Source organism: Cyprinus carpio, chromosome B19 (genome assembly GCF_018340385.1).
Source record: "Cyprinus carpio isolate SPL01 chromosome B19, ASM1834038v1, whole genome shotgun sequence".
Lineage (NCBI taxonomy): Eukaryota > Metazoa > Chordata > Actinopteri > Cypriniformes > Cyprinidae > Cyprinus > Cyprinus carpio.
The window spans coordinates 14,050,220-14,320,752 of NC_056615.1; the positions used below are offsets into that span (position 1 = coordinate 14,050,220).

At 37.1% G+C, this 270,533-nt stretch overlaps 4 protein-coding genes and 1 long non-coding RNA gene across 10 annotated transcripts; 4 read left to right on the forward strand and 1 right to left on the reverse strand.

Moving 5' to 3' along the window:
• Positions 1-14,256: 14,256 nt before the first annotated feature.
• LOC109068459 (progranulin-like) lies at positions 14,257-16,100 on the reverse strand. Its single transcript, XM_042744761.1, has 5 exons — positions 15,961-16,100; positions 15,649-15,831; positions 15,416-15,553; positions 14,570-14,699; positions 14,257-14,412 (listed from the first exon to the last, which is right to left on the reverse strand). Exons 2-5 carry the CDS (start codon positions 15,829-15,831, stop codon positions 14,399-14,401), a joined length of 465 nt encoding a protein of 154 aa, XP_042600695.1. The 5' UTR covers positions 15,961-16,100; the 3' UTR covers positions 14,257-14,398.
• A 27,844-nt stretch (positions 16,101-43,944) lies between these two features.
• Positions 43,945-79,908, forward strand: cdk6 (cyclin-dependent kinase 6). Of its 2 annotated transcripts, none has more exons than XM_042746065.1 (8): positions 43,945-44,432; positions 45,951-46,276; positions 50,107-50,242; positions 58,138-58,305; positions 70,381-70,490; positions 74,745-74,795; positions 74,895-75,030; positions 75,354-79,908. In XM_042746065.1, the coding sequence occupies exons 2-8, from the start codon at positions 46,053-46,055 to the stop codon at positions 75,501-75,503; spliced, it is 975 nt and encodes a 324-aa protein (XP_042601999.1). In that variant the 5' UTR covers positions 43,945-44,432; positions 45,951-46,052; the 3' UTR covers positions 75,504-79,908. The 2 variants fall into 2 exon arrangements, with proteins under 2 accessions (XP_042601999.1, XP_042602000.1); XM_042746066.1 differs by lacking the exon at positions 43,945-44,432 and adding an exon at positions 45,517-45,825.
• Positions 79,909-80,495: 587 nt separating this feature from the next.
• Positions 80,496-84,085, forward strand: LOC109110951. Of its 5 annotated transcripts, none has more exons than XR_006157323.1 (4): positions 80,496-80,646; positions 81,649-82,650; positions 82,775-82,899; positions 83,768-84,085. It is a non-coding gene; the product is annotated as an uncharacterized LOC109110951 (long non-coding RNA). The 5 variants fall into 5 exon arrangements; XR_006157325.1 differs by having other exon boundaries at positions 82,852-82,899; XR_002021317.2 differs by having other exon boundaries at positions 81,649-82,604.
• A 573-nt stretch (positions 84,086-84,658) lies between these two features.
• On the forward strand, positions 84,659-93,435 carry LOC109110949 (HEPACAM family member 2-like). The gene is made up of 9 exons (XM_019123901.2): positions 84,659-85,734; positions 88,731-89,087; positions 89,837-90,121; positions 90,689-90,988; positions 91,498-91,623; positions 92,044-92,065; positions 92,163-92,197; positions 92,590-92,663; positions 92,758-93,435. Exons 1-9 carry the CDS (start codon positions 85,674-85,676, stop codon positions 92,866-92,868), a joined length of 1,371 nt encoding a protein of 456 aa, XP_018979446.1. The 5' UTR covers positions 84,659-85,673; the 3' UTR covers positions 92,869-93,435.
• Positions 93,436-94,742: 1,307 nt separating this feature from the next.
• Positions 94,743-170,645, forward strand: LOC109110952 (syndetin-like). The gene is made up of 20 exons (XM_042745444.1): positions 94,743-94,985; positions 96,158-96,226; positions 100,593-100,715; positions 101,313-101,384; positions 107,473-107,526; positions 113,085-113,155; positions 113,595-113,712; positions 113,834-113,869; positions 114,184-114,266; positions 126,525-126,567; positions 127,508-127,606; positions 136,549-136,689; positions 146,899-147,034; positions 157,985-158,076; positions 158,171-158,265; positions 158,654-158,752; positions 160,584-160,674; positions 162,884-163,060; positions 169,052-169,170; positions 170,513-170,645. The coding sequence occupies exons 1-20, from the start codon at positions 94,953-94,955 to the stop codon at positions 170,625-170,627; spliced, it is 1,866 nt and encodes a 621-aa protein (XP_042601378.1). The 5' UTR covers positions 94,743-94,952; the 3' UTR covers positions 170,628-170,645.
• Positions 170,646-270,533: the final 99,888 nt, after the last annotated feature.

Sequence of the window (270,533 nt, forward strand, 5' to 3'; positions counted from 1 at the left end):
GAAATGTACAATAGTATAGTGAGTGCTATATATGAGGCCAGTAGACCTCTACACACTCATCCCAGAAAGGTTAAGAATACCAAGCCTGGTTGGACAAAGTATGTAGCTGCCCATCAAGAAGCCGCTAAGACAGCTCATAGAGCCTGGGTTATAGCTGGTAGACCCAGACAGGGGCCAGAATTAGAGCATAAGAAACTTACAAATGCTAGATACAAAAATGCAGTGCGCTTTGTTGGGAAGCATGAGTAAGCCTTAAGAGCTCATTCTATGGCTGAAAACTTGCTTGGTAACAATGTCACTGAGTTCTGGAAAGAGGTAAAAGCTACAAATAGGGCCAAAGCAGTCCTGCCATGCCACATTGAAGGGGTATATGGTGGAGACAATATAGCAGAGCAGTGGAGGCTGCACTACACAGCTCTGTTTAATTGTATTAAAAGTGAGCCTTATTGTGTGGGCAAGTTAAAGGAGGAAATGATTCATTTTACTCCCAGCGAGGTTTATCATGTTATAGAGCAACTAGCTGATAACAAAGCTAGTGGCAAGGATAACATCACTGTGGAGCACCTTAAGTTAGCCAGCCCCAAGGTAGCAGCTCTATTGTCCATCTGCCTCACAGGGCTGATGACACATGGCATACTGCCAGACACCATGTTAACAGTCACACACATTAGTGCCAGTCATTAAGGATAAGGCAGGTAAAATAGGGAGTTTGGACAACTATAGACCCATCGCCTTTGCCAGCATTCTTTCAAAGGTGTTAGAAAAGATGCTACTAGATAGACTGAGTGAGTTCATTTACACCACAGAAAATCAATTTTGTTTTAAGGCCAAGCACAGTACAGATCTATGTATCTATGCCTTGAAAGAAGCTGTTGAATCCTACAGAAGGCAGGGTTCTACAATATTTCTAGGGTTTATTGATTGTTTATTTGACAGGGTAAATCACCATAAGCTTCAACCTATATATGGACAGCCTGTTGAAACAGTTGGGGAAGTGTAAGACAGGTTGTCTGATAGGGAACACTCTGTTAAACCATCTGATGTACGCAGATGATTTGGCTATTATGTCCCCCAGCACTGTTGGGTTTCAGCAGCTGTTAGATATATGCTCTGAGTATGGAGTTGAGTTTGATGTAAAGTACAATGCAAAAAAGAGTGTTGTATTGATATGTAGGACCAAGGAGGATCAGAAGCTGCATTTTCCAATGTTTTACCTGCCAGGGCAATCCCTCTGTGTATCTTACTGTACGAAATATCTTGGGCACATCATCACTGACAGGTTGGAAGATGATGCAGATATGTATAGGCAGAGACGAATGTTGTATGTTCAAGCAAACATGTTAGTCCGGAAAATTCCCTCACTGTTCTGATGATGTGAAAGTGAGATTGTTTTCATGCATACTGCACCCCTATGTATGCAGCCCCATTGTGGGTCAACTACAAAAAGGAGACCATGCGCAAACTTCAGGTAGCATATAATGACTGCCTGAGGATACTGCTAGAAAAGCCCAGGAGTAGCAGTGCAAGTAAGCTCTTTTGTGACTCAGGGCTAAGCACTTTACAGGCTCTCTTGAGTCTCAAAACTGTATTATAATGATGCTCACAAGCCCTAGGTGCAGCTCGGTTAGATATCAATCATATTTGTGGAAACATTGGTATGGGTGCCTGTTATGTTGTTGGTCTTGTTGTTGGGTCTAGAGCCTGTAATAAAGTTTATATATATTAGAAAAGACCTAGATAGAGGAAATTTGTGTGGAATGGTCCTGGACAAAGTAGGATGCTATGGGTTTTTCGGATATAGTTAAATTATGGCTGGCCTCATATTTATCAGGGAGAGAGCAAAGGCTAGAAATTGGAGGGATGCTTTATGAGAGTGAAACTGTTTACAATAGAGTCCCACAGGGTAGTGTATGTCACGGTTCACTCAGGCAGGTAGGGACGAGGAGACGCTGGAGAATACTTTAATGGCGTTTATTCAAGAAACAAGGAGCCAACGAATACCGGAACATCAGGGATGACATTTAACAGCAGACCAGTGTAAGGCTGGAGTCGGACCGTCTGGACTGAGGGACGACTTCTCCCTAAGAGAACAAAGGACTTTCCTGATAATTAACATTTGAACACTCTCTTGAACACCCTCCTGCATAAGTAACAGTGCCATCGGAGACTCACCACACCTAGCAGTTCACACCTCACCATCACACTCCCTCCTCACACTATGATCCCCATCTTTTCTCCCTCACCTGAAACTCACTCTAAATCTATGCAATGTTAAGTGTATACAACAAGTGACTATATATGTTTGGTATCATTTGAAATGTCTCAGTGTGCCTGGTACAATGGTCTCAAACTTACAAAAGTAGACTAAAAGATAATACAGATCCTAAGAGTCAAGAGATATTTTGATTACTCTAATGGGAGTGCCCTTTTCCAGGGTCTTCCATGTAAATTACCCTCTGTTCCCTTTGAGGTGTAAACTACACTGGTCTGGGACCTGACTTAATCAAATTCTAATTGTTAGTTTCTGTCTTCATCTCGGGGGATATTTGTCTTGGTCTGAGGTATTTAAAGGATTGCACCAAAAGGATCAGGGCGATTCTGTAGCCAGAAAGCCCGTAGTGTGGTGTGTGTTTCTTCACTTCATACTATGTATTTCACTAGAAGTCAGGTATGCATCTTTCACTCTTAGATTCATCTAATATGTGAATTTGATGTCTTGTATTGATTTGATATCTTTGAATTGGGTCTGTAACTGGCAGAATACATATTTACCTGACTGATAATAAATTGTTACATTTGATTTTATTCGGTTTTACTCTGTAATTATTGACTCTAGTAGATTACGTTGTATCCTTGTTAGCGACATGAGCCACCCGAATGAACGAGTACAATAATATTAAAGAATAAATAGAATAATCAAATGTGAGAATAATAATAATTAGAGACAGACAAACAACCAATTTGCCTTTCAACCTAAATTCGAGGTCATACTAAAATGGAATCAGATTAGATCATTAAACAGAGTCAGATTTGAGTTTAACCTAAATTGAATAACTCTACGCGCTGAAAAGACCGAACACGCAGGAAACCTTCAAACCTTCCTTGGGCCGTGTACGTGGACCTTACACTAGGGAGAACAGAACAGGGGCGCGTTTCCTGTACAACTACATAACTCGTAGATTAACCACCATAGTACGATGCATCGTTATGGAAACGAACTAGCTAGTCACGACTGTTTCCCGAAACCATGGTACCTGTGTCGCAACTCCATCGTTCAAACTACGTTGGTTTGAGCTGTCGTTCTTCTTCTTCTTCAATCTAATGGCTGACTGGAGCCATGAGCACATACCGCCACCTACAGTAATTTGGTTTTATTTTCTCTTTTCTTCGACTCGAATTACGCTTTTGAAATGACGTTATGTAGGAGTCGAGTAATAACGAATCATTCATTTGTTCTGCAATACATTATATACATATACACACACAGAGTTAAAAATGTGCTCTTTTCTGATCCCATTGTCTATAATTTCACAATTTCATATAAATACCATTTCTTATTTAATATTGATAGGCCTACATAACAGCACAGTTGAAAAAAAAATGGGTTTTTAAAAAACTGTGATGTGGTGTTGTAGACACCTGTTGCTTATTTTGCTCAATTTTTCCTATTTAAGTCTCCTTGCCATTCAGCCATGTGTTAATGAAAATGACATGAAACCTCCAATCAACCAGGCCTTTGCCTTCAAAGTTCAGGCCTCCAACATCAGGCCCTTTCCACCCTGGGACTCTTACATCACGCCCTCTCCAGTTTGGCCCTTCAACATCAGGCCCCCTCCTGCCTGGGCCTCTAACATCAGGCTTCACATTTTCAGAGGGCTATAAGAAGAAACAATTCCTTAAGTTCAGTTGTTAGCTACACTGCATTATTATGCTGTTGGAAATTTTATGGAGGTGGTGGGTGATGGCCTGGGGCTCAGAAAATTTTCAGTCAGCAAAACTGTGACAGCAGTAACACCTTTGCTGTTACAGCTTATGAAGAACATTCTGATTTCCCCCCAAACTCCTGAAGAAATCCAGCTGGCCAATCAACAGTATTGACTACATCTCCAGAGTTATTGGCATCACTGATGACACCCTTATCCCAGTGTCAAACCCTGTGGTAAATGAGCCCTTGTACATTTTCAGGAAGGGATATCTAGCCATAAATGCTCAAATAGCGTGTGATCACAAGGAGATGTTCAATTAAATTGTAGCAAAATGGCTTGGAAGCACACGACTCTTTTGTGTGGGCCACACAGTTTGCCAGGTGGCTGAAGAGGGTGCATAGCTTTGATGTTAGCTGGGTGCTGCGAGACAGAGGATATCTTCTTCACCCATACCTGCTGTCACCTGTGCAGCATCCAGCCACCATTGCAGTTTAAACCATTTGTTTAATCTGACATAACATCTGTTAAATATTTTGTTTATTTGCCAATATGCCCCCTGCCCCGCAGACTTAAATGAACACTTTAAAAAAAAAAAAAAAAAAAAAAAAAAAAAAAAAAAAAAAAAAACCTTTTGCAAACAGTGTATATACTGTGTATGTGTGTATGTACAATATGTATGTGTGTGTCTGCATATACACACACACACACACACACATTTGTAGAGAATATTCTATATTCTAATTCTGTAAAAACAACAAAATCACTCACTTATAGGTACATTTTTGTTACTTTATTTGGGTTCATTCATTTAAAATACTGTGATTTTAGTGTTAACATTTAATATAAGTGAAAACCTCTAACATACTTTTTTGCCAATATTGTTATTTGAGAAATATGTCTTTCTGTATGTTTTAAAATGCTCACTTGACAAACTCACCTTTTCTTTGCACAAACGAAATGAAGGCTGCGTTCCAATCGGCATGATTAATCCTTTCAGAGGGCACTTCGAAGGGAGAATAATTGCGAGGACCATGCTGCTATATAGTTTCAAACTGAATGTGATAAAAAAAAATTTAAAGGTGAATTAGGTAAGATCTATGCACCACAACTTTCTTTCCAATCACTCAAAGTGGATTGTGAAATCTTTGAAAGGAATATGGCATAGGGTCGATAACTCCGAATAGAACACACCCCAGGTGCGGCGCAATCAACGACGTCGACACAGCAAACTAACAACGAACTATGCCTCTAACCACAGGTGAAGAGCTGTCGTTCCAATGACACAAGTTTGCGATGCAGTTTGCGAATGTTCGTTTGAACTTAGGTTTCGGGAAACACCGAATCGTTTAACTATGTTGGTAACATTGGAACTTGCGACCGTAGTTGGCTAACGATGCTTTTGGGAAACTCACCCCAGGCTAGAACTAATAGGGTAGATAACGAGGGGCAGACAGGTGATGAGGATAACTGATAAGACACAAATGGAGATGAACTCAAATGACAAACACAGGCACAGGAAGGACCAAATAAGGACAACAGGAACTAAGACCGGGGGAAAACAAGGAAACTAAAGTCCACAACACTGACATGACACCCCCCTCTGGAAGGCATGACCTCACGCCACATAACATCCCAAGGGGAGGGGGGGTTGGGCGCTCTGGAGGAATCTAGGACACACCTGGGACAGTGAGCCTCCAAAGCGGCACCTGCACAGGACGCCATGCATGACCACAACAACCACGGCTCTAACTCGAAGCATGAGACTGGGGGGCATGGCGGAGCCGCGGCCCCAGCCCCCGCCTCTACAACTGGATGCTTACTGCCCCCCCGAAAAAAAATTCTTGGGGGAACTTGCAGGTCTGAATTAGGGGCTTGGAGCCCTCCCTGTGCTTAATGGGGGAACAGGACCCCTCCCTGGGCTGAACGGGGGATCAGGACCCCATCCTGGGCTTGACTCGGGAACAGGAGCCCTCCGTGAGCTTAGTACAAGAACAGGAGCCCCTCCTGGGCTCACTTCGGGAACAGGAGCCCCTCCTGGGCTTAACTGTGGATCGGGTATGCCCTTTCGTGGTGCTGGCACCGGCTGGTGCTCTTGAGGAGCAGGCCCTCGTGAAGGTGATGGGATCTGGGCTCACCTGAGCCACGGAAATAAACATTGCCCGTTCCTCCATTTAGGTGCGGGAGAACGAGCGGGAAAAACAACACTTCTTAAAAAGAAGGGGTGCCACTTTACTTTTCAGTCTGCTGTTCTGTCACGGTTCACTCAGGCAGGAAGGGACGAGGAGACGCTGAAGAATACTTTGATGGAGTTTATTCAAGAAACAAGGAGCCAACAAACACAGGAACATCAGGGATGACATGCAACAGCAGACCAAGGAGAACAGAACGGGCTAGAACTAAATAGGGCAGATAACAAGGAGCAGACAGGTGAGGATGATAACTGATAATGAGACACAAATGAAGATGAACTCAAATGACAAGGACAGGCACAGGAAGGACCAAATAAGGACAACAGGAACTAAGACCGGGGTAAAACAAGGAAACTAAAGTTCATAACACTGACAGTGTATTAGGTCCTCTTTTGTTTTTATTATATATCTATGATATCCAGGCTGCTTGTAAGTGTAATATGCCGACGTTGCTGCTTTATTGGCTTCTGAGAAGGAGACTAATAAAATTCAAGAAAAGTGATTGTGTGAAGAGTTAGTTAAGGTGAAGGAAAAGTGAATGCTAAAATGAAATTTATAGTTAGATATGCTGGTTTTTTGGATAGAGATAGTTTAATGGTACTTGGCTTAGTTCAGTGCCATTTTGATTATGCCAGTTGTTTGTAGATGACCAATTTATCCAGAACTTGGATGATAAAATTACAAAAATCACAGAATAAATTGATAATATTAGTTTTAGGATTACATTGTTTTTGCCATGTGGATAATACACACTTTCAACAGCTTGGTTGGTTAGCAATTGAAAGAAGATTAATATTACAGAAATTAAAAATGGTACATAATATCATTAATGATAGGGCTCCAGTATATTTTAATTCTTATTTTTCTCGGGTTAATGTAAGACATGATCATTTTACCAGACAGAGCATTATGAATATTAATTTATGTAGATACAGGACACTGTAGGTCAAAAGTTGTTTAAATATTCAGGCGCAAAAGAATGGAATATGCTGCCTTTAGATATTAAAGTATTAACCAGTCCCTCCAGGATTTTGTGATTTTGCGATCACTGAATTTATCGCAAAAAATCAAGCAAACTCTGCAATTTTCACAAAAGCTAACAAATTATCATAATTGCCGCAAATTTTCCGCAGAATTTGGGCTTAGACGCGTCCAGTGATGTCATCACAATGCACATTCAGTCAAAGAAAGGTTGTTTCTCAGTTCCAAAAATGGAATAAACAGCCTTGCGTTCTCATCATGACCGATTTACAAGAGCTAGATTGGATAAACAAACCAAGAGCAGAACGAATCCGTGCTACTAGTTTGGCCTACACAGCACAAACTGTTTATCTGCTCGAGCTGCGGGCTGATCTCGATCACGTGACACTGATATACACAGCGCTGGGAGATACAGTGTGAAGAAAGCAGTTGAATTCGCCACAGAATAAACATCTCTGTTAAATCTTGTGAGAAGCATTCAAATTCGGCACAGAATTCTGTTAAAGCTGATATCAGAACAAACGCTATGTGGAAACCAGGAAAAACAAATCTCCACCACTATTCACCACTGATTTAGCATAGTAAAACTACAGGAACAACTTGTGGCAGAAATGGCCTAATGTTTTCGAGTGTTTTTAAATGCTTCACACAACTTTTCCTAGCACTTCAAAGCTTTAAGTATTACCGAATTTGAAAGTTATTTTTAATGTGAATATATTTGTTCATCCTTCATCGGTTTCCCCCATGTATAAAACTAAAAGTTGCATAATGTAGGAAAGCAAACAATTATTTAAAAATAAAAAAGATTACCACTAGTAGATGGCTGCAGGGAAGTAGCCTACTTATAGGCCATTTCCGCTCCCTAATATATATATTTTTGTATTCATTAAATTATATTTAGACATTATAAATGACAGTAATAAAAGTACATTTTATAAGATTTAATATATTTATAAGTCTGCTAAAGTTCTAGGAATCATCTGCTGTATACTCTGATAAACGTCTCAGAAGCAGTTTTACTTGTATTCTAATAAATGTCTATTCGACATCTGACAGAAAACATCTTAGAGACGTACTGCAGATGAACAAGCACTCTTAAAAATACATCTTGCATATGTAAATGCAGACATTAAATAGATGTGTCTGAGATGTACAGGTGCATCTCAATAAATTAGAATGTTGTGGAAAAGTTCGGAATCACAGTTTTAACCCAAGAACCAGGTGTGTCACAATGAAGACCAGGAGTCTGAGATGTGTTCAATTAATAATAATTTTACTTGAAGAAAATAGTTTGCAGTTTCATCAGCAGAAGTCAGCTTCAGTACTCTCAACGGAGTTCATAGGACACTCTGCGTACAACTCAAAATCACCAACAATTATACTCTTGACAGAGGATACTAATTGCGTCAATGCGCTGGTCAGCAAAAACCTGATTGGTTCCAAAACCTAGATAAACTTAGAAAGTTTCCACATATGGACGTAAACATCTCAAGCATATCTCCAAATGATTGTGGCAGGCGTCAGCACTGGCGAAGAAGACACCTCATCTCAGGTCCAGATGTCAGCAGAAAATGGTCTTCTCCCGGAGGCTAGAGCATTGCTACTGACACACACATACACACAGAGCCCTTATCTACATTTCAAGGTTTTCTAGCACTGGCCAGTATCTTATCATTATGGTTGGTTACACACATACTATGCAGACATTAAACTTGAAGAATAGAAATACAGGATAGAACAGGATTCTTAATATCTGGTATATATCTCTAAATGTCACAGTTCTCTTCGTTCCTCGTAGTTCACGTAGATGATAGGTCATCCTGACCCTTTTTAGCCTGGTCTTGTGACCCTAGGAGAAGGAATACACTCAACGTGTTCACGCCTATATATATGCATTCTTCTATCTATACGAGTATAGATGGCTTTTACTTATTAGTTAAATCATCAAACAATCTGGAAGGTTAAATACTGTTTAATAACTTGATTAATAGTCACACAACATATTAATGAAATAATTAATATAGAGAAGGAAGGACATGGTCAGGGCGGCATCCACTTCATCCTCTCCTTCAGTTCATTTCAGTAATTCAACTCAAATTGTGAAACTCGTGTATTAAATAAATTCCATGCACACAGACTTAAGTAGTTTAAGTCTTTGGTTCTTTTAATTGTGATGATTTTGGCTGACATTTAACAAAAATCCACCAATTCATATCCACCAATTCACAGTTTTTCTATGATCGTCAGGTCAGATATGGGTCTAACGTTAGTCTAGCTCTTTGTGTGTGTTTAAACTAATGCTGTCACAAAATTGGCATGCATCCACTTTCCCAGCATCTATGAAGTGTAGAGAACAAAACACATTCAATGAAAACCATAGCATTTTAAATTATGAATAATGTCCATGGCCCCCCTCCTGAAACCTCATGCCACCCCTTTGCCACCCCAGGAAAAAAAATCTCTAGATCCGCCACTGGTTTAAACGAGCCATTTTAGGAGGGCATGGACGAGTCTTAACTTTTATAAAGAATACCTCTTTGGTTTTGAGACTTTAGTCTTTGCAACTTTACAGATCGTCGTTATGCACCAAGAGCTTGTAAAACTCCAAAGAGAAAGGAAAACTTGAAATCGCATCATATGACTCCTTTAAACATGTCTCTCAATGTCAGCAGTTGTGCAATTCCCTCATTTTTCAACTCAAGCAAAGTGTCCTTCTGCATGTAAGAAGAAATTACATTAAAACAGCCTGCCTCACCGTCCTTGGAGAAATCAAACCTGCAGCTGGGGTGATGTTTTCAGTGATATGACCCAGATCATGTACAGTCAGTATGTGTAGTTATATAGAATATATATATATTCCTTATATATGTTTTCTTCTCTCATCTGTCATCTTGTCCTTTAAGGCTCAGATATACTTGAAGCGAAATCGTAGAATGAACTGGCGTGACATCATTTTGTAGTCATTTGGACCTTGTTTCAGAAGTTCAAAACAACTTTCCAAAGCAAACTTTGCCAAAAAGGTCCAGACCAAAGAACCAAAGTGAAGGTATAGCTTTAAAAGTGTGGTGTGATGTCTGGAATCCCTTGATCAGGGGTGTCAAACTAAATTCCTTTAGGGCCGGAGCCTTGCAGAGTTTTGTTCCAACCCTGCTCAAACACACATAGCATGTAGATTTTAAATGAGCCTGAAGGCCTGATTAGTTGGATCAGCTGTGTTTAATTAGGGTTGAATCTAAACTCTGCAGGGCTCCGGTCCTCCAAGAATTGAGTTTGACACCCATGCCCTTGATTAGGGGTGTAAATCGGATGGTTTGTCACGATATGATACAATATCGATTCTCATACCCAGCGATACGATATTTGCCGATACCGCAAAAAATTATACGATATGATTACGATTCGATTCGATACAGAAGTATATCGATCGATATTTTGATATTATACATCTATTTTAAACAACCATCTACATTTTTATTAACTCACAAATGCAACCAAAATATATAACATTTACCTGAAATTTTCACATTGTGTACCTCAATTGGGACATTCACAACAAAAAAATAGGCCTACACATTTTTTTTGTTTTTTATATATAATACAGAAAATAAACAATTGGAAAAACAATTCTGGCTGCTACTATGGGCTCGGTGCTAAAAATCTTTTCTACAGGAACCATATTATGAGCAATGGCAGAAAATAAATACAATACATCAAAGACACAAGTTCAATAAACTTTAAAACAGTTAAATAAACTGCTTTTCAGGTTTTCAGCTCAGTCTAAAATAAATTTCAAGGTAGTGGTAATGTAGTAATCAAATGTAAAATAACTGCATAGTCTTCACTGTATAAATTAAATATAGATTAATCATTTTTGATTTTACAAAGGTTATTTAGTCAGGAGCAGTGAGCACTTATTTGACAGCATTAGATTTATTATTAGTTTGTATTCACTTTAAGAACCAAGCACGGATTTAATATACACATGCCTTTTCTTTCTGAACTGTTTATGTTAAGACATATGACTAAACGACTATTTACTAGGAAATTCGCCAAAATGCGCATTATGATGTAATTTTATCTGTATTTATTCATCCAAAAAAAGCGGAAGAGAGCTCAATTTAGTATTCGCGCGGTGCGGTTGTCTGTGTGCGCGCGCTTCAGATGTGTGCGGTGTGCGCTGAAAACTTCTCACACAGCGCTCGACTGTTCCACAAACAATCCCGAGCATCTTGTGCCTTTGAGCAGTCCTAATACCGAGTCTTGATCCCTGAGTTTGAACAAGAATGCACCCCTTGGCGGTAATGCATAGACGGACATTATGTGAAAATGTGGAAAGTGCCAAATAATGTGCCTATTTATATTACAGATATCGATATTTTGCGTGTGGCATCGATGTATGTCAGACATCGTAATGCGATGATCGTATCGATGTATCGTTCCATATCGATGAATCGTTACAACCCTACCCTTGATAATGAAAATGCAATTAAGCACAAGATGTGTAGCACCAATCTATCGTGTACATATTATTATAATAAGAACACTGTGTAGTAACAGAATGTTTGTTGTAAATTATTTGTGCTTTATTTGCCCATATTTTTAAGTTTTGCAATGTGAAGAGTCTAGAACAGTGTTTCTCAACCCTGGTCCTTTAGGGAGACACAAATGTGCAGTGTTGGGGGGTGCCCAGGACCAGGGTTGAGAAACTCTGGTCTAGAACAAAGTTACACATTCTGGCATTCTAGCACTTGCATGGTCAAGTTCACTTGTGCATTCATTTCCTTTTGAACCGATCTATACAAAAATTGTAATTTTACATTTATGTGTATCAGTATATTAGATCTGTGAAACAGCATCTCTTGGACATGGCGACAACACACTACTAAGGCAAATTAACCAGACCTTAGGCATGCCTTAGGTGGGAATTATTTAAATTCGGGATATTGCAAAATATACATTCAAATGTACACAAAAACTTGGGACTAAGGGGCATTTGAGGGAGTTCAGGAAAAGTGGATACTAGAGGATATTGGAGTGCACTTTTTGCTTTGTAACTTTGCAGACATTACGCACAAATGGGACACCTTTAAATGGCTCAAATGGCAATTCCTTGTGAGTTTATGTCATTTGTGTAGATAAATATACTGTAAGTTGTTATATTACGTACAGGGGCGTTGCACAAGATCCCGGGCCCTATGCATAGGCAGTCCTGATGGGCCCCCATGAAAATATCCAGGTAAAATAAAATATATTCAAGACTTTTCAAGGGCCCTCTCTTCCTTTGGGGCCCTGGTAATCAGTACTGGTTTTACCCCTAGTCCGACGCCCATGATTACGTATATGTTTTGTATTGACCTGATTAATTTAATTTAGGATCAATTTAGATTAGGTAATTAACAAAGCACAGCTCAAGTTTAAACAGCAATGTTTAACATTATTAACTATGAATTATTTCAAACTATCATATGTTTCTTTTACAAAAATAGTGACGATGCCTTGTTAATAATGACTAGCAGTGTTTTTCATTGTCCCTTTTGCCATGGCTAACATTGCCTCTCAGTTAATCAATTAATAATTTTACTTAGCTTTCCAAAAAATATGACAAAAATGCTCATCCCTAAGGCTCGACATTAAGGCTTGTCAGGGACCAGTCAGTTTTTTGAAGCGCCAAGTGAAAGATAATTTTAGCTGTTCTGAACGGGCAAGTAGCCTGATTGAAACAGTCTAACAAAAAAGGCTATGGGAGGCAGCAAAACTTTGTCCACCAAAATGTTATTGATTTTATTAGGCTACATTAATTCTAAACAGCGATTGATAAAGGATCATGTACTTGATTGATAATTATGGATTGTCTGATGGACAGCCCCATTCATAAAGACAGCCACTTACCTCATTCTTGAATTAGTGAATCTTCAGTGGATGACTCACTCATGGAAACTCACAATTTAATCACTTGCTGTCATCTACTGGTGGTTCAGTTTATTTTAAAGTATCATTTCATTTTATCCAACATTTCATATTTGTGTATATAACATTAATCTCAACATTATTAAAAAAAAAACTGCCCTGGAAATCAGTTTAAGGGGGCAAATGTCACAAATAACACTGATAAAGATATTGCTTCAGAATAAATTACCACAATTAAACAAACCTGGACAAGTAAGTTTTTCCTCAGACAAGTACCTGACAGATTTATTTTTGTGTGCAGATTGGCAGATGTTATTTGAACTCACATTACAACACAGACCTGTGTCGTGACTTCTCTGTATGTGTCTTCTCTGGAAAAACTAAACTTACTTAATATTTCCGCACCACAAATAAGTTATTTAATGTCAAAACAAAGAAAATTTGAACTTGCATGCCTTCACTTTACTATTAGTACATACATTCACGTTTTGTGTACACAGCTGAATCATCGGGGGGAAAAAGGATGAGGAAACAGCATGGCTTATCATCTTGGGTAAAGTGATTACGGTTTAAGGTTTTAAATATGGATATTTTTCTTATAAAAATGCATCGATTCGCTTCAGGAGGCCTTAATTAACCCCCTAGGGCCATGTGGAGCACTTTGTTATAATAGATGGATGCAGTTTATGCACCATGCACCCTAGAAATTTTACATTTTAAACTTTTTTCATGCTGATAAAACAAAGCACCACATAATGGAGTGCTGCAGAGCAGAATCAAAAATGTTAACTAATGGAGGGACAGTTTCACCATATCTAACTATTGAGGGGGTGGGTCTCCCGTGATGTATGGTTATTGCCCTGCATGGAAATTGTGGGGATTTTGATTCATCCCAGTGACTTGAATATATTGAATCACCTTCATATTTGTTGAAAGCTGATTCAGTGCCCCTTTTTGTAGATATGTCAGTTGGTGGCGACCAGTGAGAATGCTGTGTGTGTTAACAAGTCATTAAATCACCAAAAATGTATCACAAACATCAAGTGTTTGATCACATGAGCTCATTCCGCTCTAGTGTTGTTGATATATTATTATGTTTAATTTGTTCCCTTAAAAGAATCATTCATAAGATTCATTCAAGATTCATTCAAGAACAAAATATCACATAGCCTATGGAATGGATCATAAAAAATACAAACAAATAAAAACACTCTCAAAAACAATTTATGTATTAAATGACAATGACATTTGACTGTAAGTTTTAATTTCATTTTATTTTGCATTGTTTGAATTTAGATGCATATTATTGCTTTTCCTCAACAGTGACATTTGAAAGCCTCTTGCACTTTTGCAGTCTTTGATAAGAGCTGCACTCAGGTCACATGGGATGTTTACTTACAACACCATCTCTGGAAAAGAAAGAAATATAACATGAGCAAACACAAAACTTCGCATTGCATGAGATTTTATTATATTTATGGTTTATATTAAAACCTATGTTCATCAACATTTATTTGAGTGTCATTATTAGGAATGATTAATATAGCAAGGTAAAGTTAGTTTTACCGCTGCAGCACCCCCACTGGCCAGCTGATGTCTTGCAGCAGAACTGCTCAGTTGGGCAGTAGACATCTCCATCACAATGAACCTGCTCAGTCTGGCTCTGCCATTTGAGAGCCTGGTCAAAGGGCACAGCCTGTAAAAAAACAAAAAAAAAACAGAAGTATTTCATTGCAGGGATTACATTAGTAAACACATAACCAGACCTGCTTAGAAAATAACCATTAAAATTTTTACAGCTCAAATAAATATGTTTGAATAATATAATATAATATAATATAATATAATATAATATAATATAATATAATACCTGCTTTAAACCACCCAGAAGTCATTGCCCTATGTTTCATTTTATAAATGAATGCTGAAATTGAAGTGACTGTTTATTGAGAACGTGCTACAGAATGTGTTTTGAACCCTAACAATTTCTTCAACTGCTTCAAAAATCACATGCCTTTTACTGTATACTGTTCATTATTTGCAGCTTGAAAATATTTAACCACGTTTTATTACTGCCGGAAATGGTGATTAAAAGTCGCATGACTGCATGCAAACAGGTCATTGTGACGCAGTGGTTTTCAATCCACTCTGCACATTTTGTGTCACCCTTATTTACCTCACCTGATTTGGATCATCAGCTCATTAGATGAGAGCTCCATAAACTGCACTGAATTTATCAGATAAGGTAGATAAACAAAATGTGCAGAGCAATAGGTCCCCAGGACCAGGATTGAAAAACCACTGTTTTCACGATAGGTCGCTTAGGTTGCATTACTGGTTGCATATTTTGAATTACTAGTTGCATAGTTTGCATTACTTTGGCGTCATATGCAGTACACAGTGCTGACTCACCTGAGGTTTCTGGATAGCTTTGGTGGCCGGCTTGGGAGAAGATGGCAGTCTCAACCACCCCCTCAAACAATGGGTCGAAGTTGAATCACAGTGATAACCATGACGACAGCAATGAATTCCATCTCTGCAGCACTGACCCTGAAAGAGTGGGAAGAATGAGCAAAGGTTAAACATGAAACCTAACTTTATAGAGTATAATAAAACAGTTACACATTTTACTGTGACTCACTGACCATTGAGAATGGGCAGCAGTACCACACACCATAAGGACTCAGACAGCATGTCGTTCCATCAGGACATATAGTAGCAGCATCACAGTGAATCACAGAAACAGACTCTGCTGGCTCTGAGAGCTCCATCATTGGCTCATCTGCAGCTACAAGAGCTGCCATGAGTAACATCAACACTGGAACCATCTGAAAACATGAAATGAAAAAAATATTATTATATTATATTATATTATATTATATTATATTATATTATATTATATTATATTATATTATTGCTTTTTATTGCTATATTTTTTTATGAATAAAAATATTTACCTTGTTGGCTGGGACTGTTTCTCCTCTGGTGTGGATTGTTTAGTTGTTGGTTGTGCTGTCCTGTCCTGTGATGTTCTTACTGTGCCTCTTATATCTATACACATGGCTCCTCCTACTGTAAAAACAGGAAGTCTTTTATGAGTTTCTGAAAATATATAAAAGTCTATGCATGATCATGATGTAATAGGAAATGAAAGAACATGATTGAGTAAGGCAGAACTTTATGGAGGTAGTGAGAAGATCACTTCCTCACACCCAAGGCATACATTTAAAATGTATTTGGTATTAGTAATTAAATTAATTCATCAGTTACAAAATATATTATTGTAATAACTGTTTGATACATTTAAAAATTTACTTTATTCCTGAATTTTCATGTCATTACTCCAGTCTTGAGTGTCACATGATTCTTCACAAATCATTCTAATGTAGGTATGAATTAGTATGTAGGTCATTGTAACATGATAGCCAAGTTGTATTACTGGTTGCATATTTTGCATTACATTGGCGTCAAATAGTTTTTGATACTGCGATTTGCATGTTTGCATACATGTGTCCTAGCACGTAAAGTTTGATCAAAACTTTGTATTTATGCCAAGGGAGATGAAAATATTGCATTAAAATGATTTGTAAATTAAATTTTCCCACAACATTTGCAAATCGGGTATTTTTAAACTGAGGTTCCCGTTCACTGATTATGTAACATAAACATATTTCAAAACCACAGCAACTGCCTAGACTTTCACTTCACTTTATTTTAATGTAGTTGTGGTTTTGTTCTTTGTTTTTTACTTCTATAGGGACATATGTCTGGGGTATATTAAACCTTTTGTTTCCATGGTTACGGTCTTGAGGTTGTCAGTCAGTCACACAACCTCATGTTCAGGACCTGCAGAGTACAACTCTGTTAGCATCAAGTGCAAACTTTGATATTTCTGCTACATTTGTAATCTCTGTCTACATTTAATCCAAAGAGGAGGAAATCAGATCTTGAATGAAGTCTCAATCATAGCTTCCACCACTGCATACAGCAAACAGGTTAACTTTAGCATTTATGATTATTTGGTCCTGTAAAGTAATAGAGATGAGGATAAACTCAAAATAAACAGTCTTTCAACCACAATCAAAAGGGGTAACACAATGCAGGCAGTAGCTGCGTTTACATGGACCCTACTAATCCGATGGTAATAGGACTAGAAGCACAATCAGAATAAAAAAGTCACATGTTAGCACGTCAATCAGATTGAATTGGCCAGATCCGACTAAAATTTTAATCGGATTGTAAGGGGTGGTTTATTCCTTTTGTAATCCACGTGAGAGGACATGTAAAAACTTGATCGGATTGAAAACCAAAACTGAAAAGTACTGCGCATGCGCAGTGACGTAGAAATTGCGTAATGAGGTATGATGCTGCGGAACGAGATTTTCTTCCAGGCGAATAAAGTGTCAAAAATAAGTGTCCTGTCATTATAAAACTCCCCTTTCACTCAGCGTATGTGAAGTGGAACAGGACCACGTCCCAGCAGTCCTTGTGTAAGACTCTCATCAACAGACGTCTAGTTTTGGGTGCGGGAAGGGCCACTTTTACATCTTTTTTTTTTTTAAATTACGTTAAGCAGCACAACAGTTCATGAGCTGGTTGTCGCCTAATTAGGAACCGAAGTAGATAAATATCACGTGTGCTTTTTAAAACAGTATGCGACGGCAGCTGGAAACTGTATATTCATGCAGTGCGCGCATGTCAAAAGAGTAAATCTGATCAGAAGCTTGTGACATATAAACGCGTATATCAACCTGATCACTTTATTTAGCGTTCATTTAACACTACGTTCGGATTCGTCAATCAGAATGAATTCATTCCGATGAAAGCACAAACTGTCCATGAAAACGCCCCTAGTGACACACAAGAACCACAACATTGACATTAATACTGGACGCTAGATACAGGAAAACACAGGGCTTAAATAATCAAACCAAACAAGATAATTAACAAACACAGGTGGATACTAATGATCATATAATGAAACAATGAGGACAGGAACATAACCAAATATGGGCATAAGGAAACACATGGGGAGCAAAACACAGACAAAACATGGAACAGAGTCTGACATTACTCCCCCCTCCCGGAAGGCGAATCCTCGCACCTCACAACATTCAACGGGGAGGTGGGTGGGTAGCGGTACCCGTTCCAGGACCCATGGCGGATCAGGCAGTTCGGGGCACCATTGTGGAGCAGGCAGCTCAGGGAACCATGGCGGATCAGAAGGTTCAGAAGGCCCCGCCAAAAAAATACTTGGGAAAGATTACGGGCTCCGAGGCCCTCCGTGGGCCAGACATAGGGACCGCAACCCTCTCTGGGCCTAATTCAGGAACGGAAACCTTTCTTGGGCTAAACTCAGGAACAGGAGCACTCTGTGGGCTAAACTCAGGAACAGGGGCCCTCCGTGGTCTAACCTCGGGAACAGGGGCGATCCATTTCTCCTCATCCTCCTCTTCTGGTTAAAGGGTGAATAGGGTGGCTGGCAGGCTTCAGTGAGCCACGGCTGGTGGGCTTGAATAAGGAATGGCCAGCAGACTCGCAGTGATCCCACAGAATTCCCATGCTTACTCCACAAAGGGGAGATCTCAGTGGGCTAAGGCGGAAAAACGAGTAGCGTGAGAAGAAAAAATATAAGAAAACAAAAGACTTTAATGAAACAATGAGGACAGGAACAGGAACATAACCAAATATGGGCATAAAGAAAACACATGGGGAGCAAAACACACACAAAACAAGAAACAGAGTCAGATAATAATATCGCACTCTTTAAATCCCCACATAATAGTAAGTTATCTTTTCTTTTTTTTTCAGTTAAAATTTTAGCCAAGATATTTGCACTGAAGTCTGTGACACATGTTTTTCTTATTTTGTGTAATGGAAGGCAGACTGTAGATTGTACTGCTCATCTCTCATATTACACCACCAGTGTAATGGGTCAATAAGTTTGGGGTCAGCAAGATTTTTATTTGTATTTATTATTATTTTTTTCAGTGATTATGAAGTATCTTTTACCTACCAATGCTGCATTTATTTTATCATACAGTAAAAACAATATTATGAAATATTATTATAATTGAACAGTTTTCTATTTTAATATATTTTAAAATGTAAGTCTTCAGAAATCATTCTAATATGCTGATTTTCTAAAACATACATGAAATATTTCTTATTAATATCAATGCTGAAAACAGTTATGCTGCTTAGTATTTTTGTAGAAACTGTGATACATTTTTTCAGGTTTCGTTGCACCAGCTGGACGTACACCCGGTCGTAAGACTAGGCCAGACGTAAAATGCACTTTAAAATATTACATATGAATTGGAATTATTAAAAGAAACTGAACCGTTTAACATCTGCTTGGAAGGACAGTGTAAATGCTTCTTTAATTCCATTCATTATTTGTAGCGTCCCTGCCATCCAATAGTCGCACTACGTTTTGTGCTTTGTTACTTTTAATCAGAAATAAAAGCCCAGCAATCAGATTTTGCCTTCAAATATTTTCACAAAATACAAACTATAAACGTGTTTTTTTCAGCCACAGAAAGACGCCAGTAAAACACATGTCACGTAAAGTCACATTTACCTCAGGAAAGACATTAATTGCACAAACTTGATTGTAGCCTAAGCTATAAAAATAACTCTAGAGAGAAGCATTGTATTACATTTATTATATTTTACTTAACCTTCATGAAATCTGCCATGGAATGTGCAGGGAGACTTCAGATATAAAACGCGGACTTGTTAGGAAATGTTTACTCAATGAAATCATGGCGCGGTGGCTTCACATGTTATGTCTTGAGCAATTAAGTTCTATATTAGTAGTTGTAGCCATTGCAGCGTGAACGTCATCTCAGCCATATCTGCGGGAGAATGTGTCAGCGTGGACGCGCATTGTCTACTCCTGGCGTAGTTGCGCCTGATCATAGTTGCAACGTCCAGCGTAGGGCTTACACCCAGCTTTTTTACGTCTAGCTGGTGCAACCGGACCCTGGGTTGTGAAACCCCATTAACTTTCTGACTCCATCCATTCAATAAACTGATCAGTTCAACATTTAAATTTCTTTCATTTTTTATATATATACAAGTTCCCATGATCATGCGCAATTTAAAACTTCCTCTCAAAATGTACAAGATTTCAACACTTAACTGCCCGCCTGTACATTTCACTTTTAAATTCAATTTTAGTATGGGATTTGCTAGTCAGTTAGCACCAGATGGTTCCTTAATTACTTAGCTGCTCTATTTGTTAGGTTTGTGTGCTATTTCTACTCTAGCATACTTATTATACACTTATAATATATTTGTATTATCATTTATATTAAAACATTTGAAAATATAATTTATTTATGTGATGGCAAAGCTGAATTTTTATCAGTCATTATTCCAGTCTTCAATGTCACATGATCTTTAAGAAATCATCCTATTATGCTGATTTGGTGCTGAAGTAACATTTATTATTAAACCTGAGTATCACAGTGTTTTCGACATAATAATAATGATAAGTAAGTAATGTTTCCTGATAATTATTAAACAACCAAGTTGTGACAATTATCTTTCTATATGTAATAGTTAATATTATATATACTATTATGACAAGGTAATGTTTTCTGTATTTAATGAAAAAAAAAAAAAAAATTAGTGAAGTAGTGAACTTGAACCCATCTTTCATACACTAGTGGGTTCAAGTTCACTAAAAGTGGTAACTAAATATTTTTTTTCTTTTAAATACAGAGATAGTATGTTAAAAGCCTATTTTAGTTCATATTCATGGTGTCCCAAAATAGCACATTTGAGTACATTTAAGTGTTCTGAAGATTATCTTAAGAAGTACTAAAGAATAATTTTTAGTATATTAAGTAAAAATTAGTGTGTGAAAATAGAGCAATTTAAGTACATTATGGAAGTGCACTTTTTTCAGCCTGGGATGGAGGTGTGTTGCTCAGAGATGAAGTATAAAAGTGTGTAAAACTTGAAAATGTGCACTCTTGCTTGTGTGAACTAAAGAGTTCAAATTTTTTATGCCAACTGATAAAAAAAAAAAAAAAAAAATCTTTTCAAGGTTTATAAGAAATGCAAATAAAAATCCTCAGTTAGCAAATAGCATTACGCTACATTACATCTAATGTTCAATGACATAATTCCTTTTTGTTATGAAGTTTATTATGGAAGCCCTAAGAGGCCATACTTTATTATTATTTTCTCGTGAGCTCAACTCAACTCAAAGACTGAGGCCTGTTGCACAAAGCCAGAATCAGTGGCTACTGAGTAAGCCTGAGTTTAGTTTATGCAAAATCTGTGGCATGTTACAGAAAGCAAGGTTAACTTGCTGTCACATATAGTCTGAACTGTTGGTTGATTAATCTCAAAACAACTTTCTTACTCGAGGCATACCGGTTCCAAAACCATGCCTGGGAGTAACCATACTCAATCAGCCTATAGAGTATGTTCATGGTGGACACACAAGACACAAGCATTCCATACTTCTTTTTCTTATTCTTTTGTTTAATTCTTAGGGCATATCATCACCTAATTGGTGGTTGTGCAATCATTTTTTTATCTTATAGTTTAATCTTTTTTTTTTTAAAAAGTTATCTGTTAACTTCTCTGTAAACATACCGAGGTATGTTACATAACCTGCTTTCTGGAATACCTGTTTTCTTAGCTCATGAACAGGGAAACATGATTTTGTTTCATAGTTGCAGTGTATACTTTTCTTTTCTTTAGCCCAAAAGAATGGAAGTGAAATGTGACAACATGCCCCATATGTGGGCCACATTGTAACATCTGAGGGGAATATCTGATCTAATAAAAAAATGAAACAAACTACAAAATGCAAGACAAATGATATATCGTTTCAATAAAATGAAATGATTTACTTTTTTAAATAATATAATAGTGTTTTTTTTTTTAAGAAATTAAAAATAAACTAATTTTGGAGTTTGACACTGAACACACTGCAGCCAGGGTCCTGTGTTTCTGCATGTCTCGTAAATGCTGTAAAAGATATAATGAATTTAAATGCATCTTTTAGAGAGTGAGAGTAGCAGAGTTATGAAGTTACATGCAGAGGAAATGGGCTATAACATTTTTGAAAACAAATCAAATCAGTTATGCTGTTTTTTGTTTTTTTCTCAGAGAGAAGATGTGGTTCCCTAAATATTGGATTGGTTAATATTTTAAGTACCGCAAAATGACTTTTGTTATGTCGAGATCACAAGACGATTACACAGAGATCACAAGAAACAAACTTTTTATTCTGTGCAAATCAGAAGAAAATTATGTCATGATCACAAGAAAACAACTTATTGTCACGGTACGGTGTGCTAGAGATCAAGTAGGACAACGACGATGAAGAAGAATACAGTAATACTTTAATAAATCCGGACGCACGGACACATACATAAAAACAGACAAACTAGAACATCATCTTCTTCTTCTTCTTCTTTTTTTTATTGGCGGTTGGCAAACCCAAACTAGAACACAAGAGACAGGAACTAATATAGGGCAGATAACGAGGGGCAGATAGGTGAGCACAATGAAGTGATTAACTAATAATGAGAACAGGAACAAACAAATAAGGACACAGAGGGAGAAACCCAACGCTATCTAACGACTAATTCGTATGTATTTTACGAGGTGGCTACCGTTAATTCGTACGAATGTATGACCTCACTCGTACGATTTTATACGATCTGTCTAAACCCCAGTGTCGGTTAGGTTTAGGAACGCGGTTAGGTGTAGTTCATTAGTACAAATTCATACGAATTGTGCAATTCGTAAAATACGTATGATTTGGCAGTACACAGGGGTGTGACACTTAAGTTGAGATCAGAGCTGCATTCATCCATCCATCCATCCATCCATCCATCCATCCATCTTCTTCCGCTTATCCGGGGCCGGGTCGCGGGGGCAGCAGTCTAAGCAGAGACGTCCCCAGACTTCCCTCTCCCTAGACACTTCCTCCAGCTCTTCCGGGGGTATACCGAGGCGTTCCCAGGCCAGCCGAGAGACATAGTCCCTCCAGCGTGTCCTCGGTCTTCCCCGGGTCCTCCTCCCGGTGGGACCTGCCCAGAACACCTTCCCAGGAAGGCTTCCAGGAGGCATCCTGAACAGTTGCCCGAGCCACCTCAACTTGCTCCTCTCAATGTGGAGGAGCAGCGGCTCTACTCTGAGATTCTCCCGAGTGGCAGAACTCCTCACCCTATCTCTAAGGGAGCACCCAGCCACCCTGCGGAGAAAGCTCATTTCAGCCGCCTGTATCCGGGATCTTGTCCTTTCGGTCATGACCCACAGCTCATGACCATAGGTGAGAGTAGGAACTTAGATTGACCGGTAAATCGAGAGCTTTGCCTTGCAGCTCAGCTCCTTCTTTACCACGACAGACAGGTACATCGACTGCATCACTGCAGAAGCTGCACCTATCCGCCTGTCAATCTCCCGCTCCATCCTTCCCTCACTTGTGAACAAGACCCCAAGATACTTGAACTCCTCCACTTGAGGCAGGAGCTCTCCACCAACCTGAAGGGGACATGCCACCCTTTTCCGGCTGAGAACCATGGCCTCAGACTTGGAGGTGCTGATTCTCATCCCAGCCGCTTCACACTCGGCTGCAAACCATCCCAGTGCATGCTGAAGGTCCTGGCCCGATGAAGCCAACATGACAACATCATCTGCAAAAAGCAGAGACGAAATCACGTGGTCCCCAAACCAGACACCCTCCAGCCCCTGGCTGTGCCTAGAAATCCTGTCCATAAAAGTAATGAACAGGACCGGTGATAAAGGGCAGCCCTGCCAGAGTCCAACATGCACCGGGAACAAGTCTGACTTACTGCCGGCAATGCAAACCAAGATCCTGCTCCGGTCATACAGGGACCGGACAGCCCTTAACAGAGTGCACCGTACCCCATACTCCCGGAGCACCCCCCACAGGAGGCCGCGAGGGACACGGTTGAATGCCTTTTCCAAATCCACAAAACACATGTAGACTGGTTGGGCAAACTCCCATGAACCCTCCAGCACCCTGGTGAGGGTATGAAACTGGTCCAGTGTTCCCACGACTGGGACGGAAACCGCATTGTTCCTTCTGAATCCAAAGTTTGACTATCGGCCGAATTCTCCTCTCCAGTACCCTGGCATAGACTTTTCCAGGAAGGCTGAGAAGTGTGATCCCCCTGTAGATGGAACACACCCTCCGGTCCCCTTTCTTGAAAAGAGGGACCACCACCCCGGTCTGCCATTCCAGAGGCACTGTCCCCGATCGCCACGCAATGCTGCAGAGACGTGTCAGCCAAGACAGCCCCACAACATCCAGGGACTTGAGGTACTCAGGGCGGATCTCATCCACCCCTGGTGCCTTGCCACCAAGAAGCTTCTTAACTACCTCGGTGACTTCAGCTTGGCTGATGGACAAGTCCACCTCTGAGCCCTCAGCCTCTGCTTTCTCAACGGAAGGCATGTCGGTGGGGTTGAGGAGATCCTCGAAGTATTCATTCCACTGTCTAATGATATCCCCATTTGAGGTCAACAGTTGCCCACCTCCACTGTAAACAGTGTTGGAAGGGACTGCTTCACCTTCCTGAGGCGCCATACGGTTTGCCAGAATCTCTTCGAGGCCAACCGATAGTCTTTCTCCATGGCCTCACCAAACTTCTCCCAGACCCAAGTTTTTGCCTCCACAACCACCCGAGCTGTGTTCAGCCCTGACAAAAATGGAGCAAAAGGTTTTTTAAACAGAAATGGTGGTGCATTGAACACCCTGTTCTGATGACACAAGAGTTGCAACTATGGCAGCTGAGAAGGCCATTCTTTGTGTTCTTTTTGAAGAATTGTCGAAGCCTGATGAAATCGGTATAAATACATGTTTAATTCTGCATAATATGCTCAATGTTAAAGTCATTGCCCTTGCCGTCCAGAATAAAAGATAACATCCCAATCGAATGAAGGGATTGGTGGAAACTGTGGTTCCTAATTATTGTGATCCAACATTTGCCTCGCATTTCAGGATGAAAAGACAAACATTTCAGGTGAAGGATAATCCACTTCTTACCTCCCGAGACTGTGTTATGATCTATATGACCTTATTATTTTTATTGTCAGTATCATTATTGCTGATCACTGTTGTTGTGCTATGATATTGTAATATTTACCTTTATATAATCAGAGGGGAATAGAAAAGTTTATGAAAGTGTCACTCCATAATACATTAGCAAAATATAAAAATGAGTATAGTATTTGTTACATTAATCAGTATTTAGCATGCCTTCCTAAGGAAAGGATATGGACCGGAAGACATTGCAATTACTAAATGATATTTAGAAAGACTTGAAGTTCCAGATCTATACCTGTGCTCTCATTATTTTAGTTATTTTGCCTTTAATGTAAATAAACATGTGCAAACAATATACTTGCTCTTGTGAATTTATTTTTATGTTAATTACATTGTGCAAGCTGTCTCTTTAATACCGCCTGGTTTATTACTGCCTCCTAACCCTAAGGTTGTGGGTTCGAGTCTCGGGCCGGCAATACCACGACTGAGGTGCCCTTGAGCAAGGCACCGAACTCCCAACTGCTCCCTGGGTGCCGCAGCATAAATGGATGCCCACTCCTCCGGGTGTGTGTTCACGGTGTGTGTGTGCACTTTGGATGGGTTAAATGCAGAGCACAAATTCTGAGTATGGGTCACCATACTTGGCTGTATGTCATTTCACTTTCACTTCACTTTATATACATGTTGCTGCTGATTGGGCTGACATGTTTGATACACCCACCAAACAAGAGAAAACGAATCTCAAACCCCGTTGCACACCATTTCCAGGAAACGTCATTCAAACCGGAAACCGTAGCAACACGGTGCACACCGGTTTGAGTTTGAACTTGCCCCAGGAGAAAAAAAAAAAACTCACATGGCCTCTTAGGGTTTGTGTTAGTTTTATATTCTCTCGGGCCTTCAGCTAAACTCCACTCAATTGAAAGCAGAAGTGCCTTCTCTAATATACTGTTATGTCAGTGGACACTGAATATCACTTAGATTGGAAGATTTTGAGCTAGATTAATTTGAATTAATTTTGTCATTAAAACGCCCCCAACCACCCAAAAGTTTGAAACCTGTTTTAGACTTGGATTTATTGAAATCCTGTGATATCTTCTATACAGTGTTGGTTTTAAAATAATACACAATAAGTTTATATATAGTATAAAAAGTAGCTATACATAGCGGGCCTTGGACACAAATGACATCCCTTCCATAAATTCCAGTCTTGTGAAGTTCACAATGTTCTAAACTGCTCAAAGTATTATTTAATTATTAAAGGGGTCCTATTATGTTTTTCACCTTTTCAAATTTAGTAAGTCTGTAATGTTGCTGTTTGAGCATAAAAAAGATATGCAAAGTTACAAAGCTCAAAGTCCACTTCAAAAGGAGATATTTTATTTAACAGAAATCTCTTTTTAAAAACTACAACGAACAACTTGTTTGGACTACAATGCATATTTTCGGGATTTTTGATATCACAAATACCGATGAATGGTTGACCTGCACCTACCTGGTTGAGCTGCACTAGAGAATGCAACAAGAGTTATCACTGACTGGGGAGATAAGTGCTGTAATAATGTAAAATATGTGAAAAATAATGTGTTTTTCAAACAACCTAGTATGAGAGCCTGTTCTAGTAAAAGAAAAAAACAGAATATACAGTATACAGTATTCAAATATGACGATCGAATTCTGCCTGAAAGGGAGTGGGAAGAATAATTGAGCTTCATCGTTATTTTACTCACGGAATATTTACAAATGTTATATCATGGTGGCGTTACCACAAGTAACAAATAATATTTATAACAACAGTTATACCAACAGTGTAATGGAATAAACAATGCCAACAATGGTAATGGACAATATACCAATGATAGTAATGGACAATATACCAACGATGGTAAGAAAACACTGAGCACATATTAACACTATGAGACAGAGTACAACATCAATTTAACTACAATGTAATAGAAATAAACAATGCCAACAGTTGTAATTGACAATATACCAACAATGGTAAGGAAACACTGAGCACATGTTCACACTATGAGACAGAATACAACAGCAATTTAAGTTAAAGACCCTCATCTCTGTATTTTAACCAGACCCAATGTTTATATAACAGTTTAAATTGATGAATAGTTTGGCATTGCTTTTGTTGCAAGTCCAGTTTGTTCCAGAGTTTCACTCCACATACAGACACACAATTATATTTACGAGTGGTTTGGGCTCTCGGTAATGAAAAATATCCAAAACCTCTCAAGTTATGAGCTCGCACTGGAGTTTTAAAAAAACGTTGTAAGTTAGGCAGTAATAATTTGTTAAATGCTTTATATAAGACTATTGATGTATTATATTTTACAAGATCATCAAATTTTAGCAACTTTGACTGCGTAAACAGATTATGAGTATGTTCTAGAAAACCAACCTTGTGAATGATCCTCACAGTTCTTTTCTGCAATATAATCAGAGGATTTATTGTGTTCTGGTAAGTATTTCCCCACACTTCAACACAAAAGGTATGGTAGTACCAGGGTGCAGTATAAAGTACGGAGTGCATTTTCATCAAGGTATTGTTTTGCTTTATTTATAATTGAGAGGCTTTTTGAGATTTTTGTTTTTATGTATCTGACATGGGGTTTCCATGACAATTTACTGTCAATTATTACTCCCAAAAATTTAATCTCACTCACAATTTCAATTTGGATACCATCAATACTTATTTTCTGTTCAGACATTTTGTTGCAATTACCGAACATCATTACCTTAGTTTTATTTATATTCAAGGATAATTTATTTGTGTCCATCCACTTTTTTATTATCTTTAGTTCCCTGTTTACCGTATTTACGAGCTCATTATAATCATCACTACTGTAAAATATATTCGTGTCGTCTGCAAATAGTATGCATTTCAGTACTTTGGATGTATTAAACATATCATTTATATACACATTGAACAGTTTTGGCCCTAATACAGACCCCTGGGGGACACCACAAACAATGCCAAGAGTATCTGATAAATACTGACCCATTGACCCAACAAACTGTGACCTCCCTGTTAAATAACTTTTTAACCAATCTCCAGCCAGCCCCCTAATTCCATATCTTTCCATCTTTTTTAATAGAATTGAGTGATTAATAGTGTCAAAGGCTTTTTTTAGATCAATAAAGATACCAACTGCATACTTCTTTTGCTCCAGTGCATTAGTGACTTCTTCAATAGCTTCATTTATTGCCATTGAGGTAGTTCTTTTGGACCTAAAGCCATACTGACCATCATTAATTGCATGATGTTTCTCGAGAAACTTTTCAAGTCGAGAATTGATGCCATGACAGTCAGTGGAGGACTTACTTTTACATTTCCACACAATATTTGTCACTTCCTGTTCATTAAAAGTTTAAATTTAAATGTTGTGATTTGTAATATTATTGTTTTAAATATTACTATTTATCTCTAGGTTTTATTTCAGTTTTAGTATTTATAGTAAATTAGTGCTTAAACTTAGTTGTCAAGATAACATTTTTAAGTTAACCGAATTTTCAGTTGGTTAAATGTTTTCATCTAATATTTATATTTTATTTTATTTCAGCTTTATTTTAATTAACAAAAAATCAGTTTAATAGCTTTAAAACATTAACACTTTTGAAATTATTTTCATGGTAACACTTTACAATAATGCTCAATTTATTTAAATCTTATATCGGTGTAAGTGTCTTTAAGATACTGAACGGCACCATGATCATGAAGTATATTTCTAAAATGTTGATAGATTTTATGGGCTAACATATATTTATTTTATAAACCTATTTGGAATTGTACTGTATCATTGGCCTTTTAGTATCTGTAGACACTCTGTGAGAGGTTTAAACTCCAGTAGGAGGACCTTCACTAAGTATCAGTCTGTGTGTACAACAGTCAACCTCAAGATGGAGCCACTGAATCACTGTACATGTCCATGTCTGTTGCACTTCAGAGTAAAACAGGACGTTCATCTCTGTACAGTGACAAAGAAACACATGCTAAGAGAAGTGAATGTTTGTATCTATATGAGTATGTGTACGCATATCACTTTTTTTGCAATGGCTTGCACTCTTTGACACTTGCTTGGATGGCTTGATGGGTTGAGCATAGGTCCTCTGTGCTGACACTGTGCAGGATGGAAAGACACGGCCTGAGCCAAGACAGGGCTGGAGGGAGGCCACGGTCACACTGCAGAGCCAGTGTCCCGGTCTGAGCCCACCTCAGTGAAGATGAGGTACTGCTTATATTATTTACTGAGAAGAAAGACACTGTGTGAGAGACATGAAGCTAGCATAGTGTAGTGCAGATTGGCTGCCAGAGACAATGGGCAAATATAGAGTAAAGTGGTCATAAAGACACTGGACCACAGAATGTAGCCAATGACCAATCAGAACCAAGTATTCAAGATTGCCATTAAGGAATGCATGACATATCAGTGTTATATATACCTGTATCATATACACTATTGTTCCAAAGCTTGGGGTCTGTAAGTTTTTTTTTTTTTTTAAGAAATTAATACTTTTATTCAGCAGAGATATGTTATGATCCAAATTGACAGTCAAGACATTTCTAATGTTACAAAAGGTTTTAGTTTTAAATAAATGCTGTTCTATTCATCAAAGAATCTTGAAAAAAAAAATGTTTATTATCAAATGAATAATGAACCTTGGTGAGCATAAGAGACTTCTTTCAAAAACATAAAAAATAAATCTTAGTAACCTAAAAATCCTGAAAGTAGAATTTATTTATTTTATTTTATTTTTTGTATTGGTTGGTTGATATTGGTTATATATTGGTCTGTACTGAATATTTAATCACGCATGCTCATTTCCCTTATTTTTAGATTTAGAGCACTTTTGCCATCATCTAACACTTTCTTAAAGTTGTTTTATAAAAACAATAATATAATAACACTGTTAAATATGTGACCCTGTACCACAAAAGCAATCATAATGGTCATTTTTTTAAAATTGAGATTTATTTAAATAAGCTTTCCATTGATGTATGGTTTGATAGGATAGGACACAATTTGCAAATCTGGAATCTGAGGGTGCAAAAAAAATCAAAATATCATAAAAATTGCCTTTAAAGTTGTCCAAATTAAGTTCTTAGCAATGCATTTTACTAATCAAAACGTTTTGATATATTTATGGTAGGATATTTGCAAAATATCTTCATGGAACATAATCTTTACTTAATATCCTAATGATTTTTGGCATAAAAGAGAAATCGATGATTTTGACCCATGCAATGTATTTTTGACTATTGCTACAAATATACCTGTGCTACTTAAGACAGGTTTTGTTGTCCAGAGTCACATATAATCTCTGGGAAATACTGTCCATTACAATATTTTGATGCCTAAATTAACTTATAGCATTTTAAATGTTTGATTTTAGTTATTAGTGTTTCAATTTATTTAGACAAAATAGTGTAGATTTCATTAGCTATGATGTCAAAATAATTATCAGCTTATCAGTATCTGCCAGAATTTTAATATCACTGCTTCCCAGGAGTTGTTGTATTTGTGTGTTAAGCTTGTGTTTGAAAAAGAAAAAAAAAGTGGACCTTAAGACCTTAAATTACTCCCCAAACTACTTTTTGCACACAAACGTCCTTAAATGTCTGTTACTTACTACAAAGCCCACACATACAGATAACACAGGTCAGTTTTGCAGGTGAGGTGTTGCATGTCACTGCCCCAGCAGTAAGACCCTGTTCTTCCAACAGAAACACAATAGAGTCCTCCCCTGTCAGACGCCCTCTGCTCTGAGGCCAACAGCTCCAGCTGCAGACTCTCAGCACTAACTCACACTAGGAGCCAATGACAAGACTTGAGCCCCTACAGTGCCTCACACTTGCGGCTAGGAAAAGGCTCTGCTTCTCTTGATTATCATTGCAGTCAGGCGATCTGGTTGGCACTTTCAGTGGTCAGTTACCCTCCCCACATCAGCAGGATTTTATCCCACAACATGTGAGACCCTGAGATAATCATCCGGCACGTCTCCTAATGACATTACTGCATATGCGGCCCTGCAACAATGCACTCTAAATTCTGAGGTTCGAGCCATACAGATGTCATACTCTGCTGTAGTTTTCCTCCCACGTTTCTTTGGTAATGCTGTGTTGACTGATGGTTTGTGGCGTAAGAAAGCGTGAATGTACTTAGTCATGCCTGAAGCTGCGCATTGTACGTTTTCACACTATAACTCTGTTCTTGAACCCAATGCATAACTAAAATCAAACACTTCTCTGACCTATATCCTCCAGTTGTTGACGTCGTTGAATGTCGTACTTAAATGATGCGCTTACATCACTTTAGAGTTCCTGCTGGCAGTGCAAATGCAACCATAGGGGAACATTTAGTACTTGGGGCACCACCAGTGACTAGTTCCTATTATGACCCAGTATAAAATCCCCTATAATTAAGGAAAATATGAAGCTTTAAATTATTTTAAGCTATTTTAATTACATCACTACTGTATTAATTATTTTAAGTGACTTACTGTTGGTTTGTGTGCCATCTTGGATTTATTTTCCAGTGCATTATGGGATTGCATTATCTGCTAAGGATAACTTTTGGATCAGCCATTGTTGATGTCTATGATGCCTTTAAAGTTGAAGTTTATCTTTTTTCCATTTTAATAAAAAAAAAAAATAGGTAACACATTACAATATATTTGTTAACATTAATTAATGTATTAATCAACAATGAACAATGCTTTTATTGCACTATTAATCTTTGTTAATGTTAGTTAATGAAAATACAGTCGATCATTGTTTGTTCATGTTAGGTACAGTGCATTAACTTATCGTAACAAACACAACTTGTGATTTTTATAATGCATTAGTAATTTGCTGACACTAACCTTTTAACTATGATGAATAAGCGCTTTAGAAGTTTTGTTCATTATTAGTTAATGTTAACTAATGTAGTTAACTAATGTTAACTAATGTACCTTATTGTAAAGTGTTACCAAAAAATATATAACAAACATGATTAATGTAACCATTTTTTAAAAAAAAGGATGCTTTCTTATAGCTTTTGAAGCAAGGATGCCACCATCTTGCAATACCACAGCATGTAACATCACGGGGTTGGCATGCTCCATTGGCCAGTGAAGTAATATAAGCATTTCTTTACTTTTTGAAAACACACTTGTTTTGAAATGGAGGATGATGAACTTGAAAAGACTGTTGAACCTATAATAAGTGCAAATGCTTTTGCATTTGAGTCGATACGGAGAGCAGTATTACCGTTACAGGTGGAATAAGTCGTGAACCTGGTAATTTTGTGTGCATTTGCTCAAGAAGATGTGAAAGAGCACTCAATTTGGTACTCGAGTACAGTCCGTGCTGCTGCTTTTTGTGTGCGTGTGCACAGAAACGATCTATCACAGTGCGTGAGTACCGCGTTACAATCTCTTTTGTGCTGTCTTGTGCTTGCATGGCTTAAAACACTTTAATGTTTAAACTGACAAGACTTAAAACAGTGAGAATTATAAACTTCATTTATAACGTTCAGGTTGACGTTGGACACGACATCGGACAGACGTTGCATTTTGGTTGAGAATGAAAATCTTTCAGTAAGGAGAAGACTAAGTACAATAGGAAAGTGAATACAAGAAACCTTGATGCTCAGTATATCATCTGTAGTAACAGAAGTCAAGATTACAAGAGCCAGTCATATTTTTCATAAAGGCATTATGTTTTTTTTTTTCTCCTTACAGTATTTCCTACATAGAAAATGGCTGCTTGGAGGTGTTACCAATATGGCCACAGAGTGAACTAACTTGCATCAAAGTGACTTTGGTTAAAAAAAAATTTGTAGACACTTTTTAGACAGTGCCGCATTTTAAAAGCATTTCAGACTGACTTCATTTATAAATACAGTTGAAAAACAACATATACAGAAAGAGAGAGGAAGGGAAAACTAGTCTCTAGACTGAATTGCATTGGGCATTGAACTTCATCTCACTAATAACACACTATATCTATCTATCTATCTATCTATCTATCTATCTATCTATCTATCTATCTATCTATCTATCTATCTATCTATCTATCTATCTATCTATCTATCTATCTATCTATCTATCTATCTATCTAATTTTTGGTAGCTTGGCTCCGCCTCCTACCATCCCATCTAGAGACTCTATTTTATTGTTTTGCATACTATGGGAGTAGTATATTATACACAGTATAGATTAATTACTCAAGTATGAATGTGTGTCATTTCTTTTCCTCGAGTGATTTCTTTTCCTCGCATCAAGCACATTTCCTTCATTCTCTAAGTACTTGGCCTCAGCCTGCCCGCCCTGATGACTTGTTGCACAGCTCTGTCTGAAAACGTCTTCACATTCTTTACTTGCTAACGGCTCAGACAGTCAGAACAGTAGTGTCTATGTGTATGAGAGTGAGAGAGACTGCGACGTCTGCACTTCTGCCTCGCCTCTTTAACGCATTCCACTTTCACTCAGCTATCTCGCCCACACACTCGGCATGTGACTGCCAGTGACAGGAAATCAAGGATGTCAAATCCTGCACTCTGCTATGCAGCGCCACGCTCTCTCCAAGAAGGCCTTCTCAAAAGTCTGCTGAGCATTACCATGTTGCCTGACCCCAGCAGTTTTGCCTTATATCTTCTAGAATTCCTGAACAAAAGTCAGAATAGATGCAGGACTAATTCCCTAGCTTTCAGTTATTGCACCGATCCCTAACTTTTTTTTTTTTTTTTTTACAGTTCCCTAAAGTATTTAGCGTTGACATTTCTGGGCTGTAAGTCTGTAGAACTGAGCTTTTTGGAGAGTTTTAAAGTGCCACATTATGATCTCAAATGATGTCATTGTTGTTAGGTCTGCTCTGCTTTCCACAGAGAGGAGAAACCCAGAAGACTGGTCAGCTTGACAGCGTGAAGACCGGTTGGCTTTCCTCATCATGTATTCGATTCCAAACCCCTTTTTGCTACAGCTAGATCACATAGCTCTTAGATTTTAGAAAATAGCATTTAGAATACTTATATTGAGCCGACTTTAAATTCTAAACAACTGAGCCACGTTCGAAGCCACTGTGTAGCATGATTTTATATGCCAAGTATAACCTAGTTAGAAACTACATAACTTGGCAGCAAAACGGTTTATGCCAATAAATGTTAATCAAGCAATATATTGTGCATTTATACAGCAGCTCACAAAATGATAAAATGAATTATGCTTGTCTATTTTTACTCCGTAGTTGCAGCAGGCTTTCCTGAATGAATCAGTGTTTTTGAACGACTCTGTTGAATGAATGATTCAGTGAGTCTCTCCTAAAGACAGTAACTTGTTTCATTCCTCAGTGAATGGTAAAAAAACAAGTCATTGTGTACTGCATTTTACCTTTTCCTTTTTATTAAAAGTCGGTAATTTAAAGGTTTAGTTCATCCAAAAATGAAAATTCTGTCATTGATTACGTATCCTCATGTCGTTCCAAACCTGTAAGACTCATTCATCTTCGGAACACAAATTAAGATATTTTTGATGAAATCCAAGAGCTCTCTGACCCTCTATAGGCAGCAAGGATCCTACCACAGTCAAGGCCCAGAAACGTAGGACATCATTAAAATAGTTCATGTGACATCACCGGTTTAACCTGAATTTTATGAAGCTACGAGAATACATTTTTGTGTGCAAAGAAAGCAAAAATAACGACTTTATTCAACGATTTCTTTTCACCCTTGACAGTCCTCCACCATTATCGTTTATGGAGGGTCAGAGAGTTCACTAATTTCATCTAAAATATCTTAATTTTTGTTCTGAAGATGAATAAAGGTCTTATGGGTTTAGAATGACATGAGGGTGAGTAACGACAGAATTATCATTTTTGGGTGATCTATCCCTTTAACGAACCAACCAATGCCATTGCACTGTAAAGCCTGTTGTACAACTATACGTGAATCTTGAATCCGTGTTTTTAAACCAATCGGTTAAGTAAATGATTTAATTGCTTGCTAATCTTTCCTGAATAAATGAGTGTTTTTAGGATCAGATGAACTAATGACTCAGTCAAGAAGTCAGGCACTTGAATGGAATTAGATTTGTGCTAACACGGTTTTCAAATAAACTACATTCTTTCTTAACAGAACTTACTTTCTTAGTAAGTTTCCTTTTTGTTAAACATTGTTTAGTTCATTTTTTTGGCACAAATCTAATTCCGAACAAACACTTGTCACCACCTATTGGCATACCGACATAGAAAGAAAAATCTAATAAACAGACAGGCTGATAAACAGTGAGTTAGACTATATATCAGCACTCTTGGAACAGCACTTGACCAATAAAATTTGAGGACCATACCTGTTGTATAATTATAAATACACTTGACAATGGGTGTCTTTTATAGCCTATTGCTGTCGCAGCTGTTCTGTAAAACCAAGAAACGTGACAAAATCACTAACACACAGCCTCTAGTGTCATCACTCTATTCATCCCAAACAGAATCGTTGTTCATTTGAAAGAGTAAGACATGCAATCATAGTCTCTCCAAATAACCGTGCCACAATATGATCTCATATTGTAGAGACTAGAGGTAAAACAGGTCATGTCTTCATGAGGTAACTGAGATTTGAGAACTCCAGCTGCTATAAATCATTTTGTCAGGTCAAATAATTTTGCTCAGCTGTGGTAAACACAGCACAACTACCCACCTGACCTCCCACAGGCATTCACACAACTCACGTGTTGTTCTCCACCCTCACAGACTGAGTGGATTAAGAGATGATGAACACGCTCAGAGGGAAGCCAGGACAAGTTTGCACTTAAGTGATGTAATCTAAAGAAATGGTTTTCCAAATATGCAGCATGCTGTACAGACACATGCGTTAGCTGCCAGATAGAAAGAGCCAGAGGTATTTTGGATCAGGTGGTTAACTCTGTCACCAAATTATTCAAAAAGACAAGCCAGATGGGAGTTATTCAACTGCACACGCACACATTGCTTCACCAAAAGGTTCAATGTTACATTCCGCAGTTAACACAACCCTGATTCATGTAAATATGATAGATTTCTAAACATGTGGTTTTATTATTATTTTTTAATTTTTTTTTAAAGAGCTCTTAAACCTTATTCAAGTAAATCATTCAAGTCTCATGTGTCTGAAAGCACAATGTTTGGAAAAAAAAACTGATACTGCATAATCCATAATGAAAGTAGTCACTGTATAATGATTTATATGCAAATTTAAATCAAAGTAATGCTAGCGGCACCTTCAAAGACCCAATCAAAGTCTTTAAGATAAAACAATCCTTTATTTCTTTTTATGGCATACATAAAGGACGGAATCATGAAAGACTATATGAATTTATGACTACAATATTTATACAGTTTGGTTACTTGACATGTTGCACAATATGGGTAGTGACAAAGCGATAACACTAAGTTAGTGAGAATATGATGTGCACCACAGTTTCCACTGGAATGTCGTTGTTGACAAAGCAAGCAAAAGCTGTTGCTAAGCGACAACATCGGATATCTTGCACTCATCTTACACAAAGAAAATGACACCAACACACTTCCTTCACTGTGTTGGTTGCTTCTAAGTAAATATTTGCAGCAGCACTCTGCAAAACTAATGTAACAAGTGGCATATAAATGCCTACTGTAAAATGCAATAGATAAAAATATTCACCTTAAAATAAACAGGAGTACTGAATCGAAATATGAACGCAAATGGAAGCAAAAGTTATGACGCCGGCTGGGTATTGGTACACACTAATTTCATTCGTTTCTGCTTCACAACTTCTCACTTGCATATGAAAGAAATGATCTCTCAGCTTTTGATGTCATTTTAAAAAAAGAACCTTTTAACTTTGTGGCGACACTACAAGAATATTAATTTTAAAAATTAACAACAAGGCTTAAACTATACCGTTCAATTGCAATTATATAACAAGTGAGTTCATGAGTCCGTTTAAATGAATCATTAAAATACCTACCCAAAGAGTCATTTGTTTAGGAATGAGATTCATTCAGCTATATGCTTCTAAATCAATAAAAAGAACCAGTTCTCAAGAGGTATTATTTATTTATGAATCGGATCAAACTATTTACTACGTATTTTATCACATGTAACCATTGAGGTAAACTCAACAGAAAGACATGTTTTGCAATTATTTCTAATAAAACTCATAATTAATCAAAAGATAATATTTTTTAAGCCAACCCTACTTATTATACAGGTAAAATTCAGTGATATTAATGACTAATATTCACTTCTCTGTACACAATAGTTTGAGAGTCACCCTAACTGACCCCCAGTTGAACTCTCACAGTATTTCACACATGCAATGATATACAGTACACTGAATTTCTCCAAACATGCCCTGATTTTGGAACAGTGCTTCATTTTCACATGAATGTGAGGAGCAGCTGTCAGTTTATAAAGTTAAAGGGGCAGCTCTGTGTGAGCTCTGCTAACCCAAGGCTCGGAGCCGAATAAACAGTAGACAGCTGGCCTGGGACAAAGGCACCTCAGTTAATGATTAATGCTGTTAATGAACAAATCAAGAAAGCTCTTGATACGTTCCAGAATTCTTTGCTCACAGCCAAGCGATGTGCTGACCCTTAAAGGCCCCTCGTCACGGGTCTGTGGTAGAAGTGCTTGGGGAAGGATAAGCAGAAAATTTCAGTCACTGTTTGTGTCATTACAGTCCCCCTGAAAAACGCCAGATACGCATGAGTCAGCACAGTATGGACTGGCTGTGTTTTTCATGTTTAAACAGCACTAATGCAACGTTGATACTGTGTTTAGCCTCAAATGCTGATGTAATCATCACAATATAAGCAATTTCCTGTGCTGAGAGAGCTTCTGCTAAAACATAAATTCACATGGGCTACAAAACACAGCGTTAGCATTGATTCTCCGCTGTGACAGTGAAAGCTTTGAGATCTATGGGATATCCTTACGATGTTTATTCCGCTTGCGCGCAGTCTCCTAACAAATCACTGATAAATGGCTATTCATGTAAGTGATAACAGATGTGAGGGTCTCATTGAGAACCAGTGAAAGTGTGTTCTGTACGATGTGTAAAAAGCGCTGTGTGTTCGAACCTCCATTTGCAGAGGTGGCAGGTGTTCCTCCGTTCTCCAAAAAAGCTAGTTTTTATGTTCCTCCTCAAGTTAGTTGCTTGGTTTCCATGGAAATGCTCAACAGAAAGAGTCTTGTCTTAAGGGGCCTGTGCCGGGGAAGGCTTTACTAGCTGCCTGGACCGGACCTTAGTGAAGAGGGGGAGAAAAAAGGGAAAAAAAGATGAAAAATCAATCCAACATGGAAAAACAACTGAGCATTGTCTCTGTGCCTAATGCTGAGATTGAATGGAGATGTTCAGAGCAGATGTTTCATATGAGAATGCTGGGCTTTCACAGCACAGATAGCGTCACTGAATCGTCTTAAAATGGCCTCTTTATAAGCAACAATTTATTTGTAACACACATTTAACGATAATAGAACAGCCTTACAATTGTGTCTCTATACCAAGAATGGCAAGACTTCCTGAGACTTAAAACAAAACATCAGGAAGAATCTAGATACCAGTTTTCATATCTGTTAAAGGGGTCATAAACTGAGACTTAAAACGAAACATCAGGAAGAATCTTGATGCCTGTTTTCATTTCTATTAAAGGGGTCATAAACTGACACTTAAAACGAAACATCAGGAAGAATCTAGATGCCTGTTTTCATATCTGTTAAAGGGGTCATAAACTGAGAAACCAAAATTCCCTTGATCTTTTGACATCATTGTATTATAAAAACATCCTGTAAGTTTCAGACAAAGTTTGTCATTAGTCTAAAAACAGCTTATATTGAAGTCAGCTTTTTGGATGTTCTTCATGATGTAATAGTGTGGATAAGCACCGCCTCTGCAGAAGAAGATCAATGCCTGCTTCTACATCACTGCCTGTTTAGCTCCGCTCACCGAGTTGCGCATGTAGTGTTTATGAGAGAGGAGAACGCACAGGGTATGCTTTATTTTTAATGAAGATCCAGGCCATGTCGTAATGAAAACAGTTGCTGACGGTTACTGAACTTTGTCCTTTGTTCACTTCATTTTACCGCAGATTCATTTACAAACAAGGAACAATTTGACACAGGATTTTCGAAAAGATTGAAACTAAAAGACAATGCTTTGCCGGCTATATTGTATCTGACAGTAATGTTGCACCACACAAGTGTGAATAACTGTTTTCATTATGTCACTATTGCTTTGTCTCTTCTTACAGATTGAGTTATTTATGAGTTTTTGATCTAAATCACAGCAGCATCCATCTATGAGGAATGTACACTGTCAAACATACACAACTCTTAGCCAGTCATAACAGTGGACGTTTATTTCAGCGTCTATAACCCCCCACGCCTTTTCATACAGAGCGTTCTGATGAGGGGGGTTAGAAACAGTACAGAAAACAGCCTATGACTTCTAAATTGTGATTTTTTTTTTTGATGTGAAAATCTTGCTAACATTATAAGTGGACCTCAGAGAACAGTACAGTACAAAATAAAAAAACAAAGGCAGTTCATGACTCATTTAAATAAGTACCGGGCTCTAATTGTATAAGTGGAACTAATTATGAGGAGAATGAGGTGACATGCAAGAAATCAATAGTTTTATTTAACAGGTACACATTCAATTGATTCGAAATTGTCTACTGTTACAAACGATTCTTATGGCAAATAAATGCTGTTCTTTGTACTTTCTTTCAGAATCCTGAAAAAAAGTATCATGGTTTCCATAAAAATATTTGGCACAACTGTTTTCAACATTGAATTAAAAAAAAAAAATTTCACTGAGCACCAAATCAGCCTATTAGAATGATTTCTGAAGGATCATGTGACACTGAAGACTGGAGTAACAGCTGCCTTAAATTCAGCTTTGCCATCACAGTAATAAATTTAATTAAAAATAGAATAAACAAGCTATTATAAATTGTAATAATATTTCATAATATTACTATTTTACTATATTTTTTAATAAAAAAAAATGCAGCCTTGGTGAGCATAAGAGTCTTATAAAAACATTACAAATCTTACAGACCCCAAACTTTTGAACAGTATTAGCAACCTAACTGGTGAACAAAAGTCACATCTTAGTTTATTTAGACTCTGAATGAGGTTCCCACTCCAGTTCGGCAAGTCTGAGTAGTTAACTTCTAAAGCCGAATGCTGGTTGATAGAATTTAAGTGCTTTATAGGGATAGTTCACCCAAAACTGAAAATTCTGTTATCATTTACTCACCCTCCTGTTCTTCCAAACCTGTATGACTTTCTTTTCTTGAGGAACACAAAAAAGATATTTGAAATAATTTTTTTTGAAAGATATTTATTTCGTGCTTTAAGTAAATATGAAAAAGACGATCGGTTCATGTGGCGCTTAAACTGAGGCGCTAAATCGATCTGTCACAACACATTAAAAAGCCACAAAACGGTAGCCTATTTATTATTTGAATTTCTAAAAAAAAAAAACTTCTTTCTAAAAAGATATTACTGTCATTGTTCAGAGAGTAATGATTTGTTATGTAACCTCCTTCAACCATATAGGTAAACGAAACATAAGTTGGTTTTTTTATCATTAACAAAGCACACATAGTGTGTTTAGGGTGTGGTCAGCAGTTATTCTCTGCACTGAGGGGGACAGTGAATCGTAACTAATAGTAACATGAGGACTGTCGGGATCACTTTCACAAATGCTGCCTCCATGTGTGGCTGAATCTGATTTGAGAAAGTCGATCTGAGAGGCTGCTGTCGGGCCGACTGGTGTCTGGTTAGAAGTGTATGGGGTGGAAAGGTAATCTGGTAGAATGTCACCTGTTCTCCACTGGAGAGAGTCTCTCTTACATAGACAGACTGATCCCCATCTGCCACTCAAGCTTCTCAAATAACCGCATAGATTGTCATTTAAAAAGCACTGATAGTGTATGATTGGAGCCTTTCATCTAGACTATACGGCTTACACTCTGCTCTACCAGAAGCCATTGTAATGATAAGCAAAGCATATGCAAAAAGACACATAAGACGACTGAACTTGTTCAAGAAATTAAGTTTTATAAATTATTTTTTTTCTAATTAGAAAAAACACATTTGCATTTCTTGATTCTTTTATACAATCATGTGTGGCAATATAAAAAAAAAAAATTAAAAAGTCACTGAAAAATACAGTTATTTTAAAGAAGTAGCAAAAAAAAAAAAAAAAACAGGAAATTATCACATTTACATATTTAGGTGTTTTTTGCTGACTAAATTATGTATTGTTTTTATTTGAAGCTTGTGTTTGTTGTCATAAACCATTAAAGCTTTTACTGGGAGACAGTTAAAATGCCTTGGTAAGTGTTAATTATCTCAACCACAAAATTCCATCCTTACACAAAAAGACAAAACAGCACACACCATGCTGCATAAATCTCCCAGAGCATTTCATTTGCTCATTTTTTATCTCTGTATCCTCGTCCCCAAGAATGATGTGATGTTATATATTTAGATTATATTGCTGCTTTCTGGTTTTAAGATATACATTCAGCGACTCATTTGAGTCTTGTTTTATGACATCTGTGTCGCACAGACATTACCCAGAATGTGCGACTGTTTCTCCTTTTTCAAAATGACTGCTGTGGCATGGCTTTAAAGGACAGTGAGCATACCACACACAAACCAATTTAATTGCTTTGTTTTCCACTGCCTAATAAGCATGTGTATGCATGGTAATGTATTCAATCTGGGAAATGGCTCTCAGAGCTCATTTAAAATGAACAATCATGATGCATAAATGTACAGGGAAGCCTTTGCAGTTATTGGTTTAGAGCCCATTGTGTGTAATGTGTGCTTTGTAATGCAAAAAAGTTGAATTTTAAGTTGACAAGAGGGGGCACACATGGGGAAACTGTATTGGCAGACAAACCTACTTCAAACTCATCATCTGCCCCCATGCCGAACCGCTCTCACTCAAACCAACGAGCGTTCAGTTTCTCTGAATACTGAAGACGAGCAGATTCATTTACCTCATCGAACTACAAAGCCCCCCCACCATATACCAAACAATACAATTCATTTAGGAAGATTCACCCATATTCTTTGCCTGATTATCAACACTTTTCATTTTACAGTATATCCTCTGTAAAATGCAACAGAGACAGCTAAGAGCTAAGAGTGTTTTATGTAAAAAAAAAAAAAGATTTATATATATATATAAAACATTTATTGGCAATATTTTATTTACACAGCAACAAGACATATATTTATATAATCTTTCATCGCACACATGTATATACTTTATTGCTAGGTAGTCTCTATACAAGACAATATACAAGACAGCAGTGCAGTATTGATCAGCAATGGAAATATGGATAATGTGACATTGAACATGAGCCCAATTATGACAATAACTGCAATCCTGGTGAATCTCCTTGAGCTGTGATCCCAAAAATTTTGTTTAAAAAAAAAAAAACTTTCTAAAACAATGATTAAAAAAAATTAGAAATATAGGTTACTGATAATGTAATACAGTTGTTCAAATGGGTCACATGATGAATTATAATTCACCATAAATAGACTGGCTGGCCAAATATTGTACTGGCAACACTGTCTACAAAATACCATCAGGGTATGACACTAAAATATTATACCCATTTAATATATTTATATATATATATATATATATATATATATATATATATATATATATATATATATATATATATATATATATATATGCATAGTAGTCAACATTTGAAGTGGATCTAAAAAGTTCATCAAAGACAAGAATGCATTTTGGTTTTAGGACATGAAAGGTTTTGATCCACTTCAAATACTGAATAGTGTGTCTGTGTGTGTGTGTGTGTATGTATATATATATATATATATATATATATATATATATATATATATATATATATATAAAATAGTGCTGTCAAATGATTAATCGCGATTAATCGCATCCAAAATAACATGCTTTTCTTTACATAATATGTGTGTGTGTGTGCTGTGTATATTTGCATGTATATATTTAAGAAAAGAATTATATTTATATTTAATATAAATTATACAAATATAAATATATATACATGTAAATATTTTCAAAATATATTCTGTATGTGTGTGTATTTATATATACATAATAAATATACACAGTACACACACATTTAGTATGTAAATAATTATTTTGGATGCGATTAATTGTTTGACAGCACTTATATATATATATATATAAAATAATAATACAATTATAATAACAAAAAAAAATTATTTGTACACAAAAAAAGTTAACAGAAAAGGAATGTAAACATGATACAATAAAACCTTTAGTTAACCACTTTCAAACAGTGAAAATAACTTTTAACAGGACATTGCATGTACTTTTGAGGTAAAATAGTCAAAATGATGTTTTCACATGTTTTAAAATCGTTAATTATCCCATATAGGTTAATCCTTCTTTTTACTAACTTTATTTTTTACTAAGTTCATGCAATGTCCTTTTTGTCCCCCCTTTTTCTTGTTTTTGTTTTACTGCAGTATCTTTTTTTTAATTGTAGCATTTTTACAGTCCTTTTCTGTTAAACATTTTGTATCACAGGAATGGGAGCTCAGCTTATCACTCCAGTGCACAAGGCTTATTTTTAACAATATGATTTAACATATGAATATCAATAGTGCAAGTCCATAAGGGCAATTATTGCTAATGCATTATATGCATATATTTTTCATATTGTCATATGCATTATTTTAGAAGAGGCAATCTGTTTCCTCACTAATCTGGATGTTCAGATCCACAGAGTTTCCATTAGATGGACTGATGCATCCAATAACCTTTCTGCGTCCCAGCTCTTTCCCCCGCGGTGATCCCGTTTTGACACCGAGACAAAAGCAAAAAAGCAGTATGAATGGTGAAGGAGCGAACAGGCAGGGAGAAAGCAAGAGGAGGCGGTTAGTCTTTGTAGTCGGTGAGGAATGCGGAAACGCTCCTGCTCTGTGTCAAACTGCTCTGAAGGGGGTCAAGGCACATTCAGCCAGCGTGGGAAAGCGAGGAGCAGACCGAGCACACACACACACGCTGCATATTCCTGCATAGATGGGAAAAACATAAAGGGGGAAGGACTGCCATAGCAGATCGATGAAAATCAGTCCCTTTTTTATCCACTCCGCTTTCTTGAGGGACTGATCAGACGATCTTTCACTTGAGTTGCTTTTGCAGCGGTGATACTGCCGGGAGATGGGGCTTAGCGCGTGCACCATCCGACTACCTGTGTGGCCCGTCGCGAGGACACTGCACGAGCTGTGATGCGTGTGGAGACGCTGGGAAACTTACTGAAGTTCATGAATGACGCGACACTCCGGGCGGAAAATAACAAACGGGGTAACTATACTCGGCAAACTCCCATTCAATTGCGATACTTCTACATTCAGTGCGCGTGTTTGTGCATATGGAGCTTTGCGTGCACGCTAGATGGATCATTAATTACACGTTCATGTTGTTTGAGTTTGGAAACTAATGTAGGCGCTTTAGTGCAAGCGTTTATTGAGATGCACAGCTAAACAATGCAAATAGCAGACAACCACGTGCTCAGGGCTGTGTGGCACAAAGAAGAGCAGGGACAATCTTGTCATTAGAAAACTCGGTCCGTTTATTTTTATTGACAATATGCGCATGGGTTAGATAGATTCAAAGCTTGAGTCTGTTACAGTACTGTATGGAAGCGAGTTACATTAGGCATACATGTGTCGACTCAGATTAGCAAGTAATTAGCTAAATAGTATTATTAGTAAAACAATTAGCTAAATATGCAATTCATACAAAATGTTTTTGAATAGACTTTTTCAGTGATCAACGCGTGTTCAACTTCTGAATTAAACGCTAGCCTATAATTGTTATTTTTATATAATTTTTTTTTTATTTTTATAATTGTTAATTATTTATATAGGCTACATTTATTATTTAAAATAGTTTTTACTTTGAATAAAACACATATAGTTCTATATTTGAGTGGCTTAAAGGGAAAAATGTCAGGGTGGTGTAACTGCTCAAATTGTTTAAAAAAGTAATTAAAAGGTAAATTTAATTTTTAATGTTTTAGTAGTTTGAATGCATATAATTTTTTTTTAAATTTTATAATTGTTTGAAAGTAGGTCTATAAATTTTTTGTTATATAAAAATCTGTCAGTGTGGTTTAACCAGCACGCTCGAAGCCATTTTGTTGTCACGTGACAAGAAAACGATGGGCTAAAACAGGAAATATCACATTAAGGTCCCGTGTAGACCCTCCTAATTGTGTGTCAAGGTCATTATTTTTTTTTTAATAAATGTATGATAATTACTTTTTATTTTATGAAAAACACGTTTTTTCCCCCAAGTCAAATCAAGAAACCTAAATAACTTTTTCAAATTTGTGACTGAAAAATCCATAATATTTGTTTTTTAAAAAAAGCATCATTGGAAAGTGTTAAAGCACTTTGTAAAAATAATGATAAAGTTGTGTGTTCAACCACGTGTTCAAACTGCAAAGTAGCCTATATTTTCGCACAATGGTTACGCCACTTGACACGTTTAGAGTCATTAGTTCGAGATGCTGTGAACACAGGCTGAAATTATAAAAACTTTATACTAGACCTTTAAAAGATTTCTCTTTTATATCATTTGGGACATCATCATTTGTCATTCACCTACACTTTCTTTTCTCTGGACTCCAGATGTTGATATTTAACGGACTTTCTTTGATATTTGGCTGTAAAGGCGGCTGAGCTAGCTTTGTGTATGTTGTATTTATGGTTTAAGCTCCATGTCTGTTATCTTTAGTGCATAGATAAGATAAGATTTGATTTAACTCTGAGCACACTGGTGTTTACCTCTGCCTCCTTTTGTGCTCGCGCTCTACAGGCAGTGCACGTGCCAGCGCCGCTCTCCCAATAATGCCTTTGTGAAATATACGCGCGCTCGTCAAGTTTCGGGATTCCCCGCAGTACCTCGCCGTGAGAAAAAATGGACAAAGAGAGCTCGACCCAACAATATGAGCCGGTGGCTGAGATCGGCGAAGGTGCGTATGGAAAGGTGTACAAAGCACGGGATTTGAAGAACGGGGGCCGCTTTGTAGCCCTAAAAAGAGTTCGGGTGCAGACCGAGGAGGAGGGAATGCCGCTGTCAACCATCCGCGAGGTGGCGGTGCTGAGGCAGCTGGAGTCCTTTGAACATCCCAATGTGGTCAGGTAAAAAAAAGTGGGGGGAATGGTGGTGCTGTTGATGAGGGATGCATGACAACAAGTCTGTTTCAGTTTGTTTCTAGATGGTAACTTAACATACTTCCTCATGTTGTATGTATTTCCTTCAAGGGTGTAGGTTTGTTTGAAAATCAGACACCTTACAATGATATACCTTGATATTAAAATGATTTAAAACATGATTAAAGGAGTGAGGAAGAAGATACTGCACATTCAGAATGTTTCTGTTAAGAAAAGCCTGGTGCTACAATGAAAATAACTTTATTCCTCATATTACAAGTTTCATTTCCTGCACCTTTCTGTGGCCCACAATATTAAAAATGACTGCTGACCAGGGTGCGATTTGTAGGGGGGATGGTGGGGGGGATTTCCCCTCTTCTGGTCTATGCATCTCTGCTGAATATTTTTATCCCTGGTGGGATTCTTAGGGGGGGCGCAAGAATCCGTTCGCGTTCCGGGGAGGGGGTCCGTTTGCCGTGGGGGCACCCCCCTAAGGACCCTCCTGAGAGTGACAATATGAGATTAATAGCCTACACAATGTTTGCTCAAAATTCACTCTGATGTGACCAAATGCAGATATTATATATATTAAACTGAAGAATAAATGTATTATGAATGCAGTAATGTGGGAATTATGATCACGCAATATTGACTGATGGATTGGCAGGGAATCGTTTTTCTGCGAGTCATTAAGAAATTATGATTCTATTCTATTTAAAGAAATGTGAGGTAAACATGTGAATACATAATGTGCGCACTTTTGGAGTAAAAGTTTGTATGTTGTGTAGCGAAGCACTGATCAAAATTAAATGGAAGCATAGCGACTGAATACGTAGCCTACAGGTTTGTGTCTCGTTATTCAATTCTAAATATCATTAAAGAAGTAGTTCACTTTCAGAATGAAAATAGTTATCATTTACTCTCCCTCCACTTGTTCCAAACCTGTATAAGTTTCTTTCTTCTGTTGAAAACAAATGAAGATGTTTTGAATTTTTTTACTATCTGAACAGTTGATGGGCATCATTGACTTCCATAGGATTTTTTTTCTCTATTATGGAAGTCAATGGTGCCCATCAACTGTTCGGATACTAACATTTTTCAAAATATCTCCTTTTGTGTTCAACAGAAGAAAGAAACTCATACAGGTTTCATTTAAAGCTTAAATGTGACCCTGGGCCACAAAACCAGTCAGAATAAATCAACTACTCTTTTAACTCCCGACTGATTTTGCTGGCAGAAATAAGAACTATTAGTGTCATTGTAACCAAGTATTATCATAAATAGTAGTCAAATATCTAACTATCTATATATATATATATATATATATATATATATATATATATATATATATATATATATATATAAATATTTTTTTTCAAAACATCCCACCCTCTGGTTTGTTCACAAATCGGACCCTGCTGCTGACATATCCTTTTCCTGATTTCAGAGGATATTGCACTCAAAATCCTGTCCCATACCTATTGTTACAAAACTTTTAAGTAGGTTGTGTTACATTAACTACTTTTGGTCCCTCTAGTCAGATGGGGATCTGGTAATATGCAATATAGGGGGTCAGATGTCACAATTTCCTATCCATAAAACTCAATGGATACTGTGTAGGCATCTGTGTAGGCATCTTAAATTGTTTGGGGAAAATTGCCCAAAAGTAAGTTCAGACATATATCACGCCTATGATTTCCTGTCACGTCATTTTGCACTCATCGACCCTTGATCAAGGGAGATCCCCTAAGATCTTCGAGTAAACCGAGACACTTCTTTCCAGTTGAAGAAAGCTGCATAAATTTGGTGGATTCGCCTCCATCAGCATCTTTTCTTGCGGCACATTATGCCCACTCAGTTTTTAGTTTCTAAAAGCGTGGGGAGCTTGTTATTAAATTCCTAATAGAGCAATATATTGGCTAATTTGACTTTACTGGCATTGGATGATATTGTCATTCAAACTTGGCTGTTTTTAGAGCAAGGAGTAGTTTTAGATATTATTTTACTGAATTTTGAGAAAATATTTTGTAAATTAAGTGTTACTTTACCTTTTTTACTGCATCTCTTTTCCTATATTTGTATCAGATTTAGCCCCTGATGTAACCATATCTGTCAATCTCTAGCCATAATGCTAAAATGACTCATCGTTCCTACGAATAAAAGATGAGTATCTCTGCAACAGATTATCTAGATAATCAAACCACAGTGTCTTCTCTCTTTGCATTTAAGATGAGGATGTCTTCAGGGAACAGCTATGCGGCTTCCATTGTTTTGATAATTGGAGTGTCAAATGCAAATTGTACCATTGACACATGCACTGCTCTGACAATTCACCTTTCCTGGTCAACTGAAACGATATCTATTGTTGACCTTTATGTGGAGATGTGAAACCATTGATGCGCAAATATCTGTGAGCAGCCGGCTGTCTTTTTCAACTGTGAATAGATGCATCAAGGTCATCTTGTATTGTGTTGGTAATGTCTGTTGATATTTTTAGCTTGGTGGCTTATTAACATTAAAATTGGTAGGCGGAGAATATTGTTTTGAGATCACTGATGGCTCCGCCAGGGGAGTTCTTGTTATAGTTCACTTAAATAATGACACAACTCACGTCATTGGCTGGCCTAGCTCAAGGCTTTAACCTTGCAATGGATTGTTGTGCACTACAAGCTGCTGAGCATGTACACTTCATTCTTTTGGCTAGACCAGACAAGGTCTGGATTGCAAATGTAAATTTTGCTGGTTTATAATTTGCCCATGGATGCAAATGAATCTTTTTCATATTGTCTGTCCATTTGTTTTCCCCTTTGCTTTAATGACAACAGCGCTCAAGCTGCATGAACTCCATAAGTTTGTCAAAACCTGATCATGTTCTCCAGCATGATTTTAGATGTTCCAAAGAGCATCTCGAGCTTCAGTTAAAGAACATGATCAGTGTCTATTATTAGTGACTTAGAAAAAAGTGCATAAGAAAAATCATTAGTTATATCATTAGTTTACATCATTTATCAAACTTTTAAAAATTTTTTATTGGGGTGGCAGACTTTTTGACCCCAATGTTTTTATGAATACACTTGGGATCTACAGAACAGATTTTTATTTTTTTTTTGTAGTGCAAGGCGTCAAAGCGAATGGAAGAAAATTGTTTTAAATGAAATGCTAAACAGTATTAAGAGATGTAGGGGCCCTAGAATCTTATAGGGCTGTGTGTTTGGAACGCTGTGAAAGTGCAGGCAACCCCTCAGTTCTTATAATGAGAATATTATTCATGCCATATGTTTAGCTGGTTAAGAGGCTTCATTGTGGAGGAAGAATCTGGATTCCAGCAGAAGCGTTTCCTGGAGAGGTTCAGTTTGTGATGTCATGGGATCGAGTGACATTACCATGAAAGATTATTTTGGTAGATTACGGATATATGACTTTGTCTCTAACTAAAAGTCTGGGATAATTCATTATCTTTTCAAGCAACATCAGGCAATTAGAGAACTCCTCCCCTTCTGTCAAATATCTTATCTTGTGATAAAGCATGCATCCATGTCCTTGAAGAACAAGTAGTAATTTTAGGGTTGGCCTTCTTACATTGAGATGATGCTATGCTGAGAGGTCTTGCCAATATCAGTTTGAGGACAGTGTCAGCTTGTCTTGTTTAGACCGTTTCTGCTCCATTAAACTCTTCATTGCAGATTATATTGTAGAACTTGCATACTCAATTATTATGTATTCTATGAACTTGTCTAAATTCATATTAAATAATTAACAGAGATCACTGAAAGAGCTTTTAATGAAAGCATTCTTGATTATGCCTTTCCCTTGTTTAGGTTGTTTGACGTATGCACAGTTTCCAGGACTGACCGGGAAACCAAACTAACTTTGGTCTTTGAGCACGTGGACCAAGATTTAACCACATATTTGGAGAAAGCACCTGATCCAGGAGTGCCACCTGAAACTATAAAGGTACTATCACACCAGCAATTTCATCTCAGTATTGAAAATCAGGAAAAGAAACTGTAACCTGATGCCTTCAGCCAGTCAACATCAACAAATCAGAACAAATCGTTTTTACCGTTTAATTTTTTTAAATTTTTTACTTCCATAACCTGACTCATTTATGATAAAACTGGAGATTCAACTAGTAATATGTAAGAAAAGATCTTGTTTTATCCATAACAGTTGACATAACAGAATGTGGTTACAATGCAGGAGTTCATTCATGACATCAGCAAAAAAGGAAAGTCACATTCAATGCAAATCCTGGTCTTACAGTCACTTTAAACGCAGAGCAAGGTATTATATTTTGATTATAATATTATAAAACACAATATTTATGACCACAATTATGACTCGTGTTCAGGAAGACCAGGATTTGCATTGAATGTGACTTTCCTTTTTTGCTGATGTCATGAATGAACTCCTGCATTGCAACCACATTCTGTTATGTCAACTGTTATGGATAAAACAAGATCTTTTCTTACATATTACTAGTTGAATCTCCAGTTTTATCCTAAATGAGTCAGGTTATGGAAGTAAAAAAGGTTGTGAATAACATTTTACATTGACCTTAAGCTGTAACTCAAAACAATGCGCTAATACTACAAAGTGAGGAAAATTCTGAATCTAAAACCTGCATTAATTAACTTGTGTTACAGTTGAGCATGTTTTATGGATGCTTACTCGAAACAGATTTTTATTTCTGTGTTCCATATTTTCTTCCAATGGGTATTTTTATATTAAAAAGGATAATAATAAAGAATTTTATATTTGTACTTTGAGGCCCTGAGCAAAAAAAATGAGTGTTTTGGCCTTCTAAGTCGGCAGATGAAGGATGGAGCTCCCTCAGATCACAGAGTCCTGTCCTTTTGATGGGCAGTGCATGTGGTGGATGGGCTTCTAATTAAAGGGCTGGGTGCCTGTGTTCCTCTATTTTCATTCAGCTCTGGCTTTCACCAAATATTGGCCAGAGGAATGTTGCTTCAGTGTATGTGTGTGTATGTGCATGCAAAGGGTTTGTGAAAGTGGTTAGTGGCCTCCCTCTCACCCTTTCACTAGAATGAACCCTGTAAGGGGCTTCCTTAAGGGGCAATAAGTCATTCAGGCCAGATATCATTTTCATTAGTCTAGAAATAATCCTGGTGCGTGTCCTGTGTCAGTGTCCTCTTACGTTCATCCGGAAAGCTTTGAGCGGAAATGTTGGATTTTTTTTTTCTTCCTGATCATCTACTCTCCCTTAATCTATTTGGACCTTTCCCACATGGTAGTCTTACAAATCCATTCATCATATTTCTCTGCCTCTCCCCCTAGGACATCTTACATTGAGTCCTGGAACAAACCGTATCTCTCTCTTTGTCACTCATGCCAAACTGAAAGGGAAACAGAAGCTAAGAAACATTTGAAAAGTTAAAAAGTGACACCTAAGGGGTTTCCTTTGCAAGTTTTGTGTATCATTAAGGAAGGATTATGTATCGAGAGGGACTTTTGAGCATAACGCAGTCTTGGTTTGAATCTCTAGTTTGCATGTTAGATATAGATATGTGGTTTCTTTGCATTTTCCCCACCTAAAAGGCCTAATTTAAAGGATGTTTTAAACTGATCAAAAGTGACCGTGACTTGCGCTGTAAAAAAATCTATTTCAAATAAATGCTGAATTTTCTATTCATCCAAGAATCCAATTTTCTAAATAAATAATATATATATACAGTGGTGTGAAAAAGTGTTGCCCCCCTTCCTAATTTCTTATTTTTTTGCATGTTTATCACACTTTAATGTTTCAGATCATCAAACAAATTTAAATATTAGTCAAAGATAACGCAAGTAAACACAACATGCAGTTTTTTAATTTTGTGAAGGTTTTTATTTTTAAGGGAAAACAAAATCCTAAACTACATGGCCCTGTGTGAAGAAGTGTTTGCCCCCATGTTAAAACTGTTGTTTATCACCCAGGCCTGATTACTGCCACACCTGTTCGCAATCAAGAAGACTCTTAAATAGGACCTGCCTGACAAAGTGAAGTAGACCAAAAGATCTCCAAGAGCTAGACATCATGCCGAGATCCAAAGAAATTCAGAAACAAATGAGAAAGAAAGTAATTGAGATCTATCAGTCTGGAAAAGGTTATAAAGCCATTTCTAAAGCTTTGGGACTCTAGCGAACCACAGTGAGAACCATTAATCACAAATGGCAAAAACATGGAACAGTGGAGAACCTTCCCAGGAGTGGCCGGCCGACCAAAATTACCCCAAGAGCACAGCAACGACTCATCCAAGAGGTCACAAAAGACCCCACAACAACATCCAAAGAACTGCAGGCCTCACTTGCCTCAGTTAAGATGAGTGTTCATGATTCCACCATAAGAAAGAGACTGGGCAAAAATGGTCTGTATGGCAGAGTTCCAAGACGAAAACGGCTGCTGAGCAAAAAGAACATAAAGGCTCGTCTCAGTTTTGCAAGAAAACATCTTGATGATCCCCAAGACTTTTGGGAAAATACTCTGTGGACTGATGAGACAAAAGTTGAACTTTTGGAAGGTGTGTGTCCCATTACGTCTGGTGTAAAAGTAACACCGCATTTCAGAAAAAGATCATCATTCCAACAGTAAAATATGGTGGTGGTAGTGTGATGGTCTGGGGCTGTTTTGCTGCTTCAGGACCTGGAAGACTTGCTGTGATAAATGGAAACATGAATTCTGCTATTTACCAAAAAATCCTGAAGGAGAATGTCCGGCCATCTGTTCATGACCTCAAACTGAAGTGAACTTGGGTTCTGCAGCAGGACAATGATCCAAAACACACCAGCAAGTCCACCTCTGAATGGCTGAAGACAAACAAAATGAAGACTTTGGAGTGGCCTAGTCAAAGTCCTGACCTGAATCCTATTGAGATGCTGTGGCGTGACCTTAAAAAGGTGGGTCAAGCTCGAAAACCCTCCAATGTGGCTGAATTACAACAATTCTGCATAGATGAGTGGACCAAAATTCCTCCACAGCGCTGTAACAGACTCATTGCAAGTTATCGCAAACACTTGATTGCAGTTGTTGCTGCCAAGGATGGCCCAACCTGTTATTAGGTTTAGGGGGCAAACACTTTTTCACACAGGGCCATGTAGTTTTGGATTTTGTTTTCCCTTAATAATAAAAACCTTCATTTAAAAACTGCATGTTGTGTTCACTTGTTATCTTTTACTAATATTTAAATTTGTTTGATGATCTGAAACATTAAAGTGTGACAAACATGCAAAAAAAAAGAAAAGAAATCAGGAAGGGGGCCAACAATTTTTCACACCACTGTGTGTATATGTATGTATATATATATATATATATATATATATATATATATATATATAATATAATATAATATAATATAAACACAACAATAGTTCTTTCCGGTCCTCAAATCTAATTGACTAAGAGCCTTTTTACAGGAGTGCGATATTCTAGCGATAACAGAACTCCAACCATTTAACCATTTGTATAACTCCGGTTTAACTCAATTGTCCAGTATTTTTCACAGAGAATGTCATGGCAGACACCCAAGTCTACTATAATCTTATAAATAATATGGTTTTGTAGTAGTTTAAACTTCAAATATGTGGTTTGTTAATAAGGATAATGTTTGTTTGAAAACTTGCTTTGACGTTTTCAGAGATCCAGGGTGTCAGCGGCTGTTCAGCGCTCATGAACCAGTCAAAAGCAGCCTCACCTCAGCCAGTTCTTCTGGAATTTGCCGGTGGCTCTGATATCTCTATTGTGGTTAAACATGAGATGTAATTCATTTTGAGTAAACCTAACGGCCTATCTTTGGTTTTATTAATCTATTATTTTTTCCAGAGCCAATAGTTTTCGTTGAGGGCAAATTTTATTATTTAATAATTTAAATTATTAAATGTTGTACTTTTAAATGAATTGCCTAGCAACTTTTATGATGGCTGTTGTTGTTTATATATGTTTATAATAATATTTTATATAAATAATAGAAGTATTTAATAATATTATTTATTATTGGCAAACAGTGTGTGTATAAGGTGCAGCCAACAAGTGCTCTGAGCAGCGCTCTCATCGGAAATCTTGCATTCACAGCTAGCTTGCTATTGCTAGCCTCTCTGAGATCGTCTACCCTACCTTTAATAGATGAAAGAATAGTACGACAAAGATATTGCTTTCCTCAGTGGACATTCAAACTAATATCTTATGTGAATGGGGAAGTCGTGGCCTAATGGTTAGAGAGTCGGACTTGCAATCCAAGGGTTGTGAGTTCGAGTCTCGGGCCGGCAGGAATTGTAGGTGGGGGGAGTGAATGTACAGCACTCTCTCCACCCTCAATACCATGACTTCGGTGCCCTTGAGCAAGGCACCGAACCCCCAACTGCTCCCCGGGCGCCGCAGCATAAATGGCTGCCCACTGCTCCGGGTGTGTGTTCACGGTGTGTGTGTGTTCACTGCTGTGTGTGTGCACTTTGGATGGGTTAAAAGCAGAGCACGAATTCCGAGTATGGGTTACCATACTTGGCTGTATGTCACGTCACTTTCACTTTTTTTCACTTTTGAATATAATATGAGATATAATCTGAGATTGAGCTGAAGAATGAATGCTTTATCAGATGCAGGTAATCACACTCACTCAGTCCATCTCTCTCATAATACTCTATATTATGCAGTGAGCTTTAAATACAGTAATACAATAAGATTTCAATGAAGCAACTCAACGTTTCTTCGTTACTAGTTCTAAAGTGTTGTGGAATTAGTAATGGAGGCTTGGGCTCAGCTGTTAAACTGTCAACTTGTGATTTGTATCAGTGGCTGAAGAAAGTAGTTCCGCACAAAAGAGGGTTTTGAGATGATTAGACACTGGAGTAATGGCTGCTGAAAATTCAGCTTTGCCTTCACATAAAAAAATTATTTTAAATTGTAATAATATTTCACAATGTTACTGTTTTTACTGTATATTTGATCAAATGCAGCCTCTGTGAGAATAAGAGACTTCTTTCAAAAAACATGTTAGTGTATATATTTCTTATATATATATATATATATATATATATATATATATATATATATATATATATATATATATATATATATATATATATATATATATATATATGTGTATGTATGTGTGTATATATATATCATTAAATCTAAATGTAAATAATATAAGTTCTTAGAAATCAAGCCACAAATTAACATGTTGATAATAAATTCTATATATTTATTAAATAATTATTAGTAATTTATTATATATTCATATTATACAGTAAGTAGTCTTTTATACTAAATGTATTCATTATACAGGCTTTCAGAGTCTGAATATTTTAACCAAAGAGCTCTTGAATATGCATTAGTGAGATTTCATTCTGTTAGGCCACACAGACATCAGATAACTGACATCAGTTGTAGACTGTGTGGCCCTCCCAAAGATGCCCAGCAACCTTATTCACCACCCTCCTAAGGACACCAGATTGCAGAGGTCCCAGCCTCCACCTCATTCCAGCCCCCAAACTGCCCACTTCGGCCCCATTTCAGACCCACCGCATACTAATTGATGAGAGAGGCCCCGGGAATCAAATGAGCTGGAAGGAGATCAAGCGGCTGGCCCTGTGTTGGGGAGTGCGGCTAGGCTCTCCGGCCCCACGCCTTCCCGAGGCCTGTCTCTGGTCCATAAAGGAGAGCCTAATGAAGCATGGGGAAGGAATTACACTAACGCTAACTGGCAGATGTCCTGCATTGTGCCGGGGTACAATAAACAATATGGCTGCCTCTTATGAATTAGCATGAGAAAGGGGGGGTGCCTTCTGGAAGCTCTGTTTTGACTGCTGTTTTTGGGGAGATTTTTTTTCTTCCACTCTTTCCTCCTCTGCTTTATTTCCTCCCTTTTCCCAAGAAGAGGTACTTTAGGACAGGTGCTATCAAATCTTTCCTTTGTTTAGAGTCTGAATGCCTCTCAGCAAAGCCTGGTTATTTCAGGTTGGTACTGTTGGTTTAATTTGAGGTATTAATGTTTTGATTGTAAGTTACGGTGCCTCTGCATGTTACAACAATGAACCGTCTCTGAAGAATCATTCAGATTCCACCTGTTGGGTTACTCCTTTTGAGATTACAATGAGAGATTGTATGACAGGTATATCAAGCTTAATTTTCCACTGAACTAGTGCTTTCCAGAGTATCACTTCAGCAGAGCACTCATAATTTAAATAATAATAGTGCTTAAATTACTGTTAATAAATATGAGGTATCTGTACCCCAGAATTCTCTAGAATTTGAACGTTGCTCATTTGCAAATGAAGCACCCTTTGTGCTCATACGTGAAAAGCTGGGGCTAATTATGCACTCAAAATTTTGGGTTTGGGGTTGGTAAATTGGAAGACCAGCCATTGCTTCAGTCTTCAGAAATCATCCTAATTTGTTAATTTGGTGCTCAGGAAACATTTCTTGTCTATGTTGTAAACAGTTGTGCTGCTTAATATTTTTCAGGATTGTTTGATGGATAGAACGTTCAAATGAATATTTATTTGAAATAGAAATCTTTCATAAGTTTTTAAATGTATTTACTGTCACTTTCAACTGATTTATGATGCATCCTTTCTGACTAAAAGTAGTAATTAATTAAAGTAATTAAAGTTTTATCCCAAACTTTTTAAATGGTAGTGTATGTTTAATATATAAGTTTCACACATTTAAATGACACAATCTGCAGATTTCCCTTTACAAACCGCACTGAAAATGAGCACAGACTCCATTTATCATAATAATTGGATACATAACACGTACTTAAAAGGTACACGAGCTGCTTAATATGTGTTTGGGGCAGCTGGGAGGAGACGATATGTGTATTTATCCTGGGGTCATGCTTCTAAGATGGTTGTGTACCTTTCCTTTTCTTTTCACCTTTGTCTTAAGCAAAAGTGGGCCAACCGTGGGCCATTTTAGGCCAAGACAGAGGAGCTGGTAGGGGGTGATGCCGTTTTAGGAGCTCCCAGAATAACTGCCTGTGCCTGAAGGTCTGAGAGGTCATGGCTGGATGGGCATTCAGAAAGGCTCCTTGTTTATCCTGGCTGCCTGACTCTGACACACACGCGTTCCCTAGTGAAGGCCCCCAGCGTGCACATTGTGAGGACCTCCGTCCCTTTTCCCTCGCCTGGTCTGACTCGCGCCGTTTGCAGTTTTCTGCTTGAGTGTGCACCCCATTGTTTCAGTGGTTTTAATCACTCACCAGCTGGTCGGGGAATGAACAGTGCTGTGGGCTCAGATCCATGTCACTTGTGAGGTCTTGGCAGCGGGTTTCTCAGGGGTAGGCTGCCACCGCTTGATACCTCTGCTTTGGAACAAGTCGAGCAGCAACTGTGAGCAAATGCTTCTCGCTCGGCACTCCAACCCGATGACTTTTTCTAGCCCCGTTACGCATTGCCCCATTTTTTTCTTATCTATTTGACCATTATCGACAGTAAAGAAAATGGCAGTTGCTGTCTTTTCTCCCCACCTTCTTTTTGTGTGAGAGTGTGTGTGTGTGTGTGTGTGTGTTTTTTCTCGCTTCTTTTTGAGTTTCAGTGTCATGGTCTGATTTCATATTGGCCCATAGTCAGAACGACACAATCCACAATTAGCTGTGATCCCGGGACAGCTGCAGGGAAGCAGAGGCCTACAGGGATGGAGCCTTAAGGCTGTGTGTCTTTCCTGCTCTGCCGTCATGTCGGTTATCAACATCTGCCATACTTTAGGTTTAAAGGCACATGCACACCTTTTCCCTCCCCGTGCATATATACATGCATGTATATCTTGATATAAGTCTTTTTCAGTCATTTTGTTTAAATCCACTTTAGGTTATTAAAATATATTTGGAATGACTCTGGTCTTGTTTTGGCAGGATATGATGTACCAGCTGCTGCAGGGTCTGGATTTCCTCCACTCTCACCGTGTGGTTCATCGAGATCTTAAGCCTCAAAACATTCTAGTCACCAGTGGAGGACAGATCAAACTGGCTGATTTTGGTCTGGCGCGGATCTACAGCTTTCAGATGGCTCTTACTTCCGTGGTGAGTAACGGGGTTGCGCAAGTGTCTTAAGCAGCAGAAATTTTTACAAATTTCATATGATGTCATAAAAATGCCACACACACACACATTTACACTGCCTTTCAAAAGTTTGGGATCAGTAAGTATGTTTTTTAATGAAGTCTCTTATGCTAATCAAGGCTGTATTTAATTGATTAAAAAAAGCAGAAAAAAATTAATACTGTGAAATATTATTTCAATTTCTAATATTGGTTTCCTATATATTATACTTGAAAATATAATTAATTTCTATGATGCAAAGCTGAATTTTCATCAGCCATTACTCCAGTCTTCAGTGTCACAAGATCCTTCAGAAATCATTCTAAAATGCTGATTTATTGTCACTGTTGAAAACAGTTGTGCTGCTTAATATTTTTTTGGAACCTGTGATACTTTTTCTTTGATTCTTTCATGAATAAAAAGTTAAAAAGAACAGCATTTGTTCAACAGAACTCTTTTCTAACAATATAAGTCTTTACTATCACTTTTTATCCATTTGATTAACACATCCTTGCTGTATTAATTTCTTTAAAAAAAAAAAAAAGTACTGAGCCCAAACTTTTGAATAGTAGTGTATATTGTAACACAAAATTTATATTTTGAATAAAAAGTTTTTTTAAAAAAAAAACTTTTTATTTATCAAAGAATCCTGAAAAAAGTATCACAGGTCTCAAAAATATTAAGCAGCACAACTGTTTCCAACATTAACTAAAAATAAACAAAATAAAATGACTTCAAATAAATAATATTACAATGAAGACTGAAGTAATGATGCTGAAAATTCAGTTTGCTGCACAGGAATAAATTATATTTTAAAGTATTTTAAAATAGAAAACTGTTATCTTACTGATCCCAAACTTTTGAAACGTCTCTGTATATAATATAATATAATATAATATAATATAATATAATATAATATAATATAATATATTGATTTTTATTATATATATATATATATATATATAATATATATAAAACAAACATATATATAGACGTTAATTATTGTATATGTATTTTTACTGAATATCTTTTAATTTATTAAAGGATTTTTCAGTTATTTTTTAAATAAAAAATATTTATAAAAATATTAATTTAAATTGATTTTATTATTGTTATTATTATTATTATTAGTAGTAGTAGTAGTATGAATTTTGTATGTAACCTTTGTACAAAATGCAACTTTTCCACTGTGTAGTGTCATTTTTCTCTGCTGTATCTTAATTCCCTTATAATCTAAATCCTGTTGTGTATACAGGTGAAATGTCTAACATTTCTCTTTGTATCCTGAAGTACAGTATTTTATACTGAACTGATATCTTGGTAGCTTTAGGAGTGTGACATGCAATCATACGTACAAAATAGATCCTTTGAGACAGATATGGGTGATGTCCAATCAGATGTAGCACTGAAAGACTACCGATCAGAAATGTGCCTGAAAACAAGCACATAATGTGTAAAGTGAAACTTGCAGAGGCTGTCCCATGTCTTTGGCCTCACAAAGTGGCCTAAGCTGAGATGAAATAGACTGGGCTATCAAGTCAATTCCCTTCAGCCAACCTTTGAAGTCGCATTCTCTTGAGGATGGCTCTGATGTCAAAAGATAGCACATTCTGTCTTTCCTCTTCTTAGAGAGTGCAAGTTAAGTCAGCAGCTATTTGTTTTTTGCATAGCTGATGTATTGCATCTTTAAATTTAGTTAAGATGTCAAGATGCGAATATTAAATTGAACCTATCTAATTATAGTTGGTCCGTATCACATGCACAAGGGAGTGCAAGAGCATACTACATTAACACACTTTTTCACATCTCATTCAGTTGGCAGATTCTGAATGACTGCCAGCGCCTTCTGTCAGTTGTGTGGTTTCGGTGGTTTTGGTTGCTGTGCAAAAAACATTGTTTCAGTTCTTTAATAAGGGGCTTCTGGCTGTTAAGTCGTTGGGCGGGTGAGTCTCTGTGTTTTCACCTGGGAATCTACCATTAGAAAATATCCCCACCGTTTTACCACACCCCACACAAACTGAGAAAAAAATGCTTGCTTACAGTGAGCAAGGACTCTCTGGCTCTCCTGATTAATGTTCCCGTGTCTGGAATCCCCCTATCACCCGCCCTTCAAGCAGCTAAAAAAATCCATTTCCTCTCTCTCTCTTGGCAGTTACAGGAATGTCGTTATTGTGTATGCAAAAGCAGACGTGCTGTTATGGCTTTTGGCTCCTCATTCTATGACAACACTCCGTGTTAGCTACTAGTTTGCCATGCTGACATAAACTGTACATTCAAAGACTTAAGAACTGCTGAATGGACCGGTTGGCTGAGTCATAACTGCCCACCAGAACGCTTGCAGAATTACGATGATTCAAAACAGACTAGCGTTCTCATCTCAAGGAGGTTGAATCAGACCGTTAGTATGAAGTAAATAATACCTGTTTTGCATGAAGCATAAAGAAATATCCCCTTTGGGGTTTTTCTGTGGGGTGTTTGGTGGTACTTACCTAATGTTATATGTATTTTTTTATATAATGTGCACATATCATGTGATTAAGCTTTAGCATATATACTATATACTTTTCATCATTGTTGTTAAAGATGTTAATAGGGACTACAAAACTCAGCTGTACTGGTTTCTCACTCTGCTCCCGCCTTGTAGATGAGAAAAACCGAGCGACCGAGGGCTGGATGGACCACCCATCGGGTGCACAGAGAGATGGAGATTAGCCTGACCATACAAATCTCATGGGTCCATAGCATTGTTGATCTTTAGAATGACTCTGGTTCTCTTGGTGGCTTTTGTCCAATTCTGATTGACAGCCTAAAGCATGCACACAAAACAGCAACTTTTTTCCTGTTTGCCTTTTTGGGTGAATTAGATGAATTTTTTTTTCCAAACCAAGTTCATTGGAAAAATTTTGATTCTTGCACATTTTCTGCGACACTTTTTTTTTTTTTTTCTACTTTTTTTTTTTTTCCAGAGTGAAATCTCCAGGGTGTGGCATTAAATTCAGTTTTCAGTTTTATCTGAAACAGATGAACGTGAATCCTGCAAAGTTTAGTTACAGTGGATGCTGTTTGAAAATTAAACTGTGAGTGGAGATAAAAGGTTAATTCTCTACTGTGTTTGAAATTAATGTATGACCTACACTAAACCCTATCCTAAACTGATAATGCTAACAACAGATACCATTAGATTAAAAACACATTTGCTGAAGCATCCATGCCATTTGAACAAGATTACTATGCCAGAAAAACCATGCATATAAAGCTGGCTATGTGATGCAAAACATTTAAACGTACAAATTATGGACTAAGATAGTGTTATACGTTAATGTGAAATAGTGTTTTGAGGTGTAACCAATGTGAAAATAGTCTTTATCAATTGATAATCTGCCCTGTAATCATAATGTTTGAAGGAATAAAATTGTCCATCCATTTCCATTGGAAACTGCAGTAAATTGTATGTGTAGGTATGTTTTTGGAGTCTTGCAAAAATGTAGGTACAGGCATGTCCGGTGAGCTAATAGGTTGCTTGTATCTCAGCCCATGTACAGTGAGAAGCTGCGGTTGACACTACGAAGCATGCAAACTGTAATCTAGCATACTGTATGGTGTTGAAATCAATTGCGGACTCTTCCTTTATATCAAATGGGTTATTGTAGAAATGGAGGCAGCTGGGATTGTCCCATGAAAGCGATTAGGATCCTGCTCAAGCAAACATCATGTGCACCGCATTGCTCATGAAATTGGATTTAGGGAACAGCAGGCAAATGCCTCAGATCATTTATCCGACTGATTGTTGTGCAATTTTTACATCATTTAAGTGTTAAGTAAGCATAGATTAATCTATTACTATGCTCCTTCTGCAAGACCTCCAAACATTTTTGCATTAAACAAAGTGAATGGGTCTGTCTGGTCCTTTTATCATCTTATTAAACATATTTATAGGGCTTTCCGAAATAGATGCCATCTGCAGAAGTGATCCAAAAGCACATGAGAATCCTGCAAGTCTTTTGGTTTGTTTTGTGTAGATTTTCTGTACAAGTGGCTGTCGCGACTCAAATTGTGCTGAGATAAAAAAGAATCCCTCTTTTCCTGCAACCGTTTTTCTGCATACCACAAACTTCATAACAGTCTGTGCTGTGGGAGTCCTGTGGGCCCTGTCACTTCCTTCCCCTCTCATGGTAGAATGAATCCCGTATGTTTGTATCACCTAGCGACCACAGCTTGCTGGACTCTCGTCCTCTAACACAAACAATACCACAATTTAATGCTGATTGAGTTTCACTGAACAACCGTGGATGACGGATATGTTCAAATCTGAAGCAGATTGTGTCATTTGACATCTAATGGTTTGGAGGCTTCAGTTTACAGAAGGATTCATATAACTTTAATTTAAGGAACAAATAGCTTTTGTGAGCTGGGTTTAGTGATTTCAAAAATACATAGTGCAACCACTGTAGTCTGATTCACTAATAATTGAGAATCATTTAAAAGACTCTCAAACTCAAGGGTAATCAGTTTGAATTAAACAATCTCTCTCAAAGGTGTACAAATTCATGACTTATAATTTTTAATTCTTCTGACTGCTTATATCACACGAACCGTGTGGTCTGATGTATAAACAAATGATTTTTAGTGAATAAACTCACTGAAAAGTGGCTACTGAATCAAAATCTGACACACTGAACAGTTATTTTTTTTCGATGATGTCTGTCTTTAAGCAAGTTTTGTTTGCTTAAGGAACTTTAGTATCATTTTTGATCTCTTGTTCAACTTTTTTTGATCAATTTACACAACTTGACTAGTCATACAATCATGGATAGTAGCTACGTATTCTGGCAGATGAATGAGCATTTTTGGCTGTCTAAACAGCTTGACAAGTAGGGCCACAGTCCAACAAACTGATAATGCAATTAACGGTCCACTCCATCTGTCCTCTCATTAAGCACGTCTGGTCAGATTTGCAGTCAGAGACTCACGCCTCTTCTAATCTCTCCTGGTAGCAGGCTGTTGCAGACGATAATCATTGTGATGTGAGCATGAATAGGAAGAGACGCACAGACAACCTGTTGTGTTTAAAAGTCCCTTCTCTGATCGAAAGTGAAGCTTGGCATTCCTAAATGAGGCTGTAGTTGTTTCAATACACGTGTGGGCAGGGGAAATGACTCATTGTTCAACAGCAGAAATTATTCAAGCCTTTTAACGAAATGAATATGCTTAATGGTATTTCCATTTTGAGCTCAGCTTAAAGGGTTACTCCACCCAAAATGACAATTTTGTCATTAATCACTTACCCCCATGTCGTTTCCAAACCCGTAAAAGCTTTGTTCATCTTCGGAACACAATTTAAGATATTTTGGATGAAAACCGGGAGGCTTGTGACTGTCCCATAGACTGCCAAGTAAGTAACACTGTCAAGGTTCAAGAAAGTATGAAAAGCATCTCTCCGTATTACCATAGTGCCATTTTGAAAAATATCCGCCACAAACTGCGTACGCTATTCTGTGTCAGCCGCGACACAAGGATACGTTTTCTATGTGTATTTATGCTTTGATTTGAACGAAAACAGTGCATCCTGACAGGGAAGACGTACGCTGCTTGCATTCTGCAATGTTCTCCAAAATGGCGCTACGGTGATGCGGAGAGACACAGAGGAGACAAAATGTTGAATAAAGTCGTTATTTTTGTTTTCTTCGCATACAAATAGTATTCTTGTCAATTCATAATGTTACGGTTGAACCACTGATGGCAGATGGACTATTCTGACGATGTCTTTCATACTTTTTTGGACCTTGACAGTGTATTTTACTTGGCAGTCAATGGGACAGTCTCAAGCCCCAATTTTTTTTTCAAAATATCTTTACGAAGAAGCTTTTATGGGTTTGGAACGACATGGGGGTAAGTGATTATTGACAAAATTTTCATTTTGGGGTGGAGTATTCCTTTAACTGTCCAGTGCAAACCAACAGTATCCAATCAGATCATCCCTTCTTAACTGAATTTGATACAGAGATTAAACTTGCTAAAGGAAGTCTGACAGAAACTTAATAGTTCAAACATGTTTAAACAGAGTACGTTCTATTTTAGCTTTGTGTTTGGAATGTTTGTTGCATGTCATGACAACATAAAGCTAGTGATACTCTAATCAAATATTTCTTAGAGGATACTTCATCTAAAAAGAAAAATTCTGTCATTTACTTACCTGCATGTTTCTCCAAACAATATATGACATTCTTCTACGGAACACAAAAGTTAATATGAAGAGTGTTTCAGCTGTTGTTGTCCATACCATGAAAGTCAATGGGGTCCAAAATAACAAGTGGACTGCATTGAATTTCAATTTATGAACAAATTATTCGAAATATCGTCTTTTGTGTTCCACAGAAGAAAGTAAATTATACAAGTCTGGAACAAGATCACATTCTCATCATTGCTTGGCAGGACCCCCTGTCCCACTCTTACGCTTCAAAAGAGGTCACACTTTTGAGGAGATAAACAGACACATGCGCTTTAGTGCTTCCTCTTGAGTTTTGTTCATATAAAACCTTTTGTGTGACCGTGACACTTAGGTTTAGCAAAAAATTTAGCCAGGCTGAAACAAGCTACGGGCGTTTGCCGTTGAAACAAGTTTTGAAATGCACAGGGGGGTTGGTATGCTGAGTTTTCCAAATAGTTGTGTTTCTTAGCAAGACATTCTGTCCAAAACATAAATCTTAATTATGAAAAATTGTTTAGGTTCAGATGAATCTGGCCAGATTTTCTTTTAGACCGGTCTTGGTTTGAGCTGAGCGCAGCGGCTTGTTCGTTGCCAGACAATATGCTTCTGCTTTGGACAGACTCAGAGGCAGCGGCTTGTCTGGAAAAAGGAAAACATGGCACGCAGGAGAGCACGTGCCGCACACTCTGGGAATGTTTAGATATCTCCCTCGGTATTCCAAAAAGGAGAAAGGAAGAGAAAAAAATCAAGCGGAAAAAGCAGGGGGGTTCCAAACACCAACAGACACACAAAGAGTGGCGCAGCACAGTGCACAGGGAGAGTCTTATTTGGTATTTCCTGTGTGACCTCTTTTGCTAGTGGTCCACAGAGAGCGCTGAACCCTTGCTCTGGGACCTTGTCAGTACTATTTGTTGATGGGCCGATGGATGCAGGCCAACCGGGGAAAGAAGACTGATTTGGGGGTACATTGCAGGATCCAATGGCATCTGGGTATTAAAGCCTTGCCTGTACCAGAAAAAAAAAATTACAGCATATATCAGGAATTTTCCAACTAATGATGTGCGGATGTGGTAGCGCTGGGGAAAAGGAGTCTGACTGTGCTTTCTTTGTTCGCTCAGAGAGGGCCCCATACAGCATTCCTGTAAGCTCTGCATACTTTGGCAACAGTTGTGGAGGTTTTTTTCTTTACTGTGTACAGTTTATGCATGCTGCTTGCTTGGGCCTTCATATATCTTTCTCCAATCTCCAAACCTGGTAGTATTGTTGCCATTTTTAAACTGATTTTTAGGGGAAAACCCTCAGGCTTCACAATAATAGTGTTTACAGCCCGTTTGACTGGGAGGCAAAGAATGGCTCGTCCCAAGACAAAACATGGCTGGAGGGAGGCTTGTTCAGTACGACTGCAATGTGCAAGCACAGCAGACACAAAAATGGCCTGTATATTCAGTCTAACTGTTAGTGTATAATTAAAATATTTTATTACGGAAAACTTTCTGCACCATACGGCTCATCAAAATAAGAAATACTTTTACTTGTATTGATTTTAGTTACATTTTAACTGAATCTTAATCTTATTTTAACTTTAACTTCTATTTTTTAATAGATTTTTATAAATAAATAAAATTCTGTTCCATTCCACTGAGCTCCGCCTAGCTTTTTTTAAACATCTTATGTAAATGTGCCCTTAAGAAATGCATAATTGTACAAGTAAGTCAGATTAGTTGACTAGTCACTTATGCAATTGACCAATTAGTCGGTTTTAAAAAAATATGTAGTTTTACACATCGTTAGTGTGCAGAGAGCTTTCAGGAGCTAGCTAATGATATCACTCCCTGATCTATTACCAGCTGAATAATGGGTCATCATGGAGGCTCATTTTTAGCAAGCGGCATTGTGCTGTGCCAAGTTGGTGGACTTGCCCCTTTAAAAGTGTCCGGGGGCGGCCTGAAAGAATGCGGATGAACGTCTTGTGTTGAAGGGGCCTTTCATCCTTCGCTTCCTTTGAGAGAGACAATGTAAACAGAGGCTCCTAGCCAACTCCATCAGCCAGGCTCATTCTGAATCGCATTGTGCCTATTGTTTTAAACCTATTGGGGTAAATCAAAGGAGGGGTTTGGGTAATGGGGAGCTAGAGTGCATGAGCTGGAGGAGTGCAGGGTGGCCCAGTGCAAGAGTTGAGCCGCTGGGCTGTTGTGGATATGCTTGGTCAGTAGCGCTGAGAAGAGTTTCTTGGTTTCCCTCAGGCTGAGAGGGCCCACACTGTCTCACCAGATAGGAATGCACAGAATGCTCTCTTTTAATCTGGAGTCAGCCAGAGCTGCTTTATCTGACCCTTTTATTAGCGGCCGGTTTCAGAAAAACCTCTGTAGGCTACCCTGTCGCACAACCACTAGCACGGTTAGAAATTCAGAGAGGAGGAGCGAGAGAAACTTTAAATGGAATCTTTTCACTGAAAGGACATTCTTTTCAAAGCAACTATTATATGCGATCAAATAAAAAGCAAACCATATCCAAAGATGAAATGTTAACCTTTTAATACCCAGATTTTTTCAAGTATTCATGGACGAGGCCGTTGGAGTTTGGGGATGGTAAGATTAGACGATAAGTCTCTTGTGCTCAATGCATTTATTTGTTCAAAACATAGTAAAAACAGTAATATTGTAAATACTATTGCAACTTTTCTATTTGAATACATTTTAAATTAGTTTATTCCTGCGATAGCAAAGCTGACTTTTCAGCAGCCATTACTCCAGTCTCCAGTGTCACAAGTCCTTCAAAAGTCATTCAGATTTGTACCAAGAAACATTTCATATTTCTAGTTCCGCTGCTTAATATTTTTGTGGAAACCCTGTTACATTCTTTTCATGATTCTTTGATAGAAAATTCAAAACAACAGCATTTTCTTTTTAAATAGAAATCTTTTGTAACATTATTTATGTTTTTTTTTTTCTGCCACATTTGATCAATGTGTCCCTGTTGAAAAAAAATATTCATAAAAAATCTTACTGACCTAAAATTTTTAATGGTAGTATGCTAAAAATATTTTTTTATTTTTTTTATTAATTTATTTATTTTACATAATTTCTACATTCTCCTAGCTGTTTTTGAATGTATAATGTCTGTTAGAATTATTTGCATAATCTTTCATATGAACATAGGCTACTCTACATTAGTCATGCAGGTTTTAAGAATTAAAATTTGGTAAGCTCTTCCAAAAAGTTGTCTATTGTATGCAACATCTTTAGGCACCTAAAAATACTAATAATAGATTGGTAGAACTCTTTAATTTAGTTACCCGCAGGATGAAATGAGTTAATCTCAGATTAAATCTTCCAAGCCTTACATAACTTGCTTTGCTTTCAATTTGCTACATCTTACGTGTACAGTAGTCTCTCTGCCCTTTTGGTTAATTAATGGTAATATGACGATGAAGCGGTTCTTTTTCTGCGAATCGTTGTTAATTTACGTCAGAAGCTACATGCATATGCTTTGAAGTCATAGGATACAGCCGCTCTGACATACGTTCTGTGTTTGACGTGAGCTGAGGTGATGTGAGTACACTGTCGTGTGTGCTACTATTGGTGCAGACTGTGGCATGTGCCAAATTGACAGAGGAACTCTGTGGGTAAATGTCACAGGCTGTTGCCATCTTCGAGTGTCACCAATGAGAGAAACACTGAAGAAAACCAAGGCTCTTGCATGCATTCTGACATTTTAAGAATGTGTTGCGTTTTATCATGTGCCTTGCTACAATAATTCTGAAGTGCTATCTTGTACTTTCGAGGGTTTACAGTGTTTAATCACTGCAGTGTACCTTAAGTTTCGCTGAGCTGCAGCTAGCTAGTGAGATGCTGTGTGCGCCAGCAAAGAGCGTGTGTATGCTTGCGGTGTGGACTTTTATTAACACTGTCATACAAACGGATACACTTCAGCTTGAGCATCAGTTAGTGGCTGTATGTGGTTCTTCCTAGAAGTCAAGCAGCATACCCTCTTTTTTTTTTTTTTTTTTTTGGTAGTGCACATTTTGATAAGACAGCAGCTTAGAGTTTGTTTCATTGCAGTTAACAAGCTCAGCTGGGCCAGAATATTTGGATTGAAGATGATAGAGTCAGGTTGGGCTTGCAGACTTGTCTTCTGAAATGGTTGTTCTTGTTTGACTCAGTCAGAATGGGCTTTTAGAAGTCTTTAGAGTTTAATGTTGTAGGAGGCATTTAAGTGAGCCAATATAAACTTTATACTGTCCTTATCATAGTGGGTTTTTTATGCTCACTAGTAAACAAATTTGAGTCTGAGTCAACTGGTTTAAGTCAATATGTGTCTGATCTGGGGCTTCTATAATCTTTTAAATACAAAACCACTTTCCTAATGAAGTGAAATTCCCCAGAAGATTCAATTTTAGAATATGTTATGTACTTTTGCTGTGGTCACATGGCAACAAAGAGGCCAAAATGCTTCATCCTTTTATTTCACCTTCAACTTCCTCCCCATTTCCACTAAACCAGGAAGACTTAAACGAAAACGCGTCAACACATCACATGTGGTCCCCTCACTAAATATAGTCTGTTATACATACGAAAAACGTGCACATATTTTGCACCGCAACCATTATAACATGAATGAGTCATTGGATTTTAGAATTAGAATGATTTACATACTGAATCAGAATGATTTGCATTCAATTCAAGCTGACTAGGTAGTAATTGTCTAGAACTGATTCACTGTTGTGTTTGTAGTTGGGCATTTTGACATTAGCTTAAAGACCCTAAGATGTTATATTGAAAGAACATTTTAATTCAGGATTAGGTTTAATAAATTTATATTGATTATACACTGAAAAAAAAAATCTAGTTAAATTTACAGTAAAATAATGACAGCAGTGGTTGCAAGAAATGCACCATAAAAAAGCCGGTGACAATGTTTCAGTTATTACAGGATGGCATATTGGTGCCTGTGTATTATACGGTATATTTTATTAAGTACCGTATTTTTTTCTTTTCTTAAAATTAAATATGCAAGGTTTCTGGTATCATCTGATTCCAGTTATTTTAGCTGTTCAAAAACAGTAAATTTTTACTTAAAAAATCCATACAATTGACAGTATTTTACGGGAAAGTTACATATGATGTTAAACATTTAGTTTTTTACTGTATATGGTAAGATAAGTATAGATGTATCTGATTTTGATCTGAACTAAATTGAATTGAACCAGTTTTAGATGTGTCTTATATTTATAACCCAAGAAATAAACAGAGTTCATGTCAGTTTGATTCTGTTTTGCCATAAGGATGACCCTTTTCCTTCAGTTCCTGTGGCGTACCCTAGAGCACTGCACGTTTTAGGATACGAGTCACTGATATACACTCCAGGCTTTGCTTACAAACACGAGCCTGACTGATTTGGCTGATAAGCCTGGGGGTTTCTGGGCCCAGAGCCTACTGGGAGGAGAGTGAGAGAGCACTGAGGAGGGAAAGCACCTGGAAGCCGTCCACCCTGGAGCAGGGTCACTGAGTTTTGTCTGGAGGCTCTCCCTACTGTAGCTGTTAACAGCAGTATCCTGCATACTGAGTCTTCCTGGGCTCCTTGAGCCTGTATAATGTATTTGTTTGGTCAATGAGGTCGGTTTAGAAGTAGAGATAGAATATATAGACTGAACAAGCGTTCATGTGTGGACATTGCCAGCGTCATTCTGATGTGATTCCAATTAATTATGCAAAACAATGCCTAAAAGAATAGTCACTGAATATGAAGACGAGTGTCTTGTTTACATCAATAATGGCTAGTAAGACCATGCAAATGAGGATATCTGGTGTGCTATTTTTTCTAATAACTATTTGTGTGTGTGTGTGCAGGTGGTGACGTTATGGTATCGTGCTCCTGAGGTGCTGCTTCAGTCCAGCTATGCTACTCCTGTGGATCTGTGGAGTGTCGGCTGCATCTTTGCTGAGATGTTCAGACGGCGGTAAGTTTGCTCAGTATCACTGTGTAACTTACGGTAAAACAAAGTAAAATAGAGGATTCTGATGGGTGATGCTCAGCTAACTGAGGGAGCAACAAGAGTTCTGATTTTTTATTAATGATTTTTATGGAATTAGTTTTAAGAAACTATATCACTATATTTTTATATAGTATTTTATGGTTGTATGTGTATGGTATAACACAAAAAAGAAAAGAAAAAACAGAAATGCGAGGAGATAAAATGAAATTTAGAAGACATTTATTATTTGGGTCCATACTGTATCTGACCAGATTTTTGCAGGAGGCTGAGGTTAAAACGGACATAAAAAAAAAAAAACCTGTCACTGTGGTTGTGACAGGCACTACAGACCTGATCCGTTCATCTGTGTGTGGTTTAACGAATCTTTCCAACTGCTTAACTCAGCACTGACACATTTATTAAAGCTGCTCAATGCAGTGACAGCAGGATTTAACGGTTCAACAGTTCTTTCTTTGTGGCTTTTACTTCTCCAACTTTGTAGTGCATTAAAATTATTCTATTTCTTTAAGGTTCTAAAAAGAGTAAACTTAAGGTTCATTACATTTGCTCCACACAAGATTTCTACAAAGAACTCATTTCTTATTTTCAGTGAGAATACTGATGATGCCCAGGAAGCAGTTTCTTTTATTAAACCGGTCACCTATCCTAAGCGTCTTAAGTGCCAGAAAGGCACTGGTTCCAAAAGAGTTGTGTGTGAAAAAGCTCATGTGTATATGCTTTGTTGACACATTCCATTCCTCCCTGTTGATGATGTTGAATTAACGGAAGGCTAAAGGGGGCTTTTATTGCTGCTACTAGCACACCTTTTCTCCTCCTGCAGGTGATTAAGAATGCTTTTTAAAAGGCCACCTGTTGCAGATTAAAGGGCACCTGGGACCAGGTTTCTCCTCTGATGTCTGAGAAGTGCACCGCGCTGTACGCGCCAACTCCAGTAATGGAGGTTTTCGATTCACCTGAGAGTTATAAAGATGTAGAGCACCTCAGCCAGCAACATATTGTATGGCTTTGTTTAAGATGGAAGTTTAACTGTTGAAGGAACAGCGTTTTCCTGGAGAGGGTTGTGTAATGTGGGCCTTTGACACGTTTTACCTCAGTTGTTTTGTTGAGGGTTTTATAAAGGATCATTACTTGTCTGATGCTCACAATGCACAAAGTTTAGACATACTTTATGCAAGTCTGTATCTGTATCTCTTGGAGGATGTAGTTATCAGTCAGTGTGTTTCTGAATGACATAAAGTGCTTTTGACATTCCGCTTTTACCAATGTTGTGCATATTGCGTGAAGAGTCAACGCGCGACGGCTTTCAGGTCCTTGTTTTCACAACCTAAAGCTGCTTTCACAAAAAAGTAGAGGTACTGCTTAAAATATATAAAAAAACAATAAGAAAAATTATCTGTTTTTAACATTTATTTTTTATTTGTTTTTCAGTTTGGTTATAAATAAAGTTCCAGAAAATCCATTAATAAAAAGACATAAATAAAAACTTTTAATAAATTCATCATGTTTCCTAAATTCATTGTGATAGAAAATCTCAGTATTGACCAAAATAACAGTGAATATGATTCTTAACATAATTTAATAGCTCAAATATGTATATTTATGTATCATAAAGTCAAAGCTGGAGTTCTCATTAAAGGGAAAGTTAACCCAAAAATTAGCCCATTATTTACTCACCCTCAAGCCATCCTAGGTGTATATGACTTTCTTTTTTCAGATGAACACAATATGAGTTACTTTAAAAAATGTCCTGGCTCTTCCAAGCTGTATAATGGCAGTGAATGGGAGCTGACATTTTTAAGACCAAAAAAGTGCATCCATCCATCATAAAAAGTGCTCCGCAGCTCCAGGGGGTTAATAAAGGCCTTCTGAAGTGAAGTAATGCATTTGTGTAAGAAAAATATCCATATTTAAAACTTTAGAAACCTTAATCTCTAGTTTTCACTAACAGTCTTACGCACATTCAAGACAGAGTGGTGTTGCAGCGGATGACGTAGGCGTAGCATAAGTAAATCCTGGGGTAATTTAGTTTTTCGGTGAACTATCTCTAAGTATTTTGTATTAAGTAATTTGGCATAAACTTTGATTATTATTATTTATAAATGTTTTAAGTCTTATTAGTTCAGGTTGTTAACAGTAATATGGTGACATAACCAGTTAATGCTTAATATTTGTGAATTGCTGGTTACATTTACTCGCTATTTCTCCTTAAAAGTTTTTCCTGAACCACATGAAACCAACACAAACACAAAGAGTGCTTTTCCAAGAATCTTGCACGTGTGTTATAAACTAATGTTTTCCTTTTCTGTATCGTGGTCATTGACTCAAACCTTTTCCGGTGAGCCAGCGTTTACCGATTCAGATACACCGATGCATTCCAGAGGTCGAGCGGGTGGAATGTGGATAGAGACACTGGCACTTGGAGCGTGACTCAACTGCGTGTACTGGCCTGGTGTGTGCCTGCCTGTGCCCACTCACTCAGGAAGCCTCTGCCCCGGCATAATGTCTGCCTTGTGCAAAAAGCCACTAATTCATTCAGACTAAAAAGTTGCCCAAGGGAAGGCAGAATGTGCTTTAGAGATTTTCAGCCATACTTGTTTTGGCATGACACCGCTTTAGGTGAGATCTTTCCTCCCCACTCGCTGTTAGAAAATAGAACAGCTTTTGTCTGATTTAACTGCTCGGGACTGACTTTGCCTTTAAGGGCTTCCGCAGTTGATGCAGCATGTGAAAGGCATGATAATGGCAATTTTCTTTTTAACAAGCGGGTTCAAAGTGTAAGGGATCAGGAGCATCTGAGGCGTCCGTCTCACCTGTAAAGAATGTTCAGCATCTTAGCCGTACAAAGACGCCTCTGTATAGTAGCTGTAAGTTGAATAGTGGAAGTCACATTCTTCATTCTGAAAATTATGCAGACGTTTGTCTCTCTTTTTCTCACTAACTAAATTAGTCTTGAGGGTGTTTTGAACACCACGGAGGCGCAAGTAAACGTGCACGTGCTCACTTCTGGTTCTGGCTCTTTGTCTGATTACAGTTGAGATCAAGTTGAAGCTCCATGTGGTTGTGAAGAAAGAGCGGTTGAGCTTGTCTTGCTGTTGGGCAACATCTGGTGGCAGCGGGGGGAATTACAAATGTGGTTTTTGCTGCTTAGTCAAAGACCTAACGCTTTGATAGTGAGCTTATTTTAGCTCATAAATCACATATATATGTATTTCTGTGCTTCTGTTCTGTCATTTTTGCTCTCTCACATAGAGGTATGTGGAGAGCGAAAGCAGACGGCAGGGATAAATAGCTTTTTTTGCTCTCTTTTACTCTGTGGTGTGTTTTGGAGTCTGAGGCCTGGGCTTGTGGCTCCTGGAATTTGTGTGCATGCCAAGGGAAGCATGCCCGCCCACGGGTGTCCTGACTGGCCTGAAGCCACAGGCACCAGCAGCGGTGCAGGCGGGTGGACTCCAGCATGTGCTGAAAAAGCCCTCAGATCTTCTCAGCCTCAGGCTGGCCAGGAAACAACACACATACAGTGGACCAATGTCTGTTATGTGGCTTTAGGGCCTTATTTGTACAGTGAAACCTATAAGGATTTTCTTTTCACTTCTAGAAGACAGGCAGGAGACTGTTCATGATTATTACAGAATTAAGAGCGTACATCTATACACGTAACCTTTGTTTTATGACTGTCCCTGCAGTCTTGCATATGATGTGAAGCTATTTACTTATAATTTAAGTTGTAAGATTTATTATATTTATTAATTTTAGTATATTCATTAATTTCACTTATGTATTCAGGATTATTAATTTTAGTTTTATTTATTCATTTCATTTTTAGTTTATTGATTCATTTCAGTTGGATTGATTCAATGTTATTTTATTTTTATTTATTAATTTACTCAAGATTATTTTAGCTTTGTTTTATTTTATTTCAGTCTATTGATTGATTGAAAAAAATTATTCAAGATTATGTTAGTTTTATTTATTTAATTAGTTTATTTTAGTCTGTTTTGGTTTATCTTTATGTATTTTCATTTATTTATTCATTTCATTTTATACTTATTCAAGATTATTTTAGTTTAATTTATTAATTTCAGTATTTGTTTAATTTAGTTTTATTAATTTATTTTTGTTTATAGTTTTTTTGTATTATGAATGCAAAACTTCCTTTCAAGTCTAATTATTGCTGTAAAATGAATCTTGCATTTAATTGCAATCTTTCTCTTTCTTCAGACCTCTTTTCCGTGGGAACTCTGATGTTGACCAGTTAGGCAAGATTTTTGAGTAAGTACTACAATAAATTGCTAGAATTGTGTTTAATAAGACTGTATTGAGACGTAATTAAAATTGCAATAACTGATTGTTTTGATTATGATATTGCAGTGTGGTGGGGGTCCCTTCTCCAGAGGACTGGCCACAGGAGGTGGGCTTGCCACAGAGTGCCTTTTCCCCTCGCCCTCCCCAGCCAATAGAGGACCTGGTGCCTGACATGGATGAGCTGGGCAAATCACTTTTACTTGTAAGTAGCAGATATCATCATTTTAAATATCTTGACACTTATTGTAAAATGTCATTCTATGAAATCAATACTTTTCCAGTTTAATATATTTAATTGTGTTATCTTCAACTAAATGCAGTTATTCCTTAAAATGGTAACAGAATTGACTTATACAGTATATACAGTAAATTACTTTTTTATAACAGTATATAGAGTGTGTGTGTCTGTGTGTTGTTATAAAAAAGTCATTTTATATAAGAGACACAAATAGCACATGACTTTTATATAAAAGTACCATAGACTGTTTACTTATTGTTTTCTCTTCTTGTTTCCTCCCTGCACAGCGTTTCCTGTCATTTAACCCCTCCAGAAGGATATCAGCTTATGATGCACTGTCTCACCCGTACTTCCAGAGTCTCGACAGCACCAGCAAGAGTCTGTACGCCCAGCCCTTCCCCAGCAAAAAGCCCTCCCTGGAGGAGAGAGCTGCTTGAAAAGACGTGGCTTCCCACTCTAGACAAAGACCCCCTATGAACCAGTCTTTCATAGCATAACATTACATGCTGCTTTTAAAAACATCACCGCAACTATTGGTCGATCGTGTTTTGTCTTTGCCCTCACTACTGCCAGCTAATATGGATCAACAACATGCTGCCTGGAATTATGTGTTTAACAATATCAGAAGCTGCTCTCGTCTCCCACCCACCTTCCTCAAAGGAAGTTTGTCTGCTCAGAGGAAAATGTGCTTCTCGAATCTGAAGCCGCATCATGACACTGCCAGGGATCGTCCGTCTGTATGCATAAATGCAATGCAAAGGTCTAAATTGAGTCTTAGCTGCACATCACTGCCATAAAACAGCAAGGTCTTACGTGGGACCGTGTCCGTCTCACTTGGATTAAGCAAATGTAGAACCACAACTACTGCAAATTCAGGCCCGTTGAGCGGAACCTCTTATATTACACCTTAAGATACAATCGCTAATTACTTTTTTTTATTTTTTTTGGAGCTCACACTTCCAAAGTCCTCTGAGTCACAGGCCAGGAGGATTTTTTTTGTATTGTTTTCCCATCACATTGTTACTTCGCAGTTCAAGCAGGAGAGTGTGGACACATCTCCTCGTGTGACTTTTTTAATGACTGCATAACCACAGACACTCTAGTGCTCTATTTAATATGGCATTTCGTCACAAGCATCCTGGTGTCATTTGAATCGTCCAGGACAGAGCTACCAAACGCTTTGAAGCACTATTTAACACCATAGTTCCTTGACATTATAATATACTTGTATTTTTTTTCTTCAATATGAATTCCACATCCTGTTCACTTATTTTATTATGTCAGTGTTGATTGTTGACATTTTGTTTTTGGCATGTTATGTCTTAATTTTAGTGAACTTGAAGGTGTAGGTTGTTGTAGAAAACTCGTTGATACGTATACCAAACAGTCTGCACCCTGTGGTCAGGGATTTAGTGCCGCGACGTAGTTGAAGGATGACCCACGCCGGGTTGCATGTTGAATTTAGGCTTGATTTAGAGCAGAAACAAGCTGAGATGGATAACAGAAATACATGTATGGAAGCGTTAGCGCATAGTTATGAAAGTCTAGTAAAAGTAGCTATAGAGATGGCGAGTGTTAAGTTCAAGGTCAGGTAGCGAGATTCGTTCCAGGCTCGGAGAGTAATGTATAATCCCATGTAGAATTCATTGATTAAGTCCAGGTTCTTTTCTTTATACGCAATGCTACATCCTTCCATTTCCAGTTTCACTTAATTGTCTGGATAGATCATCACAAAAAGTGCACCAAGTCCGCTAGATGGGTTGCTTTCAGTGCCTTCATGTTTAGCGTGTGACGAACAAGTGGCGGGAAGGAAGGACGCTGCTTCAGAATTTAGCATTTAGCCTGGTGATTCCAGCTGAAGCTGTTTGATGAGGAGCTATAGGCAGGCACTGTAGTACTACAAAACATTCACACAGTTAAAGGAATAGTTCACTTTACTCACCCTCATGTTGCTCCAAACCTTCTTGTGGAACACAAACGGAGATATTTTGAGGAATGTTGGCAGCCAACCAGGTTTGGTTACCATGACTTGCATTGTACGGGCAAAAACAAACACTGAGACTTTTCTCAATATCTTTTTGTGTTCCGCAGAAGTCAAGTCATGCAGGTTTGGAACGACATGAAGGTGAGAAAATGATGAAAGAATGTTCATTTTTGGGTGAACTATCCCTTTAAGCACTGATGCGTGATTCATTCTCTCAGGATCGGTAAACTCATTCTGTCGCATTCCATGCTCAGGTCTATTTATGACTAGTTTTAGATTCAACAAGGGTTCAGGTTTTAGTTTAATCATTAATCTTACAGTAATCCTTATCGATTAGGGTCTCAATGCTTTCCGGATACAATAGTATTGGGTTATTTATATGGTTCACTTGCATTTCCATAAATCTGAACAGGTAATGAAACATAAAGTTGGTCATTTCAGCATTTATTATTATTTTTTATTTATATAATATTATTATTAATAATATTAATATTATATTTTATGTATTAGTTCACTGTCGTGCGGCAACTTTTGTACTGTTAACATGTTTGATTTCACAAATATTCTATGATCAGTGTCTCAGTGCATCAATCTAACAAATGATTGGTGTATAACGCCACCATTTTTAAAATCTCCACTGAGCTGACGTTACGCTGGCACAGCTTTACCCTCCTCTAGATACGTCTGTGATTAGATCTGGTGATTTCAGAGGGCATTAGATATCAAATAATGTAAACCGATGTAACTGTATGCCTTTATGCTAATGGGTCTTGTATAGAACTAATCCGTTTTTTGAGCTTGGTTAGTCTGGTGAATAATTCATAGTGTTTTAACATTATAAATGTATTAAATGTTAGGCTTTCCAATGTACGACCCATTCTTGTTAGAATTTTTGGCGTGATGTCATGCTGAAAAAAAATAGCACCTTTGATATTCGTCCATCTCAGAGCTTTTCCCCATGATTTATTTTATTTGATTTGATTTTTTTTAAGTGAATCTGTTGTTGATTTCTTTTTTTGTTGTTTGAAATAATTTGCTTTAGTTAGTCATTTTCAAAATCTATTTGAAAGTTTTAAGCAAATTAAGTTTGAGACTGCTTGAAATTGCTGGACATTGGTACATAATGTTTTGCTCCCTACATTTTGTTCTTATTTATTGACATTTCGTCTATTTTTTTAATTGGCTGTAATGCTTCAGAAGGCATTCTGTCAATGTAATACTCAAATTTGTGATTAAACAGTGATGAACTAATGGTGCTATGCCTCGTGTCACTGTAGACTTGAACAACTGTAATCAATTCGGCAAGCTTGTTCCCAAGAGGACAGTAACAATAAAAGTGTCTTTTTAAATATTCTATTATTATATTTTGGTTTCTTTTTATTGCATTTTATTTGTATTATATTTGACCATTTTTACATGTTTTCCCATTATGACTTAAATAATTTATAATGTACTCCAGACAGAGAATACTTTGAATTTAAAAATCATAAAGCTGGAAATTTCTATCCATTAAAACACAATAATGTAATATGCTAAATCATCCACCATGAATACATATTCTAATCAATGTGCACAATGTTTTCATTCTGTTTAGCTGCTGCACAGACACTGTGTAATGAAAATCTATTATTACCTTTATAATATGACTCTTTAATGTTATTTTATCAGCAGCTTAATTATTATATTTTAATTCATTGATAATCAAGTGTTATATCACTTTAGACTGCATCAAATGTATTTGGTTCATTCTACTTATTCTTTAAAAAGATATGTAAACTGAGTGGAATGATTTCTGATGTTCTATGATGTAGCTCTATTTTATAATCATAATACGTATATCTTTTAATTTTATTTGTTGCTCGTTGTTTTATGGATTTATGTAATCATTAAAAAAAGTAATTATTTTAGCCATCTTTTAACTGTGCACATTGATTAGAAGTGGGAAGTGTTGGTCAGGGTTTTCTTTTTTCCCACATTGGCTGGAGACAGTGGAGAGTGATGTTTTTTGTAAACACCCAATTGTGGTGTATATTTTTTTTTATTGTTATTTGGCATTTTATGTTGTCAGCTTTGTTGTAAGATGTGGGGATCGAAAAATGTGTACATGAAAATATTTGTAACTTTTTTTTTTTAATCAACGCTTTGATTGATTGAGAGTTTTGTTCAACTGTATGTAATTCTACTGCTAAATCATTCTGCGTTCTTCTGCTTTAGCATCTATATTTTTTAAGCAATGAAATCGCATGTGGATGTACTGTAGATCACGTGCATGTGACATTAATTTTGTTTTTAAAAAAAGTCTTGTCTGGTTCATCTAGTCATAATCTGGCTCATCTAGTCCAGTAATGATGGTTAATCATACAGTAAGTAGAATGTATCTTCTTTTTATGATGAAATACTGAAATTCAGTTTAAAATTAATCTCTTTTAAGCTATGTTTTTTTCTGTTAAAACAGCACATTCTTACATTTAAAGCAGATGCTTTGTTGATAAATTCATTTCATTCAGCTACTGTTGTCAGTAAAGTGCAGAGAATTATACAATTTTTGCAAGAACCAAATTGAAATGAGAGTGTTGGTCATTGTGCCCTTATATGACCATATTAGTTTTTTTTCTTTTCTTTAAAACAAGGGTGAATGAGATATGGTAGTATTTTTTTTCTTTTTGTTTTTTTCTGGACTGGTTTTGCTGCTAATGTTTGTCTTAGGCTCTGGCTCCTGTATGAGTTTTATTAAACTGGCCCACCTAAAGATTCCAATTTGCTGCCATTGAGAAAAAAGCTGCTTTCGCATTTGTTTTATATCTGTATCTGCCTGACGTTTTCATATTTTTGTAAAATAAATATTCCAGTGTGTAAAACTGGCTTGTGAAATTGACTTCTGTGATGAGAGAATTTTCAGCAGCCATTATTCCTGTCTTCAGTGTCACTTGATCCTTCAGAAATTGTGGCCTAATGGTTAGAGAGTTTGACTCCTAACCCTAAGGTTGTGGGTTTGAGTCTTGGGCCGGTAATACCACGACTGAGGTGCCCTTGAGCAAGGCACCGAACCCCCAACTGCTCCCCGGGTGCTGCAGCATAAATGGCTGCCCGCTGCTCCGGGTGTGTGTTCACGGTGTGTGTGTGTGTGTGTTCACTGCTGTGTGTGTGCACTTTGGATGGGTTAAATGCAGAGCACGAATTCTGAGTATGGGTCACCATACTTGGCTGTATGTCACTTTACTTAATATGCTGAATAACTGCTTAAGAAACATTTCTTATTATCACTGTTGAAAGCAGTTGTGCTGCTCAGTATGTTTGTGGAAACAATTTTTTTTTCAGGATTATTTGACAACTAGAAAGTTTAAAAGAACTGCATTCACTTGAAATAGAAACCTTTTGTAACGTTATAAATGTCTTCACTGTGATTTTCTAACTTTAAAAAGTCCCAAGGAAGAGATGGAAGTGCCCTCTAGTGTTCATGTTGAACACACACACACACACACCGTGCTGCTGTCTGTAAGCACCAGAGGCATGTAAACAAAAGGCTGATTTCATAGATTTTGGCCTATAGGTTTTAGGCTAAATCTGCAGAAATGGACAAGCGAGATAATAGAGTGGTAAGTAAAGGTAGTTTCCAAACTCGCCTGTTCCTAATACTTCAAGGGAAAATAATCAAGAGCCTTTGAGCCGCAGTGCTAACCCGTCAAAACAGCTAAACATATTAGCCACGTCTACTCACAGAATAAATGAACAAGATTATTAGACATTTGATATAAATTGTGTTATATGTTTGCAGGCTGGCACAACTTGTAAAATGTTAGTATTGCTGAGATGGCATGGCTAATGTATGTGGCTAGCACACATTTAACTTGACTGTCCTGTTGTACAGAATGTTTGCTGCGGTATTTATGGGGAGCATATGAAAAGTAATGAATTAATAAAAAAAAAAAAAAGATTTCAGCGAAATAATAATAATATGTAGTATGCGTTTATTTAGTAGAGGCTGGGTATCGATTCAGATGTCTCGATTCGATTCGATTCTCGATTTTTTTTTATTACTTTCAGTAAATATAGTTTTAATACAAATGCTATTGATATTTCTAAAAAAATGAACAGTAAACATAATTTTACAAATGGTGAATTCATAAAAAGAAATTAAGAGCCACAGGCCTGTATTTTAAACCTTTTCTTTTTTCTTTTTGTATAGGGTCCTTTTTAAAACAATAATGGGGCATATAAAATGTTCTTCTTAATTTTTCTGGTAATCAGATGAAGGCATAAAACAATTTAATTTATCCTAATTAAATGAAAAATCCTTTTATTTTTGGCAAACAAAGTGCTGCACAACAGAGGTTTACTGTTGAAATTAAGCAAAAAACAAATGTGATTTTTCCTTTAAAAATAAAGATATATTAATATTTATTATTAGTAGTAGCATTGTTGTTACATTGAGTACCTATTCCCAACTTTGGCACCACCATTCAGCATTATCTAAGCAGTCCACGGCCATCATGGTATGAAGACATGATTATGATGAAAATCGAAGCATCAGTTGTGGATATATGTGATTTTTAAGATCATATTTCTTTATGTGTGTCTCTGTTTGTTCTGTATATCAGGTCGGAGGTAAAAGAACAGCTGGAACAGAAAAAGAAAGGCTCCAGAGCCCTGGTTGATTTTGAAGACAGAATGAACAAAGGTAGAGGTTCAGTAGTGGATTTGCAAAAGACTCAGATCAGCTTTCTGGATCTTGTGTGCTTGAACTCATTTTTCTCAGCGATGGAAGAAGGAACTGGAGAAAAACAGGGAGAAGGTACTTGGTGGAGGTGAAAAGAAAGAAATAGACAAGGAAAAGAAAGAGGTAAGGGTTAATGTAGAAATCTGGGATCTCATTAATAAAATACAAGCACAGTCAGGTTTTATCCTACATTTTATGGATTTCATCCCAAGTACTATATCAAAAGTGATGAATAAATAGTGATTTATAAAAGGCAGAAGATTGCTTGAAAATATTCCAGTATGTGTTTCAACTCAAATGCCAGTAATCCAACATCAGTTATAATAAATTTGGCAATCACGATATGTAATTACTATTGTTGTTATTACTATTATTATTATTATGGTTTGTTGTTCCATTTAAAATGTATCTACAATTTCCTGAATTATCTTTGTGTTTTCCAGAAAAAGAAGGAGAAGAAAAAGTCCAGTAGGGTGAGGAGGAGAGCTCTCCATTTTCATATCTAAAGCAGCTGTAAAACAAAAATGAATTTGATAATGGAAAAGTGGAATATTGGTTTCAAATAATGTCCCATACTGGAAGGTGGAAGGTGGTATCCATGCGGCCTGTTATCCGTGGCTCGTCAGATCAGTGTTATGTCTAACAAATTCTGCTTTTGTTGTGTTTGGTCAATCTTCCTCCTCGTCCTCATCGAGTTCTGATTCCTTCTCCGGTTCCTCCTCAGACTCAGACTTGGATGCATTGCTAAAATGACTGAATATTCTCTGTTCTTCTGCCTTTTCAGGATGTTAAGAAAAATGTGAAAAAGAAGAAAAAGAGGAAAAGATCCTCTGCCCGGTGAGCGTCTGATGACTCTGACACCGAGTCAGAGACTGATAGCAGGGTATTGTTTGTTTATCTGCAAGGGAAAAAATGACATGGATTAAATAGATTGTTCCTGCCGGTTAAAGAAGTATCTGGCTTAACTGAAACAATGTTGATTTGCTTTTATTAATATTCATTTCCAGTGCTGAAAAGAAATTAGCATGAAAGCTGAATTGCTGGTGACCATGAAGAGATTTGTCCCGATGTCCTTTGTCTCTAGGAGTCATCCAAGAAAAAGAAGAAGGAACTGGATGGAGAGAAAGACAAGGTACTCAAGACTCATTTCAAGACATTAAAGAAATAGATCACACAATAAAAGTGTTTTTGAAGTTGTTTTTTTACTTCTGTACAACTACTGTACACTCCATAGTATCATATAATACCACTTATCTGTCAAGCTCTAAAAAGGATACGGTAGTGTGGTTTTTTTTTTATTTTTATCATATGTCTGCCACAAAATATCTCAGACTCTTAAAGTTTAACAAACTACCAGTGTACTCTCATCAGCTCATGAAGAAAAAGACTCATTAACTAATAATCTTAACATAATGAATTAAATTAAGAAGTGACAGTAAATACATTTATAATGTTTCTAATAAATACTGTTTTTTTTTTTTACTTTTTATTCATCAAAAAAATAAAAAAAAATAATCTCAAATAAACAAATTTAAGCAGCACAACTGTTTTCAGACCAGAGCATCAAATCAGCATATTAGAATGATTTCTGAAGGGTCTTGTGACACTGAAGACTGGAGTAGTGGCTGCTTTGCCATCACAAGAATAAATTGTATTTTAAAATATACTAAAATAAAAACACCTATTCAGTTTGTAATAATGTTTTACAATATTAATGTTTAATTGTATTTTTGATCAAATAAATGTAGCCTTTGTGTGTGTAATAGACCTTTTTTAAGAACATTAAAAAACATAATATGGCAGTGTATCATTTCATGTATTAAATGTTGTTTGAAAGGATGAAAAGGACGGCCGATTGAAGAGGAATTGTTTTTTTGTCCACATGAGGGCGGAAATGACTGAACATGCTACCCGCATCACTTACAGAAATGTTATTCAGGGTGGATTCGCTAAACTGAACTTAATAATGAATATGTTTTTATCTTTTTATCTATTTACAGGACAAGTCTAAGAAGAAAAAGAAAAAGAAGCAGCATAAGAAACACAGCAAAAAAAACAAAACAAAGAGGAAGACTTCCGGCTCTGAGTTTACTAAAGGGCTAGTGACAGGCAGCTGGAATTCGGAGCTCTTTCTGGACTGTGGGGAAAAAACCCTTTAGATATTTGTCGAAGTGACTCTTAAAAGTGGGTGCTTTTTAGCACTGTGTGGCCTTACGGCTGACTTGGATGAGAGGATCATGTGGTTGAGGAGCTGAAAGGGGTGTGGGTTTGTTTTTTAAGCAGATGATTCTCAGTCTGAATAAAGGTCATTTACACCATTGGCAGCCCTGTGTACATTATCGTTGTGCTGATGTGGCTCTGCATGAGTAATGCTGGTTTCGGGGTTGTAAAGGCGGTCTATTTGCATTAAATATGTATAAAATATATTGTGATGGCAAAGCTGAATTGGGGAAGTCATGGCCTAATGGTTAGAGAGTTTGACTCCTAACCCTAAGGTTGTGGGTTCAAGTCTTGGGCCGGTAATACCACGACTGAGGTGCCCTTGAGCAAGGCACCGAACCCCCAACTGCTCCCTGGGCGCCGCAGCATAAATGGCTGCCCACTGCTCCGGGTGTGTGTTCACGGTGAGTGTGTGTTCACTGTTGATGGGTTAAATACAGAGCACGAATTCTAAGTATGGGTCACCATACTTGGCTGTATGTCACGTCACTTTTTCACTAAAAAATTCATGCTTCTGTGTTTCCCTATGAAGCTGACAATGTTTTTCCTTTTCTGATATTAGAACGATCCTTTGTTTTCTGCACTGATCTTCAGCAGAATGGCAAAACAACTATATTTTACCCAAGTTTTGAATGTAAGTTCACAATTTGTTAATTGTAATGCAATATAACAACATAAAAAGAAGATTAAACTGCATAAGATTCTAATATACGAATATACTGTTCAAAAGTTTGGGGTTGGTAAGATCTTTAAATGTTATTAAAGAAGTCTCTAATGCTCACTAAGGTAGCATTTATTTGATCAAAACTACATTAAAACTATTGTAAAATATTATGACCATTTAAAATATTTTAAAACCGTTTATTCCTGTGAAGGCAAATCTTAAATTTTTTTATTACTCATGTAACGAAACATTTCGTATTAATGCTGAAAAAAGTTGTGCAGCTTAATAGTTTTTGTAAAAACATACTTTTATTTGAACTTTGATGAATAGAAAGTTTTAAAGAACACCATCATCTTTATTGACACTTTTGATCAATTTAATATGTCCTTGCCAAATTAACCTATTAATATCTCCAAACTTGTGAATAGTAGTGCTTATATATATTAATCCTTTGATACATTGTTCTTAATCTGTTGTTTATGAACCCCATTTATTAATATTTTGATTAGGTAGTATTTCTGGAAATGACCTTTTGAAGTAATACTAGCTGTGGACTTTAATGACACTTTTAAGGTCAGTTCTGGCTATTTATCTCAAGCTTTGCTCTGACTTTGTGTGTGATGATTCTTGAAAACATTGTTCTGTGTCTTAAGTCATGCATGGATTCAGGTGAAACTTTGCATGTCCGTGCATTGAATGACCCCATGTCTGTCTGGAACTTGAATGTCAGTCTGCACTGGTTTCACACCTGTAGCAGTGTGTGTGTATCGCAACTGTTCAAGTGAACTTTCCTCATGTGATCTGACACTGAGTGCTTAAGCTGTGTATATCTGCAGTGAATGTGTATCGGTGAGACTGTCTCTGGCCCTCAGGGTAACAGCAGTGTTTTGGAAGCTCGGCCAGGTGTATGTGTCCAAATGGCATGTGGGAGGGGCCTCAACTAGCTTCTCTCATTTCCCTGGCAAATACTGTCACCAGTTCCCTTTTCTTGTCACACAGCTTCTAGAGATTATATAGCAGAAATGGAATGTGTTGGAGTCACTATGTTTCTGCTCATGTCCACAATATTTCTATTCATTCCTGGTAAGATGCTTTTTATTAATTTTTGAATGAATGGCAGCGTTAATATTACACACTAAAACTTTTTAGCCCAAAATGTGAGGTTAAGCCAAAGGCAGTCAGTGTTCTTGGACGTCATCTAATTAAATACATTTCTAGAGTTTAAAATTTCCAGTAAAATAAATGTTTATTATTTAACCTAAAATGTCATTCAAAGTTGTGTACACATCTAAATAATAGGATGGAGGGTTACTCTGGAAAACATGTCATTTAAATATTTGTAAATTATTATTTCATAAAAAAAAAATAAAAAAAACCGTCTCTGCATATTAAGATTATTTCATGTAGCAAGGTGGTATAGAAATTCAAAAAGAGTAGAACTGTGGTTTGGTTTTAATTCTGTAATTCTGAAATAGCGTGGCGATTACTTCCTGCATTTGGAAATTTTCACTTCCATTTTGAAATTTTCAGAAGAATATATTCCCACAGTAATATATTCCACTGAAAATTTCTAAATGGAAGTATACAGTATATAAACACACAACTTAAAATGTATGAAATCATGTTTTTGTTCATTTTTTTTTATTATATTCCTTTTTTTTTGCAAAATGAAATTTGTAACAAATTTTAACATAAGCACAAATGATCCTATCATGATTGTAAAATTTCTGTTTTTTATATTAAAGTTTTCACAAATTCCATTTCAGTCAACACGCAGAATGTAATATATATATATATTTTTAGATAAAGACATGACATGACATGTATACGACTCACAGTCTTATGGCAAACGCTTCCTACATTTAGCTTTGTGTGTCACATGCTGCTTTAAAAATACACAAACAACCATTTGAGGCTTATTGGATTATTCACGGTCAGGCTTTTGTTCATTTTCCAGTCCACTCATTTGTATGTGCATTTTGGTAGCAGCATAAATGGCCGTAGTGGATTATCATGGGGTGTGAATAGTCCAATGTTTATTTGTGTTTGGGGACGCAAAAGGACTCTCTCGTTCACTTGTTGGTGTGAATAGCTCAATTCCTAATGCCTATTGTGGTGGTGGAGTAAGTGCACTGTTGCCATCCCCGCTATAATCCTCACCTTGTTTAAAGACAAGACCAAACCAGGCCAAGCACACTTATTAGTGATGTATTCATACCTTAGTGTGGCATAAACACAGGCACGCTTTTTGCTTCCACTGAATCTGCCCTCTGGTCCTTTATGCGTGCAATAGGGGTGTCTTTATTTATTATTTAGTGCACAACACGAGTCATGCAGTCATCTATTGTAATGCACAACACTGGCTGTCAGCAGGTTGGCAGAAGCGAGTAAAGGGGGTGGAGATGGCCGTGTCCGGGTAGTTAAGGGGCCTGAGAGCGATAAAGAGGGAGGAGTATGAGACTGTTTACCTACCTGCTGCCACACGGCCTTGCTTAGCAACGTAATGCAGATTAACAGCTGTCAGTTAAAGCAGGGCCTCCATGGCCTACGTTCATTTCTTCCATGTGAAAGAAATCTTATCCTTAAGTAAATGAGATACATCAAGAGTTCAGTTTAGTCCAGTACGTTATCTTCCCAGCATCATGGGAGCTTTATTCTTGCGATCAGGTCTCCATGACTTCATGCAGTGCGTGTAATGCTTGAATGTTTGCTCACGGACCTGTTCAGACAAATTAGAGAGAACTTGATGTTTGATTACTATCATTCTGAGAAGACGGTCAATATTTGCTCAGGCAGGTATAGGATCAGGGCAAAGGCAGTGGTGATTAAACTGCAGACCTGTGTATGGACTAATTAATAAATCCAGTGTCATGCTGGAATTGTAGATTATGTGAGGGATGTCTTACTCTGAAAATTTTCTTTTGTACAGTTAATTTGAAGTGTCCGAGTGAACCACAGGAGAAGGAAAGCTGCTCAGATTAGCAACGGATTTAGATGAATGTTTTAATCAGCAGAGACACTGTTAATGAGAAACATTGCAGGTTCTTCTGCACAATTAACCAAAAACATTAATATTGAGAATTTGAGGCCTGGATTGGTGTGATGGTGTACATATAGATGGTCTTCCCTGCTTTATGGACAGTTGTTCTTGTGACACAGAAGTGTGCATAATTGTACTGAATGTGCTCTTGTAGCGTACTTCAAAATATTGAAAGTATATTCTTAAAACCCTGTACTTGCAGATAATATAATATTAAGGAAATGAAAGGCTAATTGTACTTTCATGACTGTTGCCTAATCCTAACACACTTAAGCACACTTTTAAAAAGTGCATTTTGTAATAATTAAAGGTTTTACTTTAAAGTACATTTAATAATCTTCTGTCATGCTTTAAAGCAGCATATGTTATATTTATAGCATAATTATGTTATATTTTTAACATAAAATAGTTACACATTTATATTATATATTATGTTATGTGCAAATTTTACCTGTAGTGTGTTATTAAAATTTACATTTGAATTAAAATATTTTAAATGTACTTAATTTCATCATCAAATGTGTAATTGCAAATATACTTAAATATAAAACTACTGATTACCAGTAGTAGTAATTTTGAAATGACATGCTTTTTTAACAAGAGTTGTGAATCTTTTTACTTTTTACAAACTCTCTAAAATAATAAATTATGATTTTTTTTTAGCCCTAAAGCCTAAAAGAGAACTGCAAATTGTTAAGAGATTGTTATATAATGGCATGTGAACTTGTAGCTGCACTTTTGTAACTTCTTAACATCAAGTGTTGCTAATGCACACAATGGTTTCAAACTTCACATTTTTATCTATGACTTTGTGCAATAGAACAAAATAGGCTATGAAAGTCTTTTTAAGTCCAGTGACATTATTTTAACCATAAATCAAAAACCGCCAATCTTAAAAACCCATTTGAACTTCCTAAGGAAATCCATGGTGACTTTGCTTTCACCTGATGTCATGACTGAATAGCTCTTTTAAAACTGATTATATTTTTTTTTGACAGTTTGAGTCATTAAACACCATTTAACACTCTCATTTGAACAGGTACGGACTCTAAATGCACTGAATGTGTTTCACTGCAGCCCACACAGCATGGAAAAGTGGGGGACTCGATGCTCCTCCGAGTTGAGGCTCATTTTGATGTCCAGAATGTGACGTTCCAGGGGTCCTGGTACAAGATTAAGCCTATTAACACTCTTTTGGTCACTTTCGACAACATCAAAGCCATCCCAAATCTGCGCTTAACGAACCGCCCCGCACTCCATTTGCCTGATGTCTCACTGAAATTTGAGCATCTGGATGAAGACACACAGGGGGAATATGAGCTGCAGATCAACATCGTCTTCCCAGGAATTCCCAGCCCAGTTGCTGTCACAAAAAGTGTGACAGTCACAGTCAGCGGTAAGAACATTTGAGTGTTCTGAGGGATCTCATTTATGACAGCTATTGATGCAGAGTTTGTTACTAATGCTTTTAACATTTTGTGAAACTGAATGTTGTTTTTATCTCAGAGTAAAACCATACAAGATTGTGGTTTTAAACTCAAAATGTGACTTTTTTTTCTCACATTTTGAACTTTATATTACACAACTGTGACTTTGTTTTGTGTAATTGCAACTTTTAAACTTAATGTGACTTTTTTCTCACATTTTGAACTTTATATTACACAACTTTGTTTCTGGTTTTAACTCACAATGTGTCTTTGCATAACACAATTGTTCACCTTATTTTTTAAACGCAAAAGTGAGCTATTTTCTATGAATGTGTAAGACTTCCAGTGAATACTGGTGAATAATTATAAACATAACAGTAAAAAGTTTGGTAAACAGTAAAACTGTTTGTGCTAGAACTATAATATACCGATAATATTCCAATAATATATTTTATAGAATAGGGTAACAAATGCCAGTTTCTAATATTAAACAGCATAACTAACTTTTGTGTACAGTTAAAATAACTGAATATAAATGACATCAGAAGCCACACTCATTCAAGTTAGAAATGGCCACACCCACTCTTACGTTAAAAATAAGGTGGATATCTTCAGTTGTTTTTTTTTCTCTGAGATATAAGCAAGCTTCCATATATACATATCAGAGTATTTCTTTTCTTGTAAGTACTTAATTTATTGTCTTTATTGTCGCTCCCAGTGCCTGTGTCCATCCCAGTTATTAGTAAGACCCCAGAATCAGAACTGGTGGAAGACAGGGACAATGTGACGCTGACTTGTTCTGTTGAACATGGGACAAATGTTCAGTACAAATGGCTAAAAAACAACATGGTGGTTGGTCCAAGTGAGCGGCATACATTCTCACAAGATTATGGGACACTTGTTATAAACCCTGTCAAGAAAGAAGACATTGGTCGATACATTTGTGAGGCCCAAAACTACATTAGCAATAAGCTAAGCAAATCGGCTGAACTCATTGTGTTCTGTGAGTATCTATTATACTTTCTGACTTAAAGCTCATTTATCATCTGTTATCATCCCTTGTGTAAATCATTGCTTTGTTATTGCACACTGTCCAGCAGGTTCCTCCTGCAGCCTGAGAATTACCTGCTGTTTGCAGTGTTAGTCAGATGTCAAACATGATCTGTCCTGACATGTCATTTAGCAAAAGTCGATCTGAAATATGAATGTGGATTAAATTAATAGAGATGCAAAACTTAATTTTTTTCCCTCATTGAAAAAGTTGTACCTCTAAAGAAATGTATAGTATTTGATATCAGTAATCTGATAAGCTGAAAAGGGTTGCCTCACACGCGCTCCAAAATTTAAAAAACACAACAAAACCAAAAAAATCTCTCTTTTTCTCCTCAACAACTCTACTATTATAAAACAACACCAACAACATAATAAATTAATAGTAATAGAATAATTTCTAGTAATTAATATTAATAGAACTAAAACAAAGTAATAGAAAATTCCAATGATTTTTTTAAAATGAATTTAAAAAAAGAAACTACTAATAAAGTTTTTGTAACATTACCAAATTTTTCAGATGGGCCTTATAACTTGGCAGTAAATTCTGAACAAGGTCAGATAACTGAAGGGGTGTTCATGGTGAACCTGAAGGAACTGGTCTTTTTTGAGTGTATTGCGGACTCCAACCCTCCCAACACCTGCGTCTGGATCTCTAAGACAAAGAACGGCACAGAGGTTCTCATGACTGGACCACGGTTTGAAGTGAAGCCGTATGATTTACCCCAGGGTAAAGAGTTCTTGTGCAGGGCATTCAACAATATGACTAAGAAGCAGGATGAGACCAAGTTCACACTGGTGATGTCCAGATTTGACAAAGGTATGTTTGCAGTCATTGTTTTAAATCTACACATTAGTCCTCCTCATGTCAAAATAATGACTAATTTCAAAATTAACCTTCAAATTATTTTAAATTCTTCTGACCTAATCAAATCAAAGTAGATTGACATTACTTAAGCTTAAATACTACTACTATATACATAATACTATATACTATATATAATGACAAAAATGGTTATTGGTTTTAGTGTTTTAAGTTTAACCTATTTGTTACTCCTTTGTTCAATCCATTGTCAATCTGCATAGTCGTGGCAAGCGTTTTTTTTTCTCCAGTTGCTAAGTGCAAATCTGACCCACCTGTGATTAAGACTTGCTGTTCCACTGGAAAGTAAATAGGGGCTGGCACCTGTCATTATTGTTTACGTTGTTACAGGCAGTGAATTTTGGTTCAGTGTGGATACAGAATAAAAAAAATATTGAAGATCACACCAGAAATTCTTTATTTTAAAATATACAATATAAGTAACACTGATATTGATTTGTTTCCAGGAAACGCAAAATATAGCCAGGAAGGAAGTGCGCTGTCTCCATTGACTTTCATTACAATCTCTTCAGTCATCATCATAGTGTGTATGATGTTTGTGCTCCTAAGGAAGAGCTGCCATCCGAGAAGAAGTATGATATCATTCTGATTTTTAAAGATATTCAGTCATTACCTTAATAATGTGTCATCTGAACAAAACCAATTATTTATTAAATCATTTGCTTAAAGACCCCATTAAAGCTTTGTGTGTTTGCCATCTATATGCTAGTGCACTCCTAAATGTTGTCAAAATTCACTTTTACCGGATATACATGGGTAAAAATTACTCATTTTGTTCTACACAGATTTCAAAAGCTCTTTATAATGAGTATTCTAGTCACTCATCCCCTTTAACTAAAAATTAAATTCTCAAAAACAAAAATAAAAGGACACAAAACAGTTTCAACTGATTTCAAAGGGGTCTTTAATCTTTTAAATCAGATTATATTTAAGTTAAATAATTTAAAATCATAAGCAAGCATTTTAATTGATTGTTTTATCTTTTTTTACAGTGATAAAGACTATCTACAGGCGGTAAGAAAATATTTCTTATCTATACAAACATCTGAGAAATATATGGAACATTTATTTATTTATGTGACATCATTGATGGATTGATCCTATCCTCCAGGCCAATGACAGAGCAGAGAGGACTGCACCGCTCCGGTAGGTTTACTGCATGTGTCGGTCTGTAATATACCTGTGTTGTTAAGCAGTGATGTGTACACTACGTCTCTGTGCAAACAAACTCCCCAAACCCATTAACATCACAACTACTATAATCATATCTGCCTGCTTTCTGTCAGCACACACTATAAACATATTTTCCACCTTGCTGGCTACGCACACAGTCACTCTCTTTGGAAAATACATAGGATATTATCAATGCCTTGTGTGCTAGTGAACTAAAAAGGGTGGATAAAAATGTTTCATACATTGTTTAATTATTAGTGTTGGGACAAATCTCAATAGAAGTTAATGGGTAATTTACTAAATAACAAATAAATGTAGCTTTGTATTATGATATATATTCGTTGATCTGATTTATATACTTGCAGGTCATGAAGATGCAACTGAAGACTTTGGCATTTATGAATTTGTCTCTGTACCTGGGAAAATGGACTCAACACAGGTAAAAAAAAATAAAAATAATAATAATCACTTGCTATTTTGCATGAGCAGTTTTGCCCCAGAACAGTTTGATATTTCTTCTCTGTGTTTTCCAGGCATCCTGCAGGTCTTTGGCACGGCTTGATTCAGTCAAAGATTTGCATACCACCATCTATGATGTCATCAGACATGTGCCTGAAACTCCAACACTGAGTCTTTTGAAATGAGAGCGCTGGATAGTCACGAGCGCACGGAAGTAAAGATGAAAGGAGTTTCACTATTTTTTTCCTGCCAATTCTTCTCTCTACAGTCACACGTTTTGTTTTACGCACTTCTTTTGTTTTACAGTTATTCGTTTTTATACTACTTGAGGTCTGAAAATCATACATTTATAAACTTGTGCTGGGCACTGAAGTTTTTATTGTCTTAAAAAGAATATATAAGAGAGCTATGAGATTTTTTTCTGTAGCAACATGCTTAATGAAAAGCTGAGAGTATTTCTATATAAATACGGTCGTCATCTAACGTTGTTGTTGTTCCTGCCTTATGAATGTAAATATGATGTATGCATTTTGTACTAAGAATCTGTATTTTTTTGCACACTGCAGCGTATTCTGTAATATTGCTAATTACATTTTCAAGATGCCACATGCCGTTCCATACATTTCACGGGTAGCAGTTTGTTGAATGTAAAACAGACATCTTCTGTCTGTTTTGTTGTCTATGTGTTGCACCTGCACCTGTTTAAACACAGAAGGATGCTCCGTAATGTTCAAATAAAGGTTTAACAAATATGTTTGCATTCTTTTCTTTAATTAAATGTAAGATATAATAAAATACATGTGTTTTTAAAATGTCAATTTACTTTTTAGAGTTTAGCTCTCTGATAATATTATGTTGATGAATATGCTGCCTCTATGAGTCTCTTTTTACTTATTTGTGCATGTTGAAATGTCTAAAATTTTTAAAAGATGAATATTAAAATTTGGTAAGTATTGTATTGAGTCTTTCTGTGCACATATTGAGCTGATCATTTTAATTTTGGTAAGCGCTGTTGGGTATTTCAAGCAGGGGGATTGTCTGGTGTAATCAGTAATATTACTGGAACAAACATACAGTGCTTTATAAAAGGAAGATTTATAATATGACTACGTGTTTATTTTCTCTGTTTCAAAGGAAGAGCAGAAGCATTATATCAACAGCTCAGCTGCCTGGAGGGAGGCGCCACTCCCTTATTTGACAGGGAAATTTTCAGTGATATCAGCTGTGCTTTATTGACCAGAAACACTTGCTCACATATGAACAGCCAGTTGGAAGGGCTCCTCTTAAACACCCACACTAGAATATTTTTGTCAGGAAGCAAATATTTTGCTGTAAACTTTTCTCTGAACTGAGATGTAAAAGCCCAAAACAAATGAGGTTTTGTGGCCTGTTCCAAGAATTCTTGACTCATTTTATGTTATGTGTCTGTTGGACCTCAAGTGCAACACACAATGGTGACCGTTTTCTGCAAAAAAAAAAAAAAAAAAAAAAAAAAAAAAAAAAAAAAAAAATTACAAATAAATAAATAAATAAATAAATAAATAAAATTAATGTGCGTTTGTGTGTCTAGAAACCGAAAAGTTTAAAAACACCTTTTAATTATCTCTCAAAAAGCTTGGAGGAGAAATATGGAAATATCTAATAATGGTCTCACACCCCATTATACAAATATTAGTACTTTCTCAGAGGCATGTCAGATTTTTAATTGCTTTAAATTTGAAACTGATAAAAACAAATAGGCTAGGCTAAGCATGAGAACTAATGTCTTCAGAGAGTGCCACGTAAAAAAACTCCCCCCCCCCCCAGTGCCACGAAAAAAAAAAAAAAAAAAAAAAAAAAAAACTTAAATATGTCAAAATATTATACGGAGCCCCGCACATGACATGCAAAAAATAAATAAATTGTGCGCACGATTTACTAATTCGTTCCCTGTGCACGTTTTAGTACATTGAGGGAACGAATTAGTAAATCGTACGCACGATATAGCCTACTATTTTTTCCTGCATGCCATGTGCGGGGCTCCGTAATATTAATATCCATATTAACAGTTTTAGGCTACTGCTGGTTTCTTGCACTAAACCGAAAGGAGTATGTTAGTATGCTATTCAGAGGAACTACATATCCCATGCTGCACCAGCCACCTGTCACGTGAGTCCAACAGTGAAACATGGCACCTGTCTAGCACTGCAAGAACGGAATCACCGTTTGACAGAAAAAGACCATAGCAGGATACATCGCGTTTACTGCTTAGTGTTTTTTCAGTTCTACGATGCAGAAAATCAAGTCTTTGATGGCCCGTCAGGTGGGTTATTTCTCATCTTACATCAGTCTGCTGCTTGATTTCATTGACGGATCCGGAAGCATTTTAAATAAGCTAGCCTGCTAGCTAAAACACAAATAAACTGAAAAACAGCTTACGTTTTCTTGAGATCCACACATCTACTCATGTTATCATAACGATTTTATTCAGTGTATTTGAAATAATTAACGAAAATATCAGAATTATAAATAAAAAGATAGATAAATAAAAAGGTGATGGTGAGCTCTTGATTATAATTCATAGTTCATGATGCTCAGATCTACGTAATTAATAAACAAACTCCATAAAGAAACTCCCTTTAAGCCCCTTTTGTTAACATTATTTTATCATTGTGCAATATTGTCTCCTGCACTGTCATGTGGATTATTGCTCACATTTATGGTTATTTCTATATACGAATTATACAATTTTTTTTTTCTTGCGTTTTAAGAATTTTTAAGTCTTGGGGCTGTGATCATTTGAAGTTCAACTTTCGCAACATAAATGGCACCCCACCAAAATTTGTTAGATTTATGTAAATCTATAGTGAAGTGTGAAATAATGGCTGTATTCATGTTCTCAATATTTTAATTATCCCAAAAAGAGCTGTTGCTATAGTTACATCTCCAAGCAAACGCGTTTTTTTTATTATTATTTTTCTCTTGCAAGAAGTGTTTTCAACTAGGGAAGAATACGCTGCCCACTGACTAACTTGTAGTATAATTTTTTGTGTTTACTGAAACATTTCATCCACTTATTGTAACATAATCTGCTCACATGTAAAAAGAATGTATACTTCATGGTTATGGCTCTCAGTCAGGGGTCTGGGGACCCCAGGAGGCCGCAAGGGAGTGTACTAGGGCATCTGTGTAAAGGCTTACAGAAAAAACTGAACTGAATTAAACTGAATTATATAATGAGCATTTAATTTACATAAATAAAGATTTAAACAAGTAATAAATAAATCCAACAGTACGGTACAATATTAAAACAAAACAATGTAGTTTACTAATAAACTAGCCTAACTGTTTTCCATATAATGTTTCACATGTATTTATAACAGTATAAATTGGGTCTTTAATATACACTTTTTTTTTTTGGAGTCCCTTGCATGAAGAATGTCACATTTGTCATATGTCACAAATTTATAGTTTACGGTTTCTTTTCTCTGCCAGGGTCTGAAGAGTCCCCAGGAGAGTGTGGTTGACATGAGCCCTGTGGAGAGCTTCAGGACCCCCAGCAAGGTGACTCAAGCCCAACCTGTACTGTTTCTGCATTCAGCTTTCACATTTGTGAATGGATTTTGTTAGGCTACAGTGCTGATTTTTTGATGCATCTCATCACTCATATTTGAAGGTTTCAAATGCCTGCTGAAAAATGTCTTTATTGACTGGATGAATCAATCATTCTTATATATTACAGTCTAGGTCTGGATTACATGATAACTAGAAAAAGAAAATATGCAGAACATAACCTCAGTTTTATCCTCCTGGGTGTTAATCAGGTAAAATATAAATGTTTGAATAAATGCATCTTATGTTGAGCTTTGTGGAATAACATTTCAGCTATATTCCCATGTAACATGTTTCTGAAATGGTAAAGTATAGGAGAGAGTGTAAAAGTTAATCAGCCTTTGGCTGAGCCTTAGTGCAGCAGTGCCACTGAGTTGTATTATGACCTTCATTCAGTGAGAGAGATGCGTTGGTCACGGTCCAGTGCATTGGTTCTAGCGCTGCCTCACAGGTTCAGTAAATCAGCAGGACCTTTCTGTGATTAGACCCCTTTTAGATCTTCTGGAAGGTAAGTTTAGTGCTCTCAACTGCAGCTCTGATATTTTTTGCTGACGCTTTTTACTTTTAATCCCTGGTTATTGCAGACATAAATAACCCAAATCAAGGAGACTCATTCCCACCGGCAGAGAGTGTTTGTTGTTACTCTGTCATTTTTAATTTTTTTTTTATGTTACACGTACTTCAGAAAATGATTTTCAGAACCATCTGGCTTAGATCCCAGTGGGATTTGTTTCAACAATTTTGAAATGTTCCTCAAACGACTGAAGCAGTGAGAAAGTGTTTGATCATTGAAACGAACGGTCTGTCCATGGCGTGTACGGATTGATGATGGATTAGCCCTCAAAATAGCTACCGTTAATGAGGATTGTGTGCAGGAAAACTTTTATTTGTTGTCTAGTCTTTGTCTGCAAATGATCATTTTCTTGAAAGTTTTAACAAGACATTGTTCAGTTCAGGGCATCACAAGAAGGATTTTGAAAGAATTTTCTTTCTTTATTTGTTTGCTAACATTTTTACATTTTGTTATAGGCAAATTTGAAGGGAAAAAAAGAATATATAGCCTAAGTTTACAGGAATCAACACATTTTAAAACTTAAGAGGAGATGAACATTTCTGAAGATGTTTGACAGGCGCTGAGCTTTATGTAATGGACCATATATCTGGTTTTTGATTTGTTTTTGTTGCTTATGTCAGATGAAACAAATGAGGTTCAGATATTGCTTTTATATTATGTTTAAATCATGTGTTGTTTTGCAGTGACAAGCCAATTGGCCAGTGACTATTTTATTTTTTTAAGGCCAGCTTTTACTCTAATTTAGCTCTTGGCTAGTGTTCATTTTGGGACGTGTGTGCTTGACAAATGTCCTGTCAGCTCCGTATATCTGTATGACTTTGTGATTTCCCTGAAAAATGTTTTGTAATTTTAACTTGTCAAATGTCAAATAACAGGATATGAACTATGGAAAAATGTTCTTTTGGGATGTTTTGAGTGGCAGGAACCCATTTTTTTTCTGCACAGTCTCCTGTGTCCTCTAGATGGCACTGTAATCACATAATTAAGGCGTTATCAAGCAGATTGCTGTAAAGATTAATTAACTTTTATACAGTTTATTTACGTCATTAGTCTAATGTCGTCATTGCCCTCATCATATTATGCAGAGCATATTGTAATATGTCGAATATTATTCATAAGATGACTCATTCCTAAGCGTGGGTGTGCTTTAAGAGGTTACAATATAAATTTATAATAAGCAACTATTCTCTCCCTCCCATTTTTTGCATATTGCAGCATGGAAGATTTAGATTATTTTTAATGGAGTCTGTTATTTGTAGAGATCTCACAAATAAAAGCTGAAGCAGGTACAGAGTATTATTTCAAAGTAGTGAGGGTTGGGTTCACTCACGTTTGACATCAGCAACAGCTGTCCGTCTCCTCTCTCACATCTCAGTCCATGTGAACAAATGCTTATTGTTATTTTTAATATGATTCTAAATCACACTCTCTTCTGCGTCTGATCAGCATCATTCAGTAACCCTTCAGTTCACTCATCCTAAGCTTTGATTGATGTATGGCACGTTGAGTCACATTTTTATGTGCAAATAGACTCACGTTCATCTCCGTCTGTGCGCTGGGAATAAAAGGACGAGAGGTGTTAATTTTGGTAAACATTGGCAGTCTACATGGGATGGAAAGATAATTGAACAAAGGCTTGGCGAACATTTTAATTAGAGTGGCAGAGTTTTTGTTTTATTTTCCAAGTGACCATTTGGGTGGGAAATGATTGATGTTTTCAATCTCATCTGATCAAATCGTGGACTTCATTCACACCTAATTTGTTGCAATACTTTACATTCTCACCTAATTTGTTGCTATTTAAGAAAGCTGATTAAAGGGGCTGTCACGTATACTTTTCATTCCATTGACTTCCATTCATATGAATGCAAATGCTGGAGATCAGAAACACAAACTCATGCAAAGAAATTTCACATTTTGCTGCGTTTCTGCATTCATATCACAAATTTTATTACATGATGATGAGTGGGGAAGAAATTAATATAAAACTGCAGAAAAGTGGAGTGATGTACGAATTTAAAATGTAAATTAAAAGTGATGTGATTATTACATCCCTAATAATATTTTTAAAGCTAACTCCAAAACCTAAGCAACTTGTGCTAAAAAAACTAATGGTGAGATTTAGGTGAGGGATTCCGTAGGAAAGTATTCCTTTTTTTATTGCGCCTGTGCTAAAATTAATTAATGCGAGAAGATGTTTTTGAATATTTTTACTAGTACCTGACAGACAGTTGATCATGCACATCCCTAGATTTCAGTAAAGAAAATGTTATAAAGACCACATAGTTTCTAGGTTTTGCATAAACTTTTTGTTTTACAGAAATACCCATTTAAAAAAAGTTGTGAAACTGCATTTTTAGAACCAAATATTGTCTTTCACTTTTGGCCTTTCAGGATGTTATGCAGTTTTTAGTAAATCAGTAAATCAATAAACGTTTTTTAAGATTTAACCCCTCACCCGTACTGTTCTGTAACCACCTGGGAACTATCTCTTCCACAAAGAAGATATTTTTCTCTCAAGCAGGGTACGTACACACATTCACATACCCACACTTACTAAGAGTATATATATATGGTATTAATATAATGGTAGGGAAAAATTTGACCCTTGGTTAAAAGTAGGGTGGGAGGTTCTGTTTACATTTACTATTGAAGGCAGTTTGGGTAGTGGAGAGGTCCAAAATAATAGAAAGTATAACCTAATTAACATTTCAGCATATTGCTATCTTAAAATATTAGAAAAAAATGTGGATCAATTTGAATGATAGTTTAAAAAATAAGGTTCTTATAAATTACTGTAATGGACAAAAAAAGTTTTCATAATTAAAGAATTAGGTCAATTTTGTTCATTTTGTCCCTGTAAAAATATATTGATGACCTCAAAGCTATTAGACTTTGACTAACAGCCTCAAATGCCCAGTTTTGATTTAAAGGTGTCTTTAAGGCTTAATGGTAACGAGTAAGCCCAAGGATTTTATCTTTTGTTCTAGCTGTGCGCGTACCAGTGGAGAATGACTCATACCACCCCACCCCTTGCGGATGCTGATGCCAGTGTCGTCCCTCAGTGAGATCACCCACGCTCTCTCACAGCACTGCCTACTGCACCACATCCACGCCGCATCATGTGTCTTTGAGGAGATTAAAGCCTTTCAGGCCAAAATCATTCCTTAGCTTCTATCTCAATGACATCAAATTGCAGCTTTTATAGGAAGATCCATCATATATTACCAAGTGTCCAACTCAGTTCTTTCAGTAGTGTCAAACATGAATAAGTGGTTTATCGATTTGGAATGCTTTCTGTGAAATTGGCTGATGGCTGTAATTAAAGGGTTTTTAAATGTTGCCTCCACATCTGCTCTTCTAATTCAGTATGGCTTAGTAATTTTTATCTTGGTCTTGGAGCTGTTTTAACCACATTGCATCACGTCATGTGAATCATGTGTAATGAGCCTCTCAGCACCCCTCTTCAAAGAAAAGTGGATGACTTTGTTTCTTCAAGCTGTTTTGAGTGAAATTGATGTTCCTGTGCTGATCCCCGTTAAGGTTCATGAAGGGTGTTCCTCAGGGATGGGTGCTAAGACCACTTAATCTTTACACTCAGCTTGGCTGTAAGCCAGATGTGAGAAATAATCAATGTTCAAACTCTGTTTTTAGCTGCGCGGCAAGCTTCCCCAAGATGGTGTTGCAGACGTAGTGAGATTTCCCTGCCGACAATCATTCTCATTTCTCTTTTTCTCCCCACAGGAGGAGCTGAGGGAATTGAGAGAACAACCCACTGATCCACAGGAAGAACAGGAAATCATTGATAGAATAGAGGAAGTGTACTTCTCCAGTGACTCCTTCGACATGGTGCAATATGAGCTTGAGGTGTGTGTTTGAGAATGTCATAAAGAGTTCTTAATTTCTTACATGCCACTTGCAGAATCTGTAAGATGTTTAGCATTTTTAAAATACGCAAGAGATTTATTTTTTGTCACACTTTTCTTTGGTGACACACACTATATACTATATACGTACACACACACGCATACATACAAACACATGTATATGTATACACAGCCAGGGGTGTTTGCACAGGTTGCAGCCAACAATGATTGATGTATTATTCACATACTGCAAATGCATGCCAATCTGCATGCATGGAATGAGAATTACAGCCAAGAAGAGACTACCCACTCTTATTTGAGTCCAGACTTTTGAATTTTCGTTGTTTCTCTGTTTGGGCATAGGGCATTGGGTGTTATTTGTTTATTCCTCTATAATAAAGTTGGGCTGCCTCTCAAGTAAAAGTTTGTTTGAGCTGTTCAGCTGGTGTTGTTTATGGAGGTCTTCAGAGCTGGAGTTAATTTGGCCATGCCTGTGTGAGGGATATCTTCCACAATGTTCAAACTTATATATAGTACCATCAGAATAAAAGAAATTCTCAAATCTCAGAGTTTCTGTTTGTGTATGTTTGCCCAACAGAAACTCCCTCCGGATTTGAACCTTCTTGAGCTTGAGGAGTACAGAGATAAGCTGAAGAGACAACAAGCAGCCGTAAGTACCACATTCAGAGAAGTCTATAAAAGAATTTTCACTCTTCAAATGCTGCTTGCAGCACCCTTTTATGACACATATTATATTGCTGATTCTTTTGCATCATAACTGCTACTGTTTTGTCAATGATAAAATATGTGACTTTGTGACTTGACATGATGATTTATATTCAGTTCAGTTTAGTTTCCTCACATAAAAGCTAATCATTAATATATATCTTGACGTTGTTACTAATGAAGAAGCACAATTTTACTAGAAAATCTTCCTTATTTTATGTGATAAATTCTCTTTCAAAAAGAATTTATCTTTACCTCAAAACTCCATTAATCAGACTAAAGTCAATACATGATACTTTTTAATGAAACCTTTTAACATTTAAAATATGAAAAAATAATGAAATGAAAGATAAATTAAGAACTTTTACGATGTGGTGGTGGTCTTTTTTTCTACTGAGCTTTGGAAATACTTTTCAAAACTTTTTTTGTTTTTAATATTGATAACACTGATGAAAGGAAATGAAGGAACAAAGGTTGGTAATATTATTATTATTATTATTAGGGCTGTCAAAAAAAAATTGAATTTCGAATATTCGTCAAATTTAAAAATCCATGTTTTTGCATTAAAATTTTAGGTGTGCGTCAGGCAGCCTTATCAGTTGCACACAAAAGATGCAACGACGATGTAGGTGTCATTGCATTTTAATGCTTTTTTTTTTTTTTAGCCTACGGATGTGGCACTGCTATGTTGTTCATTCAAAATATTGTGGAAAAAGAGAACATCACTGCGGAGATGTTGTTGTTTATGTCAAAACTAAAACCAAGCTGTGTACTCGCGTTTTGCATAAGAGAGCTGCATGTTTAGAAAGCCATGTGAAATTAATGCAAATTCAACTTTTAAAAAACATGCATTTGAGGCTGTTAGTCAAAGTCTAATAGCTTTGAGGTCATCAACATGTTTTAAATAGTCTCTGATTTCTGAAGGTCTGGAATCCATGGCAGCTTTCTTTGGCCAAGGCCCGCCCATAAGGCCTTTTGACAGACATGTCAAACAACCAATCACAGTTCGTTTCATTCAGCTGCACGTTTTGGGGCATGGAAATGTCTCCACAATAACAGACTGGTGTGTAAAACTCTCAAAACATATTTTAAAGATTCTGTGATGTGATCTTTAAATATTTAAAATACTTTTGAGTGTCCAGCGTTTAGTTGATTCTGATAAGGGTTCATTGTCACAGTTGTAAACACAACGGCTTTCTTCTTTCGTGAGGGGGTTTGCCATCACGGCATCTTTATTTCTAGGCGGAACGTTATAGAATGCGTCACACACGTCTACCGGAAATCCTGTATAATTCAACCAATCTGATGCCGACTTTGAAACTCCTGAAGTGTTTCCTCTTTTGTGTGCCATATGCATCAGACGTTTAGCCATCGTTGCGTGGGCGTGACTTCTGAGGCTGAGACTAATTTTTAAATGAAAAAAAATACTCTTTGTGATTGGTTTTCGGTCATTTGTATTAAACTATACATACATGCTGTTTTGTTTCTAATTATTTAAGCAACTTAATTATATATGGTTTATAAAAATAATTTTAAACATTATGCAAATTTTTTTTTTTTAAAGTAGTGTTATTTTATTGCTTTGAACAAACGTGCATTAGTAATATTTTGCTCAATGCGCCCTCTTGTGGCCTCAGCAGAGAAGCCAAAAGCTTTTTTTCCCCTAAATGAATTTATGCCTTTTGCCTTTTGAGTTTTTCAGCCATTTTGACATTTAATTTTTATTATTATATATATATATATATATATATATATATATATATATATATATATATATATATATATATATATATATATATATATATATATATGTGTATATGTATATGTGTGTGTGTGTGTTATTTTTTGCACATATTAGCACTTATTCTTCTGGAAAAAATTAGAAAAATAAGTACATGTACATGTCTTAAATTAGTTTTGTTAGATTAAAGTGTTAAGGGAATTTTCAGGCACTTTAAATAATAATAAACAAGTGTAACCATAATTTCAGATAATGTCATATTATTTTGGATCTCTTTTAAAATATGCCTATGTATTTAATATTTTCCATGACCGAAAAGTCAAGGGAATTATTTATCCCGTTTTCTGACTCATTTCTTAGCTTGTATCTCATCCTGGTGCAAACCTCACAGTTTTATTAGTGTTTTTACAACTTCCCAGTGTGTGGTGTAGCGTGCTTGTGAGCGCGTGAGTACATTCTGTCTTGATCCGGGGTGATTCACAGTTCACTGCTGGCTGCAGCCTTAGAAAAAGAGGAATGTCAACCTCTGTCTTTGTTGTTTCTTGCTTAAGATGCTTGCTTACGCACAGCTGTCCTATCGGCTTTAGGGTGAAAGATGAGGTCCTCTGGATCCTTGGGGGTACCCAGTGACTCAGTCTGATGCTATCTGTTGTAGCCGGCCATGGGTAGAGCGTTTGCTGGAAGCTCAGCGGCCCTGAGGTCACCGGGGTCTTGACAGACAGCTGCAGGCATCAGAGGAGGAGCTGGGTCAGGCGAAGTTCCTGCTGAATGCAATTAATTCTCACTAAGCACACTCACATGGTGTGGTATTTTATTCATGATTTATGCAAGCTCCTCTAGTGTCATTTACATAAGAGAATGTGGCCTTATTGACAGTAATGATGTGTTTTCTCGCTCAGCCCATCTGAAATGATTTTGAAGATGGCTCTCTTTGGAATGCCCATATGCACAGTCTCTGAATGTGTCCTTGGCAGATGTATGCTATTGTGGATTCGATGGGTCAGTGGGAGAGAAATCCATCTGGTCTATTGGAGGTGGCAGCCTATTCTTCTGCTAACATGCAGCTCTGACACTTCTTTGGCAGGAACTCATCACTGAGCTAATTGCCTGTCTGCGGTGCAAGTGTGTTTCAGAATAAGCTAAGTTTTTAAAAATATTTTTTTAATTTTTTTTGCTGGGCAGGAAGAAGTTTTCAGTACTTACAAAATTCTCAACAGTCGTTTCCCACTAGGATTTGTCGCTGAATTGGGCTGGCTAACTTTTAAGTATTGTTTTTATATGAAAAGAATTCATTAATATTTTGGAAACATGAAAATCCATTGATTTACAATAACGTTAAGGTATTGTTTGTGGTCAGTAAGATTTAAAAAAAGAAAAAAAAAAGAAATTTATACTTTTATTCTGCAAGTGTACATTAAATTGATCAAACGTGACAGTAAAGACTTTATAATGTTACAAAAGACTTTTGAAATGGATTTTGAAAGTCACCGTCTCCACAAGAATATTAAGCAGCACACCTGTTTTCAGTATTCATAATAATAAGAAATGTTTCTTAAGCAACAAATCAGAATGATTTCTAAAGGATCATGTGACACTGAAGACTGGAGTAATTCAGCTGTACCATAACAGAAATAAGGTACATTTTAAAATCTATTCAAATAGAAAACAGTTGCTTTAAATTGGAATATATTTCACAATATTCCTGTTTTGACTGTATTTTTGATCAGATAAATGCAGAAAAACAGTCTTCTTTAAAAAAAAAAAAACATACTAACCCCAAGCTGTAAATGGTATTCATTTTCCTGAACATCAAAGTATTTTAAGAAACAAAATTGTTTCCAAACTGCCACCCCAAAATCACACTGCTGGTTGCTGCTAGGATGAAGTTGTGTGAGAAATGTTTGAAAGTGACAGTTTTTACACTTGTACACTTCTGGAATGTAATTAATGAATGACTCATGAACTGGAATCAGTTTTTTAACATTGCACAAATTTCAACTTTAACAACACAATAGGGCACAAAGGCATTCAAGCGATTAATTCTTAAATGCATGCTTTTAAATAAGCCTTTTATTGTTTGTTATATCTGGCAATGAATGTCACTCAATTCACTTGTAATATAAACAAAACCGTCCTGACCAGATATATCTTGTTTACTGCTGGCCTTTGTGTTCACTCTACTGTCTAATGGAGTTTTTCTTTCTAGTCCTAAATAAATGTAATGCTGTTTTAGCTGATTAGATGAATACGAGGAAGTCTTTTCTTGTAGTCATGAATTTTATTAATTAAGTAATATTTGTTTGTGTCCTTAAGAAAGACTGTCATAATTGGAAAATAAGGTAGAATTGTAATTTAGTCTGAATTTGAACGTAGGTCCACTGTGCTGTAATTTGGATTTGTAGAACCAGCGGTAGAGAAAATTGCAGGCTGTTTACTGCTCTGGTGCAAGCACTGGTTAATAGATTTCTAATTAGAGTTATTACCCATGCAGGAATCACTCACAGTTGGCTGCCGGAAGGCATACAGAGAGAGTCTTGTGCCTCGCTGATGGACAGCTTTGCCGCTTGTCGTCGTGTTCGGCCTATCGAAGTCAGACACAGTGTATTTGTCACCTGTTTTTAAAGTCTCTGTCTTCTAATTTTTGGAAACAGCACACCGGAAGGCTCCTCACAGCTTGGTTTCTCATTCTGGCATCGATCCGTCCCGTGGGGTCTTTTACAAAAATGAATGACCAATAGGTGGAGCAGTGAGCTTTGTGAAAATCACAGGCACTCCTTCTGAGTCGAGGTCTCCTTTGGTCATCTCTGCACAATGAGAAAATGCCTTTACTCATTCCGTGGCTAAATTGCAGGTTTGCTTGGCATTAATAACACTGTATCTTTCCATTTTTACAGCTTGTGATTTTAATAATCGGTTAGAAAAATGTGGCTTAAATGGATAGTTCACCCAAAAATGGCAATTGTGTCATTTACTCACATTCTTATCTTTTTAAACCTGTATCAGTGCGATTTTTGTATCACTGAGATACTATTTGAGTTTTTATTAACAGTTTGAATTAGATTTTCTGTTTTTATGTTAATTTGTCATTTAAAATTTAATGTGTCTGTAGTTTTTATTAATTTTATTTATATTTATATATGTTTTAGTTATATTAGTATATCAAGTTAAACAATGTAAATGAGTTAGAATTCGATTTTGTTTTCATTTTAATTTTTGTCATTTTTAAAATATTTTTTGTTTTTTAAAGTGTCTATATTTTTTTATTTTATTTTATTAATTTTGTTTCACTTTTAGTTGTTAGTACATCTAGTTAAACAATGAAAACGATAAAAATTTTTCCTTGGCAGCTATCCAAAATAGAATATTTTTAATTTTTAATTTTTTAATATATCTTTTCTTTCAGTTAACATTTATTTAAAGTAGCTATTTTTATGGTTTCTTTTATTTTAGATAACATTAATATTCCTGACCTGTTGGTAACACAAAAGAGTATAAAAAAAAAACATTTGTCCATACAATGAAAGTCAGCAGGGTCTAATGTTGTTTTGGACCTCATTAACTTTCATTGTATGGCTCATTCTTCAGAATATTTTCGTTTTGAATATCAAGCAGGTTTAGAACATGAGGGTGAGTAAATGATGACAGAATTGTCATTTTTGAGGAAACTATTCCTTTAAGAGCCAAGAGCTGATGCATATGTAAGAGCAAGTTGAGGTGCTCTTGAAAATGTCTCTTTCAGTTGTCTTTATCACACACACACACACACACACACACACACACACACACACACACACACACACACACACACACAACCCAGTGCTCTCCTGCCAGTCGGTCTCAGCTTTTCGCACAATGAGATCTGCTAACATACGCCGCTGCTCAGCTGAGTCTGCCATCTGTTCAGCTCTCACTTGACACACCAACACTTCACTGCCATCCTGCCTCTCGTTCCTGACAGCCCCACCAGGTGACGCACATATCGATCGGAGCGTGCCTCAGTAAGCCTTATATTTATGGCTTGACCTTCCATGGAGCCATTATTACCGGCTGAATGTTTGAGTGCCCCAAGAAAACATTTATTTTATTGTTACAGTGTCATTGTTGTAGATGTGGAAGACATGAAAAGGCTAAAATAGACTTCAAATCCATTTTAAATTCTCAAGTTCTTCTTCTTTCTACTACCTTTAAAGCCTCAGTTAATGCCGCAAATGATTAAAAAGAGGTGCTTAATGCACAAAGCTTGGACATGTTGAACAGATGTTAACCTTTAGCTTGTGTTCTCATCTTACAGGTGTCTAAAAGAGTGGCGGACCTCATTTTGGAGAAACAGCCTTCCTATGTTAAGGTAAGCAGTCTGTCACATCCGGAAAAAATTGGGTCTGCAGGATAAATTCAATCAACATATGACTTCCAGCTTGTTCACTTTTCATCGAGGTCAGGGAAACAATTTGATATTTACAGTATTTATGATACGCTTTTGTGGTAATCAACATTATTTTCAATTGCTGCTCCTTTTCGTAAAAATGGGTTAAATTTACAATGTAAGAGAATGGGAACAGTCCATAAATGCTAGAATACTTACTGTTTCAAAAGTATAGCAACAAGATGTAAAAACAATATGCATGTTAACATGATTTTAGTATGAAAAAAAGAATCTATTCTTTATGAACCATAATGGAATTTAAAGTCTTGATTTGAAGGCCATAAATGGTCCTAAATCGGAGCAAAAGTCTTAAATTCATGAAGTCATTGTATGACAAAATAATATCTTCCTTATTATTCCTGTTTTCCAATGCAAATATCTAAACATTGTTAAATTAAGATATATTTATTTAATGCAAAATAAACATATGAAGTCTTGTTTTCTGAGAATTTGAACAAAATTAAGTGAGTTTGTTTAGAACAATACCAAGTATCTGTGAGTGGAGACTAAAAATCTTTTTCCTTTTGAATTAAGTTGATTTTTTTTTTCCCTCCAAAAATGGTCCCCATTCAATTCCACTGTAAGTGCCTCATCATGACCTTGACAATTTTTTTATGATGACTGTAACTGCATCCTAGTTTCCTTGGTGATTAAACCGTTAAACTCTCTAAATATGTACTTGTTAAAATAAGATTTGTGTAGTGTGTTTTGCAGATGAAGCTGAAGATACGGTGTGATTTATATCTCAAATGAGTATTTCCATGCAATTTGGGATCAAGGTGGAAATAGAAGACTGAGCCAAGGCTCTGTGTCCTCTTCCCTCTGGTCATGTTTCCCTCACATCCTTAAAAATCACTGTGAAACCCTCTGAAAGTGGATCATTTTGGATCACTTTGAAATTTCTCTTAAAGATATTCACAGGCTGAAATGCTTAGCTTTGATCCTGGGCCAGGATTTTCACCCCACACTCGATGCGTGGAATTGTTTTGTGTGTTAGATTCACTCTTGATAAAGTCTGATTGACTGAATTATGCATCATGTTCATTGATAGATGCAATAGTCTGTTTTTGTTTTGAGAATGTCTTGAGTTGAGCTGTGATGTCTTAAGCATTGCTTTAAAAAGTACAGATGTTTTTTTTTTTTTGTCCACTTTATACAGTTTAGCTGTATATGTCATAACTCACTCGGCGAACTTGGTCTGATGTGCCGTCCCTAAAGAAATGCTGTCCAACTCACTTTGTGTATGACGTGTGTGTATTGAGGGCTACGATGGTAGAGATAGAAATGTGTTACAGCTGTGGAACACCCAACAGTGCCTTTACAATACCATTAAAAACTGTGGGGTTTTAAGATTAAATTTTTTTTTTATAAAATAATTTATTTAATACATTTTATGATCTCTAAGGCTGCATTTGATCAAGAATACAGTAAAAAAAAATTCTGAAATATTATTGCAATTTTATTTTTAATGTAGTTTTTATTAATATATAAGATTATGATTTGTTTTCCTGTGATGGCAAGCTGAGTTGCTCCAGTCTTCAATGTCACATTATCCTTCAGAAATCATTCTGATATGCTGATTTGGTGTTCAAGAAACATGTCTTATCAATGTTGCACAAAAATGTGCTGCTTATTATTTTTGTGGACACTGTTATTAATTTTTATTGGGATTTTTAAAATAGAAATTTAAAGAGAAAAGCATTTTCCTTGTTGAATAAAAGTATTAATAAATAAATAAATAAATAAATAATCTTTAGTGTATATATAGTGTATTTGAATTGCTAAAGGTAAAAAAAATAATAATAATAATTTTGGTGTTGTCTTACACAGTAAAGATGATACATTGTAAAAAAAATTTAAATGGTAAATGATAAAATTATGAAAAATAGCTGAAATTCGATGAATACCTATTTGCGCTGTATTTACGGAAAATACACTGATCACTCATAGTCAATATTGATGCTAACAATGTCAAAATTGCTAAATAATGGTTAAACAATAAACCTTGCTGATACATTGATCTATCATAAACTCTTTATCATGAATTGGCTATTTTGGCCAAACAATGGTTGATATATACGGTTATACTGTAGACAGTTCCATCTGGTGATGCTAGTGGCTTAGAAACTACATGCTTCACCCTTCACACGTCTTCATCCAAAATGGAATGAAGATATTCATCTTCTGACCTCAATCTCAGTCTTTGTAATGGACAGCAGAACAGAAAACATTTAAAGATTACTGCTACAGTCATGTCACAGCAAATTGCCCTTGAGTCATAGTAAGAAACACAAAAAGCATTAGATGTTCTTCTTGCATTAGTCATTGTGTAGGACAAATACCATATTTCATGCCTTCTCAGATGCTTTTATAAAACATTGAGAATGCACTTTGAATAAAACACATTCACATCACTGAAATAATTCCTTTTACCTATTTATAGCTAATGTTCATGTCTTGAAGTTCTAATTTTAGACCAGCCTTGTAACCTTAAGAGAATGCTTCAGGAAAACCCAGTCATACATTGTCAAAAACTACGAGTCAATGGGTCACCAAAGCACACGTGAATAGAAAGTGTTATTTTTAGACCCTTGGTGTCTTAAACAACGGACGTCAACTCTTTGGAAATGTTTGCCAAAAGGATGTAGAGAGAAATATAGCTATTTGTGTTCCTCTATTCGAAGAGCTTTTAAGTCTGCTGGTTCTTTGCCACAAGCCATTTTATACCTCAGCAGCCTGCATTTGTCCCAGTCCTTTCAGAAATAAGATGGGATTTCAGTCATGCCTTTGAGCTGTATTATAGGCCGCCCATGCTTTTAGATATCTGTGATACATTTTCTTGTGCCTGTCACAGAAATAGTCAATAAGTGGTATATCACATCACTTGGGCTCTTTTCCAACACTTTGCTGTGTACAGCATACATAGGCAGCTTATGTCACCTTTACAAGACATTGTCCTGACTGAAATGAAACCTCTATATAGGCTATAACTCTATTTACAATAATTTCATTAAATTTGAAATCAGTGTGTTAGTAAGCTAACAATGCATATTCTAAATTCTGATTGGCTTTTTTTGTCATTCTCACCTGAAAAAAAAAAAAAAAATTCTAGACGTGATTCCAACAAAATTGTTCCTCTGTCTGTTAATGTTATGCACAATTGGCATGTTGTTACATGGATTCCTATTAAATGAAAAATAAATAAATAAATAAATAAATAAACAACCTGATAAATTCAGTTGAAATTGCTTGTCTAATTCTGGAAAAAGAAAATACTAATTAACTCTTTCCCCGCCATTGATGGAACTTTCTATTGGCGCTATTACACATCTTCTGAAAGAGTAGTTAACATCTAAATTAAAATGCTGCAAAGAAGCAAAAACAAGCAGTGGCATCTGTAAGTAGATGCATATGTAAAATAACACAATGATCAAGCATTATAAATCAAACTGCATAATGTTACTGAATGAAATGATTATCCAGGAAGTGATATAGGACTGTGCAACCTTTGGAAGTGTTGATGGAAGCGATCTGTTCTGTCTGTCTTTTGTTTATCGTTCTGAATCCAATCTAAATGTAGTCTTTTACAAAAATGTGATTTTTTTTTTTTTGTTGTTGTTGCTTTTTTATGAAACTTAACCACATTGAAGTTTTGACTAAAAAAAAATAAAATAAATTGCATGAAGCTAGAATAAAATGTTTTTTATTTATTTATTTATTTATTTATTTTTTTGGACATTCAAATATTCACACAACAAAATATTCTGGGTGCCATTAAACTTTTATGAAAATGATCAAAAATGCTGGCGGTTACTAGCAACTTTTTTTTTTAAATGTATATATTTATGGCTTTTTATGCCTTTATTGGGACAGGACAGTATAGAGATGACAGGAAAGTATTGGTTAGAGAGAACTGGGGAATGGAAAAGGACCTCAAGATGGGAATCTAACTCGGGTTGACACGCTAACCACAAGATTTTCGGTGCCGATGGCAACATTTTTGAAAAAAAAAAAAACACTGTTTGGGAAAGATTTAAGATGGTCTTTTGCAGTGCATGAATTACTTCCGAAATTGCAGTGATCGACATTGGCAGTCTTGGTCAGGGGTGTGTTTAGAGTTTTGGGGGCCCTAAGCAAGCAGTCCCTGGGGGGCCCTCATCGATAGAATTCGTGTTACATGGGGGCCCCCCTGGACAATTGCGTGGGGCCTAAACACACTACTGGTCTTGGTTATATTTAATTTTATTTGTAATTAAATTTAATTATAGAATGTGTTTTGACTAAACACATTTTTGTGTACTGAATGGGATTTAGCTCTCAAAACAGGAGTGATAACTATGTATTTGGCTGCAGTGTGTATGTGGAGATAGTGAGTCACTCTTGCTTGCGCTCAGAAGCCCACTGGATCCCTAAAGGACCCTGTGACTCAGCGGGGCTATGGCTGGGTTCAGCTTCCTGCTCTAGTGAGGGCAAATCCAAGGGCACTTCAAAAGCTCTCCGTCTCACAGAGACAGAGATTCCTCTGAATAAATCGCACAGATTTATTCTGCAAATGCTTGGCTAAATGGCCAGCCTGTGTTTCCTCAGCAAAGACACCCTGTTAACCTCACGCCTTCCATGTGTTTGTCAGTAGACTGAACAGCAGAACAAATCAAACACTGCACTTTTTGTTTTATTCCTGTTTTTACTGTCATCTGTTAAACGGTACTTTAGAGTCTGCAGGAGGTTCTCCAGGCACCCAACTTAAAGCTCAATACGGTCTGTTCATCTCCCAGAAGCCTTCCAGGATTCTTCCGGGTATTTGCTACTGATAGCCTTCTGAAGAATGAACGGTTCTCCTTGTGACGCTTCACATAAGGAGCCTCTGTTTCGACTGCCCCTCTCTGTGGAATCAATTTTTTCCACCTCATATTCTTTGACCAAATAATTATCTTTAACGTGACACTGGGTTGATGTTTCGGTGCTGAAGGCTGTCTCTGTGTTGGTCAGACCTAACGTGCATTGAAAGACTGGGTCACTCAGTGTGAGCTCACCTCAGGCTGTGACAGCTGTGCTCTTCAAAACCCAGAATGCTGTGAAGAGGGGGCCTTGCATGAGAAAAACCTTGCAAAAAGCCCTGAACTTCAACTGTCTATTAGTTTGTGGAAGTGTTGGTGTGGGCTAAGGGAGCATGTTCTATCTCATTATGGTGCTTTTCTCATTCCTATACTAAAAACCTTGTCACCATTATCGTCTTTCTTGCTTTATTGTTCATAACGGGCCTGAAAAAAATGCCTAATAGAAGAGAACATCTCTGGTCTGAACCCATTAAGCATAGAGGTTAGCAGTTATCCGTGAAAGGTAATATCCCGCTATATGGAAGGAAGGTCATAACCATTGTCTCATTTGTCTTGTCAACTTCAAAGGACACCAGAGTAGCGCTTGCCTAATGTTTTGGATGAACTCTGCCATAAAACGTGAAAATCATTGTTGTGTTGTAGGAGCTCGAGAGAGTGACGTCTCTGCAGACCAACTTGCAGCTGGCTGCAGTCATCTGCACTAATGCACGAAGGTCAGAGAGCTTTTATCACTGTCAGATTTTTAAAGGAATAGTCACGGGTTTAAAGGAATAGTACAGCTAATAAATGACAGCTGTGTTATCATTTTTCATCCATATGTTGTTCCAAACTGACTTGTTGTTTTCTCAGTGTGACAAAAAAAAGAGAAAATTGACTTAAATGTGGACAGAAGTTTTCTTGTTTCAAAAAGAATACAGAAGTGCATAAAAGTATCAAAAAAGGTCTGAACGATCCCAAGGCTTCTGAAGTCACATGTTGAAAAAGAACATGGAGCACAGTCTTTTTATATGCACTGAAAAAAAAAAAAGAAAGTCAAACCGGTTTAGAACAACATGAGGAAATGAGGAAATTCATATTCATTTTTAGTCCAGCTATTGCTTAAAGTTTTGATAAGCTGTAGAATAGACAGAAATGCTGTAATTCTGCTTTTAGGCAGCTTCATTCTGCCAAAGAAGGCTTCACTGAAGCCAGTCTGGGGCTGTTAGCCAATCAGAGACGACGTCAGCTGTTGACAGGATTGTTGAAGTCTTTGAGGACCATAAAGACTCTGGTAATCACTTCATCAACATTGTTTATGGCTAAACAGATAGTTTCAGTCCTCTGTGCATGTTTATTTCCTTCTGCCTAGTTTCACAGACACTCAGTCCTTCTTTTCTTTGCTTCTTTTACAGCAAAGAACTGATGTTCGACTGAGTGAAATGCTGGAGGTACGTTGGCACAGAAATCTACACAAATACACCCAATATTTAAAACATAACCAAAAGAGAACTTGCAAACAACTGAACATGTATTAGCTGGACGAAGATGCTTTGGACTGAGATTGTCTCTCACACTCACTCATACTGGTGTTTGGTCTCTCTATGTCTTCTAAATGTAAATTTAATATGAGATTGTTCTGTCATTGTGAGGGTAATGATAGAAATCTAACATCATTCATTAAACTCTTTGCTCAGTTGTTCTAGTTGAGTCCTGTGAACATGTCTACAGATATTCAGGTAAAATGGAGTGTATCATTTTACAGGAGGAGGACTATCCAGGCGCCATCCAGCTGTGCTTAGAATGCCAGAAGGCTGCCAGCACTTTCAAACACTACAACTGTATAAGGTGGGTGGAAAACCGCTGACTGGATTGGTGAGAGATCCAGATTCTGAAGTTCACTAAATGATGGCATGTGCATATGTGAATATAACAGAATTTATTTCTGTTAAAAAAACTGCCTTTTTAAATCACATAAGTACTCTATTCATAAACGGATTATGTTTGTAACATAGCCATTCATTTAAAGCAGTAGGGTTGTATACAGTCCATATCCATACAGCATCTTTTTCTGCTGATAGACATTCAGGTGTTGCTTGCAAAAAACTCTTACTGAACTGGTTTATCACGCTTTTTATGTTTTATAATCCTTGTAATATATATCTAGTGTGTTATCAAGATAAGTGAACTTGCCATGAGATTTTGTGCAAATTCTGACAGTAAAAAACGAGTCGGTACTATAAATGATACTGTAAGAATTGTGAAGCAGGAAATTACTGCAGTAATGTATATAGTTATGCCATTTTCCGTTATTGTTGTACTGTATAGCCTACAGATTTAGCCTTTGGGAAAAAATGCTGTTCATGTTCAATATACTGTAACTGAATTTATACTATAGTTGACCTTTTCAGATTTGCTGAGTTACATTTAATTTGACAGCCTCTGCCAAGGTAAGGCCACTGTTTTATCACATGGCATACTGTATAATGATGTATCAGACTTCATTTGATACAGCAGTCCCTGCTCTGTGGCTGCCTCCCTCAGATGCCCACTGTTTTGATGGGTCACATGACTGTTTTTTTGACAGGGCCCACGCTCACCTCTTTGGTGTCTCTAATGGGCATCTTAATTTACGTAAAGTAAAGTGTATGTATTGATCTAAAACCTTTTAGCTACCATGAAAAAAAAACTTGTTGTCAATTATAAATAACAATAAAAATGTGAGATTTTGATGATTTGAATGTGATGATTCTGAATGGCTGTCAAAAAAGAAAGGTACTTTTACAGCAAATTGTAACACTCGCTTTTGCACACTTTGTGTTTTTTCTTTCCTCTGACAAAGATTTTCACTTCAGCTCTTTGGGAACAAATAATTGTATTCTAAAAATAGCAATATGAATTTGTAGCCATGCTGTCTCCTAATGACATTACATCGCTTTTATTACTCAAGATGTTCTCAATCTGGCGTAAAACAGTCGGCAATCTGTGTTGAAGGATATGGCACATAAACTGTGAAGTTTCATCAGCGAGCATGAGGGTGAGGAACAAATGCATCTGTTTGCTGACCAGTGATTGATATGTCACGACCCACACTAATGGAGTGTCTTTTATCTAATTGGGATGTGGCCTAAAAGACAGGGAGGATGCAGTCAGTTTCGCTCATGTAAAGGCTACTACCAATTGTTCACTAGTCTTTAGATCTCCCTCTCTTTTTGTGACTCTGCATTGCTGCTCTGTTTAAGCTGGCGCAGGAAGTTTTTGATATCTGATCAGCCTCCAGTCAGCCTGCTCTGCACACACTGATATCCATGCAAGTGCATGGAAACCTGCCCAATGTGATTTCCTTCTGTTTAAATGCTCTCTCTTTGAAGGAAGAATGGAATGAAAATTCATTTTTCATATTTTCTGACCAGCTACTGAGGTACTGAGATCAGTCTGGATAGTATAGTCCTGTTGGTAGATGCCTTAACTACAGTGCCTTGCAAAAGTATTCATACTCCTTGATTTTTTTTTTTTTTCATGTTTATTGTGTTGCTGCCTTATGTTAAACTGCTTTAAATGACTTTTTCCCCCACATCAATCTACACTCCATACTCCATAATGACAAAGCAGAAAACAGAATTGTTGCAACTTCGTAAATTTATTACAAATAAAAAAAACTAAATAAGTGACAACTGAAAAACTCATTGTCCTGTTGGAACGTGAACCTTCTGTTCAGTCTGAGGTTCTGAATGCTCTGGACTAGGTTTTCAAACAAGCCACCCAAACACTTCTGCTGAAAAAATACCCCACAGCATGAGACTGCTACCAGCACTGCAGGTGATGAGTAGTGCCCCCACAGCATGAGGCTGCTACCAGCACACTTTACTTTTGGGATGCTACTCTGCAGGTGCTGGTTTCCTTAAAACATGATGTTTGGAATTGAGGTTCATCAGACCAGAGAATTTTGTTTCTCACAGTCTAAGGATCCTTTTTTTTTTTTTTTTTAAATTCAACTTGTTTTCATGTGTCTTCACTGAGGAGAGGTTTTGGTTTGGCCACACGACTGTAAAGCCTAGATCTGCGGAGTGTTGCAGTGATGTTTGTCCTTCTGTATCTCCACTTATGATCATGGATCTCAACTAGAGTGACCATCAGCTTCTTGGTCACCAGTCTAACCAAAGCCCTTCTCCATCAGTTGCTCAGTTTGGCCAGGAGTCCAGCTCTAGGAAGAGTCCTGGTTGTTTCAAACTTCCTCCATTAAGGATATGGAGACTAAATGCTTCTGTGAACCTTCAATGCAGCAGATTTTTTTCTGAACTCTTCCCCAGATGTGTGGCTTGACACAAAACTGTTTCTGAGCTCTACAGGCAGTTTTTTGACATTAGGGTTTGGTTGTTGCTATGACATGCATTTTCAGCAGTTAGACCTTTTATTAAGACGTGTGTGCCTTTCCAAAACATACCCATTCCATTCAGTTGAATTTGCCACAGGTTAACTTCACTCGAAGTGCAGTAACATCTACAAGCAATGTAGTGTTCCTGAGCTAAATTTCAACTGTCCCAGATAAGGGTATGAATACTTTCAATACTTTTTAATAAATTTGCAAAGATGTTAAAAACCTGTTTTTTGCTTTGCCATTATGGTGCAGATTGACGTGGAAAAAAGGCATTTAAAGCAGTTTAACACAAGGCTGCAAAATAACAAAATGTTGAAAAAAATGAAGGGGTATGAACACTTTCGCACTGCACTGTATATATCTGGCTGTAAAATCAATCTTTTTTTTTTTCATTTGTAGCTGTGCTTTTTTTATTTTGTTTTATTTTACACAATGCTATATGGAGGGGAAAAATTGATTTGATATTTAACAGCTTTACTCTTGCATTGTAGCATTTCCTAATGAAGTTAGGAGAAATGCTCAATTTTTATAGACTTACAAAATGTTTATTCCCATTTAGCCATTGGCAAGTGTTATTTCTGGACTCTGCCTTTGTTTGTGTGCTTCAGTTGTTGGACCCAGAAAGCTGCACAGCCACAAAAGCTTGCAATAAAGGAGATGTAATTTAAAAATAAAAAGCAACCAGTCCCATTTTCTCTGTCGAATTCTACAATTCAATTCAGTTCAGTTCAAGTTTATTTGTATAGCACTTTTTACAATACAAATCATTGCAAAGCAACTTTACAGAAGATTCAATTTCTACAATATTTAGTGGTAGCTTATCAGTGATGACTGTCAGTTTATGTGCATACGGCAGAAATGTTCGGAAAAATCAATCAAAGATGTAAACAAACAGACGATTAACACTATTAACAGCAATTATGCAATCAAACTTATAGCAAAATGTGGTAGTTCTGTATGTTGTTTCAGGGTTAGCATCATCTGAGGTCCTCTAAGGGGTTGGCATCATCACTCTTCTCAGGTGTTCTCGATCCAGATTGGAGCTTGTGTAAATCCTAGTTACCACGTGATGTAAATCCCGTGGCAAAACAGAGAACAAATAGAGACATAATTAGTGTAGCTGCTGTTCCAGCCAAGTAAAATGAATTAGTTTAACCCAAGCTAAAGAATAATAATGCGCATTTGATCAGATATAACTGCAGTCCAAAATTATGAGATGCATTATTTGAATGCTTGGCCAAAGAGATGTGTTTTTAATCTAGATTCAAACAGAGAAAGTGTGTCTGAACCCCAAGTATTATCAGGGAGGCTATTCCAGAGTTTGGGAGCCAAAAGCGAAAAAGCTCCTTTAGTGGACTTCCAGAGTTTTGTGACCTTAGGGAGCGTGATGGATTGTAGCGTGGAAGAAGACTAGTTAGGTATGCAGGAGCTAAACCATTAAGGGCCTTATAAGTAAGTAATAATATTTTGTCACTGATACGGAACTTAATAGGTAGCCAGTGCAAAGGCTGTAGTATTGGGGTCATCAATATGATCTTATTTTCTTGACCTGGTAAGGACTCTAGCCGCTGCATTTTGGACTACCTGTAGCTTGTTTATTGAAGATGCAGGACAACTACCTAGAAGTGCATTACAATATTCCAGTCTAGAGGTCATGAATGCATGAACTAGCTTTTCTGCATCAGAAACAGGTAACATGTTCTTGGCAATGTTTCTAAGATGGAAGAATGCTGTTTTTGTAACATGGGAAATATGATTTTCAAAAGACAAGTTTCTGTCTAATATAACACCCAGATTTTTGACTGTAGATGAAGTAACAGTACATCCGTCTAGTTGCAAACTGTAATCTACGAGATTCTGTGTAATGTTTTTTGTAATGTCTTATCTGAATTTAATATGAGAAAATTATTAGTCATCCAATCTTTTACATTTTTAACACACTTAGCTTAGATAATTTAGAAGTTTCATCTGGTCTCGTTGAGATGTATAGTTGAGTATCATCAGCATAACAGTGGAAACTAATCCCGTATTTTCCAATAATATTAACAAGGGTCAACATGTATATTGAAAATAGCAGAGGACCTAGGACAGATCCTTGTGGCACTCCATATTTTACTGGCGATAAATGAGATGACTCCCCATTTAAATAAACAAAGTGGTAGCGATCAGACAGGTAACATCTAAACCATCTTAAAGCCTGCCCTTGAATACCTGTATAGTTTTGTAATCGATCTAGGAGTATGTCGTGATCTATGGTGTCGAGCACTAAAATCAAGTAAAACTAGCAATGAGATGCAGCCTTTGTCTGACACAAGAAGCAAGTCATTTGTAATTTTAACAAGTGCAGTTTCTGTGATATGGTGGGGCCTGAAACCCGACTGAAATTCTTCATAGAGATCATTTTTTTGCAGGAAGGAGCACAATTGAGCAGACACAACCTTTTATAATATTTTAGACATAAATGGAAGATTTGAAATGGGTCTGTAATTTGCCAGTTCACTAGGATCTAGTTGTGGTTTCTTAATAAGAGGCTTAATAACCGCCAGCTAATATTGAGAAGCGGTTCTTCTGCTACAGGTAACAACTCTTTCAGTAATTTAGTGGGTACAGGATGTTGTTGGTTTAGATGCAGTGATACGTTTATTTAGCTCTTCTTGTCCTATAGTTGTAAAGCACTGCAATTTATCTTTGGGTGCGATGGATAAAACTGAAGTATTAGACGCTGTAGAATCTACATTTGTTATTGTATTTCTGATGTTATCTATTTTATCAGTGAAGAAATTCATAAAGTCATTACTATTTAAATCTGAGGGAATATTTAGATTGTCTGGTTATTTGTTAATCTAGCCACTGTGCTAAATAAAAACCTTGGATTGTTTTGGTTATTTTTGTGGATATGCTCGGCCCTGGCAGTTTTTAGAGCCTGTCTATAGCTGAACATACTGTTTTTTCACGCAATTCTAAAAACTTCCAAGTTAGTTTTTCTCCATTTGTGCTTAAGACTATGAGTTTCTTTCTTGAGAGAGTGGGTTATTACTGTTGTACCATGGCACAGTACATTTTTCTCTAACCTTTTTCAATTTGATGCAACAGCATGGGGGGACATGTTGCCAGTCATTTTGTCTAGTTCATGTGTATTTATGGGTACACAGAGCAGTTGAGATAAATCAGGCAGGTTATTTGCGAATCTGTCTTTGGTGGCTGGAACAATAGTTCTGCCCAGACAATAACGCGAAGCCATATAGTTAATCTCATTAATACGCAGAATGCACGATACAAGGAAATGGTCAGTAACATCATCACTTTGAGGTACGATATCTATATCGGTAAGATTGATTCCATGCGATATAATTAAATCTAGTGTATGATTAAAACAATGAGTGGGCCCGGTGACATTTTGCTTGACTCCAAAACAGTTTATTAGGTCAGTAAACGCAAGTCCTAATGCATCATTTGTATTATCAACATGAATGTTAAAATCTTCAACAATTAGCGCTTTATCAATGGTAACCAACAGGTCTGAGAGGAAATCTGCAAATTCTTTTAGGAATTCTGTATATGGCCCTGGTGGTCTATACACAGTAGACAGAGCAAGAGATATGATAGGTAGTATTTCGATATCTGACAGTGTAAAATTAAGCAGAAGTATTTCTAATGATTTAAACCTGTATCCTGTTTTCTGAGTAACACTGAAAATATCACTATATATTGTTGCAACACCTCCCCCACGACCAGTCTGATGGGGCTTATGTTTATAACAGTAGTTTGGTGGAGTAGACTCATTTAGACCAATATAATCATTTGGTTTTAGCCAGGTTTCAGTCAAGAGTACATATCTGTGATCATTTCATTTACAATAACTGCTTTAGGTGTGAGTGATCTAATGTTTATGAGCCCAAACTTTAAAAATTGTTTTTGTTCATTTATTTTTCATTTTTCTGGTTTAATCACGATAAGATTTTTTCTAGATCCTACATTAAATTTATATTTTGAGCTCACTAATTTACAATCTGGCCCCTTACATTTATTAGGCGTGAGTTTGGATGGATTGATTGATAGATAGATCACACTCCATAAGGCATTGTCATTTCTGCAGCAGAAGTAATAAGACCTGCAGCGGGAACATTTGGGAAGCCGGGCTGTCTTTATAAAGGCATAGCTGTGATATATGTGAGCTGGGAACAATATGGAGCTGATTGGCCACTTGCTCTCCCTCCTCATTTATTTGTTTATGTAATGATGCATAATGTGCTCTGTCATATGTTTGTGCGTTACTCTGATACCCAGTGAATATCGAAGGCATTTTAGGCTTGGCAAACTGGGGTATTAACACTCTGGCAGTGATGTATTCTTCAGGATGTAGCAGCCATGTGTTTTGTCATGTTGTTTTTCCACCTTCCCCTCATGTTTTTTCAGGCAATTAGTCTCTAACAAGCAGTGAGGTAGGTGAAAACGGCTGTCTGCGGGAAGTGTGACGTCAGCCTCTGCATTACTCACAAGTCCGGTTGAATGGTTCTTGAAAATTGGACAGAAGTGTGAGAATGAAGGGCTGTAATTTTCCCCCTAATTTACATTTACATGTGCGTCTTCATAAATAATATGATCATGTTGTAAAAGTCACGTACAGTTAGTTCTTCGTCTTTGTACTACTACTACATTTTTTTTTTTATTGTTCCTCAGGTGCATTTTGCTAAGTACAAACAAGAATACTTAGGATTTCAGGTGCAAGCATAAACAGTCAAATATATACAAAAATATGTAAAAATGTCTGTCTTGGGGAGTATTTACGTAAATACAGTCAGTTATGTCTTAAATGAACATAAACAATTAGGAAAGAAATCTAATTTGTGTCAGTATATTAGATCCAAGCCTTCTGTCTTAAAGAGACAGACATCTAATAGACCCACTGCTGTCTGTGTCGTTAATGTTAATCAAACAACAAAATAATCACTTCAGAATCAATGTATATTTAATTCATACAGTGATGCAGTCTTTTAAAGTTTAACCATTTTGACAACTAATTGTTTATTGCAATAATTTTTTTTATAATCTGCGCAAATAAGTCATTGGCTTGTTCCAGTCTGGGCATTCTCGATATACATCTCAAAATTGGGAAGATCGCTATTCAGATTGTGGAGTGTGATTTTGCGTTATAAAATCGTGATATGATATTTTGGGAAGATTGCCCACCCCTAGTTGGAAGGCTGTTAAAAGTATGAAACTTAGCATTTTTGGCTCAGATGATTATAGCTTAAAAATTCAGTGCCCAAAATTGTATGGAACTGACAGCGGTCTTCGGGTGTTGTAGGCCTCTTTGGTCAGGATTAATCTACAAATCATTGTCTCTCCTCTTGAACTTTGTTGCAGGTTATGTGCTTTGACTTTAATAAGGCTGTGTGCATCTGGATTGAACCATTGCCAGCTGAACCACTAAAACATTCCTTTTGACTGCAAATTCATCCACCTGTTTTACAATTCAGCACACTCTTTCAGTAGCGTGGAGTACTATTCAAGAGCCACAACCCTGGTTAATAAAAGCATGTTTGATGGAATCTCACGATTTTTATAGTGATAGCACTGTGGTTTGCTTATTTCGATCCCTGTAGGGAAAAATGATAAGATGTACAATTGGATGCATTGAGATTCTAAGCAATGAGGCGTTTGTGCGGGCAGGTATTGATGTCACTGCTTGAGTCTGAGCAAGGAGTTTCAGAAGGGACGTACTCCATGTCTGAGTTTAGGGAGTCTAGGAATACCTGCGGTCAATATCACAGAGTGAAATGTCACTTGGTTATTTCCTTACTTCTAAAGTAAAACTGTATTTCTTGCCTTTGAGATTGAAATTATTATACTCAGATTTTAGATCTGTGTCTCTCTGTGGCTTTTTAAATGCAAACGTTTTAACAGACCTACAGAGAATGAGAATTGACAGGGATACCATAAAGAAAATACTCATTGATTTGTGAAGGCAAGCAGTTGCAAAATGACTCCTACTGTCTGAGCTGGATTGCTGTTGGTGTGCTTATCAAAGTGCCTGCTAACTGACCTTCAAATATTCAAAAAGGTTTTGCTGGGGTTTTGGAAATTCCCACATGCATCTGCTGAATTTTGAGAGTAGAGAATTTAATGGTGTTTCAGATTTTGAATTGTTTTTGAGCTGCACTTACAGTACACTACCTTCAAAAGTTTGGAGTTTAAATTTTTTTTTTTTAAAGAAATTAATAATTTTGTTTAGCAGTTAACGTTATTGAACATCACAGAAATTTCAGCTTTGCGATGAATTACAATTAAAAATATGTAAAAATAAATAAAAAATAAATTGTAATAATATTTTTCAATATTACAATTTTTACTGTCTTTTTGAACAAATAAATGCAGTATTGGTAAGCATAAGAGACTTAAATGTAAAAAAGAAAATAAAAAAGGACCCCAATATTTTGAACAGTAGTGCATAATGAGTTTTTTTTAAATTATTATTATTTTTTTTTATCCGCCACCAAAACAACTATTTTCTATACTTTATCATAGTTCTAGAACTGAATGCTGTGTTTTGCTTTTATGAAATGCCCAATCCACACGAGAACTAGGTTTGATTTTGCATTCAGTGTAGTTTTTAATTGCCCTATTTTTTTTTTTAGCAGCAACCTTTTTAGCAAAGCCTGGGTCAAGTTCTTATGGTCTGGTTGACTTTTTACATGTACAGATATATATTACATTAATTTATCTAATGCTAGACAGTTGCAGAAGTTCAGAACCAGTATTTTTTTTGGATGGGAAGTTTCAAGTATTGATGGTTACAGTATTTGTTCTTATGTCAAACACCTTTCTCAAAAGATCAAGGGAAATTTGGTTTCTTGTGATATGACAGCTTTAAACTCCAAGCAGATGTCCATCAGTTGCTTTCTTGGCATGAACTATGTGCTGTTGCAACATAAAGAAATTGTGATTCACATGTTACTTTATCTTAAAAACTTTTACAGATAAACCTGTTTTGGATTTTGAGGACATCTTCGAGACTTTTTCAAGTAACTGCTTTTCCTGCAGCTGGTTATAGACTATATATCAGCACTTATTCTACCAGTAATGGATACTTCAGCTGCCTGCTCGCTCAGGTGCAAGAAAGCGGAGTTAATTGGAAAGAGACGTAAGCTGCAGAAGTGCCCAGCTTGTGTGGTTTTACAGCCCAGCACACTCAACTTTTAAAAACACTACCCACAAATCCAGCTACATCCTTTAATTTAATCACATCTGACACCATTGGCCCCATGCTATTAGCAAAGGATTTATGTTCCGAAACTGAAATGGGGGGGGGGGTCTTGTTCTTTCCTCTCTGCCCTTTCTTGCCTAATGTCATGATAATGATAAGAGACCATTTGAATGGAAATGTTTTTATTGTGCAACGGATCCTGTCGTGAAAGCTCATTAAAATGTGATTTTGCGTGGCCTTCCCGAAGGAAACAGTGTAGCTCGGAGAGGCACAGTGGTGACGAGCTGCGAGTCAGAAGTAATTGATCAGCTCAACGTGATGCTGGGTTTCCTCTGAGGGCCCTAAAGGAAAAAGGGGACCCACATTGAGTCAGAGCCCACTGTGATGGATTGAGGCAGACTAAAGGACTTCTGTATCCTCCCATCAGCCTTTGCAAGAACTTGTCCAGGACACCAGCACTCAAAATCATTTGTCTGAAGGAATCAGCTTTTTCATGAAAAGGTCACATCCTCTCCTGCCGTTTTTTTTTTTTTTTTTTTTTTTTTATAACAACACAAATAGAATGTTGCATATTAAAGCACCTCCTGTTTTTGCACACCAGCCGTGCGTTGGTATACGGATGCGGTTCTCATACCAAGAATCGTGCATTGTGGCAAAATTAGAGCATCTTTAGGATAGCATCTATAGCATCTATTTTTTATTTTTTTGCATCCAGTGCCTTCAAAGAGAAGGAAAAATGGAAGGATGAGATGATTTAATTAAAGTTTTATGCATTCCGTCTAATCTTTCAACAACACTGGCCCACAGGGGCCAGGCTATCCCCCATGTCAAGCTGAGTTAGCTTGTGAAATAAAATACAGTTGTTCTTAATTGTCAGATCATGATTATGCGTGGCCACCGGCAAAGTTGCTGCTAGTATCAAGTTGCTCCAAGTCTCAGCTGGTTCCTCATAGTGGCCCAAAGGTTTGCTTTTTTAAACACTAATGGGATCAGATGGGTCAGATTTTTTTACTCTAATTTTTGTTTTAGCTTTAGTATTTTTACTGGCAGTGCTTTAAAGGGATACATTTAGAGAAGATTGCTGGCCCATTCCATTTAAAGTGGAGTTGTTGCACAAGTCCTGCTTTTATGGCTGTAACTGAAGTATACAGCCATCAAAGCAGCACTTGTGTAACAGATCCACTATATTCAACATTTACTGTCAGATTTAAGGTCCTTTATGTGGTACAAGGTGTTTTGTATAGACTTTCCAGATCCCCCCCCACCACTTTGCTTGTATCCTAGTATCCTTGCCTGTCTCTTCTCCAATGTACTATACTAATAAAAAAAAAAGGCAAAAAACACAAAAAAATAAATCTTAAAAAAAAAAGAAAAAAAAATTTTGGTTGCAAATTCTAAATTTCGTAGGTCTTTTCATGAAATAAAAAAAAAAAAAGTATAATAAATAAAATCAAATAATTTAACATTAATGTAAAATACTTAAATATAGAATTCTATAAATTTAACAAGACATTTTAAAAATGTTAAATGTTTATTATGTATTTATTTAGTGAAAATGTCAAATTTGAAATGCTAGGTCAATTGGGCAAGCAGAAAAAATCCTCAAGCCGCCTTTTCAGTATCGTTCAAGTATTTATTTTCAAGGAGTTCTGAATTTGTATGTACTTTATCGAGTGCGTGAGACCATATCCGACCACCCAACCAGATGTAATGTATTTAAATGAAAACCTAATGTGTAGCATTTTTGCACTAAAATGTTTATCCTAAACACTATTTCTGTAAAGGTGGTGCTTATGAATAATTACGTCCAGACGAAATATTTTATTATCATTACATAATTATTTACATTGATTTGCTATAGTAAACCTACTATGAGTGTATTTCAAGCAAATATGGTGGTCATTTGTTTTGTGTCAGAGGAAATGGCTGCTTCACAACCAATTAGAAAATTCTGTGCGACTGCCATTAGGGCCGAGATGCGATAATACTACATGAATGTTGGAGATAGTGGAAAGACAGCTTTACTGTTGAGTTCCCTAAGAAAGACATCTGATTGGCGTGTAATTGACGTGACCCTAAATCAGCCTTATTATTCATGGCCTTCGTAAGACAGACAGACTAGTCTTTTTTTTCCTCCCTCATTCAGAAACCCACGGACTAGTTTAGCACACCCCTCTCAACACTAACAACACACATCAGTCTTGTTCCAGCTGCACAAGATAAGCAAGAACCCTCTCTCAAAAAAACACCCCCCCTTTTTTTCAAATGTCAGTGCCTGTTTTTTTCCACAGAAATGTCACCGTCTGTGTGGCAGGTTGTGTGTTGTTTAGTGCTTTCTCTCACTCTCGGAGAAAGCTAGCTGTTTTTTTGCCTAATGTAATGTTTTTGGTGGTTTGTGTTACCCTGCAAACAGAATACAATGGCTACTTGTGCTTCACAATGAACCAGCATTTCTGTTGTTTTGTATTCCTATTCACCGTTTGCCACCCTTGTCTCTCTTTTTTTTTTTTTTTTTCCTCAGCGAGTTGAATTCCAAACTGCAAGACACTCTGGAGCAGATCGAGGTAGGCTATGTGACTTTTTTTGTTGTCCTTAGGCGAAGGACAGGAATCTAGGATGGTGACCTTCTTCTTCATTGAATCAGACATTCAATTTCAGATCACCCTATTCCCTTCAGAAACACTCACGCACACTTGACAGATTAACAACAGCAGTTGCCCTGATGTAGTGCCTCAACTTTATATGAATTAAACAGATCGGAAGGAACACTTGACCATGCGTTTGTACGTCTAACAGTGGCGCCCAGGGTGTCAGTCTGCCAGCATTTGGTCTCTCAGGCCCAGAGGCAGATGGACTGTGTTTTATTAAATAAATTGCTGTCTTTCAGGACTTGGTAGCTTCGTTCAAGCTTATACCGCCACAAAACACGCATAGCCACACACACACATGGCTTCTCAAGCAGTGCTGTTTGTGTTATCTGCTATATTATGCAGAGATTTCTGTGTGGCAAATGTAATTGGATGGCTTTCGGCCTCGCATACAACTCATTGACTTGCTCGTTTTTCCCTATTCTTTCATGCTTCTCTTTTAATATATGTCTCTCACTCTTTCTTTTCCCTTCCTCCCTGTGTTTTTATCTCGCTCGCTGTCTCATCTCATGCATTTGCGAATAGCACAGCGCCTGTGCCAACGCAGAGCACTGCTACCAAAATTACAATGATTCCCGCCACTTTTCTATTTCTGGAGCTGCGCACGTCTCAACTCATTAAGATTGCCAAAGCTTATCTTAGAGCTCAGAATGAAGTTGTGCATTCAGTATCATCTGTGATTTAAACCACTGATTATTATGGCCCTCGTTCATTTGTGGTAATTGTACATTTCAGCACCATAAAATGAGGCTTCTAAATTTATTTATTTTTGCCTGTTTCTACTTTCCATATGCACTCAAATTATGCCATTGAACTTCCTTTGCTGATCTCGCTGATTTTGTGCTCGTGTATGCAGGAACAACTAGATGTGGCGCTGTCCAAAACCTGCAAGCACTTTGATGTTTCTCACTACACCAAAGTTCAACTGGCATATAAGCTGCTGGGCAAGACACAGGTGAGTCATCGCTGCCTGAGCTGTCACGACCCTGACATTTTGGCTGATGCTGAATTGTCATTCAAATAACTGTGATTAACCCATTTTTTCTGTCTGTTTTGTTTATGACGCTGGCACACAGCGTAAGCCTTACGCACATACACCTTGTGAAGAAGTACTGTGTTCATTTATTTGAAGTGCTTTTCATGGCATTTCTGTATTCATGTAAAATTGCCATATTTTAATTGCAAGTGCACAATAATCACAGTTATCACAAATATTCGCCTAGATAAAATCATTGGCGTAGTCATCGCAGCTTTATTCAGTATTTCTTGACTCTGTCTTCCCTCTCCGAGCCACTTTACTCCTTTTTTTTTTTTTTTTTCTCCCCAAAATGGGAAGATGATTCATACCTGGCACAGGATTTGCCAAAAGAAAAAGCACACTGTGTTGTATTCCACCTTTCTTTTCCAGAAGAAAGCAAAGCTGTGATTGAAAGCAGAACCTGGGAAAAATATCTCATTGTTGGTTTTATTATAAGCTGACTCCTGCCCCTGCGGGGGTGCCTTCTCCATCCCCTTATAAAATGATGTTCAGGTAGAAATCTCCCACTATTGTTGCTCTGACATTGATCTACAGATCTACAGTATTAAGCACGTATGGTTGCACGTGTTTGTGAGATGACTGGATAAAGTGAAAAAATAAGGACAGGTTAGAAAACTGTTAGAAAATAATTAAAACTTTGTTCAGATGGAGATCATCAGCTCACAGCACTCAAGGCTATAGCTCTGTCAAACACATGCAATTTAAAGTGTGTATTTGTACAATAGTTGATATGAATTTTTTTTTTTTTTTTTTTTTTAATGATGGTATGTGTGTGTACATCATCTGCATTGAACTTGTCTGTGTGTTTCTCACACAGCCTCAAAAAACTAAATGTATGGAGCAAATCACCTTCTGTTTTTCAGCTAACTATTATTTTTTCACTATGTTTTTCCTCAGTTATTTTGAACTTGATAACTAACTCAAGCAAAATTTGTTCTTGTGCTGCCTGGTGCACTTTCATTATGAATTTAGACCTTTTTGCCAACATTCTGGATAAAAAAAGTTCCAATATTGCTGGCATTACATCGATTGTTAAAAAAATAAAAGGTAGTCTGATCATGCACTGCTCCTTATAGCAACTGTAGCAGTACAAATATGTATAATATAGTTATATATGTATATATGATAGGTAAAAATTGATAGCCTGAATGCACTGTAAGTCGCTTTGGATAAAAGCGTCTGCTAAATGCATAAATTTAATTTAATTTAATTTAATGTATATAGAATATAAATGCTTTCAGAAGTTTGGGGTCAGAAAGAATGTTTTTAAACATTAATATTTAACATTAAATTGATCAAAATAAATTTTATTATTTTAAATACATTTTTATTCATCAAAGAGTCCTTAAAGTATCACAGTTGCAAAAAACTTATTAAGCTCTAGGGGTGTGACGAGATCCGATGTGTCTCGTGAGATCTGACTGACAGTATCTTCGCCCAGACTGTTCAAATCACTGATCTATAATAGATCAGTGGTTCAAATATTTTTCCATTACACTGGCCCATTCACCAGTGGTGGTATGTAAGATTTTTTTATGTTCACATCAGGCAAGGGGACGCATGATAAGTGGTAAAAATACGCAGTGTAGTCTTTATCCAGTCATAAAAACAGAATTCACAGTTTAACGCGGAATGTCACGGAATTTGTCAAACTTTGAATTAATTAATCAGTCAAAAGTAGGTAATTAACTTAAATCAAATCATGATATGTATCTGTAAATATAAAGCCGCAAAAGTTGATTTAAATATGAATCCTGCAAGTTCTGCGTGTCTCTATTAATGAATGGCGCATGTTTCATTTAACTTACTACTTACAGAAGCGCGCCTGACTCTCGTGGTGATTTCAGCATCTGTCGTCTCAATAAATGAGGACAGAAACACATGAACAACATCTCCAAAACTGCTCTGAGAGTCACTTCATGAGCATTTTACCGTTTATATTGCTAATTTTGCCCTTCATGACAACTGTGAGGGGGTGATTTTTTTTTTTATAACTAATCTGTTTAAATAATATTAAGCCTTAAAGTTCTGCATAATTAAGGGAGTGGCCACTTGAGTGACAGGTGGATTGCCGCTGCTGACACTGCCATCAAGCTAGGTGGGTGTGGCTTCAGGAACCAGATCCCGCCTTTTTGCCCAATTTCGATTATCCGGGAGAGTCGCGCGGTGACGTGCCGTGAAGATGGCGACGGCCTGCTCCGATCACTTTGCGCTTCAAAAACGCTCTTCAGGAATCTACGGTTGAAGTCACGGACACTACGTCCATGTTTTTGTACAGTCTATAGTCATATCATGGCAACCTGTCAAAATAAAAGTCTGGTACTATTTTTCAGTAGAATATTCATAGCCTACTACTACTTCCAAATGAAAACAAACATAAAAAATAATATTAAATCATTTAAGTTTATACATTAAAATAATTAGACATGCTAAAACACAGAATTTTGTAACAATAAAAATATAAATAATATAGTGAGGAAAAAATAATACATTTCATATTTCCCTAAACATTTAATTTTTGTTTACCTTTTAATAAATTGATGTGAAAATGTATACATTTCATGATTTTAATTAATTAGACATAAATGTAATTTAACTATTAAAAAGGAGTTAATTTTAATTTTAAAAATTAAAATAAAAAATAAAAATACAGAACAATTAAAATGCAAAAAATTGAATTTTGAGAAAAATCAAACAAAATTTAGGAAAAAATTAAATGGATTCCATTGGGCCCTAACTATACTGCGCCCCCCAGTTTGGGAACAACTGCTTTATTCTTTTAAATGGATATATTAATCGTGTTTATTATATATATTTTTTTTATTAAAGTGGAAATCAGTTTACTAAATAATAAACTTGAGTGACTGCTTCACTTCCACTTTAAAGGGATATTTGTGTTATTTATTTTTATTTATACTATTTATAGTTTTTGTGCAATTACTTGCCTGTCAGTTGAGTTTGTGGCAAAACCTGCAGTGTTTACATGTTGTTTATTACTGCATAAAATTATTAAAATAGATGTTTAATTTCATAAAATACAAGTTGATTTCAAAATGCACCTACATTTTTTTGCATTTTGTGTTTTTCAGTTGAATAAAATACTATTTTTGCCTATGTATTTCATCATTGAGAATTTCTTTAAAAAAGTCTAAAAATCTAGTTTCATTCTTGTGAACCCAGTCTCGTGTCTCAAGTGTCTCATCACACCCCTATTAAGCTCTATTTTTAAAGGGGTCATATGATGGGATTTCAAATTTTCCTTTCTCTTTGGAGTGTTACAAGCTCTTGGTGAATAAAGAAGATCTGTGAAGTTGCAAAGACTAAAGTCTAAAAATCCAAAGAGATATTCTTTATAAAAGTTAACACTCGTCCACGGCCCCCGAAACGGCTCGTTCTAACACGCCCCCACATATCTGCGTCAGTATGTGGGAAGATTTGCATAACGCTGCACAGATGTTCACGCAAAGAAAGAAGGCGTACCTTTTATTCTCGTTGTAGTATTGGTGTTGATGCCGCTGCCATGTCGTATAGAAGCTGTGTGTTTCACTGTGAAAGCGAAACTACTTTGTTTGGCTTGTTAAGAGGCATAACATTTACATCTCACGCTGAGGCATTCGGCCAATCACAATGTGCTGGATAGCTGGCCAATCACAGCACACCTCGCTTTTCAGAGAGATAAGCCTTGTAAACATCGATGCGTTTCAGAAGGCGGGGCATAGACGAGAAACAATATGTGGAAAATAATGTTTTTTTTTTTAACCTTAAACCGCATAAACACATTTCATTACACCAAATACACAAAATAATGTTCTTATTAGCAACATCATATGACCCCTTTAACATTGATAATAAAATGTTTCTTGAGCATCAAATCAGCATATTAGAGTTACTTCTGAAGGATCATGTGACATAATAGCTACCCAAATTCAGCATAGACATCACAGAAAATGCATGTAAAAATTTGATTTAATTTTAATTCAAAATGAGTTAATTCAAATATATTCACTGTATAAATAGTGCTATCAAGACATTATTTATGTAATTAATATAGATATTTTTTTATATTAAAGTATTGTTTACTGTCAATTCAACAACTCACAATCACTAGAAAATCTAATCCTATCCAAAAAGTGTGTTCTTTTTGTGTCTGTAAGCATTTCTTTGTATGCGTTTGTCCATCATCCTGAATGTGTTTAAGTATGCAAGTATGTGCGTCCTGAGATGTCCCCTGTCTCATCTGAAAGAGCCTTCCTCGTTTCACTTTGATCACCAAAGCCTCTCGGGTAGAGGGCAGCTGCGCTGTGTTTATTCAGATACGTTCACTCACTCACACACACACACACACACACACACCTCTAAGAACTTAATTTATTTGCCGTCTGCAGACCAGACTATGGGAGTTTCATCTGTGGTTACTGAGTGAGGGTGTTTAAGCCGATCAACCCATAATTACTGAAGGACCGACTCCAAGATGTGTGATTCATACGTAACCCTTGAAACAGATTCTGATTTTAAGAGTCGGCTCTCTGGAGACCGCCTAGAGGGTCATTCCCTGGCTGAAGAGATTATTAGGTGATTCAGGACACTTAATTAGGATGCATGATCAAATCCTTGCAGGGAATAGTTATGAAAAACAAGCTTTTGAGAACTGTACCACTGCAACAAGTAATTGATAAAATAAATAAAAATTGATTATGAAAATAGTTCACTTAGTACTGCATTTCGTGTGGTTGCCGACAGTTTCAGGTGCTTTGACAGATTGCTTGTGTGGTTTAATGTGTTTGAGAGGTTTCTTCAGTGCGTAACTGTTTCGTGTTATTAATTCAAAGTCATTTAAGTAAAGCTTGTGCTCACCAACCAAACGAAAGAAAGTGCAATCATTTTAATTAAAATGTTATTTTTAACGAACTATTCATGGATGGATTTTGTCGGTTTTAATCTAAAAATGAAGGTCTTAAATCAAACATCGTTGAAAAGTTGAAATCCTTTAAAATGTAAAAGTTATTTTAAAATAAATATAACGAGCTGCAAAGGACAAAAAAAGAAGGCAGGAATCACCCCTCCACCTACTAAAGTTTTATGTATTCTGAGACATAAAAACAGTATTATTTTTTAAATTATAGTGGATTTGGGCATCTGTCATGATCTGTTATAATATAACACTCTTATCAGCCAATCAGATTCAAGGCCCAGAAAGAACTGTTGTGTAATTATATATAACACACTAGATTTGATAATCTGGTGTGTTACACCTTTTCACATACTCACTAGCAGTGTTGGGCATGTTACTTTAAAAAAGTAATAAGTTATAGTTACTAGTTACTTCTCACAAACAGTAACTGAGTTACATCATTATAAAAAATAACTAATTACCAGGAAAAAGTAACTATTGTGTTACTTAAAAAAAGAAATCAAATATGTCAAATAACTTGGAAGCCCCCAATATTAAATATGTTAAATGAATGAAATGGACACTAAATAGAATAAATTATTATAATAAAAATAATCTAATCTACACTATTTTAATGTTGCTGTGGGACAGTGTGACCTAGCAAATTATTGTAAATATTATCATTACTGTAGTGAAACAATAAAACACAATAGAACTTTTAATATTTATTGCACAGACCACAACTACTGTACATAAACATTCTTGCCTTTCACCTTAACGAGGGAAAAGTAGTGCTTATACTTCCAGTTTGCGAATGCTACCTTTGAACTCATTGGACTTGCCATTGCTCTGACTCCTGGTTGTTGGTGTGTGACTGTGCATGTGCTTGTGTGTGAACACCCACACTACTCTTCCTCTGGTTGGCAAATGATGGGAATTTACTCTACCTAAGCCAATCATCATCAGTTATGTGGTTGCCCCCCCCCCCCAACACACACTAGAGAAAAAACTTTGCAGGTCCTTTGGCTGAGAGAGAGCCTACTTGGGTGAGAACTGCTTCAGTGAGCTTTATCATAGTAACGGTGCATTTTATTGTCAGTAACGGTAATGGGGGAGACGGTAATTTGTTTGATTACTAGTTACTGAAAAAAAGTAACGCAGTTAGTTTTGCCATTTTTTTTTTATAATGACGTTGTTCCCATCACTGCTCACTAGTGCCGAATTTACTCTCATTTGGCACTTGGTTAGTGTTAATTTTGGACCTTGGCTTAGATGCTAAGTGTTGTCAGGAGCAATCCATGCATTGAAATCCATAAATGATATTGGAAATGCATCATTCTGCAGTATGTTGAGTAAGTTTAAGGTAATTTCAGAATTCATGTGGGTCGTACTTTGCAGGTCAGATAATACAGAAATGTTTATAGATATGTAAAAATACATCCATGAAGACAGTAATGTTAATATGTTTAGAATGCATGTAGAAAGTTATACCTTACAAAGGTTAACACAGTTTGTGCTTTTGTTTTTTAACTATTATTTATAATTTAGTCATTTTACATTTTCTGATTTAAAAAGCTACATGCAGTTACTGTAGACACCTGTATAGCATTAATATGCATTCATACATTTGTATGTTATTTTTTAATGTTATTTAAATATCTGTATTTATGTGGTTATTTTATGTTTTTTTAAAACAGAAGTTTAATCATTTGACTTAATTAAAAAAAATTAAATTAAAATTAATAAATTATTTTTTGACTTGTCTTTTCAATTTTTTAAATCTTTTAAAAAGCAAAAAATATTATTAAACTGAGACACTAACATTAGTTGCTGCCTTATCAGCTGAATCTTTCCAACTTTCTATGCTTTGTGTATAGGGTATGCACTTTTGCAATGCACTCTGTAGTCTTTGCCATTATTTCAAATGCATTTTCTCATAGAAATCCATTTTCACAACTCTAAAGATGGATATTTCATCATAGGTCTGACCAAAAAGTTCCCACGTGCTTTTAGCTAGATATTTACTGACCATCTAGCTTCAAAGTTTAAAACAAATCAAACACAAACCTTACTTCAGTTTGTACGTCATTCGCTAAAACTGTTGTTTGTGCCTCTAAAGATGTGCTGTTCTTTCAGTCTCTGTTCCATGAACTCAGCAATTAGCCTAATGACTGCACATCTAATTCTCCATCTTTTCATCTTCTCTGTTTTTCTTGTTTTTTAAATCTATCTAATGGATGTAACTGCTCGTTTTTCTCCGCACAATTAAAATTTCCATCACATTTCTCTTTTAGTTATGTTATTACGGTTTGATGTTTTCCTTTTATTTTTTTTATTTCCCTCACAGAAAAAAAAAATGCAGAAAAAGTTGTTGACTCCATCATCTCCATAATTTTCATTTAAATATGTTTGAATATTTTTGAATATTTCCACCTATCTGCTTTTGAACACATTGGCCTGCAGGAGAAGGCAAATATCCTGATAGCCTTTTTTAATTGATTGAATTCAGCCAAAGCCGAGGGAGGGATGCGCTCATGGCTGAAGGAAGAAGGAAGCAGTGAAAGCGAGAGGGAAGAAGCATAATTAAGTTGTAGCAAAGCTCTTTCTTTTCCATTGGGACCATTCTGAGTTTCAGTATGTAGTTGGGTAAGGATTCATCTCCTGTGAGAGTTTGAGCCAGGTCCACTGTTACCCAGAAGTTTTACCTTCAAACAGATCTGCTTTGGCAGGGATTCATTCTGTAATTTTCTTTTAGTTTCTAGTAAAAAAATATCTGAACATCCATAGAACAAAGTACACTTATAAGACTTGATTTCAGAGAATGCTTTTATTATTCTTTTACATACTCTGAGGTTTTTAACAGTCAAATCAAATACAGTTTTGGAGTTTTCAGCAAAAATACATTGTAAAACATGATAAATTCAGCCATAATATTTCTCTCCATGAAAATAGCCACGGAAGCTGGAATGGCGTTTAACACAAACAAAGCGTAAATATAACAATATTTTGTCCAGTATGGGAATATATACCATTTAAAAGTTTAGAGTAAGATTTTTTTAATGCTCACCAAGGGTGCATTTATTTGATATATAAAAATATAGTAAACAGCAATATTGTGAAATTTAAGATAACTGTGTTCTAATATATTTTAAATTGTAATTTATTCATGTGATGGCAAGCTGAATTTTAAGCAGCTTTACTCTGTAGTCTTCAGAGTCACATGATTCTTCAGAAATCATTCTAATATACTGATTTGGTGCTCAAGATAAATTTTAATAATAAACTGCTTAGGGTTGTTGTTTGAACTGTGATGTTTTTTTTTCTCCTTTAGGATTCTTTGATGAACAGAAAGTCCAAAATAACATATATATGAAATCTATAAAATTACTTGAAGCAAGTTATTATATAATTTCACACCTCAAGTAAATTAGTCTTGTTCTTAGAATACAGCATGTACTATCAATATTTTTAGTGGTAAACAAGATAAAAATAATAATAAAGGAAAAATCTGGCTGTTTAAAGGCAGTTTAGTGGTTGTTTATTAAAAAATGTGCATGGACACTTTTTAAAGTAGCTTGGTTTTTTTTATTTATTTACTGTGTTTTGTGTTTTTTTTTATTATTTATGTGTTGCTTTGTAGGATACAACCCCATTGCTAGATTTTTTTTTTTTTTTTGACTGTGAAAGCATCTAATGGTTGTGAGAAGAAAAGCTGCTAGCTTCAAAGCAGTTCTTTGGAGAAAGGTCAATACAGTCAATACAGCAGGTTTTAAACATACAGAGATGTTCACTTTAAAAATATCATTTTGCTCTATGCAAAAAAAGATTTGCAGGTTATAATATAGATTTTTCTTTTTTTCGTTGATGCCTTTGTGAATATGCTATATAAAACTGCTCTCAAAAAATAACTCTTCCTACAGATGATCCAGTGTTACTCTGTCATTCCTGTTTTTCCTCTTTCTCCCAGACGGCCATGGATCAACTGCACATGCACTTCACCCAGGCCATCCACAACACTGTCTTCCAGGTGGTGCTGGGATACGTAGAGTTGTGCGCCGGCAACGCCGACACCAAGTTTCAGAAGATGCAGTACAAGGACCTTTGCACGGTACGCCCATTCTCCATCCATTCCCCCATACCTCCTGAGAAAATCAGATGCCAACACACACAGAGGTCACTTCCAAAAGTCACTGTGAACCAAATGCACTGCTTGAGCATGAAATCATTCATTGATTACATTCTCATTGTGCTCTAGACAGGCGTAAAATAGGTTAGATTCCTGCCTTTGGAAATGACGTATATTTGTCTAGCTGTAGCGAGAGAAGCGTATTGCGCAGTGAACGTGGCAGGCGATTTCATTCATGAGCAAATCATGAAGCAATTAATTTGAGTTAACAGAAAAAAAGTGGAGTCTCTGCCAAGCACCTTACAGCTGCTTACCACAAAATGCGGTCTCACTACATCTTCAGCCTGGATACTAAAATTCTCATTTGCATTTGTATAGAAGCACTGAACCTTCAGATCACAAACAAAGTTGCAGTCATCTTTTCTGGGTCATTTTATTACCGTATGATATTGCAAGTGGGAGATTATGTCATTGAGAAATAATATTAAGCTCATCCAGTAGATGGAGCATTACCGATAATGATTATTTCATTTTCTCTTTGACTCCCAATAACTATTCTTATATTAAACTGAAATATTAATTTCTGTAAAATTGTATTTTCTTTTCTTTTATATTCCTATAGTGGGTCAGTGACATGACACTCTTTGAATATGAATTGAGTCGGAATTTATTTCTTTATTCAAAAGTAAATTAAAAATGCAATTCAAACCCATTCTATGAAGAACATTTATTCCTGTGAAGCAAAGCTGAATTTTCAGCAGCCGTTACTCCAGTCTTCAGTATCACATGATCCTTGACAAATCATGTTAATATGCTGATTTGATGCTCAAGGAACATTTATTATTATTATGCTGTGAACAGTTGTGCTGATTAATATTTATTGTGGAAAATAAGAGCATTTATTTAAAATAGAAACCTTTTTGACCAGTTTAATGCATCCTTGTTGCATATTTGTAGGAACTTGGCACATGCTTTAAACTTTTTTGATGTCATTGACACATTAACAGGTTTTTGCTATTCAGTTTATGTAAAATAGATTTTTTTCCCCCACCCCATTTTTCCTGTTTGTTTAACATTTTCTCAATTCACTTTCAAAACATTTTAAGAGTAATAGCCCTGGTTTCACTTCTCTGTAATTAATATGCACATCTTATTCCACATCTAGAGTTGAAGTGTGTGAAGTCTTTCTACAACCTACTATTGGCACAGAGCTCAAATAGTTGGCGTAGACTTAGCTGCACCTGGCTCTACTATATTTGAGTGTCAGAAGGGAATATTGCTATATCTGCTGATCTGAGGAAAGACATAGCCCTTATGTTCAAGTTCAGCTGGTACGATCAACAGATGTTTGCACAGAACTCAATGCGCTTAGCATTAATGCCAAGTAAGTGAATGATTTGGAAAGGAAGCTTTGTTTTGCCCCTCTTGAGTGTTTATACACTACTGTTCCAAATTTTGGGGTTACTAAGATTTTTTTGTTTAAGAAATTATTATAATTTTTTTAATTCAGCAATGATGCATTAAATGGATCAAAAGCAACACTGAGAACTTTATCATTGTTACAAAAATTCAATTTCAGATAATATTTTTTTTTTTTTTTTTTTTAACTTTAAGGAATCCTGAAAAAAGTATCACTGTTTCCACAAAAAATTTAAGCAGTACAACACTTTTCAACTTTGATCATATTGTTTTTTGAGCAGCAAATCAGCATATTGGAATGATTTCTGAAAGATTATGTGACATTAAAGACTGGAGTAATGGCTGCTGAAAAGTTTGGTTTTAACCAGCTGTTTTATATTATATATTTCATAATATTGGCTGTATTTTTCATCCATTCCTCCCAAACTTTGTTTTTGATCTCATAAGTGGCATCCTGACAGATCATGCTGTAATGTGATTGCTTGTGTGGGCCATATACATATTTTAGCAACATGTGCTATGCCTTTAACACTCAGACACGGGTTGACGCTGCCTGAGGTGTCTGCTCAGCTGATAAAATCTTTTGATTTTCCTTCTCTGAGACGTTGCTTTGAAACATATGCTAAAAATGACAACAGTATTTTCTCAGTCAGATGCAGCGTTGCTCATTTCAGTTTCCGTTCTGGATACGGTGGCCCTTTGAACCTCCGGAGGGGAGAGAAAATGAATCCTGTATCTGGGTTTTGCCCCAAGACAGATTTTCCTAGATTTTGTCTTTCTTCTCATCTCACAGCAAGGCAAATATTGCAGATGAATTTGTCTTGAGCACTGTGGACAATGCATCATCCTTCCGGCTCTCAAACTCTTCTGAGTGTCTAGTCGTCTTAAAGTAAACACGACGAGAGGTATGCTAATGACAATCACTTCAGTCCTGAACTTTGAACCACAGCGTGGGAATTAAAATGCAGTGTAACTGGAACGCTCCAAAGGGCACATCATAATGCAGAGCACTACATGAATTTTACATGAAACTATCATTATCCCATCCCTTCAGAGATCTCCTGTGCTCTCCATACTCAGCGTTGAGGTAGATGAACAGAAATGTGAAAGGCCCTGTTTGTGAACATCAACAAAGGTATAACAAATATTACAAATTGCACACTCTCTGAAAGTTATGTCACAGCTGAGTATCAGTGTTATTTACCATCAGTGTAGTTGAATGTATCCCTCACACTCGTATTTTGGAGAGCTCTCGATGGGCCATAGTGGTTATTGACCTTGCAGCCGAACATGAGTACTTCATGAGAGTGTGCCAATCCCATCAGCTTCTCTTTACCTCCCTCTCCACCTCTAACCCTGATGTCCATCTCTACAAAAGGTTATCCTCATGTATCTCAGTACTATGCATCAAATACTCCCATTTATAATTGTTTAACAGGATGTGCATTGGAAAATAAGTGCATTTTTAATAGTTCAAGGTGGTTTTTTGTGGAGTCTGATTCCTCTTAACTATTCTGATTGTGTGTGAGCATGACTGATAACTTGGTTTAGTAAGTTAGTCTAAAAAGAAACAGCTCATAATAGTTGTTCATTTTGGAATCGGACTACGCTTTTGGCTCTGAATGTTTTTGGTTCACTAGCAAAAACCGTAAGAGTTATTTATTTGAACTACATTTATTGGTGCTGATTTTGATTCACTTAAAAAAAGAGAAGCTCATAAGAGTCATTCATCTGGGAATCTGACTATACTGTTCATTCTGTATGTTTTTGGTTTTGCTAAAACTCTTAAACATTACAGTTTCTTAATGGTATAGTATGTAGCAATTTATGTTTCTAGTTTAAACATTTAATTTAGAAAAAATAACCTACTCATAAGAGTCACGTGATTGGAAATGGCAGTGCTTGTACTGTATGTTTTTGATTCAGTAAAAAAAAAAATCAGACTATTATTGACTGACCATGCACTGCTTTTGATTTATTAAAAAGAAACAGCTTATAAGAGCAATTGATTTGAGAATTGGACTATGCTGTTGGTGCTGTATGATTCTGATTACTTAAACAGCACCAGTTCATGAGAATCATTTGATTGGAAATCAGACTAATAGTGCTATATGTTTTTAATTTACTAAAAGGAACCAGCTGATAAGAGTCATTTGTTCAGGAATTAGCAGTCATAATTCCCAATGTTTGGTGTTCTTACATGGACAAAAATTAAGTCTGATAAATAGGAGTCCATGTGATGTGGCATTTCGCTTCAGGAATATAATTTTCTCCATGCATTTCTCCATTTGCAACAGGTTAAAGTTAATTTTTTTTTTTTTTTTTTTTTTTTTTTTTTTGCATGGTTTCAATTAGAGATGGTGTTAACTGTGATACCGTTATTAAGCCCCAACACCTGTTATATCACTTGCCCACCGACCCCCACCGTCTTTTTGATTTTTTTTTATAGTAATAAAAATCATTTAGTTCAATAAAAGAACAGACAATACAATTAAAAACTGAACACGGCAGCTCAGTGCAGCGTGCCGAATGACAGTCACATCACAGATCAGATTTCATTTCTCCATTGAGAAGAGTGACTGACAAGAGTGAGGTGAGACGGACAAGACAATGGCGGATGATTTAGTTTCGAAATGAAATGCAAAAGCACCTGTTTGCAATATTTTGAAAAGCCTTTTGTCTTTTGCTGTTTATCTAAGGTGATTTTGGAAGTTTTTTGTTTATTTTTTATTAAACATTTGTTTCTTATTTAATTGGTTCCACAGTGTTTGCTTGTTTTTTACTTTTTTTAAACTTTGTGTAATTTATTTATTTTATTTGACATCAAGGTGTATGCCATGCCTCAAAGCTTTCTTGTTCGTTTTGCTAATGAACGATCTACGTTTCTTATTTATTTGGTTATATATTATACATGTTTACTTATTTTGTATACCTATTTAAACTTTATGTAAGTTATTTGTTATTTTATATTAGGCATAGCCTGCCCTATAGCATAGTGTATTTTTATTTGTTTTGTTAATAAAAGTTCTATGTTTAATATATAGGCTGAAGTGAGTTTGATGTTGTATTTTGTTGTTGCATTCAAGCAGTTGACACCAGATTGCCGCTAATTCGAACATTATTGTTATTTAAACATTACAAGCTATTTAAAAGCGAGGACAAGAAGGAAAATTCAAACAAACTAAAAGTGATCAATTGCTTTACGCTGAATTGCCGCTATTACAAGCTATTTAAAAGCAAAGGAAAGCAAGGAAAAGAGGCAACGCCCCCGTCCCCACAGTTATACCGGTATTATCTGTGTTGGCACACGTCGATTAACCGGTGGGAAAATTTCCTCATCATCACAACCCTAGTTTCAATAAAAGTCTTTAAAAAGAATCAGCACGCAAGCACATTATTCAGGAATTGCACTGAACCTGTCGTGCTGTATACAATCACACTATAGATTCAGTAGCAGTATTGTGCGCTGCTGAATAGTTAATGGAACCGATCATTATGAAATCCCTTTGAAACCTGTATTCTTTTAAAAATAGATTTTGAAAGAGAATCGGTTCTTTCTTCCCACCCCTAGTTATATTAATAGATTTAGCAATTATCTTCTGAGCTGTCTTGCTGTCTTTCTTATTCTGTGCTATCAAGCTGTCATATTCTGAAATGCCAGCCTCCTGAATAGTAAATATGCACAAACTGTTATCTGTGGCATCTCTGATGATGCCACATTTTGAGAACTGAATCTCAAGCGAGGACTGCGTGCGGAGTTTTGTCAATGAAAGTTCCAAACATAGGAACGTTTGATTGATTCTGTTCATTAAGACAGCAGGGAAGCTACATTGATGTAGCTAAAAAGGAAGGCCGCACATATAGCAGTTTTCAGATTCATTGAGGATGAGACCTGACACTTATGAGGCATTTTTGAGCTCAGTCTAATCTAAAGAATGAATGAAGGTTACAAACTTCAAGATAAGGCTGCACATTAATGAATAGAGCTTCATGAGCTGTCGTGCTGAACTAAGAAATGTGTTCTCGTTGTTTGTGTATATGTGAATATTGACCACATACTAATGCAGCAGGTTAAATGTTTTAAGTGCTATAATCATGTCCCTGGTGCATCTACCGACCCAAACAGACATAACTGACTGTTTTTGTAACTCATGTGTGTTTCTAACATAAACTTTTTGACAGTTTAAGCGCAATAAACATGAAAGAGAACTAAGTTTAGTACTTACATGCCGTGTGACAGCCGCTTTCTCTGTACTAAGTTTAAACTGATGTGGCTTTAAAACACATGATTTCAGCGCAATAGACATGATAATAAAAACTAAACAAATGTTTTTTGGCAGAGTATCCTGAGGAAGCTGCTGTAAAGGCACTGCCCTATTCTGGAAAAGGGGGCGGGGAGCAGCAGGTCATTTGCATTTAAAGAGACATGCACGGAAACAGCGTGTTTTTGCTTCCACTCAAAATAGGCATTTTCAAAATGATATAATAAATCATCTGTGGGGTATTTTGAGCTGAAACTTCTCAGACACATTCTGGGGACATCTGAGATTTACATTACATATTGAAAAAAAGTAGCATAATAGGTATCCTTTTAATTGAAAGAAACAGCAAGTAATATATTAAATTAAACATAACATTTTGAAGTTAAAGATCTGAGTCTTATTGTAAAACAAACTCCAATAATGCTTTTTTTTATTTATATATATATATATATATATATATATATATATATATATATATATATATATATATATATATATATATATATATATATATATATATATACAGTGTTGGAAATGCATGACTCAACCAACAGCTTATATTTCTTTTCACACACATTAGAATTAGAGGGGCAAGTTTTTGAAGAATAATGACATTTTCATGGAGTTCCTTGCACAGTACTATGTTATGACCTGAAAATACTTCTACCATAATGCATAATGCAAAATAATACATTTTGACATTTGCATCACATGTAATATTATATTGATGCATGTAAATATAATTGGTTGTTGCTCTTCCTTATGAAACTTTAAAGGATTTTAAGCCATTTGAGATGTATCTCTGAAAAATGTGTTGGTGTATGTATTAAAGGACCAGCGATTAAAGTAACGGCAAAAAAGAGAAAAACGTGTGTCTAAAAAAAAGTAGCCTAATATTACAAATAGTATTTGATCCTAATGTCCTGTTCCTGAAGAACTAGAAAACTATCATGGTTATGATAGAGAAGATGCCACAGAGATTTGACAAATTCACATATTTACAGCCTGCACATTCCCTCTCGCTTTGTTTACCTTCTTCTGAACTTTTAAGATATTTACTACATTCATTTTGTATTTTGGAAGGTGGTCACCTCTGTCGCCCAGGTTTGTACTCCACATTTTTTTTATAGCACTGAAACAACCCCAGTGACATCTTTGAGACTATAGGGAGGGAAAAATCAAGAGTACATGAAAGAACTTTTCATGTTTTCAGATGTAATTCCCACCTCGCCATTGGATGAAGTCACTGACCTGAATCAGTTTCTGTGCACCTGCCTGAATCCCATACAGAGCGTGAAATGTTCTTATCAAAATATCAGCTATAAATTTCTATCTATGTGTCTAATAAGACTCCTTTGAGATTAGAAAGACATTTATCATCCTTTCTCCCCACCAACGCTCAGTTGCCATGCAACAATGCCTTGATCCCAATAGCAGGAAGTCATCTGGAGAGGTTGAGGGATTGATTGTTTGAATGAGATGGCTGACTTCTCCTTCTGCTTACCTACAGGAGTCATTAGACATCAATTAGAATACTATACTTCCTGTGTAGTAACCACTGGATCAGTGTTAATCCAGCTGAGCATCCATGTATCTCCTTACGCTCAATGATTGCAGCCATACAGCTTTATTCAAAGAAGGGATGAAGCTGTCCAAAACAATTAATCAGCTTCAAATGAGACGAATGGTATAGATAATTATTGCTTTTGGCCTTGAGTATTACATTTTGGCAGCTTTAGCAATGTTACACATTTCCTTCGGTATAATACTTGAGCCACAGTTCATTGCATTAGTCAGAGCCGCTCTAGTGTAATGAGTTGTGTGGGATGGTTTCATATGAGCTTGTTTATCTGTTACTGCAGAATTACCTTAAGTGATGAATCACCTTTAAATGCCCAAAGCTTCTTCTGTATGCAGCACAGGCCTAATTAGATTTATCGCAGCCACTCGGATCAGGTCGCATTGTGTCTCAGTATGTTTTATTCATTTGATTGTTTGTTAAAGTCTCAATTTGTTCAACAAGTGTGATTTTTTTAAGTTGTAGTCTTGACTAAATTTCTCTTTAAACAGAGGGAAACAACTGATGGGTTTTTTGGACACACTGGTTCTTGAGTACTGGGTCAAAACCGGGCTTAAACAAGTTTATGGATCAAGGAATTCAATTTAATGAATATGATCAAAGTGTTCAGAAGTGTTCATTTATGTTTGGGAGCTTCCGTTTTCTCAAGAATGTGTGATATTCCTTGCCTATTACTCATCTTTGTCAGATACAAAACTGCTGTGACGAAACGGTTTGTATATATATGAACCTACTGTAGTATCCACTTTGATTAATAATAATTTAATAACTTTTTCATAATTTAGTTTCAACTGATATTGTTTTAAAATAAATAAATACTTTTCACTGTTCAACTGTTCAGTTTCTATTTATCAAATGCTGAGAAATGCACTGCAATTTCCATAAAAAAACAATTATCAGAACAACTGTTTTCAACATTGAGAATAGTTTGGCATATTAGAATGATTTCTGAAGAATCATGTGAAATGGAAGACTGGAGTAATGAGTGCTGAAAATTGAGCTTTGAATATAACAGGAAAAAGTTACAGTTTTAAAAACTATTTAAATAGAAACCATTATTTAATTGGTAATAATATTTCACAGTATTACTGGCTTTACTGTGTTTTTGAACAAATAAATGCAGCATTGTAAGCATAAGAGACCTCTTTTAAAAAAAATGTTTTTTTTTTTACATCTTCCTGACCGCAAACCTTTGAGTGGTAATGCATTTAAAAGGAAACAAACAATTTATTTGTGTGATGTAATTGATGTGAAGCAGAAAACAAAAGCACAGTTAATTTCAATTATATATATAAAACAAAACTTATAAAACATGTCTGAGTACAAGATTAACTTTGTCTTTTGTCAAGCATATTTACTTAAATACCTATGTATTTAAATGCATATTGCATATTTACATTTTACATGCAAGTTTAATATTTATAGCATTTTAATCTCACTTTAGCATGGGTATTACATTTTAAATCGGAAATACTGCTATTAACTAATGGCAGGTAAAGTTTTGTTTTCCTATATCTCAAGATTTAGTGGACAATTCAATTTGATAGTTTCCCGCACTAATGTGTAATTTTATGTTTGTTTGTTTTTTCATAGACTTTAAACATGAACTGCCAACATGCCTATGCCATCAGCTGTGTAAATGTTGTTCACATATTTGAAGTTCCTGCGCAGTGACCTCAATCGTATCCTTAGTAAAGCTTCAGTAAAGTCGATTAGGTAAATGTTTGGCAATAGACTGAAAGCTAGCTGAAAGGCTTCTATGGTGGAGCCTAATTTACAGAGTCCATTGGTAAACTTACAAATAAGCCTTGCAGCAACACTGGTTCGGTAGTAAAAAAAAAAAAAAGTGATGACGGTAATACATAAATTGTAACTAAAGCACAAAAACTGTTAGCTTTTCCACAGCTGGAGGCCGTGTTGCTATGTGCCGTTCCCTTGCCTTCAAAAACAGCCTCGGCGAGCCTCAGGCCGATCATAATTTACCAGGCTCCAGCAGTTTGCAGAGCTTCCAGGCTTGGTTAAGAAGAAAAGGCAGAGATAGAGCTCCAGCATCTCACTGCTGACAGCATTGATGAATGTGTGTATGGATGAGTCTGCAATGCAGTGGTTCTAGACACGGCAAAGTTTATGTCAGCTTTCACCGGCCACAAATCGCACTGACCAAAGGAAGCATGTCAGCTCCTCTGAGAACGCCAGTGTCACAGAAGTCAAAGTTGATTCGAACTGTATTTTACTTTGTGCACAGCCCACCTCCCGATTTGATATACAGATCTTTTATCCCAGACAGGAGCTTGTTTTGTTGTCTCTATGGTATTATTTCTAATTATAGCATTCCAAGGAATGCTAGAGATTCTCAGAGGTTTTGAAGGATTGATCGCATGGTAAATATTCATTAAGGTCCACAGCAGGTCAATCATTATCTCTGGTGTATTCATGCTCCCTCAATGTCAGATTTACCGTTTACCAAATGTCTCTTCAGCTAGATTTCAGGATACACACACATCTGAGACACATAATGTCACGCAAAAACTTTTTTCTCACATTTGAATTTTTAGGGCATCTGTGGATCTTTACAGAGTATTGAGATTGTAAAAAAAAAAAAAATTCCATGTCCAGTTCCTTTTTTGGGGATCAGTTCTGCTTGGATTTGCTTATTTTCGTGTATGTATATGTATATAATGTTATTGGAGTAAAAACAGTAATATTATGAAATATTTGTAGTTTTCTAGTTTAATATATTTTAAAATGGAATTTATTCCTGTGATGGCTAAGTTGAATTCAGTGTCGCATGATCCTTTAGTGTCGCATGCCATAATTTCCTGTGTATCTTTGTTGACGCTACTTTTTGAAATCAGTTGTTGAAACTGTAGGGGCTTGTGGAAATCAAAACAGTGAGAATGCAGCTCTTTTCTTTTATCTTTCTCACCTCAGCACATAACCGCAGACAGCTACATCCCCTGCTTGACCGACCTCTGCAAGGCATTGTGGGAGGTGATGCTCAGTTACCATCTAACCATGCAGTGGCACGATGAGCACTACAAAGAAGAAGAGGCGACTCCTGGAGCAGGTAAGCAAAATCAGTCACTCCTGGCACATCTGTCATCTGTTCATTTTTTTTGGGTAAACTGTGTTTTGAATATAATGCAAGTGATAAAAGACAGCAGTTTTTTTTTTTTCAGTCTTACCAAAGGCACTATTCAGAAGATTCAAAATGACATGTTGTGCCAGTAATATACTTTTTGGCTGACAATCAAGGCACAATTCCAGATGCTGGGCCAGAGCTGTCATGCAGAGATAGTCAGCAAAAGCAGAACAATAACAACAATGGCACCAAGCAGAGCATCAAAACGACTTCCCATGATACAATCAGTAGCTCTGATCAGATATCAGGCTCAAGCAGGCTGAAATATTAACACTCCATATTCCCCATCATAATGCCTCTTGTACATTTGACATTTGATAAAAAAGCCTCCAGCGGTATCTTGCTTTTGTGCTAGTCGTGTATTTACTCCTTGAATGTAGTCCTGTATCTTAAATATAATATTACTTTGCATGATTTACTTGTTTCTTCAGTAAATTAGATAAGATAAATAATTGAAAGCGGTCAATGGAATAATATATTATATATATATTTCTCTCAGTGTTGTTGTAGTGATACTATTATAGTATTTTTAATTTTAATTTTAGTTGAAGTTTTAGTAATTTTGTCTTTTTTATTAAATGTATGTCTAGTACATACAAGTTAAACTCAATGAAAATGAAATATTTCCTTTGGCAACTAGCTCAAGTACAATAAAAGATAAGATGCGTTTTTAATAATTAATGTTATGGTTAACATTTCTTTTAGGAGCTTTTTATGGTTTTAGTTTGTTTGACCCTAATTTCTCTTCATATTTTGATATAAACTTTATTGTTTTTCTATAGGCAAAGATACTGTTTGAGGATATGTATTTTTTTTATTTTTATTAATTGAATAGCTTAGTGAGACTTTCAATGGTATCGGTAGAAGTGGAGAAAGATAAGACAAAATATGGGGCATAGGATCTGTAAATGTCCCAAGGTGGATTCAGACTCTGGACTAACATGTCATGTGGACTACTATGCATCATGTCTGACAGTAATATTGTTGTTTCAGTGTTCTTTGGCACCTGTGCTTCATCTTTCTGCTGATGGAACTCTCTGAGTTCTCTTGTGTTTCTCTGAACTGTCTGGAGGTCGACTCGCTCTGTATTTTGGCTCCTTTATATATAACTAAATCAGTTTTATTAGAAAGAGCTAGGGACTCATTAGGGTGCTCACTACTCGTGATGCTTAGATTTATAAGCATTACATTTGTGCTTTTATAGTGTAAGGTCCTGCCTTGTGTATTCAGAGGAAATGGTTTTGTTGTGTGCTGTAATCGGCACGGCAGTGGCCAAGGAGACGGAGCAGGTAATTGAAAGGGGCATTGCGCCGTTAGCTAGGTGCAGTGCAGTTTGTATCGTTTGCCTTTCTGTCTAGCCTCTGCTTCGATTTCTGAGGTCACTGAGCAGTGCTGTAACAGACTGGTGCTTGTTCTTGGTTAGGTCTGTCATTGGAAATTCATTGAACCTTTCTAAAGTAATCCCTACAGGGGGAAGCGTACGAAATGCTACTAACTGAACAGACGTTGTTGCTGTAGGTAATGATGGGTTTGTGGTTATTTTCTATAAATATTAAACGAGGGACATAAATCATTTGTTTTAATGGAAGTATTTTCTTTGAAACTGGTATTTTCTTGTGACTTTTAACACAGTCAGCTCTGTACTACTTTAGAATTTAGCAATTGTCTTATACTTACATTGTATTTTTTTGTTGTTGTCTTTTTGTAATCTCTATATTCTTCATGCAATTCATTTATTTTTCACATTTGCTACAATTCAAGTAAATAATATAAGACCAGCAATACACACATTTTTGTACCTTTCTCCACATCAGTCCTCTAAAGAACAATAACTTCCACTGTAGTCATAATTTTTCAGATATACTCTGCCAAAATGGCTTTTAGAAAATAACGTACAGTTTTATTTAAAAAAATATACAGTGCATTTAGAAAGGTTAATGTTTAATCAAGTGAAAAGTCTGCCAATGGAACAAAACAAAGTACACTCTAGATTTTATTAATCGTAATCTATAATTTAGGCTTGTCTACACTGCAAAAAATCATTTTCATAGTCAGTATTTTTGTCTTATTTAGCCATAAAAACATGTAAATATTTTTTAAACAATATGAATTTACTTGAAGCAGAATTCACAGAAAATTTATCTTGAATTATATTAAAAAAAGTCACATGCAGTTTTGCTTATAAATATATCTTGTTTTAAGACGGTGGAATAATTTACTGGAAACAAGTCAAATTTTTTTATTTTTTTCTATGTAGAGAAAACACATCCTAAGTTTCATAACTCTCAAATAAAACAACAAGCAAGACAAAACAAAAACTTATAGGCTTATACTCAGTTGTTATGCTCCTTTGTATATATTTAGCCTGAGATATTTGACAGATCAAATTCTAGAATCATTTGTGATTGAGACATTATGGGGACACCGAGTGTATCATGTGCTTGCTAGTCATCAGTTGTTGTAAATATTTTGTACCCCTGATGGTTGGTTTATATTCTTAAGGTGTTCTCTCATCTCCTGCCCATTTCTTTCAGTTCTTTTTCCCGCATTCAGTAGCTTCTTCTGCAGGCCTGTAGGCTATGGAAAGGCAGAGGACACTGTGACAGTGCAGCGGTGTCAGTGTCTGGTCTTATTGAGGATAGGCACAGAATTTTTGCTTGTGTCATCAGTTATTCCACATAGCTGAGGTACATTTTTACTTACGAAGACGTAATGAGGTGGCTTAAATTATTCCTTTTTCACCCACAAAGCATGACATGTAAATTATTAAATTCTTTAAAAGAAGTCTCTTGCGCTCACCAAGGCTGCATTTATTGGATCAAAATGCAGTAGTGTCCTTGGCTAATCTTTTGCCTGAGGGGGCACTTTAACCTTCCCTCAGTGGCTGAACGGATGAATGCGTTTCCTAGGATTTGATGGCTGATACACTAAACTTGTCAGTTTTGTATTAATGCCACCTTGTTCTTGAACATGGAATATGCTAAATTTGTTAACCACTGATTCTCAGTGAGTAGAACCAGGTTTCCAAATGAGGATACATGATTATTCATAGGAGACCAGGAAAGTGACATGCTGAAATGTACTGACATATAGAAAGTGGAGAAAGGCGAAGGCCAATCTGCTGACACACTCATTTTTAAATACCCGATTGGTACGTATCTTACAGTAAAGTCCTGAATTTACATGTTGTCAATTACATGTTGACCTCTGTTAATGGCGTTGTCAGTGTTGATTACCACAGAGAATAGCCTAATTCTGTAAAATGAAGAAAAAAGATTACAGTAGTGCGATTACTGTACAATGGAAGTAAACCAGGCCAGGACTGTTTAAATGTGTAAACTATGTAAAATGAAATTAATTACTTGAAATAATAATGGAAATGATTTCCTTTGGTGATTACTATGTACTACAGATGCTACTTGTTTTTATAGAGCTTAACTGGTAACATTTTACAACAAGATCCTATACATTAGTTAAACACTGTGAATTTTTTTTTTTTATATATAAATTTAACTGTTAAATATTGTTAAAACACTACGGGGGAAAAGTAAGTTCCTGTACTGTATACAGGGAAAAAGTAAAATATCTAACCAGATATGTGACCCTGGGCCACAAAACCAGTCTTAAGTCGCTGGGGTGTATATATACACACACATATATATATATATATATATGTGTGTGTGTGTCTGTGTGTGTGTGTGTGTGTGTGTGTGTATAAATATATATACAGTGCATGAAATAATACAGCATTTATTAATCTTGGTTAATGCTAATTTCTGCATATGTCATTACTGTAAATTTAACATTTAACGTTGTATAAATTAACATTTGTGTTACAAATGAACATGAATTATTAACACAGAACTATATATATATATATATATATATATATGCATGATTTCACATAGAGCAGCTGTTACTACACAGAGCTGTTGTTAACTGACAAGCTGCGCAAATTCATGCTGAGAATGAACCTGGAATGAAAATATTTTTTTGGAACCTGTGATACTTTTTTTTTTTTTTTTTTATTTATTTAAAATAGAAATCTATTCTAACAATAATAATGTTAAAGTGTTACCTTAAGCTTAATTAAATGAGCTTAAATAAGATTGCATTTCATAATTTAAAAGGGTGAATGGTAATGATCTTAGGGAAAATTCAAGCATCTAATTTATTTACATATATCTAGTTGATATTCTGTTCTGCAGTGAGCGCAGTATATCAGGAGACCGATATGCTTTACTTCATACGTGTGCCCGTAACATTGAATAATGCACCAATCCCTGTGTGAAATTGACAATTACACCTCTTGTTGCGTGCCGCTGCATACAGTATTCATCTTGGTCCGTGTCAAGATGACTTTACTTTCCTCTTCTTAGCTGCCAGAGCTATCAACAGGTAAATTGCCTCCGCTGGCCTGTGACTTGCTTTGCTATCTAATTTCACAAGGTGTATAATCACTAACAACCATTTGTGGAAAAACCGGTCGAAAGTAATTCATTAGAATGCAAGTTAGACCTTGATTTGGCAGGGTCTTTCTCAGGATCGGTTTTGGGGTTCGGTTCGCAGTTTAGATTGATTGTGTCTGTCGTTGGGGAAAGCACAGCTGCTCGCCTTTGGTCGTGCGTTTGTGCTTGAGTAAGAAGGGACGAAGATGTTGTAACTGCGGTTGATGGTCCAGCTTTAGAGGTTTGGCTCTGTTGAGTGGGAATGGAGCAACTGGGAACTTTGGGAAAGATGCTTTCTCTGAACGAGGTAGTAAATCATGCATTGCTCTTGTTCCGAAACAATTCAGCCATTTGTCTTTATTAGGAGTCTGTCAAGTGTGAACGAGGACATTCAAAGTGAGGATTTCAGACGTTTTTGTATTTAATGCCTCCCTCGTGTCTCAGTCTAGTAACAGATTTACTGGATAGTTTAGGAAAGACTGACCATATGATTTTTGCTTTTGGATGATCCTTCCTAAGCACAAAATCACTACTTTAAGACTAAAGAACGCAGGGCTGCAGTTACGCATTTCTGAGCTGGAAAAGGGCGGTTTGTTTGTTCTTTGGATATGTTTTCAGTCTGGAAGTCAAAAATGTCCTGATACTTGACTTGCTAAAGTCAAAGTGTGTTGTTTTCACGCAGGGTTCTCTAGAGCGAGAAGGTCAGGTTTTCTTGTTCTGTCCTAGCCGTGTGTTTACACCACAGGAAAAATGTGTGGTTTTGGCCTCTCAAACTGTACGCTAACCTGAAATCAGTCGTACCTTTGAGTTTAGACCTGAGGAGACGTGTTTTGAACAATGGTGCAATGTTCTTGATATGTTTAAAATTGTTTGATTATTATTTTATGGTGATGTAATGTGGTACTAATAGTGATTTACTTGTATAACTTTTGCCCCCCATCCTGCTTAGCTCTAATCCCTGCTGAAGAATTAGCCCTCCAGTGTCAGACCGTCCTGTCAGCATGGGTCTAAAACTTGTTTTTCTGCCTCTTCTTATCATATTATTTTAAATTGAATTTGCTTTTAATAAGAAACCTGACAATCTAATGAGCATCATTTAATAGAAGCCTGTTTCCTGCTGTTCATAGTGAATTACAGTTGTACACCTGCATCCTTTTCAGACTTACCAGGAAGAAAGGTTAAGAGTAATCAATGTCACTTTACCCTTGAGGTCCCTTCTGGATAAACTGTAAATAAAGAGCTGCCAGAGAAGATACGTCTCAGTGAGGAGGTGCACATGACACATTATTAGAGTTTTCAATCAACTAAACATTCAGTTGAATTAATTGCACATGTTTGTTAATTACATGATTTGAATATTTTATGAGAAAAGCTCATGCTACTGTGGCATAAATCTAAGGTGACATATTACCTGGTAGTATAATGTGTCTATTAACATACATTAACAAAAAAGAAAAAAAGATTTGATTCAGATAGATTTTTTAATATATATTTTTATTATATTTTTGTTAAGAACACAATAAATTGATCAAAACTGATGCAGTCTTTACAAAAAAAAAAAGAAAAAGAAAAAAGAAAAAGTAGTCTGTTTCCTCCTAAATCTTAAGCATTAGGCAAAACTGTTTTGATTAAAAAATATTGTTATTAACAATAAATATTTAATAAACTCAACAACAAATTTGCCATCACAGGAATAAATTACTATAAAAGTTGTTTTAAATTGCAATAATATTTCACAATATTATTTCTACTCTTTTATTGACAACGATATTTAAAACCTTAGTTTAAATGTAGAATTTATTTTATTTAATTTTCAAAAGCATTTATGTTTTTTAATATTCTTTTTATTTCTTTTTCTATTTTGTGTTGCTTTATACTATTTTAGTTGTAGTATTTTTTATGTCTTTACAGTACTTATGTGTTACCATATATATTTGAGTTATTTTTAGGTTTTTTAGTGTGTATGTGTGTACAGTATATAAACAATCAGAAGCCATTTATTTCCAACATTGATGCCAACCATTCAGATAAGCGAAGTAAAGCAAACTTGATCCTCTTTCACGGTCCTAGTTCAGTTAGATGTAAGGGAGTGAATGCGGATGGCAGTGTGTCAAACCAAAGACACTTTTAGATGCAGTCGGCTTCCAGCGTAAATTCGTTACTCGTGCTCTAAAGAACTCCTGCGTGTTAGCGATCATTAGTGAGAGGACTCTGGCTTCTTGTGCTGCTCGGTTCATGTTCTGTATTTTCCTCACCTCATTGATTTTTCCTCGAACGGCCTGTCCGGTTAGTCTGCCCCTCTCCTTTCCCAAGAATTCCCTGGGATGCTGAAATATCTACGGTGTGCTGTTGCCTGTGTGTGTGCGGCTGTGTGGGAGCGAATGTGTGTTCATTCCGCTTCAGTTTATGTGTATGTGTGAGGAGCTGCTGCCATGGAGATGATATTTTTCTTGTCCTCTCCAGCAGTTGACTTGCAGTGATTTACTCTGTGGCTCTGCATAGCTGCTTTCCTCATGGACTGAAATGATTGGGGAAAAGTCCAACTCTATTGTCAGGAGCCAAGGAGCTCTTTGATTCGGCTCCAGAAGCTCCAGTCCTGCAGGTTTAATGAAAGGAGCTTAGAAAGGAGCTTAGAAAAGAACTTCATTTTTTTAGCCACTGAACATTGTTGGACATATAAAGAAACACCTTTAGGGGTTCTTTCATTACATTTAAATGGAGAGGTTCAAATGGGATGTTTTAGTTTTTAGACCGCAGGATCCAAATGTTGGAGACCACATATGAATGTAAAAATATATATTATTCGCTTTTTTGTTACATTATTAAATCATATTTAAATGTTTATGTTTTTACATAATAATATTTCTTGCATAATTATTTACAGAATTTTTTTATTGCAAAATTTTTTGACCATCCCCTGTTATAATTTAGCTAGATTTTTTACATTACATTTTTTCTTATTTTTTTTCTGAAATTCAGGAGTATTATTTGGTCAAGATTTTGCGTGATTTGGTTATGGATTTTAATTAATTCTTTTATATTAATATTAGTAATATGCAGCTTAGACGCCACTGTATAGGTCAAGGTCTGGGTGCAAAAACGATTTTTCTGTCATGGGACTGTCACTCTTTAAATTGCATGTTATTGATCCTGCTGCCACATTTTCTGGACAAATGCATAGATATAATCATGAGAAGAAAAAAATTGTCTGTTCTCTTCATTGCTCCAAGGTCACAATTTCTTTTGAACTACTTAATGCAGCTTCTACTGCTCACAAAGTCAATGCATATGTAGAGCGTCCTTGATTAAAAATCACCACACGTTTGCTTGACAGTGAACATCTCATACAGCCGTCATTCCAGGAGCCATGTGTTATCTTCATATCAGTGAGTCTATTTAGATGCACAGTAATATCTCAGATTAGCTTTCCCTCCACTTCACTGATTGTAAGCGTTTTAGCTGATACTGTTGTCATAATTGTATGAGCCAGGTCTCACAGGAAGTTTTTTTTTCCTTTTCAATGCAGGTTTAATATCTTCTTTCCCCCCCCCCATCTTTGTTCATTGTGAAGATATTAAACTTAGGAGGTTAGAAATAACTGTTTGGTTGCTGTCATGTGACAATCTGAGGTGTTAGTTGCTCACACACCGACCGTTTCTTCCACCTCATTTATTTCCTGATACTTGGTTTGGACGTGCTTTCCCCTTGGGTTTCAGGAAGTTTCCCATCAGCGATAGGGACTTCATAAAATCTTTCATGTTATGTACGAGGAAAAGGGTAAAGGCAGCCTGGAGCTCTGTGGATTTAGCCTTTGTGAAATATCAATGTTTTGTGTGTTCTGCAGCTGAAGTCGTGATCTGTTCAACTAAAGCCGGACGGGATTTGTGAGCATACAAACTGAGGCATGATGCAAATCTAGTTTTTAAAGTATACATGAAAGAAAATGTTTATCATGCACTTACTATAAAATCTAAAACTGGTTTGCTTTTACTATGGGAGTTATTTTCTTCTCTAAGATGACGTGAAGCCTGCACAGACACAACTCTTGAGTGATGACTGTGTCTCAAGGGTTTAACCGAGCACTGTTGTATAAAAACACTCTTCCCCTATATAAAAGCTCTCTTTTCTGAGCGCCAAACATTTGTCTGCTGGCTGCGCTGAACATCCGCTGAAAATCCCATCAATCACTGGCGCTGAGGTCTTCTTTGAAGCTTTCTTTAACAGTCCCAATACTTGTGCCTTGTTTCATTTACCCATTTTCCACCAATAGGGTGCCAAAGCTGGTGCCCAATCAGGAACCGTTCTGGACTGTTTCCTAAAAATGTTGGAACCAATGGTTTCTCTCATCTTAACCTCACAGAGCTTCTGGTTAATGGTACTTTGCAAATTTCCATCACAGAAAAGGTGGTTCCTGAGTGAAAAATTGTGCCAACCTCTGAAACCAACTGTGAACGTCATATTTCGGGGGTGGGATAATGCTCGCAATTAAGCTTTCAGAACAGGGTGACGTAAAACAATTTAGTTGATGAACGTCCCACTCCTTCACTGCACAACGACTTTAGCCACTCTATTTTTATTGTGAATATGCTAAGGTTCTCACTCACCCTATGCCTTTTTGTTTCATTTCTGTTTTGATTTTTGATGTTTTTTGTTTTATGTTTTTTGTTTAGACCTGCTTTTATGTTTGCTTTGTAATGTATTGTTTGGTATTTTTTGTTAGTTTGTTTTTGTATTGTTTTGTTTCATGCTTGTTTTTTGTTTTTGTTTTTTTGTGTTTGTGTTTGTGTTTGTTTTTTGTTTTTTTGTTTTTTGTTTGGTTTGGTTTGGTTTTGTGTTGTACGTTTATGTTTGTTATGTTTTGTTTTTGGCAAAGTTTTGACTTTGAAGTATGAAGGATTTAGTGGTCTTTGGCAAGAGAAGGCAGACAGGTGGAGTGTTTCTTTAGAGCATTTGGCTTTTTGCACGGGAGGTTCATGTGTAAATGCTTGTTTGTTTTCTCTAGAGATGACTTACAGCAAGAGTGCTGAGGTGGAACTGTTTGTATAATCTGCTCATCAATGACACGATAATTATGTTGTATCACTAAGAGCCTGCTGGAGTATCAGTCCAGAATAAATCCCACCTGAAGGGCTTTTGTATTTAGTCACTCTCAGTCACGCTGTGCGTATATAGACATTAAGATCAGTCGCCCACATTCACGCTTCTAATGCACTCATCTCCTGCTGCGCTCATCTCCGCAGGTCATATCATCATTCTCATCGTAAGTATCCTTCTCTTTACATTAGAGCGGATGCATAATGACCAAAGCAATGAAAAGCAGCACTATGAATTCACAATGAACTGACGCAGAAGTTTTTTGAGCTTCCTGTTTCAGTTAGTTTGATGCATGTTACATAACGGGTACAGCTTCTGTCAGGATAGATGATGCACATCTAGGTGGTAAATTTTGATGACTCTGATAGGTGTCCTCTTTGATTAAACTCACTTTGGTATGTCAGGATCAACACTTCCCCTGATGAGGAGCGACAGCTGCTTTGTTGCAGGAAAAGCTTGTTATCAGTCAGTGTCAAACTCATTATAGTTTGAGGATCAAGACACCTTATGCAGGCCAAATGTAATTTAATGAGGTTATAAACTTTGGAATGTACTTTGGGTTTAACAGTATTGGATGCATTCAAAGAATAAAAGTATGCAGTTAACTTCATTTTTAATTTTATTAAATAATTTTCAACATATAATTTATTTGAAAACTAAAATTTTGTCTGAATGTTAATCAAACAACAAATTTGACAGAGAAACTACCCTCCTCTCTTGACTGGATAGCATTAATACTGAACACATTTAGGCTGATTTTGTATCATAGTGTTTCTGACATTCACTGGAGTTGGAAATAATTGTGAAATTTACTTGGGACGTTCTATTATTGGTATCTGGTTCCTTGTGGTCCTCATTGCTGTGAGCCACTTGCACAAGCTACAAAGTAGGAAAATTAACTATATTTGGCACCCATGTTGTAAGAGAATGTAATTGTTGGTGTATTAGCATAGCACTGTGAAATGTCAGGGTCAAGGTCCCAAGGCGATTTCTAACATCTTTAGCTGATGACACAATGGAGCAATTTGTGATGGTTGTTGGTTCCAATGGTTTCGGCCACCAGAAATTTCACGTGTGACTGTTGCAAAGTTCTGTATAAGTCATTTTGAATGCTTTTGATGAAAATGTCCTTTAAATTTAGTCAGTATTTCATCATTTTAGTCAATTTTTATAAGAAAATAAGATCCTGGTTGAAGATAATGCGCAACATGATGAAATCGTGTGCCAAACTGTATCACACTAACCTGAGCTCCTGTCAAAATGGTGTATAATGAGTATACTGGAGTTTTAGCTACTTTTAAAAATAACTGTGCTGTGAATTCTGTGTTTTTAGATGATTCCAGCGCAGAGGGCTCAGACGAATCCACCGTGGACCGCAGCTATGTGAAAAAGAAGCTGGAACATGGCTTAACGCGGATCTGGCAGGTAGGGAGTGCGCTCATTTACTTGTTTCTTTCTCTGTTTGTTCTCCGTTCCTCCATTAGCTTCATGACTTGCCCTCCCCACTCTCTGCCCCCAGGATGTCCAATTGAAAGTGAAAGCCTATTTGCTGGGAACAGACGTGTCCAACTTCAAGTACGACGACTTCATTGTGGTTCTGGATGTTATCAGCAGGTAGGGACCAGCTTCCTCATTAGTGCTAATTGGATTGGCCTGCAGGGACCAACTTCACCGTTTCCCCCACCATCCCTGCCTCATGAGAAACTCCCCTAGAGAAAACAGGGCCAGGGGGCATCAATGAAGCCGCTTGTTCCTGAACAAGAGGGGTGGTGTGGTCATCCCCATTAACAGGGCTCAATTAAAAGGCCATTTTGTGTGTGAAACCGCAGCCCTGTGTATTGATCCTGCCTTGAGGTCACTAACTTGTGTGAATAGAACCGCCATTTTCTGCCCTCGCTGGGACATGTGATGGGAAGTAACTCTTTTGGGTTAATTAGAAGAGTGAACTGATTTCTACTTATTTTTTTCTTGTCTGTTTTTGTTTTTCTTTGCCGACTGATAGGTTGATGCAGGTGGGAGAGGAATTCTGTGGCAGCAAGTCTGAGGTGTTGCAAGAGTCCATTAGGAGACAGAGTGTAAACTACTTTAAGAACTATCACAGGTAAGATAAAAAGCCCATTGCCAAACTGACCTCAGTTGCAAAAGGGATTCACTAAAAATCAATAGAGTACTGTAGTGATTATGTATTTTTGTAGGGTTATTGCAGATTGTATGTTCTGTGTGTCCAGCATCTTGCACAATTTGTTCATCATCTTTTTAAATCCATTTTGGAGCTTAAATACAATTGCCAGATGTAAAAAGCTAAAGGTTGGCTATAAACAAACTATGTCACAGTCGCATGACTTAAATGTCACCACTATCAAGCTTTCAATAACTCTTTCAATCTTTATTTAAAATCTACAGTTTGGAAACTTTGAGTTTTCAAGAGTCTGAGTAAAAACACCATGAGGCTGTAAAAACAGGCTTGATGAGTTTACCTGTTTGGTATGTTGGCGCTTAATGTAACCCGTCCCCGACAAGCTCAGTAGTCCCATTTAGCCCCTTGTTAGTGATGGCTTTTTCAAGACACATATAAGTTTAAAAACTCATGAGTGGTTTTATGTTGTAGAACAAAATGTGAAAATATCTTGGGCTTGTGTTAACCAGAAAGATTTAACCAAAACACCCCCACCCCACCCCACCCCACCCCCAAAAAAACAATCTATTGACTTAAGGACGTAGAAAGTCCAAAAATGCGAGTTTCCATGTTTAAGTACTTATTCCCGCAGCACTGTATTGTGACCACTGATAGTGTTGTTTATTTGTTCATGCTGTTTTAGTGCTGAATTGACTAATTAAACATGCAAATGACACTGCAAACATGCCTAAAAAAATCTGGATGTTTCAATGTCACAGTGTTCCTGTAGCTCTACATAACTCATTGCACTAGCAAAGGTTGGAAAACCTTTTTTCACAGTTAATTTGAGGTAAATTTGCCTCAATTTGCTCATGTCTTTCACCACATCTTATTGTGCATTCAAGCATATACTGTCCAAAACTGCTGACTCACTCACTAAACATTGACTGTTGTGTAGTTCACTAGGAAAGAATGAGTGTAAGAGTATATTCAGATAGAGTATTGTGGACTATGCATCAAATTCTGTATCATAAAAGAACACTTGAAATGCATTCCATAAAAATAGGGGTTTGTAAACATCTGAATTAATGTGCTTTTTTTTCAATCAGATGTAGCTGTCTGTCTGAACAAAACCGAAATCCATCCCTGCTGCTGTAGTCAGCATTACAAAGACCTTTTCTGCTTGATGAGATGGAGGACGTTGAAAGAGGGCATCTTACCATTATTTCTGAATATTCAAACAGTTGGATAGCATCCATAAAGCGATTATCTGTCAGTCCTCTGAATGCTTAATCTCTGCTGTCACTGCGTCGCCATTAACACATTGTGCCATTACAATATATATTGTGCCCTATGGCTTAGAGGACAAAACGGATTCGTTTCTCCTTCTAGTGCTGTAAATTTGAAGCATTTAAACATATCATGGATTGAAGACATGACTAGAGATAGTATTTAAAATGTCAAACACTTAATTTGAGTCTAGAGAGCTCATCCCACCTTATGATCATGTAAACTGTCGGTATGTTCTTTAGAGATTAATGGTGGACTTCCACTTTGTGCTTGCGTAGCGTTCAGCATGAATTATAATTTTTGACATTTTGTGCAAGGCTGCTGGCATTGACCTTGTCTGGCAGCGAGCCACTTTGACACTCATTGAAGCATAACTTGCTCTAACCTTCTTCACTGATCGACTCTTGAACTGATTCTTGAACTGTTGAGTTTTTGCCAGCCCATTTCTTTTTCAGTAAGTTGGATGGCAAAGGGTCTTCAGTTGACAAAAGCAAATCTCTTGTCATTTCTCCTTGTACCCCTGCAGAACCCGCCTGGAGGAGCTGCGAATGTTTCTTGAAAATGAAACATGGGAGTTGTGCCCTGTGAAGTACAACTTCAGTATTGCCCAGCTTCACGTAAGTCCTAACGCCACAGATAAGACTTTGAAATGCAGCAATGTGACTTTTATTCATGACTGATCTCGACCAACTGGCATCGCTGGCAGTCTTTGGGGATTTCACATTTGCATATGAAGATGAGGCGGAGAGTTTTTGTTCTGTGCGTGCTTCGCAGTGACAATCAACACATGGCTACAAGCCAAAGGCACATGAACATGCTTTCTTTCATAACAAGCGCTGTTCGTAGACACATTCTTGTGATTAACGGGTCAAAAAGTGTTTTTTATGTGTGCAATGCAGGAAATGAGATCACGCCACAGTGGGTGGTTTTCCAACCAAACAGAAGGCGTTTTTGTAGATCATCTTCTTTCGGCTTTCCCATCTTGCTGTAATGGAGCACTTTTATATGCATTTTAAATCTCAGGAAAGGCTTGACAACTTGATGAATGAGGGTAAGCATCATCACTGATTGTATTCCAACATAAGCTGTTTTCTCTTCTAGTCAGGGTGTCATCCGTCTCAAAACAAATTACACCCTGGAAGGCAAGTATATTCACCCGAGAGTATCCGTCGAATAAACTGAAATGCATCTCTTTCAATTATTATATGCTAAACAGGGTCTTTGGCTCGATAAAGTGTTCTCTGATAGACCTTTTATGCTGTTTTGTGCAGAATATATAGGTATTTTCTCAAAAGAAGTGCCACTAGTTTTGTGTGGTATAGAAAGGCGGTGTTGAATAGCACATCAGTGAATGGCATAATCAGTGGTGCTTTTTAATGAGCCGCATTTGCATAACGACTTCTTGTTGGAGCTTTAATGTGCAAAGTGGTTTAACTGTGAGAAGCTTTAGGTCACTAAGCGCTCAAAGCTTTTGCACTTTCACACTTGCAGCTTAATTGTTCATTTTAAAAATATATATATATTAATGAAAATTTAGCAGAATGAGCTTCTTTGTAAGTATTTTCTTTAAACCAAAATTGCCATGGAATATTAAACAGAAAACATAAAGGTTTACTGAAGTGCTTTTAAACAATCTGTGTTATTTTGTGTTGATGTAATTTCAACTGAAAAAGGGAGAGAGGGCAGGACATGTCAAACAGTCCCGCCCCCTTTTTAATTAGCCAATAGCATTCCGTTATATTAGCTTGGGCCAGAGCCGTTGAGCTCTGTAAAGCTGCATTTGCCACAATCTCATCCATATCGCAATAAAATATGGCATTCTGTGTAGAATTTAAATTGATCCGATGGGTTTATGGTCTGTGCCGATTTGTGCATATTCGTGCAAAGCATTTGATTGGACAGAAAGTTTAATGAGAAGCTTAAGTGCAGGGTGATGTCATCAAAATTGTTGATCCATATTGATAGAAGTTAGAGACTGTTAGTTTTGAATGGTTATATCTTTTAAATGCAAATGTTGTTGTTATTTTAGAGCACACTAGCTTATATATAACCTTAAGGCTAACATATTCATACTAAAAGCCAAAAAACTTCAATTTTGATTTCACCGGGAGTTTAAGGCCCTGATATATTCACAGTTTTCTTTGCTTAGGGGTAAAAAGAAGTTTGAAGTACCTCTGATGAATATGTAAATATGTGTTATGTGCTTTCCTCTCAATTATAAAGTAAAAATACAACAAAATGGACAGTGGTGAGAAAATAGCACTTAAGAAAGCATCATATCATAACGTTGTGGATATGTTTGCACCAGCTCTGCAATTTCGCACTTCAGTCAAGTCATGTCAAACACATTTATTTATATAGCACATGTAAAAACAGTTTCAATTTCTGCTATAAAGCAGCTTGCCAGAGTGTTAATGTTTTTACTAGCATTTAACCTTGACTGACTAAACACAAGAAATAAACCAGAGCACACTACCTATTATCAATCACCAGGGACCAATAGAAATTGTTTACCAGCCGGAGCAAACTTTTCCAGAAAGTTGTATCGACTGTAAAAAAATAAATAAATAAAAAAAATAATAAAAACACTATGTTTTGACCTGATTTTTTTTCAAATTAATGTCACACTAGTTCATTCTTCAATTTCGCTTAAAGTATATTAGGGCCTTTAGAGCTACTTTTTTTTTTGTCTCCTCCTCGGACATTCAACCAGCACAAACAATTCAATTAAACCTAGCCCACCTAATCTCCCCCTAGCCTACTTTTTAGCTATTGATCTGTACGATATGAATTCTCATATATTTGTTTTGTTTTCCCTTTTTTCAGGAGTTCAAGTTCATGGGTCAGTGTCGTTCTCCTTCAGTATCTCCCAGCAGGCAGCCGGAATCCACAGAGACGGTGGAGCTTTCTCTCTTTGAGCAGTACCTACAGGGAGGAAATCCTTTTGAGATGCAGATCGACAATAAGGAAGAGGAGACAGAAGATGTCCTGGCTTCTAATGGGGTATATAGTAGTTTAAGAAACATTATTGTCATTTAGAGCAACATATACAGTAGGTTCTAGTAATATTTAAAAAGTCAAATTACAGTAAATTCCAGCTGTATAAGAGAAAAAAGGTGTCTGATCTTTCACAAATGTTTTTTTTTTTTAATCTTTCAGTGTAGCTCAATTTTTCATTTTTCATTTAATATCATTCAAAGCGGTCATCAGATGCCCATTTTCCACAAGTTGATATGATTCTTTAGGGTCTTAATGAAAAGTCTGTGACATTTTATTAAAATATATATTAAAATTTCTTAGTGGTAGTGTAAAAAAAAAAACAGCTCTTTTCACAGCAACCTGTTTTGTTGCCTCTCCCTTTAAATGTTAATGAGCTCTGCTCACCCTGCCCCTCTCTTCTGTGGGGTGACGAGCCATCCTATTTACTTTAGCCGCATTTAGCTGCATTTAGCCATGAAACTTGCTAACTAGCACATTATTAGGAAAGGCGATTTGCAAAGATTCATAAAAACCTTTATACTCACTTCATCTGTAGGTGAAGCTGGATCACAAATGATTTGCGTCTGTGTGTTGTCACACAAACAAGAAGCTGAGAATGGCTTGATTTGAAAAAGGGGATATTATTTATAGAGATTAAAGAATATCACTGAAAGGATTTTTATCATTATTAGGGTGGATGTGTACACACACTGCCAACACACATTTATGTTCAAATAACATGTAAAAGTGAGTTTTGCATCCGATAACCCCTTTAATAATTTATGGCGTTTTCATCCAATTTTTGCCTGAGAAAACTTTCAGTGCATCTCTTGCATATGGATAAATTCCTGTAATCTCTAGACCATCTAAACTCTTGATTCCTCTATATTTCAGTATTTTCCTACAATATTAAACAGTTCAACAATATTTATGCTGTACTATTTGGCATCAGGCTTGAGCAAACAACCATTTTATAAGGGTTTACAGTTACACTTACATTCTTATTCTTATTAGATGCTTGCCAAACCGACTGCTGAAAAGGAGAAAATAAATGAGTGAAAATTTGATGCGTAAATATTTTGTAACGTTAAATGGGTCATTGTCCTTATAACTATTGACAGAGGCCATTAGTTCTATGTGGAGAAAATACTCATCATTATTAAAGCTCTGATGTGCTTGGCGTCTCTGATGATGCTCCTGTAATGAAAACAAACGTTGTATGTTGATGACTGAGAGTGCAAGCCCTTGGTACAAGTGCTTTTACTCTGAGAGAGAACAAAGTGTTTTGCATAGTAATGCCTGCCGTTTTTAGTATTCCATGCTGTTTTGTTAGTCACAACATCCATCAGCTTTAGGGTAAATTTGTTTAAGGTTAGATTTATCTGTTGGATCTGCATCCCGTTTTGACACTGCTGCTTTTATTTCAAGGCCAGCTCTGAATCTCAGAAAATTAAAGGGTTAGTTCACCTAAAAATTAAAATTCTGTCATGAATTACTCTCCCTCATGTCGTTCCAAACCCGTATGACCTCCATTCATCTATGGAACACAAATTAAGATATTTTTGATGCATCCCGTGAGCTCTCTGACCCTCCCATAGAAGTGTGCTTAAACAATCAAGGTCCACAAAAATAGCAAGGAGATTATTAAAATAATCCATGTGACAAAAGGGGTTCATCTGTAATTTTACGAAGCTACAAGAATACTTTTTGTACGCAAAAGAAAAACAAAAAAATGACTTTATTAAACAATTCTGCTCCATGTCACCCTGGCACAATTTTGGAGAGTATCCACTGAATGTAAACAACGTATGCTGTTCTGTGTTAGCTGTGCCACATGGATACGTTGTTTTTGTTTAAATCAAAGTACAGACAACATAGAAAACGTATCTGGAGGTCTTACGGGTTTGGAACGACATGAGGGTAGACATGAGTAATTAATAACAGAATTTTCATTTTTGGGTGAACTATCCCATTAAGGCTGAATCATTGTGCTATTTTTATGATACTCTTTGTTTAGTTTTAGAATTTACAGATCAGTTTCCTATTGATACTTCATTTGTACTGCGTCTGCTAAGACGCTATGGGGAAAATGTCCTTTTTCTCCTTAACTGAAGCCTCTTTCATTAACCCTCTGGAGTCGATTAACGCGTATACGCGTTTTGGGGTATTTTCTCCTGATAACCCCGAAAAGAACTTAAATTAAACTTTCAGTTTTGATCGTACAGATAAGTGCAATACATCAATCGAATCTGTAAAGGGTCTACTTTTTTTTGTATACAGACATAATAACAACAAAACTTTGTGCACTTATAAAATAAAGATAACAAACAAGGAGTGCTGTCTGCAGCCTTTGTCTGCGCTGATCTTCAGATACAAATGCGTCATTAAAATGAACTGTAACTCAGTGAATACTCAACACAGAGACATGAGAGAGATATCTATAGAAAGTCTGACATGTCTACTTTTAAACTAAACAAGTGCTGCTGAAAACAAATATTCTGTGATAAAGTAATCCATATGAAAACAACGCGATGTCCGTTTTTCACGTCTCCCTTCATTATCTTCTAATGCGACCACGCCCCCCCGCGCGCCGAGCGCGCTTTTGAGATTCAAATGTTTCACTGAAGCGCGCGGCTTTTGAATACGCCCACACAACAGAAGACAACGCAGCGAGACTGTTCTTCAAGTTTTTATTATTTTACTGTTTGCTTCGCGATGAGAGGAATAAGACATCATTCACCCCAAAAAGATGTGATGTGGTTGAGGATTTGAGATTTGGATTTCCTCAGAAAAAAGAATGAAGCACTTTATTCAGCAGAGATCATAAACATGAGTAAGTCTCTTTTTATTGATTTATATACTTGTACTAGTTTTCACATAACGTGTAAACATTTTACTAGTTAGACTTTTTCCAAAGACTTTTTCCAAACTATAATTCCTGACTAAATGTATAATCAAGTGAAATATTATGAAGTTTCAATAACAATATACACTATTATACCATTCAAAAGCTTGATGTAAATAATATAAATGTAACAATAAATGTAACTGTAACAAATGTAACAATCATTGCTGTTCTTTCAATTTATCCCCCCTAAAAAACCTAAAAAAAAATATTCTCAGCTCTTTTCAACATTAATAATAATAATAATAATAATAAAAATAATAATGATGATAATAATAACAATAAATGTTTTTTTTTTTAGAAAATAAGATTGTTAAAAGGATTTCTGAAGGATTGTGTGACTGGAGTAATGATGCAAAAAATTCAGTTTGAAAGTCAGCTTTGATTTTTCCTAATAAACTGTTTAACTGCACTCACAAGTGAATATTAAATTATGGTTGTTGGATAATTAAATATATTCTAAATAAACTACAAACATAAAATTATATAGATTTATTTTGTCCTCACATTCTTTCTTGTAACTCATCCCTCTCAGTGACACAGCTGACTGAATGGCTCATTATGCAGCTCATTATGCAGGCCTTTGTCTTCTCAGGTGTGAATTCATGATAGTTGACGCCTACTCGCATATGACTTTTACCAACAAAAAGTGTCTTCGAAAATTTAAATCAATATATTGTTTTTCTGTAAGTAAGTAAACAAGATGATTTTCACATCATTTAGAAAAAAAAATTCTAGGCTAAAAGCTCCAGTTCTCAAAATTCCTGGGAACCAATTTTCTGTATGTGTTTTATTGCCTTATTCAAGTGATTTAACATTTTTAGTTTTTCACTAACCACGCATAACATTTTTTTTTTCTCAAAAACACAATCATGTACATACATGCTGCTCACATATTATTATAGCCTAGTTTGTGCTGATTACAGTGAGATTAGACTTTAGCCATTTAGATATTTATAAGAAACTGAAAAAAGCACAAATGTCAGGGCATGACAAAACTTCTCCAGGCCCCAAAAATACCCTTAGACTCCAGAGGGTTAATGCTGTGTAACTGCATGGCCATTGGTTCGTGCAGTATACTTTAAAAATGCACCAATGGCTCGGCAGCGGTGCTGCACGAACCTATGGCCATGAAGCCCACCAAAGCCTGCCAGAATGGGCAGGGCCATCTGGCTATGTAAGCGGGCACTTCGCCATAGGATGGAGATTTCTTCTCCTGCAGTGATGACCACGTTCTACGCTGGTCTCCATTGACTGGAGAGCCGGCATGCCGTTGACACGCCTCGCAGTGGAATAGCATCCTCTCTGCTCAGCTGATTCGCCGTCTACAAGATGCCTCTATGCCCTTAAGTGGTAGTGTTCTCTTCCTGGTGATTAACCTGCGGTGAGGACCCGTCCGTCTGTGACATATCAGTGATATTGTCCTTCCTGCAAGAGCTGTTGGATAAGTAGCACTCTCCATCCACGCTCAAGGTCTATGTAGCAGCTATAACGGCTTCTCAATCCCCTTATAGCAGGCCAGTCGGTGGGCAGAAACAACTTTGTTGTCCGTTTTCTGAGGGGGGCTGGGAGGCTGAATCCGCCCCATCCCCTCACTCTCCCTATGTGGGACCTGACCACTGTTCTGAGGGCCCTGAAGGGTTCTCCCTTTGAGCTGCTGCAGTCTGTTGACCTTCGGCCCCTGTCGTTGAAAACTGCTCTGCTGCTAGCATTAGCATCGGTCAGTCGAATGGGAGACTTACAGGCGCTCTCAGTGAGCCCTACCTGCCGGGAGTTTGGGCGAAGGTCATCCTGAAAATGGGGCATGGTTATATACCTAAGGTCCTCTTTACTCCATTCAGGGCACAGGTCATTACACTCTCTGCGCTTCCTCCCTCAGTAGAGATTGAATTTACTCTTTCTCCGTCAGGGTGCTGAAAGTTTACATAGAGCATTTCGCCATGTTTAGGTAGTCTGAACAGCTCTGTTTGCTTCGGTGGTCGCGCTAAAGGGTATCCGGTCACAAAGCAGAGCCTACTCTTCCTTGGGCCTGCAATGCCCCATTGGCGTACGAGCCCATTCAACTGGAGTCATCTCCTCTTCTTGGGCATGCTCTAGCGGCATCCATTGCAGAAATTTGTGCGGCAGCCGGTTGGGCCTCGCTGTCCACATTTAATAAGTTTTATAACCTGGACATCCATGCCTTGCAGGCTAGGGTTCTTTCTGCATAACTGGCACGTACCTGCTTACGCAGTTCCACTCTGAGCAGGAGTTTGGCTGTAACATGCTCACACCCATCAGAGGATTTACTTGTGGACTCTCGGCCCTCATAGGTGCTGGGGCTGTGCAAGTTTTCTGGGACGATCACTCAGACCGAGCATGACCTCTGTGAGCTTAGCCCGTTCGCCTTGGGAGGTGTTTACTATTCTTGTCCCCTTGGGCCCTGAGGTGCATAGGGCAAGGTTACACATGTAGTCGTTCCACTGCCATAGCATGGCGTGACTGGTTCCCATAGCGTCTAAGCAGTACGAGTGAAGTATCGATAGGGAACGTACTCAGTTACAAACGTAAACTCCGTTCCTTGAGATACAGGAACGGGTACTGCGTTGCTAGCCATGCTATGCAGCTTCAGTTGAAGTAACCTGAATCCTGTGGCAAAATGCCTGCTTATATAGCCAGATGGCCGAACCCATTCTGGCGGGCTTTGGTGGGTTTTGTGGCCATAAGTTCATGCAGCACTGGTGCCAAGCCATTGGTTCATTTTTTAAAGTGTACTACACAAACCAGCCGTGCAGTTACACTGCGTTATTGAAAAAGGCTTCAGTTCAGAAGAAAAAGGACTTTTTGCCCATAGCATCTTAGCAGACGCAGTACTCGCAGTACATTTGTAACAGAGTATGTTTTCTACTCTTTCTGCTGGTTTTACTGGTCTTAGATGGCTTCTCAGCCATCTCCCAGTCCTGATAAGCTGATTTTCAGAAGGTTTTGGTGGTCTGTTGGCAGAAAAGTGTTGGTCTGTTAATGTTTTCTGAATTAAAGTATTTTAAAAATGGTAGTGTATGTATATTTTTTTGTAAATTTTCAGCTTTTATGATTCATCCTGGTTTCCATTCTGTTTCCTTTCTCTGCAGTATGAGTCAGATGAGCTGGAGAAGAGTGTGTATCAGGACTATGACAGTGACAGTGATGTACCTGAGGAGCTGAAACAAGACTATGTTGATGAACAGACAGGAGATGCTCCAGTGAAGAGGTCAGTACTGAGTCATCATCCAGATGCTCACGACACACAGGACTACCTCTAGGTTCTGTATACTAAGTAATTGGCCACCAAATGGTATGTTGACAGTTAGATTGCATATGCATGGTTTGATTGGTGTCCTGTTGACATGTTTTCATATATTAATGTGCTGTAGATCCAGGTCACGCATGAATTGGTTCATTAACCCAAGACAAGGTCAGGAGGCAGCAAACTTCTCATTTATGGACTCTTGTTCCCTCTCACGCAGCAGAAATAGTTTAAATTCACACTGTGTACAGTGAACACACAAGCTATCATTAGCCTCTTATCTGCAAGAAATGCTTTAATTATTTTATGAAGAATGAGCCTTTTAAGTCCACAAGGCTGCTGTTTAGAGCCATTCAGGGCTTTGAAGTTTAATAAAACAGTCTCAAGGAGATACAAAATGGCTCCTTTTGGAATTACAACATGTGGTTGTGTTTTGCTAACTATATGAGTGTGCAAACTGGCATTTTTTTACATTGCATAATTGCTCTTGGCTTGGTCTCCGTGACTAAGTGTGAAAGAAATATCATAAATCAAGGAAAAGATTAGGAATGTGATTAAGCAGTGGACCCTGATGAATATTTAATGCCTGTTTGTTCCTCACGAAGATGACTGACAGTTCTCCCTGCAGTAAATAAGCTGGCACATTCCATGATGTGACACTTCATTGTTAGAGACTGCCACATTTTGACGTTTTGCATATTTAAAATGACATAAGTTTTCTAAAACACAATATGGTGACTCTTGCTCACAATCTGTGACTTCAGTGCTTGTTTAGAATACATCTGGAATATTCAATGTTCAAGCTGGGTTCAATACAATTTAAGCTCTGTTGACAGAATTTGTGTTGATAATGATTATCACCACAGAAGTAATTTCAACTTGCCCTTCATTTTCTTAAAAAAAGCAAAAATTGATGTTTTAGAAAGACACTTGCCATTTTTAAAATGTGTTCATTATTTGAACTATAAACCTGTTTCAGTTATTTTTTTAGGGTTAATGGCAGTGCATTTTCATGGCTACAATGTTACAAACTTGGATATAACTTAATATATTAATTAATATAATTAATAATAAATTTGTTCACGTTAAAGTCATGTTAACACACATATTGTACATATAAGCTGTGATAAATATTAAACATTCATTTTTTTAAAAAAAAACCCAGAACACCCTCTTCAGTTAAAACTGAACCCAGGTTAATGACGGAAGTGTGTCAATGAGACTCCTCCGTTTTAAAGGTCATTGAACTCTAATGCTCCTAATAATCCTGGATCTCAGTGTCCCTGCTCTGTCCTCTCTTAATTAGCGTGTCCAGAGAGACACTTCGCAGCCGGAAGAGGTCCGACTACAATCTGAACCGAGCCAATGCCCCCATCCTTACCAACACCACCCTCAACGTGATTCGCCTGGTTGGTGAGTAATTGACCTTTGAGCTTACACCCATGCAAGACTGATGGTGGATGATAAAGTTGACCCTAAGCAGAAGACCACAGTTTGCCCTCTTATTAACAGGCTAATAGCTCAATTACAATGAAAGTGGTGCGTTCTTGGAGTCAGCTGTGTTCTGTTTCAGCTTCCTGTCATTAACTCCATTCTGAGCATGTGCCTGCTCATCTCTTCAGGTTCATTTGAATGCTTGTTTGACGTGTTGAATGAGATAAAGGCTATGACACCATTCATCTTTAAATGTTCAGTTTAAGTCAAACAGAATCTAAATGCAAAAAAAAAATTCTGTCATGAACCCATGGGTGTAAATTTTCTTTTTGATTAAAGTGCTGATTTTTGATATGGATAATTTAGGTGGTTTAAAATGTTTTGCTGAAATTTAGCTGGAGTACTTTTTACATCCAGATGTTAAAATTGATTAAACACCATCTGGTAACTTCAGTCTCAGTGTTTTAGAGGACATCCATTTTGATTGATTAATAAAATTTTGAGCCCTTTAAATTATTTTATGGTAAGAGGAGAGAAAATGTCACCTCCGATTAATGAGTTTGACCTTTGACATATTAATTATGTCCAGATGTGCACTTTGCCCTATTAATAACGTCCATATGCGGAACCCCGGCGTGCGTGAAATCCATCCGTCATCCTTTGAGCTCCGCGAGGTGAAATGTGTTGTTTGTTCAGTGACCAAGTGATGAATGAGATCCCTGAAGAATGTGTTTGTAGATCTTATACACACATTCTCATATCTGGACTCATCTGCGGACGCGTCTGTGCGTGTGGTACGTGACCGAGGTATCAGGTTGCGTTCTGTATTGCCCAGCGTGCGCGCTCTCTCTCTCGCTCTCTGTCTCTCCCGGTTTCTCTCTCTCTCTCTGTATGGGGGCTGTGAGAAAGATATTGGCTTTAATGTCAATAATTAATAAACAATTTTAACAGATCGTGTGTGTGTGTGTGTGTGTGTGTGTATGTGTGTGTCTGTGTGTGTGTGTGTGTGTTTGCATTTAATATGACTACGATATAAAAAAGATTCTCAACATATTAATAAACTGAGAATAATTCAATAAAAATATTAACTCCACATAGGAAAACCAGGACGTGTTGATGAAGAATAAACAGAATAAATAATTTAACAGATCGTGAGATCGTGTCTGTGTGTGTGTGTGTGTGTGTGTGTGTGTGTGTTGTGTACGTGTGTGTGTTTTCATTTAATATGACTACGGTATAAAAAGAATCTCAGCCTATTAACAAACTGAGAATAAATCAATAAAAAATATAAATTCCCCTTACATTATTTTCGCGAAAGTCTTCCTCGCGCAGGCATCACGATTCTTCAAATGATAGGTTTACAAAATTCTGGTGTTTAAACTCCGTGCGTTCTCTCTCTCTCTCTCTCTCTCCGCCTGCGTAAGAGAGCTCTCCCGTCATCTCGGCCCGCTGCGAGAGACAATGCGGATAAGTTGGCAAAAACGTTTTAAATGCACTACATCTAACTCAAAGAGCGATATTACTTTAATGTTTAAATAACCATACTCCCTTTACAGCTGTTGTCCGGCGGTTCTTGTTTATAATTTAATTACGTTTCTTATTTTAATCATGGTATTCTTACATGATCTAGATTCTATAATAATAGATAGTTTTTTTTTTTCATCGTATCTAATTCCGTTTCAAACGTGGTTCAAAACGTTTTTAATTGTTTAGCTAAAATTACATCTATTTTAAATATTAATCAGCTTTTATTCTCGCAATTTGGCGTTGGGTCCGGTTATTTGACAGCGTTTGTAGCTACGGTGCAGACACGGCTCGTCCTATACAGTACATCTAATTTTCAGAAAAGTGGTCCAGAGAACATTGTTGGAATGTTTACCGACAGGTCTCATGCGGATATCTTTACCACCGTAATCTTACACTCTGTTTTAAGAAGCTTGTTTAAATAACATCAAGGTAGCTTAGAGTATGTTTCGGATTTAACCGTGACGACGTGGTTGTAAAATACACAGTCCTGGATATTTTCACAGACTTCAGGCTCTGTTTGTAAACAGAATGCTATGTTTACCCATGTGGAAGTAATCACACTGAAACTTTTACAATGTTTCACACAAACCTTTTACAAATAAAAATGTTTACCATCACACCTTATATCTCTACAAGATGACGAAAAGCAGTATGATTATTAAAAATAAGAATAAGCACACAATGACATAAATTTTGTTTTAACAAATAAATTAAATTTTGTAGTTTTTCAAACCTAAAACCATGATGCTCTAATACAGGGGGTTAGAAGTAGTCAAATGAGCCTCTGATGAATGCAAGGCGCTTACAGAGACTTTTCTTTATGAATTAGACCTAGACTGAAAATCAGTTGTCATAAGTTTGTTTGTAACAAAAATAACTTTTAGAAAGGCGCTACGAATGTCTCGCAGAATCTTTACAACAGATTACACTTTCTTTCTCACTAAAAATTGTATCATTAACCATGATGTTTAAATGCACCATATTTATTTTCACACTATAATGTTTTACTTTATTAAAATAAAAACAAGAGGGTCTATACAGTATTATATTACTAAGATTTGATCAAATAATTGCTAAGAAATAATCAGATAATCAATAAGTCAAACTTATCACCCCCACCTGATTTGTCTGATGGCTTGTGATGATATAAATATCTTACTGATACAGACGTGTTAAGATGTTAACTATAATGTGTAAAGTTCAATATTATTGTTCAAATTGTTTAAAATGTAATCTTTTTTGCTTTAATGTCCACACTCAATTCCCTAGACAAATGAAAATAGAATGTATGAAATATTTTTCTCTAAGATATTTGTAATTACAGACTAAAAGCTTTAGATTTATTAAAACAATTGAGTTTATACATTTCTCTTGAATACGTATACGGCAACCAGCGAGTACATGAAACAGTATGAATACATAAACTCATAAATTCATTGTGATTCTCTCATATTAATGAATATAACTTAATTTATATACATATCTGACTTTCTCTTCACAACACAACAAAACTTCTTATGACCGTTTTTTTTATTTGTTGAACAACCGGTTCGTTGGGGGGAAAACACATACTGTAGTGTTATGTTTCTAAGGTAGGATGTTTGTAGTTAAATCACATCTTTAACCTAAAACATTTTTCATTCAAACTCTCTAACGCACACACTTACACACACACACACAGCGTTCACAGACTCCCACAAACTGCAAACAAAACATTTTTAAGTTTGTTTTATCACTTAGCTGTAGCTTAGAACCTAATGGAAATATTTTAAGCATTATTACAAGTATAGATACTGAAAGAGCTCATTAACCTGTTTAACTCTAAAAATGTGAATAATGTCGCTTAAGACTAGTTTGACAAATAAGAGTATGCTCATAAAACAAGCCTGGACCCAATTTGAAGCATTCTAACAACGAGTTCAACCATTGCAGAAAATGTATTATAGCATTGCAGTAAGATATAACTCTGTATGTGTGATTGACCAACTTATCAGAGGTTCAGCATATTATTACAAGTCCCTGCTTACCTAGTTTATGATGAAACTAAAGAATACATGCATGAGCTAACAATCACCTTTAGAGAAAATCAACAGCAGGACAGAGTATGAAGAGTCAATACAGAAAAGCTGAGCGGATGTGACGGAAGAAGAAACTTGAAATTTACTATAGCATCTATAAAGACAGCCTTAATGCTTTCAATGTGGAACGAACCACAGCTATAGACAGACCTTATTCTCAAACCTTATAACTTACACAACACTCGCATACAAACAACAATAGCAACATTTTGGAAGAAATAGTACAGCACCTTAAATCGTCAACCTGCTATCTTGGCACACTTCTCACATCTTTTTTCAAAAGTGTGTTTAACTGTTTAGAAGCAGATGTCTTAGAAGTGGTGAATGCCTCTTTTTTTTTTTCTGGGGGTTTTCCAACCCCCCTGAAACTGCAGTTGTTAAACCCCTTCTGAAAAAGAGCAATCTTGATAACACTATATTGAGCAACTATAGACCAATATCAAATCTTCCTTTTACTGACAAGACTATTAAAAAAGGTAGTTTTTAATCAGCTGAACAGCTACTTAAACTCAAATGGATTCCGGGACAATTTTCAATTTGTTTCGGACCGCGTCTCAGCACAGAGACAGCACTCATTAAGATAATACATTTTTTAAATATTTGCTTAAATTCTGATTCTGGCAAAATATCAGTGCTGGTACTACTAGATTGCTGGATTTGACACTGCCGATCAGAACATACTACTAGAGAGACTGGAAAACTGGGTCAGGCTTTCTGGGATGGTAATCAATTGGTTCAGGTCATACTTAGAAGGGAGAGGTTATTATGAGGGTATAGGTGAGCATAAGTCTAACTGGATGTCCATAACATGCGGAGTCCCGCAAGGCTCAATTCTTGCACCGCTCTTGTTTAGACTGTATATGCTCCCACTAGGTCAAATAATGAGAAAGAACCAAATTGCCTATCACAGCTTTGCAGATGTTACCCAGGTTCACCTAGACTTGTCACCAAATGACTATAGCCCCATTGACTCCCTCCGCCAATGCGTTGATGAAATTAACAATTGGATGCGCCGAAACTTTTTTTTTCAGTTAAACAAGGAGAAAACTGAAGTCGCTGCATTTGGTAACAAAGATGAATTTCTAGGGGGCAAACAACTAAAAAGCGAGTCAAGAATGTTGGTGTGATTCTGGAATCAGACCTTAGTTTCAGTAGTCAAATTTTAAAGTACTTTTACTTGTTTATAAATCACTCAATGGCCTATGACCTATATACAATGCAAATATATGCTTGCTGAATATAAACCTAACAGACCACTCAGATCATTAGGATCAAGTCAGTTAGAAGTTAGAAATACCAAGGTTTCACTTAAAACAAGGGGAGTCCACTTTTAGCTATTATGCCACCCGCTGTTGGAATCATCTTCCAGAAGAGATCAGATGTGCTAAACATTAGCCAAATTCAAAACTCATCTGTTTAGCGTGCATTTTACTGAATGAGCACTGAGCTACGTCCAAACTGGTTGCACTGTATTTTATGTATAACCATTTTCTATTCTTAACCGTTTTCATTAATTTTAAATCAATTTTTTTTTTTAATCATTTAAAAATATATTTTTTTAATTCCTTGTTTTACTGTTGTGATTATTATTATTTCTTATGATTATTTTACTTCCTTTTAAGTAAAGCGCTCTGAATTATCATTGTCTATCAAATGTGCTATATAAATAAACTTAACTTGCCTTGCATAAATACTGGTCACGCTCAATGAGATGAAGACATGCAGAGGTAGAGAACGCAACAAACATACCCCTTTAGGTCATGAAGCAGCCTGCCTAACACAACACATATTCTCCATACGTGGTTAATGATGGTTTCATTATTTCATGATGAAGACAGACTGAATATTCAGATACCAGATGGGATTGTTCGACTTTTTTCTTAAGACAAAGACAATTGTTTGATTTCAAGAACACACAACCAAATCCTAATGCTATTTCGTGAAAAAACACAACAACGGCTGATCCATTATAGTGCATACATGGCACGTCTGTTTTATAGGTATATCATATTATTCTTGAATATAAGTGTTTAGTCTAAATATGTGTTAACAAATCTTTTTTATTTATTTTTTTTTATTTTTTTTTTTTTTTTTTTTTTTTACAAAGAAGTTAAATTTAACACGTAACTAATACCTCATTGAAATGCTACAGACTTCTAGGTCAGGAAACTACAAATCCCAGCATAAACCTCAGACTTCAGACATGGCCACCAGGCGCAAAACCCCACAATACTCATACATGGCAGGGGTCTAAAACGTTGGACATCTAAATATATGCATGCTCAGATACCCTATATAAAAAGACTCATATCTCCGTACTATTTGTGATGTTACAGTTTAGTGATGTTAGTGATGCAAAGTCCGATTAATTTTCGCGAACCGATTCCTTTCGGGGAAGTTTGGGTCAGTGAACCGCTTCAAAGAACAGATTCGTCAGTTCCTTTAGTCATCATGCAGTGATGTCAGTATACATTTCTTTTCTAACAACTCATTGTCATGTTATATCAATGAAACATTCAAATAAACGTATCTGTGTGAACGCATATTACTGATTATTGTCTTTCGTTCCTTTTAGTTGATGTTTATATTTTTATGCATTGATCCTTCATGTCGGATACGAGTCACGACTGGGCAATTTTGACTAACCTACACATAAAAAATACGGATATGTTCTACATGTCTAAAGTATAAGTCTATAGAAAGAATAAAGCATCCTGATAAACTCATTGATTTAGCATAACAACTTTAAAATATAATCTGTATGCACGATAAAACCGTATGCTCTTAAAAGTGATAGTACACAAAATATGTGTAAAAGGACTGATAACACATTGATGAGATGTTTTGGTTCCTGTCTTACACGACTGTGTGTTACTAAACAAATTTTTTTTAAGTAAGTTTTAATATAAAAGATAATAGTTTGTTTGCAATTTTGATGCTTTTATTATGAAATCACACAAAGAACCATTGTTTGTTAACACATTATTAATTGAAATAACACTATGTGTTCATTTCTGGTCTGTCTACGAAAATGCCGCGAGACACAAGGCCTCAATCTTACTATTTCTCTGTACATTTAAAACACTTAAAGTTGAAGATGGTGTGGAAACACTATTCTCTTTGTATGCGCAAATCAGTTGTTTTAAGCAAAAGCGATGATTCAGTCCGTTTTATTCAGTCTTTGTGATTTAGGCCTCGGACTTTTAGTTTTGTCCCAGGAAACAGTTAAGTGTACATTGTCATGTTTGGCTGTTCATTTTTAAGAAAACATGAGGCCATCGTCCCTTAATTCTCTTAATGTTTCACAACTGCAAATGTTTGTTTAGCTTAAGTATTAGTTTATAGTCAGTTACAAATGTGTCAGGAGTGAAGCTTATATGTTTTTTTTTTTTTAAATAATCATAATAAAGTTACAGGTTTACGGTAGTTGGAAGAACACTTGGCAGAGTGTTACTCAAACAGTCCTCTGTGTTATCTTTTAACTAAAATATTCCATCGGACGTCACTAAGACAAATTCTGTAACAGCGTTCCATAAATGAATATAAACATTCAAATATTTATAGAGGTAATAAGAAGAATTCGGTCTAACAACACAAGCACAAATGCTTGCTCTAACTCTTTCACACACTAGTCTTATTCCTGGTAAGTAAGCCTAAAATTGATAGATATCGTTGACTTTATCCTAGTGTTCAAAGGCGCTACTGCGACCGTCACAGCGTTGTGAGTTATAAACCGCAAAATTTTTCATAGGGTTACACTTTGAAACAAGAACGACTTTATATGTCTCCATGATTTTGTTAGTTCTTTCTGTCTGAATTTGTTTACCGCAGTTTCGCCACTCTTGTAGTATTTCCCCATCTAATTGTAATTGTTAGGCCTTGCGGTTTGTTTCCTAGTTTTTGCTGTCACGTTAGAGAATTCTGTTAATTTGCTTGTTTTAATAAAATATCGCTTTAACCCTTCGTCTTCCTTGCTTTAACCATTTATTAATAATTCTCTTCCGTCAATATTCTATTCAGCTACTGGTTTTCTTTTTATTCAATTACGTGTTCTGTGTTAGACTATCACACCACTTAGCCCTCAACACTTCCTCATTTGTAAGTCGCTTAGGATAAAGGTGTATGCATAATCAATAAAATCAGTAAACTGAACTCGGAGAAAAGAATAATGAGTGATTCAAACTTTTATTTTTAACAATACATTGTTGAATTTACATGCATACATTGAAGTAATGAAGAAAACAACAAGATAAAAAACATAGTAATGACGATTAGATATAATCATTTCATGACTCTAGGCACTTCTTTGTGAAGACAGCGGCATAACACAGTGAAATAATATGTTATTTAGCCATATAAATAGTTTTCGTGTGTGCGAGTAAAATTTACCCTCTGGCCCTTTTAGGTATACAGCAACCTCTGGCAGTTCTAGTGTTAATAAACCGCTATTGAATTCATTTGATTTTTTCCCATATTTAACCATTAAAAGTGATATATCACTTTTTTAACTGTACCTGAAACTATTTGACAACGTCTTAAATCAGCCCAAATCCTAACAAATGACAGAGTTACTTCAAAAACCAAAACCAAAATATCGCCTTGAAAACGGATCGCTTTGGTGGACTATGCGAGGCTCCACCGGTCAATCCCTAACCAGGCCCCTTTACCCTCCTCCACTTTTGAGTGCAACGCCCCGATCTCAACAACCAGCCAATAGTCACAACAAGACCTGTCCTCAAACAATTTATTTAGCGCGAATGTGCGGCTCAATAAGATCCGTTACTACTTCCTCGTGACTGCGGCTACGCTACACAGCCGTAAAATTGCCCATTCTGATAAACTCTGCAGTTATTGCCTACTTGTCCTAGATCTGCGAACCATGTTGGATACAATACATGTTGTAACGTTTGATTAATCAAAACGTTATCTACACGGAGGGACAGAATAAGCATCAACAATCCAATTTGTCTGATCCTGACGCACTCTGAAATTTTTCCAAGACCTGGACCATCCTGGATTAAAACAGTCAGTCCAGATTCAAGGAAACAGCTATTTTCAATTGATAAAGAGTTTACATCTTTGAACGATTTCTGAAAAGAATGTCTGACACTACGCAAAAGGTGACGAAGCATGCGGCACATGAGCAAATAAGTGCGACTGCACCGCGGGTGAAAATTGTGTCCTGTGAAAGATGTCATATCTCTACGTTTAAACATCGGTACAGAGACCAAATGATTGATCTGATGCGCACGGTCATCGAACATGCATGCGATCCGAATCATGATTGTACGGGAGATCCCAAGCGTGTAACAAACTTAAAAAATGAAATGGATTAAAGATTAAGAGACTCTAAGCATTTCATGGGATTTTTTGACAAGAGTCAGTTTGGCAAAAAGGGCCAATCTGTGTAAAAAAAGAAAAATTCTGGCTGGGATGTCTGGTTGTAACGGTGAATTTGGAGTCAAATGAGGTCCTAGCGGTATGTGTACGTATGTAGAACTGAATTATGCGTGTGGTTGGTATACAAAAAAGGGCCAGCGGGAGATATTACTGAACACACGATTGAGACGCTAGTCGATTTTATACTAGCCCGAGACATACTGGTCTGTGTAAAATTTCTTTTCTGGCTAGATAACCTGAAATGTCATTACTCTAATTGTCACAACATATTTTTATCATTTTTTTTCTTCATTACTTCAGTGTATGCATGTAAATTCAACAATGTATTGTTAAAAATAAAAGTTTGAATCACTCATTATTCTTTTCTCCGAGTTCAATTTACTGATTTTATTGATTATGCATACACCTTTAACCTAAGCGACTTACAAATGAGGAAGTGTTGAGGGCTAAGTGGTGTGATAGTCTAACACAGAACACGTAATTGAATAAAAAGAAAACCAGTAGCTGAATAGAATATTGACGGAAGAGAATTATTAATAAATGGTTAAAGCAAGGAAGACGAAGGGTTAAAGCGATATTTTATTAAACAAGCAAATTAACAGAAATCTCTAACGTGACAGCAAAAACTAGGAAACAAACCGCAAGGCCTAACAATTACAATTAGATGGGGAAATACTACAAGAGTGGCGAAACTGCGGTAAACAAATTCAAACAGAAAGAACTAACAAAATCATGGAGACATATAAAGTCGTTCTTGTTTCAAAGTGTAACCCTATGAAAAATTTTGCGTTTACAACTCACAACGCTGTGACGGTCGCAGTAGCGCCTTTGAACACTAGGATAAAGTCAAGATATCTATCAATTTTAGGCTTACCAGGAATAAGACTAGTGTGTGAAAGAGTTAGAGCAAACATTTGTGTTTGTGTTGTTAGACCGAATTGTTCTTATTACCTCTATAAATATTTGAATGTTTATATTCATTTATGGAACGCTGTTACAGAATTTGTCTTAGTGACGTCCGATGGAATATTTTATTAAAAGATAACACAGAGGACTGTTTGAGTAACACTCTGCCAAGTGTTCTTCCAACTACCGTAAACCTGTAACTTTATTATGATTAAAAAAAAAAAAAAAACATATAAGCTTCACTCCTGACACATTTGTAACTGACTATAAACTAATACTTAAGCTAAACAAACATTTGCAGTTGTGAAACATTAAGAGAATTAAGGGACGATGGCCTCATGTTTTCTTAAAAATGAACAGCCAAACATGACAATGTACACTTAACTGTTTCCTGGGACAAAACTAAAAGTCCGAGGCCTAAATCACAAAGACTGAATAAAACGGACTGAATCATCGCTTTTGCTTAAAACAACTGATTTGCGCATACAAAGAGAATAGTGTTTCCACACCATCTTCAACTTTAAGTGTTTTAAATGTACAGAGAAATAGTAAGATTGAGGCCTTGTGTCTCGCGGCATTTTCGTAGACAGACCAGAAATGAACACATAGTGTCATTTTCAATTAATAATGTGTTAACAAACAATGGTTCTTTGTGTGATTTCATAATAAAAGCATCAAAATTGCAAACAAACTATTATCTTTTATATTAAAACTTAATAAAAAATTTGTTTAGTAACACACAGTCGTGTAAGACACGAACCAAAACATCTCATTAATGTGTTATCAGTCCTTTTACACATATTTTGTGTACTATCACTTTTAAGAGCATACGGTTTATCGTGCATACAGATTATATTTTAAAGTTGTTAAGCTAAATCAATGAGTTTATCAGGATGCTTTATTCTTTCTATAGACTTATACTTTAGACATATAGAACATATCCATATTTTTTATGTGTAGGTTAGTCAAAATTGCCCAGTCGTGACTCGTATCCGACATGAAGGATCAATGCATAAAAATGGGGTATATAAACATCAACTAAAAGGAACAAAAGACAATAATCAGCAATATGCGTTCACACAGATAACTTTATTTGAATGTTTCATTGATATAACATGACACTTAGTTTTTAGAAAAGAAATGTATACTGACATCACTGCATGATGACTAAAGGAACTGACGAATCTGTTCTTTGAAGCGGCTCACTGACCCCAACTTCCCCGAAAGAATTGGTTCGCGAAAATTAATCGGACTTTGCATCACTAACATCCCTAAACTGTAAAATCACAAATAGTACAGAGATATGAGTCCTTTTATATAGGGTATCTGAGCATGCATATATTTAGATGTCCAACGTTTTAGACCTCTGCCATGTATGAGTATTGTGGGGTATTGCGCCCGGTGGCCATGTCTGAAGTCTGAGGTTTATGCTGGGATTTGTAGTTTCCTGACCTAGAAGTCTGTAGCATTTGAATGAGGTATTAGTTACACATGTTAAATTTAACTTCTTTGTAAAAAAAAAAACAAAAATAAAAAAAAAATAAATAAAAAAGATTTGTTAACACATATTTAGACTAAACACTTATATTCAAGAATAATATGATATACCTATAAAACAGACGTGCCATGTATGCACTATAATGGATCAGCCGTTGTTGTGTTATTTCACGAAATAGCATTAGGATTTGGTTGTGTGTTCTTGAAATCAAACAATTAGCTTTGTCTTAAGAAAAAAGTCGAACAATCCCATCTGGTATCTGAATATTCAGTCTGTCTTCATCATGAAATAATGAAACCATCATTAACCCATTCTGGAGAATATGTGTTGTGTTAGACAGGCTGCTTCATGACCTAAAGGGGTATGTTTGTTGCGTTCTCTACCTCTGCATGTCTTCATCTCATTGAGCGTGACCAGTATTTAGGCAAGGCAAGTTAAGTTTATTTATATAGCACATTTGATAGACAATGATAATTCAGAGCGCTTTACTTAAAAGGAAGTAAAATAATCATAAGAAATAATAATAATCACAACAGTAAGACAACAAATTAAAAAAATATATATTTTTAAATGATTAAAAAAATTGATTTAAAATTAATTAAAACGGTTAAGAATAGAAAATGGTTATACATAAAATACAGTGCAACCAGTTCGGACGTAGCTCAGTGCTCATTCAGTAAAATGCATGCTAAACAGATGAGTTTTGAATTTGGCCAATGTTTAGCACATCTGATCTCTTCTGGAAGATGATTCCAACAGCGGGTGGCATAATAGCTAACAGTGGACTCCCCTTGTTTTAAGTGAAACCTTGGTATTTCTAACTTCTAACTGACTTGATCCTAATGATCTGAGTGGTCTGTTAGGTTTATATTCAGCAAGCATATATTTGCATTGTATATAGGTCATAGGCCATTGAGTGATTTATAAACAAGTAAAAGTACTTTAAAATTTGACTACTGAAACTAAGGTCTGGTTCCAGAGTCACACCAACATTCTTGACTTGCTTTTTAGTTGTTTGCCCCCTAGAAATTCATCTTTGTTACCAAATGCAACAACTTCAGTTTTCTCCTTGTTAAACTGAAAAAAAAAGTTTTGGCGCATCCAATTGTTAATTTCATCAACGCATTGGCAGAGGGAGTCAATGGGGCTATAGTCATTTGGTGAAAAGTCTAGGTGAACCTGGGTAACATCTGCAAAGCTGTGATAGGCAATTTGGTTCTTTCTCATTATTTGACCTAGTGGGAGCACATACAGCCTAAACAAGAGCGGTGCAAAAATTGAGCCTTGCGGGACTCCGCATGTTATGGACATCCAGTTAGACTTATGCTCACCTATACCCGCATAATAACCTCTCCCTTCTAAGTATGACCTGAACCAATTGATTACCATCCCAGAAAGCCTGACCCAGTTTTCCAGTCTCTCTAGTAGTATGTTCTGATCGGCAGTGTCAAATGCAGCAATCTAGTAGTACCAGCACTGATATTTTGCCAGAATCAGAATTTAAGCAAATATTTAAAAAATTTATTATCTTAATGAGTGCTGTCTCTGTGCTGAGACGCGGTCCGAAACAAATTGAAAATTGTCCCGGAATCCATTTGAGTTTAAGTAGCTGTTCAGCTGATTAAAAACTACCTTTTTTAATAGTCTTGTCAGTAAAAGGAAGACATTGGTCTATAGTTGCTCAATATGGTGTTATCAAGATTGCTCTTTTTCAGAAGGGGTTTAACAACTGCAGTTTCGGGGGGGTTGGAAAACCCCCAGAATGATTCAAACAATGAGGCATTCACCACTTTTAAGACATCTGCTTCTAAACAGTTAAACACACTTTTGAAAAAAGATGTGAGAAGTGTGCCAAGATAGCAGGTTGACGATTTAAGGTGCTGTACTATTTCTTCCAAAATGTTGCTATTGTTGTTTGTATGCGAGTGTTGTGTAAGTTATAAGGTTTGAGAATAAGGTCTGTCTATAGCTGTGGTTAGTTCCACATTGAAAGCATGAAGGCTGTCTTTATAGATGCTATAGTAAATTTCAAGTTTCTTCTTCCGTCCCATCCGCTCAGCTTTTCTGTATTGACTCTTCATACTCTGTCCTGCTGTTGATTTTCTCTAAAGGCGATTGTCAGCTCATGCATATATTCTTTAGTTTCATCGTAAACTAGGTAAGCAGGGACTTTGTAATAATATGCTGAACCTCTGATAAGTTGGTCAATCACACATACAGAGTTATATCTTACTGCAATGCTATAATACATTTTCTGCAATGGTTGAACTCGTTGTTAGAATGCTTCAAATTGGGGCCAGGCTTATTTTATGAGCATACTCTTATTTGTCAAACTAATCTTAAGCGACATTATTCACATTTTTAGAGTTAAACAGGTTAATGAGCTCTTTCAGTATCTATACTTGTAATAATGCTTAAAATATTTCCATTAGGTTCTAAGCTACAGCTAAGTGATAAAACAAACTTAAAAATGTTTTGTTTGCAGTTTGTGGGAGTCTGTGAAAGCTGTGTGTGTGTAAGTGTGTGCGTTAGAGAGTTTGAATGAAAAATGTTTTAGGTTAAAGATGTGATTTAACTACAAACATCCTACCTTAGAAACATAACACTACAGTATGTGTTTTCCCCCAACAAACCAGTTGTTCAACAAATAATAATAAAAAAAAAGGTCATAAGAAAGTTTGTTGTGTTTTGAAGAGAAAGTCATATGTATATAAATTAAGTTATATATTCATTAATATGAGAGAATCACAATGAAATTATGAGTTTATGTATTTATACTGTTTCATGTACTCGCTGGTTGCCGTATACGTATTTAAGAGAAATATATAAACTCAATTGTTTTAATAAATCTAAAGCTTTTAGTCTGTAATTACAAATATCTTAGAGAAAAATATTTCATACATTCTATTTTCATTTGTCTAGGGATTTGAGTGTGGACATTAAAGCAAAAAAGATTACATTTTAAACAATTTGAACAATAATATTGAACTTTACACATTATAGTTAACATCTTAACACGTCTGTATCAGTAAGATATTTATATCATCACAAGCCATCAGACAAATCAGGTGGGGGTGATAAGTTTGACTTATTGATTATCTGATTATTTCTTAGCAATTATTTGATCAAATCTTAGTAATATAATACTGTATAGACCCTCTTGTTTTTATTTTAATAAAGTAAAACATTATAGTGTGAAAATAAATATGGTGCATTTAAACATCATGGTTAATGATACAATTTTTAGTGAGAAAGAAAGTGTAATCTGTTGTAAAGATTCTGCGAGACATTCGTAGCGCCTTTCTAAAAGTTATTTTTGTTACAAACAAACTTATGACAACTGATTTTCAGTCTAGGTCTAATTCATAAAGAAAAGTCTCTGTAAGCGCCTTGCATTCATCAGAGGCTCATTTGACTACTTCTAACCCTGCATTAGAGCATCATGGTTTTAGGTTTGAAAAATCTACAAAATTTAATTTATTTGTTAAAACAAAATTTATGTCATTGTGTGCTTATTCTTATTTTTAATAATTATACTGCTTTTCGTCATCTTGTAGAGATATAAGGTGTGATGGTAAACATTTTTATTTGTAAAAGGTTTGTGTGAAACATTGTAAAAGTTTCAGTGTGATTACTTCCACATGGGTAAACATAGCATTCTGTTTACAAACAGAGCCTGAAGTCTGTGAAAATAACCAGGACTGTGTATTTTACAACCACCGTCGTCACGGTTAAATCCGAAACATACTCTAAGCTACCTTGATGTTATTTAAACAAGCTTCTTAAAACAGAGTGTAAGATTACGGTGGCAAAGATATCCGCATGAGACCTGTCGGTAAACATTCCAACAATGTTCTCTGGACCACTTTTCTGAAAATAAGATGTACTGTATAGGACGAGCCGTGTCTGCACCGTAGCTACAAACACTGTCAAATAACCGGACCCAACGCCAAATTGCGAGAATAAAAACTGATTAATATTTAAAATAGATGTAATTTTAGCTAAACAATTAAAAACGTTTTGAACCACGTTTGAAACGGAATTAGATACGATGAAAAAAAAAAAAAACTATATTATTATAGAATCTAGATCATGTAAGAATACCATGATTAAAATAAGAAACTTAATTAAATTATAAACAAGAACCGCCGGACAACAGCTGTAAAGGGAGTATGGTTATTTAAACATTAAAGTAATATCGCTCTTTGAGTTAGATGTAGTGCATTTAAAACGTTTTTGCCAACTTATCCGCATTCTCTCTCGCAGCGGGCCGAGATGACGGGAGAGCTCTCTTACGCAGGCGGAGAGAGAGAGAGAGAGAGAGAGAACGCACGGAGTTTAAACACCAGAATTTTGTAAACCTATCATTTGAAGAATCGTGACGCCTGCACGAGGAAGACTTTCGCGAAAATAATGTAAGGGGAATTTATATTTTTTTATTGATTTATTCTCAGAATGTTTAATAGGTTGAGATTATTTTTATACCGTAGTCATATTAATGAAGACACACACGCACGTGTACACACACACAAACAAACACACACACACACACACACACACACTCACGATCTGTTAAAATTATTTATTCTGTTTATTCTTCATCAACACGTCCTAGTTTTGTATGTGTATTTAATATTTTTATTGAATTATTCTCAGTTTATTAATAGGTTGAGATTCTTTTTATACCGTAGTCATATTAAATGAAAACACACATGCGTGTACACACACACACACACACACGATCTCACGATCTGTTAAAATTATTTATTCTGTTTATTCTTCATCAACACGTCCTAGTTTTGTATGTGGAGTTAATATTTTTATTGAATTATTCTCAGTTTATTAATAGGTTGAGATTATTTTTATACCGTAGTCATATTACATGAAAACACACACGCGTGTACACACACACACACACACACACACACACACACACACACACAGACACGGTCTCACGATCTGTTAAAATTATTTATTCTGTTTTATTCTTCATCAACACGTCCTAGTTTTGTATGTGGAGTTAATATTTTTATTGAATTATTCTCAGTTTATTAATAGGTTGAGATTATTTTTATACCGTAGTCATATTAAATGAAAACACTCACACACACACACACATACACACACGATCTGTTAAAATTGTTGATTAATTATTGACATTAAAGCCAATATCTTTCTCACAGCCCCCATACAGAGAGCGAGAGAGAGAGCGGGAGAGACAGAGAGCGAGAGAGAGAGCGCACGCTGGGCATTACAGAACGCAACCTGATACCTCGGTCACGTACCACACACACACAGACGCGGCGTCCGCAGATGAGTCCAGATATGAGAATGTTTGTATCTACAAACACATTCTTCAGGGATCTCATTCATCACTTGGTCACTGAACAAACAACACATTTCACCTCGCGGAGCACAAAGGATGACGGATGGATTTCACGCACGCCGGGGTTCCGCATATGGACATTATTAATAGGGCAAAGTGCACATCTGTTGCTTTGTTGCTGTTATTGTTGTCCACAGAAACATATGACTAATTTAATATACAAAAACAATTTAGCTGTTGGGCTTATGCAGCAGCCCTGTCTCACTCCACGCTCTTCTCTCTCGTGCACATGTGTGAGTGTTTTGTTCAGTGAGCAGTGTAATGAGTTTGTGGTCTTTTGAGCCCAAAGTTTAAAAAAAGTTCCCTTTTTAATGTTTCCCTTGGTTTAAAGTTTTACTTTGTTGTAAAATTAGCAGAGAAGTCTAATTCTTAAGTGAGCACCAAAACCAGTCTTTGTACTGGGAAACATGGCGACTCATGGTGCCAATGCTCTGGATACATTCACGCGGCGTTTACCCCAGTACTACCTCTTTCTAAAACGTATGAACATTGCCCAATAATGTCTTTTCATAAAGCAAAGAATTTAAAGAGCTTTTTAGTTAAGGCTGATGTATGTACATGCCCCTCTAAGTCTTTATCATTTGTAATTTCTCCGGGTAACTACAAATATGGAAATTGCACTCAATGTCAATAAACTAGGAGACTGAAATATTTTTCACATCCTAGAACAGGTAAAGATATATATATATATATACACACAAGATTTCACATAGACGGATAGCATAAACAACATTAAATTAATTGCAAGTGATGACATATATATCCGTCTATGTGAAATCTTGTGTGTCTGTTGGTGAAACATCAAGAGAATTAAGAACTCATTTATGTGAACACTATAGTTCCATAAGATGTGGAGACATGAGTAACCCAGGAGCACAACATTTTAAAAATATTCACAATCTATTTGTTTTTTGTTTTTGCTTTTTGGAAGCAAGCCCCCTAATTGGCAAAGTAGCACACCTTTTGCTGAGTGTATAATTAATGTTTGTTAATGCTGTTCTTGATGTCTGATGAAGGCCTGGATAATGGCCGGAACGTCACATGTATTTTAACCAATAAAGTAGGATTTCTTCAAGAGTGAGTGTTTCACATTTTCTAATTGACTAAAAACAAAATGACTAATCCTTCTCGAGCAAGTCCTGTGCAGCGCTGAACGACTTCCATCACCAGAAGCTCACGTGGCAAAATGTGCTTGTGCAATTTGCCCCACAATACAAAAATCCACAGTTCAAATCATCCAGCTACATACATTTAGCTATTGTTCAATCTGTAGACCTCTTTACTCTTTTGCTCACGTGGCAAAATGTGCTTGTGCAATTTGTTAAAAAGGATAATAAATTAAAATCTGGTTTAAACAAGGAACTATTTGTTTCAATTTATAAAAAAAAGTAGAGAAGGGGGATAAAAGAGAGGGGATAGCTGGAAATAATCTATCCTGGAAATGTATGGAAGTTTATTTACATGTGATTTCGGAATGTTCTTTAGTTCAGCCATTCTGGCATAACATTCTATGACCATGTACGATTTTTAGAATAAAAGTAAACATGAAGGTTAAAAAAGAAAAAGACATAACAGAAAGAAACAAAAACATGACAGTCAGTAAGATCGTCCTGGCAGCTGTGATGCAACCAGTCTTAATAATTAAAATAATTAATTAATGTTGGGTACCACTAATCCAAGAAGTATCATATGAAAACAAATTCACAAATACATGAAACAGTTATGAATTGCCATGTGTAAGAAAAGCGACACAAGGCTCATGCTTCAGTTACCAGATGTTAAATAATATTTTTTGAAAAAAAGTTTTCTTGGTATTAATCAATGTATTTAGGTGGATTCAGTGATGTTAAATAATATTTTTTGGCATGAATAAACCTGTTATTTAAGATGTTATTTTTTCTTCAGTGCAGTGGTTTCTGGTTGTCAGTTTTATCTGGTGGTTTGTGCTCGGTGTGGTTGTAGTTCTCGTCTCACAGCTCTGACTGTGGTTTCAGTAACAGGCCTTTTTAGAAGAAGCGGAAAAAATGTAAATGAGTTAAGTTAGTTCTGCTATAGGTCTATACCTAAATACACATTCATATATTAACTTACTCCCCCAAGTTGATGTATAATCTTCAATGAACCTTTATTTGATTTATTTTATTTTTATTATTATTTAATTATTATTTTATTTATTTATTTATTTATTTTTTTAGCTTCTTGTTTTTAATATCTTACACTCAAATGTGTTGTGGATTTTAACCAGCTCCTGTGCCATTTACAGAAGGGTTGTTTTAATGCACTACATAACAATAGTTACTTATAACAAATTATTAAAGGGATCTGAACTCTTTACAAATGACTGATAATGCAAACAATGATTGCTCAGGACTCATAATTATGATTGATGTGACTTTGAATTCGACATTCAGTAAGAACTAGTGATAGATTAATCATTTTAAGAATATTCAGTAAAAACTGATTTGGACCTAAAAAATAAACACTGTGTCAATAACAAAGCTAATGAAATATACTTTAATTTATATTTTCATTAAAAAAAAAAAAAAACAGTTACTAAAACATATAAAACTAAGCTGATATGTTAAAGTGATATGATATGTTTGATATGTTAAGTTGGACTACAATTAACACAGAAAAAGAGATGTAATTTTTACTATGGAAAAAAAAATGCCTTGGGCAGGATTCATAATTTTATTTTGAATCTTATATTACACTCAAAACAAGTGCTGGTGAAACAATTTTCACTCAGAAATTTCTAGTAAATTTCACAATCATATAATTAAATTTAAATTATATAATTAAATGTGACATTTTGAAGCAGAAAAACTGAAATAGCATAAAACCTATAAAACACTAAAATATTCTGTTTTATTTACATATTTTGAAATATTTCTCATGAATAAATGTAAGTGCTCTAAATGAAACCCAACATTTTACAATTTAACAACAAAATGAACTGGTAACACTTTACAATAAGGTTTTATTAGTTAATGATACTTAATGAATTAGCTAACATGAACAAGCAATGAACAATACATTTATTACAGTATTTTATTAATCTTTGTTAATGTTAGTTTATGGAAATATAGTCGTTCGTTGTTAGTTCATGTTAATTCACAGTGCATTAACTAATGTTAACAAGCACAGCTTTTGATTTTAATAATGCATTAGTAAATGCTGTAATTAACATTCTCTAAGATTAATAAAATGCTGTATAAGTATTGTTCATGCTTAGTTCATGTTAACTAAAGTAGTTAACTAATGTTAACTAATGAACCTTATTGTAAAGTGTTACCGATGAAAATTTATTTTGAAACAACTTTCAAGTCGTATTACGACTAGAACATCTACGAAGACTCAAATTCCTCCTTGTAACTTAAAAATACATGTATTTGTTGTGTATTTTTATCATTTACTATAAGACAAAGACTGAATAAAACGGACTGAATCATCGCTTTTGCTTAAAACAACTGATTTGCGCATACAAAGAGAATAGTGTTTCCACACCATCTTCAACTTTAAGTGTTTTAAATGTACAGAGAAATAGTAAGATTGAAGCCTTGTGTCTCGCGGTATTTTCGTAGACAGACCAGAAATGAACACATAGTGTCATTTCAATTAATAATGTGTTAACAAACAATGGTTCTTTGTGTGATTTCATAATAAAAGCATCTAAATTGCAAAAAACTACTATCTTTTAAATTAAAACTTAATAAAAAGTTGTTTAGTAACACACAGTCGTGTAAGACATGAACCAAAACATCTCATTAACGTGTTGTCAGTCCTTTTACACATATTTTGTGTACTATCAATTTTAAGAGCATACGGTTTATCGTGCATACAGATTATATTTTAAAGTTGTTAAGCTAAATCAATGAGTTTATCAGGATGCTTTATTCTTTCTATAGACTTATACTTTAGACATGTAGAACATATCCGCATTTTTTATGTGTAGGTTAGTCAAAATTGCCCAGTCGTGACTCGTATCCGACATGAAGGATCAATGCATAAAAATGGGGTATATAAACATCAACTAAAAGGAACGAAAGACAATAATCAGCAATATGCGTTCACACAGATAACTTTTTGCATGTTTTCATTTGAATGTTTCATTGATATAACATGACACTTAGTTTTTAGAAAAGAAATGTATACTGACATCACTGCATGGTGACTAAAGGAACTGACGAATCTGTTCTTTGAAGCGCGTTCACTGACCCCAACTTCCCCGAAAGAATCGGTTCACGAAAATTAATCGGACTTTGCATCACTAACATCACTAAACTGTAACATCACAAATAGTACGGAGATATGAGTCTTTTTATATAGGGTATCTGAGTATGCATATATATTTAGATGTCCAACGTTTTAGACCTCTGCCATGAGTATATGAGTATTGTGGGGTATTGCAACCGCTGGCCATGTCTGAAGTCTGAGGTTTATGCTGGGATTTGTAGTTTCCTGACCTAGAAGTCTGTAGCGTTTGAATGAGATATTAGTTACAAAGTTAAAAATTTAACTTCTTTGTAAAAAAAAATAAAAATAAAAAAAAAAGAAAAGGAAAAAAAAAAGATTTGTTAACACATATTTAGACTAAACACTTATATTCAAGAATAATATGATATACCTATAAAACAGACTTGCCATGTATGCATTGTAATGGATCAGCTGTTGTTGTGTTTTTTCACGAAATAGCATTAGGATTTGGTTGTGTGTTCTTGAAATCAAACAATTAGCTTTGTCTTAAGGAAAAAGCAGGTTGAAAAGTCAAACAATCCCATCTGGTATCTGAATATTCAGTCTGTCTTCATCATGAAATAATGAAACCCATCATTACACCATTCTGGAGAATATGTGTTGTGTTAGACAGGCCGCTTCATGACCTGAAGGGGTATGTTTGTTGCGTTCTCTACCTCTGCATGTCTTCATCTCATTGAGCATGACCAGTATTTAGGCAAGGCAAGTTAAGTTTATTTATATAGCACATTTCATAGGCCGTGATAATTCAGAACGCTTTACTTAAAAGGAAGTAAAATAATCATAAGAAATAATAATAATCACAACAGTAAAACAAGGAATAAAAAAAAAATCATTTTTAAATGATTTAAAATGATAAAACTGTTAAGAATAGAAAATGGTTATAGACAAAATACAGTGCTACCGTTTGGACGTAGCTCAGTGCTCATTCAGTAAAATGCATGCTAAACAGATGAGTTTTGAATTTGGCTAATGTTTAGCACATCTGATCTCTTCTGGAAGATGATTCCAACAGCGGGTGGCATAATAGCTAAAAGTGGACTCCCCTTGTTTTAAGTGAAACCTTGGTATTTCTAACTTCTAACTGACTTGATCCTAATGATCTGAGTGGTCTGTTAGGTTTATATTCAGCAAGCATATATTTGCATTGTATATAGGTGATAGGCCATTGAGTGATTTATAAACAAGTAAAAGTACTTTAAAATTTGACTACTGATACTAAGGTCTAACTCCAGAATCACACCAACATTCTTGACTTGCTTTTTAGTTGTTTGCCCCCTAGAAATTCATCTTTGTTTCCAAATGCAACGACTTCAGTTTTCTCCTTGTTTAACTGAAAAAAAGTTTTGGCGCATCCAATTGTTAATTTCATCAACGCATTGGCAGAGGGAGTCAATGGGGCTATAGTTATTGTTATTTTATTGTTATTTTTGTGCTATTATGTAGTGTATTTAAATATAATTGCAAATTACTAATTTGTGAAAAAGTTAGAATTTAGTACATTTAAGTAAGTTTTAACTATAAATGTAAAATTGAATAACACACTACACTTAAAATTATAATAAATTACTTTACATGCACTTTACTATGTTAGTCACACATCAAAATGAGTGTACTTTTTATAGAAAGATAATATTTTAACAATGATATAATTCTAAAAAGCTTAAGTTGACATTACAAAATGCACTTTTTTTTTAAAGTATACTGAAGCAGTTATAGAAACAGAGTCATGGAAGTGTCTTAAGTAATTGCACTCAAGTGGCCTTTTACATCAAATTGTTATCTGAAAGCACAGTTTTTAAAATATATACTCTCAAGGAATGAAATACACTACAGGTGCACATTTAATAGAGTTAAATGCATTTCTTTTTCACAAGGAGATGCATAAAAGATAACTTTTTTGAATGACTGAAAAACACCAGTTTCATTTATGACTGAAAATAAGAGAGGCTACAAAGTTTTCCTCCAGCGCTGTCTAGTACTGCATACTGTAGAAAGCAATGATGTTTGCATAATGTGATGTCATAGTATTGTCACAGTATTTTTGATGATGATTTAGACATTGTATGGGCATGTTTTACATAAACTCACTCACAATTATTTGTCTGTCAGCATCTCAAAAGTGACCATAGAGGACAAAAACAACTACAGTGACATCTCAGCTGCTGGAATCTACTAACTGCTGTATTACAAAGAACTGTACAGACAAAATGGATTATTATTCTTTAGGTTCAAACATCAGACTGTGTATCTTCCTCAGCACTAGTTTTTGTGTGGGTCTGCCAGCTCTGGTTTGGGCTTCAAGTCTTCTTCACCTTCACAGAAAGATCAGAGGCCGGATCTCAGCCTTCATCCTCCTCCTCCTCCTCAGTGACCTGATTCAACAGCTTCTCAGTCTATATATAGTGACACAGCTACTGACAAAAATATACTGGATCTCTGAGCTTTTCCAGTTTTTGGTCAGGCTTACATTGGTGTGGTTTTCAGCTGCATCAGCTGGTGGCTCTAGAGAGGGTTTTTACACTGAAATATCCAGTGTCTTCTGAGCAGTTTTGTTTACTGCGCTGTTACATCATAATCTTCATTCTCGTGATTGTCTTTTCCATACCGAGTGCATTATTTTTTTTCAAGCTACCATTGGTAAGTACACCCATTTTGTTATACAGTCTTGGCACAAGTTTGGTGCCCCTGAGTTTATTGGCTGTAACATTTACAATCATCTGTAAAGCCACTTACACTCCTGTCTTAGACAGGGTGTTAAACGCATATTCACTGTCCAATGTTGCCTTTGTTACCTTTGTTATGCTGTACTTACCTTTCATGTTGGTCATCTATGCAAATTTATACACTGTGGGTGAAGTCCACCCATCTTGGTTTGTAATGTCTCTCTGTTTGATGAGTTTGAGAGTGATTTCAGATCCTCTCCTGTGTGTTTTGGTCTGCAGAGATGTTCAGACACCACAAACACACGCAGAACCCAGCACTGATGAATTGTCAGTCTGAACTTGAGTTTCATCAGTCCTCGGTCTGAATTTGCTCTTTCAATCACTGTACTCTATTTTAGAGCTACTGTACAAGCAAAACAAAACATAAAATATGTAATGATCTGTACAGTATAATGATGAGTAAAAATTATATATGGTTTAAAAATGATTGATTAAAAACTGAAAGTATAAGTGTCATGATTCTGTTAGTTTTGACCTTTTGTGTTTTACTATCTTCTGCTTCACCATCTTCGGAGTTCATCATTGGTTGTCATGGAGACTAGTTATATTAAGCTGTTCACTCATTTATCTGCTCATTATCATGTGTATATATGTTCAGTTCTGTTTGAGTTTAGTTGCCTGGTGTCATTAGTATTTGGATGTGTTGTAAGCTGTTCAGTTCTTGTGGATTATTCTGTGAATTTATTAAGTATTGCCTATTTATCTTTACCAACTTTTTCAGTTTCATTTGTACAATTGCCAGCCTTTTTCTGTCAACTGAATATTTTGTTAGTTTGATCAATATTTTAAGATTTAAATATAGATAACTTTGTTCAGTCACTGAATATAACTGCAAAATAATTGTATAAATTTAATTTTTGCTAGATTGATTCATGTTCCTATCAATATAATGTTTGAATGATTGCAATAAAAATCTCATATTGCATCTGTAAATGTCAGACTTTGTTCCTGTCTTGTGTTGTGTTTTCCTCCCCTCACCTGTTCCATGCAGAGGTGGACAGTAACAAAGTACATTTACTCAAGTACTGTACTTAAATACACTTTTTGAGTATTTGTACTTTACTTGAGTATTATTTATTTATTTTATTTTTTTCTGGAAACTTGCTACTTCAACTTCACTACAGCCAGTTTTTTTTTTTTTTTTTTTTTTTTTTTGGAAACCACGGTCCTAGAGTCTGAAGTAAGGATGGAGAAGCTCATAGCCCAGTGTTAAGTTTCCACAGTCTGTGATGATTTGGGGTGCAATGTCATCTGCTGGTGTTGGTCCACTGTGTTTTTTGAAAACCAAAGTCACTGCACCCGTTTACCAATACATTTTGTAGCACTACATGCTTCCTTCTGCTGACCAGCTTTTAGAAGATGCTGATTTCATTTTCCAGCAGGATTTGGCACCTGCCCACACTGCCAAAAGCACCAAAAGTTGGTTAAATGACCGTGGTGTTGGTGTGCTTGACTGACCAGCAATCTCACCAGACCTGAACCCCAGAGAGAATCTATGGAGTATTGTCAAGAGGAAAATGAGAAACAAGAGACCAAAAAATGCAGATGAGCTGAAGGCCACTGTCAAAGAAACCTGGGCTTCAATGCCACGCCGAACTGAGGCAGTAATTAAAGCAAAAGGAGCCCCTACCAAGTATTGAGTACATGTACAGTAAATGAGCATACTTTCCAGAAGGCCAACAATTCACTAAAAATGTTTCACTAAAAAACAATTCACTCATTTTTTTTTTTTTTTTTGGTCTTATGAAGTATTCTAATTTGTTAAGATAGTGAATTGGTGGGTTTTTTTAAATTGTGAGCCAAAATCATCACTATTAAAAGAACCAAAGACATAAATTACTTCAGTCTGTGTGCATTGAATTTATTTAATACACAAGTTTCACAATTTGAGTTGAATTACTGAAATAAAAAAACAAATCCACAACAATCAAAATTACTATTGACTTTTTGTTTGTTCTCACCATTGGTCCCCTTCAGTACCAATTCAATGAATTTTTGCTGGGAATTTGGGAAGGTTACGGTCTTACCGTAGCTTTTGTCTTGACATGCTACGGCTTGTCAACATTTGTAGCGCCACAGGTTTATGACTGTTCAGGTTGTGCCATTTTCCATAGACCCCTAATGTCGTCACAACATAACTCGTAGTGACCGACAAATACGTACATAAACCTAACATACGTAACCCTCATTCCCTGGTGGAGGGAATGGAGACACTATGTTTCTATGCCACAAACTTGAACCACTCACTGTTGCCGGGACACATTCTCGGTTCCTCAGAGTAAAACCTAATGACACTGTGGCCTTATATAACCATGTGCATGGAGTCTGGCTCAGCATGCAAAATACACTAGCCAATTTTCATTGGCGTTTTTTATTTAACTCAGAGATGATTGGGCTCCCAAGTTAGAACCCTAATGTAATCAACGAGGGTTACATACATAACGAGATGTTTTTTAACCAGCCTCTGTGTCTTTTACAGAAACATGCTCATTCAGTCTATTATCTGCTCACCTCACCTTATAATGAGCAACTGTTTAAAACAACAACAGTGTATTTTATCCAGGTACAGATGTGTTTTACCAAGAAAGAACAAATAAACACAAACACTTCTATGTCCCCCTTAAGCTTGTTAAACTCACATTATTTGTGTAAATAACGGGCCAGATTCATGAAACATATTGTAAGTATACAATTATTCTTATCTGCTATCCTCACAATAATTATATTTTTTTTTACTTAAGATAATTTGAATTCCTAAAATGAATGTCAAAATCCTCATAACTAACCTATAAACTTTAATATCAGCTCAAACATGTTTTAAATCCCCAATGAAGTTAATAAATTGTATTTATTGGGTTGTTTTAAAGCACTACAGCATAACAATAGTTTCATATAACAAATATTATTATAGGGATCTGAACTCTTTTGTGACTTTACCAATGACTGATAATGCAAACAGTGATTGCGCAGGACTCATGATTATGATTGATGTGACTCTGAATTTGATATTCAGTAACAACTAGTGGCAGAATAATCATTTTAAGAATATTCAGTGGAAATAGTTTTGGACTTAAATAATAAACACAGTGTCAGTAACAAAGTTAGTGAAATATACTTTAATTTACCAAAACAAATTATGTTTCTTTTCATGTTAAATAGTTGTATTTGGTTTGATATATTAAGTTGGACTACAATTAACTTACAGAAAAGAGATGTAATTTTTACTTTGAAAAAATAAGTAAATAAATAAATTCCATGGACAGGAGTCATATTTTAATTTTAACCTTATATTACACTGAAAAATACTGGTATTTAATAAAATAAAATAAAATAAAATAAAAAATACTGGTATTTACTGAACATCTACAATGACTTAAATTATTGCTTGTAATTTGAATATACATGTATGCTTTGTGTATTTTTATTATTTATTATTATGACTTATCATATGTTGTCCTTATTTATGTCAAGTGATACTTTATTTACTGCTGTGTTTCTATTGTGTTGTATGTCTACCCGCGGCAGCGGTCGCGGCAGGCCTCCTGTTAAGCCCTCCTAGTGTGAAGACCGAAGAGTGTAAAGACCATCGACTCTACCGTGCTACTCCACCGGGCAGGGACACCGGCAAGGGATATAAGTATTGTTTTGATTACTCCTCTTTTTTTTACTTCTACTTGTTTCACTTCTATTTCAGTTTTTATAACCAATTATTACTATGTGTTTCCAGATCCCTCTTATCAAAACCAAATTTAGTATACTAGCAATATATTTTTAGTATAATAGCAATATATTGGTCTCTGGAATTGCCAGTCTGCTGTAAACAAAGCCAATTTCATTTGGTCTCTGAAATTGCCAGTCTGCTGTAAACAAAGCCAATTTCATTACTTCTATTATTAGTCATTCAAAGCTTAATCTCATGGCCCTGACAGAGGCCTGGATCAAACCAGAGGACACTGCTACACCTGCAGCCCTCTCCAATAATTTCTCATTTTCCCATTCCCCCCGTTTGACTGGAAGAGGTGGAGGTACTGGTCTGCTCATCTCTAATGATTGGAAATTTAATCCTTTACCATCTTTGGGTATCAACAGTTCCTTTGAATCTCATTCCGTTACTGTTACCTACCCTCTTAAAAATACACTTTGTAGTTGTCTATCGACCCCCCAGGACCACTAGGTATCTTTTTGGATGAATTAGATGTGCTGCTCTCAATCCTTTCCTGAGGATGGTACTCCCCTAGTTATGCTTGGAGATTTCAACATCCACCTAGATAAACCTCTATCTGCTGACTTCCACACTCTACTTGCCTCTTTTGATCTGAACCGAGTGTCAACTACTGCTACTCACAAATCATGCAAACAACTGGACCTTATTTACACACGACACTGCTCCACTGATCATGTACTGGTTACTCCACTGCACACCTCAGATCACTTCCTCCTCACTCTTAACCTCAACATGGTTCAGCCCCTTGGTTATCTCATGTTCTACGCGGACATCGTTCTACACTTAGAGCTGCTGAAAGGGTGTGGCGCAATCCAAAAATACTACTGACCTTAATGTGTATCAATCACTCCTCTCTTCCTTTTCTGCTAATGTCTCCACTGCTAAAAAGACATACTACCATAACAAAATTAACAATTAGTCTAACTCTCGCATGCTTTTTAAAACATTTTCCTCGCTCCTTTGTCCTCCTCCTCCCCCTCCTGCTTCATCTCTAATAGCTGACGACTTTGCCACGTTTTTCATTAATAAAATTAAAAACATCAGTGCACAATTTTCCACACAACAATCCATCAAGCACATCTCACCAGCAAAACATACACTCATTCACATCCTTCTCTTCACTCTCTGAGGCAGAAGTCTCCAAACTCATCCTTTCTAATCATCCTACTACTTGTCCGCTTGATCCTATTCCATCTAATCTCCTTCAAGCCATTTCTCCTCCTGCAGTTGTACCTGCACTCACTCACATCATTAACACATCCCTTCATACAGGTGTTTTCCCCTCATCATTTAGACAGGCTCGTGTAACTCAACTACTTAAGAAACCCACCCTCAACCCATCTCTTTTAGAGAACTACAGACCAGTTTCCCTTCTTCCTTTCATTGCAAAAACACTTGAACGAGCTGTATTCAAACAAGTCTCTACCTTTCTCACACAGAACAACCTCCTTGACAGCAACCAATCTGGCTTCAGAAGTGGACATTCAACTGAGACTGCCTTGCTCTCAGTTGTTGAAGCCCTAAGACTGGCAAGAGCGGAATCCAAATCTTCAATACTTATCTTGCTTCATCTATCTGCTGCTTTTGACACGGTTAACCACCAGATCCTCCTGCCAACCCTACTGACAAAGGGCATCTCAGGAACCGCACTCCAGTGGTTTGAGTCTTACCTATCAGATAGGTCCTTCAAAGTACCTTGGAGAGGTGAGGTGTCCAAGTCGCAACATCTAACTACTGGGGTACCTCAGGGCTCAGTTCTTGGACCACTTCTTTTCTCTGTCTACATGGCATCATTAGGTTCTGTCATTCAGAAACATGGCTTTTCATACCATTGCTATGCTGATGACACTCAACTCTACCTCTCATTCCATCCTGATGATCCATCGGTAGCTGCTCGCATCTCAGCTTGTCTAACAGACATTTGCTGGATGAAGGACCATCACCTTCAACTCAACCTTGCCAAGACCACAACTGCTTGTGGTCAGAAACCTTGGAGTTATGATTGATGATCAGCTAATCAAGTTAGGCACATCAACCATAACTCCTTCAAAAACAGCCAGAAACATTGGAGTTATGATTGATGATCAGCTAACTTTCTCAGACCACATTGCTAAAACTGTCCGGTCCTGCAGATTTGCTTTATTCAACATTAAGAAGATCAGGCCCTTTCTTTCAGAACATGCTGCATTCAAGCTCTTGTTCTGTCCAGGCTAGACTATTGCAATGCTCTCTTGGCAGGTCTTCCAGCCAGTTCTATCAAACCTTTACAATTAATCCAGAACGCTGCAGCAAGATAAATTTTAATGAGCTGAAAAGAATACACGTCACACCTCTGTTTATCAATTTGCACTGGCTACCAATAGCTGCTCGCATAAAATTCAAGGCATTGATGTTTGCATACAAAACCACCACTGGCTCTGCACCCCTTTACCTAAATTCATTACTTCAGACTTATGTGCCCTCTAGAAGCTTGCGTTCTGCAAGTGAAAATCGCTTGATTGTGCCATCCCAAAGATGCACAAAGACACTTTTACGGACTTTTACCTGCCCAACTCAATCTGAGCAGCTGAGTCCTTAGCCATCTTCAAGAATCGGCTTAAAACACATCTCTTCCATCTTTATTTGACCCTCTAACTTTTGCACTCACTATTCTAATTCTATTAATAAAAAAAAAAAAAAAAAAAAACTAACTACCTTTCTAATCTTTTTGTATTCTATCTATTTCCTTTTCATTTATTATACAATTCTAAAAAAGACCTCTAACATTAGCTTGCTCTATTCTTTTTCTATTCTATCTGTTTTCTTTTTATTTATTATATATAAAGCCCTTGCTATGTATACTGCGTTTAGGCTAACTGAGACTTGTTATAGCACTTATATATCATTGCTCTTTTGTTGTTGTTGATTGCTTCCATTGTCCTCATTTGTAAGTCGCTTTGGATAAAAGCATCTGCTAAATGACTAAATGTAATGTAATGTCTGTATCAAATTTCTTGAGAGCTTACTAAAAATAAATCTATATCTAAAATAAAAATATAAAAAAATAAAATAATATTAATAATAATAATAATAATAATAATAATAATAATAATAAACTAACCTCAAATAAGGGGACCTTGTATTAAAATGTATAATTATTACATAACTGTATCAATCATTACATAACATTTTACAAATCTCAAAAACTAAAACAAAATATCAAACAAACAAACAAACAAAAAACAACAAAACAACAAAAGAAGAAAGTGAAAGAAACTGAAAACAAAGTGACATACAGCCAAGTATGGTGACCCATACTCAGAATTCATGCTCTGCATTTAACCCATCCAAAGTGCACACACAGCAGTGAACACACACACACCGTGAACATATACCCGGAGCAGTAGGGGCTCAGTGCCTTGCTCAAGGGCACCTCAGTCGTGGTATTGCATTTTTTATGCACCCATGTTAATGGATTAGAGTGTTCAATCTGCACTCGGTATCTTTCATTCACCCATCTCCAACAAGACACAGACAGAGCAAGACACAGACAGAGTGGGAGATGAAATCAACCCAGACTGGAAACATTCTTATGTCATGAGCACAGTGTGTAGCAATCTCCTGAATATATCTAGGTAAGACATGGCCGGTTTTAATTTTTTTAATTTTTTTTTTTTACTTTGTCATGAAATATGAACTGACATGAAATACAGTCTAAAATGCTTTCAGGATGATGTTGTTGATTGTTTAGCTGAAATTGTGAGATTTGTATCTTCTGAAATTTGATTAGCATTTATACAGCATAGATACTATTTTTCCCCTTATTTATTCACTTACATATTTTCAGCTGAATAACGGAACAAGATCAAAGAGAGACTAGATTATGGAAAGCTATCCATTTAGATGGAAGCTGGAATCTGACTGGCTGGAGATAAAGTTCAGATTGTCCATCTTCACCATCATTAATGTGTGTGCAGGTATACCAGCTCTTGCTTGGTCTGTCAGCGATCTAATTCATCACAGAAAGAATGGACACCGTATTTCAGTCTTCATCATCCTCCTCCTCCTCACTGACTTTGTTGAGCTTTTCTTGAGTCCCTACATACTGATAAAACATCTCCTAGATGAGTCCTCCTGGGATGCAGATTGGACAATTTGTTTTTTGGGGGGTGTTATGGTGGTCGTCAAGAGTCTGTGGTCTCCTTTTAAACCAGCTGGTGGCGCTAGAGGGAATTCTCTCAGTGAAATATCCACTGTATACTGCTTCTGTTATCTCTTCACCATGTTTTATAATTTTCTGCATACTTGTGTTACTCTGCATCATTATTGGTCAAATATTTTTACTTCCTGTTTTTCATTTCTTTCTTCCAGTACTTGTTTTGATTGCATCAGTGATCATATGGATAATATTTTGTGGAGCTTCAAGTTCTGCTGTTTGTCACTCTCACACATCCAGGAAACCAGATCATATTTTGTTGAGTGTGAGATTTCAGATCCTCTCCTGTGTGTGCTGGTCTGCAGAAAGAATCATACCTCTTCCTACTTGGCGTATTTCTTTTTTCTTGAGTGTGAGATTTCAGATCCTCTCCTGTGTGTGCTGGTCTGCAGGCAGAATCTCAGAATACAAACATCACAAAACCCTAAAGGGACTAGTTTAGTCTAAGGAGGTCTGGTAATATTGTGATATAAAGATATTTTGACTATAAAGATCAGTTTATGAAAATATTTGATCCCACTTTAGGTGTCTTTAACCTACTATGTACTTACAAAACAATTAGACAGAATCTCACATAAACTTCATCTACAGTTGAAAAATAGTAATATAGTGGGCATGTAGGCTCTCTTTTATTTTACCATATACTAATACATTGCATTCTATAATACATTAAATATTACATATAAATAAACAACAACATAAATATTTTGTATTTGATCTTTATTAATCACTTTTATATTTCATTTTTTACAGTGTAAATTTTCCGTCTATGTTATTATGTAACAATGTTAAAGTCAATCTCACATTCATGTTCATGCAGGGTTCGATTTAAAAATATGAAAAGGTTTGGTAACCTTAATGTGGCGAGTGGGACTCTTCTTTTTTTTCGGCAATGCCACCTGGGGAATTTCACCCCGAGAATAGGATTTGACTAGCTCAAAAGTTAAACCACCAAAAACACAGAAACACACAGGTTTGACTTATGCATGAAGCCAGAGACGTAGTTCCGTTAAAAGACAATAATTTTATTCATACAATTACAAAAAAAAAAAAAAAAACAAGTATGAAATACCATACACCCTAAAATAGGGGAAATGAGTGCTGAGGCCTTACCAGTGGAGGCACAGGGTCAATGGGTGTGGGATCTCAGGCAAGGATTCCCCGTTCACACGTGAACACACAGGCCCTGTCCCAAATGGTGCACTTCATGTGTACTTTCGGTCTCGTGGACTTAAATTGCACGTGCTCGCCGAGTCTACGAGTCCATAGGCTGTCCTATTTAGCATTTTAATGCTCTGAAGTGTGCTCAGCAGCGCCCCCTTTGTACCCTTGAATCGGTCTACCGCAAAGCGGTAAATCCCCATCACCTGCTTTCAAATGTAGCTGCAGTTAATACACAGAGCCGTAGTTCACTGAGAAGCTACGCTATATCGAGTTCATTATTGAAGATGAATTGCCTTTGATAATGAACTCGATATAGCATAGCTTGTCAGTAAACTACGGCTCTGAGTATTAACTGCAGCTCCATTTGAAAGCAGGTGATGGGGATTTACCGCTAATCATGGAACCGGCTTTACTGACGAGATGCACATGGTCATATCGTTCGATATATTGTCCAGCCCTAGTTCAAATGGAACATTATATATTATTACAATTGTATACATTATTTAAATAAGCATGTACAGTATATTGTCTAATGCCCAGGTGGCATAAGCAAAACCAGGCTGTGTAGTTGACATGGAGCTAATTTGGCAAAAAAAAAGAAACCTGTTCTCGATGCTAAATATTATAATATTTGTATAAGATATTTGTGATATTTATCTAATAAAGGGACTGATGAGATGACCTTTCAGTTTATTCGGCTCCGTATATGATTTCTCTGCATGGCAATCCATCTCGCAAACACAATGGTAAAAACAACAACAACCATAGGCAGCATATTCCCTGAACCTGCAGCTCCTGTCAAAAAACAACCAGACCATTATTTCCGGCATGAGGATTGAGTCTGTCCCAAAAATACCTCTCAATGCGACCTCGTGGACTCGCACCAATGGCCCTATATGTCTGCACTACATGACGTCACTGAAGTGTGGACTCTGAGGAAGTCCACAAGTCCGGAGTGTGCCATTAGGGACAGGGACACACACACACACACACACACACACACACACACACACACACACACACACACACACACACACACACACACACACAGACAGTGGTAAAGAAACTCAAAATAAGCAAACGAGGGAAAACAGCACACAAGAGGAGACACCACCACCGAGGACACCGACACCACCACAAAACTGCATGACCCTGTGTGAAAAAGTGTTTGCCCCATAAACCTAATAACTGGTTGGGCCACCCTTAGCAACAACAACTGCAATCAAGCGTTTGCGATAACTTGCAATGAGTCGGTTACAGTGCTGTGGAGGAATTTTGGTCCACTCATCTATGCAGAATTGTTGTAATTCAGCCACATTGGAGGGTTTTCGAGCATGAACCGCCTTTTTCAGGTCATGCCACAGCATCTCAATTGGATTCAGGTCAGGACTTTGACTAGGCCACTCCAAAGTCTTCATTTTTTGGACATTCTCCTTCAGGATTTTTTTGGTAAACAGCAGAATTTCCATTTATCAGAGCAAGTCTTCCAGGTCCTGAAGCAGCAAAACAGCCCCAGACCATCACACTACCACCAACATATTTTAATATTGGTATGATGTTCTTTTTTGTCACGTCAGTCCACAGAGTATTTTCTCAAAAGTCTTGGGGATCACCAAGATGTTTTCTAGCAAAACTGAGACAAGCCATTATGTTCTTTTTGCTCAGCAGTGGTTTTCGTCTCGGAACTCTGCCATGCAGACCATTTTTGCCCAGTCTTTTTCTTATGGTGGAGTCATGAATACTGACCTTAACTGAGACAAGTCAGGCCTGCAGTTCATTGGATGTTGTTGTGGGGTCCTTTGTGACCTCTTTGGTAAGTCGTCGCTGTGCTCTTGGAGTAATTTTGGTAGGCCGGCCACTCCTGGGAAGGTTCTCCACTGTTCCATGTTTTTGCCATTTGTGAATAATGGCTCTCACTGTGGTTCACTGGAGTCCCAAAGCTTTAGAAACGGCTTTATAACCTTTTCCTGACTGATAGATTTTAATTATGTTCTTTCTCATTTGTATTTGAATTTCTTTGGATCTCGGCATGATGTCTAGCTTTTGAGGATCTTTTGGTCTACTTCACTTTGTCAGGCAGGTCGTATTTAAGAGATTTCTTGATTGCGAACAGGTGTGGCAGTAATCAGGCCTGGGTGTGGCTAAAGAAATTGAACTCAGGTGTGATAAACCACAGTTTTAACAGGGGAGCAAACACATCTTCACACAGGGCCATGTAGTTTTGGATTTTTTTCCCCCTTAACCCTCTGGAGTCGATTAACGCGTATACGCGTTTTGGGGTATTTTCTCCTGATAACCCCGAAAAGAACTTAAATTACACTTTCAGTTTTGATCGTACAGATAAGTGCAATACATCAATCGAATCTGTAAAGGGTGCTACTTTTTTTTTTATACAGACATAATAACAACAAAACTTTGTGCACTTATAAAATAAAGATAACAAAACAAGGAGTGCTGTCTGCAGCCTTTGTCTGCGCTGATCTTCAGATACAAATGCGTCATTAAAATGAACTGTAACTCAGTGAATACTCAACGAAGAGACATGAGAGAGATATCTATAGAAAGCCTGACATGTCTACTTTTAAACTAAACAAGTGCTGCCGAAAACAAATATTCTGTGATAAAGTATCCATATGGAACAACGCGATGTCCGTTTTTTCACGTCTTCCTTCATTATCTTCTAATGCGACCACGCCCCCGCGCTGAGCGCGCTTTTGAGATTCAAATGTTTCACTGAAGCGCGCGGCTTTTGAATACGCCCACACAACAGAAGACAACGCAGCGAGACTGTTCTTCAAGTTTTTATTATTTTACTGTTTGCTTCGCGATGAGAGGAATAAGACATCATTCACCCCAAAAAGATGTGATGTGGTTGAGGATTTGGATTTCCTCAGAAAAAAGAATGAAGCACTTTATTCAGCAGAGATCATAAACATGAGTAAGTCTCTTTTTATTTATTTATATACTTGTACTAGTTTTCACATAACGTGTAAACATTTTACTAGTTAGACTTTTTCCAAAGACTTTTTCCAAACTATAATTCCTGACTAAATGTATAATCAAGTGAAATATTATGAAGTTTCAAATAACAATATACACTACTATACCATTCAAAAAGCTTGATGTAAATAATATAAATGTAACAATAAATGTAACTGTAACAAATGTAACAATCATTGCTGTTCTTTCAATTTATCCCCCCTAAAAAACCTAAAAAAAAAATATTCTCAGCTCTTTTCAACATTAATAATAATAATAATAATAATAATAATGATAATAATAACAATAAATGTTTTTTTGTAGAAAATAAGATTGTTAAAAGGATTTCTGAAGGATTGTGTGACTGGAGTAATGATGCAAAAAATTCAGTTTGAAAGTCAGCTTTGATTTTTCCTAATTAAACTGTTTAACTGCACTCACAAGTGAATATTAAATTATGTTGTGGGGATAATTAAATATATTCTAAATAAAACTACAAAACATAAAATTATATAGATTTATCTTTGTCCTCACATTCTTTCTTGTAACTCACCCCTCTCAGTGACACAGGTGACTGAATGGCTCATTATGCAGCTCATTATGCAGGCCTTTGTCTTCTCAGGTGTGAATTCATGATAGTTGACGGCTACTCGCATATGACTTTTACCAACAAAAAGTGTCTTAGAAAATTTAAATCAATATGTTTTCTGTAAGTGAGTAAACAAGATGATTTTCACATCATTTAGAAAAAAAAAAATTCTAGGCTACAAGCTCCAGTTCTCAAAATTCCTGGGAAACCAATTTTCTGTACGTGTTTTATTGCCTTATTCAAGTGATTTAACATTTTTAGTTTTTTCACTAACCACGCATAACATTTTTTTTCTCAAAAACACAATCTTGTACATACATGCTGCTCACATATTATTATAGCCTAGTTTGTGCTGATTACAGTGAGATTAGATTTTAGCCATTTAGATATTTATAAGAAACTGAAAAAAGCACAAATGTCAGGGCATGACAAAACTTCTCCAGGCCCCAAAAATACCCTTAGACTCCAGAGGGTTAATAATAAAAACCTTCATTTAAAAACTGCATGTTTTGTTTACTTGTGTTATCTAATGTTTATCTTTTTAAAATCAAATCCCTCATAATAATTTACTACTTCAAAATTATGTCTAAAGCATACCTTTACCCACGGTTAAAAGTGTTTGGACCGCAACTGTATATCTGTTGCTTGCTCTTGGTTAAGCCTTTTACAATAATGGACTGAATCTGTTTTTAAAACAATTGTTTTTCTTCTGTTCTTTCTTTCTTTCCTCAAGGTATTTTTTTCTGACTTCCCTGCTTCTTTGGAACATTTCCATTCACACATAATGTGGAGAGATGGTGTGCAGCTTGCCTGCCAATGGAGAGCTTCTGGGACACTGACAAACAGCACTGCCCAGCAAATTCATTTGAAGTCCTTCAAATGAAGTGTCCTTAGTTCAGACACTGCAGAAAATAATCAGAGGCAAAAAACGATATAAAAACTGTTCAGTTTCTTGCACAGACCAAACATTTTGTGTCTTTACACATAAATGTATCATCACCAGCCGCAGAGTTTAATTTTATTTTGTTTGTGTATGTTTTATGACTCTCCACTGATATTATAGGACTGACAGACTGCAACGGTTTGAGTTAAAAATCTCTCTTTGTGTTCTACTGAAGACACAAAGTCACCTACATCTTGGATGCCCAGAAGGTAAGCAGATAAACATCAAATTTTCATTTTTGGGTGAACTATCCCTTTAAGTATTACCCAAAGTTTTGATTCTCAATGTACACTGAATGATACATTTCTTGAATTTTTTTGTATTAATTAATGGTGTGTGTATTGATAATCCCATAAGTTATAGGGACAAAATGGCCCCACAAGGATAGTAATACCAGTAATTTTTTACGTGTACCCTGTGGGGAAATTTTTAGGTCTCCAATGACAAATCAGGTTTATACTGTACATACAGAATGCTGTTTTTTGACAATGTAAAAATGCAGAATTTTCTGTGATGAAAAAAAAGAGTTCCCTTCCGAGGGAACTTTGAACTGTGCCCTCTAGAGGTTGCTATGGGGAACGCCTTCAGCGTGACTGGTGTCTGAAGCATACATCTAAACACAACAATAACACTGGCCGGCAACAGCCTATGATGTCATTACCCAGCACAATCACAGCATAAAAGGGTGCCCGGAGAACACGTCATTCTCTTCTTCATCTTTACTGACCGTTTGTTTATGTTAACGTTAAGCTAAACACAACTAGGAGTGCATGTTCTTTCACCAGAAGCTTTGCTCTGATACCCGCAGTTTCACAACGGCTCACGTATGTGGTGAAGAGCAAGCACATTCAGCTCTCGAGGGGGTTGAATACACTCTGCATTCATTGCTTATTTCTTGTGAGGGATAAGCATGAATTGAACGTGCTCAACTCACTAGGAGATGTGCTCATCATGATGCTACGCGGGACTCCTGAGGGGGAGGTGAGTACTTCACCATTTACCCTAGTTTGTATAGTGTTTGCATGAGTGCGTTCGCCTCTCGCAGGAATAGCGATGCATTCACGGCAACGGTTTCCTTCTCGCTTGATTGCCTAGGAAATCTAGCGTGTGAGCGGAGTGTGTTTAGCTCCTGCGTGACCTGAATGCATGCTGCATGTTGCTGTTGCAGTGAGAATTGACTGCCCTTTGCCCGCCATTCAAGGTTGATGGGCAACATGGAAAGCATCTGATGGGAATTTTTTCCCTTTCAGTGATTTCATTCTGATTATATAGGTATTGTATAATGTGGATATCTGTCTCCAGTTGTTGGACAGATGATATATATTGTGTCCTTATCAGATAACCACATTATAATGCACTTCGGGAAACCTTTACTTTCATTTAGGGTTGTATGACTCTCTGTGCTCAAATGTTGGCTTGCAAACCTCCTTAATACTTGGCCCTGAACTGAGCTGGGTATGGTAGAATATCATGCTCTCTGGGGCTAAGGCGAGACTTGAGGGAGGTGATCCGGATGAGGCGTTCCCAATGCTCAGAGTAAACACTGAAACATCTACTCACCACCCTCAGAGTGTATTAACATCTGCTCTCATCTTCCTCCCCTTAATTCCCTTAAAACTACCCACCTGACCAAGGTTAGGTAGGAGCCTCCTGCAATCGCATTGCAGTCTCTCATGCTGGACCTACTATGTTTTGGTTAGTTTATATGTCTCAGAGAACAACTTAATGACGGTCTGGACCCAAATCCTCTTTGGACTTGGCCTTCAGATTATATCTATGAACTTGAGTCATGCGCGGGAGCCATGGTTGGTAAGTATGATCCTTTTCGTTTACTCTATTCCTTTTCATTTACTCTATTCACTAACTAGCATTTCTCCAATACTTGGACCTGTCTTTCTATTTTTCTGACTTTGTTTTAGGGTTAGGACCTCTGCGAGCACCTCCCTGCTAAAGTAAGAACCTCTCGCTGTTTGACTGATTGTGGTTATGGTAGCTCCACCTGTCGGTAACTGGATTTCCAGCTTGTGATAGCCTTGCATTTCGGCTTTCATGCTTACCTGGACCACACGCAGCCAACCTCTGTGAGAGCCTCCTTGCCGTCAGGTCCTCAGTATAGCACTAACCAAGGGACCCGTGGGTCCTCCATTAGGTTAGCATTTTTTGGAGTATAATGCTTCATGGGTGCTCCCTGCTGTCTTCGTTTACTCATGTCTAGCCCTGAGTCTATGCGAGTCTTCCTGTCAACGATCATGCACGTTTCTGAGCTAGAGCTCCTTGGGCGAGTCTAAAATGCTGTAGTTTCCACTCAGTTAGATATACTGTCAGACCCTGGTACTTGCCCCTGGGTGGACTGATCACTTGGAGCATGCAGCTCAGATGAGAAGCATCCTGAGTCCCAGTCCCCTATTTTGGATTGGGGCTTTTGCTTCTGTAGCTCCTTCCTGATCCTGCATCAGATATCATGCGAGTTTCATGGGCCTCTGTTTACTTTGAGTCTGAATCATGGCTCCCCCTCACCGGGGATAGGCCTGAACTTTGAGGTTTCCTGAGTCAAACACTGATGTCTCCCCTCAACTTTGGGAGGGAGATAGCCCTGAGGTGCTTCTACCGCCAACTTCTGTACTGTCCTGACTGCAGATCCCACTCTCTGGAGTCTCGAAATCTGTGCAGTCAGATTCCTCTGGGTATAACATTTCCGCCCCCTCCCACTGATCCATTGCCTCCCCTCATCGGCTGGTTTTTCTTTTTTGTCAGCCAAAATGCCCAGATTTGGGAAGCATCGAGTCCCCCTCTCCTTAATTTTTGGCCGTGTAAGCCCCTGCTCCTTTGAGCTCCTATCCCTGTTTCTTTAGCGGTCAATGCAGGTTACACTGGGCCGTCTTCTGCCTCACTGGAGGGTTGGTTGGTGAGCTAACGTGCTCACCATGGAGGGTCTCTTGCAAGCACACCGCTCCCTTTTTGTCTGAGTCCCTCTCATTGGATAGTCCGAATTCTGCTCTGTAAGCTTCCCTTGTTCTCAGTTCTGCCTTCTCATAGGGGGGCTGCTCTCTTGGTTGTGGCTCAGCCGTGCTTCCCTCACCCTGGAGGGTTATCTACGAGCATGCTGCTCCCTAGTGCTCACTGGTGTCCCCCCCTCTTTGGTCGGAGAGCTGGTGCTACGGCGCCCTGGTAGTTAGCATGAGCAATTCCGGAGTTTGTTCTGTGACTGCTATGGTTGAGTTGGTGATACTCCATCCATGGAGGATTTTACCATGAGATAAGCTTTTTTCAATCCAAATGCACTCTGAGCAATGCAACCTCTCCCTGAAGTATCTCCCTGAGCATGCCATAGTCAAAAAGGGTTCCTAGGCCTGTCTTAGTGACAGTTTCGGTTACACCTTAGTAACGGTGTTTCTAAATCCAGGATATGGTAAGTGTGCACGCGAAGCATTCTGCGCAATTTCTAAAACACCTGTATGTTGAGGGGTACGTGCTGTCAGCCTTGTTCCCTTTCTCTGAGTTGACTTTAGGCCCCGGTTTTAATCTTTTTCTCCACTCAACTTATGTATCCCTGTTTATCACATTTCTGAGCAGGGTGTTGCTACCAAAGATCTGTGCCAGTTCTTTGAGCAAGCTCATTCAGAGCTGGCAGTAGCCCCCTGCTGGGTGACAGGCTAGGGTCTAGTTTGGTTTTTTAGACACCTGGCCGTATCCCCTCAAATGAATCTCTTCTGATTCCAAGCCTTTGAGCTCTGCCCTAGGCTTGGGCTTCCCAGTCCAGCCCTTATCAGGTAAGTTGTTTAGGGTATGCAGCTCAGGCCCCCAGGCTCACGCTGAAAGTGTTCCCCATAGCGACCTCTACAGAATGCAGTGTCTCGTTTCCTTCTCAGGGAACCATGGTTACATAAGTAAAAGCTGAGACATTTTCTGTGATGGCTAGGTTTGGGTTCTTTTGTATATGAGGGAGAAAAAATGATTGTGCATTGTTCTCCAGACTCTTTCTAAATTAGTTAAAGTGTTGTAACTTTTTTTCTTTGTTTATTTGGGTTTTTTCTTTCTTTCTTTTTTTTCTACAAAAATATAGAGGGTTTTTTAATTTTGTGTTTGTGTTGATTGTAACTCGGTGATAAAAGGTGCACTAAGCAAATTTTGTCAAACAATGTTGTTATTTCACAGCACCAAAACAAACATGCCTATACCCCAACAGGACCTCGCCCCTATTTTGATAACTCCAGCCCACATGTACATATACAACCCCAAGGCAGCGTTAATGGTGGAATCTGTTATGTCTGCCATTCAAGCGTATACAAGCAAAAGCCAACACAGATTAGTTGTGTGAAACAAAGCAAAAACCAATGTAACTCACCTATCAAGAAGAAACAAAGAAAAACCTCGGGGTCCGGTTTTTTTCAGGCCTTCCCCCTCCTTTAGTTCTCTCCACCGCTAGCTGATCCAGTATTTACACAGGTCATACCTCTTTTTCTTAACCCTAGTTTTTAATGTTTTTTTCCTCCAAAATTTTACTCTTTTTTTTTTTATTGTCATCTCTCGCTATCTCTAGTCGATCTACTAATATCCATCCTGTGCACTCACTGAGTTTGGGACTCAGTTCGACACAGTGATCCACACTCCTTACTGCTGCTTGGCAGCAAATGTGTTTTGGGACTCAGTTCGACACAGTGATCAAAAGCATTTTTCCCATTGTGAAAATGAAGTGCAATTGAGTATATTTTTTTAAAGTGTACTTATTGCACAAATAATGTACTTTAAAAGACACACTTAAGTGTGAATTCAATGTAATGTTTTCGACCACCTAATGCATATTATTTGAAATTGATTTAAAATATATCACAGTTTAAAATTAAATAAAACGCAATTAGTTGAACTTTTGAGTGATATTTTTTGAACCCCTTAAACTTTAGTATATTTTATATGTACTTTGAAATATGGTAAATGTGTACTTCTGAATAAGCAATTAATGTGAAATAAAATACACTTTAATGTAATTTACATGTATATATTATTATATAATTAAATATATCACTAGTTATATCTCTAATAATGAAGTTGTAATTTATTATACGTAAAATTTTATTTTAAAAAAATCTTTTAATTACTTAGTTACAATCAACACAAACACAACATGGAAAAAAACCATCTACACAAAACAATCTCTAAAACAAACTCTCTTTCTCTCTCTCTCTCTCTCTCTCTCTCTCTCTCTCTCTCACACACAAAACAAAAAAAAACAAAAACACACACACACACAAATAAAAATAAAAATAAATAAATTTTGTGGGTGCAGAAGAGAAACCCGTCACTATACACAAAGGTCACAACACTTCAACTCACTTAGAAAGAGCCTGAAGAACAATGCAAAACAATTTTCTCCCTTACATACAAAAGTACCTAAAAGTTTCCTCACTTGTCACTACAATCATTACAATCCTTGAGGGGTAATACCAACACACAAAATCCTTGAGGGGTCATTTGGTCCCCAAAACATATAATAACAAAAACAAAAAAAAACAAAAAAAAAACACACACAATTAATACACAATTTATACCCCTGGTTTCACAGTCTATAGTCCTAGATTAATATGTAAGTCTGAGCTGTTTCAAACTGAAAAACTGAAATAAACTTGCACTCAACTGTTTCTTTAAAATTATATCGGTGTCTTTGTTTTTGTAATTTCTCAAGATGCACACCAGTAATGTTTATTTTAAGGCAAGTTTACAAAAATTACTTACATGTCCTAATTGAACTGTGGCCTTATCCTGGTTTACTCTAAGCCCTGTCTGTTAAACCAGGCCATAAGCTCTCAGACCTTTACTAGCACCAACATTAAACAGGAAAGATTTATTCTAAAATCTTACTCCAGCATTAGTGAATGCATGTTTGATAAAATAAAAAAATAAAAATGTCCCAGAAGCTCTCCATCAGCAGAAAACTTCAAATGTCATGAAGCTGCACACCATCTCTCCAGTATGTATGAATGGAAATGTTCTGAAGAGTCAGGAAACTCAGAAAAAAAACCTTGAGGAAAGAAAGAACAGAAGAAAAACAATTGTTATAAAACAGATCCACTAAATGGTTAAATTGAGTTAAAGCAATACAATTGCAGCCCAAAGTTTAGTGCAGCAGTATCTGCAAAAATGTAAATAATTTAAGCAATAAGAGGCACTGGGCTTTAAAAATAGATAATAATGTAATAATGATAATAATAAATAGATAGTAATGTATGACTTGCAAATGGAAAAGATTCAAAGCATTTAAAAGCCATAGTGTGTGTAATGTGTGATCAGGGTGAGCTGGCTGGGCAACAAATCATTAAAAACTTCTAACATCACCTCTTCAGTACAGGTCTGTGATTCCACACTGCATATGAAGTCACAAATCGGTACTGATCCTGCAAAACTGATTAAGTACTGATTCCGATATGAAATGATTTTAATGCAGCCATAGATAAATTCTAGGACACGTTTATTTCACCTTCCGAGTCCATATTGCAAGAACAAATGGCAAGCCTAAATTAACAGTAAATAAAGCTTATATCAAGATTTACTTACTTAACTCATTATTTGCAGTACATAAAGTCTCATCTGTAATCATCCATACATGGCACTCATTTGTTCTCCACTTGTTTGATCAGTAAAGTTCCCTCACGTATCGCGATTACACCGAATCATGGTGGACAGCGATTACAGAAAGCATGGTGGACAGCGCTTTTTAAAAAAAATTGATAAATCTAAAGCGCATGCACATTAAACAAAAGAGATACTTTAAACATTGTTAAATGCTATTATTTCAAGTTTTTCATTTCTGTTTAAGTTCAAGTTGTTCAAACTCATTACCCATAAATACACACTCAACAATTACCCACCAAAAAAAAAGAAAACCAAATAAACTTTGTATTAACACCTTGTTTGTTTTTACAGTGTAGTGTGGCCTAGTCTATTTAAATAAATTGTATTTGAATACAAGTTAATTTTGTTTACATTTGTTAAACTTTTGCTTGCAATTGATGCAATTAAATTTAAGCGACTTGTTTAAGCGAACAACATAATGATATTGAAGGTATTCTGTACACAGATGTAAAGTACAGTAGGCTAGGCTACATTACTATCACATACTGTAAAAATACAGTACTCTTTTAAATGACACTGTATGTCAAATATTATGTAGAAAAAACTTCATATAGTTCATAGAGCAGGAGCAGGTGATGAAAATTTCAACGATACGTTTTATTGGAGTATACTGTATAAGAAAGTGTATTGAAGTTTAGAAGAAAAATACATTTCAAGTGCATTAATGCACACAGTACTGTATATATTATAGACTAAATACATTTAAAATACATCAACAAATGTAATTTTTGAAAACACACTAAAGTTGAAATTAAAATCTATTATGTTACATGTAATTAGGTATATTGGTAAATCAAAAAAAATAAATAAATTAAAAAAAAACAAAAAAAAAAACAAAATTAAATGTATGTTTAAGTAATACTTAATTAGACATTATTATACAGTGCATTTTTAAAAAGTGCACTTACATTTACATTTACATTTAGTCATTTAGCAGAGGCTTTTATCCAAATCGACTTACAAATGAGGACAATGGAAGCAATCCAAATTAACAAGAGAGCAATGATATGCAAGTGTTATAACACGTCTCAGTTAGCTTAACACAGTTCATGTAGCAATGGTTTATTTTTTTTTATTTTTTTCAAATAATTATAAACTATGACTTAAGTGTGTTAAGAAATAATGTCATTTAAAGTGTAGTATTATCTGCAAGTGCACTTTCTAAAAAGTATACTTTTAAGATTTGAAGTACAAAAAAGTACACTTTTAATTAAGCACACTTCTTTTTTCACATGGGATCAAATATTGCTTAGTGCACCTTTAAGAGATTCTTATGAAAAAATTTTAAATATACTAAATTATTTCATTATTAGAGAGATGTAATTAGAAATGCATTTAATTCTATAATAGTATACATGTAAATTACATTAAAGTATAGCCTAATTTAGTCCACATTAATTGCTTATCATTCAGAAGTACACATTTACCACTTAAGTGGTTCAAAAAATCACTCAAAAGTTCAACTAACTGCATTTAATATAAATTTATACTGTGATGTATTTGAAATCAGTTACAAATAATATGCATTTAGGTGGTTGAAATCATTACATTTAATCATTACATTCACACTTAAGTGTTTTGTTAACTGATATTAAAGTATATTTTAGTTCACATTAATTGCTTTAACCATTGCACTTTAACCATATTTTAAAGACACTAGAAGCAATTACGAAAGTACATATAAAGATGTATTAAAGTCTCACTTAAGTGGTTTAAAAATATCAGTCAAAAGTTCAACTAACTGCATTTAATATAAATTTAAAATGTGATACATTTGAAATTAATTACAAATAGAATGCACTTAAGCAAAAAAAAAAAAAACATTACAATTAATTTACACTTACGTATGTGTGTTCTTTTAAAGTATATTATTTGCACAATAAGTCCATTTTATAAAAGTACACTAAAGTGCACTCATTTTTGACAAGTGTATAATCAATTCACTCATATATTCTTTTGTATAAATCCCTTTGCACTCTTTTAAAACCTCCCAGCTGTTCTATTTATTTACCTTGAGTTGTTCAAATCATGGTAATCAAATACTGTTTTAAAGATATTTTAAAATATGAAATGATAATACTATCTGTGGGAAATTTTATCATTATTTATTGTCAAACCAGTAATCGTTTCATCCCTACTCTGCATCCATCAATAGCTCCATTTGATTCTACTCTGTGTCACAGCCGTGCTGATCAACACTGGTACTTGGCACCACATCCTTATTACATTCATTATCCCATTCAACTGCTAGAAATTCTTAACCTTTACCAGCATTATCATCAACATTAGCATTTGAACTCTGTCCCTCAATCACTGCCATCTCCGAAATATTCTGTTTAATGACATATCAGTCTCTGAACAGTGGCGAATCACTCCTGTGGCGACTCATAATCGTCTGCTAAATAATTGGTCCAGCCAACACACCCATGGTGGGTCCCAAATGGGTTGGCACTGGATATCGGGGGCCCACACTCAGCTAATTTGACGGCCATGGTCCACATGGGTTAGCCCATATCGTCTGCGATCAAGCCCTATGGGTAGCATAGATCCCATTTCATGGGTCCCAATGGATGGGGCCCATATAGTCTTAACGATGTACGATATTGTTGGTTTGGGGTTACTTTACCAGTATACGTAAATCCACTAAACTACAATATTCAATGAAAAGAAACCAGTATTTTACTTGATTAAGCAAGGTTTTAATTTGCAAAACTATTAGGACATTTACACAAAAACACAACTCTACAGAGTGCAAAAAAAAGTTACAAGGGTTAGTTCACCCAAAAATCTGAATTTCTGTCATTAATTCTCAGTTATCCCAAAAACCCGTAAGACCTTCTTTCTAATGCAGAAACACAAATTAAGATATTTATGAAATCATCCTCCTATCACATGGAATGGATTCAGTCTATTTTTGGGTAAATTGCTGCTATTAAGAGAGCTGATAACCAAATTTGTGTTACAAGAAACAAAAAGCTTGGGGGCAGAAATTAATGTATATATTTAAAGCTCTAAAACTTATCATTTCATACAGTTAAAAAACTCTAAATATCCAAACGAAACAAGTTAGCCTGTTTCACTTCTCGCTCTCCAAAAATAATGAATCAACCATTGTGCCACTTTTTTTTTAATTCCCCTTTTTCACAGCAAACAGACCCACTGTGTGTCATTACACATCAAGTATAGATCAGGGGTTTGCAAACCTGTCCTGGAACACTCCCAGCACTTTCGATACACAAAAATAATTCCAAACACAGCCCAATGCTCTCTCTCCATCATTGTTGTAGCATTAAACTGGTTACTCATTGCGTCTCTGAGGTTTACATGCCGACACACTGCACGGTCACCAGCTTTTCGTGCATTCCGTTCAGAATGAACACTGCATGACGGACAAATTATGGACATGAGAAGCATGACTTTTCAAGATCCGTCAGCGACTTCCGGTCTATTCCTTAGAAAAAGTTTGTCTCAGCAGCTTTGTGAATTTTGAGTGAGAAAACGCTGCGAACTTTTATGCTATTTTAGGAGAATTCTGCCAGAGCGTGAATTCGGCGCTCCCCCCCCGAACTTCTCGCCCATTGCGATGAGTTTTCAGTCAGAACACATTTCACACATCATGATTTTAAATCCGTTTATTGAATGATTGTCACTCACGGTTCATGATTTCGCAATTTTGCAAAACACTGTCGGTAAAAAATCAAAAATTTAATGAACTTATTGTGAAACATTGCTATGTTGTTACCCAGGTCAGCGATGCTCAGTTTTCAGATGCAGCCTGATCAAAACCCCATTCAGAAAGTCAAACTGCTGTCCAGGACCAAGTTTGTGATTCCATAACGATACCATCACACAACAAAACACATGCATGCTGGTAAATATTTGTGTAATTATTGTTTCCCATTAAAACTGATAAACTTTTCCTATAGTAAACACGAAGTAAGTAATAGCCACTTTGACCCCATTAGTAACTGAGATCAGTGTCAAGCTTCTTCAATCAGCTGCGCGCTTTTATTGTAACTCTTGCAAATGAAGCTAACTCCACTTGACATTTTTTTCAGGAAATGCTAACGATCGAATACTATTCTGTCATACAAAAATGTTTTCTATGCAATTTTTACAAAAGCACAAGAGCAATGGTAAGCTACAAACAAACAAAATGCAGCCCACACACAAAATCTTGCATATCATATATGTCCTAATGTTTAATATCTGTTCACATATGGTTGGTTCATGTTAAGGTGTAAAACAGTTGTTTCAGATTTGTCCTTATTTGGAATGTATAACAGATATATGCTGCCAGTATGTCATGTATATATACACAATGGTGTTATTTTGCACACATTTTTACCTGAATACAGTCAACTTAATTTTTATTTTTGCTCTATTGTCTTTTATATATATAATCGATATATATATATATATATATTATATATATATGTATATATAGATATATAATATATTTAAGTAACTAGTGTAGTTGCTTTGTATGTATATATTTATATCATTTCATACAGTTAATCAATATCCCACGAAGAGTGCCGTTTCAGCTCATATTTTTGATAACAAAATAATTCCAAAAACACAGCCACAGCACTTTTTCTGAGCAACATTGTTTCGTTCCTGAATGAATCAGCGCAAAGGCAGTGACTTCCGGGTTGCTGGGCGCTGCGACCTGCTTGCTGCCAGAGCGAGAGCCCTGCCCATCGCAGGTCCACCGTATTTCACAATCGCAAGGTCCAAAAAATCAATTTAAAATTTATTGAAAATTGCTGTGAACTGATCCACTGAAGTCTGTCCACGGTGGTCCATAAGATCCATCACAATAACACATGCAGCTAAATATTGAATTATTGTTACTGCTAAAATAGTGAAGAATAAGTAATAAGACCCCAGTGGAACTCCCCTGTCGCTGACCAAGGGCTTGTCAATCCTACACTGGTAAAGCTACAAACCAAAATGCAAAAGTGTCCCTATAACTGTTCACTCGTATCCCTTTTGACCTATGTCCATGCTCTTTTGTCATATTTTTATTTTCAATTTAGGCTATACTTTTCAGCTCATATTTTTGGCCGTTTGTTTTTCAGCAAAGGCATGAGGTCCACACTCACCAAGGTCCACATTGTAAAATTTCCAGTCTGAATCCCCTGGAATAACTCATCCTTCTGACCAGTGTGTATAACATGATCCTCATCTTTCATGTTTTATGCGGGCTCATTGCCGTTTGTAGCAAAAGAGACTCAAAACATTGTAAATTCAGCATACAATCCGCATATTAAAAGAGACATCTAAAATTAATGTGTAAACCTATCTCCTAAAAGACATGACATGTTTCAGTGCCGGATGCTTACGCCATTCAAATGAATGGTGGTACATTTGAAATCACTACTTTACTAGATGTTTTATAGCAACTAACACCAACCAATCTATAATTAAAAAAAAAACCATTATCAATTGATTAAAAATAAATATCTTGCTCAAAAAAAAATATACATACATCTTCATTCATTAAGCAAAAAAAATAAACACATCTCATATCCTACCTCTCTCCAACTCCAACTAGAACATCCTCCGGCACCTGAAGCCATTTTGCATAGAGATGGATGACGTCTCCACGTGGGACATCTTACACGACTCCCACTTAAATCACAAAATTAAACTAATATCAAACCGGATATTGTCTTAATATAGGGAGATGAGAGGGTCTGTATTACTGACTATTGGGGTTTAAAAAGCATAACGGTCAACTTGGATCACGTGTGCTTTAATAACCAATCACATTACAGCCTTGACGTCACTGAATTTTAGTCAGAGTTCTGCGACACTCAATTGCCGTTTACGGATACCATAGGAATTAATGAGAAGTACCGTAAGCTGAATCCCACCTGTCGCAAAAAGTCAGTGACTTCTCTTATAAAACAGATAAGAGTTTTTTTTTTTTTTTTTTTTTTTTTTTTACAGATTTAAGTGTTTTTTTCAGTGGTAACTCTAAAAATAGTTCAATCCAAAAGTACTGTTTGGTGTAAAACATGTTGAAGTTTAGCCGATAGGCTATCGATTCATTAAATGATAAGCTTTTTCCTTTAAAATGCTGTTTATTCAGCGTAGCGAAGCCTCTACTCCATTGACATCCATAAAAAAAAAAAAAAAAACCCTGCCTCTGGTCTCCTTTCCCACACACTGGCAAAGTAGAAGCGGTATCATCAGCCGTTATGCTTTTTGGGCTAAAGGTTGCAAGCTTGCCTTCTAGTGGCTTTGACCAAACCATGCAGAAAAAAAAAAAAGACAAAACCAGATTTAAAAAATGTGAACTTTCACAGCTTCACTCTCACCCAACACTGCTCTCACCCAAACCTGCCAGCACGCACCCCATGAGAGAGAGAGAGAAAGTAAAAGAAAGAAGACGGAAATCAGAATCTCAAGAAATCTACTGATTTCACTGAGGTAAGACCTCATGAATGCAATGAAGTTCCAGTTTGAGTGTTTGAATTCAAATGACCAATATAAATTTATTGTTTAATATAATGACCAGAATATCGTTCTCTTTAGCAACGAGTGTAACACTTATTTTATTCACAGTAAATCTCTTAGCCAAATCTTTCTTTTGTCATTTTTATAGCATGTATATTTAAGACTTGCCAGCAATTAAGAAATATAAAATGACCCTTGTGACAAACAAGTACACTTTAGCATACTTTTAAAAAGAAAAGTGTACTGTGGAAATAACATACTTTAAAAGAATATACTTAAAGTGTGAACTAAATGTAATGTTTTCAGACACTTTACTGCATGTTAATTGCAAATAAATGAAAATGTACTATAGATTTAATGTATATTAAAATGCAGTTAGCTGAACTTTAGAGTTCTACTTTGATCTGTTTTTGTACACTTAAAATGTATAGTTTCATAATTGATGAACTTTGCAACATTAATATATATATATTTTTCATTTATCCTTTTTTTTCTTTAGTCTTTATTTGTGTGCAGCTGGATTGAAACAATGGAATGAATCATTGTATTGTATAAAGCATTATACAAATAAATGTGACTTGACTTAAAGACTTTTTTATAAAAATGCAGGAAGGTAAATCTCTTGCTCTTTTTAGATTTTGTCTTTCAGCATCTCAAAGTGATCAAAGAGGATGAATAAAACTACACTGATCGTGACATCTCTAACACAGCTGCTGATGTAACTTTGCTGTTTTACAAAGATCATTTATATATCGCAAATGAATTTTCATCTTTCAATTCCTTATTCTTCAAGAAAGGATTAAGAAATCGGACTTTCAATTGTAGCAACAATCACTTTCTGGGGAATAATTAACTCAAATGAAGTGAATATTCATGAGTCTATGAATATGATGTGCTTATTGCTTACAAATATTAAATTACCCAAAGAGGGGAATATTTATCATTTAAAGGTAATCTTTACTAGAATTAATGTAAGTATCTAGACCATCTGTTCGTTCCCGCGCACTGGATGCCCTAGACTCCCCCTTAAAAGATCAATAAAAATACCCTTCGTACAAATCCAAGAAATATTACTCTTCTGATCAGGAAGAACAAATTTTCTGTGTCTGTAGTATTTAGATTACTGAAAATTAATTCCTAGAAAACAAAGCTTGTAGCTTAGATTACACGATTCAGGGACTTCGATCTTGATGAGCAATAAAACGGTTCAATTCGAGCAAATTATGGTATTTAATAAAAGCGGGATAAAGAGTACATAACTACAATTCACACAGAGTAAATATGAGTATATAGCAAAACAAACAATACAATTTAAACAAGATAACAAATGAAAATAGTAATGAGATAGAAAGGGAGAGAAAGAGAAAAAGTGAGAGAGAGAATAGGAAAGGAGGGAAGGCAGATCTCAGAGAGTGACAATTTTCAAACAGTTAACTTTGCGAGAGACTCCAAGCCATTGGATAATTTCACAAAAATGGAATAGCCTAGACAACCTTAAACAGCATTTTTTAAGTTGCGATATAAGAAAGTTTACTTGCTTTGATCTGGCTCTTGTGTGTAGCTGAGGCTCAAATTGTCCGTTGTTGTAGCTTCTGCGTGTCTCCGTTCCGGAGCTGATGATGCGTGAGTTCGATGGTTAACGCGAATGTAAACTTTGCCAAAAGTGATTAGACTTAAGTCGTTTTTGGCTCGTGAGGACATTGAACGAAGTCAAATATCAGAAGAAAATAAAGAAAAACTAAGATAAAATGAACAAAAGAAGAACAAACGGAGGGACTTTCTTGAGAATCCCGATCGCGAAGCTGGGAAACCCCCCTCTTTTCTCTGGCAGAATGCCAAGAGCAAGGGTTTCCTTTGTTTTTTATTGAAAGGTTGGTTCACAGCCTATGGTCACCTTATGAACCAATGAGGTGTGAGAAACTGAGGCGGGAAAAATCTTCTTTGTCTGCTGATTTCCGCCCACTGGTCCTAATTTATGGCGATGACAAAATTACACATTTTTCCTCAGAAAGATTGTACTTCTGAAACAATGCATCTTTTTGTAATTTGCCTTGAGATTCGTCAACAGTCGGGTTTCTACGATCATACAGACACCATAAACTACTATAACTTTGCGAGTCAGGGATACAGAGATACAGAGTTATTCCTAACTACAGGCATATAAAAGTTTTGATTAAAACACACAGTAAAAATTATATCTATTCCACTATATCACGTGAAGACATCTAAGCACATAAAGAGATACCATTTAATACATTTAGAGGTAGTTTTATCAAAAATGTTCATGTGTGAGCCAGAAATGCTCGTGTGTGTGTTAGTCTGGAATGGTGTCGTACTGTGAGTAAAAAAAGGCGGGTGTTTGTCTTTCCTTTTAGGCTCACGAGAGTATCTCTGGACCATCTCGAAGGTGTAATAAATGTCACTAGGGCTGAGATGTCGTCGACATCGCGGGCGCCCGAGTGGGGAGTTTTATGTTGGAGAGATTGTTAGAAACAAAAGTCCTTATCTTGTTTTGAAGTTCTTGTCTCTGAGTGCCAGGATGTGTTAGAGAGTCAGGATTCATTAATATGAAAACGATGGGTGAATACCATCGCTCATAGTGTTACATTCCCCCTTTGTGGTCAGATGATGCCATGTGGTCATTATCGGACAACACCCATCACAATGGTTTGGAGGCAGGTGAATCATGATGGGTCAGATAGCAGGTGTTTGTTAGGGCTGACGACCCAGCTCGATGCGGTCCGTATCCGTTTCTGGGTAGTGTGGTACCATTCCCTCCGTGGTTTCCATCGGAGACCTCCAGTCAGGGTTGTCTTGAGTTTGGCTGCAAAGGTTCGCATCTCGTTGAGTTTCCTTATAGGATGAAGGCCACACCAAGGGTCAGGGTGTGGCCGATGACCATGGAGATGCACAGTGCTTGTGTCAGCTGCAGTCAGGCTTGGACAACAGGTGAGGTGTTCAGGATGGGTGATCGAGACAAGGCTTGGAGGGCAGCTGCGTTGACGGGAGCAATGTCAATGAGCTGAGGCCCCCTTTTTGTCAATCCATAGTTCTAACTCTGGACCTAGGGTGAAGTTGTAGTTCTTGAAGAAGGATGGATTTCTAGTTCTGATTGGTACTCTTCACTCGGAAGATGGTATAAGGCCAGATCATCAAGGTGGAGGATGGCCCCTTTCGCGGGACCTTGAATCCACATGCTATGGTCAATGCAGGTTGACAAGGGTGGCGGTTGTCATGTGGGTCGTAGGTCAATGTAGCGGTACGTACTGGAGTGTTAACGAGCCATCTAATCACCTACAATCTCAGCTTGCGTCTCGGTGACTTGGCTGCGAGGCTGGGCGTCGGCAGGGCAACGCGTGTCGCTGATCATGGGTTTCAACCCGCAGATTCCATCAAGTATTGTCTCGGAGAAACGGTTTGCTGGGCAGATGGTAGTGGATGTCTTTTAGTCAGGGTGCACATGTGCAGGTTCGGGGCTAAAGTACAGCTGTGTGTTGCTGTCATGGTATGCAACCCACCTCAGGGGGGGTACGTATCTTGATATGTGTGTTATCCTTCCAGAACCCCACATTAACAATGTCTTGAGTCTGTAGATTCGGCTCGACTCTATGATGGGTAAGTTCAGGAGGAAACTCATCTCCTTCTGATCGGGATCCATGTAAAGGGGAATAGCGCTACCCAGTGAGTAGGCAAGGTGTATTTGCATAGGATCAGTGGGTGAGGTGATGGCAGACGCCAGCACATTTTGCAACAGGCTTAAGGGTATCAGGTAAGCTGGAATTCTTCTCATGGCTAGACTGTCGATGGAGGAACTCACTTCCCATAACATGTCAGTCATTAATGCTGTGACCAGCTGCGTTTGGGCAAAGTCATTCTGGAAGACATGAACAGCTGTTTCATGGAGTTCACGGTCTGGTTCAAAAGCACGCTATGAGTGTTGAGAATGACCACCGTTCCTTTCAATGTCTTTCCGATGGTTTGCAAGGATGCACTCTGTGTGGTGAGTTGCTCTTTTAGCTGTGGAAGTTCAGTCTGGATTTCAGCCACATGCCGTCTCACAGTGCCTATGTTTACTGCATTGACACTGGACATACCAATGTTGAACAGAGTTCCAACAGCAGCGGTGGCTCCGAGCAATGCTCCCAGGAAACGTTTGGAGTGGCGGTTGTGTCCACCTAATTCCGCCTGGGTAACAGTCATCTTTTCAAGTTGGTTTGAGCAGGTGCTTGACATCGGCCTCGGCGTGATAGAGGGAGTCCTCTGTCCAACGGGCACCGGCCCAGCTGTACTGGGCTACTGCGCGGGGGTAGTGTGCTCTGTAGACATTGCGGGGGTCGAGTCGAACGTATACTTTCTGGGTGTGTGCTTCCGACAATTCGTGATCAGGAGTCCTGGGTTGTTCTCTCAGTACAATGCCCGAGGCCGGACCCGGTGTGATAATGTCTGATGGTGGCTGGCCTCTGGTTGTCTGGAGGCACAGGATGACAATCCACGGCAGCATCTGTCTTTCTCTGCTAGTGGCCACATGTCTCTTAATCTGGTTACGGTGGACCCATTTGAGAACTGGTTCTCTCGATCCCCGGTTTAGCTGGATTTGGTACGCAACTGGGGAGAGTTTGTTCATAATGTCATGAGGTCCCGTCCAGTGTGGTAGGATTTTCTTTGACAGCCGCTGGGGGCCTGTCTGAGTTGGTGGGGTGAAGCTGTAATACAAGACCCTGTCGCCCACATTTAGTTCCTGGTGTGATGCTTTCCGGTCGTAATATGCTTTCTGGCCTTCAGCGCTTTTTTGCAGGTGTTGCTGGGCAAAAGCAAAAGTTGTTTTCAAATGTCTATGGAGCTCGTCAAGGTACTGGAATGTGGTATAAGCAGTGACAAGGTTGGAGTCTCCTGGTTGATACAGCAAGTGTAGTGGTAGGGTCATCTGCCGCCCAGTCATGATTTCAAAAGGGGACACCCGTGTTGATTCCTGTGGGGTGGCTCTGATGGCCGTCAGCACAAGGGGTAGTTTTTCTACATCCCAGTCTTTCTGGTTAGCAGACACATACTTTTTCAGCATGGCAACCACCGCTCGGTTCTATCTCTCTACCTGGCCGGACGCGATTGGATGGTGGCTGATGTGAAGTTTAGCTTGTACCCCTAGGCATTGCCAGATCTGTTGCATGATCTCGGCCGTGAAGTGGGTACCTCTGTGCTACCTCTGGGCAGTGTCATTGGGTGCTGGCAGACATTCTACCCACTTGGTGAACTGGCACACCACTGTGAGAAAGTACTTGTTGCCTCTTGTTGACCTGGGCAGGGGCCTACCCAGTCAGTTTGAAGGTCTGACCACGGGAACGTGATCCCTCTGCGTTGCAGTGGGGCTCTGTGGTTTGGGTTTGCTGGTGTGAACTGGCAGCACACAAGACATTCTCTGACGTACTCTGCCACATCTTGCTGCATGCCGGGCCAAAAATGCCACCTGTGTCAGTGTGTCATACGTGGCTCTGGTACCGTGGTGTCCAGCACATGGTGTGTCGTGGGCATACATTAGCATTACCCCGCTTTGGCATCGTGGCACCACGAGCCGTGACGCTGTGCTGTCATCCGGTGCAAACCACAGAATGTCGTCCTGTACGCGCAGCATGTGTCTGGTGTTATATAGGTGTCGGAGGCACGAGTCATCAGTGAGCTCAGCCTGAGTGATAGGGTGGTTGGAGGGGTCAGAGAGGTGGTTAAGAATTGTCTTTATGACAATGTCAGAGGCTTGCATATCTGCAATGTCGTTGTTGGAAATCTGCGGCGTTAGCGATAGCTGCTGTGAGGCGGGCACTGCCACAGGTAAAGGTCGTTTGCTGCGGGTTAACACTGCAACATTGGGGCTGGGTGTGGGTTCTGGGGGTGACCACACCTCCCCATGTAGTGCGCCTGTTTTGGCGAGGGCGTCAGTTTGATAATTTAGGTCTTTGTCCAGACCTGGTAACTTTGAGTGTCCTTTTACCTTCTTCCAGTACACAGTTATATTGTGTGTTTTCATGATGTTATCACATTCCTGGAACAGGTGTTGGTGTTTGACTGGCTTGTTGTTTGCCGTTTTAAACCATTCTGTTTCCAACCTGGAAGGTGGCACACAAAAACTGAGTCTGACATAGTTAGAGTCTGTACAGATGAGGATTTCTCTGATGTCTGGGCTGATGCGATCTGCAGAGTTATGAGAATGGCTGCTATTTCTGCATATTGTGAAGACTGGGGACCTAATTTGAAGTGTTGTGGGGGGCATGGCTGGTCGTTGACCCACAGCACTCCTGCACCTGCCTTAAGGATGCCATCGTGGTTGTAGGAGCATCCATCGACGTAGGCTGTGAACATGCCTTGACACGCATTCTCTTCAAAGTACCTGTGACAGGTTGGTTGTTGCTGTTGGGGTTCTTGCACGCCCATTGCTTCTGCAGGTGTGTTATCAGAGCAGTTTTGGGCATGCGGCCAGGCCATTGCCCAGTGCAGACTTGTAATTCTGTGCATACCGTGCCTCAACATTGCGTAGCTGGTGAGCCATTAACCATGTGGCTATGCGTGAATTGGTGACCACGCCATCTCGGATTCGTTTTGCTGTTGAGGAACATTACTGGCTGTGGCAAGTCCTCTATGATAACTTTTTGTGCCCCAATGTAATTGGAGAATCACTGAATGGCCCATACAGTGCAGAGCAGAGCTTTTTCACAGTCTGAGAACTTACACTCTGGTGGAAGCAGTGTCTTGCTTGCATAGGCAACTAGCTTTCTTGTCTTGGTCATGCCGTTGGTACAGGCCAGCACTGATACATTGGTCAGAAAACCCAGCTTCCAGGTAGAATTCCTTTTGTGGATCGGGGTAAGCAAGACATGGAGCTGTGCATAAATGTCGTTTTAGTTCTTTCATGGCGTGTTCTTGAGCCTTCGACCAGACGAAAGGGCAGTCTTTTTTTAGCAGAGCTGTCAGAGGTCTGGCAATGTCTGAGTAGTTTTCGATGAACTGTCGAGAGTAATTGCATACCCCTAGAAAACTCCGCAGCTCAGAGACGTTAGTGGGAGGCTTGATGTTTTGAATGGCATGAATATGGTTTGACTGTGGTTCAATGCCTTGGGATCCGATGAGCAGGTCCACGTAGTTAACCTTGGTTCGGCACCACTGTCCTTTGTGGAGGGCGATCTTGTACTGTTTGACAAAAGTGGGAGGAGCATCAGGGTGCGTAGGGATGCGCACTGTGTGGAGGTTGGTGAGACCACAGTCTAAAGAGTCTTTAGCAAAGGATTCTTTGAACTTATACAGAACTTGTCTGAGGTCCTTGACGATCCGTATCGCTCTCAAGTGCATTAGCGTCTTGTAGAATTTGCTGCACTTGAGATTCAAAACCTGGGTAAGGCTCCTCCGTCGGTGTGTCATCAGTCGGTTTGGTATTGAGAGGTGTAGTAGGTTCATTAGTCTCACCGACACTCTGGTGGGAGACTGTGTATACTGCGAGGTGTTGGTCCTCAGTCAGCTCCGTTCTGCACACCCGGTCTTTGGCCACTGACATGACAGATGTGATGCCGATGAATTTGAAGGGTGCAGTGAACAATGTGTTGTCTGTACTCCCTTCGGGTATCAGTGCAGGTGGAATGGGCCCAATGACAGGTAGTAGAAGTTCAAAGTCATGAAAGTCATGGCTCACTAGCCATCCCATCCGGTAGGCCTTGGGAATGTTGATGTCAGTTGCCGTGCAGTTGTTGAAAAGGATGTAGACAAACACGAGATGACACTTCAGTGAGGGGGTGTGGCTTCCAGTGTGAGTCCGAGTTCCACACATTCAGGTGAAGGTTGGAAGAAACCCAGCGTGTGGTTTAAGGTTTGACCACATCGCATGTTGAGCCGAATAGCGACCCCCTTTGGTGTAAGCGGGTGATGACCACCGTTTCCTGTTCGTTGACTAAGTGCAGACCTCTGGGATGGTCTGCCTTGACATGAGGTGTTGTCATGGTTGATGGAAACGCGTGGCTGCAAAGTCAATGGGGCCCATACAACTTCATTAAAGATGTCCACGTGAGCCTCGAGGCGAATCAAGATGTCTGCTCCAATGTAAACATCGTGGGGCAGGTCCGGAAGGATCAGGAAATAATGAGTCAGGCACCGGTAATTCCATTTCACGTACAAAGCGCAGATTCCTCTGGCAGACACCATAGAGGATGGGTGTGGGTTCAAGGGGAAATGGGTGTGCTTGCTGGCATACGGAAGGTCCGTTATGTGTCTTCTCAATGATTGCGTTGTATAGTGAGAGAGACTAATGGCTTAGTTGTCTGCCCATATGGCCAGAATAATGTCCGTTGTGGTTACATCATGCAGCTGCAGTTCGGTTTTGACCTTGGGGGCCGTAGGTATCAGAGTCTTTGGTGGCCTTGAAGGTGCAGAGGAGCGAACTTGAGCCTTGGCTTGTAGTTGAGGCTGCGTACCCATGGCTGACTGCTGGGGTTCCCGTGACCTCTGTGACCTGACAGTCTGGCTCTGTGGGAGTTCCCGGTGACCTCTGTGACCTGACAGTCTGGCTCTTTGGGAGTTCCCGTGACCTCTGTGACCTGACAGTCTGGCGCCGGCGACCTGTGTGGCTGGAGGGGAAGAGGTTCTCGCACTTGAGCCCAGACTTTCAGCTGTTTGAAGTCTAGTAAAGGCTCAAAGCGATCTAGCAGGTCTTTGCCGATGAGAAATGAATAAGTGTTCATTGGTGAGACATAAATAGGATGTACTAGACTCATAGGACCGATCGTCAGGTGGATGGGAGCTACGTTTCTAAGCTGGATGTCATTTTGGCTGTATGACTGCACACTCAGCTCGCAAGTGTGAATTTAAAGAGTTCGATTCTGTCTCTGAGCTTCACATTTGAGCTTATCAAATAGTTCAGCCGAAATCAACGTGAGGTCTGAGCCTGTGTCCACAAGGGCTTCGAGTCTCATTTCCTTTTCTAAGGTGATGGTTAGGTAGAGTTTCTTTGGTGTTGGGGCTTGTGTGTTGATCGATAAGCAGTCATGGTATATCTTGTGTGTTTGTCGTGTGGAAGTCGTGGCCAAAACAGCACTTTCTGGTTACCTCAGTGTGAGGGATGATGCTTTCTTGGTCAGGAGGTGCAGACGTCACCTGGACTGAGTGGGTGCTGCTGTCGTTTTAGATGATGCAACTGCTAGTTCAATAGTTTGTGGTTGAAAAACAGTGTTCTGGGTGCTTGGTTCAGTTGCGGAGACGTCGGGAAGGGTGTTGGTTTCAGGCATAAGGTTTAGTCATGCGGTGTCTGGTTTTTATCCTTCTTGTCTTCCTTGTGAGGTTTCTTTTTAAGGAACTCTCTCAGTACATTCAGAAGTTCTGCAGCTTCGGACATGACCCCACATACCTTTCTAGATGTGGGTTCAGCCTTGAGCTTCCAAGCATCACGTCGAGAGTGTTCCAGTTAGACAGTTAGGCGGGTTCAATTATGGGTCGGGCCCAAAATAGAGACTTTGACAGGTGGTAGCCTCGTGGGTCACCTGGTGACACCGGCTGTTCGGTTGTTGTCGCTCTACTACTTAGCTCTCCTTGGGGTCTCTCGGTGAACTGTAAGAAACAAAATCACAAACAGCATGAAAAGGGAAAAAAAAAATTGAAGATAGGAAAGAGCACAGTGAAAACAGAAACACCAATAAATTGGTCTGCAATGAAATGGAATGAATACGAACGCTGGAAGTGTTTAGGAAGAGAATAAAGGGGCTAAACCTGCTACCTTTTGCAAGAGTTTTCTGCTAGGGCCTACAGCACGTGTGGCTATGGGAGTAAGAGACCTAGGAAGAGGGTGTGGCTTAGAGAGGAAAAAGGTGGACCAAACACTTAAAATATATCCGGGGGAATATCTAATATTCTGTGCCTTATAATAAGTGGATGGGTTTTATCACATTTGGTTCACCTGGGTGAACTGATGTCGCTCAGGTGGAAACCAGCAGCGCGGGCAGTCTCCCTCGCGCTCCGTTACTCCGTACTCCGTTACACAAAGGTGTCAACAGCCAGACAGCACTGCAAAATTGGGCTTTTCCCTAGAACCCTCTCGAAAGAGAGTGGCCCCTTTTTAGGCCCCGGTTTAGGTACTGGTCCCAGAAATTGTGTTGTTTGTGTCGGCTGGACTGATTGACTACCTTTGGAGTGCCAAATTGCTGAGGTCTTACTGCGGGCCGCAACGACGGACAGAGATAAGAGCAGCCAGTATCAGTAACGCTGGTCGGCCCCCTTGCTCACTGGAAACCTGAGATGACTGTCCAATCACTAAGGGAGTTCCACAATCAAATACACAAAGGAATGAACAAAGGAAACTTAAAGTGAATTAAGATTTGTTTTGTTTTGTCAGGTGGATGGGAGCTACGTTTCTAAGCTGGATGTCATTTTGGCTGTATGACTGCACACTCAGCTCGCAAGTGTGAAATTAAAGAGTTTCGATTCTGTCTCTGAGTTTCACATTTGAGCTTATCAAATAGTTCAGCCGAAAATTCAACGTGAGGTCTGAGCCTGTGTCCACAAGGGCTTCGAGTCTCATTTCCTTTTCTAAGGTGATGGTTAGGTAGAGTTTTTTGGTGTTGGGGCTTGTGTGTCGAACGATAAGCAGTCATGGTATATCTTGTGTGTTTCGTTGTGGGTACAGATAACCAAAACAGCACTTTCTGGTACCTCAGTGTGAGGGATGATGCTTTCTTGGTCAGGAGGTGAAGACGTCACCTGGACTGAGTGGGTGCTGCTGTCGTTTGATGATGCAACTGCTAGTTCAATAGTTTGTGGTTGAAAAACAGTGTTCTGGGTGCTTGTTCAGTTGCGGAGACGTCGGGAAGGGTGTTGGTTTCAGGCATAAGGTTTAGTCATGCGGTGTCTGGTTTATCCTTCTTGTCTTCCTTGTGAGGTGTCTTTTTAAGGAACTCTCTCAGTACATTCAGAAGTTCTGCAGCTTCGGACATGGCTGCACTTTCCTTGTTAGATGTGGGTTCAGCCTTGAGCTTACAAGCATCACGTCGAGAGTGTTCCCCCTCCCGGCTCCCTGGGCTTGGTGTTCTGGAGGCTGTAGGTCGGCTATTTCTGAGTCGCCGGCTGGCTTCCCAGGTGGCCCCCCCCTTTTGGTTGTGGGAGGGGCGACGCCGGTCCCAGGATCCTCCAGAGCAGTGTGTTCTGTTGCCTCGGACGGGCACCACCACGACCACGCTGCCCTCTACTGGCTTGGAACGGTCTTGACTCTCGGTGCCGGGTTTATAACTGTGGTGCTGTTGGGCGCCCTCTAGGGTCAACTCTGAATAGGACTCAGAGACAGGGCAAATAGTTGGGGTGTTTTACAGTCTTTTCTGACACAGTCTTTTGTTTGGTGTAAGCCTTATGGGCTAAGTCGCTTAACTGTTGTGTTGACATGCTACACGGGCACACTAATACTCCCAAATGGTGGCTTACAGTAGGATGGAGGTTTCGAAGAAAAAAAAGAAACAAAGTTCGGAAGTTAATGTCTTCCTCCATGCCTGGTTCATTTCATGCTCCGAAGTAGGCACGTCGCAGTCGGTTATAGAAATTCGTTGGGGTTTCAAGTCGACCTTGCTTGAGGTCCATTGCGGTTACTAACCTTGGTTCTGATTCTGGATCAGAGAATTCACGCACCAAAGCTTTTCGCAGTTGCTGGGAGTCGTTTTTGACAGTCTCTGGTTGACGGTCTAAGAAACTGCGTACCTCACGACTGGACGTAATTCTAAGCAGGTACAGTTTGTCCAAGTGGTTACGTTGGCGACAGTTTGTAAGTGAAAGTCTATGTCTTGTAACTAAGTGTGAATGTCATGGCCTCCTGCAGGATCTGGGTTGAACGTAGGGATGTTTCTAGCCAGCTTGTCCAGTTCTTTGGGAGCCATGTGTCCGTGGCCGGTGACCAGGACTTTCTGGAAGGGTTTTCCCTCCCCCGCTGCTGACAGGGGTTCGTGGAGGCTGGTTGGTGACATTTTGAAAAGCAGGCTTTCACTTCCTTTTTCAGCTCTAAGTTCTTGGCTGAAAGGCTTGGGTCCACTGGCCAGGGGAAACTCTATGGAGTGTGTTTCCTCTTTTTGTTCACTTTGCAGTCTATAAGAATGTTTCAGTTCTCTGTGAACGATGTCAAGTTCATCTTTAAGAAAGTTTTTATGCTGTGTAAGGTCATGAGATTTCAGCTCGGGCTATGTACAGGTGAATTTCATAGGCCTTAGCTTTAGCATCTCTTTCTTTCAGTTCAATTTCAGCCCTTTCAAGGAGGGCTTCAGCTTGTCGGAGCTTTGCCTCGAGTCCCTCTCGGGCTTCTCTCTCCAAATGTTCTCTTTGGTCTGTGTCCAGACGAGATTCTCCAGGGCATTTTGAAGTCTGTATACTTCCTCCTGTAGCCCTGGGTCTGTGGCATCCTCTTTCTCGCGCTGGTCTTGGGTCTCGAGAAGTAGCTTATCTAGACGTCTCTGGGTGTGAGCCTGATGCTTCCGGGCTTCCTCCGCTTGAAGTCTTAGAGTTACAGCTTCCTGCTCCAGGTCGAGGTAGCTCTTTTCGCTGAGCCGTGCCTGGGCGATGAGGAGGTGAGCTAGGGTCCCGGTGATCCTGGCGAGTTCTTTGTGGGGGTAACTCTGCGTCGGATTGTGTGCCATCAGCTGGCCCATCTCAGTGTCCAGTCGTCTTTGGCTCAAGTGCTGTCAGGTCACTGGTGTCCGTGGGCAGAGAAAGGGGGGTCATCATCGTTTCCAGCCATGTCGCTAGCTGATCCCAAGGGACTGCGGGACTGGATGAACGGGACATCCTGGCTCACTGCAGACGACGAGAGAAACACAGCCACACACAACAGAGGCCAATGCAAGTTTGTTCTCTGGCTAACGAGCTATCGTACGGGCTATGCCGTCTATAAGAATTTCAGCTAACTAATGCAGACAGTTAGACAGTTAGGCGGGTTCAATTACGGCTCGGCCCAAAATAGAGACTTTGACAGGTGGTAGCCTCGTGGGTCACCTGGTGACACCGGCTGTTCGGTTGTCGCTCTACTACTTAGCTCTCCTTGGGGTCTCCTCTCGGTGAACTGTAAGAAACAAAATCACAACAGCATGAAAAGGGAAAAAAAAAATTGAAGATAGGAAAGCGCACAGTGAAAACAGAAACACCAAATAAATTGGTCTGCAATGAAATGGAATGAATACGAACGCTGGAAGTGTTAGGAAGAAGAATAAAGGGGCTAAACCTGCTACCTTTCGCAAGAGTTTCTGCTAGGGCCTACAGCACGTGTGGCTATGGGAGTAAGAGACCTAGGAAGAGGGTGTGGCTTAGAGGAAGGAAAAAAGTGGACCAAAACACTTTAAAATATATCCGGGGGAATATCTAATATTCTGTGCCTTATAATAAGGGGATGGGTTTTATCACAATTTGGTTCACCTGGGTGAACTGATGTCGCTCAGGTGGAAACCAGCAGCGCAGGCAGTCTCCCTCGCGCTCCGTTACTCCGTACTCCGTTACACCAAGGTGTCAACAGCCAGACAGCACTGGCAAATTGGGGCTTTCCCTAGAACCCTCTCGAAAGAGAGTGGCTGCTTTTTAGGCCCCGGTTTAGGTACTGGTCCCAGAAATTGCGTTGTTTGTGTCGGCTGGACTGATTGACTACCTTTGGAGTGCCAAAATTGCTGAGGTCTTACTGCGGGCCGCAACGACGGACAGAGATAAGAGCAGCCAGTATCAGTAACGCTGGTCGGCCCCCCTTGCTCACTGGAAACCTGAGATGACTGTCCAATCATTAAGGGAGTTCCACAAACAAATACACAAAGGATGAACAAAGGAAACTTAAAGTGAATTAAGATTTGTTTTTGTTTAACAGCAACTGAGTGAATATATATATGTAGAAATTAAAGGCAACAGCTGTACCTAATTATGAAAAACAAAACAAAAAGGGAATTATGATTATGATGGTAATTATCCAAAATAACCTAATCCAAAAGAGAGAGAAGAAAAAGAATAAAAAATCAAAAAGAGGAAAAGGACTGTATGGAACATGGGAGGAGGACGCAGTAGCTGGTTTTTACTCCTCTCTATGCTTCACCAGGTGAGCAGAAAACTTAATTCAAATAAAAATTCAAAACTGGTTTTGAAATTGAATTTAAAATACGCAAATGTAAGAAGAATTAAAAGGAAAATCTGAATAATATCCTATAATAACTAATGATAACAGTAAGGTATCATTAATGAATTATGAACTAATCAAAGGGTAAGAGAGCAAGAAATATGCAATTCAAAACAGAATTGAAAAAGCGAGAGATCAGAGAGCTGAACGCTTGAACCGACTCTTAACAGGAGACGGCCACTAGATGTCTCCCTCTTCCTTCTAAGGTAGGTCAATAAGTGGTTGACCTGAGACATTTAATTTACACTATTAAACAATTACATTTTAATTCAAATCATGTTCGAACCAAACTCAAAGTAAAATGTAAACAGTCAAAGGCAGGAAAATTTTTCTAACATAAAATAATATTCGCACGAGCAAAGCTGTAATTGCAAAGATTTATTGAGAATTTAGACGGGCTAATTCAACAACCACAGGGAAAATAAAAAAATTAACATAAGAGAGCATTATCTGAAACGGCCCACGAGATGGCGTATATTGCACTCATGCAGGCTGATGAAATCAGAAGGCGAGGACATAATTTGAGAACTTCTAAACACTTAAAAGAAGACGCCCTCTGGTGTTTAGTCAGCGCGGAATTACAGACAACTGTCAATGTGATTTAGAATCGGAGCGTTTGTCGGCTGATTTTCTGCGTCAAAATCACAAACTAAACAAACAGGCAAAGGGTTTTAGGACCTTTGCGGTGCTATATTACACAAGAGCGTGAGGCAGGATTTTCTTCGCTGTAAAAAACGCAAATGTGAACAACAGGAATTGTCCGTGTCTGTTTGCACTCCCATACACATTTATCAAAATAGCACTTATGATTTTTTTTTTTGAAATGTATTAGGTTTTAAATCGGGTAGCTAAGCCAATTTTTTAGACCAGGAGATTTATCGTTATTTTTGAAATATCACTGTGGTTAACCACAAATTCAATAACGATATGTAATTACAACGCCTTTTAACTACTGAATCAAAGGAACATCGCTCTGATCAGATTTATATGTCTCGTCCTAAAAAGAGATTTCTTCGTCTTTAAATAGTCGGGGTTATTAAATATTAAAAATGTTATCACTGCAGAGGGATCTTGGTCTTCTCTTAACAGGAGACTTTTAACATTATACTGCAGTGTACTTTCATTAAAAATAAAACAGTGGACTATACTGTTAGGTTTTCCTTTTAGAAATTGTTAATGTGCTGAACAGCTGGCTTTTGTGCCGAAGGAGTTTCGCTCGAAGCGCGACTTAACTCCAAATTCAAAACAAATGCGCATGTATAATATTAACATCCACAAAAAATACGCATGAATATGAATATGAATATGCTCACCAAAAACAAAGGTTTGAACGCTGCCCAAAATTCTCCACCATAAACATATGTAGCAACAATCACTTTCTGGGGAATAATTAACTCAACTGAAGTGAATATTCTGAGTCTATGAATATGATGTTGCTTATTGCTTACAAATATTAAATTACCCAAAGAGGGAATATTTAAATCATTTAAAGGTAATCTTTATAGAATTAAATGTAAGTTATCTATTAAATCTGTTTTGTCCCGCGAACTGGATGCTAGACTCCCTTATCAAAGATCAATAAAAATTACCTTCTTACAAACTCCAAGAAAATATCACTCTTCTGATCAGGAAAAGAAACAATATTTTCTGTGTCTGTAGTATTTAGATTACTGAAATTATTCCTAGAAAACAAAGCTTGTAGCTTAGATCACACGATTCAGGGACTTTGATCTTGAGAGAAGCAATAAAAACGGTTCAATTCAAGCAAATTATGGTATTTAATAAAAGTGGACTAAAGAGTACATAACTACAATTCACACAGAGTAAATATGATATATATAAGCAAAACAAACAATACAATTTAAACAGATAATCAAAACGAAAACTAGTAAGAGATAGAGAGGGAGAGAAAGAGAAAAAAAAAGTGAGAGAGAGAGAAAGAGGGACAGGCAGATCTCAGAGTGACAATTTTCAAACAGTTAACTTGGAGAGAGACTCCAAGTCATTGGATAATTTCACAAAAAGTGGAATAGCCTAGACAACCTTAAACAGCAATTTTTAAGTTGCGATATAACGAAAGTACTTGCTTTGATTCTGGCTCTTGTTTGTAGCTGAGCTCAAATTGCCCGTTGTTGTAGCTTCTGCGGTTTAATGTCCGTTACGGAGAAGCTGATGATGGGCTGTGAGAATTCGTTGGTTAACGCGAATTGTAAAACTTTGCCAAAAGCGGATGATTAGACTTAAGTTTGTTTGGCTCGTGGAGGACAATTGAAACGACAGTCAAATATCAGAAGACAATAAAGAAAACTAAGATAAAACGAAAAAAGTAAAGAAAGAACAACAGTGAGGGACTTCTTGAGAAGTCTCCGATCGCGAAGCTGGGAAACCCCCCTCTTTTCTGGCGGCATGCCAAGAACAAGGAGTTTTCCTTTGTTTTAATTGAAAAGGTTGGTTCACACCTATGTCATATTATGAACCATGAGGTGTGAGAAACTGAGGGGAAAAAAATCCTTCGTTGTCTGCTGATTTCGCCCACTGGTCTAATTTATGGCGATGACAAAAATTACACCATTTTTCCCTCAAGAAAGATTGTACCTCTGAAACAATGCATCTTTTAGTAATTTGCCGTTGAGATTCGTCACAGTCGGGTTTCTACGATCATACAGACACCATAAACTATAACTTTGCGAAGTCAGGGATTACAGAAGATACAGAGTTGTTCCTAAATAACAGGCATATAAGATTTTGATTAAACACGCAGTAAACATTATATCTATTCCACTATATCACGTGAAGACCATACTAAGCACATAAAGAATACATTTAATACACTTAGAGGTAGTTTTATTCAAAAAGTTCATGTGTGAGCCAGAAATGCTTGTGTGTGTTGTGTGTGTGTGTGTCTGGAAGGTAGGTCGTGCTGTGAGTAAAAAGGGCGGGTGTTTGTCTTTCCTTTGAGGCACATCTTGAATAAGGTTTGTAATAAATGTCACTAGGGCCTGAGATGGTCGTCGACATTGCGGCGCTCCGAGTGGGAGTTCCTGTTGGAGGATGTTGTCAAAACAAAAAATCTTCCTCACTGTTAGTGTTTGTGTGGGTCTGCCAGCTCTGGTCTGGGCTTTTCATTTTCTGCACCTTCACAGAAAGATCAGAGGCCAAATCTCAGCCTTCACCATCCTCCTCCTCCTCAGAGACCTGATACAACTGCTCCTCAGTCTATATATAGTGATGCAACTACTCACAGCATACATAAACTGGGACCATGACATTAATTTCCAGTTTTGGTCAGTATTACAATGATGTGGTTTTCAGCTGCATCACCTGGTGGCTCTAGAGGGGGTTTTGTCATTGAAATACCCACTGTATTCTGCTTGTATTTCAATAATCTTGTATACAATAATCTCCATTTTTGTTCTTCTGTTTTCCATACCAAGTGTATCATTTTTATTCAGTATTTGCGCCATTTTGGCATATCCAATCTCATTGACTGTAGTATTTACAATCACCTTTAAAGCCTCTCCCACTCCTGTCAGCAAAAACACACGTTCAGTGTTCACTGTTGCCATGGTTACTTATATTATGTAAGTTTGCGTACTTTCATTATGTAAGCGGAAGTGTACCAAGTATGCAGACCTAGTAGAAGACTGCAGAAAGGCTGGCTGGAAAGCCACCATGTGTCCCATCATAGTGGGATGCAGGGGCTTCGTTGGGTCCTCAACGGTTCACCTGCTCCGCGAAATGGGATGTACAGGAGCAGGGTGTCGAAAAGCCATTAAAGAACTGGCAGAGGAGGCAGAGAGGGGCAGCTTTTGGCTGTGGCTGAGGAGGACATATAGGGGTTGGGGGCCAAGTAACATCTAGGGCATCAGCAGGGGGTGGCAGGGAGTGATCCCTGCCATCGCTCCGCCACCAGGAGATGTACTGGGGTTAAAGGAGCGAAACATCCATGATTGGTGGTCCCCGGCTGACGACCCATTTTATGCCCAAGAAGCGGAGTACACTAGCACAAGGCACCAGTGGAGGTGCGTCAGGCAGCAATGCCCAGCAGGTCGACCATCTGCCTGTATTTCGATAAGTTCAATCTGGAGGTATCCAGTGACTACTGTGAAAGGGCAGTTGGCATCCAGGGAAGACTGGAGGACATCTCCATCCTGGCCAAGAGGTTGACCACCTACCTCATAAGGAATGGGTACATCAATACCAGCTGCCAGAAGGCAGGCGTGCCAGGCTTCCCAGGGTGCATGGAACACTCTGCAGTCATATGGGAGCAGATCCAGAGAGCTAAATGGGAGAGAGGTGACTTGCATGTGGTGTGGCTGGACCTTGCTAATGCATATGGGTCCATCCCCCATCAACTAATTGAGTACGCCTTGGACTTTTTCCAACATCCCTGTCTGCATTCGTGACTTGGTGGCCAAGTACTTTGAGGATATCAAGATGTGCTGTACCCATCAGGACTTCACGACAGGTTGGCAACAGCTGGAAGTGGGCATTGCCATGGGATGTTCAATCTCTCCCATCCTGTTTGTAGCAGCTTTCGAGGTTATCCTGAGGGGAGCAAGGGCGGTGGTTGGAGGCATGAAGCTACCTTCAGACGAAAGACTACCACCAGTGAGAGGCTATATGGATGACATCACCACCATTCTCCAGACAGCAGCGTGCACAAAAAGACTGCTGAAGAGGATTGACGAGCTTGTGGGGTGGGCGAGGATGAAGATCAAACCCGCCAAAATCACGCAGTCTGTCCCTCAGGAAAGGGGTTAGAAGCGACCATACCATCTTTGTCGCAGGTGGGGAAGGAATCCCTTTGCTGGCAAATCAGCCTGTCCGTAGCCTGGGTCGTATCTATACAGCAGACCTCTCTGATAGGCAGATGGGGGAAACAGTGAGGAAGCAGCTCGCAGATGGCCTCGCTAGGATCAATCAGAGCCAGCTCCCTGGAAAGTATAAAGTATGGAGTTACCAGTTCATACTGTACCCGAGGGTGATATGGCCTCTGAAGATGAGCGAAGTTCCTTCTTCGGTGGCAGACAAGATGGATGGGCTAGCAAATTCATTCATCAGGAAGTGGTTGGGTCTGCCGAGGTGCCTATCAGACGTAGGCCTCTTCGGCAGGAACACACTACAGCTGCCACTGCGATCCATTGGCATGGGATATAAGCAGGAGAAGGCTCGGATGGTGCTGGAGCTGAGGGAATCCACTGACCAACTAGTGAGGGCAGCTGGCCCTACTATACAGACAGGGAGTAAGTGGAAAGCCCAGGAAGAGGTCGACAGGGCAATTAGCAGGCTGAAACATCGTGAAGTAGTCGGCAGAGTCCAGGAGGGACGAGCAAGCCTTGGGAGGAGCGAGACCCCCCTCTTCTGGTCAAAGGCCTCCAAGAAAGAGCGGAGAGCCATGGTGGTGGCAGAAGTGACAAGGACCGAGCAGGAGCGCCTGTCTCAAGGCGGTGTCTCAGAGCCGGCAGGCATGCTGGATGTCATGGGAAGGTGTCACAGATAGGCATTTGTCATGGTCTGATCTGTGGAAGATCCCCCAAGCCCAGGCTCAGCTTCCTGATTAGATCCACCTATGACACCCTACCCTTGTCCCAGAAACCTCCACCAGTGGTTCGGCACTGAAGAACGTTGCCCCCTTTGCGGGACTAGCAATGCAAGCCTCCAGCATATCCTGTCGGGATGTAAGACAGCATTGTCTCAAGGCCGCTACAGGTGGCGACACGATCTGGTATTGAGGAAACTAGCAGAGGTGGCAGAGTCATGCAGACAGGAAGCTAATAGTAGACCTTCCGTGCCAACGAGAAGTCCCATCCTGTTTGCAAGGGCTGGGGAGAAAGTTAACCACCATCACCAGAAAGTAACATCTAGAGCCCTCGCATCTGGCAGGGAGTGGAACATGAGGGTTGACCTGGGGAGGCAGCTCCAATTCCCCAGAGAGATTGTAGAAACTTTGCTCCGGCCAGATTTGATCATGTGGTCAGAACCAACTAAGACCATCTTGTTGGTGGAGCTCACTGTCCCATGGGAGGAGGGTATGGAGGCCGCCAATGAGCGGAAGCATGCCAAGTATGCAGACCTAGTAGAAGACTGCAGAGAGGCTGGCTGGAAAGCCACCATGTGTCCCATAGTAGTGGGATGCAGGGGCTTCGTTGGGTCCTCAACGGTTCACCTGCTCCGTGAAATGGGATGTACAGGAGCAGGGTGTCGAAAAGCCATTAAAGAACTGGCAGAGGAGGCAGAGAGGGGCAGCTTTTGGCTGTGGCTGAGGAGGACGTATAGGGGTTGGGGGCCAAGTAACATCTAGGGCATCAGCAGGGGGTGGCAGGGAGTGATCCCTGCCATCGCTCCACCACCAGGAGATGTACTGGGGTTAAAGGAGCGAAACATCCATGATTGGTGGTCCCCGGCTGACGACCCATTTTATGCCCAAGAAGTGGAGTACACTAGCACAAGGCACCGGTGGAGGTGCATCAGGCAGCAATGCTCAGCAGGTCGACCATCTGCCTGTATTTCGATAAATATGTACCTAACTTACATGTTGATCATCTGTGTGAATTTCTTCATGGGTGGAGTTCACATATATTGGTTTGTGATGTCTGTATGTTTGATGGGTTTCAGAGTAATTTCAGATCCTCTCCTGTATGATCTGATCTGCAGAGGAAATCTCAGAGATGTTCAGACACCACAAACACACACAAAACTCAAAGCTGATGAGATGTCAATCTGAACTTAATGGCTGCCATGGCTTAAATCAGTCCTCTGGGTCTCTTTTATAGAGCTACATTAAAATTAATGAATGAATTAATAATGGAAAAACTTTCCATCTCTCTGTTGACCATTTTGCCAGTTTGTTTAATATTTTAAGATGTAAAAATGGTTTGCTTATAGTCACTAAAGATAACAGGGAAACAATGTCCTTTTCATTTATTGATTTATTTGCTTTTATTCATCTTCCTATTAATATACATTACCACACTCTATGCAACATCAAACAATATCTAAATTCGTCACACCATCAGCCATGATTGATTTATTCAGCAATTAAATATATTGTATGGGGCTTCCCATGATACAAGGTGTAACAATCAGTTGGTCATGTGATCTGAACATGGCAGCCATCCTTCCATATAGTGGAAAAAAAAACAACATAATATATTTCTTCACTTCTTGCATTAGTGGATACTTTTGAGTCTAAACACATCAGAGATGATGCACATTCAGATAAACCACTCATATACCTGGTCTTCACATCAAGTCTGTAAAACAGGGTTTGTCAGCTGTAGTGGAATTGGCCTTGACTACTAGGCTAAGGTCGGTCACATGCCTCATAAGCAGGTGAAATGGCCTCAACAATCCACTTGCTTTTCCTCTGCTTGGATCCTCAGAAACCCTGCATGGGTGAACCATAGCAAATCAGCAACTGGTCAATTTTTCTTTGGGAAATAAATAATTTACGGACAGTTACATATATATTCTCAATATTTTTATTTATTATGTATATATTTTTTTATTCTGTAACCCTTATGTTAGTCTCAACCTCAATTAATAAGGGAATGTATTACAATTTTAATAGTCCTTAAATTCATTGCCTCAAATGTCAAATGTTGAGCTAATCAAAATGAGTACAGCTGATCACAGTTGAAATTCAAATGGCTTTGTGTGCCATTGATATTAGCTACACCTGATTGAATCATTTTTAGGAGGGGGTGATACTTTTTACAACTCAATGTTTTTTTTTTTGTTTGTTTTTTTATTTTCCTTGACATGTTGGTCTTATATCTTTCACTTGGATGTTATAAGTTGCACATGGTAAATACAGCTGGATAAAACAAAAACTGTGTTCGTCTTCATTTCAGACAGATTCTTCATTAAACTGTATGTAAATAAATAAAGTAACTCTAAAGTTGAATCTGAATCTGAAAGGTTTTGTTTTCATTTTAACGTGATTAACATTTTATCATTTTCATCATTAACTTAAGGTGAATAATTTTTGTTGAACTAGCATCACATTGTAATATTACCATTGATTATTTTTATTAATTTCAGCATTGAACAATGTTGATTCAGTGACATTACCTTTGTGAAGGATCAAAGGATTCTTCATACCAGCCTTTGTTTATGTTGCTTCAAGAGGGTACCATATATTGTTTTTTTTTATTTTTTTGTTTGTTTATTCATTTATTTATAATAATTTATCATTAATCATGCAATTATTATATTTAATCATATAATCATTTTTAATTTGAAAATATAAAAGATTTAAATTTAAATTGTATTATTATTTCAGTATTATTTCCACATTAACTGAGGGTTCAATGGTAATTGTAATTATATGAAAAGCATTGATGCATCAACATAAAATTACTGTAACATTGTTTCAGTGGTTGCTTGCTATCTGCAGGAGAATCTTTCTGAGACTCTGTGAGCTGGATTGTACAATATTAGTGTGCAGCAGTGAGTTTTACATGTAAAGATCTTTACAGCAGCATGAATATAAATATGTGATTCACATTAATATGACCACATAATACAGAGAATTTTCACTGTAAAAAAAAAAGAAGAAAAAAAAAGAAAATACAAGTGATGGATAACAAATAAATATAAAAAAATACAACAATATAACTGTTTTATACATGCACATTTTGGAATTCCATCTGTATTAGATTGTTTAGTATACAGTGAAATAAAAGAGAGCCTGTATTGTATACAATACTATATCTATTTCTAACTACAGATGAAGTTCACTTCAGATGCTGACTATAGTCTGTCCAGAAAGATTTATTAATAATAAGATCACAAGATCTGGAAAAGGAAAAGTATGGTATGAGAAGCATAATGCATGTGTGTGAACTGCAGACAGCGCATCGTTTTATTTTACAGCCAAATGGTTATCATTAGAGCTTCTATAACACATTTGAAAAAAACTGAGCCTCACAATCAAATATCATGATATCACAAACAGCATATTTTACCAGACCTTCTCAGACTAAACTGTTCCCTTCAAGTTTTTGAGATGTTTAAATTATGTGATTCTGCCTGCAGACCAGCACACACAGGAGAGGATCTGAAATTAATCTCACACTCATCAAAAAACAAGAAATATAAAAAACATTATTAATCTCATCTAAGTGTAAAGGAAATATGAAAAATAAAAAGGGCAGATAAAGCACCAGCAGAGTTAATATGAAAATAACCACAATATGGTGATCTGGTTTCCTGGATGTGTGAGAGTGATGATCAGCAGCACAACATGAAACTCCACAAGATATTATCCATATGATTACTGACGCAATCAACACAAAAACAAAAAAAATCAAATCAAATCTTTCAGAAAATAAAATCCTCCAGATAATGATAAAGAGAAACACAAGTATGTAGAAAATTACTAAACGAGATGAAGAGAAAACACAAGCAGTATACAGTGGATATTTCACTGAGAGAATTCCCTCTAGGGCCACCAGCTGGTTTAAGAGGAGACCACAGACTCTTGACGACCACCATAAAGCCAAAAAAACTCTACATGTCCAATTCATACTGGAGGGAATCTCATTTAAGAGATTTTTTATCAGTATGTAGGGACTCAACAAAATCTCAACAAAGTCAGTGAGGAGGAGGAGGATAATGAAGACTGAAATATGATGTCCATTCTTTCTGTGATGAATTAGATCACCGACAGACCAAACAAGAGCTGGTAGACCTGCACACACACTACAAACCATCAAGACAGATAATCTGACTGTTATCTCCAACCAGTAATATTCCAGCTTCCATTTAAATGGATAGTTTTCCATTTTTCTAGTTTCTCTTTGATCTCTTTCCGCTATTCTGCTGAAAATATTCAAGAAAATAAGTAAAAACAACAACAACAACAACAACAAAAGAAAAAACCATACAGCTCAGCTGTATGCTGAGTAACTTTCAGAAGATACAAAGCTCTGAAAGTCAACTAAACAAACAACAACTCAGAATCATCAGGCTGAAAAGACTCATGCGTTGCATGCATCGTATGCCAGTTCACATTTAATAAATTCAAGTGAAAACAAAAAATTATGTAAGCCTTACCTAGATATTTTCAGGAGATTTCTACAGCGTTGTGCTCTTGATTGATTTCTTCTCTTGTTCTCTGTGTGTGTCTTGCTCTTTCTATTGCTGGTTTCTGGTTATCTGGTTGTTTGATCTCAGCTCTCATATCTGAGCTCTGACTATGTTTCAGTAATCATTAATAATCTTCAATAAAAACATAAATTTTAAAAGTGTTAAGAAAAGTAAATTAAGAAAAAAAAGTTGACTTAAGTAAATGTTTTACTGTATTTAAAAAGACCTAAAAAACTTAACAGTGTACTCTTCATGCTAACTGAAGTTTTATTGTGAGTAAAGGGGGCTTACTGATGAAATGTCATGGATACAACATCACTAAAAAAAAATTAAAAATAAAAACACAAATATACTACACAAAGCAAAAAAATTAGGCAGTAAAGGCTTAGGAGTCTATTTAAAGGGAACGATTGTGGTGGTATGTATGGCAGTGATACTGTTTTGCTAAATCAGGAATGGTTTTGCTAAATCAAAGAAGGCACCATTGGCAGAGCCATTTAGTGTATGTGCACTAAAACTAGTCTGCTGGCTACCATGTCAGAAACTGCAATTCTAAAAAAAATGCAACAAATCAAAAATCGCCTATGCAACAAATTAAATTTTGCATAGAAGGTAAGTACTTCTATCTACAGAAAATCTATAAAAATGGCTAGATCTGCTTACTTTGTGTCTCTTTTAGAAGAAAAACGATACAACACAGAAAACCTCAGGTTTATTCAATACAGTGGATAAAGTAACAGAAAATAAAGCCCCAGGTAGCCAGCACAACCGGGCCAATTGCGGCTGAGTGTCGGCTCACTTGGCTGTGTTCTGGCAGTGGCTCACTGAAAGTGAACCAGCTCTGGCCCAGTAATGGTTGCCAGATTTTGCTAGGCTTTGGATGTGCAGATCCATGACCCATGAGACAAGGGATTGTTGTGTGTTTGTTTTAACTGAAACATGGCTAAACGACAACATCCTGGAAAATGCTATTCAGCTGAACCGACTCTCCTGCTACTGATCGGATAGAGATACAGCACTGTCTGGTAAAGCTTGCGAGGTGGCTTGTGTGTGTACTTCAACAAAGATTGGTGTAATAATGCTGTGGTAGTGGCAAAATACTGTTCACCGCTAGTGGAGTTTATGTTTGTGAAGTGTTGACTGTTCTATCTGCCACGGGAGTTCACGGCCATTGTTATTTGTCGCAATTTACATTCCCCCATGTGCTAATGCGAAGGACGCGCTTCGTGAGGTGTACAGCGCCATCAGCGAACAACAAACATATAACCCTGGTGGCTTTTTCATAATAGCCGGTGACTTCAACCTTGCAAACTTAAAGACAGTTTTGCCAAAGTTCTACCAACATGTGAACTTTGCAACAAAGGAAAAAAAAAAAAAAAAAAAAAACACTAGACTTTGTTTACACAACAGAAAGAAAGCGTACAAGACCGTACCCCGCCCCCACCTCAGGTACTCAGATCGCATCTCTGTTATGCTAATTCCAGTTTACAGACCACTTCTGAAATTCACCAAACCGGTTCAAAAACTCATCACAGTTTGGCCAGATGATGCTACCTCAACACTACAGGACTGCTTTCAGTGCACAGACTGGAACATGTTTATAGAGGCAGCCACCTACAACAAGCACACAGACCTGCAGGAGTACACTGAAACTGTGAGTGCTTATATCAAAAAGTGCATTGATGATGTGACAGTCACCAAGACCATCACCACACATGCAAACCAAAATAGAAGACAACAGAGGTCCGTGGGCTGCTAAAGACCAGAGATGAAGCATTCAGATCAGGAGATAAAGCAGCCCTCAAAACAGCAAGAGCCCATCTGTCCTGTGGCATCAAAAATGCAAAACTTCATTACTTCACAGACAGCAGAGACACACGGAGCCTGTGGCAAGCCATTCAGACCATCACTGACTACAAGCCTCCGCCACAGGCCTATGATAATGACATATCCCTCCTGGATACACTCAACCACTTTTATTCATGGTTTGAAATGCAGAATGACACACCTGTACAAAAACTGCCCATACCTCCCACCGACCAGAAGCTCTGTCTGTCTCCAGCCAATGCAAAGCTGCGGGTCCTGACGACATACCTGGCCATGTACTGAGAGACTGTACTGAACAGCTGACAGATGTCCTAACAGATATCTTCAACACCTCGCTAAGCCAGACAGTCGTCCCCACATGTCTCAAATCCACAACAATCGTAACGGTACCAAGGAAATCACCTGTGTCCTGTCTAAATGATTACCGTCCCATAGCACTGACTCCAATCATGATGAAGTGCTTTGAGAGGTTAGTCATGCACAATATCAAAACCAGCCTCCCCAACACACTCGATCCACTCCAGTTTGCATACCGTCCAAACCGCTCTACAGACGATGCAATTTCTTTCACCCTCTACCTGGCTCTTACCCACCTAGAAAATAAAGATTCCTATGTTAGAATGCTGTTCATCGACTTCAGCCCATCATTCAACACAATAATACCACAACAGCTCATTAACAAACTAAACCTGCTGGGCCTTAACAATTCCCTCTGTAATTGGATCCTGGACTTTCTAACTGGAAGACCTCAGTCAGTCCATGTCGGCCACAACACCTCGAGCACTACCACACTGAGCACAGGTGCCCCACAAGGCTTTGTGCTCAGCCTGCTGCTATTCACGCTACTGACCCACAACTGCACTGCCAAGTTCAGCTTCAACCACATCATCAAGTTTGCGGATGACACAAAGGTGGTAGGTCTAATCAGCAACAACAAGGAAACGCACTACAGAGAGGAAGTGGCACAACTGGCTGAATGGTGTTGCACTAACAACCTGTCCCTCAATGTGGAGAAGACAAAGGAGGTTGTGATGGACTTCAGGAGAAACTCCGTTGACCCAACCCAACTGCTGTGTGTACAAAATCCCACAAAAGACTCAGTGATATGTGTGTTTACACGCTCATGCACTTCATATCATCTTGCACTGTTCCCCAGCCAGCTGCTTGACTTATGATGTTTCTCTTTGGACATGTACAGTATTATGTGAAGCATTCGTATGTCTATATATTTTTCTTTTTCAGTCTATGTATAGGTAAACATTTATAAATAGTATATTTATATTCAAAATCTGTCAGTAGGTTAATTGTGTATAGATACAGTGTTTATGTGAAGCATTTGTATAGTTTTGTATTTTTTAGTGTATAGGTAAACATTTATATATAATATGTTTAAAGTAAAATTCTGTCAATAGGTTAGTAGTGTATAGCTATAGTATTATTTGAAGCATTTGCATAATCTGTATTTTTTTTTTTTTTAGCTTATGTAGAGGTAAACATTTATATAGAATATATTTATAATCAAAATCTGTCAGTAGGTTAGTTGTGTATTTGAATTCCTATTAATATTTTTCCCCTTTTATCCAATATTCTCTTTTTTTCTTTAACTACATTTGGAAATGAATGACTTAATTCATATAATGAAACAAGCTTAAAGTGGTTAAGGGAACTTTATTTGTTTTTGTTTTTTTGCTATATGAGTTTCAAGACATGCACACTAGCTTTGACATCTAAGGACAAAACCTGATAGGCTTTTGCTAATCGCTGCTAATTGCCAGAAGACCATAAGAACTTGCTACTCTGGTGAGTAAACTTTTGATAATCTAACATATAATATCATTTTAACAAACCGTTCTACACAAATAATATCAAAAAAACAGTTATTTATAATGAAGCTATAATTGTGAGTTCGCTGATGTAGTGCTAGAGTTTGGCTCCAACCATAATCAAGCACATGTGATTCAGCTAATCAAAGGCTTCAGAATTACTAGAAAATTCAAAGCAGGTGTGAGTTGGACTTGAGAGAGACTTAACTTGACCGTCATGACTCGGCCGGACTTGACTTTATAACAACTGTAATTATTATTATAAATCATTGCAACATAATTTGGTAAAGAAAACGCAAGCCACTGAATCTGCGGCATAAGTGATCCAAGTCTACGCAGTTCATTTATGACACTGCACGGGCACAGGAATACAGCGCGCCAAATACAGGGAGCAAGAGAATCTTCCAAGATGTTTGGATAAACACTTCAAAAATTGCATTTGCTGTGTGCATTTACAAAGCCAGGACGTCAGCACTCCAAAAACGAAATGTGTGTAAGCTTGTTCGGTAGTTGAAAACAGCATTGGTCTTAAAATGTGGCTTAAGTTTGTCATTAAAACCCATTTAAGCCCACCGGCAACTATAGTTGCCGCAGTTTATAATTGTTATTTTCCTTTTGTAAGTATTTTTCTAGATGTTATCCATGTTTTATTTCTCAGTGACATGCAAGCAAACAACCAAATAAACGATTTCAAGAAGAAATTAAAGCTGCAAGCAGCGATGAAAGGGCCCTCGCACCTGGGCTCACCACCATCGGAGATCAGTGAATTAAAGTGTGCCACCTGCTGGCAACAGGAAGTGACATATCTTACACTGGTATGCACTATTAAGCCATATGAGATCGGTGAACGTTGGACCATATGCTTTTAAAATGGTAAATATTTGTGCCACATTTCCTGCTGCCAACAGGTGGCGCTATGATTATATCTGAATATCGGCATGTAAATGTCTTCAGGCATGGACTTTTACCAAACATGCAAAGATCAGGGCAGATCAGACATTGCATGTTTAAGTTAGTGTAAAATAAGTAATTTCCTGTTGCCAGCAGGTGGTGCTAAGACTATAAATAAATATTGGCCTAAAGATGAGTTCAGGCCAGGACCCATATCAAACACATGAACTTTGGGCAGACCGGATATTGCATGATTAAGTTAGTTTAAAGCAAGTAATTTCCTGTCGCCAGCAGGTGGTGGTATGATTATAACTGAAATATTGGCCTTAAGATCTGTTGAGACCAGGAATCTTATCAAACATGTGAAGTTTAGGGCAGATCAGACATTTCATGTTTAAGTTAGTTTAAAATAAGTAATTTCCTGTTGCCAGCAGGTGGCGCTATGACTATAAACGAATACGGGCATGTTGATGTGTTCAGGAAAGGACTCTTGTAAAATCTGTGAAGTTTGGGGCAGATCGGACATTGCTAACCTGAGTTACAGCAAATTCCCTTTTCACTGCATTAGTAGCATGCTTTAACAATTAGCTAAGTGCTAATAGCATGTTTTAGTATGTTTCTAACATGTTGCCAATATATTTAGCACTTCCTGACACTTTTTAATATGTTGCTAGGAGTCCATAACAGTGTTAAACATGACACTTCCTATTGCCAGTAGGTGGCGCTATTACTATAACCGAATACGAGCATGTTGATGTGTTCAGGACAGGACTCTTATAAAATGTGTGAAGTTTGGGGCAGATTGGGCATTGTATACATGAGTTACAACAACTTCCTGTTTCATAGGATTAATAGCATCCTTTAGCAAATAGTAAGTGTTGCTAGCATGTTTGAGAATTTTTCTAGCATGATTAGCACACAATGGCATATTTTACTGTGTTGCTAATAGTGCATAAGTGTAAAACATATCACTTCCTGTTGCCAGTAGGTGGCGCTATAACTATAACCAAATATGAGCATGTAGATATCTTCAGGCCAGGACTCTTATAAAACGTGTGAAGTTTGGGACAGATCGGACATTGCTTGCCTGAGTTACAACAGCTTCCTGTTTCATAGTATTAATAGCATCCTTTAGCACATAGTAAGTGTTGTTAGCATGCTTGAGAATATATCTAGCATGTTTAGCACACAATGGCATATTTTACTGTGTTGCTAATAGTGCATACCAGTGTAAAACTTGTCACTTCCTGTTGCCAGTAGGTGGCGCTATAACTATAACCAAATATGAACATGTACATGTCTTCAGGCCAAGACTCTAATCAAACTTGTGAAGTTTGGGGCGGATCAGACATTGTATGCCTGAGTTACAGTAACTTCCTCTTTCACTGCATTAATAGGATGCTTTAGCATTTAGCTAAGTGTTGCTAGCATGATTTAGTATGTTTCTAGCATGTTACCAGTGTATTTAGCACTTTCTGACACGTTTTAATATGTTGCTAGGAGTCCATAACAGTGTTACACATGACACTTCCTGTTTCCAGCAGGTGGCGCTATGACTATAACCGAATACGGGCATGTCGATGTGTTCAGGACAGGACTCTTGTCCAATTTATGAAGTTTGGGGCAGATAAGACATTGCTAGCCTGAGTTACAGCAACTTCGTTTTTTTCACTGCATTAGTAGCATGCTTTAGCACTTAGCTAAGTGCTACTAGCATGTTTTAGTATGTTTCTAACATGTTGCCAGTGTATTTAGCACTTCCTGACAATTTTTTATATGTTGCTAGGAATCCATAACAGTCTTACACATGCCACTTCCTGTTGCCAGCAGGTGGCGCTATGACTATAACCGAATACGGGCATGTTGATGTGTTCAGGACAGGACTCTTATCAAACTTGTTCAATTTGGGGCAGATTGGACACTGTATGCATGAATTACAGTAACTTCCTGTTTCACTGCATTAATAGGATGATTTAGCATTTAGCTAAATGTTGCTAGCATGTTTTAGTATGTTTCTAGCATGTTGCCAGTGTATTTAACACTCGCTGACACTTTTTAATATGTTCCTATGAGTCCATAACAGTGTTAACCATGTCACTTCCTGTTACCAGCAGGTGGTGCTATGACTATAACTGAATTTGGTCATGGATGTTTGTTCAGGACAGAACACCTATCACACGTGTGAAGTTTGGGGCAGATTGGACATTGCTTGCCTGAGTTACAGCGACTTCCTGTTTCACGGCGAAACAACAAAATTTGTCAGGCCGCCAGGGACACACCCCTTGACGAAAACTCAAAATCTTCGCAATTGAACATCTCAAAGGTCTTATGATGACGCTCACCAAATTAGAAGATAATCGGATTAAAACTGTAGGAGGAGTTCGTCAAAGTAGGAGGCATGGAAATGGCAAAAATTGCACAAAAATTATACATGAAATTCTAAGTAACTTACTTTCTGTTGGGTTTTGGATTTTGTACCAAGAGACTTTTTTGTAGGTAATGGTGTGTTACACGTGTGTAACCGATTTTCATGCATGTACGTGAAATGTAGCTCGAGGTGCACTCCGTTGAATTTTAACAGGTGCCGCTATCGAGCCATTTTGCCACACCCACTTCTGAAACCTATATCAGATGTAAATTTTCACCAGTTCTGATGCGTGTGCAAAGTTTCGTGAGTTTCGTGAGTTTTTTTTCAAAAAGTTTCATTTCGGAGAAGAGGAAGAAGAAATAATAAGAAACGGAACAATAACAAGAGGAACAACAAAAATAAACGGAGCAATCCCAAGACCTAACAAACACCACCGGTGCTCAGGCCCTAAAACAAGGTTTTTTTGTATACTTAGTCAAATGTTCAAGCGGTGGGCAAATGACTTGTAAGTACATATCATGAGGAAATGGAATATACTGTGTTAACAGGTTTATAAATCAAGGTTATTGGTCTTGTTTTCTGCCTTTTGCTTTCATAATACCCCACCTAAAACTTAACCCTTTAACTGACATCTCTACTGTACTGCTTTTGCCATGGGGGGTTGGAATTTCCAGTTTTCAAGTGACAGCAGTTTACAAACTCCAGTCATTCATACAAAAGGAAGAATGGAAAGATAAAGAGCTAACACATGGGATTAATTGATGCAGATTATCTTTTTCTCCCTTTTATGACATTATGTCTCGTAAGGGCAAGTACTCCTCGCTGCAGACTGTAGCGCGGTGACGTCACGTATGTATGTGTTTACCGCGCATGCGCAAAGTGACGTAAGGTATGCCTATGAAACGCATGCGCAGTAACTTGGTGACGTCACGTTTATGTATTTACCGTAAATAAGCATGCGCACCCTACTGACTGGCATTAATGCGCATATCCAGGTTCATTCACTTCCGGATGTTCGTAAGGTATGGTGGATTTGAGATTCGGTGGCAGTAAAGTCAAAAAACATTTAATTACTTTTGTTTTCTTAAAAATGTGAGTTTGTTTTAATGGCTTTTAATTGTAAGGATACTTTGGTCATAATCATAGAGCGTGTCATTGCAAATGTGTGTGATTTCAAACATTTATGACATGTCTCATGATATTATTATTCGAAGTGACAGGGATTCTGCTGCTCTTTAAAGGGTCTTTAAAAGTCTTATTTCGCCTAAAATGAGCCTTTAAAGATGTCTTAAAATAGAGCAGAAAGACTTTATTAATGTAAGTAATGCCACTGCGGTTGCATGCATTTCAAAAAAAACAAACAAAAACATTTTTTTAACATATTTGTAATATTTTTCATTAACTAACATTATCAAAGATACTGTAACAAATGTATTGTTCATTGTTAGTTCATGTTAATTAATACATTAACTAGTGTTTACCAATGACACCTTATTGTAAAGTGTTACCTCTTAAATTTACCTTCATGTGACTTCATATTACTTTTTAGGGACACCGTCAGTGAGAAGAAATTCAGAGAAGAGACCCACTTCATGTGGCTAGATAGTTCTTTAACTCCTTACCATGTAGTGAGTACTGTAAATAGTATCTGTCTCTTTTCATCTCTCTGTCTGTCTCCTCTCAACTATCTGTTTTTGTTTTTCTCTGATAGACTGTATCAGAGGCTCACAGGCTCACCAGTGCCTCTTCTTCCTCAGGACACTGAAGAAGAACCAGCTGTCTTCAGCCATCCTGGTGAACTTCTACCAGTGTAGACCACAGACTGTTTAACCTCCTGCCCTTCGGGAGGTGCTACAGGAGCCTCCGGACAAGGACCAGCAGATCCAGGAACAGCTTTACCCCCAAACACACCCACACACACACACACACACACACCCACCCCCCCCTCCAACACCACCCCCCCCCCCCCCACACACACACACACAGACTCCTCCCCCTCCTCATCACTACATTTGATTTACAAACAAGCAAAAAACAGTAACTTGTTATTACTTGAACTACTGTCTGTTCATCCAGAATACTGAGTAATCCATTTGCACACTGAAATATTTTCTATGCACTTTTTTACTGTCCATTGCACTAGTGTAAATGATGTTCATATGTTCATAGTTTCTGCTTATAGTGTACATACACTTACATAATCCATCTGTATAGTATGTTCATAGCACACCTATCTGTAGTTCATGCTGATAGTATTTAAAATCTGTAAATTATGTAATTAAAAACTGCCTTATTTGTAGATTTATTGTACATTTGTAACATATTGTAGACACTGTATATCCTGTTCTTACTGCTTACTGCACTTCTGGTTAGATGCTTACTGCATTAAGTTGCCTTGTACCTTACATGTGCAATGACAATAAAGTTGAATCTAATCTAATCTAAAAAAATAAAATAAAATTGGCCTCAACGTGACAAACTTTATTAATTTAGTTGATGTTAATGCTGGTTATAAATTAAATCACTTTACAGAAAAAGCAAATAACACTTTTTCTAACACCATCCTATAATATATTTAAAAATACATTTAAAATCTTTTCCTTGTATGGCTCTTCTGCCTTTCTTCAAAATGATTTAATATTGCTTTAATATCGTTTGTTCTTTTATGTAAATTAGGTGTCGTGAACTGGAGTGCATTTTCTGCACAATACAACCTGAGTTCCAGGTTGCAACTTATACTTATTGCAAATAGTGGCAAGTATCTGCAACTCAGTATTGTAGTACATTATAAAACAGTATGCAATAATAACTTATTGAGTGTAAATTATAATTTTAATTCAAATTATTATATGGATGCCACCTTATTGGGACAATAAACCCATCCCACACAACTTTTTGATTATTTCCTTCATTTTTATTGAAAATACATGCTTTTCTGATGTGATTTGAAATTTGAAAAAGGAGAAAAACTAAACGTTAAAATCTTAAGTCAAAAGGAACACTCGAACCCGGGTCGATTGCATCAAATTGTAAACAACACACGTTTTATTATCTGCACCACTAGAGCTGACGACTAATTTTCATCTGTTTTACTCTTGAATAGCTCAATAAGACATATATGAGGTGTCATTAAAGTGTAATATTACAATACACACAGTGAAGTAAAGTGCAACATAATGTTAATATATTGTAAATAAAATACTACAAAGATATTACAGAATAAACTCTGTAATTCCGTATAATTTTACCTCAGATGAAACATGGTTAAAATAATGGATATGTGCTGTTTGCTGTATTATATTTTACTGTTGTTTTTCCCGTCTTTTTTTTACACCTTAATGTTCTTTAATACTTTAACATTTTATTAGAGTTTTCTTTTAAGTACACGCATGCATTTTAATGCACGCAAGACGCGAAAACAACTAACGTCATCACGCAATGCAAATTACACACGCATGCGTGCTAAAGACATACCTTACGTCACTTTGCGCATGCGCGGTAAACACATACGTGACGTACGTACGTGACGTCACCGCGCTACAGTCTGCAGCGAGGGGTGTCTCCGTAAGGGGCAAAATATTGAGGCCCCTTTATCTAGTTTGGATGCGTTTCATTCTAATTGCTCAAGGACCCTAATTCTGTCACGGTTCATGAATTCACTGTCTCACCTTCTCTGTGCGTGCGGTTGTGTTGGAGGCGCGGTTACTGATTACCTATCACCCTGATCACTGCCACCTGCTGCACTCATCACCGGGGCTATTTAAACCTGTGTCTCACCCAGCCGTGTTGTCAGATTGTTTCAGTGTGTCTGGTGGTTCTGGCTGTTCATGTGCTTCCTGGTCTGGTCTCTTCGTCCTGGATTCCTGGATTCCTGGATTCCTGGATTCCTGGATTCCTGGATTCCTGGATTCCTGGATTCCTGGATTCCTGGATTCCTGGATCCCACCGGTTTGGTTCGCCCATTGCATCCCTGCGTCGCTGTCCTGAGCGGTGGTATCGTCAGCCTGCCTGCCTGCTTCGTTCAACTGCAATTTCTTATTTGTCGAGTACTTGAGTATAATAAACCTCTGCTTGTCGAGTACTTGAGTATAACAAACCTCTTCTCAACGCAATTCTAAAAACTTCCAAGTTAGTTTTTCTCCATTTGCGCTGAAGAATTCATTTTATGAAGAGTAGCTTATGATTCCATTGTAATGCTGAAATTCAGACAAGTAATGAATTTACATTTACATTATTATATGAAATCAGTCAGCCATTGAATACTATATGGGCCTGAAAAAAATGTGTAATTTTCTTTCAGGTATACCTTTTTTATTATATAGATGTAATATTTACTTCATTCTATTTATTTTTTATTTATTTATTTTATTTAACTAACACACCTCTAAGAATGAAAATACCTGCATATTCAATAATAAGTAAATAAACAAACAATCATGGGTGTAGCCTACACATGATAATTGTTTAAATAAGCATATATTTTTTAAAAATAATATCATTAATTTCATGAATATCAAGGACTTTTGTCAGGGTTAATCCATTTGACCTAATCAATATGTGCATATTCATAAAATATGTGATATTTTACATATTTACATCACAAAGTATAGTATGCAAATATGCTTATGTAAATTTTTAAAACTACTTGTACCTTTACTGCAGTACTCCTTGTAGTCTACTAAAACTGCTTACATAAGGGAAAGTTCACCCAAAAATGGAAATTGTGTCATCATTGTGTCATCTTCAAGTTGCAAACTTATGAGTTTCTTCTTCTGTTGAGGACAAAAGAAGATATTTTGCTGAATGTTGGTAACCAAACAGTTAAATGCGTAATTTTCTTTCAGGTATACCCTTTTTTATATAGATGTAATATTTTCTTAATTCTATTTATTTTTATGTATTTATTTTCATTTAACTTATATTACATAATACCCTGTTGGGGCAACTTAATGGCTGCACTTTGTGCTGCACTATGTCCCAACACTTTAAGACAAATGGATTTGTTGTGTTTTTATATTCAAGAGATTATAAGATAGATGCAACTTTTTTCCTTTTTTTTTGGGGGGGGGGGTTGCATCGCATGTTCTTAGACTCTTATGCATAATTAATTTGTTTATGAATAAAGACTGATCTATTGAAAACAGTTATTTTGAGTTAGATGCCAAATGCTCTCCTCCTATTCAAATTTGACATTGATGGGGTGAATACAACATCATATAGTTAACAACAACTATAGTTACCGCACATTCTGATATGATTTTCAAGAAAAAAAAAAAAAAAAAAAAAAAAAAAAAAAAAAAAAAAAAACTAAAACCTGGGGAAAATAAATGCAGAACATGTGCACATAGGACACTTTTAACATTACTATATACATGAAACCATTCAGAAAAATCGGGGCACAAATGGGTTAAATTAAAGTGATTGTAAATGATTAATCTTGTGTTTGTAATTAACGACGTCAAACATTAAATTTGCTTGTGTTTTCCTCTCAAAACAGTACTTTAGTGTCAAGCATCCCTCTTTGTCAATGTATGGAATTGTACCACGGAAACCATAGTGTTTTACTGATTAGTGATGTCTGTCTTGCACCCAAAATCCAAGATGTGTTGTCAAAATTGCCCTAGTATGAGTTTTTATATTTTTAACATACGATATTTAGTAATTTTTCAGCGCGGCTGTCAAGAGTTCCGTTCAGCCCACAGTTACGCATGTATCTAAACAACACACTGAATACTGAACAAATCCAGGGATTTGAATGAATCGTTGGAGTGATTCAGTGTCCCATTCTTGCTTGTTCATGAACGAATCAGCTGTTAAGAATATATCAGTTCAATGAACGCTCCTGTGATAAAGCAGTGATTTGCCACCACTTACTGGCGGCATCAATGTCATGGAAGTAGGCTTATCATTTCATATTTCTTTATTCCATTTTTTAATTAAAGGGGTCATATGATGCTATTTCAGTTTTTCCTTTCTCTCTGGAGTGTTACAAGCTCTTGGTGCATAAAGAATATCTGAAAAGTTGCAAAGACTAAAGTCTCAAATCCAAAGAGATATTCAGAGTCAACGACACCCTCCTAGAACGGCTCCTTCTAACACGCCCTCACATGTCTACGTCATGATGTGGGAAGATTTGCATAACGCCAGCCAAATGTTCACGCAAATAAAGAAGGTGTGACTTTTATTCTCACTGTTACTGCTGCCACCATGTTGTGGAGACACTGTGTTTCCTTGTGAAAGCAAAACTACTTTGTTTGGTCTTCCAAAAGAGGACACAACTAGAAATCAGTGGTTAAGTTGTATGTACAACACTGTTCCAGAACAGTCCAACCCAAATATTCAGATGTTTGCAGCGCATTTTATGGAGGACTGTTTCCTGATAAAGGGAGAGTAGACTGCAATGCTGGCTGTTCTGACTCACAATCTGTAAGTACGTTTGCATATTTAAAGGATTTCCCACTAGGCATGGGCCGGTATGAGATTTTGAATGTACAGTATGATAACCTTAAGCAAAAATATCACGGTTTCATGGTATCACGGTACTGTTGTTACAGCTCTGAAATGTGTTATTATTAAATGACTGGGTAATATATATATATATATATATATATATATATATATATATATATATATATATATATATATATATATATATATATATATTTTTTTTTTTTTTTTTTTTCTTGTTCTTGAGCAATATACAGAATATTATAAACAGTAGAATTAGGTTTTTTTTTTTTCGATTTGTTTCCTAAAAATAAAATATTAAAAAAATAAACACTGACATCTTTATTTAACCTAAATCTGTAATTACAGTTAATTAATTTTAGTTATATAATTCATATACATATAATTTATATAATTTCATATCATTTAATTATATAATAATAATCATACACATAATTTGATTTAATAATAACCCAATTTGAAGCAAAAACAGAATGTTCTGACAAGCTTTGTGAAATTATACATGGCTGAAGGAAACAAACAGCAGAAGCTCTGAAATAGTAAGTAAGTAAAGTTTATTTATATAGCACATTTATCACAGCAAAGCTGACCAAAGCGCTGAGCAAAGTCAAAGATAAACATAAAATAAACAAAACAGATGATACAGTAAAACAATGGAACATAGATGAAATCCAATTTAAAATGCCTGGGAATAAACATATGTTTTCAACTTCATTTTAAAAGTTGTGATAGAAGGTGCAAGGCGAATGTCCAGTGGAGGTTGGTTCGCAATAGAAAAAGCCCTATCACCCTTCGTTTTTAGGCGTGAACGAGGGACAACTAAAAGAGCTCTATCAGAAGATCTTAGAGATCTGGAGGATGAAACATGAATAAGATGATCTGAGAGATAAGATGGGGCTTGACCATTAAGAGCTTTAAAAACAACAAGATTTTTAATTGAATTCTAAAATAGACAAGAAGCCAATGAAGAGAGGCTAAAACTGGTGTAATGTGATCTGTTTTCTTTGCCCCAGTCAACAGCCTTGCAGCAGCATTGTGTACCATCTGCAAGCATGCAATGGATGACTGAGGAAGACCCAAATATAATGAATTGCAGTAGTCAAGGCGGGAGGTAATAAAAGCATGAATGACTTTCTCCAGGTCATTAAAAGTTAAAAATGATTTCAGTCTCGAGATGATCCGTAACTGATAAAAACTGTTCTTGACAACTGTATTAATTTGTTTAGTTAAGCAAAGTTCAGAGTCCAAAATAACACCAAGATTTCTGAGGAGACTGAGGGGAAATAATAGATGCATAGATGCATATTCACTCTCTGACAGCAGGAGGCGCTTCTGGAACACCAGATATAGACCAGATACAGTGTTTCCTTGGTTACCACTGTAAACAAAGCTGCGAAACACTGCTTTAATATTAATTATAAAGAGGTGAGATGAAAAGAAAATAACAAGTAAACTTTTCAAAAGACAGTCAGCTCCCCTCAGAAACATATTCATATAAACCCCCAAATCAATATTGAGGATTTTCTTCCAATAGTTCGTGCATCATGACCAGTGAGTGATCTGTCTGCTACAGCATTTTTCTCTGTGCATCCGTCTTCAGCGGCCTATGTTTTCACGTGAATGACATTTTGAAAAAAATGATTGCAATGCAAAGCAGTTGTGCAAGTCCAGAACAAAGAGTTGCAATAAGGCAAAAAACAGCCGGTTGCCGATCGCGTAAAGGCCAAAGTATACTTCGGCCATTCGCGCTCCGTCGGCATTATGTTATTTTCATCATCAAGAGGGCTCGCAGACAGCCGCACAGCGGTTGGAACTGTGCATGTGTCGAGCTCATCCATCCATGCTCATCTGCGGTTGAGTATGATTTTGAAGGGGTGTAACATTTCCGTCACACACTTGAGGTATTTGGCCAATCACAACGCACTTGATAGCTGGCCAATCAGAGCACACCTCGCTTTTCAGATTGATGAGCTTAGTGAAAATCGATGCATTTCAGAATGGTGGGGCATAGAAGAGAAACAATAATGTTCAGTATGTGGAAAATTATGTGTTTTTTTAAACTTAAACCACATAAACCCATTTCATTACACCAAATACACAAAATAATGTCCTTTCTAGCAACATCATATGACCCCTTTGATATTTTACATTCCAACAGAACAAACAGAAAAAAAAGAAACAGAAAAAAAAAAAAACTTAAAGCTTAGGCAGACCTTAAAGGCATAGCTGTCAACTTAGTTTTTTAATTAAGATAAAAATCAAAGAAATCAATAAGTTACAGGGGAGGACACATACACATTAAACATCAATAGGCTTCTTGTTCTGAGCCATGACAATAGTTTTCAAGAACAATGTAGGCAATCATGCAAAGTGAAAGAAACAGTCCAAATACGGTGTCTATATCTGATGAAAATTTTGGGTCCATTTTATTTCTGATGTAAGGGGTGATTTGTAGTCAGCATATTATTTTAAACTGAATAGCATGTTTTGTTACACACTGAAATTCTTTAGCATGCTCCCACACTGAATCCCAGTCTTCGCTGGAGATATTTAGTGCAAAATAATTTTCAAACACCTGTTAAATATTATCTGTCTCCTAGGATGGTCAAACTCAATATAACATAAATATGAGATACATATTTTTATCTTGTATTTTTATCAATATTTTCTCAATTACTGGCTTTAGCGATATACAAAGTAGTATTTTGCCTATATTCAAAATGTTATTTTTAAAACATTATTACTTTAAAATGTATAATTAAGAAAGTTAATTTCTGAGGAAAAATGAATAAGGTCATGTGGCAAAAATATATTTGTTCCTGTTTGATACTGTGGCTTGATCCTTAGCAGGACTAGACTTGACTTGCTTGAGGCGAGCCACTGACTTGACTTGCTTGATTTGTTTATACTGTGAATTGAGACTTGATTGAGACTTGATGGTAGGGACTTGAGATTTGTGAGAGACGCTTACTTGAGGAAGCTCCTGTAATTTTTTCTTTCTTTTTTTTTTTCTTTTTTCTTTTCATAAATTATATCACTCATATTTTTATGGTGTAATTTTTATACTTGGGGGAAAGGGGCACACGTGGATGTTATGGGATAATTCATGGGGTCGGTGAGGATGCCATGAAAAAAAATGGTGCCATGAAAAAAAATGGTGTAAGGGCCAAACCCTTAATCTTTGTAAAGGTGACATATTTAGTTGACATGCATAATAACAAGGACACTGCAAAATATGTATTTTATTTTAGTTAAAAGATGCCATCTTCAGAATTTTGGGAAAAATAATAATAATAAATAAATAAAAAAAAATAATAATATTATATATATATATATATATATATATATTATATATAAATTATTCAAAGCTCTGGTTTTATTTCAAAACTGGAAGAAGTCTTTAATACACATATTTTAGAAGTTGTAATTCTGTATGAGTAAGTGTAAGTACATACATATATATATATATATATATATATATATATATATATATATATTATATATATATATATATATATATATATATATATATCTATATATATATATATATCACACCAACCAAAATGGTACTCTTAGCCAGTACTGGCCCGAGTCTTGATACTGAAACTGAGCCGACACCACCGGCATTGGGCCACTTGTGATTGTGGCCCAATGCCAGTAGTGTTGGCCCAGTTTCAGTACCCAGACTAGGGCCAGTACCGGCTAAGTGTTTCAATTCTTGTCGGCGTGATTGTGGCCCAATGCCGGCAGTTTTGGCAGCCATACTCGGGCCAGTGTATTTGGGCCAATTCTGGGGCATCATTCATCAAATGTCAATGCCGATTCTGGCAACCACAGCCGAGCCGAGTTATTTCATCCGGCCTGCCAGATCTGGGCCATTAACGGGCCAAACTGTGTTGGCTACCTGAGGCATCAACAGGCACAGACATTTCCCAACAGCACAGCAGTAATGACTGTTTTACTAGGCAGAGCGGTGCCAGTGTACTCAGCATGCCATCTCTCTTGTGTGTCTCAGTCTGTCATACCTGTCCGTTTGGTATCTGCTTGTACTTTGTGTGGTGTTGCACTGGTATTATGTAGACTCAGTGCTGACTTACAATCGCCAAGACCTATTCAACATTAAATGTTGTATGGAAGCTGGATAGTTTCTAAGCTGTGCTGTTCTCTACTCCAGTCTTGCTGTGTTCCTCCTCTAGGGAAACGCTGCAGGAAGAGAGTTAGATGTGGCAGTGTTCGGGTCAGAATTTGATGGGCAATTGTTTCCACCATAAAGTCTTTGACCCAGTATTCCCTGGATACAATGCGTTTGGAGGGGGATAACTTGCTGTGACACTCTATAGATATGCTTTTCATCTTTCAGTATTTCCGGTCTTCCCGGTCTACTGTGTTTCCGTGTTTACGACTTCGCCAGAGAGGAGTGGAATGTTTAAATATTCTTCAGCTGGACTTTGTTCAATTGGATCAGAACCTGGCATCACAGTCTCATCTCAACATGGCTCTAGTTAATGCTAGGTCTGTGTGCAACAAGACTTTCATTTTAAATGACTTTTATACTGGACTTAACTTGGCTATCCTATTTCTGACAGGCCTGTACTGGTGAGTCGTACATTTTTTGAGGAACTGTCTGCCTGATTGTTGTTTTATTAGTACACCAAAATGTACTGGCAAGGACGGTGGGGTTGCCATGGTTTTTACATAATCTCTTAATATATGGACAGTTTCTGTTGGAAGTTATTCATCGTTTGAGATACAGTGTATTGTGCTGGTGTTCTGTGCTCTTATTTATAGGCCACCTAATTTTGACAGTGGTTTTATACAAGAGTTTGGTGATTTTTTTAACTTGTATTATACCATCATATGATAATCTGTTTTTATTGGGTTATTTTATTGTACATGTGTGCTGCCCAGGTCGACCCTTGGTTTCTGAATTTTGTAACATTTTGGAATCTTTTGGTTTTATGCAACATATAAATGGAGCAATGCATGTCTCCGAGCCAATATTTGTGTGTGGGGCCCATGTGGGTTTGACATATGCAAAACCCATCTGGGATCCATCTAAGTATGGGTTTTAAGTAGGTTTGTCCACGGGTTCCATGTTGGCCTCATGTAACTTACCCATGTGCGTTTAAAAAAAAAAAGTTTTCAACACCACACAATTTTTTTAAAGCATTAGAGCACACAGTGAGATTGAAATCTCTTCAAATTAAAATATTATTGAAACTTCCCATCATATTATGCTTTATTCTGATACCAAAGTTTTAAAAATGAAAGTAAATTAGGGCTGCACGATTATGACAAAAATCATAATTATCGATTATTCCCTATGAAATAATATAATATAATTGAGATAAAAGCGTCTGCTAAATGATTAAATGTAAATGTAAAGAAAGAAAAAATAAAAACAATTGTTCATTACAAAAATGAAATAGACATAAAAAGGTGGAATAAAATAAAGGGAAGACAAAACATCAGCAGGGTTAATATGAAAATGACTAAAATGTGAAGATCTGGTTTCCTGGATGTGTGAGAGTGATGTTTACCAGAACATGAAGCTCCACAAGATATTACCTATGTGATCACGACACAATCAACACCATGGACATACAGCAAAAATATATAATAAACAGGATGTAAAAACATATAACCAATAATAATACAGAGAAACACAAATATGTACAAAATTATAAAACATGGTGAAGAGAAAACAGCAGCTGTACACAGTGGACACTTTACTGAGAGAATTCCCTCTAGCGCCACCAGCTGGTTTAGGAGGAGACCACAGTGTCTTGACGACCACCATAAACTCCAAAAAACTAAACACATCCAATCCATACAGGAGGGAATCTCATTTAAAATATTCTTTATCAGTATGTAGGGACTTAAGAAAATCTCAACAAAGTCAGTGAGGAGGAGGAGGATGATGAAGACTGAAATCCAGTGTCCATTCTTTCTGTGATGAATTAGATCACTGACAGACCAAACAAGAGCTGGTAGACCTTAACACAAACTAATGAGTCAATGATTGGTTCAAATTTCGGCAAACCTCTAGCGGTCAACTTCCCAGCTTCCATTCAAATGTATAATTGTTCATATTCTAGTAATTATGATTTTTGTCTGAAAATATGTAATTAAATAATGTGAAAATAAGTACTTGTCCAGAATAGGTACTGTGCAACTTTCAGAAGATAGAAAGCTCATAATTTTACCTAAACTTATAATAACAAAATACTCATGCCAATCTTGACTTATTTCTTCTCTCACTATGTCTGTGTCATTATCTTTCTTTCTTTTTTTTTCTACATCTGTTTTCTGGTTTATCTGATAGTTTGATCTCATCTCTCATATCTGGGCTCTGACTGGTTTTTAATAAGAGGCATGAATAATCTAGACTCAAACCATAATGTTTAAAAGTATTAAGAAAAGCAAGTAAGCTACAATTTCACTGTTTGTAGCACCTCAATAAATGTAGGGTAGATTTGTGCAAACTGTAGTTTTATTGTCAGTAAAAGGTCATTACTAATGAATCGTTTCAGGTTTTCATGTCTGCAGTCATGTCTGTAGCAGCCCTACCTAAATCTACACCTATGATTGTGTGTTTACATTCAGTAGCTTCAGCCCTACCTATGAATCTTACTTCATTGTTCAACAGCTCTATACAGTGCATAATATACCCGATACATGGCTACTGAAATGACTTGAGTCTCATGATGTGAGTTTAAATATTTGCTGAAATAAATGTTTCTTTAAGAGTAAAAATTTTAGCAGACAAAATTGCTTAGTGCACCTTTAAGTGCAGTTGAGGCCCCACACAAACACTGACATGAGAGCTATAGGTGAGAAACAACCAAACGGATTAAATGATTGAATAAGTATATTTGAGAGAAGAAAAATAAATGAATAAATAAATAAAAGCACTTTTTTATTACTTTGTAGATTGTACAACAATAAAATAAGAAAAGTAGCTACCACTTTAGTATATAGGGACCAATCTCACTATTAATGAGTTGCTTATAAGCATGAATATTAGCATATTGGCTGTTTATTAGTACTTATAAAGCACATATTCTGCAAGACACTGTTCTACATCCCTTATTCTACCCAATACCTAAACTTAACAACTTCCTTACTAACTATTAATAAGCAGCAAATTAGGAGTTTATAAAGGCAAAAGTCATAGTTAATTGTTAGTTAATCGTGAAAACTGGACCTCAAAATAAAGTGTGACTGAAAAGTTAGTTATTTTAAAAATAGCATAATAATGTAATAGGCATCGACCTGTAGCACAACTAACATTGTATATATGTGTTTCAGATTCTTATGATAAAAGTATATTACTGTATCCACAGTCAGAGCTGTGAGTGAGAACTACAACCACACTGAGCACAAACCAGCAGATACAACTGACAACCAGAAACCAGTGGAAGAGCAGCTCGTTCTTACTCCAAAACCAAGACGTCCAAAAACTGAAGCTTGGTCAATCGCCAAAACAATCTCGATTTGTAAATATTTTATGTTTTGGATAATTGTTGGTTAATTTATTTGAATTTGCATGACGTAATTTGCCCAAGTGACCATTATGATTCAGCTGGATGTTCGCATTTACTTTTTTTCAAACATATTAGTCTATATTATTCACATTGTACAAATTCAAATGAAGATAAACTACAGTTAGTTTATTGGTCACACCAGATGTTTTTTTTTTTTTTTCCTTTTCTTCTTCAAATGTTCAAATTGCATGTGCGTGTTTTGGCATAGATGCAAAAAATAAGTAGCCTAAATTTGCGCCATCACCAGCAAAATAAGAAATTCAATTATCAAAATCTGTCAGATATACATGTATATTCTATGACATGGAATGTCTGTGATATCTCCTAAATCAGATCCTAATCCCAATTAAACCGTCAAAATCAGATTGCCATTTTCTGTGTATCCACTGTGTAAGACCCTTAGCAACATAAATAATCAATAATATAGCCTCAAAAATGTTCCATGTATTGTGTATTTCAACTAAATTAAATGAAGTACGAGTGAACCCTGCTGGTGTTACGTTGCATCATTCACCTTTAATTTTGAGATCACGTCCTCCACCTGACAAAGTAACTCTTCATATATACTGCATACTTACGCTATATATATATATATATATATATATATATACACGGTTCTTGGTTTTATTCTATCAGTATTAGCAAAATAATATTGTTTATACTGTTATTGCATGAGTTTAACACAAGTTTCCTTGTATATTGTACAACAACAAAACAAGTTAAGGTAAGTTATTTCAGAAAAGAGCAAACTCATATAATAGGCACAGACCTGTAGCAGAACTAACTATACCCTGCATTTACGTAATTTCAGATTCTCCAGATTCTTCAGATTATTGATTGCAGTCAGAGATGTCTGAGATGAGAACTACAACCACACTGAGCACAAACCACCAGATAAAACTGACAAGCAGTGGAAAACTTACAACCAGAAACCAGCGGAAGAGCACCTTGTGTGCACACTCCAACAAGGTGTCAAAATTTTTTTTTCTACAGTGTGATATTGTTCTCTTTAGTAACTATTTGGGAATTATTTAACATAATCTCAAAATATTCACATTGCCCAAAGATACTGTTTTCTACATTAAATTCAGTATTAAACCCTTCTAGACTAGTCGACCCAGAACCTAGCCTAGACTTATGTGAGAAATTTTGCAAGTTACTGAAATTAGGGCACAGATCTCTAGTAATTTAACTCAGAATTATCAATATGCAAATATTTGCCCCTCTGCTTTTCTAATTTTAAGACTATTTCACACTCTGAGCTGTTGAGCATTATCTCTAACATGAATCCAGCCACTTGCTCTTTTGATGCCATTCCCACAAAGTTACTAAAGGATGTTCTGTCCTCTGTGTTGCCAAGTCTACTTTCTATTAATAACACCTCACAAAAAAGTACTGTACCATTTTGCCTTAAACAGGCTGTGGTCCATCCTTTACTCAAAAAAGCTAATCTCGATCCTTTTGATTTTAATAACTATAGGCCCATTTCAGAAATTGCACAAAGTTTCTGGAAAAGTGTGTACTAAATCAAATTTGTACTTTACTTATACTTTTTTCTCAGGCATATGTGTAATTTAATATTAATTATTAAATTAAATTATATATATATATATATATATATATATATATTATATATCTATATATATATATATATATATATATATATATATATATTAGTCTTAAATATTGTCTTAATTTTATTATTTTTGTTTTGGTTTCTTTTGATATTTTATTATTAGTGTTTAAATTGTATTGTACAAGGATGTTTTGTTTGGTATGTTGTGCAGCACTTTGGTCAGCATTTATGCTGTTTTAAAGGGCTATATAAATAAACTTGACCTTGACCTTGACCTATTTCTTATCCAATTAAAATACATAAGAATTTCAATTAGATATAAAGTTTTTTTTTTTACATGTCTGTGTTTTCTCTGCTGCACACACATCTTTGTGTAAGTGTTCTTTAGCCTGTTGATTTTTATTCATAGTATTCAGCTGACAAGGAAATATTTTGCAATAAGAAGTAAAATAAATGTGAATGATATCTAAGATTTTTCATTTATTTATTTATGTACTATTATTATTATTATTATTATTAACCTTATTGGAATCAAAATTAGGAATTGACAAGAATCTGAATCATAAAAATTCAAACAATGCCCAACCTTACCCATACACATTTTATTTTTTTTTTTCATGACAAACTGGCATTTCAATTCACAAAAAAAAACTTGAGCCACTCTTGGTGGAGATGCTGCGGAGCGCCACTGCCTCAGGATATCGTGTTGTATAGTCCACCACCACTAATGCATAACAATGCCATCTTGCGGAGATACCATCTGAAGTTCACAACAAGACACGAACCACCTTTGCATGCTCTCATGAATGCCCGGCCAAAAAAAAAGGGGCCATAAGAAGATTTTTACTATTGTTGTTTGACCTAAATGTCCAGCCATGGGATTACAATGAGCCCCTGGAAAAGCATTTCCCAAATGGCTTTTTGGCACTAACAGCTGTGTTGTATCATCCTTTTGTCTAAGCGTCGATACAACTGGTCTTTTAATAATTGTAAAATATGGAAAGGAAAGCAGATGAGCAGGTTGGAGAGGTTGACTGTTGATATAACGGACCTGTTTTAATGACTCATCTTGAGACTGTTCTGGAGGGAAATTATCACGTCCTGAGAGGATCAGTGTTACGGTAAGAACGATGGAAGACCAGGGTGGGATGCAGTTAACAGTCTTTAATGAAAAAAGTAAATATGTCTTCACTGAGTAAATTAGAACACAAAAATCACAGGCATTAATCAGAGCCCGAACAGAAACCTCCAGACGACTGGATCAAAGAAAATCTGTATCAACTTCCACGAGGACAGAGGGCAGGGACCCCGAGATGCATTCAGCCAGTCAGAAAATAGCGAAGACAGCGGGCAGGGTGAACAGCCAAGGGCGAGCGCTGAACAGGTACTCTGCAAACAGGCACAGCTGGATAATACACCGTCCAATAGCAGTATAACTCACAGCAGAAATTATAATTTCACTCTCCACAGACAGGACAGGACTGGACGAGAGAACAGACGTTTCTCATGAAAAGTCATTGAATAATCCGACAACAAGACAGGGCTAGGAATAGGGAATAAGAAGCAGAGACAATCAAGAGGAAAAAAGGGACAGGTGAGGAGAAGGGAACGAAAGGGGAACCAGCTGAAAGAGATAATGAGCGGAGGGAGTGGAAGTGTGTGCGTGATTGTGTGAGTGAGTGTGTGACCACAAGAGGGAGACAGAGAAAGAGAAGAAGCCAGGATCATGACAATCAGCCTCTCGATTTCACTCGTTTCCCCTGATACAGATCTCAGTGGTCTCAGTTCAGCATCTCCCACCTGCATGAGTGCCCCACTTCCCTGCTTTTTCTTTTCCCAAGAGACATCCGAAAATAAACATCCCAATAATTCAATAACACCAGGCCAATTAGTTCCCAGAATTAGCGGATGTCGGAGGTGCGGGTTAACTGTGACCTCCACACTATGATTTTGTCCCCGAAATTAAATAACAGGGGACATTAAAGGATATATTTCAACATGTCCCCATGCACATACCGTACCTGAACCAAGTGGCCTGTATCCAATGCCTCGGGCTGAATCAGGCTTTGATGGACAGAGGTTTGGTTAAATCCTGAATGTACCAGAGCCCTTAAACCTCACAGGTATTTGGTACCAGCCAGCCTGAGCGAGGGCAGCCTGCAGGGCATCCGGGACCCAGAACATTTTCCCTGGCTTCCATCATGGGACACCTGTGGAAATTAAATGCTCCGGGTCCCTGCAATGCCAACAGGCCAGCCCAGACCTCCCTGCCACCCTAGTGGCGGGTAATGGGTCAAATGATTCACATGGAGAGAGCGGGGAAACTGATGCTGCATTGGTCCCAGCACTGCCCCCATGGGTGGAGCTCTCGGGCCAGCACCATAATCCAGTCCGGTCCCACCCTGCCCTGGAGGACAGGACCTAGGAAGAGGGACAGGTCGATAGGAGGGAGAGAGGGAGAAAATAAAGAGGAAGAGAGAGAGACAGCTGGAAGGGATTTGCCGACCCCAGGACACGCCACCATCTGATCCTGAGTCCAGCGATGTCGGTTCAGTGGGCACTGGACCCACTCTGCCATCTTCTTTTTCTGACCCGCCCGATGATGGCTCTTTGAGGTCGTCGAAAACCAACAGGTTCTGTGATGACATCCGCAAATGGCATACTTGTCTTTAAAATAAATAAATTCACAAA

Coding starts and splice junctions, on each gene's coding strand:
- LOC109110949 (XM_019123901.2), top strand. CDS start 85,674: ATGGAATGTGTTGGAGTCACTATGTTTCTGCTCATGTCCACAATATTT. Junction 92,066..92,162: donor ATAAAGACTATCTACAGGCG/GTAAGAAAATAT, acceptor CCTATCCTCCAG/GCCAATGACAGAGCAGAGAG. Junction 92,198..92,589: donor GAGAGGACTGCACCGCTCCG/GTAGGTTTACTG, acceptor ATATACTTGCAG/GTCATGAAGATGCAACTGAA.
- LOC109110952 (XM_042745444.1), top strand. CDS start 94,953: ATGCAGAAAATCAAGTCTTTGATGGCCCGTCAG. Junction 96,227..100,592: donor GCTTCAGGACCCCCAGCAAG/GTGACTCAAGCC, acceptor TTCTCCCCACAG/GAGGAGCTGAGGGAATTGAG. Junction 113,870..114,183: donor GACTGAGTGAAATGCTGGAG/GTACGTTGGCAC, acceptor ATCATTTTACAG/GAGGAGGACTATCCAGGCGC.
- cdk6 (XM_042746065.1), top strand. CDS start 46,053: ATGGACAAAGAGAGCTCGACCCAACAATATGAGCCGGTGGCTGAGATC. Junction 46,277..50,106: donor GAACATCCCAATGTGGTCAG/GTAAAAAAAAGT, acceptor TCCCTTGTTTAG/GTTGTTTGACGTATGCACAG. Junction 75,031..75,353: donor TGGGCAAATCACTTTTACTT/GTAAGTAGCAGA, acceptor CTCCCTGCACAG/CGTTTCCTGTCATTTAACCC.
- LOC109068459 (XM_042744761.1), bottom strand. CDS start 15,831: ATGGTTCCAGTGTTGATGTTACTCATGGCAGCTCTTGTAGCTGCAGAT. Junction 15,554..15,648: donor ACTGCTGCCCATTCTCAATG/GTCAGTGAGTCA, acceptor CCACTCTTTCAG/GGTCAGTGCTGCAGAGATGG. Junction 14,700..15,415: donor AAGCTATCCAGAAACCTCAG/GTGAGTCAGCAC, acceptor GTTTTTTTACAG/GCTGTGCCCTTTGACCAGGC.